At 47.5% G+C, this 243,793-nt stretch overlaps 5 protein-coding genes and 1 long non-coding RNA gene across 15 annotated transcripts; 1 reads left to right on the top strand and 5 right to left on the bottom strand.

The window, feature by feature from the left end:
• Nucleotides 1–5,942: 5,942 nt before the first annotated feature.
• Nucleotides 5,943–17,873, bottom strand: LOC310750737. The gene is made up of 3 exons (XR_014542209.1): nt 17,653–17,873; nt 16,677–16,772; nt 5,943–6,249 (listed from the first exon to the last, which is right to left on the bottom strand). It is a non-coding gene; the product is annotated as an uncharacterized lncRNA (long non-coding RNA).
• Nucleotides 17,874–18,241: 368 nt separating this feature from the next.
• Nucleotides 18,242–24,541, top strand: RNF26 (ring finger protein 26). Its single transcript, XM_083588757.1, has one exon. The coding sequence runs from the start codon at nt 19,271–19,273 to the stop codon at nt 20,774–20,776; it is 1,506 nt and encodes a 501-aa protein (XP_083444883.1). The 5' UTR covers nt 18,242–19,270; the 3' UTR covers nt 20,777–24,541.
• Nucleotides 24,542–37,238: 12,697 nt separating this feature from the next.
• On the bottom strand, nt 37,239–47,432 carry C1QTNF5 (C1q and TNF related 5). 2 transcript variants are annotated; one of them, XM_083589106.1, is made up of 3 exons: nt 47,188–47,432; nt 42,297–42,528; nt 37,239–40,839 (listed from the first exon to the last, which is right to left on the bottom strand). In XM_083589106.1, exons 2-3 carry the CDS (start codon nt 42,514–42,516, stop codon nt 40,322–40,324), a joined length of 738 nt encoding a protein of 245 aa, XP_083445232.1. In that variant the 5' UTR covers nt 42,517–42,528; nt 47,188–47,432; the 3' UTR covers nt 37,239–40,321. The 2 variants fall into 2 exon arrangements, with proteins under 2 accessions (XP_083445232.1, XP_083445231.1); XM_083589105.1 differs by having other exon boundaries at nt 42,297–42,518; nt 47,184–47,304.
• Nucleotides 47,433–51,712: 4,280 nt separating this feature from the next.
• On the bottom strand, nt 51,713–80,092 carry MFRP (membrane frizzled-related protein). 3 transcript variants are annotated; one of them, XM_083588629.1, is made up of 13 exons: nt 79,716–80,092; nt 69,962–70,112; nt 67,904–68,035; nt 66,571–66,735; nt 65,810–66,038; nt 65,483–65,613; nt 64,717–64,842; nt 63,091–63,167; nt 61,321–61,469; nt 59,845–59,975; nt 56,616–56,750; nt 54,764–54,891; nt 51,713–52,760 (listed from the first exon to the last, which is right to left on the bottom strand). In XM_083588629.1, the coding sequence occupies exons 1-13, from the start codon at nt 79,848–79,850 to the stop codon at nt 52,536–52,538; spliced, it is 1,914 nt and encodes a 637-aa protein (XP_083444755.1). In that variant the 5' UTR covers nt 79,851–80,092; the 3' UTR covers nt 51,713–52,535. The 3 variants fall into 3 exon arrangements, with proteins under 3 accessions (XP_083444755.1, XP_083444756.1, XP_083444757.1); XM_083588630.1 differs by having other exon boundaries at nt 66,571–66,732; nt 79,716–80,090; XM_083588631.1 differs by lacking the exon at nt 69,962–70,112 and having other exon boundaries at nt 79,716–80,037.
• A 2,318-nt stretch (nt 80,093–82,410) lies between these two features.
• USP2 (ubiquitin specific peptidase 2) lies at nt 82,411–165,576 on the bottom strand. 7 transcript variants are annotated; one of them, XM_083588678.1, is made up of 15 exons: nt 164,453–165,576; nt 161,152–161,223; nt 151,009–151,092; nt 135,299–136,056; nt 100,860–100,910; nt 95,530–95,653; nt 93,915–94,026; nt 92,949–93,059; nt 92,019–92,083; nt 89,236–89,339; nt 89,012–89,092; nt 88,372–88,450; nt 87,465–87,572; nt 85,456–85,576; nt 82,411–84,767 (listed from the first exon to the last, which is right to left on the bottom strand). In XM_083588678.1, exons 4-15 carry the CDS (start codon nt 136,013–136,015, stop codon nt 84,680–84,682), a joined length of 1,761 nt encoding a protein of 586 aa, XP_083444804.1. In that variant the 5' UTR covers nt 136,016–136,056; nt 151,009–151,092; nt 161,152–161,223; nt 164,453–165,576; the 3' UTR covers nt 82,411–84,679. The 7 variants fall into 7 exon arrangements, with proteins under 7 accessions (XP_083444804.1, XP_083444806.1, XP_083444805.1 ...); XM_083588680.1 differs by having other exon boundaries at nt 164,148–164,454; XM_083588679.1 differs by having other exon boundaries at nt 164,294–164,454.
• An 8,599-nt stretch (nt 165,577–174,175) lies between these two features.
• THY1 (Thy-1 cell surface antigen) lies at nt 174,176–186,771 on the bottom strand. The gene is made up of 4 exons (XM_083589192.1): nt 186,646–186,771; nt 178,596–178,669; nt 177,436–177,774; nt 174,176–176,292 (listed from the first exon to the last, which is right to left on the bottom strand). The coding sequence occupies exons 2-4, from the start codon at nt 178,630–178,632 to the stop codon at nt 176,180–176,182; spliced, it is 489 nt and encodes a 162-aa protein (XP_083445318.1). The 5' UTR covers nt 178,633–178,669; nt 186,646–186,771; the 3' UTR covers nt 174,176–176,179.
• Nucleotides 186,772–243,793: the final 57,022 nt, after the last annotated feature.

Raw genomic sequence — 243,793 nt, 5'->3', positions numbered from 1 at the left:
TGAGTGGATTTTTGTTTAACTTTTATATGTTGATATTATTATTTTATACTATTCTAATGATTGTTGAATGTTACTTTTTTGATGGAGGTTGCCTATTTTAAAGTTATGTTTTATTATCACATTTTTGTATTGCATTAGATTGTTATGAGATGTACATTTTTTGTTTCTTCAGCTTGTAAACCGCCTTGAGTATTGTAAGATAGAAAGGCGGTATACAAATTAAAAAGGATGATGATGATGATTCCCTGTCCCCAAAGCACTGAAGGTAAGTATCTGCTCTATAACCCCACCAAAGGATATATACTTACATTGAAAACCATGCTTCGTGGTCCATCTAAAGCAGCTTCAATTGGGTTTTGTACACATAATCATTTACTCTGGCTCATGGGTGCTCCTGTCACTGGTGTTTGAATCCAAGTGTACACAGTGTTAGCTATAATTCATATGTATTGTGTCGATTCTTGAGAAATACTGCTGATTGATTTGTTTTCTGTCAAACCAGCTTCTATTCAGTTTGAACATGTAAGCTGTGGCTATGCTGAAGTGTGTACATTTGAAACAGTCATTGCACATTTGCAGATGATGGCTTCATAGGGGTTCTGGTGTGTGTTGAGGCATGGGGGAACAAACAACTGGTATGTAATGTATACCCTCCAAAATTTCTCCGATGAAAATAGGAATGTCCTATTCAACAACAACAACAACAATACCCCATCCATCTGACTTGGGTTGCCCCAACCACTCTGGGTGGCTTCCAAGATATATAAATACAACATCCTATGGGAAAGCGAGACTTTCTGGGATCAAATCGGAAACCGGGGACAGATTCTGTAAATCTGGGACTGTCTCTGGAAGATAAGGACACTTGGAGGGTCTGTGTGGAGAAACAAATCAAGCAATTCAGTAATGGTGTGTATAGTAGTTTAAAACGCAACATGAGGTGCAGCAAGGAGGAACACCTCTGCTGCATTTTAAGCTGCTGATGTGTACATACTCCCTACTCTCTTGACTGGCAGCTAGAGCTTGGCCCATGAACAAGAGATGCCAGAAATTAAACATAAGGCCTTATGCATGAAGCTCACGTGTTCCACCACACATGATGCCTCTAGAGGAAATGGATGTTCAATGATACTGGAAAGCTGCTTAGTACCGGGGAATGGGACTGGGCTTCAGTTATAATAATCCTGCTGATGTACTTTGATAATAAGAGTACTGAGTGTATCCATGTGTTTTCTTGTTTGAAACCACAAATGAATCCACCAATGAATAGAGCCTGCCTCATTCTTACACTGTAGCTTCTTGCTACAGATTCCTGAGTACTTAAAAGCATCTGAGCACAAGGAACAGAAATGAAATATATTGAAGGGTGAAATATATTGAAGGGTGTGTGTGCGTTTTCTTATGTCAATATTCTACAATCTTAATCTGGTTTAATGTCATACAGATCAGAAGTCCTAATCAGTTTGGCAAGTACGGAATGAACAGAGTGAGGAACATAGCTTTTCCCATCATGGTGCTGCATCTACTAAAAAGTGCTTAATAACCTTAACCTTAATAACACAAGACATTCTGTGTATTCTATCTATCCACTTACAGTAATGGAAAATGAACTGTTTCCCCCCCACAGCAGTCTCAGAAAACTCAGACATCATTTGAAACGAGGCAAAAAGAATCAGCTCTGTCAATTATGATCTAAAAGGTGATGGCTAGGAGGATATCAAGAACGGAAACTTCACACTGGAAGGGAATTCCTGATAAGGATTCAGAGCTAAAAAGCAGTCCAGCACAAAGCTGATCAGTAGGGCAGAGAACAAAATTCACCTTTAGACCCTGAATAATTAGGGGAAATCCTCCAGGAAGCGACAAAGGAATGTGTCTGTGTATATACACACATACCTTTGTTCCAACAGTGTGCGTTTTTGAGCCCAAACCCATGAAAGACAGTATCTGGCTGCAGTTCAGGAAGCTGCAACTGAACTCCTGTAATCATAGTTCTTCAAATGCAGAAAAACAATAATAAACTTACTTTATGAACTACCATGAGGTAGGTTTCCAAGAGCAAGACACTTAATTCATTGCAAAAAATGGGGTGGGGGAGAGAGGGGCTGGCCCGCTGAGCTCTTTTTTCAATCTTGGCTACCCTGAAGTGATTTAATTCAGGGTTGCTGGCCTAAAGAAAAAGCTCATCTGCCATTCACTACTAGAGAGGAAACAGCAAGACTGAAGAGGAGAAAGGTGACTTGGCTTGGGAGTTGTCATGGCTGCCTGGGTAAAAATATGGAACATATGATGACAACATATATATGCAGAATAGGAGGGCTGGGTGGGTAGAGGGCATTGGAGAGAGTAGTGATGTGTAAAAGGAGGAGCTCAATGGGACCATGTGTGCGCCCTAAGGAGAATCAGAGCAAAAAAAATGCAGGTTTTTATATGGTTAACTCATTCTGTACACCTAGTTAATGGTTTGGGGAAACAATATTTGCTAGCCGCTTTTCTCAGAATATCTATACTGTATAGAAGATGGCATTTACAGTGGGATGGGGTTCCAAGGATGGGGTTCTCACCCTGCCAAACAGGAAAAACCTCTAGTAACTTAATGGAATTACTCTCATCCTGTGGGAAAGCCTTTGCAGGAAATGCTTTCTTGTACACTACTAAACAATGCTTTGGTGTCCTCCAAGAAACCCATTTGTCATCCACTGGGGCTCACTGAAAGTTGAAATCTCTGGCTCTTTGTTCTAGCTAATTTTCCCCATTCCTCTAACACCCACACAGTCCATTCTTAAAGAGATTCTTCTGGGATCAATCCAGTCTGCTCAGAGTGAAACAGAACCTTCTTTTCTGGCTGCTGACCTGAGGTTTGGCTTACAGTTTAACCCTTACAATGCATATTCTCCTTGTATGCTAGATAGTGGCACTCGGAGTCTGTCTTCTTTTATCCTAAGATTTGCCTCTGGGTTCAGTTTTGTCTCCCAGACTGTAATGGCTTTAGGGGTTGCTTGTGCGTAAGTTGCCGCCGCTCTGGGCTAGGTTGGCTGGTTAAACCATTTCTCGCTGGACAGCCATCCACTCTGTGGCTGTTCAGTCGCTGGCAGAATCCGTCAGTGGGCGTTTCTTAAACCTTTTCCAACATAAAAGTTGTTTGACGCCCAGTCTCCTCCTACTCTCCCTGCGCGGAAGTCTTCTGCGCAGGGAAGGCGTGGGTAGCGGAGGACCTGTGCTGTCCCCGCTGGTGTCCAGTGAAGAGTCCCCGAGCCTGCTCTCTGCTTCCCCCATTGGCCCCCCTCTATCCCTGGTGTAGCGCTGATTTTCTTCCCCAACAGGAGACTTGCCTCTCTCCCTGCTTGGCCCCTCTCCAGCATCGTTGTGGGGCCTCGCCTCCTCCTCTAGTTCCGATGGCAGTTCCCTGACACAGACTATTTAGCAATGTACAATAGTTTGGATATTTTGGGCAATGTGCTATCAGTATGCTGACTACACCCAGCACTGCTTCTCTTCTTCATTTGATGCAAGTGAAGCAGTGATATTGCTTAACAAGTGGTTGAAAACTAGTGTTTGATTGTATGAAAGCAAGTACAGTGGTACCCCGGGTTACATACACTTCAGGTTACAGACTCCGCTAACCCAGAAATAGTGCTTCAGGTTAAGAACTTTGCTTCAGGATGAGAACACAAATTGTGCTCCGGCGGTGTGGCAGCAGCAGGAGGCCCCATTAGCTAAAGTGGTGCTTCAGGTTAAGAACAGTTTCAGGTTAAGGACGGACCTCCGGAACGAATTAAGTACTTAACCCGAGGTAACACTGTAAACAAAAGCTTGGTTCAGATAAAACACATTTGCTCATGTTGGGTAATCCAATAAACCAGAATGCTGGTGGTTTTACCTGCTGTGGATTAAATCACTCTTAAGGAATAGGCTTTTTATATATTTTTTCTAAATACTCAGAGACTAGCTGTCACCTGAAATGAATTTTTCAACTTCATCTACCACGGCAGCTGTATACTCTCCTGGAAAAAGAGGGACTCTTCAAACTTGACACATGCTTTTTGTACCTAGATTCTAAATGAGACTACTGCACTGTACTCTACGTGTGGCTGGCCTTGAAGACAACCTGGAAATTTCAACTGACTCCAAAAGCACTTGCACTCTATGCCTGAGGTGCTGAAAAACTCAGTTCTTTTTGAAAAGGAAATTTCTACTCTAGGATTCTGGAGCACAGGACCATTCTAGATTTTTGAAAGAGTTTTATTTCTTCTTTATGCAACCACCATCTCTATGTATCCTTCACCAATCACTACATGAAGCAGATTACACTCGTAATAAAATCCATCCACAAGCAAACTTGTTTTCTCATGCCTACTTATCAGAGTAGCTTGAAAGCCAGGCGATGCTTGCTCACAGTGTCAAAACAAAGAACAGATCGTGAAGGGGTGATTCCTGTTGAGTTTTGTAGCCACATCCCTTTTCAGTTGCTGGTGCTGCAATCTTCCCCTTTCCCTTTCATAGCTCCATATTTTGTAACAACCTCAGAGAAACGGACAGCTGAGGAAAAGCCAGCTCAGATGACAAAGCAATGAAAGAAGCGGGTAAACTGGAAATGCAGCAGGACAAATATCAGCCACCTGCCCATCAGTGACAGATTTGCAGGGTTTAGCCACCAGCTGGGCGTCGTCGTCCCCCCCCCCATCAACTTTCACCAGCTTTGCCTGCCTTTTTGCTCCTTCCACAGCTGGGGCCCCTCCATCCTCTCTCTGGATAACAAGGCACCTGCTCTTTTCCTTCAGCTATCCAGAGTTTCCACCACCGTTTCAAACACGTCGTAGCGGTTAGGCAAAAACAGTTAGATTTGCACGTTTCTGCTGCTCCTAAGACAAAACACAGATTAGCGCATGGCACCAAAATAATTTTCTTAGAAGCGCTATATTTTTAAAATCTTTTGCTGAATGGTTGGGCATGCTAGGGGCATGGATCCATGCTGGTACTTATCTCTTAAAAGTGTGGCTGAATGTTCAAATTGCAGTCAATATTTTGTAGGGCTCATGATCAACCACATCCTACACAGCAGTTTTGAATCACATGTATACATGATTGTGTTTGCAAGTCTCCTACACCAGTGGGCAGGGGGGGGGCAGATGCCTTCATATGGTTTACGTTTCAAATTGGATCAAAGCTGGTTGGAGGCATAGCTGTCAAGTTTTCCCTTTTCTTGCGAGGAATCCTATTCAGAATAAGGGAATTTCCCTTAAAAAATGGGAAACGTTGACAGCTAAGCCAAGTTGGGGGGAAGTGCATCAAAACACAGTACATTCTCAAAAAACTTCAGGATAGATGTGGATCGTGGCTAATGTCATGTGTTCACTGCTTCAAAAACCAGTGGTGGGAGCGAACTGGATGCAGAGGAAATGTGACTGTGTACACACCCACTGGGATGAATTGTGTAGACCCCTGTGCAAATTTTGGTGGGTTTTGTGTTAGAAAAATGTAATATTCATGCAATAAAAGCATAACATTGAGCATTTAATACCCATGCAGGTCTTATGCAAAGACTACCAAATAATAGTCATTGAACAGCTGCCACTAAACCACTTTTAAATTGCCATTTTAGTGATAGTGCTGGGATACTTCTGGCCACGCAGATATTGCCAACCATGACAAGTTTTTAAAGCACTTGGAGAGAAACTGTTTTGTCTTTGCTAGAAGACCAAGTCACACTTTCCTACAATAGATGCTATTGCCTGGAATTCTGGCAATTCTCAGTGCCAACTGCCAGAGGCTGTTCTCTTCCAGGGCTCTGCCCGCATAAATATAAGCATAAATGACTCCTAATGAAATTAGATAATGGAGGCTGGTAATTTGAGAATGAAGCATGAGGCAGATCTGGGAAGTTCATTCAATTCTCAAAATCAAAAACAACAGTAAATCAGAGTCATCTGAGTCAAACAAGCATGTAGGAAACAGTGCACTATATTCTTGAAGCAAGGATGACACAGCTGTAAAGGGACAGCTGTTGATTTGTTTTCCAAGCAAATGAGTGTGTGCCCACCTTCAGCAACTGCCTGAAACAAGAACCAGCTTTGCAAAGGAACTTGGAGTGAGGCAATGCTTGACGGTACTTTCCAAGCAGTAGGAAGTTGAGTGTCCTTCTGTTCTGCTGCAGGCCTTCAGCAGCTGCATGTTAACTGAGTCGCCTTGTTATTTCCAGCTTATTGCCAAGAGCTGCACTCATGCTTTTGTAAGAGAGATTCCCAGATCCTGTGATGTAAGCAGTTATGACAGAGTGAAATAACAACCTCTTATCATGACTCAGGTATTGTACTGCAGCTTTGGGGATACAGCTGACACATGAGGACTCTCCTGTGTGAGTGTCTGAGGGCCCTGCTCCTTCCTGCCACTTACCACCTGGCCCAGGGTGGGGCCTGAAGCCTCACAAGGACTGCTGTGCTCTGCTGCCCAGGAGGACTCTCCTGTGTGAGTGCCTGAGGGCCCTGCTCCTGGCACTCACTACCTGGCCCTGGGCGGGGCCTGACAGGCCTCACAGGGACGGTTGCTGTCACTACTGCTGCTGCCCAGGGGGATCCGGAGGGGCGCAGAGTTCTTTTTAAAATGTTTTAAAATTTTCCTTTTCCTTTTTTGTATATGCGGGGATGGGGATGGGGTGGGATGGATGTTTAGTTGGGAATTTGTTTGATTTTGATGGATTTGTAATTTTTACGGTTTTTATTTGTATTGTTTTTTGTTTTCTGGGTTTTTTTTATTGTTTTAAGGTCTTATTTTGTTCTTAAGGGGAGGGGTCAGGGCTGCCGGGGAGTGGGTCCCAGCCAACAAAATGGCTGGGGCATGTTCCACATAGGGGGATGCGCTGGGACAACTGATCTCAGTGATCACGGGTAGGAGGAGGAGTTACGCTAAGACCAGACCATGTCATTACAGAGGAGGCAGGTTTAGTCGTTGTCTGAGGACTATCCCTGCCTCCGGGTCTGGTCCTGACCGGACGGATACTAGAATCAGCAAGGGATACCCACATGACCTGAAGGTGCTGCTGTGCAATGCCAGGTCAATGATTCATAAGACCACTGCCATCCATGACTTGATCATGGATGGAGGATTTGACCTGGCATGTGTAACAGAGACTTGGTTGGATGAAGCAGATGGGCCTGTTCTTGCCGCTGCTTGTCCACCAGGTTTCTCTTACGCACAGCAACCCAGGCCTTGTGGACGGGGGGGGGGGGGTTGCAGTGATTTTTAGGAAGTCATTAGTTTGCACCAGGCATCCTATTGGGAAGACCCAGTTCTCTGAGTGCATGTTCTGGAAGTTGGGCAATAGGGGCAGTACAGGATTCCTTTTGGTGTACCTCCGAGACCAGGGAGAAGAGTCGGTGGAGGAAGATTGGAAGAAATTTAAAGACTATTTACAGAAACATTGTAAAATTAACCCCTGGGCTCTCACTTGTGGGGTGCCTCAGGGTTCTGTCCTCTCCCCCATGCTTTTCAACATCTACATGCAGCCGCTGGGAGAGATCATCAGGGGGTTTGGGCTGGGTGTTCATCAGTATGCGGATGATACCCAGCTCTACCTCTCTTTCAAATCAGAACCAGTGAAGGCGGTGACGGTCCAGTGTGAGTGTCTGGAGGCGGTTGGAGGATGGATGGCGGCTAACAGATTGAGGTTGAATCCTGACAAGACAGAAGTACTGTTTTTGGGGGATAGGAGGCGGGCAGGTGTGGAGGATTCCCTGGCCCTGAATGGGGTAACTGTGCCCCTGAAGGACCAGGTGTGCAGCCTGGGAGTCATTTTTGACTCACAGCTGTCCATGGAGGCACAGGTTAAATCCGTGTCCAGGGCAGCTGTGTACCAGCTCCATCTGGTACGCAGTCTGAGACCCTATCTGCCTGCGGACTGCCTCGCCAGAGTGGTGCATGCTCTGGTTATCTCCTGGTTGGACTACTGCAATGCGCTCTACGTGGGGCTACCTTTGAAGGTGACCCAGAAACTACAACTAATCCAGAACGCAGCAGCCAGACTGGTGACTGGGAGCGGCCACCGAGACCATATAACACCGGTCTTGAAAGACCTACATTGGCTCCCAGTACGTTTCCGAGCACAATTCAAAGTGTTGGTGCTGACCTTTAAAGCCCTAAACGGCCTCGGTCCAGTATACCTGAAGGAGCGTCTCCACCCCCATCGTTCTACCCGGACACTGAGGTCCAGCACCGAGGGCCTTCTGGCGGTTCCATCACTGCGAGAAGCCCAGTTACAGGGAACCAGGCAGAGGGCCTTCTCGGTAGTGGCGCCCTCCCTGTGGAACGCCCTCCCATCAGATGTCAAAGAGAACAACAACTACCAGACTTTTAGAAGACATCTGAAGGCAGCCCTGTTTAGGGAAGCTTTTAATGTTTGATGTATCACAGTATTTTAAAATTCTTTTGGAAGCCGCCCAGAGTGGCTGGGGAAGCCCAGCCAGATGGGCGGGGTATAAATAATAAATAAATTATTCAAAACAAAAAAACAAAAAAAATTCCTTCCAGTAGCACCTTAAAGACCAACTAAGTTAGTTCTTGGTATAAGCTTTCGTGTGCATGCACACTTCTTCAGATACACTGAAACAGAAGTTGCCAGATCCTTCTATATAGTGAGAAAGTGGGGAGGGGTATTACTCAGAAGGGTTGTGGGAATGGGTGATTGGCAGATAGCTGTGATGAGCCTGTTGACGACTCTTAACAACTGCAATAGGTCTTACAGGAAAAAGCAAGGGGTGAGAAGGTGAAAAATGGCTTTGTCATGTATAATGAGATAAGAATCCAATGTCTTTGTTCAGACCAGGTCTCTCCATGGTTTTAAGTTTGGTAATGAGTTGCAATTCAGCAGCTTCTCTTTCCAGTCTATTTCTGAAATTCCTTTGTAGTAATACAGCTACTTTGAGATCTTGTATAGAATGTCCTGGGAGATTGAAGTGTTCTCCTACTGGTTTCTCTGTCTTGTGATTCTTGATGTCCGATTTATGTCCGTTTATTCTTTGGCGTAAGGTTTGGCCTGTTTGTCCAATGTTTGTCAAATGCCAACAGTGTCCTTCAGCTCTCTATATTGGACAAACAGGCCAATTGGATTCTTATCTCATTATACATGACAAAGCCATTTTTCACCTTCTCACCCCTTGCTTTTTCCTGTAAGACCTATTGCAGTCGTTAAGAGTCGTCAACAGGCTCATCACAGCTATCTGCCAATCACCCATTCCCACCACCCTTCTGAGTAATACCCCTGCCCACTTTCTCACTATATAGAAGGATCTGGCAACTTCTGTTTCAGTGTATATGAAGAAGTGTGCATGCACACGAAAGCTTATACCAAGAACTAACTTAGTTGGTCTTTAAGGTGCTACTGGAAGGAAATTTTTTTGTTTTTTTGTTTTGACTATGGCAGACCAACACGGCTACCTATCTGTAAATAAATTATTATTATTATTATTATTATTATTATTATTATTATTATTATTATTATTATTATACCTATCTCATGGTGTGCAGGGTCACCTTATAAACTGGAGTCTCCAGACTTTAAATGTCTAGGAAAAGGGGGAAGGCAGGTGAGGAGAGGAAAGCAGCAGTAATATGGGAAGGAACTTTAACCTGGGGCCGCTGAGAATGGCCCAGAGCCATGCAAAGACTCTATTATTATTATTGTTGTTGTTGTTGTTGTTGTTGTTGTGGCTCTTTGGGATTGGTCATCCATATTTTTAGTGGACCAATACCTGGTGTTATCTGTTCTGTCCATTTTCAGCTGTATCGATGGCCAGGAGGGCTATGCTGATTTAATTATGTGGTTTTATTTTGTTGTAAACTGCCTTGAGCTGTGTTCCCTGCACTGGAAAGACAGGGTATAAATTCTCTCAAATTTATGACTGGAATACAGATGTACTATAGCTACAAGAAATTTCAGAGCATGATGTCTCTGTCTGTACTCAGTCCTCCAAGCTGAGTGCTGAATTCTAAAATGTCCTTTGCTCTCTTGGCTGGGAAAAGTGCCACCAATAATATTTTCTGTTTGAGACCTGCCTATCAAATACAATGTCCAGTTTGGAAGTGAAATGTTAGGTTCAGGGAGAATCCACTGCATGCAGGAGGAAGTTATGAATGGGACTGGAATGAAGAGCCAAAAAGCCCCTCCATTTAAGCAGATAGAGGTGCCATGGTACACAGAATGGCCACTTCCAGGCTGTGACTATTTTCAGGTGGACTTCAATCACATAAACACAATCCAGGTTGTACAGGCTGATTTAGCACTCCGGGTTGATTTAGTACTCTTGTTCAACAAGCCTACTTCTCCCTGCCCCCGCTCCCCGGTCTTTTTGCCATAAGGAAACTGATGGGGAAAGTATGGGATGACAGTTACTTGACATAATGTCATATAAGCTCCACAAGACCAAACCAGAATGAATGCTGAATAAATAGATAGCGTTGTCTATGCTCCCTGCAAATGTCGTGCAAACAAAATCAGCATGACTGCTCAATAAACTGGTCAACTTGAAGTGACCAGTGACAGAAAACAGTGTTAAGGAACAGAAAAGAAAGCATAAAGATTTAGAGGAGCATTTCAGAAACAAATCCTAGCTTGTCCTGGGATGCCTCTTATATGCTTCATTTCCCCCAGCTCAACAGCCTGCCACAAATAAAACTGAATGAAATGGACAGAGGCCATCTTTCTTTCTTTTTTTAGGGATCACAAATCCAAACATTACCATAAATGCCGAAAGCATCTCCAGCTCTGTTACGTTGTAAAGGGGTGTGTGAGATGAGGAGCAGGGGAGGATGGCACAAGCAGAAACAAATGTATGAAATTAGAGGAGAAAAGACAATCACACCAAAGAAATCCACAAAATGAAAACTGAGGGGAGTAAGTTCATATCAACATGAAAACAGAGACTGTTATGGTGAGAACTGAAGAGATTGGCTCATTGATAATTTAACAGGATTATAAATAAATGCAATCTGGTGCCTTTTTTGGTAGCTGCATTGACTGCACGACTCAGATTATTAGAATAATGATAGTGTGAGTGTTGTGTATACAGACAGTAATGATGGTATCTTTGAATGGAGAAATACAGCTGTGGTTTTGTTTAAACAGCCTACAGGCTACATTTTCTCCCCCTCTCCTTGAGTACACTGTTAAGTACTAAGAGCATGTGTTGTGGATGTTGGGTAGTGTTTTCCCTTTGGCCTTTTAGTCAATAATAAACAGTATAAGAGCCAATTGCAAGCTCATGTGTAGCAATGAAGCTGTTGTGTGTAGTGTAATAATTTTAGACCAGGGGATTTCAATGTATAGCTGGCCTCTCTAAGTATAGAGGGAACAGATGTTCAACCCCTCAAGAAAACAATGAAGATCAAAATGAAGGCAACAGTTTGGCTAGTACAACTAATTCTTGTTTTATGGCCAGGAAAAGGCAGATCAAAGAAGAAAGCAGAGAGCATGGATAAAACTGTAATGACACATGAAGTGTGTATTATCAGTCTTGCCACCCACATTGCAGTCAAAATACTTTCCCCTGCTCTCCCACCAGATCACTTGTGCATCCCAAACTTCACTAGCAAGCTTATTGGCTCTCCATGTTGGATGGTTACTGTTACAAAGTCATAGTGTACTACAGAGCTTTCCAAACCTTTCATGTTGGTGACATACTTTTTAGGCATGCATCATTTCGTGACACAGTTATTCAGTTTTACTAGCAAAACAGTGGTTAAACTAACCCCTTTCCAGCCACGAGAGGAGCACAGGGAGCGTTCACGCTACACACTGCAGCCGACACACTAACGTGTCACGACACACAGTTTGGAAAGCTCTGCTGTACTACATGTCCTTGTCCAGGCACGAGCCCCCTTACTCTTTCTCTATGTTGCTGTTTGTCTTGCTACACTGCTGTAATTATCGAGAGGTATAAAAGATTAACAACAAATCTCCTTAAAATACATAAATTGAAACTGTGTGTGAACACAGTTAACATATCCATGACAAGGAGTGGTATTTGGGACCATATTTTGTCCCCTTCCCCCAAGAGAAATGACATCCTGGAACCACCAGGAGACTATTGCTTACACTAGCAGGGCAGTGAGTCAAATCTTACCTAGGAAGACTCTTGCTCTGTCTACAATTTCAAGAACCATGCTTTTATACTGTAATATTTAAGAAGAATTTTCCATACAACTAGCTTAAGAGGTATTCAAGAGTTGCAAAACTGCAAAACACATTGTCCACAGCCACACTAAGGATATGATCAACAACCGTCCACAGTGAACTGTGGAGGATGCTCTCCTAACTGAGCAAGTGAGAGGATCTTCTGCTCTCTTTCCCATAGAACATTTTTCTCCTTCCCTTCCCTTAAAAAGCCCTCTGCTTGAGGGTCTTGCTCAAAGAGCTCGGAGCTTTTCATCACTGACTTCAGAGCTCAATGGGTGTGGAAAGCTGCTCTCCAGAGACCCTAAGTGCTAACCCTGCAGTTTGCCTTACAGTTTACATACAGATTCTTAACCTGTTGCTTTCAGTATTGTGGGGAAAGGAATGCCAAGCCCTGAGCACTTGTGTTTGGAATCAGGGAAAGGAATGTAAGCTTGATTCCTTGAAGTGAGCCTCTTGGGGTGGCACTGGAATAGTTATGGATGCTTGGAAAGCAACACAAAAATGTTAATTTCCAAGCAAGAATGGGCCCCGAATGAGGGGTTGTCTCTGTGTGTTTGTGTTGAGGAGGGTCATGCCTCAAGAGAAGAAATTTAAAGCATGACACATAATGTAATGCTTGGGATGAGAGCATAAATCTTGCTGCAGCATGGCTGTACTGAGCTATGGGCAGGTGCTGAGCTTACTGCCACCACCATGATGAAGCACTGCAACCCACACACCCCTCCCCAATCCGCTTTTATTGCAGGCCTTCATATAATCTTATCCATATGTATTATGTTCAAATATGTCTTACGTTATGGAGCTCAGGTCTTGAAATGCTGCCAATACACCTTTGTTCTCTTTATCTGCTGTGTCCCACTCCCATCCCACTTCAGTCCTGGTACTCACTATATGTCTCATGATATACCTTATGGAGAGGATGTCAATCTATATTATGTGCACAAATGTTTTCCAGTAGCTAGGACAAGACCTTGCTGTGCTAAATTTCATCTGTGGCTCTGAGTGTTAGAAACTGAGATATGAAAGGTAGGAGCTAAATGGCACCTTAAACCTAGATTATGGGCACAACAACAGAATGTCCAGGCATGATTTTTATATAACAAGAATACAAAGCTGAAAATGAATGAATATTCTGAAGAGGGTCTCTTTCCCAGTCTTCAGAGAGTAGCTGGAAGTGGAGAGGCAGGAAAAGGTCCTCCTTTCCTTCCACTCTGCAGTTTTAATCTGAAATCTTAGGTGCACTACTGTGCCCAGAGCTGAGAAACTGCTCACACTAATGAAATTCCCTGTCACAAAATGCACCTAGAACAATGGGAGTTTCGAACACTGGCTCTGAGGTTTAAGCTGTTTTCATAAATGATGCACCAGGTTTTTTTGTCTCCCCTTCCTGCATCTGCAGTTCAGATGTAAAAAACTGGATGGATGGATATAAATATATTGGCTAAATGTCCATCTGAATTTAAAGTGTCTTTCATTCACTTTCTATCCATCAGGCTTTATGTTCCAGCACACAGTATAGAAAGGAATCAGCCTAGTCATATCTGCATGGGCCATTTCTTTAAATAATGTTCCCCGTTTTGTTTATGATTTAAAATAATAGCAAAGGAAATTGTGCTATGAAGAACTGCTCTTATATCTTGGCTTATTCTTTCAATCTAATTGGTGTAAATACTCAGTTCAAGTTTGTTTTCTACAGCTAATGAAGAAAACAGGACAAATGTGATAATATGCAGCCCTGCCTTTAAGACCAGGGCATCTGGCTTTAAACAAGACTCAGATTCTGTTAAATCAATTAAGCTTTGACTCTACTAGACTTTGGAGAAAGGGCACCTGCACAAATAGAGTACAAACAGCTCTTCATAATGGAAAAATACAAACACCAAAGAACACCAGGAAAGCAGAGCTGGGGGGAAGCAGCAGACAAGACGGCTTTGGGAGCAATAGGAGAATGTTGCTAGGGACGCCACTGTAGAGAACACTGCGCTGCAGGACTGAAATGAAGCCAAGATATTTTTCCATTACCTTGGCCCAAAGTCATGATTAACCCTATGACTTCCCTGTCTAAAACAATCTCTTTCAGTACAGTTGAGAGATTTTGATGCTTCAGGATAGGCACTTTTGCATCCCAGCTAAACCACAAATGTGGAAAATTATACTCATAAGAAGGCATACTGTTTCATGTGTTTTTCAATAACCACAATTTTCTGCAGAAAGGTTGTGGGGTTTTTTTGTACCAGAAGCAAAACCTAGAGGGAATAAATCCACACTCTGCCCCACACTAGAGTACATATTGGGGGGGGGGGGAATTGCCTGAACAAGTGATTGTCTGTACATGATACAAGGACAAAATGAATTAAGACAAGTCTGGCTGTTGAATCATCACATATCATAACTCCTAGCAACAAACAAACAGAAGGAGGGACTTTTCGTATCAGGTCTTCTACTGGAGGCTTATTGTATGCTTCTTACTGCAAATACTTTTCTGAAGAAGCTAAAACAACTCATGAATTCTGGAAGGAATGGTAAAATGTTCCATTCTGTTCCAGTCATAACACTTTCTGAAGTAATGTCAACTGCTGTCAAAATAATGTATATAAACAGTTTGAAACAAAAAAAAGATGGAAAACAAGAACTATTCTAAAATAATATGTTTTGGTTGACTGCAAATAAACTGTCATATAACTTCCTTGCTTTCTTTCCACTGCCAGAGGGAAAAAGTTTATATATTCCTTGGAGCTTCTCTTGCCTATTAAATAATAAATGTTGCTACTACCTTTTTTATTATTATTGTTTACATCATTTCTATACAGTGGTACCTCTGGTTGCAAATGGGATCCATTCCGGAGGCCCGTTCACAACATGAGCAGAAGGCAACCTGCAGCGGTGCGTCTGTGCACACGCGGGTTGCGATTCGCTGCTTCTGCGGATGCGCACAATGTCATTTTGCACGCCTGCGTGAGCAGCAAAACCCGGAAGTAACCCTTTCTGGTACTTCTGGGTCGCCGCGGGACGCAACCTGAAAAAACGTAACAAGAAGCAAACGTAACATGAGGTATGACTGTATTGCACAATGTATTACAAATATCTAAGTGGTGTACAGAAAACTGAAGTGACAACTTAAACAAGTTGTGGTCAGTGTGGGAAAGCAAAAGGTAGATGGACCTTTCATACGATTGAGCAGGGCTCCTCCTTACGTTCTAAAATCTCTTTTGCTAAAGCAAATGGAAGGAAATCTGTGGTGATAACCTTTTGCCAGGACAAATAGAAAGGCATCGGTTTTGATAACCTTGCTACAACTTTTGGAAGGTACAAATCTCAGCAAACAGGAAAAGAGGCTGCTTTTGTTTTGCTTTTTTGCAATTTAGCCTTGAATGAATTTAATAGCAATTTAGCCTTGACTTCTTGCTCAGACAATCAGCATTTGTAGCTTTTTCTAATTTTCCCCAAACACGCACAAGACGGATCAAATTTCCTACTAGGTTTAATTTAAAACTTGGCAGAACAGGTTTTATGACCCTAAGTACTGAACAAGCATTTTTTTAAAAAGAAAGAAAAGGTGATCAGTGCAACCCCTCATGGTGGGCTAACAACCAAGCATATATGCTTGCCCTTGTAGCTAAAGCACCTCTGTCACAGGTAAACAGCACCCAGACATTGCAGGTGTGTGTGTGTGTGTGTGTGTGTGTGTGTGTGTGTGTGTAGGGCTGTTGATGTGAGAAAGGAAGCATAATATGTGGTGAACAAAGAATAGCCTTCAAACTGAATTAGGTTATCAGGTCTCCTGAGGTTCAGAGTACAGAACTTGAGTCCTCAAGGGTAGTCCTTGTGGAAAATGGAGCACTACTTGGGGAAGAAAGCTCATGCCATTCTTAATGTGGTATAGGTAATTGACAGGGATGCGGGTGGCGCTGTGGTCTAAACCACTGAGCCTCTTGGGCTTGCTGATTGGAAGGTTGGCAGTTTGAATCCCTGGAACGGGGTGAGCTCCTGTTGCTCCGTCCCAGCTCCTGCCAACCTAGCAGTTTGAAAGCATGCCAGTGCAAGTAGATAAATAGGTACCACTGCAGTGGGAAGGTAAACGGCGTTTCCGTGCGCTCTGGCACTTATCATGGTCCTCCGTGCGCCAGTAGCGGTTTAGTCATGCTGGCCACATGACCTGGAAAACTGTCTGCGGACAAACACCGGCTCCCTCGGCCTGAAAGCAAGATGAGTGCCGCAACCCCATAGTCGCCTTTGACTGGACTTAACCATCCAGGGGTCCTTTACCTTTAAGGCAATTGAGTTAGCACTATGAAGGCCTGGGTTCAAATGCCCACTCATCCAGGAAGCTCACTGGATGACCTTGGTCCATTCCCTCCCTCTTAGCTTAACCTCTTAGCCACAATCTTGTTGTGGGGATAAAATGTGGGGCGTAAGAGAGCAATGTAGCACCACCTTGAGCTCCTTGGAAGAACATTATATAACTAGATTAAATTTCATTTAAAAAGGCTTTAAAAAGCAGGATAACTACTTTCATTCCTGCTTCCAGAGATCATTTGCTATGCTATGTGCATGTTCACATCTCAGTCAGTCTATCCCACAATGAGAGGAACAGAGAACGCCAGGGCTGGAACAAACTGGAGATATAAAAAGATGGTTTATATTTATGTGGAATTTCCAGGCTCACAGGTAGTCTACCTCAGGAAACTGGTAGGAGAGACTGGGGGGGGGGGGGGGAAGGCAGGGAGACAGCTGTTGATTCCATGTCTTGCTTGGGGGCTGCTGAACTAGACAGGCCTTTGTGTTAACTTTAAAAGTGCATAAGAGACAATTCTGCAGGGTGGGGATGCCATAATATATGTTTCTGCTTCCTTAACCCAATATTTAACCCTTATCTTCCAAAGTCTCTGAAGCAAGGGCTTTTTACAAAGCAAGCATTTTAAGTCAATATCTTTCCCAGAGTTCCCTTCTGCATTAGAATTGTTTTGAATATATATATTTATTACTTGTTTGCCACCCTGGACTCCTTTGGAAGGGCAGGATATCAATGTAATTAATAAATGCATCCTGTTTCTGCCTACTCAGAAGTAAACCCCGAGTTTAAAGGGACTTACTCCCACATAAGCATAGCCAAGGGAGGGGGAGGGAGGCAACTGCACCCCAATCAGTAAAAAGCAATGCAAATAAATACAAATCTTAGGTTCTACCCCCCCCCCCCGCCAACAAAAGCCCCCAGGAAAATCCTAGCTATGCCCATGTACTCCCAGGAAAATGTACAGCCTAAAACCCCAAAACTTTGGGTCAGACCTTGAGACCTCAGTAAGGACCTCCCCCCCAACTTTTAAACATCTGCTGAAGACTTCAATTCCATCAGGCTTATGCAGGCAATTAAAAATACGTCCTTTCACAATAGTTAGCTGTTTTTTAACATTTCCTGTGGATTTTAATTGTATGCTTTTGTGTATCACTGGTGTCTGATGTTTTACATGGGGCAAAGAAAGGCAGACCTTTACACATGGCAAAATTACTGGTTTCCTCTGGATTTTCCTTCTATATAAAAGAAACGCGTTGTTTCTCTCACTCTATTTTGTTAATAACGTTATCAAAATAGCACTTTCAATGAAATAGCAGACAGGATTCGTTCTTCACTATTTAAAGGCTACAAAAAAAATCCCTCCCCCCGAAAGGGTGTTGGGCGGGGAAATGAGCTCTTTCCTTCGGTTTGCAAGCTGAGCTCCTTTCACAAAAAAAAGCGAGGGGGAGTATCTCCTCAAGAAAAAAGGCGGGAAAATTATACTCCCCGCCACAATAATACACTCGCCTTTTAAACCTGGGACCCCGCCCACCACAGAATCACGTGACCTACTAACAGTCGTGCAGCGTCCGGCCTCCCTCCTACGATTATCCTCCCACTGTATTGGGGCGGGGCTTCCCCTCTCAACGGCCTCGACAAAGCCACGCCCCCTCGGCACTCTCCGTCAACCGCCCAGTGGCGTTTTTCAAAACTGCCCAATCGTGGCACGGAGGCGAAAAACAACAACGACGACGAGCAAATCACGCGCTGGACGGTTAAACGTCCGTCGGGTTCCCCTGGGTTGATTGGCTGCGGAGCGTTGGCCCCGCCTACCAAAATGGCGGCGCCCATCAGCGCGAAGGTAAGAGCTTCGGATGCAGCGGCGAGTGGGAGCGATTGATAGACTTAACGGCATCGAGCTCCCCACCTTCCTTTTTCCGCTGCTTGCAAGTAAGAGAGGGGGACGCAAGAAGGTGGCAGCGGTTGTCAAGGCGAGAAGTGGCTGCTGTCTCCTCCCTTTGGGGAAGGGGGGTTACGGAGAGGGAGACCCACCTGGTCTGGGCTCCAGTTCCCTAAGCTGACTTCGGAGACCTTCTTCAAGGAGCCCCCTCAGGGGGAGGGGATTTCACTGGAGCCTTTCGTCCCCTCCCCCCCTACCCTGCATGCGTCCCTAGTACACTAGCGGGCATGTCCGAACTTGCCTCCCCCGTCTACTGTATCCCCCGCTTCTTCGCCACAGCGGGCTGATAAGAATCTCACCTTTCGTCTGATGGGGGTCTGCCGTATTTTCCCCATGGAAATAAAAACACACTCGCCTCTACCCCTCTTGCTGTCAGCATAATCCTTAAATAAAAAGCTCAGCAGGAAGAAAGAAGCTCTCACTTATAGCATATGGGGACATTTGCTTAGATCTCAATAACTCTCAGTGAAGTGAGAGCATTTTTTTCTTGTCAAGTGACTGATTTAGGAGCCAGACGTGCTCCCTTCGGAAAATGGAACTGTTGCTACCTGGTCTGAAATAAATACTTTGTATATTCAAATTGGAGAGAGATGTAACTAAAAGCAACTCCTCTTCCAAACTGTGCATTCCTACAAATTTTAAAAGAAGGGATTAAGCCTCAAAGACAAGGGAGCATCGATGTTTGTCTTCAGTGCACTTTCCATCTTGATGCCAAAACAGTCCCTTATTTCATAAAACTCTGAAATAACGTAAAAACCCATTCCTAGGATACTGGGACCTCTCCTTTCAGTCTTTTGGGAAGCAGTGCAGCTCCCTTCAGTGGCAATCAAACTCTTGTCAGTCCAATTATTCCTATTTTTGCCCACTCTCCATGTGGAGCTCCACTATGGATCTAGTGTTTCTGGTTATCAATGGTGTGGGAATGATTTTGGACCTCTTGGTTCTCTTGCTGGATGTCAACTTCTTCCTCTTTTCCACACTAGTGTCCTTCCTCGTATGGCTCATTGCATTTGTTTGTAGCCTGCCCAATAACTTGGCTGCTTGTGTGATCCACTGCTGGAATGGGATTACGTTATCCTCGCTATGCATAGCCGAGGCATTGTATTACTTGACTCTGGGCTCTGTGCACACCATAGTCAACATGCTGCGGGGCTTCTTCTCCAGCATGGAGAGCTTGAAAGTAGTGGGCCACCTGTTCACCCACCTGACGCTTAAAAGCAAAGAAATTATGCACCGTGGTTTCTGGAACCTGGTTGGATCCGGCCAGTCACTTCTCAGGCAAGTATGTGAAGTGTGTGCCATCGTCATGAGCCTTGTGGCTTACTTCGTCAACAGCATCATCAACATCTGCCTCATCGGAACCCAGAACCTTTTCTCTCTGGGATTGGCCCTGTGGGAAACTGTTGTTGGCCCCTTTCTAAGGGTCACCGATATTTTTGCAGCTTTTGTTGCACGGCTGTCCAGCAGTGCCATCGCTATGGCCATCCTCCTGTGGACTCCCTGCCAGTTGGCGTTTGATCTGCTGTCCTCTGTGAGCAAGCTGCTGCTTAATGTTTTCTTCCTCAACCTCTATGGTTTGATGTTGCTGTCTGTGATTCTTGCCACCAGCATCTTAATCCTCAACCCTCAGCTGACGTGGACACTGGCAAGCCAAATGTCTGGCTATTTGAACACCATGCCTTCTTACCAGCGCCTGCTCAGAGACATGCGCCGCCTGTATCAGATTGTACTCTTGTCATTGGAGATGGTCTTGAGCTCGCAAGCTTGGCGCAGGTTAGCTGACTGGAGCCTCCAGATGGCTAGCTGGAACAGAGGTGGCAGGGGAGGAAACCACCATGTGGAACAAGAGCAACAGCTTTTGATTGAGGGCAACCAAGAAAGGCCAGGAGGACCTGCTGTAGTTCAGGGACCAGCTCCTCCTGGAGCAACTCATCCAAGAAGACAAGGACCACCTGTGACCAATCAGCAGGCTGTTCCCCGTGCCCGCCAAACATGGCAGGCAGCAGCTCGAGGCAGCAGGAACCAGCACAGAACAGAAGATGATCTGGAATCAACTACACAACGGAGTCTGCAGTCAGGGCAGCACTTGCAGCCTCCTGGTGAAGGACCAAGCACATCACATGCCAAACCTGCAACAAAAGAGCAGCTTAATGCTCTGGAGGATGACGATGATCCATGGCTTCTTCTCAAAGAACAAGAAGAGCGGAAGAAATGTGTCATCTGCCAGGACCAAACAAAGACAGTTTTGCTACTTCCCTGCCGGCATCTTTGCCTCTGCCAGCAATGCACTGAAATCCTGCTTCAGCAGGCCATATACCAGCGCAACTGCCCACTCTGCCGACAGATGATCCTGCAGACTCTCAATGTCTACCTGTGACCTATGTGGAGGGGATAGCTTTTTCCACATTCCTTCAAGCTTTCCATGTGCATTGGCCAAAGCATGTGGGGCTGCTGGCATTTTGTACCTGCTGCTTTCTATGGCAGCTGGTTGACAGCAGCTTTATGCTGATCGTTGATATTGGCAATGGGTACCCTTTTTATTTCCAAAGAACTATTGCTAGTCAGTGCAACTTGGAAAATACTGTGGATGGTTTCTATGCACCTCTGTTTTCATTTTCTTGTTGCTGCCACTAGCCAATCACAGTAATCATCTAGAACTTTGCTGTTGCTAAAGATGTTGAGCCATCATGTTGAATATACAAAAGTGTGGCTTAAAAACAACAACTGGTAACATGTCAGCCAGAAGCTGACAAGTAATTAAGGTAGATTTCTGGTAAGGAGCTACCTGTTGCAAAGAGAGCAGGTGCTGAAATTGTAGATTTTTGGGGTTTCCTATAACTTAGCATGTAAACAACAACAACAACCCTTAGCAGGCTTGTTTGGTAAACACTTGGGAAAAATATGTTAATCCTTCATTCTTTTATTGGGGGTATGAAACAATATTCTCACCCCGGCATTTCTTTCTAGAGCAGGGGAATGTTCCTGGACTACAGCTCCTGTAATCCCTGACCATCAGCCATTCTGACTAGGCTGATGGGAGTTGGAGTCCAATAATGTCTGGAGAGCCATAAGTTTCCCATGTATGTTCTAATAGTGAGACTTCAGCAACCTGAAACTGACCAGTAGGCCATGGTTCTCTTCAGAATATTGTCTAGTTACCTTAACATGTATTTGTGCATTCTGTAGTAGGAAAGTTCATACTTCCAAGCACTGGTGTGTAGATTTCTGACAGGTGCTATACATAGAAAGCCTCACTAATTTAGCTTGCACTTTTAAAAACCATGCACCCCAGAATTCCTACTTTCAAGAAGTACTTCCCAATACCCAGTGAGCATCTTTTTGATGTGTAATTTTGAAAGAGCTGTGGCAGCACTGTCATTTCCCCCCCCCCCCTCCAGGTTTTCTGTGCTCATTTGTTTTAAGACTTCATATAAAAAGCAAACTGGACACCAAATGTGCAGCTGTGGAGCACAGAGACACCACACACAGTAGTTCACTAGCAAGCTGAAGTCAGGATCCTCTTGTCTCTGCTGGCATGTAACTTCCACAGGTCACCTATGCAAAACTATTACATTCCAGCTTTATTGCACAACTGATTGATTGATATATATTTTCCCTCTTTGGGGTCCAGCTGGGGAAAGCTGATGTAACCAAATATAGTCGTAACAAGTGGCAAGCCTCTTATCAACAGTGCTGGAGACTGCATGGTTTGACTCCAGGCCCTGTTAAGTCTCTGGTGTGGACTGATAATAAGATAAAGTTTTTTATGGCTACTTGTCTGGGTAAGATTTGAACAGGGTGGTGACCTCAGTAAGAAAGTCTGGCTCTGGATCTGATCGCTTAAGTCCAGAAGACAAAACCAGTCTCCCAGGTGCAAGTAACATTCGTTCTAGAAGGAAAATTACGAAAGTAGGAAGGAACATAGGCTAGAGTGGTTTGTTTTGACTGTTGCACTTGGCATAAGAGTAACCTCTGGGCTCGCTTTCCCCCCAGATCTTGTCAGAAAGCATCCATAGCTCTGCTTCTTGGAAATTGGGCACGAGAGCAAATCCAAAAGCATAGAAAACGTAGTGAATAGCTGCTGCTAATCGTCATCTCTCCTGTGTCTAAAATGTGGAGATGAGAAAGACAGATAGTGGTTTACCCACCTCACCTGCCACCCTGACCAGAGCCACCTGGTTTCTTGAATGTTTAAACTGGGAAAAAGAAAGCTGAGAAGTAGAGGTATGAAACCCTGACAAGTTTTATATTTGTCGTGTTCTTTTGAGCTTTCTAAATTATTGAAAGCTGTTCCTAGTCATAAATGGAGCGCTGCACCTGGGCCAGAGAGATTTTTGCAGCCTTGTTGAAGCTGTGGCATAATGTGGCTTGATCCTGACGGTATAAAAGCGTCCTTCACAGAATCGTTTTAATAGCATTAGAATGTGGCTGGCACCCTGGTCCTAAGTGTTTGCTTTGAAGTATGCCCTGTTGATTTTAATAGCGCTTACTTCCCAGTGAATATCTCTTTGTAACCGATGAGGTCCACAGCTGAAAGGTCAGGGTGTCATGAATTCCACCATCGTGACCTTACGCAGCACCCTTTGCAGCAGACTTGAGCAACGCATCCAGGAGACCTTACCTTTTGTAACACTGCTCAATGCCCTCTGGGAAGGTTGTTCAACCCTCACCCCCAAATGCTTCAGGGGCTAAACTTCACTTTGCAAAATGAGAATGAAGACTGGAATCTCAAAGCAGATTTTCCCGTCCTGAAAACTAGAGTGTCTACCTTGTTGAAACACATTGTCTGCTAAGTCAGATGCTAAGATTTGATGACACTTGGTTTGAATGTTGCAGGGGTGCGCAGTGTGGGGGTTGCAAAATCAGAATTTTTCAGTTGCATTGTAAAAACGAGACTGTTTAAAACCCTCCCAAAGTGTGGAGGTTTTTTTTTTAAATTGGAAAGTCTTCTGCATTATGTTTTTAATTTTCTTTTAATTCAAACCTTGCAGTTAAATCTGCACAGTGCAGCTGCATCCTAACAGAGCATTTGCCAAGTTCCTTGGTTTTGAGGGAGAGCTGCGGCACCCCTCTGAATGATATGATGTACTCTTGTGTGGAGCCAAAGGTTTGGTAGCTGAAAAATGGATTTGAGCAAATGCTAAACTGAGTGCCTTAATGATGGCAGGTCAGAAAGGAAGACAGTGCTGAAGGCAAGCTAGCTATAAAGCTAACAAACTCAAGTGAGCTTGTGATTTGTGTGTGTATGTGTGTGTGTGTGTGTATATATACGGGATCAAAGAGAGTTTATATAATCAGTTGGATCTAGACAGTCAACATGTGTTACAAGGTAGTAGGGCAGACTGCAACTTCTGGCTGCAGATGGGTGATTCTATTTTTGTAATCCTTCTCTACATAACAAAACTTTCTACAAGTTAAAAACAAAGTAGCACATCAGAGAGGGGTTCTTGGTCATCCTGCTCCTTATTATTTACAAGTAGAAAGCTAACAAATTATTATTATTTATTTATTTGGAGGGGAGCAATCAGTAATGTGAACCTGCCCACTTGCAGTCTGAATCAGTACAGGCTCCTCTGCTCTATAGTTCTGCTAGCATAGACCAGAGTTTACATGCACTGATTTGTACTGAGCAACTAAAGAAAATGTGCAAGTTGGAGAACAACCTAATTTAGAATAATATGTGATTCTCTCTAACCATCCCACCCCACCCCCCAAAAATCTGTATCTGAGGAGTTTTATTCCAGTCTTTCTAAGCAGTTAGATGTGTAGAACTGCACATTTTGCAATTTTTTTGGGGTGGGGTGGGGTGGGGTGCATGGAGAATTGAGCAGGAGCAGAAATGTGTGGTGTTACAGCAAAGGCCTGCCTACTGTCCTGTGTAGCTAGCTGCTCACTCCTGATCTGTGCCTTGTTCAAACTGCTGCCCACTCTCACAAACCTTCTGAGTGTTATTTTATAAGAAGATGAAGATGACGTGCAATTGCCTTTTATCCAGTACCTGCTCCGTTGTCTCCTCTTGCGGTTGCCCTTCTTGCTGCCTCTGGAGGGGCCTTTTGGTTTGCTTATGTGGTAATGGCAAAGTCTATTCTTTGCACTATGTAAAATGATTGTTTGCAAATTAAAAGGAACCCTTTTCACAAAATCAGCTCTTCACACTGTTCTTTATAAATGATTTTATTTAAAAAAGGAAGGCACTCAAGGCCTCTCCTTTTTGTTTATTCCATTTACATTTTCTGGGCTGACGTGTCACCGAAAGAGTCTAGTGGCTCTGGTGGAACTGAAGAAACTGGATACAAATCCCACACAGAGCCACTGAGTGGCCTTAGGTAAGTTATTATCTCAGCTTCAGTTTCCCAGCTACATGATACAGTTGGAATGAAACCTTTGTTGCCTTCCACAGGCAATGCAACCACACTTTTATTTCCCCCAACTTTGAGGACGAATAATTTAAAACATAGCACTTGGGTAGCATTTTCTACATAATATATCAGCTTATGTGCAAAAGTCTAAATGAATGAGGTCTCCTGAAGACGTCCAGAACTCATTGAGTACAAGTCTTATCTTGGGTAACGTTCTGCAGTCGGTATTTTCCACCTCTAGATTTAATCCTTCAGTCCGATGAGGTTGGCTTCTTATCTGCATTCTGACTTGGGGCTGCTGTGAGTTAAATTCTAGCAACCACTTCTGCAAAGGAAAGTCCCTTTTGAGGCACAGCTGGAATCTTGCCAGGCCAGATCATTGTGGTCTCTCTGGCAGCCACTATGATTCCCTTCACGAAGTTCAGCCAAGAAAGCGAAACCTAAATCGAGTGACTCTCTCACCCTGGTATCCTCCACTGTAGGATGAGAGAGGTAGCTGGATGGGTTTCCAGAGCAAGCTGGGAAAATGCTGATTAAGAATTTAAAGAATGCACCTGGGGAGATGATAGTGGTGTTAACATATATTATGAATGAGCTGTTTTTCTGTTAATAACAGTAAAAGCAATTTGCAATCGATAATAACAATGAATACTTAAAAGAGTGTTCAAAGTGCTTTGCAGATGCGGTGGGGTGATGCAACAACCCTGTAAATCAGGCTGGTATCATTGTTCCAAAAGTTCAGAGGATGGGGTGAGGGAATGGGCTGAGGCTGAAAGACAAGCGGCATACTTTTATAGCTCAGGGGCAAGTTAACTCATTTTTATTCTGTTTATTGAATTTCTACCCACTTTTCCTCCCAAAGGAGCCTGGGGTGGTGGACATTACACACAGAGACATGTAAGGAGTTCTCAGCTTTTCATAACTGAAAAGCAGCCACAGCTGGTTGTGATTTTGTCTTTTCATGCAGAGGATGTAAATAATGCTTTTCCAGCTGACTATTTTTCTCTCGTGTTACATGATTCCAGGTGAGTATTTACAAGAGAAAATGTTCACCTAGATCGGATCTAAAGGTTTAGCAGCTTGGGAGGGAAGAAATGGCTGTCGGGGAGACAGGCAAGTGGAATGGATGTACTTCAGTATCAAGAGTAGCAGCTTTGCATGCAGAAGGTCCCAGGTTCAATCTCTGGCATCTCCTGGTGGAGCTGGGAAAGACTCCTGACCCTGGAGAGCTGCTGCCGGTCAGTGTAGACAATACTGAGCCAGGTGGACCAATGCTTAACTCGGTATATGATGCCTTCCTATGTTCCTATGAAGGGACGCGGGCAGCGCTGTGGGTTAAACCACAGAGCCTAGGAGTAGCTGATCAGAAGTTCGAATCCCCGCCATGGAGTGAGCTCCCGTTGCTTAGTCCCTGCTCCTGCCAACCTAGCAGCTCGAAAGCACGTCAAAGTGCAAGTAGATAAATAGGTACCACTCCAGCGGGAAGGTAAACAGCGTTTCTGTGCGCTGCTCTGCTCTGGTTCGCCAGAAGCGGCTTAGTCATACTGGCCACATGACCTGGAAGCTGTACGCTGGCTCTCTCGGCCAATAAAGCGAGATGAGCGCCGCAACCCCAGAGTCAGTCACGACTGGACCTAATGGTCAGGGGTCCCTTTACCTTTATGTTCCTATGATGATGTACTCCCTTCTCAGCCTTACCCAACGCGGTGCCCTCCAGATGTTGTTGGACTCAAACTCCCATCAGCCCTAGTCAGTGATCAGGGAAGATGGGAATTGTAGTCCAAAGCATCTAGAAGGCTTGGGGGAAGACTGGCTTAAACCAATATAAAAGAGACAATAAAAACAATATACTTATGAGCAGGGCAAAAGATGGGACTATCTGCCTCTTAGGAAATGGTTTCTGAAATAGAGTGAAAACAGCCACCACCTGCTTTTGGATCTCCAGTAATGAGGGATCTAGATAGGCATCTGCAAATGAATAATTTCAAGGGGTGAATGGCACTGTGGCGAAAGCACAAAAGAATGGATTGTTTAAGGAGATTTATATTGCAACTGGTGCATAATTAGGCTTTCTTAGAACACCACCTTTAACAAAAAATATTCAAAGTTGCTATATCTTATGCTTTCAGAATTTTTTTAATGTGCAAGCTGTGGGATTTTTTTTTTGTTTTGTTTTAATGTGCAAGCTGTGGAGGTGGGATTTTTCCTTATTCTGGTGTGATGTGAAGAATAAATTGCAATGGCAATGCAGAGTACAGAAACCTGATGCAGACGGGCATTGTGGTTTTACAAAAGGAATGGAAACATTTTTACCAGTTGAAAAGTTTCTTACATAAAGACCAGTAACAGGCAAGACAGTCCCTGACATCAGGCTTGCTTGCTATCTGAAAGACAGAACCCAAAAGGAAAAGGGGATAAGGAGGAAAGAAGAAAGAAAGAGCCCAGACCAGGCATAGGCAAACTTGGCCTTCCAGATGTTTTGGGACTACAACTCCCATCATCCCTAGCTAACAGGACCAGTGGTCAGGGATGATGGGAATTGTAGTCTCAAAACATCTGGAGGGCCGAGTTTGCCTATGCCTGGCCCAGACCTTAAAAATCTCAAAGGTTCTCAGAATAACTAGCTTGGCTGGAAAGAGCTCAGGGAGAGGAGGAACTGATGGAGTGGGGTTTGCTGCCTTGTCTCATCAATTCCTCTCTCGCTGTGAGGTGATGGCTGAGGGGGTCTCTTCCCTCCTTCCTTTCCAGTTTCACCCTTCTCTCCATAGCTTCTTTGTTTTCTGTTACTCCAGTCCTTGCTGAAATAAAGACCAAGCTATATGAAAACCCAAATATTGCAACCACATGGAATTTTTTTTAAAAAAACCACAACTTCAGATATGTGCAGAATATTTTTTAAAAAATACTGGGGTCAAAGTTGTTGCTTTAAAAAAATAGAACTGAGCACCATTAAAAAAACCCCTTCATGATATATCTTGTTCACACATCAAGAGATAATTCATTAGCTGTTTGCGATGGGACAAAGGTTTGCCCTTTCAAAACAATTACGCACACATGCATATTCCTTACACAGCCATGTGTATGTGGTGATCTGGTGCTGAGATAGCAGCTATGTGGAAATTTCCTAAGGAAAGACAAGAAGGGCTGAGAGAGACAGCAGGTCTTGTTTATCCACACAGAATCATTAGCCCTGCTCCGTGAGAGGGAACACGATAAGCTAAGAAACCCTTGAGGGGGGAAAAAAACCAAGAAAATCTCGGGACACATCACAGCAGGCTACACCGACCTTGCAATCGCCATATGTTCTTGGACTCCAGCTCCCATCACCCGCAGCTAGCATAGCCCATGGTCAGAGATGATGGGAGTTGGAGTCCTCTAATAGTAGGTGGAATTGTGCACCCCTGTTCCAAAGTGCCATGAAAGAGCATCATCGCTTATGCCAGCAGGAAAGTGAAGCACAGACTGACATTATAATTCCCTATTAGACGGTAGTAAGAATGGTATATCCAGTCTGGTCCTTGAGCCAGTGTGGCTTAGCCCAGCTTCTGCTCGTGTACACAGAAATATGTCTCTGTGATAGAAGAATCAGATAAAGCCAGTCTGGTTGGAGAGCAGCTGCTCCCTTGAAAGCTCCGAAGGAGCAAAAAAAACACAAAACCCCCAGCAAGGAGTTTATCTGTAGATCAGAGCACATTTGTATTTTGTAATGCACATGACCAATGTTGCTCTTCCACCCTGGTATTTTCTCCCTACCCATACAGTTTGCACACAGCAGGGCTGTTGGGAGTGATTTTGTCCTGGAAGTTTCTTCTCTCTCTGTTTCTCCCACTGCCTGAGCTGAACGTGAGGAAACTGCCCCCTGGAGCCATGAAAAGCAAGAGACACCCCCTAGACACTGGCATCTCTGAAAGAATCAAGCAAGCAGGTGATGGGAAGGAGCTCTGGCTGAAATCTTGGACAGCCACTGGCACTGCCAGTTATAGTAGGCCATACTTGGCTACATTTATAAGTTGTCTGACCTGTTCAAAAGTATCTTCCTGTGTTGTCCCAGAGGCAAAAGGAACAGGGTAGCTGAAGGTCTGCTCTAATGGATTGAGTGGAGTGGCCTTTCTATTGATATTCCACATGTGACATCACGATGCAGAAGCATTTCTGGTGGGACGTTAGTTTAGGAGCTTGCCAATACTTTGATTTGTGCAAACTTTCCCGGCCAGGAATAATTTACCATTGTAAACGCACCACAAAATGCTGATTCAGGCAGAGTGATTGTATTCTTTCCTGCATGCATGTTCATCACCTAGTGGCTATAAAAAAGCATTTGACAATGTGTGAAGGAGCTCTCTCATATATTGCAACATGAGGGTAGGTGGGCACAAATCATTCAATATTTGGTTCACACATGCAGCTGCCCAGTCGCCATGACAGCAAATCAAGAGATCTACACGGCCACCCTTAGATCCTCAGGGAAATGTGGTCTAAGTAAGGGTAATCTGGAAAAATGCTTCCTCTCTTCATTTGTTCTATAAAGCCATTTCCGTCCATGTTCAGAACACATTCCTCTTTCCTGCCCAGCTGGAGAGCACATTGTGGAGATGGTGGGGAATGGAGTTTAGATCTCACGTACAGATAGTTTTGCTTCTCTCCATGCCTCCTAATCACGCTCTATTTATAAACTCGCCTCAAAAAAGCTCCAGTCTCAGTGGAATTTTTCTTCTTCATATCTTCTTAAAACTGGTGGGAACAAGGGACTGTAAGAAGAGCTTCAAAACAATGTGCCGTTATCTGATTTGGCAACCGCTCATGTGCGACTCCTCCAAGTGGCACGGACCAAACAAAATCCATCTCTTCCATGACGATCCCTGCTTGGACTTCCCAGAGCTCTGTGTTATTTGCCAAAAGGGCACAATTCCAAGAACCAGCAGGGTAGGAAACATGGATCAAGAGGCAAGTGGACAAGGTGCAAGATGTACCTGCTAAGAATCCCCCTTTAAGAAGAAGAAGTAGTATAAGAAAACCGGGAAGGAGGGAACACAAGAGATTCAGAATAGAACTGTGGTGGTTTAACTTCTTTCCCTACATTATTTTCCCAATGTAAGTTTCTCCTCTCAGTGTTGCACACACCCTGATCATGAAATTTATTACGGTCAGAGACCAGCTTGAACCCTGGTCACATGCATAAGGTGCATGGCTTACCCAAAGAACTCTGGAAACTTATTTATTGAGGGTTCTGGGAATACGGAAAGTGGAAAGTGTGGAGGAGAAACCCAATAACATGTTTTTGTGAACCTGAAGGGTAAAAGATGCACCAACCCAGAAGCTTCTCATTTCTAAACGAAGCAAAAAAGGGAGGAAGGAGAAATGGATTGTGGCTGTTCATATGACTTTGACACAAATGAATCTTTACTGTGATGGGGAACAAATGACTCACTCAATTCTGGGGGTGAGGAGGAGGCTGGATGAACGGATAATGACGCTCACTGTTGACCAAAGTCCCTTCTGTTGCTCAGCCATGACTGTCCCACCAGTCAGACAGAAGCAAGGGCATACAGGATTGCACCCGAGGCAACTTGTGATACTTGTGATTCAAGAATGTGGTTCTCCAAAGTTTGGCCCATGAAGAGAAGGATGCAATTCCCAAAAGCTCATAAAGGTCCCACAGCCGCGCCCCCCTTGCTAAAACTCACTGTGATGTTCTGTGCACGAGAGAAAGCAGAATAATGCGGCCTCCTGCATTGTGGGGTAACCCATAGGCAGTGCAGTTTACACACTGCTTAGCTGTTACGCATAGAGAGAAAGGCAACTTCATCTAGAACAAAAAGGGCTATGTGTCATGTAGCCTTACGGTTTTGGGTTTTTTCCTCAACAGGAAAAGCTGAGAGACCTCCTTAGCTATCATCAGTGCATCATCATCATCATCATCATCATCATCATAAAAAAAAACACTGCCCATCCGGGCCCACAGCCACTCCGGGAGGCTTCCAGTACAATATAAAAAATAAAAAAATGTCAAAAACTTCCTGATACAGTGCTGCCTTCAGATTTCTTCCAAAAGTTGTGTAGTTCTTCATCTCCTTGACATCTTAAAACAGGCATAGTCAAACTTGGCCCTCCAGCTGTTTTGGGACTACAACTCCCATCATCCCTAGCTAACAGGACCAGTGGTCAGGGATGATGGGAATTGTAGTCCTAAAACAGCTGGAGGGCTAAGTTTGGCCATGCCTGTTGAACACTAAGGTAGCCTTGAGTCCCCAGATGTTGTCGGACTACAACTCCCATCATTCTTAGCTAGCAGGACCATGGTCGGGGATGATGGTAGGTGTAGTCCAAGAATGTCTGGGGACCCAAGTTTGAGGCTACATTGGGGGGAGGCATGGCATTTTCGAAGTTTGGGGTGGGGGCAATCTCATGGCTTCATCACTGGGTGAGATACATTTTACGGTGACACAGGCTGGGACCATGGTTCCCAAACATCCCCCCCCCCATAGACCACTTGAAAATTGCTGTGTGTCCTGGTTTCTTTGCCTGTTCTGGCAACATCTGGTCAGGGGGCTGGACTAGATGACCCTTGTGGGTACCTGCCAACTCTACAATTCTACAGTTCTGTGAACTGTAATGTGCTGTGCTACAAGCGGCACAATTTTTAATTGAATTTTTACAGACATGCTGCAGACCACCTGAACCAAGCTCATAGACCACCTGTGGTTCATGGACCACAGCTTGGGAACCCCTGGGCTAAGGCCTTCTCTGTGGTGGTACCCCAACTGTGGAAAACACTCCCCCTGGAAACATGACTGGCACCAGGTAAAAACACCCCCTGTGTTTGCCTAGGCATTCAAGGGATGCAGTTAACAGATGGTGGATATGAAAATGTTCCATGGCTGACTCCATAGGTGAAGTCTACTTGCTTCTTACCTTGGTTTTTTTTTTGTTTTGTTTTTGTTGGAACTGTTTCATAATTCTGCATTTATTTGTTTCTACATTTAAATTGCCAACCTAGCAGTTCGAAAGCACGTCAAAGTGCAAGTAGATAAATAGGTACTGCTCCAGCGGGAAGGTAAACGGTGTTTCCGTGCGCTGCTCTGGTTCGCCAGAAGCGGCTTAGTCATGCTGGCCACGTGACCCGGAAGCTGTACGCCAGCTCCCTCAGCCAATAAAGCGAGATGAGTGCCACAACCCTAGAGTAGGCCACGACTGGACCTAATGGTCAGGGGTCCCTTTATTTTACATTTAAACTGACTTGTAATCTGATTCTGGGATGCAAGAGAGGTTGAAAATACAATTACGATATGAATATAACATAACCACAAGTATTTCACTTTTTGTTAAAGTGGACTGTTTCCATACTAGCTGCTTTTCAGCATTAAAAATATGAGGACAGCCTTTCTAGAGAGGTTGGGATCCTTCCCTGGTTGTGATGTGTTGGCAGACAGGCAACTTCCTCAGAGACCCGAGACTGTTGGCAGAGTGTGAGACTCTTAATCTCAGAGTCATGGGTTTGAGCAAAAGATTGGGCAAAAGATTTCTGCATCACAGAGGGCTGGACTCTACAAATCTATGATTTTGAGTCCAGAAATAAGGATGCCAGCAGTGGCCTTGGAGGTATCTTTCTCCATCCCTTGATCTCAACCTCCCTCCCCGTGTTATTGGAAAAGCTCCCTTTGATGTGAGCTAAACCAAAGACTGATTTATCCCCCTAAGCCTGTCTCTTTCTCCCCCCTGCTCCCCACATCTGCCTCCTTTGTCTGGCCGAATCTGAGCCCAGTGCTGTGGGGGGTAAGAGCAGACGACAACTTTAACGAGGACGGTGATTTCCCCTGTTAATTCCGCCCCCCCCCCCCCGCTAGCCAGTTGGAGATGGACGGCAGAGAAGGATTCCCTATGGACTGGCTGGGGCTTCCCCCCAGGTGTCCCTCTTATGTATAAATTAAGCGGACCCCCAATCCAACCACTAGCTAGGAAATGAGTTAATGAGCCTGTATGCAGCCAGACATCAGTCAGCTGAGCCATTAGGCTTAAGGCAAGGAGTCAAAGTCATTTGCAAAGCAGCACACGGGTGTAAACATACGGCTTAGCTTCCTTGTGCTTCTGCTAAGGCTGTAGTGGCCTCCAAGGCTGGGGAAAAGGAGACAAGGGCAGGGGCTTAGGGCAGCCATATGCAGCTCAAAGCCAACGTCTGCACCCATCTAAGTGCAGTCTGCTGATTTTTCTTTTATGTTGTTTGGTCATTAGACTGACGCAGGTGGGGTTGTGGTCTAAACCACGGAGCCTCTTGGGCTTGCCGATCGGAAGGTTGGCGGTTCGAATCCCTGTGATGGAGGTGAGCTCCTGTTGCTCTGTCCCAGCTCCTGCCCACCTAGCAGTTCAAAAGCACGCCAGTGCAAGTAGATAAATAGGTACTGCTGTGGAGGGAAGGTAAACGGCATTTCCATGCACTCTGGCTTCCATCACGGCGTTCCGTTGCGCCAGAAACAGTTTAGTCATGCTGGCCACATGACCCGGAAAGCTGTCTGTGAACACAGTGGCGTAGCGTGGGTTGTCAGCACCCGGGGCAAGGCAAGTAATTTGCGCCCCCTAACCCGTGGATTTGCGCCCCCTAACCCTAACCCCCAGATGTTGCGCCCGGTGCGGCCGGCCCCCCCTGCACTCCCCACGCTACGCCACTGTGTGAACAAACGCTGGCTCCCTCTGCCTGAAAAGAGAGATGAGTGCTGCACCACATAGTTGAATTCAACTGGACTTAACCATCCAGGGGTCCTTTACCTTTTACCTTTACCAAGGTTGGTGAACTTTTTCAGGAAAAGAAATTTTTTATTTAGGGACCTCCCTGTGTCCTTTTTTTAGAAGAATAGAATAGCTGTTTCTGTGAGAAAGCCTCTTTCCATATGAACCTTTGAACCCTGATATCAGCTTCTGAGGCCTTTCTTTTGCATGCCTCCTCCATCTGAGGTTCAGAAGGTGGCCTTTTCTGTAGTGGCTCCCCATGCTCTCCCCAGGGAGGTTTGGCTGGTGCCTTCATTATGCACCTTTAGGCACCAGGCAAAAACATTCCTCTTTAACCAGGCCTTTGGCTAATTAACATCCAATGCCCTTTTAAAATGTGTTGAGGTGGGTGGTTTATTGGGTTATTCTTGTTTATATTTTGATTATCTATTTTGTGTTTTTATACTGTGTTTTTGTGTTGTGAACTGCACTGAGACCTGTGGGTATAGGGCAGTATACAAATTTAATTAATAATAATAATAATAATAATAATAATAATATAATAAAGTTCTTCCTGAAGTTTAGTCGGAATCTCCTTTCTTGTAACTTGACTCTGTTGGTTCGAGTCCTACCCTCCAGAGCAGGAGAAAACAAGATTGCTACATCTCCCATGTGACAGCCCTTCAGATATTTGAAGATGGCTATCATATTATCTCTCAGTCTTCCCATCTCCATGCTAAACATACCCAGCTCCTTCAACTGTTCCTCATCAGGCTTGGCTTCCAGACCCGTCACCATCTTGGTTGTCAATTGTGCATTCATGGTGATTTGTGCTCATTACGGTATTGGGGCAGATATATGTAATCCCTGTTGCAATAACTGGGTCAATTAGCTCTTGAAACCCTTTTGTATGCAGAGTAAGCAGCGTTAGGCAAGTGAATCTTGGGTGGAAAGAAGACTATACCAGTCACAACCGCAAGAGAAATGGTTGTGAAGCGAGAAAAAATAACAATAGAGAAAGTGTCCTTCGCAGAGCAAAGCCAGGCCAGGCATTGATCGGTGGATTCACTTAGTTGCTGGGCGAACATCTCCGCTTAGGAAAAACAGATCAAATCAAAACATTCAGTCAGCAATAATTTAATCTCCTTCTAGGAAAGAAGCTTGGGCACCAGGGTGAGGGATTGGGGGGCGGGGGTGGGTATGAAACAAACATCCCTGAATGTTCTCCATTTGGAGAGAGGGCTTGAGAAGTCATTTCCAAAATCGTTGCAAGTGACAAAGAGGAAAGAACAGAAAGAGATTATTCTCTTTCTCTCACATAAAAGGAGCAGTACAACCCGCCATCATCAAAGGAAATGGATTGTTGGCATGCCTGAGAAAGATGAAAAGGAAGTGCATTTTATTGAGTGCTTCATTATCTTGCGAAATTCAGCTCCACAAGAAGTTAGGATAAATATACATGGAGCGTGGAGGACTATCAATGGCTACGAGCAGAGATAAGGACAGAGGCAGTTTACTTTTGCTTGGGAGACTGAGTTTCTCTCAACCTCATTCTGCATGATCTGTAGACTTAATGCTATCCCTCTCCCCATCAGTTTGAGACAGTGGGGTGGCAAGATCTTACGTGGCACCTCCAGGCAGCAGGTGAGAGGACACGTAAAAAGGTAAAGATAAAGGATCGCTGGATGGTTATGTCCAGTCAAAAGCGACTTTGGGGTTGCGGTGCTCATCTCGCTTTCAGGCCAAGGGAGCCGGTGTTTGTCCACAGATAGCTTTCCGGATCCTGTGGGCAGCGTGACTAAACCGCTACTGGCGCAATGGAACACTGTGATGGAGACCGGAGCGCATGGAAACGTCATTTACCTTCCCACTGCAGTGGTACCTATTTATCTACTTGCACCGGCATGCTTTCGAACTGCTAGGTTGGCAGGAGCTGGGCCAGAGCAACGGGAGCTCACTCTGTCGCGGAGATTCGAACTGCCAACCTTCTGATCAGCAAGCCCAAGAGGCTCAGTGGTTTAGACCACAGCGCCACCTGCACCAGATGGACAGACCATCTGACTAGCTACAATGGCTAGCTTCTACCTCCACTCTTGGAGGCAGGATATCTCTGAATGCCAGTTGCTGGGAATTTCAAGTGGGGACACTGCTACTGTTGCCCTCAGGTCACATTGAGGGTTTCCCATTGGTTGAGAAGAGGATGCTGCACTAGATGGGCCATTGGCCTGACCTAGCAAGCTCTTTTTAAGATTCTTATTACTAAGACCCTGGGCAGCTGCCAAGCAAAGCATAGGATGCTACCAGTATTTTGCAGGAGGCATTCAAGTGCATGTCAGGAAATGTAGGTTTGCACAATTAAAGCGGGCCATTGTCCCCGTCCCCCCAGCAATTGTTCCCATAAAAAATAAACAAAATCCAGGGAAGCTATGAAACTGGACATCCTCCTTTTGCTCCAGATCCCACAGCCCTCTTCACAGCTGAGTGGGGAAAACAGGAAAATATTGGCTCATGATGCTGCTGCAGTCCCATTGCAAGATGCAGGACACAGCGTGTCTTTGTTACATGGCTGACACAGCCTGGGGCTCTGGCTTTACAGCCCAAGCGTCATTTGCAACAGATGTCTGTCGTCAGCGTTGACCCGGGCGATGCTTTCCCTGAGAGGGAGGTCGGGGTCAGCGCTGGTAAAAACTGAGATCGCTCCAGGTCAGCCTGAAGCTCCACATCTCCCATTCCTCTCTAAGATCTGCTTTTGGTAGAATTATTTGTGTTCCCCTATATATCTATCCCTCAGCCCCAAACCAAGTCCTGTGTAAATGGCCTTGTAAAAACCCTGCCCCAGCAAAAAAGTCCAATTAAATCAAACCTCCTGGCTTAGCTTGGCAAAGAGCTTGACAGAAATTGCTTTGGTACCACCTGGACACAGATGCTGGCGGAAACCGACAAGATTCCTTCTTTCCAGTGTCCTTGGAGACTCCAGGTGAGACCAGGATGTTTGCAGCTTGCTTGGACACTGGGAAAGTTCTGCAGCTGGGAGCAGTCCAGAGACATTAGGGAAAATGAGTGCAACAAGGCCTATTTTGGGCAAGAATGCAGAAAGCGTGCTTCCTTCCCCGTGCTAAAAATAAAGGACCTTTCTTCCAAATTGGGTCACTGTTCTCACACTGGAGAATCTGGGACCAGAGAAGGCAAGCTGACCGGCCCCAGTCCCTGTCACAGCCCTGTAGGAAAGGCTGAGCTGTGACTATCCGCACACATTGCTTTCTGTGGGCAACACTTGGCACGGATAAATGGGTTTGGGGGTCACTTGTAGATAACCACAGAACTCGGGCTGCCTTGCTCCCTGCCCCCCAGACACAGAATCATAGAACTGCAGAGTTGGAGGGGTCCATGAGGGTCATCTAGTACAACCCCCTGCAGTGCAGGAATCTTTCACCCAACTGGGACTCAAATCCACAACCCTGGGATTAAGAGTCTTGAGCTACGCAGCAAGTCCATCCAGGGCTTCTGCAATAGGCTGCACCTCGTCAAATTAGGCTGAGGGCTGCACATACACCATTGGCTGCAGTTTCCCCAGCCCAGATTCAGAAGAAGTATTACAGGAAGTTGGTCATCAGGATATTGGGTCCTGTTGAGCATTGGCCTATTTGCATTGAGTTAGTGTATTTATCAACGACAGTATCACATACCCATTCAACTATCCCAAATTCCAATAAACCATTCATCAGGCAGGTTGAGGGAATAAATGAACTTTTCCCCATCTCTGGTGGGAATGCCCACAGGTTGCGTCATTCTGGAATGAAATTTATTAGGAGATTTCAAAGATTATTAAAACACATATTCAAATAACTACCCAATTATTCCTACTAAATACATGGACAGGCACTATGAAGACATTTCACCAAAATGAACTTTTGACACGGATGCTGCCAGGATCGCTATAGCACAACAGTGGAAATCGTTTAAAATACCTGACTATGTCTTTATGGTACCTTTTAAAATCCCTTATACAGCCTCCAACATCCAAAGAAAGGTCCATGTTGAAGGAATAACTATATGCAATCTGGCTTAGAGGTTAAATTGATGAATTCGTCAGTTCAAAAACAGGGAATGAATCAATAGGTTCTTTAATTTCTAGTATACAAGAATTGAAACAGATGAAGTTTTCCTCTCTTTAACTCTGTTTAATGCGGGATGTCACCCACTTATTTTGTCTTTATTGGGCTGCTGTAAAATGTTGAGGAGCAGGAGTTGGGAAAAACATTGCAACACCTCCCTCCAAAATACTTTCTACCAGTAAAAAAGATCTCTCCAAACACTGATACTCACCCCGCCATACAGAGATATAAAACAGCACCCAAATCTTTTCATTATATTTAAAACACTTTGGAAGACTGAGAACAAAAGAGTGAATATATACATATACACATCCTTTGCATACAGGAATAATAGACTAACAGACTCAAATTTCCATGTCAGAAAGAAGAAATATCATGCGTGAAACAATCTTACAAACAAAATCCATTCTAGGGTTAATTAACTTGGCCAGCAAACTTTTTAAACTTTGGGCTCAGGGAGCCCCCTAGTGGATAACTCATGCCACACGTCTATAACATCTACGCTAAACTTTTTATTGCTGCTTGGTCCATGAATGAGAATTTGTGCACCCTTTCTGATATATATTCTCTGCAGTTGGGCTGTGAGCAGAGCAGTCAGCTTGCAACCTTTATCTTGCCCTAGGCTACCCAATAGGAAAGAGGCTCTTTTCCTACCAGATGGAAAACAACACAGCCAGAGCCTTGATTTCCAGTCCTTCTTAGGTTAAAAATAAATGAGTGAGCAGTGATGGGCCCCTTTCATTGCTGGGAATGTTGCACAAGAAGACTCTGGATCTGTGGCTGCCTGTAGCGGCTGTTGGAACCTTCTAACAGCCACTACAGGCTGCCATAGCAAGAGAGGGCAGGAAGGCTTCTGTGCATGTGCTACCCTATTAAGAAGATAATGTGGGAAATGACCCATTCACACTGTTACAGTGGTACCTCTGGTTACAAACTTAATTCGTTCCGGAGGTCTGTTCTTAAGCTGAAACCGTTCTTATCCTGAGGCGTGCTTTCACTAATGGGGCCTCTTGCTGTGCGCGTGCCTCTGGCACGTGATTTCCATTTACATCCTGGGGCAAAGTTTGCAACCAGGAGCAGCTACTTCCGGGTTAACGGAGCTTGTAACCTGAAGTGTTCATAACCTGAAGCGCTCTTAACCAGAGGGACCACTGTACTGTTGTTTTTAAATAATTCCGTCTGTGGCATTTTTCATTTGTGCGATTACTCTAATTTGTCTCTGCAGTGCCATTAGGGCTAGGTGATATCAATATATCGCTCAAAACCGGTTTGAAGTCCACATTGCGATATTGGTTTCATGATTTTTGACCTGGGAATATATCGGGAATCAAAATGTGTGTGTATGTGTGTGTGTGTGCGTGTGCTATGCAAAAATCACAATGTGGGGGAAATCATGAAGCCAGCCAATGCTTCTCTTGATTCCTGCAGCCCCTGCTAACTCTGCCAGCTCCGCTGGTATATCATGAGGTTTAGCTGCGATTTTGAAAACCAGATACCACCCGCCCTAAATGCCATATACGAGTTAAGATTGATTTCATGGTTTAATAGGGGTTTGATCCTAGCGATCTTGCTCTGGACCCTCCTTCCCCTTTGACAGGGAGAGGAGGAGCTGCAGAAACACATCAGCCCCTTCCAGTTGGACTGCTTCTGAGGAACTGTGGGAAAGTGTGGCCTGTCTCCCTATAAACAAACAAAAGGACTGAATGTCATGCTTTGCAGTTCACAGGACTGCCGACAGATGGCCACGTCAGCTGCAGCACAAGAAATGACAGGGTAGCCCAGGCAAGCTCTTGAATGGCTCCTGGCTGACCTCCGTCAAACATGCCTGCTGTGAGGTTTGACAGAGGAAAGAGAGGCGCTTCATAGTGCCGTTCAGTCAACTGTGCCTCCCTCCTCCTTTAAAAAGGTGTGGAGGTTCAGGCGAGCTGTAAGGGGAGAACAAGGGGGTGTAATGGGAGGGTGGTTGGTCAGATAATAATAACAACAATGATAATTTTATTACAGTAGTACCTCGGGTTACATACGCTTCAGGTTACAGACTCCGCTAACCCAGAAATATTACCTCAGGTAAAGAACTTTGCTTCAGGATGAGAACAGAAATCGTGCTCCAGCGGCATGGCAGCAGCAGGAGGCCCCATTAGCTAAAGTGGTGCTTCAGGTTAAGAACAGTTTCAGGTTAAGAACAGACCTCCAGAACGAATTAAGTTCTTAACCCGAGGTACTACTGTATTAACATGCCACCCTTCTGACTGGGTTTCCCCAGCCATTCTGGGCAGCTTCCAGCAAAATATAAAAACACAACAAAACATCAGACATTAAAAACTTCCCTCTACAGGGCTGCCTTCAGATGTCTTCTAAAAGCCATGTTGTCATTTGACATCTGATGTGGGGCAGGGTGGTTACCAAAGGGGTAGGTGGGGCTGGCAAGTGAAGCAAGCGGGGCACAGCCCTAAGTATGTATGTGTATAGATATAGAAAGTAAATCTACTCCGCAAGGAGTACACTGTTTGCTAGTGAGCTACAAAGGTCACTTAGCTTCTCTGCTGCACAGCTATCCCGACCGTGGCCTGAGGGTTTGTCAGACACCTTCTGGGAAGAACCTAAAACCCTTTTACAGGCATTAGCTAAAGGGGTGCCACACCCCTCGGGTTAAGAAGGGCCACAGGTATCCCCACGGACGACAGCTGTGGCAGAGCCAAGAAAGGGAGTCCTCCGCAAATCGCGTGGTGGAGAGGGGTGAGTCGTCTCTCAGGCAAAGACGGGAGAGTTTTGCCAGTAGGAGTAGACCAGGAATCCTGTGAAAGTGCTATCTGTCTTGATGCTGGAGTAGAAGCCAAGGTAGTCCCCTACCCCTACCTGCACCCAGACTTCATCCTCCGGCTCCAGCCGCACCAGGGTGCCACCGGACAGCGATGTGGGCTTGGGCCAGTTGCCGTAGAACTGGAAGAAGGAGGCCACCGACTTGCCATTCTTCATAATGTCAAACTGGAGGCTCATGCGGTAGACGGTGGCATGGACGGCGAAGTAGTACAGTCCCGGAATCTCGCAGAGGAACTTCCCCGTGTTGCCGTCGTAATGTCCCTGCTCGTTGACCAGAACCACGTCGAAGACGATCGGCTGGTCAGCCAAGGGAGGGCTGCGAGACTCGGAGCGCTTGGCGCTGAAGGCTGAGCGGGGGGCCACTGCGCACTCCCCAGGCGCCCCTTTCTCTCCGGGAAACCCATTGAGGCCAGGGCTGCCTCTTTCCCCTGTGGGGCCCACTGCTCCTTTATGGAATGAAACAACAACCAAGGACAGTGTTAGGAAATGTTTGAGAATGGAATATGGATCTGATGTGTTTTCGCCACATAGAGGCTTTAACGCGGATATGGGTGGAAGAATTTAGTACTCTGCAATATGGAGTGATGGTGGCAGGAATTAGTAGAGGTGAAATTAAAAGAAACAGATGGCTAACGTTTATTAATAATTATGGAACCCGTCTTGGACTTTTCGTAGGGAAAAGGAACAAATGATTCTGAGGCACCCTGACTTTAAAGAAATTGCTTAACAGAAAGTGGAGAAGATGGATGTTTGCATGGACTGAAGGTTTTAAATATTATTATCTTTTGCATGGACTGAGGGTGATTTTATATACAGTGGTACCTCGGTTTTCGAACATAATCCGTTCCAGAAGACCGTTCGAGTTCTGAAATGTTTGAAAACCGAAAAGTCAGTATGGAAGCCTCAAAACGGAAAACTCAATATGGAAAACTCAATACGGAATATTCAATACGGAAGCTGCATTTCCGGTGTGACTTCCAAGGCGTGTTTGAAAAATGAAGCATTTACTTCTGGGTTTACAGCGTTCGAAAACTGAAATGTTCGACAACGGAGACGTTCAAAAACAGAGGTACCACTATATGTGTGTATGTATTTTTTTTGTGTGTACACACACACAGACACACACATTTTCTGTTACCGGCAGATGGGAAATTGGAAGTTCTTCGCTGGCATCCTTTGCTAACTTTTTTTTCTTTTTTATCTTACTCTTCTCTTGAAATGGAATTAGGAAATTATGTAACATTGAGCAGCAAGTAAGGGAAGGAAGAGAAACATCAAGATAGCGGGGTGGGAAGTCAACTTTCAAATTTGTATTAAATTTAAATTAATTTAATGTTAATTTGTTGATTTTTTTTGAAAAGCAATAAAAATTAATTGACAGAAAAGAGAGAACTCAGTAGAAAGCAAAACACCAGCTATCCCCTCGTCTTGCTTGTGGCGACTACAATGGTTAGAAGTTTGGGTTTTAATTTAAATGACCTCGTTTCCCTCAGAGGGCTGAGGAACTTTCAGTCCACAGGCCTTATTACTTCCGCCAGGCCTCCCCATTTGTCTTGTGCGGCCATTTTAGCCGTGCCCAGCTGCTGATGGTTGGGGCTTGCATAGCTCTGAAAGCCAGCTGGCTGTCCACACAGAGAAAAATGGGTCACCAGACAGGCTGGCCCTGCTCTATGGAGTTGATAACTCAACACAGAGGACTCCTTCCCCCAATACATTGTGAGACAATAATGCTGGAATTATCCACTTCAGGGCTTCTGCAGAATTAGATTGCTTAGCATGATAGAAATGGACCTGGGAATAATAGTGCTCTCCTAACCTGCCTCATCTGCATCTAAAGACCAAAAGTTTTCCTTCAGGCACCAGGAAGCCCTTTGAGATCCTCCAAAGGCAGAGGTGCCCTTACCTGGCTGACCAACTTCGCCCTTTTCTCCCGGCATCCCTGCTGCTCCGTCACGCCCGTCACGCCCATCTCTGCCTGGCAGGCCTTGGTTACCATGGATCCCGGGGGTGCCTGGAATTCCGGGGTGCCCAGCGCAAAGGCTGGGAATCTTATTGTCCTCAATCTGGACAGAGTCTGTGGTCAATGTAAGCAGGAAGAGGAAGAAGTAGACGGCGTGCTCCATTTCTGGGGTGGTCTACAGAGAGAGGAGTTTGTCAGATACCTCCACAGGGTCTCGGGGAAGTGTTTTTTTGCAAATAGGTCCACAAATATTTTTTTTAAAAATAGCTTACCTAATCCAATGCGTTTATGCCCACAAAGACAAAGTTTACTAAACCTTCCTTGAATGGTCACCTGCATGAAATTCCTACTTGCCCTAAATAACTAGGCCTATTAAATCTGGCCCTGGGATGCTTTAAGGGCTGCTTTGCTCCATATAAACCTGCCCATCAGCTGAGACCACCTCTGCTTTCCCCAGCCTTCTGAAGTTTGCCAGCTAACATAGTTAAACTATTGATTTTTTTCCCTCTCCAGAAGAGGCAGTGATAGTTGCCAACTGGATGGCTTTGAAAGACAAATTCAAGACTACCAGTAGCTACTAGTTGTGATGCCTATGTACTGTCTGCAGTATGACTGGTTTGGTATTCAGTAGCCTCTGAATAGCAGTTCCTGGGAATCACAAGGGGGGGGGGAGTGCTGTTGCACTCGGATCCTGCTTACGGGTTCCCCACCGTCTTCTGATTGGTCTCTGTGAGGATGCTGGGCTATGTAGATGGGCCTTTGGTCAGACCCAGTAGCTGGGCTCTTTTTATGTTCTCCCACACAGTTAAAACAAAAAAAAAAATCACTGCAAATAGGAAGAAGTGCAGCTGGAAAGAACTAAGCTAGAATGCTTGGCCTAGACTAGACTGAGCAGGGGAAGGGCTCCAGCTCAGTGGGAGAGCACCTGCTCTGCATGCAGAACGTCTCTGGGGTTCAATCCTTGCATTTCCAAGGTAGGGAAACCCTGGAGAACCACGGCCAATCTGTGTAGATAGTACAGAGCTTGATGGATCAAGGGTGTGACTCAGTCTAAGGCAGCTCCCTATGATTTTATGTTGTTCCCTGGTGCATTAGATTTCCAGAGTTTTAGTCAGTCAGAGTATTTATTATATTGCTATCCCACCTCCAAGGAACACAAGGTGGTATACATGGTTCTTCTTTGTTTAATTCACGCAACTTTCCGACTGGTTTAATTTGAAAGATTGTGCCACTGAGCATGTGCAGAGTGCCTTTATCTCACCCCCTCATCCCACAGACCTGCAGCTAAGATTCCAGGTCCAACTGGTTTTTATTCAGGTTAGCATTCCACCTCTCCCCGCAGAAATTAATCGCAGCAACCGTTTCGTGAAAAGTTAGAAGAACTCCAGCAAAACCAGAGCAGAGTATTGCCTCTTAGACACCCACCCCCATGGTTGATCTCCCAGGGAACCTCCACACCCTAATCCAACTGTAAGACTAGCAATTGTGCAACCTAAATCCATTAATGCATATGATTCCCTTGGAACAGTTGGGAGCTTCAGATGGCTCAGAATTCTCTGGCTTTCCTAAGCTGCATTTTGTGTATTTTGCGGTGAGCGATGGGGGCAGCAGGAAGAGAGACAGAGAGAGGAGGAAATGTCAACTGGCTTTTAAGCAACCGCCTAGGATGTCACGCTCCTTTCGCCTCCCATGGAATCAGAGAAAAGAAGCCAGAGCCTCCCAAGAGGCTAGTCCTCTAGAGGCCCGACTGATGCCAGGAGCCAGCCGGGCACGCAACGACAGACCACAGAATCAGCCTGTGAACTTTTGTCCTGGTTTTGTCCTCCTTCTGCCTGCCAGCCAGCCTGTTCTGACAATTTGCTCATCTACTTCTCCTTTCCTTTCTCTTTTCTTCCCCTCTCCCTCCTGCCCCTGCCATCTTTTGCCACTTTTTGCAAGAGTCCAGGTTGTCTTCAGAGCTCCTATAAGTTTCAGCTTTGGGATTTAGCTATAGCTAACGGGACTGGAATGCAGCGAACCCATCCAAAATCTCAATGCTTTACATTCTTTCAGCATTGCCTGAGCCTGGTGAGGATTGGGGGTGTAGTGGGGTGAGTGCTGAAGCAACGATTCTTCAACATAAACTGGCTGAAGACTGGTCATATTGAATATTGTCTTCCAAAGCAACTACTCTATCCCGAACTTAAAAATGGAAAGCGTAATGCTGGTGGTCAACAAAAGAGGTTTAAAGGCACATCTTTAAAAATGCAGTATAAAGGTAAAGGGACCCTTAGGTCCAGTCGTGACCTGGGGTTGCGGTGCTCATCTCGCTTTACTGGCCGAGGGAGCTGGCGTACAGCTTCCGGGTCATGTGGCCAGCATGACTAAGCCGCTTCTGGCGAACCAGAGCAGTGCACGGAAATGCCGTTTACCTTCCCGCCGGAGCGGTACCTATTTATCTACTTGCACTTTGATGTGCTTTCGAACTGCTAGGTTGGCAGGAGCTGGGACCAAGCAACGGGAGCTCACCCCGTCGTGGGGATTCGAACCGCCGACCTTCTGATCGGCAAGTCCTAGGCTCTGTGGTTTAACCCACAGCGCCACCCATGTCCCCTAAAAATGTAGTATAAACACCAACAATTGGGAAACACTGGCCTGTGAGTGCTCCAATTGGAGAACAGCCTTTACCAAAGGTGCTGTGGACTTTGAACACGCTCAGACTCAGGATGAAAGGGAGAAATATGCTAAGAGGAAGGCACGTTTGGCAAACCCTCACTATGACCCACTCCCATCCGGGAACCTATGTCCCCAGTGTGGAAGGACATCCAGAATTGGCCTCCACAGTCACTTACAGACTCACTGTTAAGACCGTGTTCATGGAAGACAATCTTACTCGGCTACAAGTGATCACCAAAGAAGAGAAAAAAGAAGGATATTCTTTGGGGAGCCTAGTCCCTGTATTTCTTAATCTCTGCTATGACTAGCCAGGGTGTGTGGGTGAAGTCAAACTGCTGCATTATCAGCACTGAAGTGACCTCCTTGGGGTGCAAGCCTGGGCAGTGTGTACAGAGGTCCTGAACTGCCCAGACAACAAGACTCTTGGCATCATTGGTGGGGTCCACAGGAAAGCAGAGCAAGATGTTTGGCACCAGCTTGGCTGCAGGAGTTGCCAGAAGGCAGCATCCAACTGTCTTAGGGTCTCCGGATTTGGGTAGTGTTCTTCTTCCAAATATATCCAGCAAGGCAGTGGAGGACCAGAGTTTTCCATCTGCTAGATGTGCTATGTTCCTGGGTTGACGAGCCCCATCTGCCCCTTCCCCCTAAAGCATGTGTAGAAACCACTTTCTTGACCATTTCTCAAGAGACTATTGGTCTTGTCTGCTCAATCTGCCAGAGCCTGTCTTTGCATGCAGGGGAAGTCCCTAACTCACAGAGGGTTTGAGACCCATCAGGTACCCTCACGTGGTTTAGCTAGCCAGCCAAAGCCATTCCCAGGGTGTGGCTAATGTCGCATGCTCACAGCTTCTAGGAACCACAGGTGAGAGCTGAGTGCAGGGTGGGGTACCCCCCAGCAAAGGTACTGCCCTCCCCCTAACACCCCACACACCCAGGCTCAGGTTGTATATATGTGTAAATATATCATAAAGATAAATGTCTCTGCTGTTCCTCATTCTGAGGAAACCAAACGCTGGGTAATTCCTGGTGCCCCGGGAATCTCGCATAGCTCAGATTGGGGTGACATGCAACCGCACTAATATAGGCAGAAAAATGAGCCATTGGCATATAGTTCTATCTTTACGGCTCTAGGATCTCTACTGGTCTGTCTGATCTACACCGGATTGCAAAACGGGGTTAATAAAACAGGCCCACTTAGCAGGAATGTTGCAGTGATTACTGAGAATAAAGGGCACAAGGCCCTTTTAAGCATTCAGCAAAAACCAAGTTTCACTACTGACTTTTAGTATTAGTCTCCTACCTGTGGATTGCAAGTAGCAATAACTTTTGCATATGATGTGCGTGAGATATAATGGTGAATATCAGTCCAGAATGGTTGACTTTCTTTCCAACCTGTGGGGCACTTGCAGCAATCAAAGCCCCTCATTCCCACACCTTCCCAACAGTCAGAGTGACCTAGCAGACAGTGTTTGTTTAGGACCAGGAGACCCGAGTTCAAATTCTATAATGTTCACCAGATGCTCCTCTGGGTGTATCCTGTATGTTATTTTGCAGGAAGGCTTCAAGAGCACCCCAGGAAATCTAGGTTTGCGCAATTCAAGCACTCCCTTCCCCTGGAACAGCAAATCCACTTTTAAAAAAACAACCAACCCAGACTTTTGGTGGCTGAGAAAGCGATGGGAAAATGCATGGAAAAGTGTGGGATGAACGGCTAATTCATGGGAAGATGTATAAACACCTCACAAGCAAATTAGGCTCACCATTGTGGAACAAATCAGAATGAATACTCAAATTAAAAACCAGACTAACTCAAAATTGGAATCCAGACCCCCCCACTGCCCCTTTGTGGTGTCCAGATCAGGCCATTCTTTTTTAAAAGCCACAAACTTTGGCCAATTTTATTTCAATTTCCCCAAGAAAGCAGCTCTTTCTTCCAGTGCATTTTTTTGGGCAAGGCTTTTGGGTGGCTCGGATTAAAATCAATCCCAAAGAAAGCAAAATCTTCTCCCGCTAGGCATTTCCCAACTCCCGGATGATCTTCTGGGATCGTGTCGGTCCCAAAACAAAAGCAAGGTGGTGTCAGCAAAGTCGGGAGAAACTGCAGCTCTAAGCAGGCAAGTTGGGAACCCATCGCCCGGCCTCCCTAGCCCACCAGCCCGCGTGGATCTGCGATACTCACGCGGCGGCGGCGGCACTCTGCGGCTGGGCTGGCAAGCTGGCGCTCCGGGCTGCTTGGGGAATAAGGAGGACCGCTTACTCTGGCGAAGGAGGCCGCAAGCCAGCTCCTCCGGCCGGCCTTCTTTCCCCCCTCCCCACCCTCCTCTCTCCCTCCCCTCTCTCCCTCCTCCCCAACTCCGATGGAAACCGGAGAGTTGCAGAGCGGAGCCAAGAGCTACAGGCAAAGCGGAGAAGCGCGTCGGAGGCAGAGGCGCTCCCAGGGACGGGCATCTCTGGGATGCGGCAGAGGAGAGAGGAAGGCGGGAGGGGAGGGAGGAGGAAGAGTCAGGAGCCGGGAGGGCGGCGGAGAAGGGGTCAGACTGGGGGGTGGGGTGGGGGTGAGACCGGGGGATCCGGGTTCAAATCCCCCACTCAGCCCTGGAGGCTCACTGGGTGAGCTTGGGCCAGTCCACGTTGCCTCTTAGCCTGGCCTCCCTCGCAGGGTGGTTGTGCGGGGAGAATGAGGAGCAGGGAGAAGCAGGTGCGCCGCGTTGAGCTGCTTGCAGGCATGGCCAAACTTGGCCCTCCTGCTGTTTTGGGACTACAACTCCCATTATCCCTAGCTAACAGGACCAGTGGTCAGGGATGATGGGAATTGTAGTCCCAAAACAGCTGGCGGGCCAAGTTTGGCCATGCCTGCAAGATGTGATGTAAATAAATGTTCTCTATATTTCCAAGGAAGCGCCTTCACCCTCATAAAAGCAATGGCGGGATGAAAGGCAAGGAAACCCATTTCATCAAATGCGAAACAGCCAGGACTTTCACAGACATGGGCTGTCACTTTTAAGAACTTGTGCTTGAGCTTGGTTTTTGCCTCCTCCCTCCTATTCCCATTTCCCTCTTGTGTCACATCTTTTTAGATTGTGAACCTAAGGTCAGGACCATCTTAGAACTGATTTTTGTAAGCTTCTCCGACACCCCTTTTGGCTAAAGGTTGAGACAGAAATGCTGTATACGATCAAAGAAGTGGCCAGAGCTCACCACAGGAAAGGAAGTGTCTTTGAGCATGTACAGAGTGCCTGCTGCTCATCACTTAACAATAACCCTCTTCTCCATATGAATCTAACATTAGAGGAGAGAAGCATCCAGGTGTGACTTTGAGGCCAGGCTGAGCTCTGCTTACTCTCCTCTTGAAAAAAAAAAAAGCAACATTAACAGACAAGGATACGTAACGTGTTTTAAAAGCTGGGAGTCAACAAAACATTACAGAATATTTTCCAACCAGGCAGAAGCATAGGAGTGAGTGTACAGTAGCCTCCCACAACCTGGTGCCAACTAGATGTTTTGGACTACAACTACCACCAGTCCCAGCCAGGATATCTGCAACCCTTGGGGGGGGGGTTCCCTAAGCCTGCTCATGCAGTACTTCCTTCATGTGGGGGGGGGGGTGTTGCTTTGGCTACCTAAAGGCTCCCCCTCCATTTGAGCTTGCTATTAGAATATAGGATAAGGATGCTGTGTGATAACGCATGTCGCTTGATCAATGTGCATTTTATACTGCTGTCTGGGTAAACCAAGCCCCTTGGGAAATGCTTATGCTGGGCACATCTTATAATCCATGTCTACTAGAGAAGGGGGACGCGGGTGGCGCTGTGGGTTAAACCACAGAGCCTAGGACTTGCCAGTCAGAAGGTCGGCAGTTCGAATCCCCGCGACGGGGTGAGCTCCCGTTGCTCGGTCCCTGCTCCTGCCAACCTAGCAATTCAAAAGCATGTCAAAGTGCAAGTAGATAAATAGGTACTGCTCCAGCGGGAAGGTAAATGGCGTTTCCGTGTGCTGCTCTGCTTCGCCAGAAGCGGCTGAGTCATGCTGGCCACATGACCCGGAAGCTGTACGCCGGCTTCCTCGGCCAATAAAGCGAGATGAGTGCCGCAACCCCAGAGTCGGTCACGACTGGACCTAATGGTCAGGGGTCCCTTTACCTTACCAGAGAAGGGATGCAGGAGGCACCTTGCAAATTTACTTACCCATGGCTGCATGCAAACCAGCATAGTTCAATCCCTGAAATCCCCAGTCAGACCTGGGAAAGGCTCTCTGCCTAAACTCCAGAGAGCTGCTGCCAATTTGCGTGATCAACACTGACCTAGATTGAACCAAGCACGGCTCCCCATGCTCCTGCTGAATCTGACCAAAGGCCTGTCTGGTCCAGCATCCTGCTCTGGCAGGATGCTCATGGGAAGCCTAAAAGCCAGGACCTGAGCACAGCGGCATCTTACCACCACCCTTGTGATGCCTAGCAAACAGGTACTTGGAGGATCACTGCCTCTGACCTGAGAAGTTGCCATTGTGGCTATAAGCCCCCAGGTAAGCCTGAACCTCCATGAATTTGTCTCAACTTCTTTGGCTGGCCATCGCTGCCTCTTGGGATAGCAGATTCCTGTGTGACCAAGTCCTTCCTCTCGTCCATCTGGAACCTTTCATTATTCAGCTCTGTTTCATTCTAGTATTATGATAGAGAGAAAGGGTGGGAACTGATTCTCTGCTCCCTCTGGTACATGCCCAAGTGTACCACAAACACAGGCATGAATCCCACCCACCACTTGTTTGCAGAGTTTGATGGACGGGACTTGGCACCCAGATCCTGCTTAGAAGTCCCTGAGCATTTTTCTGCTTTGACAGCAGCAGCAGCAGCTGGATGGGCGTTGCTCCCAGATTGGTTTCGCAGACGCTGCCGCCGCCAGCTCCCTTCCGTAGAAACTCCTCCCTTGTCTTGGGGTGATGCTTCCCAGATTTAAGCTGGGCTCCGATGATCTCAGAGGCTGCTGCGCAGGGATGGAATGGAAGGTGAAGTAATTCACACATGGGTGGTACAGAGCTCCTAGGACCATTTAGTTGCAGGTTGGACTTTTTAACAGGTTCAAATGCTCTTTCAGAACAATTGCACACAAGTGTGAAAAGTGAGGCTAGATCTCTTTGGCTGACGTGCCAGTTTTCTGTGGGTGGGGAATTACTGATGACAGGAATCCAAGAACTGTGTATCCTCTCAACTGAAGCCTGAAATGCTGCAGTACCAGGGACAGTGGTTTCTGCAGGGAAGGGCTGAAGCTCAGTGGCAGGGCATCTGCTGTGCATGTAGAAGGTCCTAAATTCAACTCCCAGCATCTCCAGGTAGGGCTGAAAGAGCATGCATGGTTCTCCCTCCTCCTCTCCATTTTTATAACCACAATGACCCTGTGAGGTAGGTTAGGTTGAGAGTCAGCAACTGGCCTGAAGTCGCTCAGTGAGCTTCATGGCTGAGTGTGGATTTGAACCCTGGTCTCCCAGGTCCTACTCCACCTCTACTCCACACTGTTGGCAGTGAGGTGGAAGAGAAATCAAGCGGTTAAAGAGTGGCTGGGGAAACTCAGCCAGATGGGCGGGGTATAAATTATTATTATTATTATTATTATTATTATTATTATTATTATTATCCCACTTCAGAGTGCAGGTGGAGGGATAACATGTATGTAGGAATTCCTTGCATTATAAACTCCTTTTAACTGGAAAGCTAGCATAGGAAGACATGAAGCTCTTTCCCTTACACACTAGCTTTCTTGTGGGTTGTTTCCCCCTCCTCTTTTGCTCAGGGATTATTTTTTTAAGGGGATCAGACGCTGCCTGCGGTCTGAAGTAGGACAGCCTTTTCTACCACACTAACACTTCATTCCACTAAGATCAAACAAATAAATTGTGCAGCCCTGTCAATTGTTGTGGGTGCTGGAGGGGCAAGCTAGAGTAATTCCATATCACCCGCAGGTCTGAAGCATCCGCTTTCAGCTACAAGGAACATTGGAAGCTCCCAGAAGTTTTGTCTGTGTTGTTTCAATCACTCCTCAGCTGCTGTAATAGCTCAATCTCCAAATGAGGCCACTCTGAAGTCTTCATAATCTTTGCATAATCATTATTAAACCAGATGTATTCTGGAAAGAAATACTTTCAGCAGGGCTTTGCCGCAAGGGCTGGGCACATTTGACAATTGCATGCAAGCACAGAAAACTCACAGGATGTGGTTTGGGATGGAGGATTCAGCTTCCTGAGAATGGCAGCTTTCATTAAACAACAGCAACAAGCACCTAGTCCTTAAGATGTATAAAAGCCCACTGAAATCTCATAAGTCACGTGGGTGGCTGAATAAGATTTGCAATGTTCCAGGAACAGGAATTCAGGGCTCTGCATGTCTCTGCCCACACCCGCTCATGATGAGCACAGACGGAATGCATTTTGCAAAATAAGGAAAAGTCTTGCTTGATTTGCATGGTTTATAGAGGATGCTAAATTCAGCTGTCTTTGACAAATAATTCTGAAGGGTGTTTTTTTTTTTTTAAATGCATGCACAGTTAACTCATGAGCGCAGGGCAGAGCTGAAATGGGAGATTAATGTAAAATCACAATCCATTAAACTACTATGTATAGTGCAATCTGATGCTGCGTTAACTGGAACAAGAAGATGTCCTTCTTTGCTGGTATATAATCAAGAATTATTAGGGTTGTCACTCAGAGAAAGGAACTTTTTGTGGATGAATTGTATGACTTTTAATCAGCGAATCAATCAACTTCATTGCAGGGGGTTGGACTACATGACCCCTGGGATCCTTTCCAATCCTAAAGTTCTATGATCTGAATGAATTTGCATTTTAACAACATAATCTTGGTAGGCAAATCTTCCTTCCTTCCTTCCTTCCTTCCTTCCTTCCTTCCTTCCTTCCTTCCTTCCTTCCTTCCTAGCACATGTGCTGCTGAAGGCATAATCTCACAGGAGGCTTTTGCTCCCACGTAAGAGAGAAGAAAGAACTCCCCTTCTAAGAAAGGGCTCACAAGCCGTGGACTTGTCAGTATGTACAGTAAAAACCATTTACATTAATCTTTTCTTTTTTTAAAAAATGCCTTTTAAAACCAACCACAAAGACTTAAAAACAAATCAGCTAAATATTACAGCTCTAATTATGATGGGAGCCCCCTGCAGCCTCTGATATATTATTATCCAAGTTATTTATATGGGCACCATCAAGGTGCATAGAACTTTACGAAGGGTACGAGGACAGCCTCTGACCCAAAGTGCTTACAATCTAAAGACTCAACCCCAAACTGCAAATTGTCCTCCTGTTGCTCAGATTCCACCGATTCCTTGGAGAGACGTTCGTCAGTGGATGGCCTACAAAGCATTGTAGCTCAGATCCCAAGGTCTTCTGGTGAAGAATTTCTTCTGATGGGGAACTTCTGCTCGGGAACTGGCGGCCTCCAAAGGGTCTCCCACCAAGCTGGGCAATGAGAGGAGCGTTCAGCTACACGGCACGTGAAGTAGAGGTTGCGGACGGAGCGGGGCAGCCCCTTTTATGGCAGGAAGCACTCCAAAGGGTTGTTGGAATCTAGCAGGACGTTGCAGTTCAGGGGCCACGGGAGACCCAGAAGGCTGAGGGACTGCTGGCAGCTCTGCTCGGCTGCCAGGCACACGGAGCGGCACGGCTGCAGGATGCCCCCGTCTGGGGTGCACTTGGGTACAAAGAGGCTGCACAGGAGCAAGCGCAGGGATGGATAGCAAGAGAAGTCCTTCAGCATCTGAAAAAGAACGAGCAATGGGCAGCAGGGAAAGGCACTTGTCAGGTGTTGGATTAGCCCTTCTCTCATTACTGCAGTCTTCCTCAACCTCGGCCCTCCAGATGTTTCGAGACTACAGTTCCCATCATCCCTGACCACTGGTCCTACTAGCTAGGGAACATGGGAGTTGTAGGCCAAAAAACATCTGGAGGGCCGAGGTTGAGGAAGCCTGGTTTACTGTACCTAATATTGCATTTGATAGCCCATCCCTGGCAGTACCCCATGCAGAGATGGTGGTTTCTTGCCCTAGCTCAGTGGTTCCCAAAGGGGGCGCTAATGCCCACTGTGGGGCAGTGGAGCTGCAAGTGAGCATCAGACTTTGAGAAGCTGGTAACATAGAGTTATGGAACTCGAAGGGGCCCCAAGTATCATCTTGTCCAACTCCCTGCAATGCAGGAATCTCAATATCACAGGATCAAGTGGAATACTGTGTCCAGTTCTGGGCACCACTATTTAAGAAGGATGTTGGCAAGCTGGAACATGTGCAGAGGAGGGCAACCAAGATGATCAAGGATCTGGAAACTAAGCCTTATGAGGAACGGTTGAAGGAGCTGTGTATGTTTAGCCTGGGAAAGAGGAGATGGAGAGATCTGATAGCCACCTTTAAATATCTTAAGGGCTGTCACGTGGAGGAGGGAGCAATGGCTTCATGTTTCAAGAAAGGAGATTCCGACTAAACATTTGGAAAAACTTTCTGACAGTAAGAGCTGTTCAGCAGTGGAACAGACTCCCACGAGAGGTGGTGGATTTTCTTGGAGGTTTTTAGACAGAGGTTGGAGGAAGAGGAGGAGGAGTTTGGACTTGATATCTCACGTTTCACTCCCCTTAAGGAGTCTCAAAGCGGCTAACAATCTCCTTTCTCTTCCTCCCCCACAACAAACACTTTGTGAGGTGTGTGAGGCTTCAGAGAAGTGTGACTAGCCCAAAGTCACCCAGCAGCTGCAAGTGGAGGAGCGGGGAAGCAAACACGGTTCACCAGATTACGAGTCCACCACTCTTAACCACTACACCACACTGGCTGGCCACCTGTCATGGATGCTTTATTTGAGATTCCTGCATTGCAGGGGGTTGGACTAGATGACTTTTGGGACCCCTTCCAACTCTAAGATTCTATGATTCTAAGTGCCTCAATTTTGCTGAATCAAGAAAACTGAATAGTTTTAATTGGGTTTTGAATAAATGTGTCATTAATTGCTACTGCTTTGAATTTTTATTGTGTTATCTTCCTTAGCGGATTGTGCAAACTGCTGTTCTGAACAATGTGTTATAGGGCAGGAGGCGCTGAGAATGAGTTTATAGGGTGTGTGGGGGGGAAGTCTGGGAATTACTGCCCTAGCTGAAAAACATCTGCAAAGAAAAACGCCAATGACAGGCGAAAGCAGGAGGGACAAATCTGAAGATATGTGGGACCCCTTGTCACGTGACCTGTCAGAGAGCTGCAATACAACCGCTGCTTCTCCAAAAATTATTTCAGTTAGGTTTATTACTGAGACACCTCCTTGGCTAAGCACTCCTGAGGGTTGTTGCGAATTTTCTCTTTTAACACATAGAAAATGGCTGTGCACTGTGTGGATTATGGTTAAGTCAAACTTCTTTTCTAGAATTGTTGCCTGAAGTTGTGATGTCATAGATTTATATATATTTTTTTAATAAAATGAGCAAAGGGGCAGAAAGGGAGTCATTTTCCTGGTTCTGGCTCCAGCTGACCTAGAACCAAGTTTAGGCACTGGCCAACAGGCTTGGTGGGGGGCATTTTTCAGGGCTCCCACATGCCCAGGGACCAATCTATCAATTTTTCTAAAGTGGTGGAGGCATGTTGTCCTGCTGGGTCAGATCTTTCTCTCCTGCTCCCCTCTCTGTGGCAAGGTGCTTTCTGTTGATGTTCCCTGCCTTCCCCCAAGCCAAGGGTCCAGCCCCCGCCATCGCTCTCCCTCACTCCTTTCCCCACCTTCCTCCAGGCTCACCATATAGTCTTCAAGATGCTCTTCTGCCTCTTGCTGATCCATAATGGTCAGCCAGATGTTGGGGAAAGAGGTGGTATTGTAACTGAGACCCAAACACATCTCCACCTCAATCGGCTCACAGGACGGCTCTGCAGGTAGAAGGAAAGGGTGCAGGTATATGTGTGTTTGTGTGGCAATGTTTCAGATTCAGCTCAGGAACATACAGAGCAGCTTGGCTGACCAGCTGAAAGTTACTTCTAGCCCAGCATGTCATCACCCTCCAGGAAAATTATTGCTGGGCACCAGAGGTGAAAACCCCCCGGCAGCTCATATTTATAGTTAGATTATGCATAGTGGCACTGTGGGTTAAACCACAGAGCCTAGGACTTGCTGATCAGAAGGTTGCAGTTCGAATCCCTGCGACGGGGTGAGCTCCCGTTGCTCGGTCCCTGCTCCTGCCAACCTAGCAGTTTGAAAGCACGTCAAAGTGCAAGTAGATAAATAGGTACCGCGCCGGCGGGAAGGTAAACGGTGTTTCCATACACTGCTCTGGTTTGCCAGAAGTGGCTTAGTCATGCTGGCCACATGACCCGGAAGCTGTACGCTGGCTCCCTCGGCCAATAAATCGAGATGAGTGCCGAAACCCCAGAGTCGGCCACGACTGGACCTAATGGTCAGGGGTCCCTTTACCTTTTATGCATAGTTAGATTGTGTCAGGTTCATTTCCCCAGGTTCTGATGGGGAGGAGGGCTTGCTAAAGACCCTAGACTAGGGAGTGATGGCCTTAAATAGTGATGGTCTTCTAACAACGAACTCATACACTGGGAGCAAACTGGGGAGCCAAAATGGGGCTACTGAGAAACAAGAGGGAAGGGGAAACCAGCATGTCCCCCTTGTGGGATGCAATCCTTGGAGAAATACAAGAGGCTCCAAAACCTTTGGCATTCCAGCAGCTCTTGAAGGCACACCTGTTTAGGGAATTTCTTCTTGATCTAATGGTTTCAAGTGTTCTGCTATAATTGTTAACTTTTATTAAACAAACACATACATCAGTCTATATCATCAAAAATTAAGAAGGCCTCACAATAAATGTTTGGCCTAAAGGTGGCCCCCAGATCTAAGAAGGTTGAAGGCTACTGCTTTATTATATTCAGTTGCTTAACATACATTATCTTGTTGTTGCAACAGCCATTTAAGGTAGGCCAGAATTATTATCCCCATAGAACACATGGAGAGGCCAGCGCTGAGAGACGTTGGCTTATATAAGGCCCTCTAAAATGATTGTGGCAGAGGTGAGATTTGAGATGGGGATGTTGTGATTCATAGTTAAGGATGAAGGAGAAATTCAGTTAAATGCAAAACTACCTAATTCACATTTCCCAAAACAACATGTGAACTGAAACACAGCTAATTTTGCACTTCTCTGAATTTTATGATGCATTTTTCCAAAGAAAGAAAAAAAGGGGATTGCATAGAAAAATGTGTATACTAGGGCAAAGTATGCATAAAAATGAATACATTTGTGAAAAATAATGTACAGAAATGCAGCATATTAGGGGGAATTGCTTGCAAAAATGTACATATTAGACAAAATTGCATACAAAAAGAGGTATATTGGGATAAATGTGCAAGGAAATGCTAACAATTTAATGTAAGGGTGTTTGTTTGTTTTAAAATTGCAAACTAATGCAGAAATCTAAAGTGCTGAACTTTAGGTTAGGGGAAATGAGAAACTGTGGGGCACCACAATGGGCAAATTTGCCCATCCTTATTTATGACTCAGTCTCACATGACAGGGCAGCCCTTTTTCAACAACTGGTGCAGGACCTCAACTTTGGGAATCTTGTTTCACGAGGAAAGAATTGCCGCTCACCGAAAGATGCATAGGTGAGGCTGGTGCAGTTGAATTCGTCGCTCCCATCTGGGCAGTTGTGCCAGCCATCGCACACCAACGCCTGAGACAGGCACTCGCCATTTCTGCAGGAGAAATCCAGGGGGCTGCATGTTTCTGGAGAGGGGTTGAGAAAGGCAAGAGAGAGGACAGCAGAAGTATTAGGTAGATAACACCCTGCTAAATGGCAGCGTCAGCCTTAATGGAATGGGGAACTTCTAAAGCAGCAAGCAACTGCTTTAACACAAACTTATTTTAATTAACCTCTGCAAGGCTCACTCTTCCCCCCTTAATCTACATGTCAACACAGATAGCATCATCATATAGTTTTGTCACAAAAGGTAAAGGTAAAGGGGACCCCTGACCATTAGGTCCAGTTGTGACCGACTCTGGGGTTGCGGCGCTCATCTCGCTTTATTGGCTGAGGGAGCCGGCGTACAGCTTCCAGGTCATGTGGCCAGCATGACTAAGCCGCTTCTGGCAAACCAGAGCAGTGCACGGAAATGCCGTTTACCTTCCCGCTGGAGCAGTACCTATTTATCTACTTGCACTTTGACGTGCTTTCGAACTGCTAGGTTGGCAGGAGCAGGGACCAAACAACGGGAGCTCACCCCGTCACGGGGATTCGAACCGCCGACCTTCTGATCAGCAAGTCCTAGGCTCTGTGGTTTAACCCACAGCGCCACCCGCGTCCCTAGTTTTGTCACAAAGTGGCCACTAAATCTGGGTAGGGGAGCATGGAATTCCCAGTTGCTTTTCTTCTTTCAGAGAAACTTGAAAATTATTCCAAAGAGTAAAGGGAATCATTTGGCCCACGAGAAGCACTTGGATGGTACTCTGTCCTGAAACTCCTCATCATTTGATGAGGAAGCAAGGAACCTTTTTTTGGGGGGGGGGATTAGATTTTGTTTGTCTCTTAATGAGAAACTACCTGATTTGCACTTCCTGAAGCAATGCACAAAATGAAACACAGCTGTCATGTGAAATTTACCCTTCTCCGAATCTTGCGATGCAGCTTTCCATCAAAAATGTGTCCAAAAATGAATATATTAAAGGAAAGTGTTCATAAAAGACACGCCTTTATGAAGACAATTAATTGTATTAGGAAAAATTGCTTGCAAAAATGTGCACGTTAGTCAAAACTGCATCCCAAAATGCATTTATTGGGGGAAATTCACACTAAAATACTGATAAATTTTCACGAGCTTTTTGTTCCTTTAGTGTGGAAATGTGGTGACCTTTGCATAAGATTATAAGAACGAGAAAGGGAGAGAAAGTGAAATTGACAGATTCATCCATGCCTAGTGTGTGCAGTTGTACAGTTCAGCAGTTCATAAGTTTGGCCTGGAGTCAGATGTGAGTTTTCCTCTAATCACATGAGAACGAAAGCTTTGAGGTCAGTGGCATTCCCGCTTAGAGATTTCTCTCTCCCCTGGACGGAATTTTCCTGCTGTAAGGCTAAGTAGTAATTATGGAAAACAACAAACACACACAGAAAATCCCGAACTGCCAAAATGTATGTAATCCCAGGAGGGCTAGAGTTTGAGAACAAACAAATGCAGTCCTTCCCAAGAGATGACCCCCCCCCCCCGCCCCCAGATCCAGCATCATCAGTGCCACCTCGAGGCTTTTATGAATGAGGTCCCTCCTCAAAGCTCCATGGATGACGTGGCAGAAAGCAGGAGTTTTTCTGCTATTGGGGAAGTAGCTTTTATGGGTGATGGCTGACCCCCTTCATAACCCTCTGCCCGAATCTTCCTTCTTTCATCTTCACCTTGTTTTCATTTTAAGAAAAAGCATGCTTCTAGTCCTTTTCATTGGGACACGGGTGGCGCTGTGGGTTAAACCACTGAGCCTCGGACTTGCCGATCAGAAGGTCGGCGGTTTGAATCCCCGCGACGGGGTGAGCTCCCGTTTCTCAGTCCCTGCTCCTGCCAACCTAGCAGTTCGAAAGCACGTCAAAGTGCAAGTAGATAAATAGGTACCACTCCGGCGGGGAGCTAAACGGCGTTTTCGTGTGCTGCTCTGGTTCGCCAGAAGCGGCTTAGTCATGCTGGCCACATGACCCGGAAGTTGTACGCCGGCTCCCTCGGCCAATAAAGCGAGATGAGCACCGCAACCCCAGAGTCGGCCACGACTGGACCTAATGGTCTGGGGTCCCTTTACCTTTAGTCCTTTTTGTTAGCAGAGGCAGAAGAGAAAATGTGTGGATAGCAGTGCAGTGCAGACTGGTCCCATTAGGGCAAATGGGAGATGACCCTACCGGCCTCAATCTGACCTCAGCTAGCCCCCACCTGCCTGCCTTCTTACTTACAAGCAGTCCTGTCAACCTCCTCCTTAGTCTCAGTACTGCCCTTGTAGAACCCAGCAGAGAAGAGGATAGAGACAAGACCAGAATGAGCTGGATCTGCCTGACATAGGTTCTGTCTCTTATCTGTCATTGGCTTTGGCGCCACCCACTGTTGGCCTCCCTTATTGCTGCCCTACTAGTCACAGTGGGGACCAGCCACTGCGACTTCTAACACTTTCTGTTAACAGAGACAGAAGGCAAGGTATGTGGCCAGCAGTCATTCGGGGGAGCAGGGATGACGTCCCACCCCCACTTATTCAACAGCAAGGAAAACATTTCCCGACCCTCCACATGCCAAATCAATTGGATTTTCTCCGAGAAAAAGTTCCACCCAATATGCTGATAAGGAGAGGAAGAGCGGGAGGTTATGCCAGCATTCACAGCTAAGGGTCAAGCTACCATTCTTGATTCGAAAGATTCCAAAGTCCCTTTACTGCAAACAACCATAATGTTACAGAAGAGTGTGCAAGCTTCTGAGCGCACCAGAACGCTTCACCAGGCTGGATATCAAGGCTGGGACTGGTGGTGAGGTAGGGGAAAAAACATGGCCTAGTTTTAAAACCACAATGTCTTTATAGTTCAACCTCCCCCCCCCAATTTAAGAAAGTTTGGCTGGAATCCCAGAGCTCTGGAAAAGTGTCTTCTCTTTGTAATGGGAGGTAACAATTTTAAAAGGGGAGGGTTCCTCTGAGGATGGGCAGAGTGCTACCCCTTTCTGAGGCCCACGTGGGGAGGGGGAAAGCTCCAGGAGATAATGTGTAAGCAGGGGCTGGTGGTAAACAAATGTTGAAGAGAGAGCTGGCTGGCCCATTCTACCTCAGCTGGCGGTAGACAAAGGTGCCAGGAGCCACCATCACCTACTTTCCGTGGCGTTGTGGGCATGGTAAGTGGCAAAGAACCCGTTGTCAGTTATTCCTTCGTCTGCCACAAAGAGGACTGTCATGACGTGCTGTGAGGAGGTCAGGACAGGGGGCAAGTTAGAGCTGCAGAACCTGCAAAAAGAGGAAGGGGAAACTGACTTTTAACAAAGCACCCAATTCTAAATATGGGGATACACACATACACACACACAGAGAGGGGGGGTTGCCCAGCCAGAAAGAGAAGTCTGGCTTTGCATGAAGCGATGAATCACTCTGATTAAGGACCAGATCAGGATCAGAGGCTTTACAACTGGGGTCTGTAGTAAAATGTTGCTGCGTGAAATGCTCCTGCTCAGGGTTCCAAACGTAACACATTCTAGAGTACTCTATTCCATTCCCCTTCCACCTGGTTTTCCATTCATGTCCATACTCAGCATTCTGTTCCCACTGAGCATGCTCAGTATTCTACGGGCTTGAGTGTGTTTTATTTTGGAGGGGTTCTCCTTTAATTTCCTCTCGCCCCTTTAAATTCATCACACCCTGCAAGTGTCCTGGAAAAACTGGGACATCCTAGGTTTTCCCATGAGAGCTTGGTGGCCATTTTGGGTGCTGTGATATCACACAATTTCACGCAGACACATTGGCCCGAGAAAATGCTTTTATTGGGGCTATGGTCTCAACGTGGCATCTTTTAGTCTCCGTGATCTTGCACGGATCACATGACTTGGTGTGGAAGCACAGATGGGAAGATGTGCATCCCAGTTTGGGGACTCAACATGCTGGAGGGATATATATGGCAATTCTGCACACCTTGGGGTTTCCCTCGAAAGACCTGATCACCCACTCTTGAGAGCGGACGGTGCCATTGGGACTACAAAAGTTTCAACGCTCAGAAAATGAGTTTGCTATTTGCATATAGGATAGAGCAAGGAAGACCCAATTGGTCCCTTTGTGTCACCTGAGCCACACTGGTTACTGTGCTAGTGGTTTCTGGATTGCAGCATAGACCTAGGCCAGAGGCTCCCTCTTCTGGTGAAAACCTTCCATTGACATGTGAATACATTATTCACAGTGGACAGGGAAAGGCATTGTGGGGAAAGCAGAGAGGAAAAAGGCATTTCTCCCTCAGTCAAAATATTAGAACCTATGGAAATCTGATGAAGTCAAAGGCTGGAAGACTCAGGACAGGCAGATGGAAGGACTTCTTCACATGGTGCAGGGCTAAATCACAGAATTCACGGTGACAAGATGTAGTGATGGCCATCAATCTGGATGGCTTTAAAAGAGGACTTCTCATCTGGTTGACCATGGAAATAGGACACTGGATTGGACTGGCCCCCTTTGGCCCGATTCTGCAGTCAGGCTTTCCATATATTTTCATGAAACTTCTGGGAATTGTTGGGTTCTGACCATGGTAACAGTTTGAATTCGCTACCGTTACTGGGAGGTGAGTGGGTGGGATGAAAGACCACCATACCTGCCCATGACGCTGGTTGCTCCCATCCCAGCGCTGTCGTACACCTCCACAAAGTCATAGTTGCACTCCTCCTGGGACTCGAGGCTGAAGTTGTGGAAATGCAAGTCCACCACGTGGCCCACGGGCACTGAGATATGCCAGAGGCAGAGCTGGAAGAGAAAGGCAGGTCTGGGAGGTCTACTGTACACGATAGGGGAGCTCCTAGCGTGGCTCAGCCTGGCGGTATAAGAGCTGGACTATGGAGGGTTTCTTTCTACTCAGATTTCAGGTTCCTAGGAAGCCATCTTATTCTGAGTCGGACCGTTGGACCATTTAGCTCAGTATTGTCTGCTCTGGCTGGCAGCAGCTCTCCTGGGACATCTCCTGCCTTCTCAGAGACATGCAGGAAACTGCCTTATCCCAAGCTCAGTGTTGTCTGCAATGATTGGAAGCTGCTCTCCAGGGTTTCAGGCAGGGAGTTCTCTCCCAGACCTTCCTGGGGATACTGGGGAGACCACCAATGGCTGGGGCTCATTGATTCTGGTGGGGCAGGTGGCAGAGTCTGTGAGAGGCACAGACAATTAGTCTCTAGTTCTGCCTCCATCCTCCCCACTGCTGACTTTCAAAACTGAAGCCATTGATCAGTGAGAAAGATGGGGAGCTCATCCCATCAACTTTGCTATAAGACCAGCTATATCAGGCTCCTCCTGCCGCTAAACTGTGCCAGCAGGTCATTACAGAGCAACCAGAATCAGTGCTTGAGTTTTGGTTTTTCTTGTTCCTTTTCCTTGTGTGTCATGTTTTGTTTTGTTTTAAGATTGTAAGCTTGCAAGAAGACTGTCTTGCTTTAATAGGCTGTATGTAAGCCACTCTAGGTGTGCCTTTGGCTAAAGAATGGGGCACAAATGCTCTAAATAAAATAAAACAAAAAATAAACAAACAGTGAGACCAAACAGGAGGAAGCTGATAGTCCATGCTGTCCACTGGGCTGGAAGTAAGTAAGAAGACAGGCATATATATGGGGGTTCATAAGGAGCAGGCTGAGGTTGTTATGACAATGTCCCATTTGCCCCAATGGACAAACCTCCATATCTGGGGGCTGAACCTACCGGGGAACTTCCTACATGCAAGGCTGAAGCTCTGCTAATGAGCTACAGTCCTTTCCCCCAAGGACAAATTTAGGTTTTGGAACTTTGCTACATTTTGAACTTGTGTGCAAACGTCGTTCCAGCCCAAGGGCTGGGCAGAGATTCTTTTACATGTGACTCTTCCCCTCTCAGCAATGCAATAAGCCTCTAACAATACAGAGGTGGAGAATCTTAACATTCCCATGCAAGCATTCATCCAGGAGCTACATTCTGCCACTAGGGTGGGCCAAAGCTTTTAATGTTTGATGCATTACGGTGTTTTGATATTTTGTTGGAAGCCGCCCAGAGTGGCTGGGGAAGCCCAGCCAAATGGGCAGGGTATAAATAATAAATTATTATTCTATTATTATTATAAAGCCACATTTACACATCCATCCCACTCACATGCCCACATTTATTATTAGAGGATTGCAGGGTCTGAACTACCATGCGTGCTCTACTGAAAATTTCTCAAAAGTCCCACAGTTGCAGCGGCTTTCCAAGAACTAACACTGACTGCTTCAGATTCTGCCACTTATTAGGGCATTGCATTGCTGCAAGGTAAAAGCATCACTGCCCAGCTCTGTTGGGTGCATGCAAGGTAGTGTGGGGCAAGATGCGTCTCCCTGCTCTGGTCCACAATACATCTCAAGTCGCCACTCACCTGCAGATGTGGGTATGGCTGTGGGTAATTTGGGGAGAATAATTGCCCTTCCATGCTGGTGAGGGTCCCTCCACAACCTGTAAGGAAACACACACATACTGTGGTGATGGATGGGCTTGCATTATTGGCACCAGAGAGAAGGATATCCAAGTGATTTTTCCCTCTGCGCTCTCTCTCTCTCTCTCTCCTTTCTCTTTTCCTATTGTACTTTCCTTCTCACAATGAGAGGCAAATTCTTTGCAACTCCCATAGCTATTTCAGATGAAAAACAGGACAGCGGTCCTACACTCTTAATAGTTGTGCAGAGCGATACTGCTGAACTAATAATAATAATAATAATAATAATAATAATAATAATAATAATTTATTTATACCCTGCCCATCTGGCTGAGTCTCCCCAGCCACTCTGAGAGGCTCCCAGTCAAGTGTTAAAAACAATACAGCATTAAATATTAAAAACTTCCCTAAACAGGGCTGTCTTCAGATGTCTTTTAAAGATAGGATAGCTGCTTATTTCCTTCACATCTGAAGGGAGGGCATTCCACAGGGTGGGTCTGGTTCCCTGTAACCTCACTTCTCGCAATGAGGGAACCGCCAGAAGGCCCTCGGCGCTGGATCTCAGTGTCTGGGCTGAATGATGGGGGTGGAGACGCTCCTTCAGGTATACAGGGCCGAGGCAGTTTAGGGCTTTAAAGGTCAGCACCAACACTTTGAATTGTGCTCAGAGACATACTGGGAGCCAATGCAGATCTCTCAGGACCGGTGTTATGTGGTCCCGGCGGCCACTCCCAGTCACCAGCCTAGCTGCCGCATTCTGGATTAATTGCAGTTTCCGGGTCACCTTCAAAGGTAGCCCCACACAGAGCGCATTGCAGTAGTCCAAGCAGGAGATAACTCCTCGTTTCCAGCATGTCCACTCAGATTCCAGTAACAGATTTGGGAACCTGGCCAAACCACTTGACATAGAAGCCCCCTCCCCAAATCTATTTTGAAACAGACAGTGCTAAGCCCACCCCCCTCCTGTGTCTGAACTATTATTTTAGAGCAGTATCATATCACTTTAAACAGCCATCATGCCTTCCCCAAGATAATCCCGAGAACTGTAGTATGGTAAGAGTGATGAGAGTTAACCAACCCCCTATTTCCCTCGCAGAGCTACAATTTCCAGAGTGGTTTAACAGTCAATCACTCTTCTGAAGGAACTCTGGAAATGGTAGCTCTGAGAGGGTTAGAATTAGTTGGGCTGCCTCCCTCTCAGCAATGGAAACAGTGGGGTAGATACAGCGCCCCCTCTTGTACTTCCGCTGCCTGAGGCGGCTGCTTCACCTTGTGTCATGGTTGGGCCGGCTCTGGTCGGAGATTAGCCCTGGGGACAATCCCATGCATTTACTTGAGAGGTGCAAATTAGGTCAGCTCCAGTAAAAAACATGGACCAGAATAAAGAGAAATTCTGGATGTTCTTAACTGCTCCACCCATAGAAAGGGAAGCTCACAATTTGGTTTGGAGCTCATTTCTCCAGTATTGGCATTTGCCTCCCCTTTGCAATGCCTTCCCACCAATAATTCTTCTGCCACTGCCCCACAGCAACATTGGGGGTCAGCTGCGCTGGCTGTTGCAGACTGTACCTTTGTGCTTTGTGCTACAGTTGGCTTCATCTCTCTTGTCATGGCAGTCGTGATAACCATCACACACGTAGGCCGAGTGGAGGCAGAGCCCCTGGTCACAGAGAAACTCATCCCAGGAACAGTTCTCTGGAACAGACAAACACCCCTGGAGGACAAGAAGCTAAGGATTCCAACTGGCTTGAGACTTGTTTTGGAACTGGTCAAAAGCGCCATGGCTTCTCCAATCTCCTTGAAATGAATGAACCTAACTTAGGTTAGGTTCATCACACTGAAATGAACAAACCTAATTTAGTCTTCTCCACTAGCTTCAATGGGTCTAGGTAAAGGGACCCCTGACCATTAGGTCCAGTCGTGGCCGACTCTGGGGTTGTGGTGCTCATCTCGCTTTATCAGCCAAGGGAGCCGGCGTACAGCTTCCGGGTCGTGTGGCCAGCATGACTAAGCCGCTTCTGGCGAACCAGAGCAATGCACGGAAACACTGTTTACCTTCCTGCAGGAGCGGTACCTATTTATCTACTTGCACTTGACGTGCTTTCGAACTGCTAGGTTGGCAGGAGCAGGGACCGAGCAACGGGAGCTCACCCTGTCGTGGGGATTCGAACCACGACCTTCTGATCAATGGGTCTAGCAACCAAGTAATAATACATTCCCCAAATCACCAGCACTACCCAGTACTTGGAATAAAACGTTTGGAAGGATCTCTTTCAACCCCCTAAGAGAATTGCTCTCTGCCCCCGCCACCTCCACACCACCTGGATTCACTTACTTTCACTGGGCAGAACGGCCCGATACCAGGCAGTGAAGCCCGAGGGAGCAATGTTGTCATCTGAGACAAAGATGACCTGAAGCTGGCTGGAGTTGGTGTTGATCGTTGCCGGTGCCACGGAGCCACAGTACCTGCAAAAGCCACCTGTTTAAAAAAGGGAGCCAAGGGGAAAATAGCTAGCTCTTTCCCATGGCCCCCTGGGAGGGAAAAGGGGCGGGAATGGTCAGAGGATATATCCTGCCCTTCCTCCCAAAGGACAGAGCAGCAAAACAGTGCACTTAAAAATAAAGTCAATTTGAAATAAACAATAGGATGATGGCACTTTACCTGGTACTCCCATCCCACAACGAGGAAGCGTCCTGCTCCTTGAATATCTCCAGCCGGTCGTACAGGCATGAGGCAGAACTCTCAATGTCTAGCTCCTCCACCTTCAGCTGGATCGCCATCCCTGCCGTCACCCGGATGTGCCACTTGCACAAGATGTTTGGGGGGTAGGGGGCTGGGTAGTTGGGGGAGCTGAAGGTGCCCTTGGGGCCAAGCAGGATCCCTCCACATACTGTACGTGGGGAAAACAACAACAACAACGATGACACTGTTAAGTTGTGGGTGAACATATCAGACGACACAGCGGTTCTTCAAACAGCTCTTGTTTATTCACAGACCCAGAACAGAACTGACCTGAAGGGTTCAGCCAGCCTGCTTATATAGAGCTCCACTACAACGCAACAGTAACAACCTTCTGTATCTATCCAATCACTGAACGTCACTTTCAATTCCTTATTTGCATATGTGGACCTGAGTGAAAACTATCTACAGTATCCCCCTGCTGGCCCAGGGTGAGAACTTCAGTACACAACAGACATGTCGAGTGGATTTACAGCAGGAATGGGTAATCCTTTGCAGGCTGAGGGCCACATTCTCTTCTGGGCAACTTTCCAGGGGCCACTTGTCAGGGGTCGGTAACAGAGTCTCAACTCTGTGGCTGTCCATTGTACCAAATGGAAAGCAGGCACCCCCCCCACAATGGGTAAGGCTCATGCTTATAAAGGCGGGCGGGGAAACAACTCTGACACCAGCTGTCTACTCACGAGGTGCTGGCGTTGTGGTAACAGGCGACTCTCCTCCCAGGGACAGCGTCCCTGTGGGCTGGGGGCTTGGCGAGGTCCTGGTGATGGGAGTTGAGGTAGCGGTGATGGTGTGGGCATGAGAAGCCCCGAGCGAGGGTTTGATGGGATGGTGGGACTTCAGCTCTGCTGCCATAGAAAGAGAATTTACAAGGGATGAGAAGAGCTGCAATGGGAAATGAGGTTTGCCTCTCCACCCTCAAGCAGAGTTAGGAAGCTGCTTTATTCAGAACCAGACCTTTGGCCCATCTACAGTGGACCAAATGTACATTCAAGGCACATCCAACATGCATTTGAAGCACATTGCTTCCCCTCCAAAGAACCCAGGGAACCATGGTTTGTTAAAGATGCTGAGAACTGCAGCTCTGTAAGGGGGGAAACTACACTTCACTGGGGGGCGGGGAGCAGTGTGAGTCATTATATCCCTGTCCAATCACTGAGGGCTTCATGAGAGCCACCATGGCCCAGCCTGTGCTATAAATTTAAAGTGGTATTATGCCACTTGGAACAACCATGGCGTCCCCTAGATAATCTTGGGAACTGTGGTTTGTTATGGGTGCTGAGAGTCGGACAAGAGACCCACAACATGGCTCAGACACACAGCTTATATCCAATGTTGTGGGCCTACTTTTATGAACCTCCTTTCCAGCTGAGCTCAGAGAGGCCCCCCTCCCCGTTGAATCTACAGTGCTTACTGAAGACTTCCTTAAAAACCCCAGAAGGCATTTTAACTGAATTTCATAGTTGTTGTTTTTTTTAATTTTAATTTTTTATTGGAAATTTTATTTACAACATAATATAAACCCCCCACCCCCCAATACAGAAATCCACCCTCATAAAACGTGAGCGTAACATACAATAAGCATAACATACAACAATACAACCAACCAAATAAAAGACTTCCTTTATCCTGTATCTGGCTATTTAAGTTATAATTATTCATAAACAGCTTATAAGAAGTAAATAAGGAGGCCAGATACTGAATTTCATAGTTTTAAATGATTTTCATCTTGCACTGAGTTCTTGTACACGACTACTGCAACTAAACAGGATGTAAATTGCGAAGACGAATGCACTAACTAACTAACTAACTAACTAACTAACTAAATATAGAAAACATCTGGAGGGCACCTTGTTGACTATCCCTGCTTCTATTAGATCTTCCAGCTCTGCCGTAAAAGGTGGTGGTGGGGGTTGGTTGGTTGATGAGGGCAGAAAGAAGTACTTTTTGGGGAAAGCAGGAGGGGCCCACCCCCTCTGGAGGAATTCTGGACAGGTCTTGGTGCCTGGAACTTACGGGAGGCGATGATGATGCCCACCAATAAGGCCAGGAGGAGGAGAAGCACCGTGCTGAGAATGGCCACGCAGAGCCAGGAGAACTTGCAGTCTGGCTTGAACTTCCTGCTTGCCATGTCCCGGACCTGTTGGGCTGCAGGCACAGGAGTGGAGAGTCACAGTCATGGCACAGAAACCTCCCAGCATCCTCCCCTGTACCACCACCACACTACCCTGCAACAGGAACATAGGAAGTTGCCTCAGACAAGTGAAGCTATTTGGCCATCTAGCTAGCTTGTTTGTTTGTTTGTTTGTTTATTTTCATTGCATCCACCAGATGACATTGCATCCACCAGATGTCAAACAGAAAAATAACTACCAAACTTTTAGAAGATATCTGAAGGCAGCCCTGTTTAGGGAAGCTTTTAATGTTTAATAGGTTATTGTATTTTAGTGTTTTGTTGGAAGCTGCCCAGAGTGGCTGGGGAAACCCAGCCAGATGGGCGGGGTATAAATAATGAATTATTATTATATTATTATTACTATGAATGCAATGCACCCAAGGCAGTTTGCAGTTTTAAAAAGTGGTAAGATGCTAAATGGTAGTGGTGGGTGAGGAGCAGGCAACAGTTCTGACTGGATCAGTCCCTGATGTTACCTATGACTGCATCCTGCACGCGCTTCTTCTGTAGCTTTTTGCTGCCATCTGCCTTATTGCAGGGCAGATTTGAGGCTAAACCATACGCGGAACGAGTCTGCCCCTGCGGCTTGATGGAGGTAGAAACTGTCTTCCATGCCTTGTTACGCTGCCGTTTCTATGAGGATAAACACTCGGTATATATTAGCCCTGCTATGCAAAAATCTCCAAATGAATCTGAACTTCAATGTCTAAATCCCTGGTAGAGGACAAGGATCCTGAGATCACATTACGGGTAGCCAAATTCTGTGTGTTTTCCATAAAACTTAGGGGACAAGCTGTACTATCATAATGATTAAGGCCTTAAATGATAATTTTAGGTTATATTTTAGTGATGAAGTTTTAATTTATATATTTTTTAACTGTTGCTATATCTGTATTGTCCCTGTTATACCTAATTGCAAATTCAAATGTATCCCTATCATGTTTTATGACTTCCTTGATATTGTATGTGGGCTGGAACTTGTCTGTGACCGAAATAATAAATTCATTCTTCTGTAGCTTAGCAGCACTGCTTGCTACTCTTGGTTGGCAGTTTCTCCATCACCGACTGTCTCCTGGGAATCTCCCTAGGCACCCCTCCTTGTCCTCAGGCTACATCCTTCATTGTCCCTGCCTTGCACCCTCCTCAAGTGTTTCTGTCTGGCTGGAATGTGTCCTTGAACTCTGAAGGTGATTCTTGCTTGCTTTGATGTTGGAGGATGTAAAGGTAAAGGTAAAGATAAAGGGAACCCTGACCATTAGGTCCAGTCATGACCGACTCTGGGGTTGCGCGCTCATCTCGCTCTATAGGCCGAGGGAGCCAGCGTTCAGCTTCCGGGTCATGTGGCCAGCATGACTAAGCCACTTCTGGCGAACCAGAGCAGCACACGGAAACACCGTTTACCTTCCTGCCGGATCGGTACCTATTTATCTACTTGCACATGACGTGCTTTCGAACTGCTAGGTTGGCAGGAGCAGGGACCGAGCAACGGGAGCTCACCCCGCCACGGGGATTCAAACCGCTGACCTTCTGATCGGCAAGTCCTAGGCTCTGTGGTTTAACCCACAGCGCCACCCGCGTCCCACGTAGGATGTAGAGGATTGCTAATCTACAGCACAAAGGTAAAATTCACACCTGAGCCTCTAGCCCTTCCAGCTATTAGCATGTAGCCCCTGAAAGTTTGCCGAGAAGGGACTGTGCCCCCTTCCCCGGTTGAAAAAAATAATCCTCTACCCCTGGCCTATGGCTCAAAAGGCTCCCCAAACACCTTTGCCCTGAAAGGATTCCCCCACTGGACTACTTGTTCTTTTTCACTCATGCTAACACCCTCAAACACAAATCTGCCTAGTGGGGCCCTGCCAATGTCTTCACCCGCTCCCTCCTTCCCCAGTTGGTGATACCAAAGCCGTTGGCGGAGAGTTTGGTGCTGTTTCTGTTCTCAACATCTGGCTGACTCTGGGCTGGTGCCTCGCCGTCCTCCTCAAACACGGGGTTGGAGAATTCTGTTAGCAAGAACCGCGGCAAAGGTGGAGCCAGGGGGCTGGCATTTTCCTGGGGGAAACCAAGCACCAGTGAGATGTACATATATATTGCTGCAAGCCACACCCCAATCTGCAAGCGGAGGGAGAGAAAAGGATGACGTCCTTCCTTCTTGCCTTCTTCTAAGATCCCAATAATGATCAGATGCCCCCATCTAATTTTTTAAAAACAAACAAACACCTGCACAGTTAAAAGCAAAGACAAAGACATCATCTCCAACTTGGCCCTCAATTGCTTTTCTTCTACCTGCATTCACCTAAGACACCTCTAGTAGTGAGCAGTAGAGCAAAGAAGAACAATAAGATGATTTTGTGAGGCCTAGATTACACAGCGCCTTACCTAGGAACATAGAAAGATGCCTTTACTATTGAGTGAGACCACTGGCCCATTGAATTCAGTCTACTGTGAGTGGCAGTGCCTCTCTGCTGTTTCATGCAGGTGTTTTTTCCAGTCCTACCTGGAGGCATTGAGGATGGCATCTAAGACCTTTTGCATGCTCTACCACTGAGCTGCCGCAGGGGATGGGCCCCCCTCATCTTCACTATGCCAGCTTCTTTAACATGGTATAGAAGAAGAAGAGTTTGGATTTGATATCCCACTTTATCACTACTCGAAGGAGTCTCAAAGCGGCTAACAATCTCCTTTCTCCTCCTCCCCCACAACAAACACTCTGTGAGGTGAGTGGGGCTGAGAGACTTCAGAGAAGTGCGACTGGCCCAAGGTCACCCAGCAGCTGCATGTGGAGAAGCAGAGACACGAACCCAGTTCACCAGATTACGAGTCCACTGCTCTTAACCACTACGCCACACTGGCTCTCATAGTCCAAGGGTGAGCTGACTTATATGATCCAGGTGCTTCAAGGCTGTGTTTGTGGTGGGGCTTAATACTGTAAACCAGCCTTTCTCAACCTGTGGGTACCCACATGTTGTTGAACTACAACTCTCATCACCCCTAGTTAGCAAGGCCAGAGCTCAGGGATGATGGGAGTTGTAGTCCAACAACATCTGGGGACCCACAGGTTGAGAACCACTGCAACACAGTTCATGCAGGTATCACAAACAGGATGTTGACAACAGGTTTTTCCACTTATCAGATCTCCCCCGGAGAGGGTAAATCTGGATTAAATTGGGGCCAGAATAGAGGCTGACATTTTGATGCCATATGTGTTGTGCAGGTACTGCAAAAATAAAAATAAAATAAAAATGGCATAGGTGAGGAGCATCTTTTCCATAATAAACACCTGTCTGAAAGGCCCTCTATACTGTTTTGGCTCTAGAATCCAGCTATATGCCTGCATACTTAAAACACACACTTCTCCCTTTCCCAAGAATTTTGGGGAAAGCAGTTTTTAAGGCTATTGGGTGGCAGACAGATGCATATGCTCTGCCACTGTCATATTAATATGCCTGTCTTAATTTCTGTTCAATCAGTTCAGATCCTCTGCTGCAGCCCTCTCGTTGCATTATAAGTGGCCCCTCATTGGTAATAAAAGTCTTTGTCCTTCGACCAATCAGTCTCTGTGGTGCTGGACTTCCATCCAAACCTTGTGAAGGTTATTTCCGGTGGTCCAGGATAGCTAGATTTGCATCAGCCCCTGCTTTTCTGGCTTTGGTCAAAATTATCTTAGCTATTTTGATCGCTGATTCAGCTTTCACCTTGCTCTGGGCATAGGCAGGTGAAGATGTCAGATGATCAAATTCCCACTGCTTTTGGAATGCCCTGAAACGTTCCAAGACAAACTGGGGTCCATTCCCAAAAATCTTTGGACTCAACATCCATAGGTCTTGGCATCATCCAGATTGCTTCTACTTTTGCTGGGTCCACTTTCTGACCCTCTGCTGTCAACAGGTGGCCAATAAAAGGCTCTTCCTTTAGTCCTAACCTGACTTTATCAGGGTTTGGTTTCATATTTCTATCTCTGCACCTCTCCAAAAAACATGCTTAACATTTTTGTCATGATTTTTTGTTGCCGCCTTTCCACTATCTCCTTATCCCACAATTAGTATGTCATCAGCAATTATTTTCAGGCTCCTGATTCAGTCGACACAGAAAGAGTTCAGGGGCGAAGTTGATGCCCATTGGCATTCACAGCCAATGATATATGCCAAAAGAAGTTGCCAAAGTGGTCAGATAGCTTGACTCTGTGTCAAGCTCTACGCGCCAGAATCCATTTTTTACATCAAACACCAATAAAACCTTGGCTCGGGATAGGTCACATACTGCAGCATCAATGGCTGGTGGCGGGTAATGGCTGTGATTTAGGGGTCTGTTCAAAGGTTTAGGATTGATACAAATGCACAGCTTTCTTGAGGGTTTCCAGATAATAACTAGGGTGCTGACCCATGCATTATGTACATCAAATTGAGGCTACTCCTCCATGGTCACCATCTGGGTGGGTGCTATGGCTTAGGATGGGTGGGGAAGCCAGCGTCTACTGAGGCTGGGTCCTGGGTGCAGCTGGCTTTTACAGCCAGGGAATAGGCTAGAGGGAATAAGTTTCCCCTCTGGTCCACTCCACCGCACCATGCCCCTGGACTCACCTACGATTGGCTGCAACTGGGGGCAAGCCCCAGCATCCAACACAGCCAGTGGAGGAGGAAGTGACGTCCTCTCCTGGCCACGCTGAAGTCAGAAAAGAGCACCAGACACTGCCACGGTTGTGCTGGACTGCAGCCACTGCTCTTCTCCAGCTGTCATTAAGTGGTCCTTATGCTTGTCTTTACTCTCTTGGGGTCCATGATCACTGCAGACGGTGACAGCAGCCGTGAGATTAAAAGACGCCTGCTTCTTGGGAGAAAAGCAATGACAAACCTAGACAGCATCTTAAAAAGTAGAGACATCGCCTTGCCAACAAAGGTCCGTATAGTAAAAGCAATGGTTTTCCCAGTAGTGATGTATGGAAGTGAAAGCTGGACCATAAAGAAGGCTGATCGCCGAAGAATTGATGCTTTTGAATTCTGGTGCTGGAGGAGACTCTTCAGAGTCCCATGGACTGCAAGAAGATCAAACCTCTCCATTCTAAAGGAAATCAGCCTTGAGGGCTCACTGGAAGGACAGATCGTGAAGCTGAGGCTCCAATACTTTGGCCACCTCATGAGAAGAGAAGACTCCCTGGAAAAGACCCTGATGTTGGGAAAGATGGAGGGCACAAGGAGAAGGGGACGACAGAGGACGAGATGGTTGGACAGTGTTCTTGAAGCTACCAGCATGAGTTTGACCAAACTGCGGGAGGCAGTGGAAGACAGAAGTGCCTGGCGTGCTCTGGTCCATGGGGTCATGAAGAGTCGGACACGACTATATGACTAAACAACCACAACAACAAATGCTTGTCTTCCTCTCTCTCCAAGGCAAGATCCAGATAGAATTCAAACTGTTCTCTCCAGCGCCTCCATGCCTGGGCTAGATTAAATGCAGTGAAATTCAGTGGTGTTGGGGGTTTCAGGCCTCTCTTCATGATCTAAAAATCCTTGTTTCCCCCCCTGTTTATTTTCTTTGCTGCTTCAACTGGGTTCTACTTCTAAACCACTGCCATCATGTTTCAATTGGCGTTGATTATCGTTAAGGATCAGGCAGGAGTATTACAACACAAAGAACTTTATTTAAATAAGCTTTCTTTAATTCCAAACTCTCTCTGAGCCTCCTGCTCAATGCTGAATCACTGTCTCACCGAGTTTCTTGCCCCTACTGCTGTCCTAATCCTCTTAATTATTTCCACGTACATTGATAATGACAGCAGTAGAAGACCCTGGTTGGATCACACCAAAGCCCAGCTAGTCCAAGGTCTTTGGTGAGAATCCTGGCATTAGGCAGCCATTGGCCACTGTTTGACTTCAGCTGATGTAGTAGACAGAATGTCAAACTCAGATCAGGGCAGACCTGGGTTCGAATTCTTACTCCGCTATGTATCGTACTGGCAGCATATCCTTGTTTATGTGTCCTTGGGGTTCAGGCCCACTGAGTTCAATGGGACTTGCTCCCAGGAAATTTGCACTTGTACTTAGGCTTGCAACCTGGGTGACTTTGGGATGGTTATTCCTACTTCATAGGGTTGTTGTGCTGCTAAAACAGGGCAAAGGGAGAAAACAGACACCCTTGATCTCTATGGAGGAAAGGCAGAGCAATTTTGTTTTTTAAAAAATGTAACTAAGAGTAAAGCAGCTGTAAATACTTAAACAAAAATGCGGCTGTGAGCATTTTTCCGTGTCTGATGCAAAACCAAAATATAGCTCAGAATTTCCCTCCCGAAGTTTGGAATCTCTGGTTACAAAGCAAGCCAGTCTGGCCTTGTGAATAGAATACAGTGGTACCTCGGGTTACATATGCTTCAGGTTACATACGCTTCAGGTTACAGACTCCGCTAACCTAGAAATAGTACCTCGGGTTAAGAACTTTGCTTCAGGATGAGAACAGAAATCGTGCTCCGGCGGCACAGCAGCAGCAGCAGCAGCAGGAAGCCCCATTAGCTAAAGTGGTGCTTCAGGTTAAGAACAGTTTCAGGTTAAGAATGGACCTCCGGAACAAATTAAGTACTTAACCCGAGGTACCACTGTACAGTTGGAGTGTGTTGATACTAAACTGCACCTCCATCTCACTTGCTCTTCTTTGCTGGCAGATGCTCTTCAAACTGAGGGATTGTGGCTTTCATCAGGGAAGGAACGCACTGGATCCCTTCCTGCATACTTTCACAATGTGATAATTGGGTTTATTTTGGGGAATCAGAATGAGAGCAAGCAAGCGCTTTTACATAAGCCTAGCCCATGAGGAATAATAATGTTGCTATATCAGCTATATCCACAGGCACAATCCCCTCCAACCAGTAACAGCACTTGTACATCAGATTTCTGAGTTGTTCAAAGAACTAAGCCTCCATGATCTCAGTGGTCCTTACAACCGCTTTGCAAGGAGGGTCAGTATTGGCACAATCATGTCACAGGTCGGGGGGGGGGGGCTGAGGCTGGGAAACCATGAACGGAGGTATAAACTAGGCTCTTTCCAGTCCACTTTTAGGAGCTATGCTAGTCTGGCATATGCTAGTGTGTACACCAGCCTACTTGTGTGCATAATAGGAATGGGTGATTCTGTCAATTTAATCTTATCTTGGTTTCTCATTTATCCAATTTTAAATTCAGCTCTTCACATTTCCACATCAGTTGGCAATATATATATATATATATATATATATATATATATATATATATATAGAAAAGTCCTTATGAAAGTTAATCAGCATTTCAGTGCAAATTTCTTCTAATATATAAATTTTTGCATGCAGTTTTGCTTAATATACACATTTATGCAGAACAATCTTAAAACAATGCATTTTTGTATGTTAATTTCATAAATATATGCATTTCTATGCACACTTTACTCCAATATATGTCTTTTTGTATGCATTACTTGGCTGGAGAACTGCACTGTCAACCTAGCAGTTCGAAAGCACGTCAAAGTGCAAGTAGATAAATAGGTACTGCTCCGGCGGGAAAGTAAACGACGTTTCCGTGCGCTGCTCTGGTTCGCCAGAAGCGGCTTAGTCATGCTGGCCACATGACCCGGAAGCTGTATGCCGGCTCCCCCGGCCAATAAAGCGAGATGAGTGCTGCAACCCCAGAGTCGGCCACGACTGGACCTAATGGTCAGGGGTCCCTTTACCTTTACCTACAAATTTCAAAGGATGACTGTGTTTCAGTTGTGCATTAGGCAGGTTTGTTTTAAATGCAAACTGAATCAAATTTATCCCTATCCCTAAGTATAATGCAATGAGTAATGTCCTCGCTCCAATAAATTGTTATGATCCCACTGAATTCCAATTTAAACTCCCTTTAAATTGCCTACCCCATAACTCCTGAGAATGCATAATTAGGAAATTTATTTGTTAATTAATTCACAATATCTATATACTGCTTGATTGTAACCAATCCTCAAAACAGTTTACAAAAAAACACTAAAATTATCAGAGAAAAGAAGTCAAAAACAACTACTTAAAATATCCAAACAATAATTAAAATCAAGTTACGAGCTACAAACCAGATTAAAGCATGTGCCAACATTCTATGCATCTGGACAGGCTTGCTTAAACAAAAAATGGTTTTAGTAGGTTCCCAAAGGCATACAGTGAAGGCGCCTGCCTGATGTCAATAGGGAGGGAGTTCCAAAGTGTGGGCGCTGCCCCAATAGAAGACTGATTTCTTAATCAATGCAGAATGAGCATTACAAGGCACCTGTAACAGAACCAGTTACGCAGATCGAAGTGTTCAAGTAAACTGATTCCAAGCTGTTAAGGTGAGTCATAAGAGCATAGGAGTCCCTGTTGGACCAGACCAACGGCCTGTCTAGTCCAAAATGTTTTCTGGAGTGTCCAACCAGATATTTCTGGGAAGCCCAGTGTGGGAAGGCTGAGTGGGAAAGCAGAACCCCCTTCCTGCTATTATTTCCCAGCAACTGGTGCACAGTCTTCCAAATATCTTTAACCTATTTCCTCTAATATTTCACAGACCTAAATAGGGATGTACTTGTTAACTTCCCAATTCACTTGCAGCTAGACCATTTTGTACCCTGGACTTACTGGTTTCATGCCCCTCACCCTTTAGATCAGAGTTCCCCAAACTTGGGTTTCCAAAAAAGTGAAATATTTGGGTATAAACATGACAGCTAAGAATGTGAACCTATTTAAAGACAATTATGAAAAAACTTGGACAGAAGTGAAAAAAGATTTGGAGATTTGGTCAAATTTAAAGCTTTCCTTGTTAGGTCGAATCGCAGTTATAAAAATGAATGTATTGCCAAGAATGTTGTTTTTGTTTCAAGCATTGCAAATAATGGAAAAAATGGACTGTTTCAAGAAGTGGCAAAAAGATATATCTAAATTTGTCTGGCAGGGCAAGAGGCCCAGAATTAAATTTAAGATATTAACGGACTCAAAGGAAAGAGGGGGGTTTGCCCTGCCAGACTTTAAACTCTACTATGAAGCGGCAGCTTTCTGCTGGCTGAAAGAATGGCTACTTCTTGAAAACACAGACATTTTGGATCTGGAAGGTTTTAATAACATTTTTGGGTGGCATGCATATTTGTGGTATGACAAGGTTAAAGCACACAAAAGTTTTAAAAACCATATTGTCAGAAAAGCACTATTAAATGTTTGGATTAGATATAAAGATCTGCTGGAAAATAAAACTCCAAGGTGGTTGTCGCCAATGGAAGCTAAGGCAGTTAAAAAGTTAAATATGGAGTCGAAGTGGCCAAGATACTGGGAAATTTTGGAAAAGGAAGGGGACAAATTGAGATTGCAGAGTTTTGAGAAATTAAAAGGGAAGGTGAGAGATTGGCTGCATTATCATCAAATAAATGAAGCGTTTAAATTGGACAGTAAAATTGGCTTCCAGGTGGAAAAATCAAAATTGGAGACAGAATTGTTAGAACCCAGTACTAAGAATTTGTCAAAAATGTACAACTTGCTGCTGAAATGGAATACACAAGACGAAACGGTTAAATCAGCTATGATTAAATGGGCTCAGGACATTGGTCATAATATTTTGTTTGCTGATTGGGAAAAGTTGTGGACCACCGGGATGAAATTTACGGCATGTAATGCTCTAAGAGAAAACATTATGAAAATGATATATAGGTGGTACACAACCCCAGTCAAACTTGCAAAGATTTACCACTTGCCTGATAATAAATGTTGGAAATGTAAAGAAAAGGAGGGTACATTCTTTCACCTTTGGTGGACGTGCCCGAAGATTAAGGCATTCTGGGAAATGATCTATAATGAACTTAAAAAGGTATTTAAATATACTTTCCCTAAGAAACCAGAGGCCTTTCTCTTGGGCATTGTCGGACAGGGGGTGTTAAAGATGGATATAACCTTCTTTTTGTACGCTACAACAGCAGCTAGAATACTTATTGCGAAGTACTGGAAGACACAAGAACTACCCACACTGGAAGAATGGCAGATGAAGGTGATAGACTACATGGGCCTGGCAGAAATGACGAGCAGAATCCGAAACCAGGGAAGAGAAGCAGCGCAAGAAGAATGGAAAAAGTTTAAGGACTATTTAAAGAAATATTATAAAATTAACGAAAGTTAGAATGATGTTGGACTGGAAAGTAAACGGTTACTATTAGCAAGGGTTAAGACAAGGAGAATATGGAAGATTAGATTAAATTTAAATTAAAATAAGGGAAGATTTGCTGAGTAATTGATAAGAATTTGGAATACAGAAAAGGGAGGCATGAGGAAGTCGGGGAAGAAAGGTATAAGAAATTAAGATATGAAATGGTACATGTTTTTTTTTTTTTGTCTGTTTATGTATTTGTTATATGTCTGTTATTGTTATAAAAACCTTGAATAAAAAATTATTAAAAAAAAACAACTTGGGTTTCCAGCTGCTTTTGGACTACAATTCCCATCATCCCTGGCCACTGGTCCTGCTAGCTAGGGATGATGGGAGTTGTAGTCCAGCAACAGTTGGAGAACCAGGTTTGGGAAACCCTGCTTTAGATGGTCAGGTGTGTTACTTCAGCTGGGAAATACACATTTAACATGTATCTTTTCCCGCCACTTCCCACATTCATGTTTCACATCTGCAGGGTTAGTCAATGTGGTGCCCTCCAGATATTGTTGGACCTCCATTTCCATCCGTACAGCCAGCAGGGCCATTGATCGGGGTAATGGGAGATGTCACGCAACAGTATCTGCAGCCATCGTGTTGGTTATCCCCGTGTTAGAGAAACACACACACACCCTCCAACAAGCAAGAGTTTGCCAACCCTGATACTGATAATTAAAAATACACTTGATTCATCTACATCTTGCACAGATTCAAAAGCACAAAGGGGATTTGCTTTTGATCTAAAGATCTAGAAAATAAAAATAAAAATAGAATTTTTGAGTTTGAAAGGATCCTGGAGGTCATCAGTTCCAACTCCCTAGTCCATGCAGGAGCCATAATCTACATTTTCAAAATGGACCTCACAAGCACCAGTGTGCAACACTGCACCTCTTGCACTACACAATGCCTTCGTGCTCATGTGTGTACTCTTTTAAAGACCCAGGTAGTGGGGAGGAGGGGGAACTGAAAGCGGGAAGCAAGGCAGCTTCAACAACTCACGCACTAGCAAAAGCACTCCAAAATCTTCGTGAATGGCGAGAACAAGAACACAGAAAAATATAGTGGGTTTTTTTACTAGGCACAGAGACCAACTCTGTATACCTGAGGGAGCATCTCTACCCCCATCATTCAGCCTGGACACTGAGATCCAGCTCCAAGGGCCTTTTGGTAGTTCCCATGTTGTGAAAAGTGAAGTTACAGGGAACCAGGTAGAGGGCCTTCTCGGTAGTGGCACCCACCCTGTGGAATGCCCTTGCATCAGATGTCAAGGAGATAAAGAACTATACAACTTTTAGAAGACCTCTGAAGGCAGCCCTGTACAGGGAGGTTTTTAATGTTTGAGAGTTTTTGTGTTTTAATATATTGTTGCCCAGAGCAGCTGGGGCACCCTAGTCGGATGGGCGGCAATAAATTATATATATAAGGGTGATGTCCTTGGTAAATAAGACCTATTGGTGTCACTGGCAGTTCCTATAACAGTGATGCCCTGACCTCCCTTTGTACATACCTTGCTCTGATCCAGCGCTTCCGGCTGGAAGATGACCTCTGTGTAATCCTTCATGGTTGTGGGAGAAGGCGTGGGGAACGTGGACAGGATCCCTGCCCGTCCTAGGCTGCTGCATCCCCCGATCTCTTGCGGCATCCGGTTCGTTACTGCACACCAGCTCCCCTTATTTTGGCCTTCTGATATTCACCACATTGGCAAGGAGAAGACAGCAGTGAGGGCTCCCTTCCAGGACCACAGTGGGGACTGTCCCGAAGCCTTGATTTTTCTAACACAGAGAGCCCGACTGGGCACTTGAACCAACGGCGCTTGTCGTAGCCTCCACCAGCAAAGACCATTGGCTTCCTGGCAGGCAGGCTCATGGGACAAGAGGCCTGCCAGCTCCTGGGAAGTGAAAGAATTTACAAGCATTAAAGTCACCAACCTCCCCCCCCGCCCCCCACTTCTTAATCCAACTCAGCTGAGGAGGACGAGGTCAGAGGCCCTGGCATGGACAACTTCAGTTTTAAAGGCACAGGATTGCCAAACTCTTTCTCTCTGTCCAAGGCAGCCTGGAACTGAACAGCGAGAGTCTGAAAGGGTCACTACCCAAAAGCAGACTCTCTCGCTTTCCAAAACAGCAGCTGTGTTAAAAGTGGCAGCGGTTGTGCTCCGTTCCAGAAGCAGTTGCATCTTGCCATGTACATTACGGGTGCAAGACACAAGCACAGTTATTGAAGCAGCTGTCTGCTGAGTGCCAGCAGAAAGGACTGAGCATTGGCTTCTTTCTCCTGCTGTTCAGAGGTCTCCGCTTTTATTTTCCCCACCGTCTTACTCCTTGGCGTCCTGCCTTGCAGTGACCTCTGCAAAGTCCTTTCCAAAACAGCAAAGCCAGAGAGCAACCACTCTGAGCATGCAGTGCTCATTCCCAGCACACTTCCCCCTGGAGATGTCTATCCTCTATCACAGGAATAGACAGAAGGAAGATCAGGATCTGCTGGAAGATCTCTGGGTGACTTGTAGAAGATGGACTTCCAGTTCCTTAGCAGCAATGATAACTTGATTTTTGCCACCTAAATTTGTCTATCGGAAGCAAGAGTGGACTTGCAGATATCTCTTGCGTCTCTCCCATACTCTCCCCAATAACGGCAACATTACAGCCGGCTTTTGTGGAGTCTCTAGGCCCACTGCTAAGTCGTGTACATTCCAGGACACTCTTAGCGCAAAATCTCTTTACCCTGTTACTAAAGCAGAGGAGAAAGGGGGCATTGTTTGAGCGCCGGGTTGCTGGGGAGGCAGGGAGGGACTTGGGCCTCTCGGCAGCCAGAGAAGTGTGTTTTTTGAGGGATTACTCAGAAGCCTTGTGGCACATTCCCCCCGCGGCCTTAGAGGCAGCCTTGGGGATCTTTCATAACATGGAAAGCGGCACAGTGCGCTACTGAAAGAGATCAGCTGCGCTGCAGGAAAGAGAAGCAGCTCATGGTGGCTTGTGGAAGTGAGCCAAGCTACATTTAGCAAAGACAATACAATAGGGTGTCACCAGTGTGGTGACCGTGGAGGCTGTGGCGCCCTCAAAGTCTTCCCTTGGCACCCACACACACTGCCCTCTCAGGTGTTGAGGGTAGTTAACTTTTTTCTCCACTAAAAAAGGAGGAAGTTGGAAGCTCTTTCCCGCTTGCCAATCTATGAGCTCTTCAAGGCTCAAGACTTATTTTGCTGGATCCAAGTTTTACCCAGACCCCCTGAAAAATCAAAATGTGTACATGCACAGTTTCTCTTTTTGTCTGTTAGGAGAACAGGGACCTGTCCAGGGGGAGGGAGAAGTGACCAGACGAGGGTGGCACCTAGGGCACTGCGTCTATGGGCCTTAAAATGTTGGCAGCCGCTTCAATACAGCCTCCAGCTGGGTCATTGCCACTAGGTCTGGCTCAAGGAAAGGCAAGACAGCCCACGTCGGAGGTCAGATTTCAGGCTAAACTTGGACCTCATTTATTTATTTTTGGCCTTTTCTGTGTGCCATAAACATGTGGATGATTGCGCTAGCTCTGCACTCCAGAGTAGCATCCACATCTCCCTACACAAGAGGCTCCCCTCGTACTGCACCCACATGTGTTTACCTTACAGTTAGGTGACATGTTTACAGAGCTATTATAGTATTACAGTCACCTTACTATATTTTTTATCAACACTGGGGGGGGGGTGCAATTTAGATTCTCTGTCTCAGGCTTCCAAATGTCTTTTAGCCATGCGTTCTACCAGCCTTACTTGGAAAATGAGTCAAATTTGCTTGTGTATGAACTCCAAACCGCATTTAAAAATATATATAGAGTGGTACCTCGGGTTACACACGCTTCAGGTTACAGACTCCGCCAACCCAGAAATAGTACCTCGGGTTAAGAACTTTGCTTCAGGATAAGAACAGAAATCGTGCTCCAGCGGCACGGCAGCAGCAGGAGGCCCCATTAGCTAAAGTGGTGCTTCAGGTTAAGAACAGTTTCAGGTTAAGTACGGACCTCCGGAATGAATTAAGTACTTAACCCGAGGTACCACTGTATATGGAGAAATGTGCACTTAAATGCTGATGGAGTTACATGTGGATTTCTTAAAAAAATATCTGCTGAAATGTGGAGAACTGAAGCTAAGGCAGGAAGAACAAGTATGCAAGATTCGTCTACCCCGAGTCACCCACGCGTACACAAACATAAAGAATCCACCGAAGTGTTCATCAAGCTACAATTTTTATTTCTGTACAAGTCTCCCTTATGAGTCACAGGAAGTCCCTCCCCTATCATTGCTTACACAGTAAACAAGCCATTAAGTCAAACTGGGGGGAAAAAGCACACACAAAACAACAAGAAAGTCCTCCTCACACGAACCATTTACATCTTGCATTGCCCATCCAGCCCCCTCCCCACTTTGGGGCCTTAGCGTCAGCCATCTTGAAATGGAGTGAAAATTGCTACAAGGTTGTTTTTTTAAAAAAAATTTAAAAAGGAGCTTCCCTTTGAATGTTATGTGGGGTGTGACTGTGTGTGATCCTGAGGGAGGACTTCATAGGAAAAAGGAAGGGTAAAGGGATTTTCAATGCTACAAGCCATTTGTGGTTTGGCATGGCCAATAATTTCATTCGGTATGCCTGGTTAGGCATCTAATACTCTGCCTGATTCAATATTATGGGGTAGGGTGTTAGGTTGCCTCCTTACTTTCCTGACCAAGATTTGTTGCCTTCAAAGGCTTCATGATAGGAGAAACTAAAAATAAAGTGCAGGTCCAACACTCAGACACAACGAAGAGCACACCCCACCTAATTTCTGCCTGTCGTGAAGCTGTTAAAAGAGCCCCTTTGGGTTCCTCTCATGTACATCATATTTTGAACATGGGTTGAAACACTTGTGCATGTGTGTGTGCATGTGAGAGAAAGAGTGTGTGAGGAGATAATAAATAAAAGTTTAAATAAGGGTTATTGACATCTGTTGGCTGACCAAAGGCTTTTTATCCAGTCCTTTGCCTCCTTGTGAGAAACACATTGCTGGCAGGAGAAACCGCTGCCCTCACGCAGCCTGTGCCGGGGGCTTGTTACCTCAGAAAACCAAAAAAACTTAAGCAACCGCGTTCCTGGAAACTCAGCACTAACTTCCCAAAGCATTTCTGAACAGGCCTCACTCTGACCCAGGACAGGAGAGAGGAGAGGGATACACGTGTGTGTTTGCACGTGGGCGTTTTGTGGAGGGGAAAGCATTACACCTCACGCTCCTTCGAAAAGGGCGTTTGTTTTTTGTCCACATAAAAACACCTCACGTTTCACCCGGAAGGTTTTAAGGCACTGTTGTGAGAACGGATAGGTAGGAATCTACCACCCATCGCCCTTTGCTGGAGACCGTCAAATCCAGCCGGAAGTGCCCCTGGGTTTTATTAGGAAGAAAAGAAAGCTCGTTTCAAAATAAAACAAAAACGGAACCAAGAAGCGTCCCTCCAAACGAGAGCCGGGAGCGAAGGAAGAGTCACTCGAGGTCCTTGGTTGCGGCAGGAAACCAACTCCCGTGCCCCGTGTGGGCTTGCGATGAGCTGCAGAGCTGCCCTCTGCGGTGAGCTTGCGTGGCATGAGCGCACAGTCCCAGGCAGCAGGCATCTCAAGTGGTTAGCCAGTCATTTTGTTCACAGCTTTGGAAGAACGGCCTCCTTTGCCTCACACCTCCAACAGGGTAGACAATACGGTGCCGGGAGGCGGGTGGGTGCAGAAACGCCAAGGCTGGGTTCCATAACCGTAGTGCAATTAAACAGTTCCCCGAGGTGCAATGCCCGTCTCCGGGTGGCGCCGTTCCACGGGGAGGAGAGAAAACAGGGGCACCTCCTTCCGTTGCCCAGGTCCAGAGCTCGAGATCCCTTCTCATCACACTTTTGAACCCGGCGAAGGGGCGCAAGCCGTGGGGGTTGTGTGGATAAAACGGGACAGACAGATTTCTGCCCCATCAAGAGCTGCTGTTCACGGTTTATTATTAAAGCGGGGAAAGGTGGAAATGAAAGAGAGAATCACACACACGGGAAAGGGAGACAGAGAGGCAGGAAGAGAGGGAAAAAAGGAAAACGTTAAAAACCACCCCTGACAACACTAGGGGAGTGATGGAGCTGTGGGGTGCCCCTGGCCCTCCGTTTCCGGCGTTCTCTCCCCGGCGTCCGTGAGGCTGAAGGGCACGCTACTCTTCGATGACAGCCCCGCAGCAGGAGAAAGGCCTTCCCGTAAAAGTCGGCAGCTTTAGTCAATGCTTTATTAGGACTTTCTTTCTCCCCCTTTTTTGTTTGGTTTTGGGTTTTTTTTAAGAAAAAAAAACAAAAAAACACCCCGGCTTAAAAAATCCCTGGAGTCACCATTGTCCTGGGTTCTGTCCCTCCCTCCTTTTTTTCTTTTCTTTTTTTGCATCAGAGAGCTGGTGCTCGGCTCTCTTCCTTTTTTCCTCAAGGGTTTGTGGTGGTGGGGGGGCATGTGGAAGCTACATGCGCGAAGACGGGCTGGCCAGCTCGTAGAAAAGCAGGTAGGCGTCGCTGCTCCGGACGTGGCTTGAGGAGAGCGGTGTCACGCTGCAGGGGGAAAGAGGAGAAAGCGGTTAGGGGGCTGAGGTCTGGCACTGGGGTAGGACCCCAGGGAATGTATATAATAATAGAACGTAAAAGGAGGGATCTGCTAGACCAAGGAACATCGAGTCCAGTATCTCGTTTTCCAGTATGGGCAACTCCCCGTTTATGCGGGGATTACGTTCCGAGGCACCACACGCTTAAGTGAAATCGCAAAAATTGGGAACACCATTGAGAAAGCCTGCAAATGCCCTCTAAACCTCTGGAAACCCTTGGGAAACCTTTTAAAAACAAAAACATCTGCCCACCAAACAATTGCATCTCCCGAGGCCTCAAAGGTTGGTGCAAAGGCTCCTGGGATTGCACTTGCAAAGGTTTGTAGGATTGCTAGATGCTACTTTTGCACCAGTTTTTTGCCATTTTTGTGCCCCTTTTCATGCCACTTCTGGGTTTCTGGAGATTGCGCATGCGTGCATAAGAAGCATATGCTCTACCACTAAGCATGAATGTCCACCGGTGGTGGGGGCAAGGGAACCATAATGCTCTGATTCCCAGTTTTCATTTTTTTTTTTAAAAAAGAGAATGTTTCTAGCATTTGTAGAACCTAAGATTTGAGATACAGGCGCTGCTAATCTCCTGCGGGCCCCCATGTGAAAGCTGCAGCCCCCTTCCAATAGAGAAGTCCTAGACATACCGTGAGTCATTGAAGGCATGCCACTCTCCGGACACAGGGTTTTTGCAGTAGGCTGTGTAGTGACCTCCCATTGTGGTCCCGCTGTGATTGGAGACGGCGTACAGGTTGTAAATAGCATGATCTGCAAGGTGAGAACAAAACAGAACACACGGTGTCACTTTCATTTTTTAAAAAAAAGATATTTATTGAGATTTTACAAACAAAGAAAATTACAATGTAAGAAAAGAAAAAGAAAAAGAAAAAGAAAAAAGATACAAAAATACAAATAAAAAAAGAAAAAGATACAGAATATGTGGAAAATAAAAAAAAGATTAAAAATAATTCATTCTTTTCGTTTCTTATATTTCAATTACTCGTTTCTTGACCTCCTCACACCTCCCTTTTTTGTATTCCAGTTCACATAGTTAATTCAGCAAATCCTTTCCCTCTTTGTTTTTATCTTAGTTACAAATCTTAACATATTGAACATCATATTTTCATCTAATTAACAATCCTTTTTTGCATATTCTTTTAACTTTGTTACTAAAACCATCACATTTCAATCCTGCATCATTTTAACATTCATTAATTTTACACACACGGCGTCACTTTCATGTTCTGTGGTCTACACATTACTTATCAATGGGTAAAAAGGGGAAGAAACACAGGCATCAGGACTTCATGAATCACATAGGCAAACCCTGGTGAAATTTTGCTATAGTCTTATTTAATCACCTCTTTTTTGCTACTCTCAAAATTCTTTTGATGCTGGCTCGAAATTTCACTTTTGCAGAAGTTTGGTAGGGGGTTAGCTCTTCGCCACCCCTGCATTTTCAATTGGACATCCAGAACAGATGAGAGGTGGCTGCGGGGAGCCCGCAGCATTGCTTGACAAACTAGCTGTGTTTGCGTTTCTGTGTGTTTGCATGAGATGTTGCCAGCCTTATTGAAACCAGCTGCAAACCCGTTCAATCCTCGTGGCTTCAAGGGATTCTAGGCAGGGTTGTGGCACTGGGGCAGCTGAGCAAAATTAAAAAAGGTCAACAGCATAATGGATTTATAATGCCCAGATGCTTTTGCGTGGCAGCAGGGAGCAGAAGTGGATGGTGTTATGGGGTGAAGGCAATGACCTGACCTCCCTACAGGTGAGCTACTGCTGTTATTGGGAGGGAGAGGGGTCAGGTGGCAGGGAGGCCAGAGAATTGCAAATGCACCGGCAGGAGTAATGGACTGGCTCTTCCGATGCATTTGCGCCACGCTGATCTTTCTGTTATCGTGCCCTTTATCCTCCCAATAAGCAACAACGACCCAGCTGTCAGGTGGTTAAATGTTCACTGTCGGCCCATCATTTCATCTGCTGCTAGTGGGGAGCCAAGACTGTTAAACCAGTTTCAAACTAGCTTCATTTTACAGTGGTACCTCGTGTTAAGTACTTAATTCGTTCTGGAGGTCCGTTCTTAACCTGAAACTGTTCTTAACCTGAAGCACCACTTTAACTAATGGGGCCTCCTGCTGCCGCTGCGCTGCTGGAGCACAATTTCTGTACTCATCCTGAAGCAAAGTTCTTAACCTGAAGCACTATTTCTGGGTTAGCGGAGTCTGTAACCTGAAGCATATGTAACCTGAAGCGTATGTAACCTGTGGTACCACTGTATAGTGTACATAAAATGCTACTCACTGAGCACAACAATAAAGATTTGATTTATAGTGTATACAAGAGGACTAAGAACTGCTTTGCTAGAATGGACCAAAGTCTATCTAGTCCACACTTCTGCTTTGAACAGCTGCTGCCAAGCCTTTGGATGCTTTCACACAGGGCATGGTGGTGATGGCTATCTTGTTTGTTTGTCTCCAGCATCTGGCACTCGGAGATGGACTGCCCTTGTATATGGAGGTTCCATTTAGCTGCACTTGATAATGTGAAGTCCTATTGTTGACGCAACCTTCCCACCTGCAGTGCCCACCTTGCCCCTCTCAGGCTCCTCCCACCCATTCTAGTTCCTGCAAGGAAAAAACAAAAAACCACTCACTGCAGTTTTGGGATGCAAATTCCCTCAGGTCCAAGTCCTTGAGTGGGAAATTAACGAACGTGGTGAGCTTGCTGGATCGCATCCTTGCTTCAGAGAAACGCTTCAGGTCTGGGATATGAAGTTAAGGAAGAAGAGCAGACGGACTAACAGGACAAATATGTTATGGGAAAGAAAGGAGGCTATTGGGCAACTTGTCTGACCTGTTTCTCATTGCTGGAGGGAAGGGTCTGGGCTCCCTGGAAGCTCTCCGCTGAGGCAACCTGCTACCCACAGAAAATTGGCTACTCCATCATCCATAATCAGGGCTGTGTGTGTGTCTTACTGTATTTTAAATCAAAGTTCTAACAAATCTGGATTCTGTGACCTACACGGCCTATTCCAATCAAGTGCATTTGCTTATTTTTGAATTTATTCCAGTCCAGTTATTCTGAATGCTTAAAAATTTAATGGCACATTTTTATCCTGCCCTTGTTCCAAGTTGCTCAGGGTGGTGTACAAGGTTCGCTTCCTCTCACAACAGCCCTGAGAGGTAGGTTAAGGGGCTGGAGAGAGACTTGCAAAGGTCACACAAGAAGCCTCCCAGCCAACTGGGCATTCGAACCCGGGTGCCCTCATTTGACACATCCAACAAACTGGATTTCAAGATACAGGAAGCAGCACTGGAACTCCATCCCCCTTCACCACCCCAGCTCAAACTTCCTTGCTCATAGTTTGTGGCTAGCATGAGGGCTAGAATCTTGCACATTTAAAATCAAAACATTAAAAGCTGAGATCTTGAGATGCTGAATTCTATGCCCAATACAAAACCCCTGTGTGATGTTATTGCAGAACAGTTGCCCCCACCCCCATCTGTGATTCTATATGCTCTCTAGAATAAGGACACAGCCACAGGGAAGGCAAAGGATACGCAACACTAAAATCTTTGGGAACCTCTGGATGCTGAATTTTTTCATGCATTTTGTCCTGGCTTTGCAGCGGCAGCAGGTCTGGAGAATAAAGGGAATCCTGATTAGTGGGAAGATATCATTAGAGTGCTGTGTCACAGGGATAAGGCTGGGCTAGCTCCTCTTCCTCTCCCTCCTGTTGGCCATGGCTCCTACCCCTTGAGGTGGCAGCTGCCTGCATTCCAGTCCACCTATGCCTATATGCGCACAGGAGTGCAGTAGCACCACTAGGAAACATGATCAACAAGTCTGGGGGCACCAACAGCCACCAAGAACTAGGGAGAAAGGGAGAGATAAAGAGCAGCAAATGCTGACTGGATTTGCTTGGAGTAGGAAGTGGATGGCAGGATTCAATCAGTTTGCCTTGTAAAGAAAACCTACCAAATTTGCACTTCCATAGCCAGTAAATTAAAAACACCCCCCCCCCCACAGTTGCTGCTCAAAATTCACTCCTCTGAATTTTTGTGATGCAGTTCTCCAACCAAAAATTGTGTACAAAGGTGCATATATTAGTGGAAATCATGTATAAACCCACGTAAACTGCTTGCGCAAATGCATATATTGAGAGAAATGAAAAAAAAAGGGCACATGAATATCCCTTACTGGTTTCTCATCTCCGTCTAGGATGTCCTCCTTGGTGAAGAGATACATGCAGTCAATCAAGTTCACCTCCCCGTAGCTCTTCTGCAAAAAGAGGAAGACACACCAAAGAGGTGGGAGTTAAGAGCGTTCTGCCAGAGCTGGATGCTGGGGATTGGGGAGGGTGGGGGTGTGGGAGACAAAACAGCGCCAAGGTGGCCAGGAAGTAATGGAGAGCACATGGTTACCTTAGCAATGGGTAGTGACAGGTCCCAGAAGGGATCGAAGGCTGTTGAGCAGTAGCCACACTCACTGCACGTCAGAGAACTCTTGAGCTGCCCAACAAAGAGATCTGAAGAGGCAAAAAGTTGGGGGAAATGAAGAGCGGGGACATGCAAGGGAGGGATGGTTCACAGTTGTTGGCTGGACCAAGCAGCGAAGGCTATCCAAACACTCAACCTCTTTCCCAAACAAGACCTGGCAACTGGTAGCCTGAATGCTACACCTGTCCCAGAATTCCATTCTGCGTGGCACTTGGCAGGACTGTCCTACGGGACCGCCTCTCCCGGTATGCCCCACGGAGGACCTTAAGGTCCATAAATGGCAACACCCTAGTGGTCCCGGTCCCTATGGAAGTTAGATTAGCTTCAACCAGAGCCAGGGCCTTTTCAACACTGGCTACGGCCTGGTGGAACGCTCTGCCTCATGAGACCAGGGCCCTGCAGGATCTGATTTCTTTCCGCAGGGCTTGTAAGACAGAGTTGTTCCACCTGGCCTTTGGCTTGGAGCCAATTTGATTCCCTCCCCCTCTTTCTTTTTCCTTTCTCCTCCTGTGATGAGGCTGCATTTTAATGTTTCAATATTTTAATGTTGTATTTTAATCTTGTTTTTAAGTTGTATGCATTCAAATTGTTTTTATTATTGCTTGTTAGCCGCCCTGAGCCTGGCCTCGGCTGGGGAGGGCTGGGTATAAATTATTATTATTATTATTATTATTATTATTATTATTATTATTATTATTATTAATTATTGGCATCTCTACCAGCCCATCTGCCTTACTCACAGCAGAGGACTGGTATTCTGTTTATGGGCTAATAGCCGTAAATAAATAAATTGAATTGACTGGTATTCTGTGTTGGCCTCTGGGTGGAATCTTGCTAGTCATGTGACAGAGTGAGGCCATTGCCTCAGGTGGCAGATGCAAAGGTAGGGAGAGTTGTGTGTGTCACAGGGCCTGTTCTGCCCACCTGCCTGCCAAGCTAACCTGCTGCCTTCTGGGAGCGGTAGAGGTCCACATCCTGTTGCCAGTTGCAAAGTAAGATTTAACTGCCAGCCTGGTAGAGGCACTATCTAGTCCTAGCCTCAGGCAGAAACATTATCTTGGATCCACCTGGCAGCTAATTTGTGGCTTTCTAGGCAGGTGGAATCCAAATTTATGGAGTTCCATTTTGCACTTCAGATGCCAGCCTGGGGAGAGGCTTCTCCCACCTGCCTCTTAACGGCTGAGGTTTTGATCCAGCCTCCCCAATTAGCTGTAATGACTCAGAAAGCCTTCTGGGCTCTATGATGGACCATCAAAGCCTTCTCAACTCCTGGGCCTGAATCAGGTCACCTTATCTTTCTATACAAGCTTTGAAATCCAAGGCCTTCTCAAGCTGCTCTGATAAAACAGCCCCACTAAGCCAAATCACTACGGATCAAGATGAAACCGTAAGCCAGCCTTTGTTCTCTGTGTGCAAATTTTAAATAACCACATCAAGGCTCAATTTTGCGCAAAACTGTACTTGAAAGGGCCTCTTAAGGGACAAACTAGATGCTGAGTACAGTTAACCTATCTCACTTTTAGCATTTAAATAGCAAATGTGTGTGTGTGAGAAAGCGAGTGAGGGTGATGGTTGTGAGATCATTTTTTTAAAAAATTAGCACAAATGAAGCTTTCCTCTTAGGCTAAGATCAGCTTCATTGGAATGGAAGAAGGGCAGGTAAATTTATCGACTGCAGTGAAGGTGAAAGGGTTAACTCCCCACCCCCTGCTACTTACATGCCATCTCCTGTGGCCTGCTATCTAAGGCCACATCTGCACCAGGCATTTAAAGCAGCACCATTCGTTAATGGTACCAAGAGTTGTTAGGAGACCAATTTCTGCCCCAGAGAGCTACAATTCCCAGAATTGTTTAACCATCGACCTGTCCCCCTGGGCAACTCTGGAATTATAGCTCTGCAAGCGGATTAGCAGCCTCCTAACAATGCTCAGAGGGAGGTGGGTGGCGCTGTGGGTTAAACCACAGAGCCTAGGACTTGCCGATCAGAAGGTCGGCGGTTCGAATCCCCGCGATGGGGTGAGCTCCCGTTGCTCGGTCCCTGCTCCTGCCAACCTAGCAGTTCAAAAGCACGTGCAAGTAGATAAATAGGTACCGCTCTGGTGGGAAGGTAAACGGTGTTTCCGTGCGCTGCTCTGGTTTGCCAGAAGCAGCTTAGTCATGCTGGCCACATGACCCGGAAGCTGTACGCCGGCTCCCTCGGCCAATAAAGCGAGATGAGCGCCGCAACTCCAGAGTCGGTCATGACTGGACCTAATGGTCAGGGGTCCCTTTACCTTTAACAATGCTCAGAACCCTCAAAAAACTACAGTTCCCAGGATTCTCTGGGGAAGCCAAGACTGCTTGAAGTGGTAGGACGCTGCTTTGAACACATGGTGCAGAGATGTGGTGTAAGATCTAAAAATAATTAAAAATGTTAACTGAAATCACACAGTTAGTGCAATGCTTGATGCTGTGGGGAATGTGCTGAGTCATGGAATGCCAGGACAAGGCACCTGTCTCATTCAGAATTCTGAGCTGAAATCACCACCACCCGTACCTGGGATCCTGATGCCTTCTCCTAACTCCCAGTTCATCCTGTAATGGTTCTGGAGTCTCATGGGCTGCACTTTAAGTCACAGGTGGGGAAAATTTTGGCCTTTCAGATGCTGGGAGCTGCTGCTGGAGGGCCACAGGTTCCCCCCTGCCCTGCTCTCCTGGCAAAGACTTACCCCCAATCCGGCTGTCTTCTCTTGCCAGGTATTTCATCCACATCTGCCTGCCCTTTTCATCATCGCTGCAAAAAAGGAGATAGAAAAAGTCTATCCAAGGCTCTTCCAGGGTCAAAGGGAACTCACATGAGAGACTGCAGGGGTGTGTGGAGTGCTGGATTACAACTGGGGAAGCTTAAATCCCTAAAGCTCATGGGGGAACCTTGGGCTAGTCACTCTCACCCTACCCTACGCTACAGGACTGGTGTAAATATACATTTAGGAGGTGTGGGGGCAACTGTGTACAGTGGTACCTCTGGTTAAGAACTTAATTTGTTCCGGAGGTCTGTTCTTAACATGAAACTGTTCTTAACCTGAGGTACCACTTTAGTTAATGGGGCCTCCTGCTGCAGCCGCGCTGCAGCCGCGCGATTTCTGTTCTCATCCTGAAGCAAAGTTCTTAAGCCAAGGTACTAATTCTGGGTTAGTGGAGTCTGTAATCTGATGCGTCTGTAACCCGAGGTACCACTGTATCTTAAAGTATAATTTTATCCTGTTCTTTGGCAAAAACAAACAAACAGCCAACTGCTCCCAGAGCACTTCACAAGTGTCCATAATAAGACATTCCCTGCCTTCAAGCTTACTATCTAATAGGCACGACACAAAATGAAAACAGGGATTGCGATGGAGAAAAAGCAAAGCAAAGCCAGGCACCATATCCTAGTTACAATTTCTCATTTTTCCAATCTGAAGCCACATTTTCCACATCAGTTGGCAGCTTTTATTTTCTTTTAAAAGCCCCTTTCCATGCAGTTTTGATCAATATATACATTTCTGCAAGCAACTTTCCCTAATAATATAATTCATTTTAGGAGCCAGCGCCACCCGCGATCCAATGCCCACCCCCCTTCTCTGCCTGCTCTTCCCAGTTCACACTCTACTGCGACTCACGTGAGATGGTCTAGGTTGTCTTGGTTGCCTTTGGGCCGCACCAGCACTCGGTTCACCTCACTGTGGAGCCCATCAAGGAGAAACCGCAGGAACTCCTGTGCGTCTTGCTGGCTGCAAAGAAGAGAAAGGTAAGCGTTAACTAATCCCCACCAGAGCTGCAGGTAAGGTCTTCCAGACAGGATCATGAGAGCTGGAAACCTAAGTCCCACTTGGCTAGTCAGCTTCCTAGCCAGCTTCTGAGACCAATTTCAGGGCAAACAGAGGCCTTTTGCAGGAAGAACTGGATGGTGCAGGCAGGGTTAAATGCCATGGTTCCTAAGCTTGTGATCCTACCTTGCAAACATCCACCCGCTGCCTTTCACATCAGCTGACACTAGCTATGTCTGCACTGAAGCAATTCCTACTACGGTAAATGAATCTCACTCTAACTCTGCACCAGGTTATTTTGGGTGGGTGGGTATAAAGGAGCCCAAAGCTTGGTGCAAGCTAAAGGCATATCTGAGGTTGGGTTTTTTTGCAGGTGTATTCTGCAACATGCCACTGACACATTAATACTGCATTAGCGGTCAATTTATACTGGAACGTCTGCACACCATTCCGCTTTATTATTTCATGGTTTCCCCAATGCTTGTGTGTTATTGCCACTTGAAAGGGTGGTCCTGCTCTACAGCACAATAAAATTAGGAACATTTGTGGTAGGTTCCAGGATTTCAGCCAGAAGTAATGGGACAATCACCAATTGAAAATGAACCAGGATAGCCGCTCGAAAACCTTTTGCAGGCACAGACAATATTGAACGTGGGATTACGTATAACTACCCTGATACCATCGCGTGCACAAAGCATCATGAATGCACAATAAAAAGGACCAGAGGGCTACATCTGGAGACCACTAATCAGCCAACCCCCTGCAACCCAACAAATAATTTTGCCCATTGGAAAATGAGCAGGTGGTAACATTTCTTACTTGTAACCCACAAAGCGGGGCGCGTATCTTTGAATCTGTGTCTTGAATTCAGAAGGACTCACGGATTCATTGGGGGATGACGTCCACAATGCCTGGATGAGCTTGGCAAACTCTGGACAGTGGAGGGGAGAGGGCGATTGGGGAGGTAGGGGGCAGAAAGAGAGAAAATACTTGAAGGTTAGGCTTGTCAGAGAAGGGCAATGGCTTTGCCATGGAATCTATTTCACAAAATCCTAAAGTCTATTCTGAACAACTGTGCCAGCAACAATTTCCCTATGCCAAAATTGGATGGACAATTCCAGCTGGGAGAGTGAAAACAGAGGCAGGTGGTGAACTGGAAAACAAACAAACCCAAGAGGTCATATAATATGGATAAGTGGTTCCCAGGTTGTGCAGTACTATAGTTGCAATGATATGGAGAGACAGTGTGATGTAGTGGTTAGAGGGCTGGGAGAGCAGGGTTCAAATCCCCACTTGACCATGAACTTGATTGGGTGACCTTGGGCTGCCTCTCTCAGCCCAGCCTACCTCGCAGGATGGTTGTGGGGGTTAAATGGAGAGCGAGGGGGAGGGAGCTCATTGGAGAAAAAGGTTGGGATATAAATGCAATATATTATAAATGATTATATTTAGGCTGCCTCCGGACTATTTCATGGAAGAGAATCACGTGCACGCTGGAAATTTAGGTTTGCACAATTAAAGTGGATTAAAATGGCCTCTCTCTCTCTCTCTCTCTCTCTCGCGCGCTCAAGTCTAATGAATTCACTTTGCAAAAAAAGGATCAGACTGCTGTTTGGAAGGTGAGAGGGGAAAGTGCGAGATGAACAAATGACTCATGGGAAGATGCATAAAACCCTACAAACAAATCAGGATGAATGTGGGACAAAGGCTCATTGCAATATACCGCCCGTAATCCCGAAAACAAATTAGAGCGAATGCATAACATGTCAGGATATAGTCTAACCTCTGTGTAAGCTTTGTGCAAGCAAATCAAGATGACTGGCCAGTGAATAGGTCATCTGGGAGGAGCCCATAGATAAACAGAGGTCCAACTATTGGTCCCACTGAGCTCACTATTGTCTACTCCGGCTGGCAGCAGCTCTCCTGGGTCTCAGATGGAGATCTCACATTAGCGAGAGATGCCCCCCCCCCCCCCCCCGTCAGATGCCTGGCTGTCCACCCCCATTTTGACACTCCTGGGTAGGCAGGAAATGCATTCAGGAGACTCATCAAGTCCACCACACGTGACTGGAGTTTATCTCCTGCTGCAGAGGAGACAGAAAAACGAAGAGGGTAAAACTGAAACTCAGAAAAGCCATTTAGTGTTTCATCAGAGTTCCTTATTGTTGTATTTCTGTATCGTTTTGAGGCTTGCTTCTCTTTTTGTTCAGCTGCGGAGGAAGCACTGATTTTCCTTCTGCCTCAAGAACCAACCCACCCTTCTCGGGGGGGGGGGGGGGCTTAAAGTCAAATCTGCCCCCGGCAAAGACCCTGGTTTGAAACCTCTGGGGAGAGAGCAGCTGCCAGTCAGTGTTGACAATATGGAGCCGAACGGACCAAGGGCCTAATTGGTGTAAGGCTGCTCGCCCTGTGTGTGAAATGTCACGGTCCTTACCAGCCATGAGGGCCATCTGCATGCGGCTTTTGTTGTTCAGGTCATGGACGTACTGGTTCTGCAAACAGTAATCTCGGAGCTCTTTGGTGTTGCTCAGACACTGCAGGATTGAGTTCATAAAACACTACAGGAGGCAAACAAATGAACATGCATGAAGTGTAAGGACAAATAGGTCAACTTTCTTTTCCTTTCCCCTTTTTCTAATTTCAAATTCAGTTGGCCACATTTCTGCATCAGATCGTGACCCCCCCCCAATATCATAAATATCTGTCTGCATTTTAGTGCCCATTCGTCTTAATGTGTGCATTCTGGTATGCAATTCTGCCTACTATACACATATTTGCAAGCGATTTTCCGTACTGAGAACTTTATTCAGGTATGTAAAACATTTATACATCTTGCCGTTCATCACCAAGAGCTCTGTTAGGTGGCTAACAGAAATGAAACCATAAATTAAACCTTTTTAACATATCGCTTGCAATTTTACAAGCCAAAGCACCCAAAACAGAAGGCAGGAACTGGCATAATCCAGCAGCAGTAAGAACCGTAAGAAAATACAAGAGAATGTTAGAATCAGGTCAGTAAAGGAACCCCAGCTGTTTGCAGTCTAAATGCCTTCCCAAAAAGGAAAGGGTTCTTTAAAAAATATATATACATACAAAAAGGCCATTAAAGAGATGGTGGAACAGATGAGCTTGCTTCCCTCAGGAGGGAGTTCCCAAGCATAGACAATGTATGTTTTATTATTGCTAAAGCTCCCTTGGGGCCAGGGTCCTTTAATGGCTGAAAAGTATACTACTAATTATATTTCATATAATTGTCTGGAGTCCTTTTTTTTGCGATGTGTGTGTCTTTCAACCAAAATTCCTCCTTCTGGGGTAAAGGTAAAGGGACCTCTGACCATTAGGTCCAGTTGTGGCCGACTCTGGGGTTGTGGTGCTCATCTCGCTTTATTGGCTGAGGGAGCCGGCGTACAGCTTCTGGGTCATGTGGCCAGCATGACTAAGCCGCTTCTGGCGAACCAGAGCAGCACACGAAAACGCCATTTACCTTCCTGCCAGAGTGGTACCTATTTATCTACCTGCACTTTGACGTGCTTTTGAACTGCTAGGTTGGCAGGAGCAGGGACTGAGCAATGGGATCTCACCCCGTTGCGGGGATTCAAACTGCCGACCTTCTGATTGGCAAGTCCTAGGCTCTGTGGTTTAACCCACAGCGCCACCCGCGTCCTCCTTCTGGGGTAAGGAGATACAAATCTGCATTGCTTTTAAATGCAAAGGTGAGGCTGAGCTGGTCATTAACTGGACTGATAACTTAATTCTTCCTCCCTCCACCTGCTGTGATCCTGGCTAATAAAAACCCTCTTCTGCAGGTGCTGTTTGAATGGGAAAGAAAGCTATCATCTGTCCTAGTGGGTGGATTCTCTCTCCTGCTCCCAGTGTAGCAAACAGCAGCTTCAGAGGAGGTGTTTCCCCCCCAGGACTGCAGCAGGGGGGAAAGGGTTAAAACTCCCCTCCATGTCTGCTGTGATTCTGTTAGCAGTCAGCCTTGCCCCTCTGCCCCTGTCCTCTACCACCACCACACTCCCTGAGTTTGAGGCCAGCACCAAAATCTGTATAGGTCCATCTGCACTAAGATATCTGTGATCACATCCACACGATACTGTACACTAAAAGCACATGGCTTCCCCCAAAGACTTCTGGGAACAATAGTTTCTTAAGGGTGCTATAACCTTCAGAGGGGTAAACTACAGATCCCAGGATTCTCTGTTCAAGTGTCATAAATGTTCTGTGTGCATAGCGTGTGGGTGTCTGAGATGGCGAGGCTGTGGAATAAAAAAAATTCATGTAAGACAGGCCCTTATATTTCCAAATATTTCCAAATGGGCCTTAACAGTTATCACTTTACCTAAATGTGACTAGGGATCTGATAGTGTGGCGGTTGCATTTTTAATGTTTTCTTTCTAGTTTTATCCACGGGGAACATTTTCAAAAACGCATTTATTGCCATTTGACGTTGCGCTTTCATACATCATGTGAACTGCCTTGAGAAAAGAATGTTCTTCCTGAAAGGCTCAGGTGTGGAAACCTATCGGATGGGCAAACCTCAGCTGCTCAGGCCCAGACTAGGCCTTGTGAGGTTAAATGCTCCTCCGAATTCAACATGTAGGTGTTTGCGCCTGCACTTAGAAACAACTCTAAACAAGCATTGCATGTTAAACCTAAAAGAGCATTGAATTTCATGAGTTTGGGCGTGAGCGGTTGAGGCTTGGTGGGGTGGGAGGGTGACACACTTCCTGAGGGCAGGGGATTCCCACCACAGCAAAGGGGAACTGAGGGACAAACAGCGGTGGAAAGAGCTGTCGAAATTTCCTGCGTTGGCGGGGTACCCACCCACCGGGCACAGAGAAGTGCCACACCACTAATTCAGCCGTGACCGCTGGGCTGCCTTGGCTCAGCTGGCGTTGTGTGTGCACAACTTTCCCACATGCTATGTTCTCATTACAGTGCCAGAGGCAATGTGGCCTCTGAATGCCCGTTGCTGGGGCTCACGTGTGGGGAACAGCGCTGTTGCGCTCAGGCCCTGCTTACGATATGATAATCTTTATTGTCATTGTCACATACAGAACAACGAAATTGAAAAAAATCTACATCAGACATTCAAAAACTAACAAGCCTGCTATCCCAGCTATCCCAGCCTGGTTAGCCCCCTAAAAACTCTGATAAAAAGGTACAGGGACCCCTGACCATTAGGTCCAGTCGTGGCCCACTCTGGGGTTGCAGCGCTCATCTCGCTTTATTGGCCCGAGGGAGCCAGCGTACAGCTTCCGGGTCATGTGGCCAGCATGACCAAGCCACTTCTGGCGAACCAGAGCAGCGCACGGAAACACCGTTTACCTTCCTGCCGGAGCAGTACCTATTTATCTACTTGCACTTGACGTGCTTTCGAACTGCTAGGATGGCAGGAGCTGAGACCGAGCAACGGGAGCTCACCCCGTTGCGGGGATTCGAACCGCCGACCTTTTGATTGGCAAGTCCTAGGCTCTGTGGTTTAACCCACAGCGCCACCCGCGTCCCTTTAAAACTCTGATACCCCATAATTAAATACAATATACTCCCATAGAGACTACCTTACACTGCGTTTAAAACCAAAATTGCATTCGGATAGAAACTGTTTCTCAGGCGGCTAGTCCTAGTCTTTATAACCCTGTACCTTCTTCCAGAAGGCAGAAGCTGAAAGAGATCATTTCCAGGGTGCGCACTACCCTGCACTATCTCTGCAGCTTTCTTATGGCACCTTGCAGGCTTTCCCTTAGAGCATCTGGTTGGCCATTGTGAGAACAGGATTCTGGATTAGATGGGCCACTGGCTGGATCTAGCAGGCTCTTCTTACATTTTGTGTGTGTGCGTACATGCAGTGCCTAGACAGCTCAGTTGGTTAGAGGGTGGCGCTGATAATACCAAGGTTGCTGCAGGTTCGATCCCCGTGTGGGGACAGCTGCATATTCCTGCATTGCAGGGGTTGGCTTAGGTGATTCTCACAGTCCCTTTCCAACTCTACAATTCTATGATTCTATACACAAGGATGGGACACGGGTGGCGCTGTGGGTTAAACCACAGGGCCTAGGGCTTGCCGATCAGAAGGTCGGCGGTTCGAATCCCCGCGATGGGATGAGCTCCCATTGCTCGGTCCCTGCTCCTGCCAACCTAGCAGTTTGAAAGCACGTCAAAGTGCAAGTAGATAAATAGGTGCCGTTCCGGCGGGAAGGTAAACGGCATTTCTGTGCGCTGCTCTGGTTCGCCAAAAGCGGCTTAGCCATGCTGGCCACATGACCTGGAAGCTGTACGCCAGGTCCCTTGGCCAATAAAGCGAGATGAGCACCGCAACCCCAGAGTCGGTCATGACTGGACCTAATGGTCAGGGGTCCCTTTACCCTTTATACACAAGGAAGCGGCATGCGAATCACAATGGCGGTAATTATGCCATACAAACTAGCGCATGCATGCTATCACCCTGGGGCTCCAGGAGCCTGATGTGCGAGGATCTGAGAGGTAGCTGCATGGTGGTGCGGTCAAGGCGGGCCAAACAGTGTGAATTTGGCAAGGAGGTAGCAGCAGCAGCAGTGCCCAGCAATGAGACCAGGGTGATCTCTGTGCTTGACCAGCCCAGAGACTGGGTTTAACCTTGCGCTGCTTTTTAAATTGTTCATTTCAGAGAGCTTTGGTTCGGACTTGCGATTCAGAGGCTCAGCTATATGAATCGGAGAGCTCTCCCTTTGAATCTTGCTTCCGCCGCGATCTCACTACGAGGTGGGCTTCAACAAGCCACTCTAGCTCTGCCTCAGTCCTGCCATCTGCATTATGGGGCAATAGCTGAAATAAAGTGAGGAGGAAGAGGAGGAACAACAAAGTTTTCCCTTTGCTCTGCTCCTTTTCCAGCGTAAACCCACTCTTTAGTGATAGATCAGAACAAATGGCAATCCGGGGAAGACCCAGATTGTCATTTGCTCCAACTGAGCATTAAATAGCAGTGTTCCCAGGTGGGGGTAAGGAAGTGTGGGCAAACTGAAGGGGTGGTCTGGATCTATCACTGCAAGTGCAATGCAAATAACCCATATATCTGGTTTTTATTATGCTGAAATGCCACACAGCTCGCCAATAGGAGCCAAGGGCAAATGAGTGACCTAACTGGGTATACATAAACTAAGAATTAAGGAACAGGGTGTGCCGCAGAGCGTAGGCTCAGCCCAGGAGTGTGTGATCCTTTCACGTGCAAACCCACTTCTGGTTCACCCCATCCCAAGAGTCTGCCCCCCCCCCAGCAATTTGTAGTTTAAGCTTTCAGGATCTTGCTGTTCTTAAGACACTAAGCGTCAGAAGCCCCTTTTCTGGTCTACTCAAATCACGCAGAGGCCTGTCAGCAGATCTCAGGCTGCAATCATACCATACCCTTAGAGCAGAATCATACCACTTTAAACAGGTCCATGGCTTTCCCCAAATAATTACTGGGAGCTACAGTTTCTTAAGGGTGTTGTGAATTGTTAGGAGACCTCCCTGTCCCGTCCTCACCCTGACAGAGCTACAATTACTAGTGTGGTTTAACAATCAGTTTCTCTTCCCAGGGAACTCAGGGAATTGTAGCTCCCCTGTGATGGGAATCTCAGGGCCCTTAATAAACTACATCTCCCATAATTCTTTGGGGGGAACGCCATGGGACTGTTTAAACTGGTACCTTTCACAGTGTGAATGTGGGCTCAGTTTTCCCGCCCCAGTGCAGATATACCCAAGTGGAGGGGGGACAGGGATGGAAAGAGAGAGGAGTGGACTCACAGTGTTGCCGAGGTTCCGGAGGCCGGTCAGGCCCTGCACAGTTTTGGAATTCTGTCAAGAGAGAAGAACATGCATTGGTTGTGAGAATGTGGTAACTCCAGGTCGGGTGGATATGCAAACACAGCCAAATCCAAGGGTTGGGGCGGGGGAAACAAACAAAGGCAAAAGAGAAAGGGGGTTCAAACTCCCAAAGATTTGGGATCACGGGCATAAAGATTTCAGGCCATTAAACCCACAGCTTGCAGGGAACCTCAAACCCCTGACACATCCCTTGTCAATACTTGCTGAGCAGGAGCAAGGCTTAAGGAGAAGGTTACCTACTGGGGGGATAGTGGAGGTGGTGGAGGTCAAGAAACAGAGCCTACAAAGCAAAGCCAGTGCCCTGCTTTCCCCTACTCTCAGCGCCAGAAATGAATGAGTGCCAACTCTAGCAGCAGCTGACAAAGCCTGTGGGAAATTTCTGCTATCACAGAATCAAAGTCTCTGTAGTAGATGTGGGTATTAATATCTTGGGCTCCGCCAAGAGATCTCAAGCATTCAGGCTCAGTCCTAGAATATGGAAGTCATAGCGAAGGGTAGTGGAGAACAGACAGAGATGGCGCTTCTGTGCATGTGCAAAGAGCTTTCCCTTTCCAAAAGCAAGTTAAGGCAATCAGACTCTGTCTCATTTAGAACTGGGGGGGCCCTGGACTTCCAGCATGGCCCTGAGTTTCCCCTCACCTATTAAATGAATCCAAAAGGCTGAATGAATAAATGCAAACTTACTGTATTTACTTATTACCAGTGCTTTCCCCCCCTAAAAAACATGTTTAGGGGTACTCTCATTTTGACTCAAGAAAACCACCATTTTATAGTTCAAATCAGGAAAAATAAATCCAGTAAATGGACAAAAGTACAAAGATTCACAAAATGTTTAGGGGTATGTGTACCCCTGCGTACCCCCAGAAAAAAGCACTGCTTATAACTGTGTATGTATCCCAACTTTTCTCCAAGGATCTTAAAGTGGCATAATATGGTTCTCTCCCACACCCACATTTTATCCTCACAGCAACCCTGTGAGGTAGGTCAGGCTGAGAGACAGTGACTGGCCCAAGGTCACCCAGTGAGCTTCATGGCTGAATGTGGGATTGGAGCCCTGTCTCCCAGGTCCTAGTCTGACACTCTAACCGTTATACTACACTGGCTCTCCTACTTGGGAGAAAGGTGCGGCAGACAAATTAAATATTAAATAAGCAGGCAAACAAACAAAAACAAACAAACAAACAAACAAATTCAGGACTGTCTAATGGTGCGTATATGCTCATAATGTCGTTTGTAAGAAGTACGGGTGAGAGAATCTGTCAATCGCAGTTTCTCACTTCTCTCGTCTTAAATTCAGTTCTCCACAGTAGTTTGCAAAAAATCCTCATAAAAACCCATGAGGCGTTTTAGTGCAGATTTGTTAATTACATTTTTTTCTGAGCATTTGCATCCTGCTATTCAGCCAAAAAAAGGCTCCCAGAATGGCTTATGTACAATCTTAAAAAACAACAACAGCACACAAGGGGAAAAGGCTAAGGAGAGAAAAAGGGAACGAACGAATAAAACTCTGTCACCATTTTACTCGAATACACACACAGACACAGACACACACACACACACACACACACACACACACACACACACACATTTCGGCATGAAACTTTGTCTAATACATGTACTGTATACATATTTTTTCAAAGCAATTTCCCCTAATAGAAAGCATTTTTTATGAACATATGCATCCTCGTGCACATTTTAAATTAGCAGGTGGGTTTTTGTACACATTTGTTGGCTGGAGAACCGCTTTGCAAAAACCGCTTTAAGCAAACAGTAAGACAGGGAAGGCAAAAGGAGGCCTTTGGCAGAAGAAAAACAAGAGAGGAACATACAGCAGAGAGAGCCACCCAAAGCGTTGCATCAACTCCTTGCCCTCCCATGGAGGTGTCTGCAAAGCACTCAGTTGACCTTGTGTTCAGGAGGGCAAAATCCCGGGAAGCCAAAGTCCCATTTCCTGTACATGTGGTGCCCCACACATGGCAATGTAGCAGCCAGGGGAGTAACCAAGCTTGGCAAGTCCCCAGCAGCAGCAGCAGCAGCACCTTGGCAGTCTGTTGGGCCTGGAACACAGAATCCTGCCCAGAGGGCCTGGAAGGGATCCAGCTGGCACCCAGCAGAGGGACAGAGGTCATGTGGGCATTGGTCAGGGGGTGGGGAAAGAGAGAATGGAAAAGCAGGGAGGGCAAACTTCATCTCTGCATTTTGCACTTCTGACATAGGTAAGGCAAGGCGTATCTGCTTTTCAATCTCCAGGTGGGCAGGGAATACATGCCACCCCCCGGCTGAAACCCTAGGAGAGCCACTGTCCATCAGTGCAGGCAATATTGCGCTAAATAGACCAGCGGTCAGACTCAATATAAGGCAATTTCCCATGTTCCCAACTTGGGAAAAGCAGAACTTGGTTGTTCTGGATAAAGGCTGCCTGCTGAAACTGCAGACAGCCACTAAGAGCTCTCTGCTTGCTGCGTGGCTTCAGAGACCTGCCTGTAAGGAGGCGAGACACAGGGAGAAAAGGTGGCTTGGAAGCATTGCGCTTGATGACAGCCTTCATTCCGCGCTCCTGGTAGAGCATGTGCTGTGGGTGCAGAAGGTCCCGGGTTCAAGCTCAAGGATCAGGACATAGCATCTGAAGCATTTATCGCCTGCTCTCCAGCCAAGAAGGCTCTCAGAGTGGGCACAACACATGAGCAAAGAGGGATGGGGAGGGAGGAGGGGAATATCAAGGTCGGGTGCCAGTTCTTAAAGTTACAGGTCTAATAATGCAGCTATATAGTTCTACTGGGACACGGGTGGCGCTGTGGGTTAAACCACAGAGCCTAGGATTTGCCAATCAGAAGGTCTGCAGTTCGAATCCCCGTAACGGGGTGAGCTCCCGTTGCTCGGTCCCTGCTCCTGCCAACCTAGCAGTTCGAAAGCAAGTCAAAGTGCAAGTAGATAAATAGGTACCGCTCCGGCGGGAAGGTAAATGTCATTTCTGTGCGCTGCTCTGGTTTGCCAGAAGCGGCTAAGTCATGCTGGCCACATGACCCGGAAGCTGTACACCGGCTCCCTTGGCCAATAAAGCAAGATGAGCACCGCAACCCCCGAGTAGGTCATGACTGGACCTAATGGTCAGGGGTCCCTTTACCTTTACTATAGTTCTATTGGCGTACAGTGGAACCTCGAGTTGCGGACGTAATCCGTGATGGAGGCATGTCTACAACCTGCAGCGTTCGCATCCTGAAGCACCGCGTCTGCGCAGGCACCAGCACGATTTTGTGCTTCTGTGCATGTGTGAGTGGTGAAACCCAGAAGTAACCCATTCTTCTGGGTTTCCCGCGGCCTGCAACCTGAAAACACGTAACCTGAAATGTCCGTAACATGAGGTATGACTGTAGATTATGCCTGTCTTGGAAAGCAACTCTGCTCCAGAAAACCCCCCTCCCCATACCAGATCAGGCACAGAGGAGAGTGGGGGGAGGCCAGAAGGACCCAGAATTGTATATCTAGGTCTATTCTCATATAGCTGACTAGAATCCTGACCAGAGGGAGCTCACTGAAACTGCCCAGCAATGTTGTTTTGGTTGCCTTGGATTGGACAAAGTCTTGGCGGCTGTCACCTATTAATGGCTATTGACCATGATGGCAGAATAGGGGCTCCATGGGCAGAGGCAGCATAGCCCTGGGTAACAGAAATTAAGGCAAAAGAAGCAGGGCGACGAGGGCTTCTTCCTTCTAGTTCTACTGCAAACCTCCCTGATCGGATCGGTGCCCCTGTGGGGCATCTCTGCTGCAGACAGAGAGCGTTGGACTTGAAAGAGCTTAAAGAGCTGGTGCCTGATCTTGCCTTTTCTCCTCTGCCCTCCGCTTCCTTCTTTCCTTTTGCCCCTTGTCTTTTAGAACGTAGGCGTGAGAGGGGGCAGAGACTGCCTTGTTTCAACTGATTGTATGCAAGCTGTTCTGGGAGCCTTTTTTGGGCGAAGAGTTGGTGTGTGTGTGTGTTATAATGCACTACAGTGGTACCTCTGGCTGCGAACGGGATCCGTTCCGGAGCCCCGTTCACAACCTGATAGGAACGCAACCCGAGTCTGCGCATGCGCAGGTCGCAATTCACTGCTTCTGCACATGTGCGTGATGTCATTTTGCGCATCTGCGCATGCAGCGAAACCCGGAAGTAACCCTTTCCAGTACTTCTGGGTTGCCACCTGAAAAGACATAACCTGAACCCAACGTAACAAGAGGTATGACTGTATATAAATTCATAAAATGGTTTAGGGCTGCAGGGATGCCCCAGTTCCCCACCCCACCCCCCAGGCTGGACTGGGTTTGGGGTTCAGTGGGTTAAAGCGTCAGCCCTTCTTCTTCCCTCCTTACATTTCTGGCACCCCAGAAACTGAAGAGGAGGAGGAGGACTGGGGAGGAGGAGGTCCCTGCTGCTTCGCCAGCTCCAAAATAGCAGCGCTTGGCATGTGTTTGTAGGAGGGAAAGCAGCCTCCTCTCCTGTTCCTGACAACAGCCCAAAATAGACCGGCTCAAACAGCACACGTTTCTGCTCTGGCAACACAGCCTCATGTCACATCGGGGGGTGGGATGGGGACAAGTGGACCCCTATTCTCCGTCTCTGAGGGTAGACAGAATGGCAGAGGAGGGGAGAGAGAAGGAAGGGGTTTGGGGTTCCTTAATGAAATAACAAGCCCTGATTAAGGATGGTGGGAAAATTCAATTCAGTTCACATTGAAAGGCGATTCAGCCCAATCGTGCATGAGAACCGAAACAAACATCCACCCTTTTGAAATTTGCACTTCTCTGAATTTTGCAGTGCAGTCCTCCGGGCAAGTAATGTGTACAAAAATGCATGAGCTAAGGTAAATACTGCATTTAAAAATGCATATACTGGTGAAAATAACAGGAAAAAACTCATTATCTCGGGGAAAATACAAATACAGTGGTATACTGGTTCTCGGACGTAATCCATTCTGGAAATCCGTTTGAGTTCTGAAACGTTAAAAAACCAAGGTGCAGGCGTCCTGGAAACAATAGCTGACAGCCGCATTGGATGTTGGGCTTCCGAAAAATGTTCAAAAACTGGAACACTTACTTCTGGGTTTTCGGCGTTTGGAAGCCGAAATGTTCGAGTACTAGGGTGTTCGAGAACCAAGGTTCCATTATATTAGGAAAAGTATACATTGCTAAAATGTGTTATTACGCAAAATATATTTACATAGAATGGGAGCTAATGTGTTGTGGAGCAGTGGTTAAGGTGTTGGGTTCAAATCCCCGCTTAGCTGTAAAGCTCATTGGGTGGCCTTGGGCAGTGACAGTCTCTTAGCCTAACCTACCTCACAGGGTTGTTGTGAGAACAAAATGGGGAGGGGGAGAATCATGTACACCACCTTGAGTTCCTTGGAGAAAACATGGGATATAGATGTAATAATAATAATAATAATAATAATAATAATAATAATAATAATAATAATACATAAAATTGTAAAAAAAATACGTAGGAGTAATGTGCACTATATTGCTGCTGAATTTTCACGAGGACTTAAAAAATCACAAACTGATGAGAAAGCGTGGAGAACTGAGCTTAAAATTGGGATTTTTTTTAAAAAAAGAGAAATTGAAATAGACAGATGCCTACATCCCTAGCCCTGATTCCCCAATTTCACAAATATTAGCTGAATCCCACCCACCTACGCTCTTATTATCATTATTATCAACAACATTTTTATTATTAACCATGCTATTAAAAATCGCTGACACAGCCAGTTTGGGTGCCGTAGTTGGAGCGTTTGACTCAGCTGGGAGAAACCTAGGTTCAAACTCCTCCCCTTGAAACATTCTGGGTGATCAAAGGCCAGTATATATTTCTCTTAGTCTAACTCAGCAGTTCTCAACCTGTGGGTCCCCAGATGTTGTTGGACTACAACTCCCATCATCCCTGAGCTCTGGCCTTGCTAGCTAGGGGTGATGCGAGTTGTAGTTCAACAACATCTGGGGACCCACGGTTGTTGTAAGGACAAAATGTGTGCAGAAAAAACACACACTCACACATACCCAATGACCCAGCCCTTCGACTTTGAGGACAAGGTGGAATAAAGAGAAATTAAGATAGTAATTACAGTCACTACATTTGCTTTGATGCAGAGGATTTTGGGCTTCTGTGGTGGAAAAGTAGCCACACCACTATCCTTCTTCAGCTGTGATGCTTACTGTGAGACAGGCAAAGACTAGAAGTGATGCTAGGAACACAACAGCCTCAAATTTAACCCCTCCAGCTAGTCTAGCACCCTGGTGGAGGAGAACATCTCCCTCCTCTCTGCTTGTCAGATCAATGTGAGAGCGATGTTGTCCTCTGGAATGCTGCTGGACTCCACTTCCCATCAGCCACAGGCAGCATGGCCTGTGGTCAGGAATGATGGGATCTGTAATCCAAAATACCTCTTGAGATAAAACATCTGAAGAACTGAGAGCAGGCAGTAGCCCTCCCTCCTGATCTGGTCTGCCTGGATCACCTGAGGTTGTGGTATGTGTTGAACAGCCACACACAAAAGTGTAGTGTCCCTTCGTGATCCAGCCACACCCTTTGTGCAGCTTTCCAAGTTTATACAGTAATCTTATAATTATGCAACAATAATAATTAGGGATGCATTGCATCGCTCAGTGCAGATCTCCATGTTTTCCACTTGAGCTAGATCTATTTTCTGTGCATGTACATTGGCAAATGATTTGGAATGCTCCAGTATCTTATTCTGGAGTGGCTTAATATGCACATTTCCCTGACATTTCATTGTACACAACAGAACTTGTGCACCATTCCCTTGAAGCTGAAGCACCTTGAGTTTTCAGTGCTCCTAAACGTTTAGCTTTGGAGCAGATAGTGGCTAAAAAACCTTCCCTTTCTTGCTGACTGGGTGGTTTTAGGTCGCTGGAGACAGGGACCTTGCTGCAGAAAGAGTAATGGGTCTTTGACACCAACCCACCCACCCTGCTATCTTGGACCACTAGATCACTGGTGACATCCACCTGCAAGCATGTAGCCAGAGGGTTGGCAGAAGCTGAATAATGGTTAACCACCTCTACCCTGGTTGAATAACTAAACCTGAAGGCATATGCTAGCTGACAGGTGGTCAGAGAAAGAATACTAGCTTTGAGAACTGAGCTGTTCCTGCTCACCCATCCTTGCATCAAAACCTTGCATTTTTTGTGTGCTGATACAATGGCACCATAAGCACAGTTTTTCAATGACCACATCTAGATCTTGAATGGCAAACCAAGCCACTAAGCGCCACTCAATTATGACACTGAAAGCAAGCACCGAGTTAAGGATCCTGATAGCATCACCTTAGGATTTGCACCCTAAAGGCATTTCCTTGGAAGTGTGTCTGGTGGCAACCTAAACAAATTTGGCTGGATTTGGCCATCACAGAAGGTCCAGAAGAACCGTGATCTTTTCTGAGCAGCGACAAGGACACGAGAGGTGCCTACGATGTGTGTCAAAGGGCAAGGAGGTTTGGAGAGGCTGTGACGGAGGTGACCTGATGCTCTGAGGTCTCTGGGGGTGGCCCAGCCCTGCTCAATCTACGTATATCCTTCCCGAAACATTTCCCAGCCCAAGGGAGTAGACAGAAAAATCTCGGAGGAGAGAACAAGGAACCGAGAGTGTGCTGGGGAATGGCGCATCGCCAAAGCATGCAGGACCAGCCAGCCGGCATTCCTCCGCTATGGAGAGGAAGAGGCAGGCCCCAGATGAACAGCCAGCCCACGCGAATCCAGAGGAAGGAGGAGAGAGAGGGAAAGAGAGAAAGAGAGATGGGGAAAGCCACTGCTTGCCCTTGAGCATCAGAACCTTGTTCCAGGAAATTCCTCACAAGCAGCGCTCCCAGTCTGACACAGGCACAGAAGGAACAGGTGCGCATTATCTGGGACCTATCCGGATGCCTCCCATTCTGACCCAGAAACCCAGGTCTCCATGGAAGCACAGGCAGAATATGCTTTATACAGAGTTAGGCCACTGGGTCCATCTAGGTCAGCGGTGTCTACATGGCAGTTCTTCTGGGAAAGGAGCTCTGTACATGTTCATCAAGTGGAACTGTCTTGTTTCAAAAGCCCCAGGATGTGCCGGGGCATTGAAAACCGTTTTGGAAGTGAACAAAGCTTGGACAAATTAAACCCTGCAGCTACCTTTCCTGCAGCGCCACTGGGCTGGGAAAGGACTCGTGATGCCCCAACTCCCTGCCCAAGTATGTAGGCAGTTCCTTGTATTGGGAATGGTTTCGACGCAGACCGCGGACCCCATAATCAAGATTTATCCAACTGTAAGATGCAGGGTAAGGGACGCGGGTGGCGCTGTGGGTTAAACCACAGAGCCTAGGACTTGTCGATCAGAAGGTTGGCGGTTCGAATCCCCGCGATGGTGTGAGCTCCCGTTGCTCGGTCCCTGCTCCTGCCAACCTAGCAGTTCAAAAGCACGTCAAATTGCAAATAGATAAATAGGTACCGCTCCGGCGGGAAGGTAAACGGCGTTTCCGTGTGCTGCTCTGGTTCGCCATGCTGCACACATGCTGCTCTTAGTCATGCTGGCCACATGGCCCGGAAGCTGTACGCCTTGCTCCCTCGGCCAATAAAGTGAGAGAAGCGCCACAACCCCAGAGTCGGTAACGACTGGACCTAATGGTCAGGGGTCCCTTTACCCCTTTACCTTTAGGATGCAGGGCATAATGTAAAACCAGCTTGAGTTTCACTGCCAGGGGCTGGACAAGATGACCGCTTGTGTCCCCCTTCTGATTCTACTGTTCTATGATTCTATGACTATGGGGCAGCTCTGCAACTCGTGTTTTAAAAATGAAACACTGATTAATAATAATAGTAATAATAATAATAGACATTCCCTAGCAAAACGAAACCCACTATGGCATCAGCGAGGAGAGAAAAACTCTCTCTCCACACATGCCGCCAGCAGCAGCCACCTGGTTACAAATGGCTCAGCCTCCGTCTCCCTCCCCTCCCCTGTCCTGACAACTGAACTCTCCTTTCCCTTCCCCGGCCAGCTTGGATCACAGCTCCCTAGCTGGCCTCAGCTGCTGGAGCTCAGCAAGCGGCGCCAAGGAGGTTTCAAGCTGCCTGTGGGGAGAGAGGCACGGACAACTCTTACATAACATGCCCAGCTCCATTCATCGACCGAACAAAGGGGCTGACCTGCCCTGAGCCACAGGTGCCGCGGCGGAAGGGAGTCTGTTACGTAACGGCATGGAACAAAGGCGCTCCCCGAAGGGCACTGGCCCAACGAGGTCAAAACGGTCCAGGCTTCGCGGAGGGAGGAAAGGACACCCCGAACAGCCACGTGGAGTGGGAGAAAGACCCAGGTGTCCTGGCGCCTGTCTGTCCCTCCCCCCAAACATCCCCTGAGATCCTTCCTGCATGCTCTGCTTTTATTCACTCTGAATAACTACCAACACTCTCCCAGCATTCAGAATGCACATTCTCTCTTTCTCGCTCACACACACTTTCACCCATAAATAAGCACTGAAAGGGTTTGAGCTTGGGAGGAAAGGTCAAAAGGTGAAAGGTTAACTGCTCAGTTATCTTGAGAGCATGTCCTTTAATTTACTGGGGCTTTCTGCCCGGGGGTGGGGGTGAGATAGGGGGCAAAAAACCAGAACGCGGTGATTTCCAGTCTCCTCTCTAACTGTGCCCCTTCTTAGAAATGGAGACCCGGTGAGCAACACCCAAAAGGTTGGTCTCGCAGCAGAAACTCTTGGGACCTAAGTACCAGGAGTTAACATTTTATTGCTTCATATTGCAGGCTGCTCTTGCAAACTCCATCTTCTGTAGGAAAGCGGGGAGGGTCTCCTTGTCGCCTCTAGTTCTTGCAGAACTCCTGCTTTTTGACAGCGAGCGTCTGCACCCACACAACCGTCTTCTGCTCTAGCAGATAGTTAACTACCTCCCTACTTTTAGCTTCTCCCACCCACCCATCTTTAGAGGTGCGATAAGAACAGGAATGAGGCGATTTCTGGCTTTGCTATGGGGTGGGCAGCACCTACACTTTAACCCCCTTCCAGGCTGAAAGCAGGGTCCACACAGTGAAATCAGGAGCAGAGCACAGGACCCAGGGCTCCTGCCAGGCAGCAACAGAGCGGACTGCTAAGATTGCTAAACTCATGCCCACCCAACACATGCGGTGCAAAGCCCACCTACCCACCCCACAGTTTGTGGCTGGTCCACCCGGCAAGGCAGGAAAAAACCCCTAGCCAAACCCATGCCATGAGGATGGTGTGTGTGTGTTTGGGGTGAAGCCGAGCTGTACCTTGGTTTTATTGAGCACCAGACCCACAAAGGCAGAGACCAGCAGCGATCCTGGCATGGGCGTCTTGGTCCGCAGCTCCTTTGGCATGCCAGAGAAAGGCGAGACGGGGGGCTCTTCGGGGAGGGTGACCGTGTAGGAATTCCGCATGCTGCGAGGAGGCACCCCTCGCCTCTCTCCCCCCACAAGCTTCCTTCGGTAGGAGATCCAGGTGTGGAGAAAGGTGAGACTCAGAAGACGGGTCTGCTCCTCTCAACCCCTTGCTCCTCCTGCTCAGACAGCAAGGCAGCGTTCCTCCAAAGCAGAGATGGACCCGGGGAATCAAAGAGGGAGAGGAGCTGCTGAGTTTGGCGAGCCTTCTGCCCCAAGCGGAACCACAAGTGCTTCTTCTCCAGCAGGGAGGAAAAGTTTGGCAGGTTCTTCTGGCTGGACATGGAAGTGTGGCAGAGCGCGGGCGACCCTCCACACTGCGGCTCCGGCTTGCGTCTTTAAAATCCAGGGTCCGCCTCAAAGCTGTCACTCCAGGCAAAGCCGCCGCTGCTGCTTTCGCCTTCCCCGCTGCTGACGGCACCTGAATCACTCTGACATCAAGCAGGGGAGGTGGAACAGACGCCCAGGCAAGGCTGCACAGAAGAGGGCTCCCTCCAGGGAGGTACCGACGGCCAAGGCTGCAGGCAACTTTCTGCGCCGGGTGGGGAAGCCAAGGGGAAGTGTGACGGGTGGCTCTGCCTGGTCTTGCCGGGGTGCTCGAGCGTCGTAGCAACCCGGCTATGCAGGCCCAGCGATTTAAAGCACACACATACTCAGAGCAGGCACTGGGGGCGTGTAGAAGCCGATGAACTTTTCTTCCGGGTGGAACTATGACTCTCATCTCAGCCAGACAGAAATACTGTACTCAGCGCTATCCGTGATCTGTCTGTCTGTCTTTTTATTGGAGTCAGGGCAGGGAAAGGATGTCGGAAGAGCCCCACATTTAAACCCGTTTTTTTCCACACATCCCACAGCGAGGAGAAGTGACTTCTCTGAGTCCACATGGTGAGGCAATGGTGAAGCTCAGAAGGAAAGTTGGTTGCCCTGCACAGAGTTGCTGCCCAAGTGAGCCAACCGAGACCCCGCAGTGCCTCTTCCCCGAAGTAATGCCCACGGGTGGCATAGCTTCTCCCAGTGGCCCCCTCTTTCCCAGGCAGCACATGAAACTACCCACATCCCAGTAGCGGGGCAGAGAAAGAAGGGAGCTTTCTTGGTGCAATCTGGTTGTGCATTCTGCTGGTAGCTGAACTCCAATCCTGCCAAGGTGTCTAGTCTTTGAAGGGCAGAACAGTGGCATTGAGAAGGAGTACTCAAGAGACCACCCAGTCCAAACCATCTTGCACCCAAAGGCGTTCATCCACCAAGCCCGCCACAGATTAACTGTCCACACCACAGTGTGAATACTGCAGACAAGAGCGCAGAGGCGGCTGCTTTGAGACTCTTCGGTGGCTAGTTCCTCCAAACCTCTGTTCCCCACCCACTACCCCCAAACCATTTTACTGGTGTGGGTGGGAAAAGGGGGAGCAGAAAACTAAGGGGAAGAAAGTAAAAGGTTGTATGTGGGGAAATTGGAAGGAAAGAGCCCTTCAAGCTAGAGGGAGCTACCAGCGCCTTTGTGACACTGGCAGCCGGCATGCCAATCCCCACCAGCCTCTCAGACCTATTTGCATGCACAGCAACCAACGCACCTCATTTTTCTGTCTTTTATCATTGAAATTTTTCAAAAAATATCAACATCGAAAATAAAAGGAAAGGAGTGATAGCCACTGAAGTACAAAAGGACAAGAAGGAACGCAGGGTATCCCAAGGCAAGCTATGTATGGCCATTGGGTGGCATTTTACCTACTTTGTGTAACACTGGCTGACCTCCAGATAATTTACTGGTGTCAGCACTCTGCAAGGGGCTTGAGGTCTGATGCCAAATCCAGCACTGGCTTGGATTTCAATGACAAATATTTCCTCTGCATTGAAGCACCCTTAACGGAGTATCCACTGCCTGACAAGCATCCTTCTTTACACACAGAGAAAAACTGAGGCACAGAAATAAAAGGGGAAGCTCTGTGCAGTCGCAGCAACTAAGTTGCCCAGGATCCCAGACTCTCCTGCAAAACCACATATTCCCCACAGCCATCGCAACAGACCCATTGTCTGGTGAACTCTTAAAATTTCCAGACGGGACTGACCAAGCGCCCGAGACAAATCTATAAATCCCTTGGCCAATGGTCAGATTGTCCCGCGGTAACTTTCCATTGTTTACGTCAGATGCTTTCAAGAGTTAGGATGAAGTTTTGGAAAGTTGCACTTGAGGTTGTTAATTGCCATGTATCTATGCAGCCATAAAACCAAAGCATACGACCATAAGAAGAGTCTGCTGGATGAGGCCAGTGGCCTGCCCAGTCTAGCATCCTGTTCTCACAGTGGCCGACCAGATGCTTGTGCGAAACCCGCAAGCAGGATCTGAGCACAAAAGGACTCTCCTCTCCTGAGGTTTCCAGCAACTGGTATTCAGAAGTGCTGCTGCCTCCAACCGTGAAGAAAAGAAAAGAATGAACAGCTTTCCTTTCCTCTTTAATAAATCAAGCACTGCTTGTTCCTTTTTGCAACCTTCTTCCACCCTCCAACCAGATCTCTTTGTGCAGACGCTGCAAGGGAACTAACTTTAGCTTGGATGAGGTAGGGCTATTTTTGGTAGCGTTAAAAATAAACCCAGGGAGACATACATACATATATTGCAGCATTATTTATCTACAAGATTTGTAAGCCTTTCATCAGCATGACACTGTCACTCCAGGGAACGCAATCTGCAAATGCAGAGATAAAAGCACACGGGAATAGTAAGGAATTGGAATTGCTGACGCACAAGAATGGGCAAATACTCCCATGCGTGCCCGGGACAGAGGTGATAGGAACGGCGCATTGTTATACCGCACACAGACCCAGGCGACAGCAGAAAACGTAATTACGGTTCTATAACTGTACCCAAATTGCTCTGCGCTCAGCGTGTTTTTGCAATCATGAACACAGTTGGAACGCAGGCAGGCTGCACACCCACACAGAGTTGAGAGTCCAGAAGTACACAGTGCCAACCCAGCATTCAGATATCAGGAGACTGCGCAGGAAGACAGACAGAGGCGGCAGCGTTGAAATAACAGGGTCCAATCACCTACGGAAGCCCTTTTCATATGCAAGAATGAGCAGCGTTCAGCTAGGGCACGTTGGTTAGAGAGTTGACTTTACCTCTCGCAATCACAGACATAGAGAAGACACTTGTAGGGAAGAAAATAAGAAAGCTGTTTACTATAGGAAATGCCTAACTGGGGTGGCATGGCCCTGGGCACACAATTTTTGAGGAGGTGCAAACCAGGCACCCCCAGTGGGCTGGGGCTCGTCTCCGCTTGCCAAGGGCTGTATTAGCTGGCCAGGCTCCCCACTGCCTGAGCAAGCAGGCAGTTCAGCTTGGCCCCACTTTGCTCCGGCAGGGGTGGTGTTGCTCCAGCGGCAGGGGCTGGGCTGGCACCCCTGCCTGGCACCCACCCGCCCTGGGCTCCAGCAACTGGCACGATGCCACTGTGCCTAACGTGAATAGAACCGTTTCTCACTCTAGTCTGATCAACTAGTCTAGAGGAGAGCATGGCAGCCATGCTTGCTCCTTTCCTTTCTCAGAGGATAGCTACAGATGACCTCTCACCTTGAGGTCTGAGAGAGAAGAGTGAGGAGGAGGAGGAGGAAATGGCAAGCAGGATGCAGCCCAAGACTTATCAGTCCAATCAACAAGGTAATGGAGAAGTAAGGCACTAGGTTAAAGGTACAGAGAGAGTCTGGGGACCTGCCTTAACCCTATGCAAACCCCTCTTCCGCAAGCTGAGTTGAACCCAAACTTCCAACAGGCGGCTTCCAGATTGTCACTGTTTCCAGATGGGATTCTGAGCTCTTCCGCAATTCCTCTTGTCCTGTGCCATAGAGAGCGCAGATCCAAGTATATTTTGTTCTCCCCCTGCTTTCTGGGCATGGCTCTGAGTGGTTTTGCCTTTGCTCCCTGGAAAACCCACTCCTTAGTGCTCCATGAGAACTAACAGCAGCAATCTGCAGAAAACCAGATTGTTGTTTGTTCCGATTCGGCCTAAACTGTGGGTTTTCCCAGGGTGGGAGAAAGAGGTGAGGCAAATGGAGGTGCGGATAAGCCCTCAGTCCTATATTGGGCAAACCCTGCTTCTGAAATTTTAGATGACTGGGAGGTTTTGCGCAACAAACTCGCTTTCCCTGGGAGATTGGGCTTTTTGCAATAAGGGAAGTGACGTGGGAATATACTGGAAGGCACAGGTAACACTTGCTTTGACGTAATGCCATCTAATTTCTCACCATCGACAAATCAACAAAGAATGTTCATTAAATAGTCAACATCATCTCATTTCTCATCTCATCTCCCTCTCATCAGAATGAGTTCCCTGGGAAGAGGGACTGCTTGTTAAATCATGCTGGGAACTTTAGAGGGGAATAGGCCCCTTCGAACTCTCAGCACCCTTTACAAACTACAGTTCCCAGGATTCCTTTTTTTTGGGGGGGGGGGAGAATCCATGACTGCTTAAAGTATGATACCGCTTTAAATGTACAGTGGTACCTCGGGTTACATACGCTTCTGGTTACAGACGCTTCAGGTTACAGACTCCGCTAACCCAGAAATAGTACTCAGGTAAAGAACATTGCTTCAGGATGAGAACAGAAATTGTGCTCTGGCAGCGCGGTGGCAGCGGGAGACCCCATTAGCTAAAGTGGTGCTTCAGGTTAAGAACAGTTTCAGGTTAAGAACGGACCTCCGGAAAGAATTAAGTACTTAACCCAAGGTACCACTGTATAGTGCAGATGTGGCCTGAACTGATTTTATAAATGTGCCAGTGTTGCAGCTATACTCATTCGTGAGAAAGGCTTTGGGTGTAAACCACGAGGTAAAATCCACACCTGATGCCTTGCAGGAACATCTTCGGGAGAAGAAAAGGCTAAGAAGCAAACCCTACACAAATCAGAACAGACCCATGGAAGTCAACAGGCATGACTAACTTAGGTACAATTATTTCAACGGGTCTACTCTGTGCAGAACTCAGTTTAATGCAACCCATTGCTTAAATATATATGTAAATGTTTCATTAGCATTTTTAAAACGAACACAATTATTTTGTGTGTGTTTTTTCTGTATTGTAAATTGCTTCCATGAAGCCTCATGGGAAACTTATCCAATCAATCAATCAATCAATCAATCAATTGTTGCATTAATACCCACTAAGAGTATACCCACTGAAATGAAGAGACCTAAGTTAGCCATGTCTATTAATTTCAGTGAGTCTGACAAACACCAGAAAAAAAACCCGGTGTCAAATGACTCTTCTCTATCCATTTGTCTGATTTTTCTTTTCTTTTTAAAAGGGCACTGAAGAGTCCTGTGTGATATGAAAGCTGCCACAGTTGGAGCAATGGGGGAAGGGGAGAGGGAGATATTTACTTTACTGGGTTTGTGGCTTCTCTAAGCAGCTGCTGGGAAGCTCTCTGACCACCAGGGAAGGAGGAGGAGGAGACCTCCTTCAAGTGTCGGATAGCCAAGAATTCCTAGAAGCCAGTTTATGGATGGAGCACGAGGACAGCTGAATGCCTTCCTGCGGGCAGCAGCGGCCAAGGCAAGTGAGGGTTAGGGCAGACCTCAAATGGCCCCGGAGAGCCTGCGTGGCATGTTGCATGCCAAAGGTGCAGCCCCAGTTGTGCAGAAGAGGGAGTTTCAGCAGGCAGAAAAGTTCCAGCTGCTCTCAAATGACAGTTCCGAGGTTAGATTGCTGCAATATGCTTGGCGTGGAGGTGCCCTTGGTGGTAATTTGGAAACTGCAATGGGTTCGGAATGCAGCGGCCAGGGCGAACGAGTGGAGCCAGCAGTTCGGATCACATTGTCCTGAACTTGAGCTGGGTTGTAGCTCAGCGGCAGAGCATCTGCTATTCAAGCAGAAGGTCCCAGGTTCAGTTCCTGGCATCGTTCAGCCCGGACACGGAGATCCAGTGCCGAGGGCCTTCTGGCGGTTCCATCATTGAGAGAAGTGAGTTTACAGGGAACTAGACGGAGGGCCTTCTTGGTAGTGGCGCCCGCCCTGTGGAACACCCTCCCTTCAGATGTCAAGGAAATAAGCAGCTATCTTATTTTTAAAAGACATCTGAAGGCAGCCCTGTTTAGGGAAGTTTTTAATATTTAATGCTGTATTGTTTTTAACACTCGATTGGGAGCCGCCCAGAGTGGCTGGGGAAACTCAGCCAGGTGGGCGGGGTATAAATAAATTACTTATCACCACCACCACCATCATCATCATCATCTCCAAGTAAAGCTGGGAGATACTCCTGTCTGACATCCAGGAGGGTCACTGCCAGTCAGAGCAACAAATACTAAGCTAGATGGACCACACTGGTTGCCCATCTGTTTTAGGCCAAATTCAAGGTGCTGGTCTTAACCTTAAAAGTCTAACAGCCTAGTAATGTAGTATCTCAAGAATCACACATCCCTGTGGGATCCAAACAACGTTTTTCCATCTCTGGAGGGAATGCCCTCTCAGTCTCATTATTCTGGTCCCAAGTTTATCAAGAGAATATCTAAAATAATCAAATTTCAGGCTTCTGGACAACTGTCGTTACTCGGATATGTGGACGGACAACATGAAAGCTCTCAAGAACTTTTGACATGGATGCTAGTTGCAGCTAGGATTTCAATAGCCCAGCAATGGAAAACCTTGAAAAATCTATATTTGTCTTTGCCGTGTAAGAACTTGCTGCGGGAAAAATAACACCTAAACTGAGGGTCTCCAGGGGGAAAGAGGACCAAGAACACTCCTAGGTCATCTAGTGGGATTTTAATTCTCATGCTTTCGACTCAGTTGACCAGCATTCACTGTCCATGCCAGAACAGGAAATACAGATATTTTGAGTTATATTGGTGTGTTACCATTCCTCCTCCTCCTCCTCCTCAGTATGATGGATGCTACTGTTCTTTTGGGTTGTTAGTAATGGTCATTATGCTTCAATTTAATAATAATAATAATAATAATAATAATAATAATAATCACATTCTCCTATATCAGCACAGTGTGCACTTCTTATCTATTTTCTTATTGCCAGGTCTGTGGCTGTATAATAGCATTGGCTCTTCTGGCTTGTTTGTTTAATTATTTTCTGCCTTTCTTCTACCATGGTTCCCAAAAGGTCACCTATCCAGGCGCTGAGCAAGCCCCAGGCTGATACAAGCTGCAGCAGCGCACGACACATACAGAGCCTCCTTGGTGGTGGCTCCCAGAATTTGGTGTGGTCTCCCAAGAGAGGGCCTGCCCAGCTGCACTGCTACAATGAGAAGACGACTTTATTTCAGCAATGCATTTTTTTTGGAGGAGGGGGGACTGGCGAAGGAAGAGGAGTGCGGGGGGAGCGTACCGCCCTCGGCAGTGCCATCCCGGTGGGGTGCCATCGCGGCTGCCCCCCGCCTACGCTTGGCACCATGCCCCCGCAGGTGGCGTGCCACGCCCCCGGGACGCATGCCAGCCCTGCCCCACCTACTCTCCACCCCCCCCCGGTGCCGGAGCATGAAGCTCCCCCATGGTGGGGTGTGTGTGTGTGTGTGTGGCAACCATTTTAAATATGCTGTTGCAGCTGCCCTCATAAGCACTGTTGTAATTTTCTTGCTGTTTGCTGGATGACTTCTCTTGTTATTTGTTGGTAAGGATAGGGATGGAAATCCATTCGAAACAAATTTATATATGGAATTTAGCAACTCTGCCCCAACCAAGCCTTGCCTGTATCAAATCTCCTCTTGCATCAAGCACCTGCTTATATCCGAGCCACCTGTGCACTGTCAATTTAAGCCCAATTATTTACGTGCAAAATCAAACGGAACAAAAATCCCTTATATTATGCGCATAAAAGAATCAAGCCCTGTGCAGTTTTGCATTTCTACAGCATAACTGAATATGCATTTTCATACAATTACATGCATGGTTCTATGTATCTCTTTATGTGCTGACTACATCAGGAAACCTGGAGTGCATGTACGTACAATAATGTACATAGCGTTATACATTTATTTACATACAGTGGTAACTCAGGTTACATACACTTCAGGTTACAGACTCCGCTAACCCAGAAATAGTGCTTCAGGTTAAGAACTTTGCTTCAGGATGAGAACAGAAATCGTGCTCCGGCGGCGCAGCAGCAGCAGGAGGCCCCATTAGCTAAAGTGATGCTTCAGGTTAAGAACAGTTTCAGGTTAAGAATGGACCTCCGGAACGAATTAAGTACTTAACCTGAGGTACCACTGTATATGATTTCTTAACTGTCCTTCACCTGTCCTAGGACAGAGTACAACAATATAATATACAGATACAAAAACTATTTCTGTTCCAACTAGAGCAGAATATTATAATGCATACAATCATGCGAGAATTATTTGCATTTTCAGCAGAACATGCCAAAACCAAAACCAAACACCAAAACCACCCAACCTTGATTCTTGTCGAGATCAAGATGGGAATTAGCAAAAAGGCAGTGCAGTCAAGCTCAACATTGAGGTTTTCAGAAAATTCTATCCCGACTGCCAATTATTTTATTTTATTTTTTGAAGCGGCCTTGGTCATTTTATAGAACGAGAGGGTGGAAAATGTTAGAATTAAAAGTAAATGATTAATCAAGGCAAGCCGGCTGACATACAACTCCTGGGCAGCCCCAGTGCGGAAACTCTCAAAGCGGGGGGCTTCGTAGTGGCGCACACCCCTCTTGCAGTGGTGGTGGGGCGGATGCAGCAGTGACCAGGTGGCCTCAGGTTGCCCAAAGAACAGGCTGTGATCTTCCTACTTGGCAACGGCCACCGGGTTCACCAGCCTGGGACGATGCAAATGGGTGATTAATGGGGCGAGAAATTTCCGGAAATTCCAGACCTCAGGAAGCAACGTGTGGAGAATTGCAAGCATGGGGGGTGAGGTGAAGAGCTATTGGTGGATCCCAATGGGGGCTTGGCCCAAAGGCCAGAGAGATCGAGAGACCCCAGCGAAACGTCAGAGAGCTACCCTGCGAAGGGGCTGAGAAGCCATCCAAAGACAAGAGAAACCTGAAGCCTGCTTTGCTTAACCCGTTTTTTCTTCCTAAGTTACATGTCTCCTTTCTGTGTGTTCTCTGTTCCCACATTCCCAGCATGCTCGCACTCCTGTCTCAGCGACTTCTACGCTGGCTTGGTTGTGCCCACAGGATGAAAGAGGGAAGGATACCCCAAGGAGGCGCTCTGTGGAGAGCTGGCGTCCAGCACCAGGCCCGTTGGTGGAGCAACTCTGCGTTACAAAGATGTTTGCAAACGTGGCACGAAGGATGGCACCGTCAACCCTGCCTTGTGGGAATCCGTTACAGGCGACTGCAGTGCCTGGAGGCAGGCAGTCAAGTCATGCATCTGAAGTGAGAGCTGGACCATAAAGAAGGCTGATCGCCGAAGAATTGGTGCTTTTGAATTATGGTGCTGGAGGAGACTCTTGAGAGTCCCATGGACTGCAAAAAGATCAAACCTCTCCATTCTTAAGGAAATCAGCCCTGAGTGCTCACTGGAAGGACAGATCGTGAAGCTGAGGCTCCAATACTTTGGCCACCTCATGAGAAGAGAAGACTCCCTGGAAAAGACCCTGATGTTGGGAAAGGTTGAGGGCACAAGGAGAAGGGGACGAGAGAGGACGAGATGGTTGGACGGTGTTCTCGAAGCTACCAGCATGAGTCTGACCAAACTGCGGGAGGCAGTGGACGACAGAAGTGCCTGGCGTGCTCTGGTCCATGGGGTCACGAAGAGTCGGACACGACTAAACGACAAGCAGTGACCGGAGGAGAAATGGCCGCTGGGAGGAGGACAGAGCGAAGAAATGCCATGGTGCATCTGAAGCAGCACAGCCGGACGCCTTCATCTGCCCCAGCTGCAACAAAACATGTCTCCCCTATATCGGTCTCTACGGTGGCGCTGCAACCGTCCAACAGCTTGACCTCACCCCTAAAGGCGCACTCCTCCATCGTTTCCCGAGACTGACGGATGTTATCAAAAACACAAGGATCTCCTCTCCTCTCACTTACGAATGCAATTCTAATGTTATTTGCATCAAGATTATTTAATGGTTTGTATGGTATTGTATATCGTATAGACCCACCTACTCCAGCACTGTGCTCCCACAATAGCCACTTGCCTCTCGGAATCTGCAAGTGGGAACTGAGATCTTTCCCAACTTGTAATTCCCAGATATTGGCATTCAGAGCCATGCTTCCTCTGACAGCATCTATTTTCATTGTTTTTTCTAAGCTGCCCAGAGGACTTTGGTCCATAGGCAGTCCAGAAATTAAACGAAATAAATAAATAGGAAGGAAGGAAGGAAGAAGGAAAACATACTACAAGTTATGTAGCTGCATGCTACAACTTCAGCAAACATCTAGTTTGGCCCTGAACCAAAATGAGGTAGAAACGGTGGTGTAGGACTTGTGATGGATCTTGTTCCCATATGCAGGTCATCACTTGATGTTGCAAGTCAGGGCGGAGTTATCTAATTAATACTTTCTGACACCATACGTGAAGTGACTCAGAGCCAGCCTTAGAAATTCACACTTTCCTGAATTTTGCAATGCTTGCTCTCCAGCCAAGTAACGTATACAAAAAATATATGTGTGTATGTTAGGATAAAGTGTGCTTATGTTAGTGAAAACGGCTTACAAAAATGCACTCTTATCGGAAGACACTGCTTTGCACAGATGCGTGCAAAAGGCGGAAATAGTGCACCAGCATGTGTACGTTAGGAGCAATGGGCACTGCTAGCAAGTTTTCATGGGGATTAAAAAATTAAATAAAATTGCAAACTGATGTGCAAATATGGAGAATGGAACTTAAGGATGGAATGTGAAACTGGCAAATTTGCTAATCACCAAAGTGATGAACACACCCTGTACACATTGGCCCCGACTGGCTGAGCGGTGTGTGTACTTGGTGGCAGTGGTGCAGAGAAGAAAGAGGGCAGGGATAAGAGGAGCTGAGGTCTTGGAGGTGCAGCAGAGCAATAGTGGGTTGAAGAAAAGCTTTGGAGACAAGACTGCGTGGCAAGCTAAGCCCTAGTTATTTACCAAGGCCTTTAAACTCAATTTGGGCCCCATTTGGATCTATCCGTTTTTATGGCCGGCAGGCTTACTGATTTTAGTTTTCTGCTTGTGCTGTCGGTTTTAACTTTTCCAGTGGTTTTATCTATATATTTTTTAAGAGTGTTGTTTCAATTATCTACACCAGCCTTCCCTCACTCGGTGCCCCTGGATGCTTTGGACTACAACTCCCATCAGCCCCAGACCTGAGGCTGATGGGAACTGTTGTCTAAAAAAATCTGGAGAAGCCTGATCTACAGAGTGGTATTAATGGAATACCTGACCTGTCAATGGGCTCAGTGACCTTGTTAAATGAAGAAGGGACCTTGCCATATGGTTAAACCCAGCTCTCTTTTCGACAGGGGTGGGGAACTTTTTCCAAACCAAGGGCCACATTCCCTTCTGAGCAACCTTTCAGGGGCCACTTACCCCTGGGTCTGAGGCTGCCCGCCCCGCCTTACGAGAACAGTGGCAACCCATGGGTGCTGGGCTGGGAGAGCAAAATGGCAAAATTTCCCCCTAGCTCAGATCAGATGCAAGAAACAAGCCTAGGCTGACACTGGAAAAGTTTGCTCCTCTTCAAAAGTGGTCCTGTTTTCAGCTGCGGAGCCTCATGCCGACAAGTGCCTCTCGTTCTGCCCCACCCCAAGATGGCAAAGTCCCAGCCTCCCTCCCTGGGGTGGCTTAATATAGGAGCAGCTCTGCAAGGCAATTCTTCTGGGTCACTTGGGGTTATGGCAGCCCCGTCCAAATGCCCTCTGCATGCTTCTTGGTTGAGCTATTTGGTAACTGAATACAGGCATGCCCTGGGGTTACAGAGAGGGGAGCTTAATGATCCCTGCTGCTATTTGCTGGTCTTGGTTTTTTTTGGCTTTTCAGAGTCAGGCAGCAAAATAAGAACCACTATAGAAATGGATTGGTTAAGTTGCAATGCAAATTCCCGAAGAGCGTGTGTGTGTGTGTTTTATGGGAGTGTGTGGCCGGGACTGTGTTCCGTGCCATTAAACTGACAGCACTGTGGGGTCACACCAGTCACGTGGAATTTGCAGTGCGTTCACACTGCCAGGTTACTTCAACCACCGGATGTGGCACATGACTGGCTAAAAATTATTCCTTTCCCCCCAAAGATACTTGAAAGAGATGATGCAAAAGCTTAAGAAGAACACTATCTGGCTCTGACTTCCATCTCCCACAAAGACCCAGGTAGTATGGCCAATGGTTAGGGGATGATGGGAGTTGTAGTCCAATAACACCTGCAGGACAGCAGGGTGGGGAAGACTGTCTGCACCATATGAAGAAGGAATTTACAGGATGTGTGTAGAGATGGGTGTGACTGCTTCTGGGGTGAAAAGTGAAGGAAGAGGGTCCTTTTTATAACAACAGCATCCTCCAAAGGCTCCTCTGTTCTTGAACCTCATGTCCCACAAAGGCACAAACTCTTCGTGAGGCAGACTGAGGCAGCTGCTTCATGCGGTGGAATCCAAGGATCATCTCTGCTGGTACCCGGCTGCTGCCGCTGCCAAGGAAGCGAGGAGATGTGGCTGTGTCGGCTTCCGGGTTCCAGTGAGATCTTGTGAGAGCCCTGCGAGAACGTACAGAGGCCTTGCGAAATCTCACCAGAACCCAGAAGCTGCAGCCATGCGACCCTAGGAAGTGGCTTCGGTGGAAGCAGCAAGGGGTGGTACACACACAAGGCAGCAATTTCCTGTTTTGCCTCAGGTGGCAAAATGGACATGCTACCCCTGAACACACCTGTATCTATTAGGGCAGGGGGAAGGAACATGTGGCCCTCTACTTGTTGGAAGCTGGACTCCAACTCCCCCAGCCAGCATGGCCAGTGGTCAGAGCAACATCTGCAGGGCCGCACGTCCCCCATGTACATAGCTGTCAACTTTCAGATTTGAAAATAAGGGATCAGCAGCCTCACCTGTCCTGGGGACAGTCTACGGGATATCTAACAATCCGGGATAGCAGCGGGAAACGGTGCTGGAATAAGGGAATTTCCCGCAAAAAAAGGGAAGGTTGACTGCAATGCCCATGTATCCCAGCATGTTTCAAAACCCAGGCTTCTTCAAGACAATGCATGTCGTCCTCCAACTTATCCGCCTCTAAATCAGTGGCTATATTTGCATGAAGGTTCTGGTAGGCCCATCATGCTAGGGAAGAATGCATTGGGTTTTCCTCCTATCATCTGAGACTCTGCTCTTCTGCTGATTCTTACGTTGCATGCCAGGCACGCATATAGGTAGGAAGGGATGACAGAGAATTCCAACAAGAACAGAAATGTTGAGTGGAAACGGCCGATGTTTGCTTATTCATCCCGTGTCCACAATGGAAATCAACCCGGAGAACATGACTAATATTCGCTGCTAGCTTGGGTCGCTTTCAGTTCTCAAACGACATGTAACAGATTGCCTCCAATCCTAGTGAATAGGCATACAAAGTCAGTGGGATATCGGGGCAGACAAAATCCCCCGTTATCCACGCTGCCTCATACTCTTGCGCCTGCTTCCGTCTCGAGGCTGTGCACGGGTGAAAGAAATAACCGCTTGCCTGGGGACCCTCAGGAGCACCCCAGCTGCTTTGCTGGCCTTCTCGGTGTCTGTCCCAGACGGAGCCAGATGGTGCGCCGCGTGCCCATGTGAAGGAGGCGTGTGCAATGCCAGCTGGGAGGCCAGCAGCCCCTCCCACCCAGCAGCCAAGCCCAGTGTTTGGTCAGGGCCAGCTGACGCCAGGCCAGCGGAAGGAGGAGTAGAGAGGGAGGAAGAGGCAAGAATTTCTGAGTGAAGGAGAGTGGGGGGATTTAGGGATGGGAGAGGGGAGAGGAGCTCCCTGCCCCCTTAAAGAATAGCTGCCTCCTTAAAGAAGATATGTCTGCAAAAACTGACTGATTTGGAGGATTAGACCCCAAACTGGCATTTATTGAAACGGTAATATTCAAAAGCCAATGGAGGGAATGTTTCACCTTCCCAGGACATTCTGGGTCCCTTTTGTGATTATTTGTGCTTTCAGTACTGCTTGCAGCTGCAAAAGTTCCAGGGCAGGCATCCTGCTTTGCTTGCAATTGGTCCATCTCCTGCAGCTCCCAGCTGATATTCCATGACATTTCATACCACCAACTGTTACAGTGCTGGCTGGGGCTGGTGTGAGCTGTGGTCCAAAACTCTAGGTTTAGGAAGGCTGGAATAAGCGGTCAGCTTCAAAATCCTACACCCCCCCAAATTAAATAATAATAATTTTGGGTTGTTCTCAGAGTGCTGGCATGGGGTGTGAAGAAGAGGAACAGCGCTGGTATTTGGTGGGTGGTTAGCGACAGAGATTTTGCCAGGGTTCAGGTTTGGCTTAGAGTCCTGCCACCAGTCCCTGGAAAGACCACCTGCTCCTTAATTTTATGTGATGGGGGCCAGGTTGCATTTCCCCCCAGTAGTGAGAGGAAAGGCACTCTGCACATGCTCAGAGGTACTTTCACCTTTGCTATTACTTCATACCTGCATCTTCAAAGGCGGGGAGGGGCATGGTTGCAGATTGGGATATGGGCAGATAGGCGTTTTAAGTTGGCAGAATTAGAGGGGCCACCCGAACCAGGAGCAATGGCTGCTTCTGGACTAGAGGCTACAAGCTCTAGGCTTCAGATACACATTGCTTGAGAAGTGCTGCAATCTTTGCCCATGCAGGACTAACAATGGAAGAAGATTCCTGCATTTCAGGGGGTTGGACTACATTGACTCTTGGGGTTCCCCTTCCACCTCTACGATTCTATAATTCTAAGTATCGCTCCCTGTTCTGCCCTGCCTTTGTCGCACGCAACACGAGTTCACCTTCCAAATAAAAGCTGTGGCGAAATGACGTACCGAACGTCGTTTACGTGATTAATTTGCATAAATGATGTTATTCTACCTCATTCATTTTACCCAATCTGTGTGCCAAGGTAAAGGTAAAGGTACCCCTGACCGTAAGGTCCAGTCGCGGACGACTCTATAGGCCGAGGGAGCTGGCGTTTGTCTGCAGACAGCTTCCGGGTCATGTGGCCAGCATGACTAAGCTGCTTCTGGTGAAACAGAGCAGCGCACGGAATCGACATTTACCTTCCCGCCGGAGCGGTACCTATTTATCTACTTGCACTTTGACATGCTTTCGAACTGCTAGGTGGGCAGGAGATGGGACCAAAGAACGGGAGCTCACTCCGTTGCGGGGATTCGAACTGCTGACCTTCTGATCAGCAAGCCCTAGGCTCAGTGGTTTAGACCACAGTGCCACTCGCATCCCGTGCACCAAGGTAGTGGAGCCCTAAAAGGGGGGGGGGAGAGAACCGTACCACTTCAGACTGTGTGCATGGAATGGGGGCAGAGGAGGAAGTTCCTTTCTCACTTAAAAACAAAGTGATTGCAAGTTAGAAAACAACTACTACTCACACTAATGTATTAGGGGGGTGAGGTTCTAGTCCAGTTCATTCCCTGTTCTGCTAGTTTTCTGTTGGCAGGGACCTATGTTTGTTTTAAATGAGGGAGGATTGAGAAAATGGTACCCTCTGCTGGCCTGACACCTCTACCATGAAGTGGTACAGTCCACTCTGCCATCCTACCTCTGGATTTCACCAACTCAGTGTGCCCAGCCGTGAAGTGCTGGGTCTAACCAGCAGTAAATCGCCATGCAGCCCACCTGCCCACCTGCTTTGCTCAGGCTGGAGTGGAAAGTTACCGGCTGTGGTGTGAGAGAGTTCAAGAAGGCCATGCATGCATGCATGCAAGGGCACGTGAACCTTTGCAAAGCAGGCGTCTCCCAGAATGTTAAGTGCTCTCTGCCACCTGTTTCTAGTCTAGCTGAGTTTACTGCAAACATGGAAAACTTCCCTGAATTATGGAAGTGACCGGCGACAGCCAAGCAAACAAACAAGCCCTCCTTGCAACGCTGTCTACTGAAGGGCTTACTCTGAACAAATAGTTCCCCAGGGCTTAGCTCTCAAGACATTTTTGTATACCCTGCATCCACCTGCATCGCAACGGAGCCCCTGAGCATGTCCTGAGTGGCTTTCCCCACCAAAACTGGCGGCACTGAAGAGCTTCTGAGATTTCACCTAGCCTGACCCACACAGTTCCAAGCGTGCATTTTCCATCTTGAGGACCAGAAAGTTGCTTTTTTACAACACTGAAGTTTTCTCGATTATTTGATGCCAGTTTCTGTGTCTGCGCAGAACCACAGCACACACTTGGGTCCTGGTTATGCCCTCTCACTTACATACCCTTCGCCTATATTAAGTGGCAGCTGGTTGCTGCCCAGCGGTGAGGGAGTGGCACTCTGCACGTGCTCAGAAATACACCCACTGACTCGTATGATAACCTCAACACTGGAGAAAACAGGTTTCGGAGGACAAACTCTGGTTTGTCTTATGATGAAGCAGGCATCCCCTCACCCCCATGAGTGTCTATGCTGCCTTTTAGAATGGCAACCTTCAGTCACTCTGTGGAGACAGGAACAAGGGGCTGGGCCATGGAGGAGAGACCAAAGCAAGTGCTGCAAGACTGGAAGGGCACCTCTGTTGCTCCCAGCGAGTGGCACGCCAGCTGGATCTGCCATCCTTGGCATTGCCCATCCCTGGTTATGTCATCTCTGCTGTGTTCACAAACAGTTGGTGGTGGCGGAGCACTGAATGTACCAGCCGTGGCAAGTGAGCTCTTGCAGCCGACTCTTCCTGCTTCCACCCAGCCAGGACCCTCCTTCTTCCTCTAAGCTGCCAGCTCTGGGTACTAGTCAAACACAGCTGAATCCTGAATCACAAAAGGAGTGGTGATGGAGGAGGAGGAGGAGCAGAAACCTCTTTCTGTTCCCAAGCCATGGTGTGTTTTATTCAGCTGGAACTCACCAGAACTCAGTTCTGGCCCCTCTCAGGCGGGCATCACTGCCATTATAAGAGAACAAGGGTGAGTTCCAGCGCCTGGTTTTTCTAGAAAAATAGCACTGCCCCAAGCCATCTTTCCAACACCAATCTGGGCATCACCGCTGTGCCTCCTTAGCTCTGAATCTGCCAGGGTTGGCAGCAAAGATCCATCTTTGCCCAACCTCCTGCTTCCCACAGTGACCAATCTGATGCCCCTGAAAAGCTCACAAAAAGGGCATGCGCTGCCACGCCCCTCCACAAGTTATTACTCTGATAGACTGTCTCCGTCCACAGAGATTCCAAACCATAGAAAACAACATTATTTAGGGGCTTTGTTTTCGCAAACAAAACTGCATCGCACAAATAGAAGGATGAAGGCTTCGACGAAATGCTTTTGCTTGTCTTACTTCACTTGGAAACATAACCAGGAAACAAGCTTAGGAAATATGTTTTTAAATCTCTCCATGGAGACTCTAAACCACTGAAACAACATTCTTTGTGGAGGTTTTGTTTACAGACTCCGCTAACCCGGAATTAGTACCTCAGGTTAAGAACTTTGCCCCAGGATGAGAACAGAAATTGTGTGGCGGCGGCACAGCAGGCCCCATTAGCTAAAGTGGTACCTCAGGTTAAGAGCGGTTTCAGGTTAAGAACGGAACTACGGAACGAATTAAGTTCATTACCCGAGGTACCACTGTACTTAGATTAGCTGGACTGTCCCACTGATTATTTTTTTTAATTATTATTATTATTAGACCCCCTCATTTTTCTCTAATGTCCTTCCCTATCAATTATATTTATTTGTGAAAAGGGGGTGAGCATATGACAGGCTCTTGAAAGCACGATGTGGAAGTCCTGCCCTCCAATCTTAAACACGTGGAGACCAGTTGCAGTTACTTAGGCGAGAAAGGAATTCACTCTGTGCATGCTCAGCAGCACCTGCAGCCATCACTCTCGCACGACTGGGGTATGCCATTCAAAACTGAAAACGTGGGCCTGAAACTGGTGAGGGTCTGCTTCAAAGGGGTCCCTGCCTGACACCAATCTAAGGACAATGACTTTATAGATTTATGGACGGGGAAATAAATTGGGACCCTTACGGTGTCACTATTTGGGGTCCTCTGCTGAGCGCTGGCTGTGGACTCAGTGGGAAGCCACAAATATTTAAATGCGACACAAAAGCGCTCTGACGGTGTGCCGCGGGTGTGAGCTCATGCGCCAAACATCCCGCGCACGTCGCATCCCTAAAGGCGAACTAATTGCACATTGCTCTATCATGCACAGAGGAAGAACCAGGGAATCACGCCCTTGAGGCGCCTGTGTGCATATACACATGTGCACACACACCTCCATGTGCTGAGACAGCTGTCTCGGTCCGTGACACACTCTGGGGAGCACCTGCAGGCAGGCCCCACCCCAAACCTTCTCTAATCTGCTCCACGGGGGCCTATTGACATAGCAAGAGTTTGTGTGTGTTCTTAAGCGAGCATTAAACAATTATACCTGTTACATAAACTCAGGGGACTAGTGCCAGGCAGGGAGGGAGAGATTGACAGGGAGACTTAATTACACAGGCTCTGAGCTCTGCTGCCAGATCACCTGTTCGCTGCCAGGACTGGGAGGAAGTGGTCCTCCCTAGGAGACTCAGTCCCAAGGGCAAGAAGGCCTGAGAATCTTTGCATTGAGGGGTTCTAATCTGAGGCAGGGCTCCATGCCTGGGGCTTGTGCCCCAGGATGTGTTTTTTAGACAGGACACCTCACCTTTCTCCTTTCTCTACGCTTTTAGGAAGCTCTCACACACGGCGCATTAGCAGGGTGCTGATGGGACAAACGGAGCGACCCCCAGAACCTGCCCTCCTTGGCGTAACTGGTGTATTATCCATTTATAGTTAATAACTAACCGCGGTAACTATGTCAATATCATCATGCGCTGTAGTATCTCGTTGCACTTAGCTACCTTGTGAGTATTGTGCTCTAGAATACATGTTTGTGTGTGTCGTGCGATACACACAGATACGTTTACAGTCGTACCTCGGGTTACATACGCTTCAGGTTACATTCGCTTCAGGTTACAGACTCCACTAACCCAGAAATAGTGCTTCAGGTTAAGAACTTTGCTTCAGGATAAGAACAGAAATCGGGCTTTGGCAGCGCGGCGGCAGCAGGAGGCCCCATTAGCTAAAGTGGTGCTTCAGGTTAAGAACAGTTTCAGGTTAAGAACAGACCTCCGGAACGAATTAAGTACTTAACCTGAGGTACCACTGTATTTAGCTTTCACGGTGCAAGTCACTGTAGGATAGGAGGAATGAGGCAAAATAATACTCTGAGGTGGCTCTCCATCTGTGGAATGCTCTCCCCAGGAACGTTCGCCTGGTGCCTTCATTACACACCTTTAGGCGCCAGGCAAAAACCTTTGTTTTTAATCAGGCCTTTGGTTGACCTGATGGACATCCTATACCCTTTTAAAATGTGGCTCTTTTTTGGTGGGGAGGGGTTGTTGCTGGGTTATTGTTCTTGTTTTGATTTAATATATTGTGATCTTTTCTGTCAACTGCCCTGAGACCTCTGGGTATAGGTCGGTATACAAATCCAATAAATAAAATAAAAACTGCACTTTAACATTCCTGCAACAGAGATTAGTCTGCGTGTTGGGCAGGAATGCCAGTGCAGGCTGCTAGTTCAATCCCCGATGGCACCTCCAGTTAAGAGGGAAGACAGCCTGTCTTCAAGTCTGGAGAATCACACCAAGTCATAGTAATCCAAGCCTTGCTGAACGAGATTATCTCGCAGCAGATTCCTATGTTTCATTTGCTCCCAGCAGCCACAACCAGCAAGATGGCAGCTGTAGTCCAGCAAGAGCCACAGGTTCTCCATCCTCACACGGGAAGCTTGTTTTACCTTGGAACCAGCGTTTGAAATTTGTCAGCTGCATTTTGCACCTGGCTATCGGCCACTTGCGACCAATTGAAGATGCCCGGCTGCCAGGATGACGTCTGACGTCTCCACCATCTGTAAGCGCATGTCTGGGGATCCTTGGATGGATCTTGACTTTTTTTTGCATGCACCAGCAGCACATCCTGTAGAATTCTACCTATTACCTTTTATCTGCACAATCAGAATGAATTTCAGGAACCAAAAAGTCATATTGAAAAAATTCAACTTTCGAGCAGTCTGCCTCCAAAATAGCAACTAGGTATTCTGTTCTGGTGGCCATAACCCTCTTTTTAAGGAGCAATTTGGTGCTTAGCTTATATATCTGAGTTTCTAACACAGCTTGGAGCCCACCTCCCATGACTTCTGCCTGTCAAGGTGAACAAGAAGTGTGAAGTAAAGGCATTTGTCATGCAAATGAACATTCTGGCCAATGCACATTATATGAGAGAGAGAGAGAGAGAGAGAGAGAGTGTTTTGGACTTGATACCCTGCCTTTCATTCCCCTTAAGGAGTCTCAAAGCGGCTAACAATCTCCTTTCCCTTCCTCCCCCACAACAAACACCCTGTGAGATGAGTGAGGCTGAGAGACTTCAGAGAGGTGTGACCAGCCCAAGGTCACCCAGCAGCTGCATGTGGAGGAGTGGAGACGCGAACCCAGTTCACCAGATTACGAGTTGACTGCTCTTAACCACTACACCACACTGGCTCTCAATATAATAATATGGCTCTCAATAATATGTCGCGTTACAAGAACCAAACCTAAACAGCCTTTGCTTAAGCCTGCTGTTTTGAGAACAGAAACCACAGAGAGTTAAATCCATGCCTGGCAGAACTTTCCATTCGCTCCAGACAGTTGTTGGTTTCTCCTTGGCCCTGCATCCATGAGGGCACGTCGGTGACCGACACTGCTCTTTGCAGAAATATTTCGCACTGCGGCTGCTCAGGTGTTTCTGATCCAGGAACACAGAGAGCCTGGGGCAAAGGCTGGTTGTGGGAACAAGTGACTCAAGTTTGGCCACGTTTGACCTGACCCTTGCATGACAAAATCAGGTCGCCGTGACATGACCACATTTTCCGGTGGCCTCCCAGGTGCAGAAAAGACCCAGAAGCGCATGGGAAGTTGGGGCCAACATGGACCCAGAGCTGAACATGAGCCAAGATTTACCTAGAGCTTAGCTCTGGGTGAATTTCAAAATGACCAAAACTTGCATGCCCCCACCCTACCCAGCAATAATTCTGAAGTAGGGGAACAGGGCTGTGGGTACCTGGAACTAACCTCCATCCCTTCCCTGCTCCCTGCAGAAAAATATCACACAGTATGCTAAGCCAGCGAAACCTGTTATTCCACACACAGACAGCCTGGAAAGGAAAGCAAACAAAAAGAACCAGATCTCCTCCACTTGACAAAAAATCCTGCTTGGTGTGTTTACTTGCTGAAGCCACGGGGCAACTTCTGTGCCCGAAAAGCAAAGCAAATCCAGCAACCGTTAAAGCAGACATAAGCCTGCAAAATGAAGCAAACTGGTGCTGAATTTGGAAGAGCAACACGGGATGCACTGAAGGATGGGGCACCAGATTAAAGGAACCTCAGGCGATCGATTGAATCTGCTGTGCCACAGCAAAGCGCCATCACCTTATGAACATAAGAACTTAAGAAAAGTCCTGCTGGATCAGGCCAGGGGCCGATCCAGTGGAGCATCCTTTTTTCACCGTGATCAGCCAGAGATGTCCGTGCGAAGCCCTCAAACAGAACCTGAACACAAGAGTCCTCTCCCTCTCCTGTGGTTTCCAACAGCTGGCATTCAGAAACATTACTGCCTCCGACTGCAAAGGCAGAGCATAGTCATCGTGGCTACTAGCCATCGATAGCCCTCTTCTCCATGAATTCGTCTCATCCTCTTTCAAAACCGTCTAGGTTTAGCTATGCGCTGCATGAAGAAGTCACTTGCTTTTGCCTGTCCTGAACCTTCCAACATTCAGCTTCTTGGGGATGTCCTTAAGTTCCGAGAGTTAACAGCTTTCCCCAACCCAGTGCCCTCTGGAGATTGCTGGGCTCCCAACTCCCATCAGCCCCAGTCAGCACAGGACAACAATCAGGAAAAACGAGAGCTGGAGTCCAATAATTACACCTTAAGGGCTAGAGGATGCCTTTAGAACAGGCCTTCTGCCCTCCAGAGGTTGCTAAACTACAGCTCCCATCATCCCTGGCTGCTGGCCATGCCAGCAGGGGCTGATGGGAGTTGTGGTTCCCACACACCTGCCTCGGGAGCAGAATTCTCACCCCGGAGGGAGTGCTTCTTCTAAGATGTCACTAGCCACCTGCAGTTTGAAGAGGAGCTGTAGAATAGTAATTATTTTAAAGCCCACAGCTTGATGAATCAGGGCATCTTTTTAGCCTACTGAAAAGGAGGTTATTAAGTTTGTTTTTAATGAAATATCTTACCAGTGGATCAATTAAATGGCTACTTGTGCTCTTTAAGCCCTGGTGGTACATGCATTTTTCAACCTGGAGGTTTCCCTATTGGAGAAAGGCTGTAGCTCAGTCGTAGATCATCTGCTGTGCAGGAAGAGGGGCCCAACTTCAATCTCTGGCATCTCCAGGCAGAGCTGAGAATGTCCCCTGACTGAAATCCCAGAGACCCCCCCCCCCCAGCCACCCAGGGCTAATCCACACATCCGTTTCTCTGCAAGCTTTCCCCTGGGAAACCCAATCTCCAGTGCAGAATCAGAACAAACAGCAGCTGGGTTTTAAGTGGATTGCTGTTAATAATAGTAATACTCCTACTACTACTACTACTACTACTAATAATAATTTATTACTTATACATGGCCCATCTGACTGGGTTGCCCCAACCGCTCTGTGAGGCTTCCAACAGAATACAAAAAATGCACACTACACCACACATTAAAAACTTCCTGCCTTCAGATATCTACGGAAGGCCATAGAATTGTTTATCTCTTTGACATCTGATGGGAGAGTGTTCCACAAGGCGGGCACTACTACTGAGAAGGCCCACTGCCTGGTTCCCTGTAATTTCTCCCAGGTAGAGAACTTCCAGATGGTCCTTGGAGCTTGATCTCACTGTCCAGGCTGAATGATGGGGGTGCAGATGCTCCCTCAGTTATCTGGGATGAAGCAGCTTAAGGTTTTAAAGCTCGACACCAGCACTTTGAATTGTGCTCGGAAATGTACTGGGAGCCAGTGAAGATCCTTTAGGACCGGTGTTATATGGTCCTGGCGGACACTCCCAGTCACTAGTCTGGCAGCCACATTCTGGATTAAGTTTCTGAGTCACTTTCAAAGGTAGACCCACGCAGAGCACACTGCAGTAGTCCAAGCGGGATAGATAACCGGAGCGTTTGCCACCCTGGTGAGACAGTGGGCAGGCAGGCAGGGTCTCAGCCAGCATACCAGATGGAGCTGGTAGGCAGCTGTTCTGGGCACAGAATTAACTCGCACAGTTCTCATTTAGCACTAAAGAGAAGGTTTGCCAGAGGAGAAAGGCAGGGGAAGGAAAATTGCTCAAACCCGTGCCTAGAAAGCACCGTGGAAAACTGCTCAGACCCGTGCTTTCTAGGCACAGGGTGAGCAGAAGTGTGGACAACACGTCCCCGTCCCCCCCCCATGTAGACACAATACAGTCGTACCTTGGTTCTCAAACGCCTTGTGACTTGAACGTTTTGGCTCCCGAACGCCGCAAACCCGGAAGTCAGTGTTCTGGTTTGCAAATGTTTTTCAGAAGCCGAACATCCGACGCGGCTTTCGATTGAGTGCAGGAAGCTCCTGCAGCCAATTGGAAACTGTGCCTTGGTTTTTGAACATTTTTGGGAGTCGGACGGACTTCCGGAACGGATTATGTTCGAGAACCAAGGTATGACTGCACTGAGCTAAAAAGGACCAATGGCCTGGCTCGGAACGAGGCCGCTTCCTATCTTCCTAACTAACCCCTTTCACAGGCCTTGTTCTGGCTGCGGCTGTGCCCTGCGACACACACAGCAAAAACGCCAACTCCCTTTTCCCCCACACCACAATGCAAGGCCTCCTGCCCCACTTCCATCCCTGAAGCCAGAGCAGAGCCCTACCTGGGCCTCCTTGGCCAAGATGTCCGTCCGACTGTCTGTCCGCTCCCATGGCTGAGTCGAGGAGCAGCTGGTGGGGCGCAGGGTGGGCGTGATGACCTCTGGGGTGGAGCCGTGGAGGCCGGAGCCTGGGGACCGCCCCCCTTTGCGCCTGCTGGACTCCAGGTAGTCCTTGACGTAATCCGACTGGTAGTACCCCTGCAGCGGGCACAGGTCCTGGCGGCTGCGGGCGATGTACGAGGCACGGGCAGGGGGCGGGTCGGCGCGGTAGGAGTCCGACAGGTGCATGGAGGTGATGTCTCGCGCCAGGTCCGAGTGGCTGCTGGATTTCTTGCGGCCCAGCGTGGCGCCGTAGCTGGTGGAAGGGCTGTTTCCATAGGAGTAGCTGGGGGCCCCTCCACTCAGCCCCCCGCTGCCCGGGGTTCTCACCGGGATCCGTCCATAACTGGGGCTGAGCCTGGTGCTGGAGTCCGGGCGTTGGAGCAGCCGCCTGTCGTAGGTCAAGGAGGAGGAGGACGTGGTGGTGCCCGATGTCCGGAGGTAGCTGGAGGGCGCGGTGGGCTTGAGGCCGATCTTCTCCTTGTCCGGGTAGGAGGACGACAGGTTGGAGGAGTAGGAAGAATAGTTTCCATAGCTGGTGGAGGCCTTGCTGTACGACGAGGTGTCCGAGTAGCGGGGAGCGTCGACATAGCGTTTCAAGGTGGAAGACAGCTGGGACATCCTGCGGGATGGGGCACTGGGGGCGGCGCTGGTGGCATTGGCTGGAAGAAAAGGGGGACACGATGGCAGCCGTTAAGCTAAGGACGGCCTACTACTATTATCAGCCTTGGGCCCAGGTTTCCTGAAAGAGCGCCTCTCTCCCTGCCCAGGTATGAAGATCCTCAGGTGAACGCCTTCTCTCTCCCCCCCCCCCCAAATCCTTTATTATTTTATTCACATAATATACCTACTTAACAACAAACAACTCCAAAATAAACAGACAACTCCAAAATAAAATCACATGTAACAAAACCGTAAGTCTCATGTTTTCATTTACACTGATCGCCTTCTCTCGGTCCCATCAACACCAGAAACTTGGTTGGTGTGACATGAGAGAGCCTTTTCTGCGGCTGCCCCCAGATCATGGAAGTCGCTCCCAAGAAACGCTAGACTGGCTCCCTCTTTGCCCTCCGGGTATAGGGCGGTATATAAATTCAATAAATAATAATAATATCCTTCCACTGGCAGGCTAAGACCTTCATGAGACATGCTTTTTTGAAAACTAAGGTGCAGAAGATGTTGGCCACTGCACTGCTGTCAGGACAAACTGTGCTTTAATGCTGGTTTGAAATGTGTTTTGAGGAACTTGAGCTGTTGTTTTCACATATTACGGGGGAATGTCAGAAGATAACATTATCTTTAATTCTATACCTAATATATGGGGCTTGATTATTGGCCAACGTGCCCTTACAACTACAAAAGATTGATATTGATACATTGAAAGGACAAAAATACGACTGCTTTTGATCAATGGATAGATGACATGGCAACTCTTGCAACCCTTGAACGGATTGTTTCCAGACGAAGATTATGTATGGATAAATTTAATGATATTTGCAACACATTTACTGAAACCATAGTGACCCATGAATCAGTGTATATTTGAGGGAAACAATAAGTTCATCCAACTACATATGTTTTACAATGGTACCTCGGGTTAAGAACTTAATTTGTTCTAGAGGTCTGTTCTTAACCTGAAACTGTTCTTAACCTGAAGCACCACTTTAGCTAATGGGGCCTCCCGCTGCTGCCACATGATTTCTGTTCTCATCCTGAAGCAAAGTTCTTAACCCGAGGTACTATTTCTGGGTTAGCGGAGTCTGTAACCTGAAGCGTCTGTAACCCGAGGTACCACAGTATATAGTTATTTAATCTTAATTACTGGTATATTCCACTGTCATATTGTTATCGTTTTTTTCCTCTATCTTTTTCTTTCCTTTTCTTTTAACTCATTCTAATATTGTTAATAAATTAAACAAAGTGGTACCTCGGGTTAAGTACTTAATTCGTTCTGGAGGTCCGTTCTTAACCTGAAACTGCTCTGAACCTGAAGCACCACTTTAGCTAATGGGGCCTCCCGCTGCTGCCGCGCAGCCAGAGCACGATTTCTGTTCTCATCCTGAAGCAAAGTTTTTAACCTGAGGTACTATTTCTGGGTTAGCGGAGTCTGTAACCTGAAGCGTATGTAACCTGAAGCGTATGTAACCCGAGGTACCACTGTAATTTTTTTAAAAGGAATTAGTAAAGCTGTGTGTGTGTGTGTGTGTACAGATTCAAAAAATGCAACCACATAGGTGCCCGTGGGAAACTAAAATGACATCAAATGGGGCAGTGGGTGCGAATCAACCAGCCCTGCAGGCAGGTGTTGCAGAGTCAGAACACCAAGGAGCCGGCTCCAAAACAGGAACAGCAGGTGGCATAAACAGAAACTCAACCTTTGCCAAGGTGTGTTTACATTTGCAAACCCTGCAGCCATACATAAAGGCCAGCGGCGCCCTCTTCTGACCAAGACTATCTTTGCAACAGAACAGCAATCCGATCATATCACGGAGGAGCTCTCTTTTAAACTAGAATTTCTGACAGATCAACACCATCAGCTGGTTTTTTTTACTGGGTGATACCCAAGGGCACATAGTAGCGGCACCTTTTTTTCTTAAAAAAAGCAGCAGCAAGCACTGCACACCATTATACATTTAAAGCACATCCAATGAACATTTAAATCAAGTGACTTCCCCTCAAAGAATCCTGGGTGCTGTAGTTTGTTAAGGGGGCTGGGAACTGTAGTTCTGTGATCTACCTCAGATCTACCTCAGATAATACAGAGTTGTCTGGCCCAGATCTTCAGAGCGCTCTCTCTCTCTCTGTACGGCCTTTATCTTCCAAGGATCTCAAGGTGGTGTATATGGTTTTCCTCCTCCCCATTTCCTTTCCACAACAACCCTGTGAGGTAGGCTGGGCTAAGAGATGGTCACCCAGTGGGCTTCACGGCCGAGTGGGGATTCGAACCTGGCACTCCCAGGTCCTAGTCCAACACTCTAACCATTATGCCACACTGGCACTGTTGTGCCTTTAACACAGCTGAATTAGTGGGGCAATTCTACGAGGAATTCTCCCATCCCTTAGAAACCTCAACAGGGAAAAACTATGGCTTGCACAATTCAATCCCTAATGACATCCCCATCTGAAATTCTGGAGAGCCCCTGCCAGCTGGTGTAGATCAGTGTTCTTCAATCTTGGGGCCCCAAATGTTGTTGGACTATAACTCCCATCATCCCACACCATTAGCAAAGCTGGCTGGAGATGATGGGTTTTGTAATCCAGCAACACCCGAGAACCCACGTCTAAAAAAACCACTGGTGTAGATAATAATAATAATAATAATAATAATAAATTTTATTTATACCCCGCCCTCCCCAGCCAAGACCGGGCTCAGGGCGGCTAACAACCAATAATAAAAACAAGTTGATTGAACTATAACTTAAAAACAAGATTAAAATACAACATTAAAACATTAAAATGCAGCCTCATCACAGGAGGAGAAAGGAAAAAAGAAAGAAAGAGGGGGAGGGAGTCAAACTGATTCTAAGCCAAAGGCCAGGCGGAACAACTCTGTCTTACAGGCCCTGAGGAAAGAAATTAGATAATAAGATACGAGATGAGTCCACTTTTTTGCCAGGCTGGCCACATACTATGACTGCATGAAGATGGCGGGGGGCTTCACCTGTGGGATTTCTGCCTGCCACCCAGCTATTCAAGGCACAGCCTTTCCTATCTCAGGAAATAAAAAAAAGCGTGGCCATTTGCCAAGGGAACTGCCTCCAAAACACAGCTCCCCGGGAACGACATGTTCTTTCATGAACCTCTACACTTGCAGCACACCTGCAGACGCCTTCAGGTAAGTTTCCCTGGCAGCCCTAGTCCTCATGGCCCGTCTGCCTTAGCCTCTTCCCAAGCGCCTCATCGCCCAGGGTGACCCGCAGCTGCCCGCTCTGGACCCGTCATGTGCAATCGCGAGGTGCGCCATGCAGGTTTCGTTGTGCCGCCACTACCTCCCAGGGCCAACCATGAGCTTTGCTCATGAGGAAGCATGACCCCTGGTGTCGCTTCTAGGAAACGCAATGCTGGGCTGTTGCTTTTCCTAGTGTGCTGCCTAAGATTAAATCTCCAGGTTTGCTAATAACAGGCCTCTGACAGCCCTGTTTTCCACTTCTGCTCTCCACCTCGCGAGCACCATCTTCCCACCCCGTGCTCAGCTGAGCCTTGCAGGCAGATCCCGGTGCCTGCTGGCTTTTAGGCTGCCCAGAAAAAGCTACACTTGCTCTTCTTGCTTCCTTGTTCCAGCAGCCTCTTGCTGAAACCTGAACTCTCCCTGGCACCTGGCACAACCTGATCACAGCCCTTCCACAGCCCAGCACCTGCCAGCAGCTTTGGGCCACAGCTCCCTTCGTCCCCGACCATTGGTCCAGGCAGTTGGAACCAATGGGTCGAGCGCAAGGGAAGCCACACACAGAGCGCATTGCAGTAATCTAACCTTGGAAGTATCTGGTGCACAAACTGCTGCCGCCATCTCCCTCTGTTAGGGATTGTGGATGCTGTGCTTGCTCTTATTCAAGCATCTCAAACTCCACTTTGCTCTATTTAATCCAAACAATAAAGGTTATAGTTACTAGCAAGTCTTATGTAATCCCTCCATTCCAGCGGGATGATTGTTGGGACTGACTCTCCACTACCATTTTCTTTGGGGAGTGACTCAACGACTGCCCTGCTCGTGGCCTGACTAATTGTCACGTCTAGGGCAATTATTTCCCGGCCCCCCCAGGTCAAACTGGCTAATGACTCCATGGGATTTTATTAATCCTGTCGGCGTGTGGCCTAGACTCACTTGCCTGAGTCATTCAGAGCTATTTTGCTCTGCATGCATTTTTTCCCGCAACTGCACTTGCTGGCAATGCGTCTGAATCACAAAGGCTGTTCCTGGCAGCCTCTCTCAAGCTAAGGTGACTAGAAGACACTGGACTACAACTCCCATCATTCCTAGCTAGCATGCCCAGTGGAAGAGGATGATGGGAGTTGTAGCTCAAGAACATCTTGTGCCCAGTTCTGGGCATCACATTTTAAGATGGACATTGACAGGCAGGGACGTGTCAAAAGGAGAAAAGCAAGTGCGATAATAATGTGTCTGTATACCCAGGCCACATCTTCACCATACATTTAAAGCACTATTATAATAAAGTCATGGCTTCTCCCAAAGAATTCTGGGAAATGTGGTTTGTTAAGGAGTTGAGAGTTGTTAGGAGACGCCGATTCTGCTCACAGAGCTACAATTCTCAGAGTTCCCTAGTAACAGAATTGATTGCTAAACCACTCCGGGAATTGTAAGTCTGTGAGGGGTACTAGGGGAGTCTCCTAACAACTTTCAGCACCCTTTACAAACTACAGCTCCCAGAAATCTCTGGGGGAAGCCATGACTGTTCAAAAGAGTTTTAAATGTGCAGTGCAAATGGGGCCCAGCTGTGAGTAAATTTGCTTCTGGGTAGATGCTCCAAATTTGCCATTTAAAAAAAATATATTAAAAAAATTTCAATTTCAAGCATTTTTTAATTCAAGAGTGCTTTAAACGTATGGTTCGGGTGTGTGGCCCAAGTCCTATAAAGAGCTGGGTAAATTTAATCTGAAGAGAAGATTAAGAGGAGATACGATAGCAGCACCCAAGATATCTGAAGGGCTGCCATGAAGAAGGTAGAGCAGGCGAGGGCATACAGCTATGTCTTTAAAGCACATTCAAAGCACATTTCCTCGCTCAAAGAATTATGGGCCCTGTAGTTTGGGAAGGGTTGCTGTGAACAGTAATTCTGTGAGGGCTAGACTACAGTTCCCAGAATCCTTTGAGGGAAAGAATGCGCCTCAGGTGTGCTTTAAAGGTATAGAGTGCTCTCTGCGGACTTGCAGACTGAAAAAGGCTTCGGGGTGGGGAAAAGTTGGCTTCGTGTTTAGCAAAAGCTCTTGAGCAAGCAGTGGCGCCAACTACGAGTTCAGGAGCTCTGTGCCACGTTCTTGATCTGTGCCCATGTCTTGATCTGTGCCCATGCCTTGATTTAAAAGCACAGACAAACCGCTCAATCTTTTCAAAATCTCGAAGCGGTGTTTGGAAGGTGGAGTTGTGGGGCTGCTGGAACAGAGGGAGACACCGTCTCCTACGCTGCCAGGTCACTAAGTCTGCCTAGCTAGTATTCCATGCTCTGACTAGCAGCAGGTCTTCCCCATCACTTGATCCTTTTTCTATATAAAAGGATCTGCAAGGAAAGTGTTTGCCGCAGCCTGGCCTTGCCTTTCAGCTGCGGGGTGGGGGTTAGAGGAGCTCTGCAAGCAGCCCAGCCCCCTCTACTCCATTCAGCTCAGCTTCTCCATCAATAATTCAGGTGCACGGATCAACTCCAGTTTGATGCAAATGGGGAAGAGAAAAACCTTCCTTGATCTAGCCAAGGAGCTGTTTTTCCACTGGGCCTGCTGTTCATGTCAAAGTCCTGCCTCTCCTCCTACCTCACCTGCAAAGTGGGCAGGAGACTGGTATTTGAGGGGCATAGGCTGTTGGAACCCAGGGGCGAGGCAAGCCTGGCTGGTATCTCAATAAATGAAGGCTTTGATTGGTGCAGGAGGGAGAATACTGGACCGGCTACACCTCTGGGGTCCTGTGGCTGGTAGGGTCTCCTGTAATTTCCAGATGAAATGCTCCTATTTCTACATGAATCGTTAGATCAACCTCTTGTTTTGTGGCAAATTGCTTCTATAGTTTCCTTTTCTGCGTTTGTTTGTTGCACAAATTACTAACTCTGGCACTTGCTCACTGAGAGGCCTTGGGAAAATCAATCACCCGCCAGTATCTTCAAGAACACCTGCAGCCCATTCCCTACACCAGTGGTTTCCAGTAGCACCCTGGGGTGCCTTGAATGATGGTTAGGGGTGCCGTGGGCAACACTGGCCTTTGGACCTCTTTCCTTCCCTCCCTCCTCCGATGCCCTCATGTCTCTGCCTCCCAAAGGCTTGACAAGCTATTTGTTGCAGCAGCCCCGGCTATAAGCTCCCCAGGTGAAGGGTGCCTCTGGAGCTGGCCAGGGGGTGCTGGTTGCCAGGAGCTGAAGTGGCCTTGGAGTAAGCAAGCAAGCAGGTGAAGGAGCCCAGCCAGCCAGTCCTTGCTGTTGGGAATGGACAGGCAAGTCTCAGGCCTCTGTGGGGCAGGGTGAAGAGGCACCTCTCTCTGGGGCAGGGGGGACGCAGCTCAGAGATCGGGGTGGCGGCTGTCGCTGCCCAGAGGACTCCAAAGGAGAGAGGAGAGGAGGCTAAGGGAACACTCCAGAAGCAGTGGCGTAGCGTGGGTGGTGCAGGGGGGGCCGGCCGCACCGGGCGCAACATCTGGGGGTTAGGGTTAGGGGGCGCAAATCCACGGGTTAGGGGGCGCAAATCCACGGGTTAGGGGCGCAAATTACTTGCCTTGCCCCGGGTGTTGACAACCCACGCTACGCCACTGTCCAGAAGGGAGGGTGTTTGAAAAAAGGACGAGAGGCTGCCAGCTCTGCAGGCAAGGGGTGACATAACTGGGCTCCTGAGTCCTACAGGGGTGCTGCAAAAAGAATGCAGTTGGTCAAGGGAGCCGTGAACTCAAAAAGTTTGAAAACCTACACAGAGGGAACTATTGTGCAACCTACCGTATGTCTAAATTATTGTGGTAGCAATTGCAGATGCAGGTATTTCATGCTGTGTTCATGCGTACGAGCTGGGGTGCTGCAAGGAGCTGCAGGTCTGCATTGTGTATGCCTGAAATTTCTCACACGCATGATTTATCCGCCCTGAGATTTTTCGATAAAAGGCAGTATATAAATTTAAATAAATAAAATAAATAATACCGAAAGCGTACGCATGCCCTGCACTAAAACAAGTTATCCATTAACAAGATGGCTCAGTCTCAGTTTCACATGTGTAAAATGGGAAGAAAACACAACTTTTAAAAATTAGGAATAAGGCTTTGGCACAAGGGAACACAGCTGCGTTTGCAAACTTTTCTCTTTTTTTAAAAGAAATTGATATAAGCTACAGCAGAATAAAGTGGCAGAGTGGGGAGATATTTAGGTTGCACGAAACCCCACAACTTTCCACAATACTGCTTGGGTTTTAGGCAGATGATCTAACAGATTTCAATAATAATAATAACAACAACAACAATAATTTGACTCAGCTTTGGTTTGGGACATGGCTTTTAACGGAAGAACTGCAAGAGGCAAAATTATCCCAGAGCATGTGCAGAGTGCCTTTCCCTCATCATTCAGAAAGTGAAACCAAAAGCCTCCTCTCAACCCTGCCCTGCAAAAGACGTCACAAACACCTCAGCAGCAGCAGCAGTGCAATTAGGTAATTTTAGAACCTGGACTTAATGAGTTGCATTCAACATTAATCATACTCAGAGTAGAACTACTAAAATTAAATGACTTAAATTAGTCATGTCCATTAATTTCAATAGGCCTACACGGAGTACACATGACAAATGCTGAATACAACCCAAAGGGGTTTTGTTAAGATGATAATTGGCAAAGCTGGCTTTCCACACTTTGACGTGAGTGAATTAATCAACATAGGCTATGTACATACCATAAACATACTTATAGCACATTCCTATCCCTCAACTCCCCAGGAACCATAGTGAGTGCTGAGAACTGTAGTTCTGTGATGGGAAAACTTAAGTTGCCAGCATTCTTTTTTTTTTTGTTTAGGAGAGAGGGGTAATGCGCTTTCAATGTACACTGTGTACACAGCCAATGCTGATTACTTCACTCATTTCAAAGCGTGGCAAAGCCAGGCTGGCTCAGTTTTGGGGGGGTTGGGTTGGGTTGGGGGGAGCTCTCCGGCTCATTCCTTTCAGTGAGGTCCTGTCCTTCTGCCCCGAAGTCTTGCCCTGACGGCGCAGCTGCCTCTAGGGTTACAACCGAAGCTCTCTTGAGCTGAAGGGAATAAAGTCCAAGCAGACAGGAGCCCTTTCCTTCGGCAGCTAAAGGGATAAAAGCGGCAAGTGTACAAAAAATAAAAACATCCATCCGCAACGGGTCAAGTGCGCAAGTGCTCAAGCGGGGCTTTAAATGGTGGCTTCATCGGATCCCACCACTAAGAGCCACAGGTGGGAGCCATGGCCCAGAACTTGCAGCTGAACAGAGGAGAAAGACTTCCCAAGTCTTACGTACCTTAGTGGGACTTGGCTCTCCAATGAGGAGGAGAAAGCTGTCGTCGTCCCAAACAGACACGCTGAGAGGGTTTTTTTGGGGGGAGGGAAATAGTCTGGTCAACTTGAGGGGCAGGTGCTGTTCTGCTACACCCCTTGAGCCCAGAAGCACCAACCGCTCCCCCAGGGGGAAGCAGGAAACTTTGGGGTGGCCAGAGGGGGGTCCTTGCAGTTTGCCCTGGCGTTTCTCCAAGGCTAGCCGCCTGTTGGTGTCTCCCTCCCAACTTCTCCTTCCTTTTTTACTTTTGAGTTGGACAGCTCTCACAGGGCTGAGAGTCGCTGGTTGCTGGGGAAACAGCCCTCTTTTTCAAAGGCCTTTCAAGATGCCCAGCGTAAACTCTGGGCTTGGCCGGCTGCCCATGGCTAGGAGCCAGGCAGCAGGGAAACAGGCAGCCGAGGGAAATGTGCTCCGGGGAGAGGAACCAGCCGCATGGCTTTGGGGCTTGCAAACTCCCTTCCAGAGGGTACTGCTGGGCAGTGGAGGCCGGCCCCTTAGAGGAAATGGGGCAGTGCCTCACCAACTGGCCTTGGCTGACACCCAATCTGCCTGCTTCTTTACTTACAACCCATGCAGGGGTTGGTACTGCCTGCCACCTTCCTCCTCTCCCTCCTGAATCTCAGGGTTTCCCCTTGCAGAACTCGGCAGAGAGGAAAATGGGGACAAAACTAGGATTTGTTGGCTCTGTCTTCACCTAGGCCTCACCTGCAGCCTCATGCCCCTTTAAACAGCCATAGTGCGACTCATTAAACACGTTGGCGATTAATATACACAGAATAATAAATTAAACATTCTTTATCAACCTTCTGAGAAAAACACAAAACATTAAACAAAGCCACAGAGACTTGAGAACTACCCGACCTAAGATGAACTTATAATGTCTGGTTTCAATAGATTTTTCAAATGCTTAACTCAGTCTTTTAGGTAAGTTCATGAAGATACCAACAAAAGGTAAGTTCGGTGTTATTCACAATACTGAGAGATGCTAGTGGAGATGGATGTTAATGAAGTTGTAGGCGACAGGGTGCCGGCGTTTTGCACCTGTTTCGCCCTGGCAGTCCAAGTAATCAAAAGGCCGCTGTTCGCCCCTGATGGGGCCCTTTTACTGGAGCTTGCAGGTAGCACACTCCCAAGATAGTTTTCCAGGCTTCTTCAGTGGTCTAATCTCTAGATACGTATATTGATATTCAATCTTAAAGAAAATACTCTTTCTCACAGCTGTCAACTTACAGATTTGAAAATAAGGGACCAGCAGCCTTGAAAATAAGGGATCAGCAGCCAAAATAAGGGATTTTCCAGGCACAGGTATGTTCAACTTCTGAGCCCCTCCGAGCCAAAGGCAGAAAGCCCAGCCAGCAGCCAAACGAAGCCTCAAGCGGTGGTTCCCACAGCGCAGCAACCCGGCAAAGGGGATGCAGCAAGGAAAACCACCGTCACCTCTCCGCTGGGAAGCACTGAGCAAAGGCGAGTCCCCAGGCAATGCTGCCGATTTGATCGACACAAGGCATGCAAGCTCCACCCCCCAGTCATTCTTAGACTCCTTATTGGGTGAGCAACGCAGCCAAGCAACATAGTTGGAGCCTCCCTCCTCCCTGGCCGGCAGGGAGGGAGGGAGGGAGGGGAGCTGCATCCTTTGAAACCCAGGAAATTTAAGGGACATCATCAATAAGGGACAGCAGCGGGACATGGCGCTGGGATAAGGGAGTTTCCCGCCAAGTAAGGGATGGTTGACAGCTATGCTCTTTCTTGGCTTAAGCTTAAGAGACTGGTTTGCTTAGCATTTGTCTATCTTTAAACAGCCATGGCTTCCCCCAAAGAATCCTGGGAACTATATGGCGAGAGTCATTAGGATGCCCCTATTCTCCTCACAGAGCTACAGTTCCCAGAATTCCATGGGAAGGGGGATTGATTGCTAAACCACTCCGGGAACAGTAGCTCTGTGGGTGGGGGGGGGGCGGCGGATAGGGGCATTTTAACAACTCTCAGCACCCTTAACAAACCTTTTCCAGCTCTTTCCACCCCACTTTTGCGCAGAATCCCCTCTTCTACACAAGTATCTTTAAACAGAAGGTACAGAAGTCCCATTCTCCTCCTCCTTTACAGCCCCTCTCTTCTGAAAATACCTTAAAATGGGGGATCTGTTTGCTGTCTCTGCTGATTTCTTAGACCTTATGTGTGTATTTTAAAGCATTTATATACCACTCAGTATATCAATAATATCTAAGTGGGTTGCTTGCCACCTGAGTGAAAGTATGCGGAACACCACAGACTGGAAAGACAACCTGGGAAACTCCATGCAGAGAGAAATCAGGAGCAAAGGCACCACAGCCTCCCAGGCTCACCTAAGGCCTAATGTGCTCTATACATTTAAACCAGCACCATGGCACTTTAAACAGTCATGGCTCCCCCCTAAAAGTCCTGGGGACTGCAGTTTGCTAAGGGCCCCGAGAGCTGTTAGAGGAGTCCTCAATTCTCACAGAGCTACAATTCCTGGAGCGTTTTAATGGTCAATCCCTCTTACTCGGGGAACAATCCCAGGGAACTCTGGGAACTATAGTTCTGCGATGAGAGAAGGGGGTCTCCCAACACCTCTCAGCACCTGAGGCAAACCGCAGTTCCCAGGATTCTTTGCCTGTGTAAAGTAGCATAATACTGCTTTGAACCTGCAACACAGATAGGGCCTAAATTATCTCCTCTCCAAGTGCATCAAAGTTGGATTCTCATGTTCATTTGCCACGCTGAAGTTTTGTAACAAGTTTAGCATGGCAGCGTATCTACACAAGACCTTGGCCAAGAGAGTTAGTGCTGGATTGTTCCAGAAACTCTGTGGGCCACTGGAAAACCATCACAGGAACAAACTGCAACGCCGTGGCCAGAACACTACAGACGCCAGAGAAGACAACCATCACTTCATCCTGCAGAGTCATCTCCAGGCTACCAATCACTGTTCACTCCAAGCAGGCCCCATTTGGCCCCAGAGGCCCAACCTGAAAAAGTCTCGTGCTACCTCGAGTCCTGCAACTCCGCCTGAGGACTGCACGGCCCTGTCAGCGCACAGAGTTTTGACTGAACAACTCAAGTCTGAAATGGCATCATGCAGCCCACCCGTGGGTGCTGCAGTGATGCAGGCAGGTGCCCTCAGCCATCATCAAAGAAGGGAGGGAGGAAGCTCTTTCAACAGGACCGGAATGCTTTGTAGGTCCAAAGAATGTTCAGCACAACTATCCCGCCAAAATCCAAATTGCGGCGCTCTACATTTTGAGACCTTTTACCTCTGCAACTTTTTGGACCTCTCGCTCTGGAACATCGCCCGCTCGACTCTCAAAGAGATAAATTTGTCTTAACCACACACAGACACCCACACCCTCACCTGCCACTGCCCGCCTGCAGTCAACAGGTTGGCCCTGGCAAGGGGAAAAAAAGGGCCTGCAAGGATATAAATTACCGTTTGTGTCGCTGGGGGTCATATCTTCTTTCCTAGCTGTGAAAGGCAGCTGCTTCTGGGGTGGAACACGCTCTAACCGATCGTTAGCAGTAGAATGAGAACAGGTTTTGCCAGGAGAATCGCCAAGGCAGGATATAATTAAGTGGGATGGAATTTGGCACGCGCAGCCCAGCCGACACCTCAGAGCTCAACGCCGGCGCGTCACTATCTTAAGTGATTCCAGTGAAATCATATGTTTAGTTTTGTGCAACGAGAAAGCCCAGAGCTCTTTCGCGTGGTTGTGCATGCGCGCACATGACCGCACGTGGCCAGAAAAGCATCCCTGTGGCTCTTTCTTACAGGGTTGAATAAATAAATAAACAAACAAACGAATAAATAAATAAATAAATGGAAAAGAAAGGCAGGTGCTCAAAAATAAAAACACACAGGTGTCCCAAGGAAGAGCTGGAGCTCAGGGATACATGCAAGTTCTGCTTGCAAAAAGTCCTGGATTGACACTCTGGCATATCCTAGCTATGACCCCAGTTTCAAACGACAGAAGGTCACCGGTGGTCAGCATGGAGCAGCCTTTGCCTATGCAGAGGGCAAACATAGGTAAAGGCTGGTGCAGACAGGACTGAGTTGGGATGCACCCACACCAAACATTTAAAGCATACAGTGGAACCCCGGAAGCCGAATGCCTTTGAACTTGAATGTTTCGGCTCCCGAATGATAAAAAACCGGAAGCGATTGTTCTGATTTTTGAAACATTTTCGGAAGCCAAACATCTGGCACAGCTTCCGATTGGCTGCAGGATGCGGAAGCTGTGCCTTGGTTTTCGAACTGTTCCGGGAGTTGAACGGACTCCTGGAATGGATTAAATTCGAAAACCAAGGTAGGCTGTATTTAAAGTTGTGGTTCCTGCATTGCAGGGAGCTGGATGTCCCTTGGCATCCCTTCCAACTCTACCGTTCTATGATTCTACAAAAGCATGGTCTCCACAAGAATCCCAAAGAAAGGTCTGGAAACCAAGCCTTATGAGGAACGGTTGAGGGAGTTGAGTATGTTTAGCCTTGGAAAAGAGGAGACTGAGAGGAGATATGATAGCTATCTTCAAATATCTAAAGGACTGTCACATGGAAGATGGAACAAGCTTGTTTCCTCCTGCTCTGGAGGGCAGGACCTGAACCAATGCTTCAAGTTACAAAAAAGGAGATTCCAGCTGAACATCAAGAAGAACTTTCTGATGGTACAGTGGAACAGACTTCCTTGGGAGGTTGTGGACTCTCCTTCCTTGAAGGTTTTTAAGCAGAGGTTGGATGGTCTTTGGTCATGGATGCTTTAGTTGAGATTCCTGCATTGGAAAGGGGTTGGACTGGATGACACTCAGGGTCCCTTCCAACTCTATAATTCTGTAACTTTAGTTTAGCAACCACAAAGCTACAATTCCAAAAACCTACAGTTCCCAGGGTTCTTGGGGTGGAGGAGGTGGTGTTTATGCAGCGATAGGTGGTCTGAATGGATGACTTCAGATTTGCTATGTTCCACGATGGCCCCTATGTGACCCATTTATTGGACCCAGTCCAATTTACTTGCAGAGAGATTAGGTGACTTCAGTTATTTAACCAGCACTCGTTTTGTAGGGAGATCAGATGATGCTGCATCAAAGCAACAGGGCCCTCACTTTCTAGTGCATCTCACCACTACTTTCTAAATCTCAAAAAGGCCCAGTATTTTGGGAAAGCAGCTGTGCAGGCAGCTAAAACTGCACAACTATGCCTAGGATACATTATCTTGATTTAGTGTGATTTAGTTTGCATTGTATTTGTTTTTGTTTCCTTTTTGGAATTTTTAAATTAATTTAATAATAATAATAATAATAATAATAATAATAATAATAATAATAATAATACAGAAAGCCTGCAACTTATGTGGGGGTAACATTCCAGGGATCGCACCTAAAGCCAAAATTGTGTATAGTCAAAATACATTATGTGCAATGGCAGGTGGGGTTGCCCAAGTCTTTTTCCTCAGAACCCTGCCCCTTTAATTTTTTATAATACTTTGCCCCATGCATAGAGCTGAAAGTGCGCAAATTAAATTTGCGTAAGCTGTGGGCTTACTGTATAGCTGTGAAACGTCAGTTTGCCAGTATGTGATTAAAACCCACCTCCAAAAAAAGTGACGGTCCGGAAGCACCTCAAATTCCTCAGTAAATGCCATACTTTTAAAGCAGCTTCCAAAGAATCCTGGGAACTGTAGTTTTCACCTCACAGAGCTATGATTCCCAGCACCCTTAATAAACTGCAGTTCCCATGATTCTCTGAGGGGAAAGAATGTGCTTTAATATATACGCAGCCTCAGTCTATGTCAGGCATAGGCAAACTCGGCCCTGCAGATGTTTTGGGACTACAACTCCCACCATCCCTAGCTAACAGGACCAGTGGTCAGGGATGATGGGAGTTGTAGTCCCAAAACATCTGCAGGGCTAAGTTTGCCTATGCCTGGTCTATGTGCTCCCTATGACACCCTCACAGAAGTCAATGGCTGTATATCCAGTATACAGTGGTACCTCGGGTTACATACGCTTCAGGTTACATACGTTTCAGGTTACAGACTCCGCTAACCCAGAAATAGTACCTTGGGTTAAGAACTTTGCTTCAGGATGAGAACAGAAATCGTGCTCTAGCGGCGCGGCAGCAGCGGGAGGCCCCATTAGCTAAAGTGGTGCTTCAGGCTTAACCCGAGGTACCACTGTATTTAAAGCACACACCCTCCTCGAAGAATTCTGGGCCCTTGTAATTCCCTTCGCAGAGTTCCGATTCCCAGCTGCCCTTAACAAACCACAGTGCTTGGAATTATTTGACAGAAGCAATGCGCTTCGAATGCGCTTTAAAGGTGCATGAAACCTTCGCCCACGAGAGCAGAGAAAGCCCATCTTAAAAAGCCCAGCACCCAGCCCCAAACCCTCCCTGTGGGATGCTTACCGTCTGTGACTGCCACGTCTATGAGAGCTTCGTTCCCTGTGATGTTAGAAGCAACTTAGCATCATACCATTGTGGCTGCTCCGGCTGCAGGAAGGAGTGAAGGAGACAACAGGTGAGACACACACACACACACACACACACGCCTGCATCCCGTGGGAACTCAAGCGCAGGCAAACGGCAGGAGGGAGAGCGTGGCAATACTGAGAAAGTCCCTGAGGGTGGAAGAAGGAACTCGGGCCATTTCCTGGACTTGGCGTGGCTTCTTCTCTCTCCCTCTCTCTCTCTCTCTCTCTCTCTCTCCTTCCTCTCTCTCTCTCTCTCTCCCAGGCGTCACCAGGATCAAGGATGCCTGCCACATTTTTGGAGCGCCTCCTCACCTAATGGCTTCAAAGGGCTTGGGAGGTGTTGCGGTTCACCCCGGCCAGGTATGCAATCATCATTCCCACACTGCAGAGGCGAGGAGGATTCGGGAGGCGCTCAAAGGGGAGTGGCCGGCTTGCAACTCCCGCAGCCCATTAGAAAGGAGGGGAAGCCAAGAGCGACTCAACAGGTATAGAGTCCATTGCCTTCCACCATTGGAGGCAATGTGATTCTGAAGACCAGTTGCTGGAAACCAAAGGAGTGCTTAGGGGGCATCTGCCTGGCCACTACAAGAACAGGGAGCTGGACCAGACTGGCTCCCTTTGGCCTGACCCAGCAGGGCTCGTCTTAGAATCAAAGAATTGTAGAGTTTGGAAGGGATCTTGGCAATCATTCAGTCGAACCCCTTGCAATGCAGCTGTCCCATACGGGAACCGAACCCGCGACCTCGGTGTCATCAGCCCCATGCTTATGTAACTGTTGGGAAGTGCTGTAGCTCAGAGGTACAACACAAGGTTCAATTTCTGGAATCTCCAGGCATGGCTAGGAAAACATCAGCCCTGCTTTAAACTTTGGGCAGCTTCTGCCAGTCGCTGTAGACAATACTGAGCTAGGTGGACAGGTGTCTGACTTGGCCCATGGCAGCTTCTTACATTCCTTATTAAATCAATCACTACAATAAGAACTAGAATCTTAGAAAGGACTTTCCTCAGCACTAGGTGACCTCAGCTGGACAGCTGTTGTGCTCAGGTCCTGTTCGCAGGTTTCCCATCTGGTTGGCCACCATGAAAACAGGATGCTGGATTTGACGGCTACCCTTACGTTCGTGTTCTTATGAAAGCCCATGTGTGGTAGTGTTTAAAATGTCAGACTGGAACCTGGGGGTAAAGGTAAAGGGACCCCTGACCATTAGGTCCAGTCATGGCCGACTCTGGGGTTGCGGCACTCATCTCGCTTTATTGGCCGAGGGAGCCAGCGTATAGCTTCCGGGTCATGTGGCCAGCATGACTAAGCCGCTTCTGGCAAACCAGAGCAGCGCACAGAAATGCCGTTTACCTTCCCGCCGGAGTGGTACCTATTTATCTACTTGCACTTTGATGTGCTTTTGAACTGCTAGGTTGGCAGGAGCAGGGACTGAGCAACAGGAGCTCACCCCGTCGCGGGGATTCGAACCGCCGACCTTCTGATCGGCAAGTCCTAGGCTCTGTGGTTTAACCCACAGCGTCACCCACGTCCCTTGGAACCTGGGGGACCAGGGTTCAAATCCCCATACAGCCATGAAGCTTAAGGGGTGACCTTAAGGGGCCAGCGGCTGCCTCCCAGCCTAACCTACCTCACAGGGCTGTTGTTGGGGTTAAGTAAGGAGTGGCAGAACCATGCACACCACCCCAAGCTCTTTGGAGAATGCAATGAATAAAAGCGTTCTTTGTCGTACAAGGTTCTCAGCAATGTCTCTGAACAACTCACTCAGGATTTCAAGACTAAGCCATTGGTTTTAAGCTTAACCCAGACTTGAATAGGCCCACTTGGTCGCCTCTCCCAGTTGTGTAATGGTGCATTTTGCTGTGCAGATGTTCTTACTGACAACCACAAACAACTGCCCACCTTCTAAGACTATGCAGGAAGAAGAGGCTTTTGGCAGGTGCAGACATCAGAGCTTCAATATGGTCAGCATGTTTTCTCTGCCACTGCACCCCTGGTCCCAACCTTGTTTAACAGCCTGATGAAGAGCTCTGGTGGACTCAGAAGCTTGCTTGCTATATTCTGACATTTTGATTGGTAACAATAATAGGACCAGGGGAGCTTCTGTGTTTCTTGAGTGGTACTTGAACCCCTCAGCCATGCATGCTAATATAACCCCCTATCCCTCTGCTTAACAACCTGTTTGATGGGTGTATCTCTGAGAAAGGCTTTTTTTTCCATGCAGAGGAGTGGCAAATAGCGACATGGAAGATTGCATCACTGGCCCTGCTATGAAATAAGTAATAATGGTGTTTCGGCATCGCTGCATTACACCATTAGCCTCTGCTAAGTAACTATCATCTTCAGCTACTAGGCTTTCTAGAAAAAAAGGGGGGGAAAGGGTTCTATTTTTTTGGAAACACTGCTATGAACAGGAAGAGGGTGATCTTTTGAATGCTTCAGACGATCAACACAGACTCTTGGCTTAAACAGGTACTTGAGGGCAGGTTAACCCTTGAGGACTAGTAACTTCCTTTGGTTTATTTGAGAGGGAGGCATAACCAGCCTGGAAACCATCATGAACGGCAGCTATTTATTATTCTACTTAAATGTCGCTCGACTACAATTCCCATCATCCTTGACTATTTGGCCATGCTGGTTGAGACCAATGGGCTACCAGTTCACAACTCCAGGTTTAAAGTAACTCTAAACTATTGCTTATTGTTGAACAGAATCCTGCCTTTCCTACGGCTCCCAAGTAAAAGGACCAGAAACATGGTACGTGTGTGCATTTGTTTTTGTTTTTAACTCATTGTTTTCCCCTACAACTGTCACTACTGAATATGTGGACTGATAACATGAAAGCTTGGTTGCTCTCAAGAACTTCTGGCATGGATGCTAGCTGCAGCTAGGATTTCAGTAGCCCAGCAATGGAAAACCTTGAAAAATCTGCATTTGTCTTTGTGTTATAAGAACTTGAGGGCTCTGGCTATTGTGGAGGAAAATAACACATAAATTGCAGGTCTCCAGAGGGATGAAGAACCCAGAATGCTTCTAAGTCACCTGGTGGGATATTATTTCTTATGCTTCAGACTTAAGATGCCCAGCATTCACCAGGTACACCTGATGGGGAATATGGATGTCTTGAATTATGATGGAGTGTTACTGCTCCTTCCTCTTTATTATTTTTGGCTTGCTTTGTATAGGGTAGGGTGTAATGAATGCCCTGCTACTGCACCTTTGGGTTGTCAGTAAGTGGTCATTATGCTACAAAAAATAAAAAGAAAGAAAAAGAAAAAATAATCTAGCCAGTTGCTGAAAATGCAAAGCTAGCCACTTTCGAGCTCTTTCAACTCTTCCTGATTCCTCTGGATGGGAGTTTTCACCTCAGCTGTGACTCAAGCGTCACAGATCACGCCTTGGTGGCTGTCCCCTATAATTAAGTGTCCCAGCAAAGGGGTCAATAGTCGAAAAGGCCACTGAGGGTGAGGGAGAAGGATGAAGAGAGAAAGAAAACCTTCAAGATGTTTTCCGTCCTCTGTGATCAGAGAATAGGCTGTTTTCTTCCCCCTTTCTCTTTTCCATAACAGCCTGGAGGGTTTTCTCGGAGGCCCTCTAGTCAGGAGTGCTGTTGTTGTACTGGCATGGCTGTTTTGCAACAACAACAACAACAAACCTCGCAACGTTTTGACCTGTTGCTGTTTTGAACCAGATATTTAGGGCCGAACTCCACAAGAAGCAGGAGATCCACTATTGGATCTCCCTGAGTGGCTATTTTTAGTGAAAAACAGCTGCGGAGGCAGGCCCCGATTTGGATGGGGCAGCAATAGGGGCTGGAGGAAGTTTATTCCTTTCCCCCTAGTGCAGTTTCCCTGATCTAAACATTTACACCCCGAACCTTGAAGCTGCTATTTACCCCACGGTGTTGGGGGGAAGGCTGGACAGGGTAAGAGTTAACTCCCCCTATGCCATTTCACCTGTCTACATCGGCTTACACTCAGGTAACAGGGACACAGGGCTCCCTGAGGTACGCTAGAGACAGTCAGGGCCAACCCAAGACATTTTGTTGCTTGAGGACCAAAGGATGATTCCTTCCCCAATTCCATGTACAAAAGCCCACAAGGCTGGCAACTGAGGCCTCACCAGCACTATAGCAGGATCATACCACTTTAAACAGCTGTGGCTTCCCCCAAAGGGCACTGGAAACTGTTTAAGGGTGCTTAGAGTTGTCAGGATCCTTCTATTTCCCTTGTAGAGCTACAGTTCCCAGAGTTCCTTGGGAAGAGGGACTGGGTTGTTCAATTGCTCTGCAAACTGAGGCGTCCAGACGAATCTGATTCTAGCTTTAACTTCACGTCTACTCAGTCCTACTGAATTCAATGAGGCTTACTCTCAGGTAAGTGGGGTTAGAACAGGTGTAGCGGACCTTTGGTCCTCCAGCTGTTGTTGCTGGACTACAACTCCCATCAGTCTTCCCAGAGATGATGGGAGTTGTAGTGCAGCACAATCTGGAGAGTCAAATGTTCCCCACATCTGGGTTTGAAGTTCAGCTGGACTCTCTGGCAGATAAAAGTCATTACAGACTTTAGAGGCCTGCAGGATAGAAACTGGATGAGGTGAGGGGAGGTGAAGGATTGGGAAGACTCTCAAACCCTGCTTTTGCTGCTGTTTACCATTTGTGCTGTTGCAGCGGGAACGATGTTGATTTATTTGTTTAATATTGTTCACTGCCATTGTGATATTGATTCTTAGCTGCACTGTTTCGGAGGATGATGCAGGAATATATATTCCAGAAGCTGTTGGACTAGGACTCCCAACTGACAAATGTCTGTTCTGGCTGGGGCTCGTGGGAGTTGTAGTCCAAAAAAAACAACAAAACCTGCAGCCTGTGTGCAAGTTTGTGGAGCAAAGGATTGCTAATAGAATTCTCAGTGCCCTCAGCAAACCGCAGTTCCCAGGATCCTCTGGGAGACGCCATGACAGTTGAACTGCTATAGAACTGACTCAAATATCTGGCCTAGTTCTTTGCAAAGGACGGCGATGAAACCCCAGCAATGGAAAACCTTGCTGCCAAGCTCAAGACAACTTGAGCCAGCACACAGCACTCTGCACATGCCTAGAGTACACTCCAAGGAGAGCATGCTACAGACCTTTATGGTCATGGCATACACTCTAGGGCTGGCATTAAAAACAGGTTTCTGTGCACTAGGAGAGTAGGGCCAAGTGGCTAAGACTGGAGCTGGGATCAACTGAAGGGAGAAGGACAAAGAAATGGTTTGCCCAACATGAGATAGATAGCTGGCATAGGAAAATGCCTTATACCGCATTTGCCCAACTGCTGCCATCTACCAGCATTCTTGGCTGGTCCATTAGGGCAAATGGGGCACTTGCCCTATTTGCCTTCAGCTGCTTCCTTACAGCCAATCTGGCTGTCACCTTCCTCCACCTGAGCCTCAATGTTCTCCTAGCGAGGAGGAGGATGGGAACAAAACTAGGCTGTGTTTCACATTGCATTTGTACACACTGGGGGCAGAGGTGTCTTCACTCGAAGCACATGACCCAATTCGTTTCCTGTGAAACACCCCACACCCCACCTGAACTCCGATTCAGTGAAGCTGCCTGCTGCTCATGCGCAATTGTTGTTTCACCTGCGCATGCTTCATCTCAAAGGCTTTAGTTTTTGGATTGGATGGAGGCTGGTTTGAGGGACAACACATCAATCAGCAGCCTTTCTCAAGAAACTACAGGATGAGGCGGATTGTGGCCAAAGTTATGCGTACACAGCTTCAAACACAAGTGGCAAGAGCTTACTGGAGTCAGAGTAAATGGTAATATTGGCTCTGGCTTCACCTTCTCTTGGCCTCCTTGCCTTCTGCCATAGTGATCCTGATAGGCACCAGCAACCATCCAGTGACTTTCAACCCTGGGTCCCCGGATATTGTTGGACTACAACTCCCCTCATCCCTCACTGCTGACTAAACTGGCTGGGGATGATGGGAGTTGTAGTCCCAACAGTGTATGAGGACTAGGGCTGGGCGATATATCGTCCAAAACCGGTTTGAAGCCCATATCGTGATATCGGTTTCATGACTGTTGACCTGGCAATACATTGCAAATCATGATGTGTGTTTGTGTGCTATGCAAAAATCACACTGTTGGAAAAACCATGCCTCTACATACATCCTTATTTCAGACATAGGTAAAGGTAAAGGGACCCCTGTCCATTAGGTCCAGTCGTGACCGACTCTGGGGTTGCGGCACTCATCTCGCTTTATTGGCCGAGGGAGCCGGCGTACAGCTTCCGGGTCATGTAGCCAGTATGACTAAGCCACTTCTGGCGAACCAGAGCAGCACACGGAAACGCCGTTTACCTTCCCACCATAGTGGTACCTATTTATCTACTTGCACTTTGACATGCTTTTGAACTGCTAGGTTGGCAGGAGCAGGGACCGAGCAATGGGAGCTCACCCCATAGCGGGGATTCGAACCGCCGACCTTCTGATCGGCAAGTCCTAGGCTCTGTGGTTTAACCCACAGCGCCACCTGCGTCCCTTTTTCAGACATATATCAGTATATATCCAATATATATATACCAGATATCGCCCAGCCCTATTTGGGACCCAAAATAGCAGAGAGAGAAATCTCTCCCATCACGTGACACCTTTTAAACGAGAGACTGATCCCGGGACCTTCTATGTGCTGAATTATGGCCCCTCCCCTATCCTATCCATCTGGTCCAATACAGTCTACTCTGACTGACAGCAGCATCTTTTGTCTTTTCATTCAACTGCTACTTGGTCCTTTTTTTAAATTGGAGATGCCAGGGACTGGATCTGGCACCGTCCGCAACACCAAACGGGCACTCTCCCTACAGAACAATGGCCTCTACGCAAAAATTTAAAGCCATAGCCACTCCTCCCAACCACCTCCTCCAAAGCACAAGAGTCCCTCACTTTCTCTGCACAACCACTGCCTCCCACTGACCACCAGGACACCAAGGAAATTTGCAGCTGGGCTCTTTAAGGTTTTGGGGGCCTCGGCCATCTAAGGTCAGAGAGAATCACCAGCTTCTGAGCTTTCTGCCGGCAGCGGGCATTTTCTTTTTGCCAAGCGTATACCAGGGGCACATCATGACCCTTCTCTGCATTGCAGCAAATTTCAGCGACACCCCCAAGCAGACTGGATTTCCATCAAACACCCCAACACCCCACTGCTTCCTGGGTGTGCTGACTTAAAGGAGCGAGCCTCACAAACTTAACTTTGCAATGACAGGGGAACCGACAGCCTCAGGAAGTGGTGGACTCGCCTTCCGTGGAGGCTGGATGGCCACCAATCAGGAATTCTTAATCTGTGATTCTTGCATTGCAAGGGGTAGGACTAGATGGCCCCGGGGTCCCTTCCAACTCTACAATTCGGTGAATTCCATGACACCAATTCCTGCACTTTAATGCCCCAGCATACACCCTCCTGAACAAGTGGGGTGTTTTGTTTAAGTTACGACTTCAGCCCAGGTCAAAAGCATGGACATTATAAATGCAGCGGAAACAGGCAGGAAGGGGGGAATGGACTCTGCAACCAGTGGTTCAGAACAGAGGCTGACCAGGCCATGCAGTCTGCTGAGACCCCACTATGCCTTGATCTCCCATAAAGCAACAACCAACTGCTAGCCCAACCAGCTTGCTGTGGACCAGTGTTTCCCAAACCTGGGTCTCCAGCTCACCAGACTTGGTGAGCAATAGAGTTCCACAACATCTGGAGGGCACCACATCATAGCTGTCAACGTTTCCCTTTTTTAAAGGGGAATTCCCTTATTCTGAATAGGATTCCTTGCAAGAAGAGGGAAAAATTGACAGGTATGCACCACATTGGCGATCGCTGCTCTTGACACAGCTGCCTGCCTGCTACCTTTCTGCTCTGCCTGAAATAAAACATTTTGCACATGCTAATAATAATAATAATTTATTTATACCCCACCCATCTGGATGGGTTTCCCCAGCCACTCTGGCCAGCTCCCAACAGAATATTAAAAACACGATAAAACATCAAACATTAAAAACTTCCCTAAAGTTTGCCAATTCCTACAAACACCTATAACCGGTCCGAAATAAAGAGGTTTATTAAAGTTTTTTAAATAATAATAATAATAACCCCCACACTTTGGATTGCTTAACAACTGCATTAAGCACACTGGGAGAGAGTAATTTGAGTGGGGTCACTCAGAGGAGAAGATGGTGAAATGCAAACAGGGGACACAGAAAGGGCTGAACTCCTCAATGCCTTCTTTGCCTCAGTCTTCTCCGATAAAGAAAACAATGCCCGACCTGAAGAATTTGGAGCAAATGATTCAGCAGAGGAAACACAGCCCAGAATAACTAAGGAGATAGTACAAGAATACTTGGCTAGTCTAGATGTATTCAAGTCTCCAGGGCCAGATGAACTGCATCCAAGAGTATTAAAAGAACTGGCAGATGTGATTTCAGAACCACTGGCAGTCATCTTTGAGAATTCCTGGAGAACAGGCGAAGTCCCGGCAGACTGGAGGAGGGCAAATGTTGTCCCTATTTTCAAAAAGGGGAAAAGAGAGGACCCAAATAATTACCGCCCAGTCAGTCTGACATCAATACCAGGGAAGATTCTGGAGCAGATCATTAAGCAAACAGTCTGTGAGCACCTAGAAAGGAATGCTGTGATCACCAATAGTCAGCATGGATTTCTGAAAAATAAGTCATGTCAGACGAACCTGATCTCGTTTTTTGACAGAATTACAAGCCTGGTAGATGAAGGGAACGCAGTGGATGTAGCCTACCTTGATTTCAGCAAGGCATTTGACAAGGTGCCCCATGATATTCTTGTAAAGAAGCTGGTAAAATGCGGTCTTGACTATGCTACCACTCAGTGGATTTGTAACTGGCTGACTGACCGAACCCAAAGGGTGCTCATCAATGGTTCCTCTTCATCCTGGAGAAGAGTGACTAGTGGGGTGCCACAGGGTTCTGTCTTGGGCCCGGTCTTATTCAACATCTTTATCAACGACTTGGATGATGGACTCAAGGGCATCCTGATCAAATTTGCAGATGACACCAAACTGGGAGGGGTGGCTAACACCCCAGAGGACAGGATCACACTTCAAAACGACCTTGACAGATTAGAGAACTGGGCCAAAACAAACAAGATGAATTTTAACAGGGAGAAATGTAAAGTATTGCACTTGGGCAAAAAAAATGAGAGGCACAAATACAAGATGGGTGACACCTGGCTTGAGAGCAGTACATGTGAAAAGGATCTAGGAGTCTTGGTTGACCACAAACTTGACATGAGCCAACAGTGTGACGCGGCAGCTAAAAAAGCCAATGCAATTCTGGGCTGCATCAATAGGAGTATAGCATCTAGATCAAGGGAAGTAATAGTGCCACTGTATTCTGCTCTGGTCAGACCTCACCTGGAGTACTGTGTCCAGTTCTGGGCACCACAGTTCAAGAAGGACACTGACAAACTGGAACGTGTCCAGAGGAGGGCAACCAAAATGGTCAAAGGCCTGGAAACGATGCCTTATGAGGAACGGCTAAGGGAGCTGGGCATGTTTAGCCTGGAGAAGAGGAGGTTAAGGGGTGATATGATAGCCATGTTCAAATATATAAAAGGATGTCACATAGAGGAGGGAGAAAGGTTGTTTTCTGCTGCTCCAGAGAAGCGGACACGGAGCAATGGATCCAAACTACAAGAAAGAAGATTCCACCTAAACATTAGGAAGAACTTCCTGACAGTAAGAGCTGTTCGACAGTGGAATTTGCTGCCAAGGAGTGTGGTGGAGTCTCCTTCTTTGGAGGTCTTTAAGCAGAGGCTTGACAACCATATGTCAGGAGTGCTCTGATGGTGTTTCCTGCTTGGCAGGGGGTTGGACTCGATGGCCCTTGTGGTCTCTTCCAACTCTATGATTCTATGATTCTATGATTCTATGATTCTATGAGTAAACGCATAAAACTCCCATCCCCACAAAGCATCTCAGCCTAGGAAGAAACAGAGTTGTTTTGGACTTGTTCGAGCTATTTAAGGGTCCCTCTTTAAACAGCCCTCCAGCCTTCCGTCCCGGTTTGTACCCACCTGTGCGCATGGAACAACGGACCTGAGGAGTAGTGGCATGGGGCTCAGTTCTGTCTCCGCAAGGTGCTTTTTCTGCGGCAGGATCGGGTGGAGAGAAAAAAAGGTAGGTTACAGAGCCAGTAGGTACTAACCTGTTTCTGAAAGTCAGATTTGTGGGGGATTTCTAGTTGTGTTTTTTGAAAGTTAAAGAGAGGTGGGAGGGCGGAGATCTCAACAAGCAGCTCAACTTCTCCGGCACAGAATGAACTCGAATGCCTTTCAGTAGTGGTGTAGTCCGCAGCAGAAATTCACAGCTCAGGTTACCAGCCAGATAAATATAGTGTCTTATCTGACCTCACAGGATGGCTGGAGCACTCTCACATTCCAGCGTGGGGAGACTTAAAGGGGAAGCGCAGGAGGGGCCCAGCCAGGCAGGGAGGGGGGCTCATCTCTGATAGAAAGGTGGGGGGCGGATGGGCCGACAGGACTAGACTTTGTGGTGAGAGGAAGGAAGAGGGCACTGGGGATAGGAAGTGAAAAAGATGTTACAAGAAAGAGAACTAAGGTGAGCAGAAGGATATGATTGGAGAGGAATGGCTGAGAAACAGGAATCTTCCCAGTCTGGTCAAGCTAATTTATAAGGACAAGAAGCTCACCCACCCCTTTTAAAAAACAAACAAACTGTTATTCACTGAGTGCTGCAAACTGCCCTCAATATCAGTTTTTGGAGCGGCTCGTGCTGTTCATTTTAAGCGTTATTTTGGTACGCACACAGCCTCTTGCTGTTTTGTTTTTCTTAAAAGCACCTGTAAAACAATCATTGGAATTATTATTATAATAACTCCACGTTCATATGAGGAAGTGAGCAGAAGACGCACAAGAGCCTTAATGAACCGGCGTGACCCCCTTAGGCATAGATAGTATCTCTCAGCCTCAGTTCCGTCATCTGTGAAATGGGAACATTAGCACAACCTGCCTAGCAGCGTGATGGGCATTGTCGCAATGACAGATGGGAGATGGAAACGGGCGTTACCATGTCCTGAACTCTGGGAGCAGAAATCTAGGGCAATCAACCAACACGCGTCCCATTGGGTAAAGGAGCTGCAGGGTGTCACAGGTTAAAGGAAGGGAAAAAGGGGATGCTTTTAACTCACTTGGAACCGTTTTTCAGAGGGATGAGAGGCTCCAACCCGGGAAAGTCTTTAGAGAAGGACTTAGGGCAGGCTGGGCCAGCCAGGGGCACCTCCAGATTCTGCTGTACTACAACTCCCATCAGCTCCAGCGGATGTAGCGCAGCAGCATTGTTTGGAGGGCCCCAGCTGGAGGACGCCCTAAGATGCAAACAAATCCACATAGCAACACAACACAAGAGAGTCACACTCTGGGAGGCGGAGCCACGGCTTGGGCCGGCTGCCCCAGGGCATATTCCAGGCACTGACTCAGCCTGCAATAACAGGGAGAGATTCCTCAACGCCAGCTTCATCATTCCTGGTGTTAACAACAGCTCCGGCTTCTCGGTCACATGCACTGCAGCGCAGACAGAGAGCCCTGGCAGGGCTCAAAAGGGCTTGAGGCTGCTGCTGAATTTCCTTAGGGGAAACCAAATTTTGTCCCAAGAGCTCCAGCAAGCAGCTAATAGAGAACGCTGCCTTGCCCAGTGAGGATCTGCAATAGATGTTTCCTGACATCCCAGAGCTGGAATCTGGTGATGGAGGTTAAGCCAAACTGTCTTTCACCATCTGGCTGACCATGCGCAGCTCTCCGGAGTACAGGGAGCAATCGGGTGAGCCACCACCAACAATAAAGGTAAAGGGACCCCTGGCCATTAGGTCCAGTCGTGGCCCACTCTGGGGTTGCGGCGCCCATCTCGCTTTATTGGCCGAGGGAGCCGGCGTACAGCTTCCGGGTCATGTGGCCAGCATGACTAAGCCGCTTCTGGAGAACCAGAGCAGCGCACGGAAATGCCGTTTACCTTCCCGCCGGAGCGGTACCTATTTATCTACTTGCACTTTGACGTGCTTTCGAACTGCTAGGTTGGCAGGAGCAGGGACCGAGCAACGGGAGCTCACCCCGTCACGGGGATTCGAACCGCCGACCTTCTGATCGGCAAGTCCTAGGCTCTGTGGTTTAACCCACAGCGCCACCCAAGTCCCACCACCAACAATACCTTTCTTCAAAAAAGACAAAACTGAGTTCAATTTAAACTCCTAGGATGCATTAAAGACAACTTCTAGAACTTGCAGCATGCAAGGAGTTGGGGGAAGAGTATACACACTGGATGGAGGGGACAAACTCGTTCCTTCTCCTGATGCACTTGTTTTATTATTACATTTATATTCCACTTTTTGTCCAGGATGGTTAGTCTCTCTGTTATCTCCCTGTCATCCTCACAAACATGAAAGGTAGGCAAGGCTAGGAGTTGATGGTGGGCATCACAGCCCAGTGGGGATTTGAAGCCCCGTCTCCCCCAAGTCTTGGCCTGACATTCTGTTAAGTGACTCCCTGCAGCTCTTTAATCTCAAGGTTGTGGGTTCGAGTCCCACGCTGGGCAAAAGATTCCTGCATTGAAGAGGGGCTGGACTAAATGGTGCTCATGGTCCCTCTTCCAGCTCTACAATTCTATGCAACGAATCTGAAAGGCAGCTGGATAAATAGACAATTAAGTTTCACCTCTCCACAGAAATTATGCAAAAGCAAATCAAAATGAAGGCTCAATTAAAAAAAATAATTGCCTGGAAGTGACTAGCAAGAGAGAAATGAAGAGTAGTGTTCTGTGATGCTTCTGAGCATGTGCAGAGAGCCTTTTCCAGGCCACCTCAGTGGGTGCAGTCTGTCGCCATACACAATCAAGAGTCCTTATCCTGGAGAAGGGCCTTTCACATATGGGTCTGGACCCCACCACACGCTATCTTACTTAGACCCTAAACTTGATACTATTATTAATAATAATGATGTGATAGCGGCTTCTAATCTCTATGCCGATTGCCTGCCGTTAGCTACCTCCCCTCCCCACGTACTTTCATTTAATCCGCCAGAGCGTAACCTGGGATAGCTCTGTATTCCTGGGTGAGATGGGAGCTAGTAACTTGGGAAAAGGCGAACGCGCGTCGGGGAAGGCTACCGTAACGGCACAAGAGTTTCTCCAAGCCACGGATATACACACCCGGCCCCGATGCTTCGCCACGCCTTCAATCGCGAGGAGGGGCCCAACTCCGGAGTTGCCGCGGGCGGCGGGCGTCTCTAACCCGGGCGAAGGGAAGCGCCTCCCCCGCCCCGCCTGCCCGTGGTTAGGGGTGGGGATCGGGGCGCGCCCCGCACTCACCTGGCTCTCTCCTGGGGGGACGAGCCGAACCCGGCCGGCTCCATGGAGCCGCTTTCCCAGCCGCCAGCACCTGATGTCACAATCCGGGCGCAGCTGACGCACCGCGGGGCCAGAAGCGACACCCGCGTCCCGGAGAGCGCCGCGGGGCGGCGCGCGCGGAGAAGGGAGAAGGCAGGAACCGGGAGCCGGAGAGAGGGAAGGAACGGAGCAGGGGGACCCAAGCTTAGGGCTTTTCCGGAGCTGGCTGCAGTAGCTGCACGCGAGCTAGAAATGCACTCTGCACGCGCTCAGAAAACGCGCAACTCCTTATTACTTTAATAGCACGCCTTTCTCCCAGTGCAGGACCCCTAGCGGCTCACGGCGTAAATAAACTAAAAAAACACGCAGAACATATATATTGAAAATGTAGGTCACCCTGTTTAAGAGCAGCACCCCCTTGAAGGCACAAAAAAGTGTTTTGCTGTTTGCTTTCGAAACGAGTAATCTCTTAAGCTTTTCGCGGTTTTTTGTTTTCTTTTACAACGGCATAGCAAGCGACCCGCCTCCTTCTGAATAAAGCTGCAGTCCCATTGTTTTTTTATGGATCGGGTGCGCTGCTGGCCATTTACGCACACGCGTAGTGGCAACGACTCGCAACCTGATGGCGCGAACACTTTCCTGGGGAAGTAAATAAACCCGCATTAAACTAAACCGGGATACCGCCTGGCCACGTGGGCGAGCTCGCCACGCGTATATAAAGCTTCCTTGGCCTTTGGCGAAGTTGGCGGTTATGTGGAAATAAGCCATGGCGCAGGAAGGGCCGGGGGCGGATCGTGAGCGGAGGAAAGCGTCCTTACCGCTCCATCCTATATGTGCGTTTCCTCGGAAGTAAAGGCCGCTGTGTTCAACTTTGGATCGGTGTATCAGCTTTGGAAGATCGAACTACTCCGCAGCAGATTGTTGGAGTGAACTTTGTCGACAGGGAGGTTCTGGAGTTCAGGCCCGGACTGGAAAGCAGCCTCTCGCATCTGCTGCTTGTTTAAAAGGAGATCTTGAAATGCACTCCCTTAAAAAAACAACACCCCGCTAAAAGTGCCAGATTTATTATTGCAGTTTTTATAGGGTTGGCATTCATTTTTCACAGTGGCCTAGCATGCAAAAACGAATTAAGTGGGTGCAGGTGTTTATATCTTCCGGCAGGACATGAAATGGCGGGAGAAGCTACAGCTTCCTGTTAACTATGCATGATATGCAGAGATAAATTGGGGCTGGTAGAAAGGTTTGCCAAGCTGCCTTCTGCTCACCCTTGAAAGACAATAGCAGCTCGACCTCATTCAAGGCATCTGAAAGCCAAACACTGATCTAATAATCGGACTCCATACCAGATGCGGAATTCAACAACCTAAGGATTTACTGTGTGCAGACAGAACATCCAAGGGATGTGGAAAAAACAACACGCAGCAATCTACTTGTTCATTTGAAGCAGCATAACAAAAATTTAACACATTAACAACTTATTTTGCATTTTCAGTTGCTGGGGGTGTAAATATTGGAAACTTCCTTTAAAAAAATAAATGGTGCTATGTATGGGGTGTTAGAAAACTCCTCTCCTAGCAAGAGCAGTGTCTACATTAAAGTGCTGTTCAAGGTCTATGGGATGTAGGGGCATTTTGTGTGCCCGTAGCCTGGGATGGGGAAGAAATTTGACTGATTGCATTTAAAGACAAATCTGTCAAATTCACACTTTCTGAAACAGCCTTAGTAAAACTGAAGCACAGCCATTGAGATTGGCTCTTATCTGATCTATTGCAGTGCAGTTTTCCAGCCAAACCATGTTTATGAAAATGCCTACGTTAGTGAAAAAAGCCATACATAAAATGCATTGTTTTAGGGTAAGTTGCTTGCAATAATGTGTACGTTAGTCAAAACTGCATGCAAAAAACCAAGCTGTTTAAGGAGAAATTCATGCTAGAAATGGTGAAGGGTTTCCAGAAGGATTTTTGCTTTCTGAAATTGCTGCAAAATGTAGACAGATTCAGATTGGTAAAATGGTAATTTGGTTTGGCCCAGATGATTGCCTTCTCAGACCGCTAGATGGCAGTGCAAGGCAGCCCTTTGCAGTAATGTTTTCTATCTGTCGGGAGGACTTAAGTGCTAAAGGTGGAGCTCATCTTCTTCTCTGGTGAAATCTAGGAATTGGAAAGGCACCTGGTCATCTGGAGAGGGCACTGGAGGTGAAAGGCAAACTCCCACCCCTCTTCGCATACTCCATTCTAAATCATAGTTGTGGCATCCCCTATGGCACTCCAAGTCTTGGCGCCCAGCGCAACTGAATGGATTGTGCTCCCCTAAATCCATCTCTGCCCCCGTAATCCTGGCCTGCTTACCAGTAGATTGAATTGCAGACGTCAGCTGGTGAAACTACATTCTAATCCATTATCAGTAAGGCCAGCTTCAGGTATGCAAGGGTGTGGCCTAAATGGCCATTGCAAAATGTGATTTTTTTGCTGCAAAATTATTGCAAAACTTTGGCACTGGTTGGGATGAAATTGGACCATGTTGGATTTTTGGATGTTAACTGCAGACACCTGTTTGATGTATCAATGACTGTTGGGCAAGGCACTAAAAAAAATGCAGGTTTCGTATTGCAAAATGCTGCAAAGCAACTGCGAAACATTGGCACCGGTTTGAAGGGGATCCAGAATTGTGGGATTTGTAGTTAATGAAGCTCACAAAGTGTCGCAGGTCCACACCATCGTTGGAAACACCAGTGCAGAAAATGCAAATGGCTGTTGATTAAATACTGAGGGGACAGTGCCTATTGGTTTTTCTTGTCATCAGGGCTACCAGTCAGGTTGGCATGGGGAAACTTTGGCCCTCCAGATGTTGCTGAACTACAACTCCCATTGGCCTGAGGCAGCATGGCCAATGGTTGAGGCTGAAGGGAGTTGTAGTTCAGCAACCTCTGGAGCGCCACAAGTTCTCCACACCTTCATTAGAGCAAGGGTGGCTGAAACCTTGGCAATTGATTTGCCCAGTCCCCACCCCTCCCTGCACATTTTTCTGGACCCCAGGACCTCACCAGTTTGGAGGCAGCATATGTTTGCAGACAGCCACCACACCCACTGGTGACTGGGAGCGGCCGCCAAGACCATATAACACCGGTCTTGAAAGACCTTCACCTGGCTCCCAGTACGTTTCCAAGCACAATTCAAAGTGTTGGTGTTGACCTTTAAAGCCCTAAAAGGCCTCGGTCCAATATACCTGAAGGAGCGTCTCCACCTCCATCGTTCTGTCCGGACACTGAGGTCCAGCGCTGAGGGCCTTCTGGTGGTTCCCTCGCTGCGAGAAACAAAGCTACAGGGAACCAGGCAGAGGGCCTTCTCGGTAGTGGCACCCGCCCTGTGGAACGCCCTCCCACCAGATGTCAAAGAGAAAAATAACTACCAAACTTTTAGAAGACATCTAAAGGCAGCCCTGTTTAGGGAAGCTTAATAGGTTATTGTATTTTAGTGTTTTGTTGGAAGCTGCCCAGAGTGGCTGGGGAAACCCAGCCAGATGGGCGGGGTATAAATAATAAATTATTATTACTATTATTATTATTATTATTATTATTATTATTATTATTATTACTGCTATTGTGGGGTCCCTTAGGTCAATCCTACTTGCAACAGAGGCTGGCAGATAGTTAGGAGATATTATATCCCATGCAGACAAGTAACTTGTATCTGATGAAGACAACCAGGCAATGCCAAGGTCTGTTGGCCCCAGAGCAAGAAAAGACTCGCATCAGATGAGGAATTCAACAATCTAAGGTTTTATTGTGTGCAGACAGATTTTTTTTCCTTTGACATAATTTTCTTTGACAATAAGCTGTGGAAAACACGCTACAAATGTTCACAAAACAAGACTAGGACAATGAGCAGTGTTGGGTTCTGCCTCCCCCCTTCCCCCCGCCAGATTTCCAATCCTCAGCTGATGAATTGCAGTTAAAAATCAAGTCTGGCTGGGCAAAAGATGGTTCTGGAGAAGCTACCTGAGCAGTAAAATCGGGGGAGACAAGCCAAAGGCATCAGCTTGGAAGGGTCAAGGAGCAGGCCTTAGCCTAGCACAATGGCAGGGGCTGATGAGAGGTTGGGCACTGCCTGGGTCTGGTAAGTGCGGAGCGAGGCTGGATAGGGCACCAGGTTGGTGTGGGCAGGACAGAAGCAAGGAAAGGGGCCAGCTCATAACCACCTATGGAATCTGTATTTGCGGAGATCCACCTAATCAAACATCTCACTAATAAACCTCAGCTTCCTGTTTGTTTCAGGCCTCAAACATTCAGTCCAGGCAGCCTTTAGCTCTTTCACAATAGATCTACAGTATCTAGATGCAAGTTCTCTACCGCCCTTTCCCACTTTCTTATCCAGCAAAGAATTGCAACAGCTGTAAGCGCATCGCTCTGTTTTCAGTTGTAATCCCACTCACTCTCTGTGTTTAAGGGGGTCCACCCTTCCCCTTTTTAAAAAGCACACATTTTACTTGAAATCCCACAAAGCGTGCATGTGACATGTAGATATCCACTTGCCCATTTCAAATGGCACAACAAAAATACAGCACATGAACAGATTATATTTTGCGCCCACAGTTCTGGGCACATAAATACTGGAAATTTACGTGTTTGTTTGTTTTTTAAAAAAGTGCCACTATGAGTTGGTGAATGTGGTGGTGGTGGGAGAAAATTGAGAAAATTGCAGGTGCACAGTGTTTTGCAAAGTCAGCCAAAGGTTCTAGTCCACAGTTTTCTAGCAGGCTAGTAAAGCAAATCAACTTTGGTCATTTGCAGTTCAAAGAAAACTTTTGCTTTCCTTCATGCTACTCAGAAAGCAGCTTAGAAAGAAATAGTTGCTGATATGGCTAAAGCAAAGAGTGGTACTGGTGTGAGAGACCTACAGGACATAGCACCTTGCAAAATCTACTCAAGCTACTAGTCCACAGTTTTCTACCAGTACTGGTAAAATAATTATTTTCTATCATTTGCAATTGGCAGAGTTGGTTGGGTACGTTTGCTTTCCCTCTAATATCTCCTGGAAGCAACCTTCTGCTGCCAAGAAGTGACCAGGGAAAGTGGCTCACTCCAAACGGGCTCCAGGAATCCAGACTAGAATTGCTTTGAAGGCATAATGAAAAGCACTTTATATTAAGCAGATTTTGCTGGAACGACAGAAATGAGGAGGGCCGGCTTTGCTCAGCTGCGATGCAGAAAGAGAATGTAAAGACTGGACCTTTTGAGAGTCAGGTAACGATACCATTAGTCAAACAAGCCCTGTTTCTGGGGAACACAGCCTGTAGACTCACGCCACTTAACGTTTGGAGGTGGACTCTGCATCAATCTGTCCAAATCTTTGAGAACTGGGAAAGGGAACTGTTTTTAACTTATTTATCAATGCAGGGTGGGAGGATTCTGAATGCAGCTCTGAGGCAATTTAGACCTAAGCAATAAGAGAGGAAAACCCTGCAGATTTAATTCCCATGGTGATTTTGATGGAGCTGAGGATCAAGAGGTCCTCCCCTTATGGTCTATTACTCCAAGATAATTTCTCCCTAGCCTGTTGCAATCCAAGGTATTTCCCCCCACTCCCAGCTAGCTCTGACTGAATAAGTCCACACGGTTCCCCCATCACCTACTTTTGGCCCTTAATTCCAGTGGCACTGAGAATCCAAGATGGCCTCTCCTCTTAGGACTGAGCCAACTCTAGGGCTTTCTAGCCGCAGGTGGGCAACTGGCGGCCAAGGAAAACAGTTCACACTCTTTACAGCTGAAAACTTTGCTTGCTTACTCGGTGGTAAGACTCTGTGGTCAACGATGACACTCACTCGCAGATTAAGGGTTGCTTCCACTTCTATTAAGTGTAAACCCATTGAAATGAATGAAACTAACTTGGGCATGCCCATTAAACTTCAGTGGGTCTACTCCAAGCAGGACTAGCATTGGTAAAGCCCTGTGGGACTGCAGCCATCTTCCCCGCACCCAAAGAATTGTGCAGCAAGAGGAATATCTACAGTAAGGCTGTTTTATACCCAGCCAGATCATGGGCTCATCTCTCAGTCTTGCCCTTTCCTATCTGGACTGGGAGGGCGGGGCCCTGGTTGGCTCCGCCTACAAAGGCTGTTCAAGGTTCCAAGAGACCACCAGGATGCGGATTGGCTAGGGGTTGTTGCTGGTGGTGAACATTTAGGTTTGGAGACGCATGGATTTGGTCACAGCACTACATGGCAAGAAAGTGGCATCTTCTAGAGCAAAGGGGAGCAGGGAGACTGCAGCTGATTTAGCAGTACCTTACACACACCCCTGTTACTGCCTTCATACAGCTGCAAACTGGGGAGTTGGGGTAGACAACCACACTTAATGGTGCTTTCCAGCCTGGTTGCCCAGGGGTCATTTCTCCTAGCCACTGGCCCTTTGTAAGACAGTGCTCCCTTTCCTTCCTCCACCTGAGGGCTAAGGGAAGACCATAGAATCACAGAAGAGTTGGAAGGGACCACAAGATCCAAGCCTCTGCAATGCAGGAATCTTTTGCCCAACATGGGGCTCAAACCCACAACCCTCTGATTAAGAGCCTCGTGCTCTACCGACTGAGCTATCCCATGCAAGCAAGCTGCTCAGCTTTGCTTCCCAGCTGAAAGATGGAGGGCTATGGCTTAGTGAAAGAACATCTTTCTGTGCATGGAAAGGTCCCAGGTTCAATCCTGGTCACCTCCTCGAACTGTTGCCTGAAACCCCTGAGAGCTGCTGCCAGTCAGTGCCCATAATACTAGGCGAGGTGGGCCAATGGTACAAGGTGGCTTCTTTTATACACTAGGCTTTTCTTCAAAGAAAAGACCAAGATCTGTTTTGCTGACAGACTAAAAACTGGTCACCTTGGGCTGGGTTAACTGGAAAGCTTTGGCCTGATACTTGATAATGTTATGGGTGCCAGACCTCTCTATTCCCTGGGTCCAGTAAGTGTTAGAATTTAATCAAGGCTTGGAGTATTAAACTGAGTACTAGACACTTCTAATCCCTGGATTCAGCAAGTGTTAAAAGCTAATTGAGATAAGTTAGGCTGCTGGGTGATGGGCCATTAAGAAAACAAAGGACCAAAGGGCTTATCTTAGATGAAAAATGGGTGGGGGGCCTTTTTCAATGGATAAAGCCAGAGTTTAGAGTAGAGAGGTGAGAAGGAATGTGCCCTAGAAGCAAAGCAGCAAGCTGGAGAGAGAGAGAGAGAGAGAGAGAGAGAGAGAGAGAGAGAGAGAGAGAGAGAGAGAGAGCAACATTAGAAAGCCATGTTTGATGTCTGTTTGAATCCAAGGCTGTAGGTATGGAAGAAACAAGACCCTTTTGGGGTACTGATGCTGTGAACCCCTCCATCGTAGTTTAATAAATAAACAATATATCATAGATAAATAAACCATGTATATTAAAGGCAACACAGTCTCTGCCAGGCCTCATTTCCTAAAGGAAACACAAACCCTGAGTAAGCGCCTGGAACCCCAGAATCTTGAATTGCTCAGAGATTATATTGGTGTGCAACATTGGTGTCAGAAGTTGGGATTTGGGTTTTCTGGAGGAGGGCCTGTGAGAGATGTGTACCTGAATCGGGGGGAACAACAGCAACCCTCCTTGAGTGGCTTAAGAGAGTGAAGCAGCAACAAAGCAGGCGGTTGGATAAAACGGGTCAGCTGCTGGCAGAGTGGCCCTGAATTCCCCGTGGAGATGAAAGCATGACTAGTTTTGCGGTGAGAGCCCTGCCTCATGAGATGCTACAGGGGTTTGGAAGTGACCCAGGAGCTCAGCTACAAGATACTTAGATGGAAGGGTGGCCAAACAGATCCACTGTGTGGCTGGGCAGCTGAGGGGCTTGGACCGCAAAGTTAGTAGCTGAAGGCAAGGGGAAAGACAACGCCTCCAGCTGGCTGGAGCTGAGCAGCTGCTGCTGACTGATTTCTCCACTCCCTCGGAGCCTGCTGCGGAAAAAGGAGAGTGCAGGTGGAAGGTGCCTCAGCAGAGGGCACACTGCAGGATGGAGGTGAAGAGCTGCTGCCTAGAGATCTCTTCATTCGATGTGTGCCAGCGGTGCAGGGGGAGAGACAGAAGGTGTGCGTGCGTGAGCAAGGGGAATCGGCGCTTGCGGAGGGGCCAGAAAAAGAGAGGCGTGAATATTCGTGCGCAAGTAGAGCAGCGGTATTTTTCTCGGTGGGGGAAAAGACACCGGAAAAGCTAGAGGCAAAAGTGTGCATTAGTGGCTTGCAGAGGTGCCAAAAAGAGAAGAGATGCAGCAGGAGAAATTGGAGGTGTGAGAGAGCATGCAAGAAGAGCAGCTGGTGTCTAAGGAAATGGATGAGATAACCGCCCACAATGATTTTGCCCCTTGGGTGCCCCGATATGGACTTGCATGGTCAGGACCCATCCCTATACAGTGGTACCTCTGGTTGCGAACGGGATCTGTTCCGGACCCCTGTTCGCAACCTGAGAGGAATGCTACCCGCGTCTGCGCACGCGTGGATCACGATTTGCCGCTTCTGTGCATGCGCATGATGTCATTTTGCGCATCTGCACATGCGCGAGCGGCAAAACCTGGAAGTAACCCTTTCCAATACTTCCAGGTTGCTGCGGGATGCAACCTGAAAAGACGTAACCTGAACCGTACGTAACAAGAGGTATGACTGTACTGGGTGCTACCCAGCACCCACACTCACCCAGGATCCCATGGGTGTTGGAGGAAAGAGCCACTGGGAGGATTACCTGCCTTTGTTTTGGCCCATGAAGCATTCAGGAGATGTTGGGAGTAAGCAGAGAGGGGGATTCCTGGCTGTTGGGAGGAAACAAAGGGCAATTTCTGGCCACCAACTTAGGGGGTCTGATCCTAATGAAGGTATCCCCAGGTAAAGACTTTGATTTGCAGTTTGGGGGCAGGGGATGAAGTGGACTGGCCCAGGGTTAGCAAGAGGAAAAAAGATGAAGGGGACCATCAGTGTGCCAGTGCAGAAACAGATGTGTTCCTGGGAAACCCAGCCAGATGGGCGCAGTACAAATAATAAATTATTATTGTTCTTTCTTGAAGCCCTGCATGCCGCTGCAGAGACTGTTTGGGGACTGGAGTTTGGAGCCTCCGATCCACAACCAGAGGGGAGGGGAAAGAGAAATTTGAAAAACAAACCCTGACTGTGTGATTTGAGCCCCAAAGTAACTGTTGATCTACTTGGAACTGAGAACTCTGTGAAATCCCAAGACAAACAGACAAATTGCTGCCGGGGACCATCCTGGAAGTTTGGGCAAGTTTTATTTATTTTCTGAATGCTGTTGATTTGTGTTTTTTGCATGTTTGGGGCTGCTGAATGATTTGTAGGAACTGTTCAGCTAACTGCATGTTTGAAAGCTGCCTTGTGAAGCGAGAGCACAAGGGAAAGAATGAACAAGGGTGCTGAGAGCTGTATCCTGGCTTAAACATGTCAAAACTCACTATCTTGGACATGCCAAGCGTGGAACGCAGAACTGACTCGGAGTGTGTGCTAAGGAGAAAGGAGAAGGCTTGACTTGTTTGAAAGGAATAAGCTGTTACTGTACTCAGTATTGGGTTGGGTTAAAAGTGTCATTGTGTATTATTATCATCGGTTTTTAGCGATGTGTTTTCTAATGCCTTGGCTAACTTGTCTGTGAATTTTCTGCAGGGGAGAGATATTTTGCTGTTTGTTGAAAATGTGTGGACAGGTGTCTGATTTTTGGGGGTGGGTAGTGTTATGAGTTTGTGGGTGCCAGATCACTCTAATCCCTGGATCCAGTAAGTGTTTAACCAAGGCTTGGGGTGTTAAATGGAATGCTAGAAGTGTCTAATTTCTGGTTTCAGCAAGTGTTCAAAAGCCAATCAAGTCAGGCTAGCCTCCTGGGTGATGGGCCATTAAGAGAACAAAAGACCTAAGGGCTTGTGCTAGATTGCAAATGGGTGGGTCCCCCTCCCTCAACAGATAAAGCCAGAGTTTAGGGTTGAGAGGTGAGGAGAGATGTGTCCTAGAAGGAAAGCAGCAAGTTGAAGAAAGAGAGGGAGAGCAATGTTAGAAAGCAATATTTGATGTCTGTTTGAACCCAAGGCTGTGACTATGGGAGAAACATAACCCTTTTCGGGTGCTGAAGCTGTGACCTCCTCCTTCATAGGCTCAAGTTGTATATATGTGTAAATAAACCATATATATTAAAGACAACACAGTCTCTGCCATGCCTCATTTCCACGAACCCTGGGTAAGCAGCTGGAACCACCGGAATCTTACATCACTTGGAGACTGGGGTGCCGTGCAACAACAATAATTTTAAAATCTTCCTTAAAAAACCAACCAACCAGGGTTAGCATAACAGTTGCTTGGGCTAGGGCTGATTTTAATTCTCCTTCACGGAACCCAGCCAATTCAAGGATCCTGTTATGCACAGCAAATGATGGGCAAATTTGAAGCTCACCCACACGCTGCTCTTCCAAATGTAAGAAGAGCCCTGCTGGGTCAGTTGCACCTGAGCTCAGCACCCAACTTTCTGCACTTGCCCACACTGGGAAGCCCACAAGCCATGCATGAAAAGAAACCAATGAAAGTCACCGCATACAACTCTCTCCCTCACTGCTGCTCCCCGGTAAACAGCTTTCAGTGACAGGTTGGCAGGGATTGAATCTGGAACCTTTTGCATGCAAACACATGACTTCCATGCCACTAAAGCTATGACTCCTTCGTTCAGCAGCCAGCGCTCACCCCCGGTAGTGAATTTGAAAGCTTCTGCTATTCCTTTTGCAACCTAACCCTGGGTGCAAGAGATTTCCCATTCTCTTGCGGAGGATTCCCAGCAGATAAGGAGGCCACGCTGCAATAAGGACCGCTGTGGACTTCAGAGGTGAAAGGGCACTCTGCGTGTAGGCAGTGTGGCTGTCCTCCAAAAGTTAATTTATTTCATTTAACGAAATGTATACACTGATTGTACTTAAACCTATAAGTGGTTTGCAAGAAACATGCAGGCTCTCAATGCATGCTGCCACCCTCACAACTCCCATGATGCCTGGTCAACAGCCAAGCAGGCTGGGCGCTGATGGGAGTTGGAGTCTAAGATCCTGTTGGCTACCCCTGCTCCATGCCCATGTGGGGCTGAACCCCTCCTGCCTGACCCCTCTACGTTTTGCTGGGCACCTCTTTGGTTTAAAATTTAAAAAGCATGCTGAGGCTCGCTGGCATTGCCTCCTTCCCTCGAGTCTCTAAGACAAAGCTGCAGAAGACCAACAGCACCCCCAAAAAAGCAGGGCACATTTGGGGGAGGTGGGCAAAAAAAGAGAGGAACTGGAATAGTCAAAGTTGGCATGGGGTGGGACAAAACAAGAAAGGGCAGTGGCATATAAATTCTGCCATGCTTGATTTCCGGATGGGGTGCTGAGGATCCCCCCCTCCTTTTCCTGTCCGTCCCCACCAGTGACCCATTGCTTGAATGTAGCGGCATGATACTGGCTTTTAGCGCAAATCAGTCACTTTCATCAGCTATGCGGCTATATAGAGATATAGAGAGATAATATTAAGAGATACAATCAGGGTTTGGCTTCAAACCGTCCTCCTTATTGGCTGCCTCTTTCTGGAACAAGAACAACAATGAAAAAGGAAAGGGCCACGATGCTCTGTTGGGTTTAAGTCCGCTCTGAGCTGGCTCTCCCCATCCTCCCTCCCTCCCTCCCTCTCCCCATTTTGCTCGCTTCTCCTTCTTTACAGGGACACAAAATCCACAGCTTGCAGGAGAGGCAACGAGAGCAGCAGCAGCAGCAGCCAGGAGGTGTTCTGGATCAAGAGGCTAATTCCGGCGCATTTCTCCAGCCGGTCTGCAAGAAACAAAGGGTGCATTCAGACGTAGGGAAAGGCTTGCATTCGTTTTCCTGATGAAAACACTGGGCCTGGGGACCCCCACCTTCTCTTTTATGCTGTCTGCTTCTTTAAGCATTTTTTTTAAAAAAAAGGGAAATCACCTTGGGAAAGGCAATCAGTCTATCAGAATCATTCAGTAAAGTCATAGATAGATGACATGACAACTCTTGCAACCCACAAATGGATCGCTTTTGGTCGAAGATGATGTATGGACAAATCTAATGATATTTGGAAAGTATTTATCAAAACCATAATGACCCATGAGTCAAGGTAGACTTGAGGGAAACCATAAGTTTATCCATTTACATACATATTATATAGTTCCGTAACCATAATTATATTTCATTGTCATATTCTTGTTGTTGTTTTCCTCTGCCTTTTAAAATGTTTTTTATGTATTCTTTTTATTTTTTTCTATTTACTTTAACTCATTGTACCATTCTTAATAAGGGTGATAAGAAAATAAAGTCATGAACCCAAAATAAATCACCAAAAATATGCCTACCTGATTTCTATCCTCCCTTCCACCCCCTGTGAATTTGGGTGGGTTACTTTGCCTCCTGTCTTAAATCTAACCCAATAAACATCTTTGCCTGCATTCACACTTCACCACCCTTATGGACGAACAGACCCATCCATTTTTGGTTCTGCGAATTTCTCATTCTTATCCAGCCTTAATATCAGTTCTCCACAATTCTGCAGCAATTTGCGCTTAAAAAAAGAAAAGTTCATCAAAGTTTGACAGCAGTTTAGTGTGAATTTTTCCTGCTGCACCATTTTGACAAATATACACATTTTCGCCAGCAACTTCCCACAATACAATAATTTTGGTCTCGTTTTCACTAAAATAGGTGCCTTTTTTTGCATGTTATCCCCAGGATTTCCATTTCTGTGCACATTATTCGGCTAAAGAACAGCACTGCAAAATGTGGAGAAGTGTGAATTTTGAAGGTTAGCTGTGTTCTGGTCTAATTGTGAATTGGGAAGTTTCTTGTTAAGATGGAAACGAGATTGAATTTCTCTCCCACCCACCCCGTTTCAGGACCAAGACCAGCTCCTCTGAGTTCTTTTCCTGCCTCGCATCCAGGCCTCCTGCTCACCTTTGAAAACTGAGATGTTCTTCATCTGGTTATCCTCATAGTCGTTGGTGATCTTCAGCCTGCACACATAGGTCCCCTCATCGGCGGTGGTGAAGCCCGCGAGGTGAAGGCACACCAGGTTGTTGGACACAGTGACATTGGCCCGGTTCTTGTACATGGCGTTGGGGACGTTCTGGTTGCTGGCAACAACAACCCCCACGCCGGTATCCCTGCTCAGGCGGAAGTCGTAGCTCAGGGCATTCGAAGTCTTCTTTTCATACGCACAGTCCAAGCGCAGGCTTTGGTCGCTCATGCAAGCGGTCAGGCTTCTAATCCTCTGGCAGCGAGCAACTTGGAGCACTGAGGAAGGCAAGAGGTTTTCACCAACACAGGGAGAAACAATGATCTGCAGAGCTGAGCTGCAATCCCTGCAGCCTCATCAGTTAGGAGGTGAAATTAATACAACAAGAGCATTTTTAATCCATCAAGTTAGGTTAATTAACTCATCAAAGGGGAGCATCCCTTTCGGGTCTCTCTTTCTGGGTCACTGCAAGGACACCACCTCCTTTGGGGGGGGCTGTTTTCTATTGTTTTGATTCATTTACAGTGGTACCTTGGTTCTCAAACGTAATCCGTTCCAGAGGTCTGTTCCAAAACCAAAGTGTTCCAAAACCAAGGCGTTCTTTCCCATAGGAAGTAATGCAAAACGGATTAATCTATTCCAGACTTTTAAAAACAATCCCTAAAGCAGCAATTTAATATGAATTTTACTATCTAACGAGACCACTGATCCATAAAATGAAAGCAATAAACAATGTACTGCAGTCACACAATCAATTGATCGATCAGTAGCTGAACTGGGTTGCACACAGTCACACAAACAAAACAAAAAAGAGCTGCAAAATCGCAAAATAAACAGCAAAAACAGGCAGACCTCAGCGTAAAACTCGAAACAGAAGTGTGGCACTCAAAATGGAAGCGTAACACTCAAAACGGAATATGTTTGGCTTCCAAAAAAGGTTCGCGAACCGGAACACTTACTTCCAGGTTTGCATGGTTTGGGTTCCAAGTTGTTTGAGTACCAAGGCATTTGAGAACCAAGGCATTTTTTTTTTAAAAAAAAATACTTTTCATGTAAGGAAGTGGCACCCTTGACATCAGTACAAGGCAATGAGTTTTACCTGTCACGAGGACTGCAATACCAATGGTGGACTTCATCTTCCTTTCGGTCTACGGTGTGGAGCGTGGGAGGAATCTAGGAGTAGAAAAGGCACCCGATCATATAGAGATGGGACTGGGAGGGCAAAAGGGGAATTGTCAAAAATTATTCTGGCTGAACACAGCCGGTCTCGTGGTCTGAAGCTTATTAGAAAGCAGGAGCTAGATTTGGGGGAGAGGGCCTGCATTTCCCTAGACAACACACGCCACACACCCATTGATTCCCACCTCAGGCCCTTGATTCCCTTCCACCTGGCCCTTCTCCCCCTGCAGCGGAAACCATGACTCAGCGCTGGGTGAGCTAAGTTGGGGATGAGTCATCCTAAGACTCCTGCAGTGGGGAAGGACGCCAAGGAGACGAGTGATGAAGCAGAGAGCGAGACAGGCAGATGGAGAGAGTGTGCCTTTTTGGCAAAAGAGGTGCTTTTAGATAGATAGATAGATAGATAGATAGATAGATAGATAGCCTCTTCTAGACACTTCTGGGGTACATGGGAACAAGGAACTTATTAATCGCTTTAGCAGAAACCTCCAGCCTGCTTTTCTATGTCCCCACTCTCATCAACCTCTTCAGCTAGGCTCCAGCAGACAGCACGATGCCTTAGAAGCCTCTCTCACCGCCCCTAAGTAATAAACCACATGAGCAAAGCAGTGCCATCTCAGGCGTATCTGCTCAGAAGCAAGCCCTGCTGTGTTCACCGAGTACAATTTGCATTCATTGCCCCATCTGCTTTTGCCTCTGGCCCTGCCCACCCATGTTATGTTATGTTATGTTATGTTATGTTATGTTATGTTATGTGGCCTCAGAGGTCAAAACCGTTTCCTGCTCCTGCTATAGGGAATCGCTGCTGTGCATGTTCTGCCTCCCAGCAGCCTTTGGTCCCATGCGGTTGGCTTTGCGAAAATCCTTCATCCTCCTCAGTCTTTTCCACCTTTCCTCCCAAGTCTCCAACACAACACAGTTTGGAACCAGGAAAACCCCAGACTGGGCTGCTCCACACTTGCCTCTGGCCCACAGAAGGCAAGGTGAGCAAAGCAGAGAGACTCTGAAATATGTTCTCTCTCTGCCGGCCCAGACCCAACGTTCCTAGAGGTTACTCAGCCTTTGGAGAACGTCCAGAAGAAGGAAGCCTCTAGTCGTGGGGCAGCCATCAAAAGCGTCTCTCAGTGGGATATTATTGCCCCTTCTGGCATGGCAGGAGGAGGGGAGGGGAGTGGAACCTCAGACCTAGGGGCTGAATGAGGGCCTTCAGGATGTCTATCAAGCCTTGGGGTTCTCTTCAGAGTGGCTCAGTCGCTAGAGCATCAGACTTAATCTTAGGTTCATGCGTTTGAGCCCCATGCTGGGCAAAAGATTCCTGCACTGCAGGGAGTTGGTCTAGATGAGCCTCCAGGGTCCCTTCCAACTCTACAATTCTTTGATTCTATGATTCAAGCTCCATCTCTTCACTAGCCACTCCCCTCTCCAGGCCACACCCCTTGCCGGCCTTGTTCCACATAATCTGTGAATGCTTTTGCCTGGCTGGAATTTGTCCTTGAACTCTGAGCACGCCTCTTGCTTGCCTGGATGCAGGTTAGAGAGGGGTGTGCAGCCTGCTGTACAAACATAAAACTTAGATTTCATTGCATCAGTATTGGCAGAGCCATCAAGGGTTTCACAGCTGCTAGCAGTTGGCTTGCTCCTTTGGCAAGGAGAATGATTTCAACTCCAGTCTTTCATCTGGCTTTGAAAAACCTATCGTCACTTGGCTCCTAGCCCCTGCCTGTTCTTCTCGTTTCAGGAAGATGGCAAAAAAGCTTGGTTCTTCCCCCATCCCAACTCGCTTTCTTCTTCTTCATCATCAACATCATCATCATCATCTTATTTGTATGCTCCCGTTCCATAGTTAAAACTATGCTCAAGGTGGCTCACAAAGTGATTTACATAATTACAAACATAACAAAAGTACTCATAAACAATAAACAAAACACACCCAAAAGTAGACAACCAAATTTACACACAAATGGTAAGATCTAAAAATCAAGATCCTGAAAGATTGAGATCAAAAACAGTAACAAAAAGCTCTAAACGATACCCCAGCCCACGAGTCTTTTCAGCAGCTTCAGCTTTTGTAGCTGGAGTCAGTCTGGGCCTCAAAAACACCCCGCCCCTGCCCAGCTGTGTCTTCAGAAAGACTCTTTGGAGACTCCAGCCTTTCTGAGAAAGTTACACACTATGAAAGACAGTTCCTCATAATCCCAGATACATCAGGACTGGAGTGAGGAAGGAGCGGCACTCTGCACATGCACAAAGGCTCTCTGCTTCATGCTGTCCCCTCCCTGCAGCACTGAAAGCAGGATGCCTGAACAAACCTCCCTGAGCTTTACAACTGGGTCGCTTTAGAAGGCACAGGTCTGACAGGTCCCTGAACCCAAGGGGCTTACAATAAGACACAGGGGGGAAAACCAGCAGCGGGAGGGAAATAGAGGCAGGGCAAAGAAGCAGAAAGCCATGCAGTTATTTCAAGCCTGTGCCCTTTTGCTGTGGCAATCAAAGGGTTTGGGGTCTTTTGCCTCCTTCTACACCTTTCTTCCTGGTCTCTGCTGCAAGGGGAGAGAAGGAGGTCTTGACTCACTGCACACAGGCCTTGTACCAAGGCCTCAGGCTTGAACGGCCACAACTCCAGTTAAGAGGATCGAGTAGCTACTGTGGTGCAGAAGGCCTTTCTCTGTTGGAGATCCTGGAGAGCTGCCAGTCAGTGCAGACAATGCTAGGCTAGAAGGACCTGATAAGGAGGCAGCTTTCTACACTTTTATTTCACTTGTTTCCTCGTTCATACCTGCATGAAGTTTAGCTTTGGGGGGCAGATATACAAGACAAGGTCCTTTGGGTGTTGCCTGTTTTGGGGTTTTGCTGTTTCAGGCAGGCTGGAGTGTGTGTGTTTGTGTGGCTTGCCTGGCTTTTAATGTTTTGTTGTTTTTTAGAGAGCGCATTGTGCATTTCCGGAGAGCGGGGGGAGACAGGGTGTGAACACGTGTTTTCCCTTTTTGCTTTGTTTTCCGTGTGCAACCATCTAGGTGACCCATTTGTTTTGGTCTTCGTGATTTGTCAAGCCCACATGGCAACAGTGCCCATGGCAGTTTCTCACGCTGCCAAAACATGCCTCCCTGGGAACCCTCAAAAGTCTGGGGACCCCTAGTGGCAGAAGGCATTGCCAGCAGCTCAGGGAGAGAATATGCAGTGCAACGGGGGTCATTTTCTCTGTAAAAGGTCTGTGCTGATGTCTCCCACTCTGATTTTCTTTCTTTCTTTTTTTTACCCAGAGTAAGGTAAAGGTAAAGGGACCCTGACCATTAGGTCTGGTCGTGACCGACTTTGGGGTTGCGGCGCTCATCTCACTTTACTGGCTGACGGAGCCGGCATACAGCTTCCGGGTCATGTGGCCAGCATGACTAAGCCGCTTCTGGCGAACCAGAGCAGTGCACAGAAACGCCATTTACCTTCCCGCCGGAGCGGTACCTATTTATCTACTTGCACTTTGACGTGCTTTCGAACTGCTAGGTTGGCAGGAGCTGGGACCGAGCAAAGGGAGCTCACCCCGTCGCAGGGATTCGAACCACCGACCTTCTGATCGGCAAGCCCTAGGCTCTGTGGTTTAACCCACAGCGCCACCCACGTCCCTTAAGTACTTACCCAGAGTACTAAGCACTAAAGGCTACCTCCCACCGAGTCAGAGCACTGGTCCATTTATTTCAGTATTGTCTGCAATTATGGGGGTTTCAGGCAGGGGCCTCTCCCAGCCCTACCAGGAGAAGCCAGTGTGAGGGATTGAACCTGGGACCTTCAGCAGACACTCTCCCACTGAGCTAAAGCCATTTTGCATAACAAAAACACAGGAAGGTGCCTTATGCCAGGCCTCAGGTTCCCCACTTCTGTTCCCGAACTACAACTCCCATCACCCCTAACCACTGGCCATGCCCTCTGTGACTGATGGAGACTAGTAACATCCAGAGGGAGACAGTGGCCCCTTCCACGACCCAGAGCCTTCTCAAGGGGCTAACTTTGTACAGTGGTACCTCGGGTTACAGACGCTTCAGGTTATAGACTCCGCTAACCCAGAAATAGTACCTCGGGTTAAGAACTTTGCTTCAGGATGCGAACAGAAATGATGCTCCGGCGGCACGGCAGCAGCAGGAGGCCCCATTAGCTAAAGTGGTGCTTCAGGTTAAGAACAGTTTCAGGTTAAGAACGGACCTCCTGAACGAATTAAGTACTTAACCCGAGGTACCACTGTATTTTTAGGTTTTTGCATTCGAATCCCCACTCAGCCATGAAGCTCCACTGGGTGACCTTGGGACAGCCACCCTCTCTTAGCCTAATCCACCTCACAGGGTTGTTGTGAAGATGAAACGGGGAAGAGGAGAACCCATGCACATCACCTTGAGTTCCTTGGAAGATGAGGGAGGGATATAAATGCAGCAAACAAATAAATAAATTGATATTTAGCCAATGTGGCCCATCAGCTTGCAAGGGACCCCCGCACCCTCTGTAGCTGCAGAGGCTCCCCCCCGTACCCCAAAATTATCCCTTCTGTTGTTTTGAGTAGCTGCTGCCCATGCTGACTTCTGCGGTGGGAAGATATATTACAAGATGACTCACAGGCCCAAAGCAGATGTGATGCTGGAGAGTGAGGATTAGGACACAACCCATTATTTTTTTTAATGAGTTAGCAGTTGGGCTGTGTATGTGAGCGGCTGTTCTGAAAACCCAGGAAGGTCTGCTGTGGGGAAGGGGGTTTAATTGACCCCCCCCCCGGTGTAACCTTTTGCCAATTCCTCCCCACCCCTCCACCACTGCTATTAGCTCTGTGGAGTAAAAACACAGATATGAAAAGGAGTGTGTGTGATTTGCATCAGAAAAGGACACAGAAGGTTTTAACTTGCTCCAAGAGCACCATCTACCTCCCCCCTTTCAAAGCAGACCCACTGGTTGCTAATTAGTAAAACTAAAGCTCATGGAAAGAGGGGGATATAGGATGCTGCCTTATACTGAGTGGGACCATTGGTCCATTTAGCTCAGTACTGTTTACACTGACTGGCAGCAGCTCTCCAGAGTTTAAAAGACAGGGTCATTCCTAGCCTTGGAGATGCCGGGGATTGAACCTGAGTCCTTCTGCATGCAGAGCAGATGCTTTACCACTGAGCTACGCTCATAGTTGAGCAGCAGAGCCTCTAATCTGCATGCAGAAGGTCCCTGGTCCCATCCCTGCTTCTCCAGGTACGGCTGGGAGGCAGCTCTGCCTGAAACCCTGGAGAGCTGATGCCAGTCCCTGTAGATAATACAGAGCTGGATGGACAAATCGAGGGAGTCAATATCAGGTAGCTTCCCAAGGTCCCTGAAAGGGGATGTAAGAGACGAAGGGTGGGGAAGAGAGAGATGAGAAGGAATATTTAAGAGCCAGTGTGGTATTTCTGGCTAGTTTGCCCGACTAGGACCTGGGATCAAATTCCCACCATGCCATGAAGCTTACAGGGTGTGTGACCTTGGGCTCGTCATGGTCTCTCAGTCTAGCCTACCTCACAGGGTTGTTGTGCCGATAAAATGGGGAAGCCGAGACGTATGTACGCCACCTTGAGTTCCTTGGAGGAATGGTGGGATAACTAAATAAGATAAATAGGAATTTGGAGGAGGCAGGCATGGGCTTGTCAGACGGGCATCTGTTGTTATGAACCGCTTCCATCTACTGCACACCCCAACTTCTCCCCTTTTCCTAACGGTCATGCCTTAATTTGATATCAAGCCTGCCTTTGTCTTGCTGCTTCCCTCCCTCTCCCCACCCTACATCAATAGGCACGCTCCGTATGGAGCAGACTTTGGTAATATGGCACCCTGAGCGAGGACAAAATTTGGCAGAACCGCCGTGATTGGTCAGCTATGCCCATGTTGTAAGAATAGCACCCCTGGGCATAGCCTGAGTGCACTGTTTATGCAGAACCAGCCCAGTGAACACTTGGAACAAATAAAGTCTTTCAAGGCAGACAGTAGGAGAATTCATAGCCCTGCAATTAGTTTAGGCCATTTCTTTCGAGCTGTGCGATGTCCTGGGTTTGTGGGGAAGTGGCGCAGCTGAGTGGCAGGGTATTTTCTTTGCACGCAAAAGTTTCCTGGCACCTCCAAGCAGGGCTGGATATGTCCCACCTGAAAATCCACTGCAAGTGAGTGTAGCCAAAACACTAATCCTATGCGTGGTTTTCTGCCTGCAGAACGGATGATACTAAATTAGACGGACCAATGGTCTGGCTGATACGGAGCCAGATCATTAGTCCATGTAGCTCTGTATATCCCACACCAACTGGCAGCAGCTCTCCAGGATTTCCTGCCCGAGAGTTGCTGCCATTTAGTGTGGACAGTACTGAGCTACATAGACCTATGGCTCATTGTAAAGACTGCTGTATGTTCCTATAAAGGAGCTGCACTGACCTGGAGAAGGTTCCTCCCTGGTCACCAGCTAAAGAGACAGACCAAACTGCTGTCAGTTGCAGCCAGCCTGCAGATCTGGCAAGCCACAGCCTGAACAACAACAACAGCCTGTGCTGATGCTTCCTTGCCCCCCACTTTAATAACACCTACCCCACAGGAAATCGAAGGACCGGTCTAGACTGCACCAGCAATGCAGTCCACCATGATGCTGCTGCAGGGCTGGCTAAGGTGCTGCCCTTGCAGAACAGGCAGCTGCGGAAAAAGCCTCGCCAGCAGAGCGCTTGGCACAGGGTCTGCGGCACCGCCATGTCCCGCACCCAGCCTTCCCAGACTGCACCTGCGTTTTCCACATTCCTAGACCTTGGCGGGGTGACCGCAGCGCTCCTGACACCCAGCTGGAGTCCGCCACCCAAGGAGATCAGGTTACTGGTTCGAGGGCAACGGCTCTCTACCTTGTGGGGGATACTGCAGCAATTTCCCCCCTCCCGAAGCCATGTGGCGCTGATACAGCAAGTATGCCCGCGTTAGGCAGTCTTGGAAATCGGATGCCGGATCCGTTCCATCAGTACAGCCTCTCTCTCTCACACACACACGCATTTCTGGGCAGGAGACGAATTTCTCCCCCTCCCTCCCAACACTTTCTGCATGTGGCGGTGGGGTCTGTAAGGCGGAAGAACGGGCAAATCTGCAAGAGAAAGGGCAGGGTGGCAGCCCCCTCCCACAGGGAGACCCTCATAAGAATACCAAGAAAAGCTCTGGTGCTGAGAAAGATGGCAGCGCCCAATGGTGTCGCCCTCCAGGGCTGCTGCTGCGTCAGAGGGGACCAGAGAGGGTCACTAAGGCAGAGGATGCAAAAGCGTAAGAGACCCAACCCTGCCCCCTTTGCCGTCCTTTTCTCTGGGGAAGCGGAGTCTGGTCCACAAAAACCCCAATAAAAGGGTTAGTCTCTAAGGTGACAGGAGACTCCTTGATGTTTTTGCTGCAAGAGTCCGACCCGTCGACTACGTCCCTCTTGAAATCCTGCTCCCTTGCAGGGCATCGCTCCCCGCTTCAAGCGATATCTTCTCCATCCCGCTTTCCCTGCCCTTGCCTGCATCCCAGATCTATTCTCCTCCACCTTCGTGGCTCCTCCACTCGCCTCTTTCCTCCTCCATGCTCATCTCTTTCTTCCTCGGCTCTGTCTCTCCCTAACAGAGCAATATTGGGCACATTTGCTCACGAGTAAACGCTGTGCCTGTACCTTTGCGCAAAGGAATGCAGTCTTTTTTTATTCGTGCGTTCATTTCCCCCGGGCGGTTAACCGCTCCTTTCCTCCATCCCACCTTTCCTACTCCATCTTCTTCCACCTCTCTTCATCGCCCACCCCACCCTCCGCCTCCGGTTCTGCGGCCTCACGTCTCCAAAATTTCCCGGGGGTGGGGGCAAGAAAATATGAACAGGAGAAGGGACAGCGGTCTCCCGCTTCCCGCCGAACCCCCTTTCCTCCCTGCCCTCCTCCTGGAGCCGCCCCACCCTGGAGATGGGCTCCTCCGACGAGAAGCAAGCCCCGTTACCTGCGTCCGGAGCGAGGATGCTGCGCGTCTCTGCCTCCTGCAGTCTGGGGCAAGGCGAGAGACTGCTGCACGAGGCGACAGGGAGGAGGGGCGGGGCTCCGGGACACGCCCCGCCCACGCAGCCCCACCCCCTGCGGTACAAAGCGGACTTCTCTGCAGGGGTGGGGCGAGCGCCTTCAGCAGCTTCTGGAGCCCCCTCCCACGCCACGTGGTACACGGCCGGGAAGGAGAGGCGGAAGTGACAGCCGTGGTGGCTGGTCTGCATCTCTCAGGTGTGCCTCAGTTTTAGGGACTTGCAGTTGGGGAGAGGGCTCAGGTTGGTTGGTGGGCTCAGGTTCTACTTGAGGGCTTCCCAGAAGACGTTAGGCTGATCTCCACAAATGCAGATTCCATGGGTGGTTATGGGGCAACCCGTATCTCCTACCTTTATCTCACCAACCTGGTGCCCCGTCCTGCCTTCCTCAGCACTTACCAGGCCCAGCCAGTGCCCATCCCTCATCAGCCCCCACCATTGTGCTAGGCTAAGGCCTGCTCCATCACCCTTGACCCTCTCAAGGACCCAAGCTGATGCCTTTGGCTTGTCTCCCCAATATTACTGCTCAGGTAGCTTCTCCGTGGGAGGGACGCGGTTGGCGCTGTGGGTTAAACCACAGAGCCTAGGACTTGCCAATCAGAAGGTCGGCGGTTCGAATCCCCGCGACGGGGTGAGCTCCCGTTGCTCGGTCCTTGCTCCTGCCAACCTAGCAGTTCGAAAGCATGTCACAGTGCAAGTAGATAAATAGGTACTGCTATGGCGGGAAGGTAAATGGCGTTTCTGTGTGCTGCTCTGGTTTGCCAGAAGTGGCTTAGTCATGCTGGCCACATGACCCGGAAGCTGTACGCCAGCTCCCTCAGCCAGTAAAGCGAGATGAGTGCCGCAACCCCAGAGTCGGCCATGACTGGACCTAATGGTCAGGGGTCCCTTTACCTTTTACTAGCTTCTCCATAACAATCTTTTGCCCAGCCAGACTTGGTTTGTAACTGCAATTCATCAGCTGAGGATTGGAAATCTGGCAAGGGGGAGGGGGGAGCCAGAGCCCAACACTGCTCATTGTCCTAGTCTTGTTTTGTGAACCTTTGTAGAGTGTTTCCCACAGCTTATTGTCAAAGAAAATCATGTCAAAGACCAAAAAAGGAATCTTGTCTGCACACAATAAAACCTTAGAATTCCAATAAAATCTTACTGAATTCCTCAACTGATGCGAGTCTTTTCCTGGAAGCTGTGTGTTAGTTAAGCACAATGAGTCTGGCTGTTTCTGCAAATCTGCAGAAGTGGTTCGAAAGGAGACCGTATGGTGCTTTCCAGTTCTGTGTGTGTCTCTGGGAAAGCTTAAGGACTGAGTCAGCATACATTGCCGGCAGCTGCCAACCAAGCCCAGCCAGGCCTGCTAACTGGAAGAAAAAGACACAAACAGCTCTGCTCTCTGTTCCTTCAAGAGAAACCTGGTCCACAGATCTCAAAAGGGGTGCAGATAACCCTGCTAACATTTGAAAATCAAAACTCCTGTGAAAGGCACAGCCGTGGGGGCCGTTTGAAAAGTTGGCAACCATAGCATTGACACATTTCTGTGGATGAGCACCAAATTAGATGTGCAACAACTCATACGAGACATCAACAAGGAGTTTGGGGTGGGGTGGGGCTCAGACCTCAGTCGGAAACCGCAAAGAACTGCTGTGTGCCATCATGAAGATCTTCAGCTGTTTGAGACCCAGCACCCACCTCTGACCCCCAGCCATAGCCTCCAACATTTCTCCGATGAAAATAGGGACGTCCTAAGGAAAAGCGGGACATTCTGGGATCAAATCTGAAACCGGGATGGCTTCTTGTCAATTCAGGGCTGTCCCTGGAAAATAGGGACACAGGGAGGGTCTGCAAACCTGCATCATAGGACCCACTTTCAAATAGTCCCTTTTGATTTATACTAGTATAAAGGCACACTGGACCATGAAGAAGGCTGATCGCCAAAGAATTGATGCTTTTGAATTATGGTGCTGGAGGAGACTCTTGAGAGTCCCATGGACTGCAAGAAGATCAAACCTATCCATTCTGAAGGAAATCAGCCCTGAGTGCTCACTGGAAGGATAGATCCTGAAGCTGAGGCTCTAGTACTTTGGCCACCTCATGAGAAGAGAAGACTCTCTGGAAAAGACCCTGATGCTGGGAAAGATGGAGGGCACAAGGAGAAGGGGACGACAGAGGACGAGATGGTTGGACAGCATTCTCGAAGCTACCAAACTGCGGGAGGCAGTGGAAGACAGGAGTGCCTGGCGTGCTCTGGTCCATGGGGTCACGAAGAGTCGGACACAACTAAACAACTAAACAACAACAAAGGCACACCAGGAATCCTAAAATGGCAATTTAACAGGGCAATATTACATAGTGTTGCTTTAGCATTGCTAAATGAAAACCAGTGAAGTAGGCAAGAGCCCAGAACAGATGTTCTGAAATGGGAGCAATGAGTACGTGAATTGGGGAGGAGGGAACAGGAGATTGGACCGCTTGAGGCATTGGGAACTAGGCAACTGTACTGAGAGATCCATAAATGGATCCCCCTCTCTGTACAGCAAGAATTCCCCCCCATGACACAACCCTATTTCCCGTTACAGGACATGGACTGAGCAGTGAGGATGATGCAGCAAATGCCGGACGACTGAGCTGCCTACCAGTGTCCCATCTGTTCTGGAAATTCTAGAAAGCCATAGAAACAGATTAGAAAATGATCAGAATCCTACTCCACAGAGAACTCATTTGCCACAGGCATAGCTATAAGGAAGTGGGGGATGCAGTTTGCCAGAGATACATTTATTATTGAAAAGGCTCTTGCATTTATCCTGCTACTGCAACACTCATGGAAATCATAGAATCATAGAGTTGGAAGAGACCACAAGGGCCATCGAGTCCAACCCCCTGCCAAGCAGAAAACACCATCAGAGCACTCCTGACATATGGTTGTCAAGCCTCTGCTTAAAGACCTCCAAAGAGGGAGACTCCACCACACTCCTTGGCAGCAAATTCCACTGTCGAACAGCTCTTACTGTCAGGAAGTTCTTCCTAATGTTTAGGTGGAATCTTCTTTCTTGTGGTTTGGATCCATTGCTCCATGTCCGCTTCTCTGGAGCAGCAGAAAACAACCTTTCTCCCTCCTCTATGTGACATCCTTTTATATATTTGAACATGGCTATCATATCACCCCTTAACCTCCTCTTCTCCAGGCTAAACATGCCCAGCTCCCTTAGCCGTTCCTCATAAGGCATCGTTTCCAGGCCTTTGACCATTTTGGTTGCCCTCCTCTGGACACGTTCCAGTTTGTCAGTGTCCTTCTTGAACTGTGGTGCCCAGAACTGGACACAGTAAATGGAAAGGGCGGCTTCCTAATGTGGATGTTGGTAGTGCCAAGGAGCAAAGTGGCAGAAGAGCCGGGCATTCGGTGGAGGGAGAGCCAGCTGGGCCGCTCACAAACAGCAACAGAGAGAAGGAAAGGAGAGAGGTGTGTGATTGATCATTACAAAACCATGCATGGTGTGGAGTAATGTGGAGCCAGTGTGGTGTAGTGGTTAGGGGGTCAGGCTAGGATCTGGGAGACCAGGGTTTGAATCCCTTCTCAGCCATGAAACTCACTGGGTCAGATTTTTGGGCCAGCCACAGTCTCCCTCAGCCTAACCTACCTCGTAGGGTTGTTGTGAGCTCTTTGGAGGAATGGTGGGAAATAAATAAAGTGGGCAGAGATTTCTTTCTCTCCCTTTTCTCTCATAATACTAGAACTTGGGGACACATCCAATGAAGCTGAACACTGGAAGATTCAAAACTGGCAAAAGAAAGTACTTCTTCACGCAGTGCAGAGTTAAACTATGGAACTCACTGCCACAAGATGCAGTGGTGGCTACTAACGTGGATGGCTTTAAAAGAGAAATAGACACTTGTGCAGAGGGGTGAGGCTACCAATGGCTACTGGCCACAAGGGCTTTGTTCTCCTTCCTCTGCTGCAGGCAGTATGTGTGATGGCCTGGGATTCGGACTTGGAGGCTGAACCTGAGGAATCCCAGCCTGCACAGGATTCCCCGCCTCCAGAACCAGCTGAGCCGGAGCTGGGGCTTGAGCCTGAAGGGTCCTCATCTGTGCTGGATCCTCAGGTGCAGGCGTCAGCTGAGTCTGCTCTGGCTCCTGAGATGATGGAGGACCCATTGCCTGCAGGTGCTCCACTCTCAACCCTGTCAGGGGAAGCTGAGGTTGCCTCTGGGTCCAGTAACCCTCCAGTAGAGGCTCAGGGCAGGGAGGCGGAGGGAACTAAGTTCCCGCAGGAGGACTGCTCGCCTCCAGGCCAGGAGAGGCGAGTCACCTGTGGACCAGGGCCGCCATATGCCTCGGGGCAGATAAGAGCCAGCCAGCCCCAGTCCCAGCTTGCGGGAGCAACATTGTTGGTAGCCTGTTCCTGCCTGCCCCCTGTCCTGCTCTTCTGCCAGAGTTCCTGACCTCACCCGATTCCCTGCCTTGGACCCCGCTTCAGCTTTGATGGACAGCCTCCATACTGCACCCTCGACCTCGGACTGGACTCGGACCTCACCGCATGGTTATCCAACAGGACCAGCACAGTATGCCTCTTAATGCCAGTTTGCCTGGAGTCAGAAGTGGAGAGAGAGAGAGATCTGTTGTGCTTGTGCCTGCCTTGTAGCGTCTCCCTGAGGCATCTGGTTGGCTGATGTGAGAACAGGCTCCTGGAGGAGATGAACCATTGGCCTGACCCAGCAGCCAAGCTATTGCAGTGTTCTTATGAGTAACAGAAGGCTGTTGCCTTCATGCCCTGCCTGGGAGCACCTTGGAGCCATCTGATGGTCCACCACTGTGGGAAGCAGGAGGTGGAAATGATGAGACATTGGCTTGATTCAGGAGGGCTCTTCTGATGTTCCTAGAATCTTAACATGGTGAACTTCAAAAGTAGGAAAGATGTGGGTGGATGGAGTGATGAGATTTGGAGGGGGAGAGCAAAAAATGTAAAAATTTGTCCAAAATGCATAAACTGCTGCTTGAATTGCATTTGAAAGATGAGGAGGTAAAGTCGGTTATGATACATTGGGCCAAAGACTTTGGGTATAATATACAGTTAGAGGATTGGGGAAAACTGTGGAAAGATGGATTAAAACTTACTGCATGCAATGCCTTAAAAGAAAATGTAATGAAAATGATGTATAGGAGGTATATTACGCCTGTGAAATTAGCTAAAATGTATAAATTTAGTAACAAATGTTGGGAATGTAAAGAAAAGGAACATTTTATCACATGTGGTGGGAATGTAAAAAAGTGAAAAACTTCTGGGAAATGATTTATAATGAGATGAAAAAGATGTTGACATTTACATTTATTAAGAAACCAGAAGCATTTTTACTTGGCGTTGTAGGAGATGATATAAACAGAAAGGACTGTAAGTTGTTTTTATATGCAATGACGGCAGCAAGAATATTATTGGTACAAAAAATGGCAGCAAGAAGAACTACTGACAAAAGAAGAATGTAGGATGAAATTGATGGACTATGCAGAATTAGATAAATTAACAGGAAGAATTCGAAACCTGCGGGACCAGAGATTCTCAGAAGATTGGAGTAAATTTACAGACTATTTGAAAAGTAATTGTGATGAACAGATTACGCTAGTAGGTTTGCATGAAGTTTTGTAAGGTGAATTATCTGAAATACTGCAAAAAAGACAATGAGGAGAATTATTAGTTAAGGATATTAAAGGTAATATTAAATTAAGAAATGCATAATATGTGATAAATAATGGAAAATCACCAGAGGCATTGATGGAAGTCCAAAAATATTGTATGGGAGGAGGCGTATGTTGTATGAATGTTGGAAATAATATGTTAAAAAGTTAATAAAATGTGTGTATATATATATATAGATAGATGATAGATAGATATAGATAAAAAGAGATTTGGAGGTGGAGAGAGAGAGAGATAAAGAGAGACAGATGTGGGTGGCTGTCGCCATGTGGCAAACAGATGCTTCTGGCAGCCACAGGAATTCAAGCCCTTCTCTTTTCCTTGGACTCTTCTTTTCTGGGTCCTCCAGCAATTTCAGGAATTCAAGATAGAAGGTGCCTCAGTTCCCTGGAAAAAAGATTCCTGCCCATCCCTGATTCATCTCTCTCTCCATCCAGGACACTGGCCTTCTTTCTTGCTGCATAAGAAGTTTGGCAAAAACAGCCCTTTCCTTCTGGAGAGTGATCACACTAGGGAGGAGGGGAGGAACTGAGGCTTCGAAGATGATGCACACGGCTGGCCTTGCGTTTTGCACCACCAGAATCTGGCTCCAACTCTGAAGGATGCCAAAAGCAGGAGGCTTTTCCCTTCATTGTTGAAATGATCCTGCAAAGTAAGTGTGTGTGCATTGCCCTTTCAGCTTTGTTCTTCCCTCCTTCATTCTCCAAGACATTTTGACAAGCCCCAGATTGCACGCTTTTAATTCTGCGCTGCAAATTCCTTTGCCAGAGTCTTGTCCCTTCCTGATTCATCTTCCTGTTCTAGCTAACAACCCCTGAGATGTTTGGCAAAAACAGATATTTCTCGCTAGCAAGCAGCAGACTCAGCCTCCTCATCACCATGGAAGCAGCAATCTTTGCAGAAATGTCACAGGCTTAGAGAGCTTGAGATGTCTTGTGCATCTTGCAAAATGGGGGTGGGGAACACAAACAAGTAGAAAATGAGAGAGAGGTCAGGTGGTATGCACAAGTCCTCTCTTGGAAATGGGGTCTGTGCCTTTGGACAGGTTCCTCCCCTGTGTTACTTCATTCCACAAACACCATGCATCCCCTCCATGTATATTGCTGACAGGATGGGTGGCTGTCCCAAACATCTGGACGGCAGTAGGTTGACAAAACCTGGCTGGCTCTTTCCATTTCTCTCTTCTCTTCCTTCCCCTCAGGCTGCAGCACACTGCTCTGTTCTGTCCTCGCTTTGTCTAGCATCTGCCTCCCCCAGGGGCAGATTTTTAAAAAAAATAATATTTGGTAATATGGCCCCTTGAGCAAGGCCAAAATTTGGTGCTCCCAAATGGATCTTCTCAATTATGTATCTTCTCAGTTTTGTGCCCCCTTGACTTGGCTCCATGTGTGGAGGAACCGACTGCACCATCCCAAAACCAACGCTGTCTCCCCAACAGCCCAACAATTTTGCTCATTGGTGTCTGGAGCCCATTGGGACTGACAGGGCAGAAGCCAGGGAGGCCAACAGTAGGGGGAGCCAGAGCAGATGACAGGCAGAGCCAGCTAATCCTCATTTGCTCCCTATCCTCCTCGTCCACTTCTCTGCTGAGTTCTACAAGACTGGGATTGAGGGGGAAGGAGCTGGCAGGCAGTGCCATCTCTTGGACTGGTTGTAAGTAAGAAGGCAAGCGAGTGCATGGGGGTTGGGTGGGGAGAAGCTGTATTCTGGACTGGCTGGATGCAGAAGGGTGGTGGGAGGCAGCAGCTGCAGAACCCCAAAGGGAACCCCCAAAGGAAGAAGGCTCAGAGCCAGGGAATTGGTGGTGGGACGACACTGAGTGGTCGGAGGGAGAGGTGTCAGAATCTGAAGAGGCAACAGGCTTTAGTGAGCAGGGTAGGTCTGTGGCAGAGGGCAGTTCAGAACCAGAGGCAGAACCAGAGGCTGGAGGGGTGTGTGTGTCAAGAAGCAAAGTGGAGACTGGCTGCTCCAGGGAGTCTTTCGCTCCTGCTGAAAGCAGCTCCCCTCCTCCCTGGTCTTCCAGAACACCCAGAAGAATGAAGCGAACGGAGTGAAGAGAGAAAAGATGAAGCAGCCTTAGGCTGCTGGGGAAGGCACCCGGGAGGGAGGAAACTTAAGAGAGTGGTGGGATGGTGGGGACCTTCAGTCTTCGCCACTGCCTCATTGGGGCAAGTCCACCACAAACTTCAGAGTTGCAAATGTTTCCCCATAGAAGAAGAAGAAGAAGAGTTTGGATTTGATATCCCGCTTTTTCACTACCCGAAGGAGTCTCAAGGCGGCTAACAATCTCCTTTCCCTTCCTCCCCCACAACAAACACTCTGTGAGGTGAGTGGGGCTGAGAGACTTCAAAGAAGTGTGACTGGCCCAAGGTCATCCAGCAGCTGCATGTGGAGGAGCGGGGAAGTGAACCCAGTTCACCAGATTATGAGTCCACCGCTCTTAACCACTACACCACACTCGCAATTTTAATCTCTGATTTGCCACCCTTGCAGATGCAAGGCAGAAAAGGCGGTGCTTTCATCTGGGTTCCTGCAAATCTGCATTATTTTCAGAAAACAGAAGAACAGTGTGGTCGTGGAGAAGTATTCTATACACAGAGCAGGTTAAGAGATCCTTACTACTGGATCTGCCCAAGAAGAAGGGATGTAATGGCTTCTCGTGCCTCATCTTTGGCAAGATGCAGCTCACGAGCTCTCATGTTTCTCTGTGACCAGCTTGGAAGAGTCTTCAGGAGAAAAGTGTGTATAATAGAGACCCCTGTACAGGCAAATGCTTTGTATCTGGGTCATAATGATCTGAGGGGGCTGCACTTCTGAGTGAGGAATCTGATTTGCAGTTATGCCAATTGCGGGTTCGATGGGCACACACACACACGCGCGATGCACCAACATTATTCAGATTCTGTTTCACATCGTTCCAAATATTGATGAAAGCAACACCCCAGTCCTTGTGCACCCTCAGCCCGGTCTCTGCCACACCAATCCTTCACTCCCACCCCTCCTTTTCCATATTCAGTATTTATAAGCTGCCTAGGCAAGGACCATACCATTTCAGCGCTCTGCACAGCACCTATTATACAGCTGGCGCTATGCATCAGCTGAGCAACAGACAGGATTTGGGCTTTGATTTATATCCTTTAGCCTACAGTGCTTGGGAAGCAGCTTTTCAAAGGTTTCTGAGCCCTTTGGAACGCTGAAAAAGCTGCAGCTTTTGTTGAAGGTCGGTGTGAAAATAACCTAATATTATATCTGTTTCATGAGTCCTTCAATGACATTCACGTGGTGAGGTTTTTTGTTTTTGTTTTGGTCTCAAAAACAGGAGTTTTGCTATATCTACAAAAAATGTCTTCCTGCCAGCTGCTTTCACCAGGTGGTGCCTCTATATTTATGTAGTTCATAAAGTTTTGTTTTTTGTTTTTGTTTTAAAAAAGAAGGGATAAGAACATTATCAATAAGGCTGAGGCAAACCTACTCACTTTTCTTTTTGTGAACAGTTTCAAGAGTTTTACAGTGGTACTCCCCCCCACCCCATGGCTATTTGGATGTGTGCATTTTTATGAATGCTGGTGTTTTCGTTCATTTACGTTGCCCTCACTCGTTCTCACTTGCAGTAGCCTTCATTTGCTCCCCAGTGACATAATCAAAAAGCCAAATCTGATTTGCTGTTTAGTAGGGCTTCTGCCTTGAATTGCATAGATGTGTGAATTAAAATAAAACCTTTTAAACTGGTGAAAAAGGCACCAGTGGTTATTTGGGCACCATACTTAAAATAAATAAATAATTGCTTAAATTATTTTAATGTTAACCCTTATTAAAACTATAGATGACAAGGAAAAGGCATTTCCTCCTTTATGAAAACGAAGGAGGAATATAGTCCTTCTTACATGGTTCCTAGTGTGACATTCATGCATGGTCTAAGAAAATTATGCTTCCCACCCACCATCAAAGACTGTGACAAGCAGTGCCGGATTTACATATAAGCTAAACAAGCTATAGATTAGGGCCCCACTCTCTTTGGGCCCCCACCCAAAAAAGAAAAAAAATTGCATATTTTGTTATGTGCAAATGGCTTTAGATACTTATTACCGTATTTTTCACTCTATAAGGCACACCAGACCACAAGACGCACCTAGTTTTTGGAGGAGGAAAACAAGAAAAAAAATATTCTGAATCTTGGAAGCCAGAACAGCAAGAGGGATCGCTGCGCAGTGAAAGCAGCAATCCCTCTTGCTGTTCCGGCTTCTGGGATAGCTTCGCAGCTTGCATTCGCTCCATAAGACGCACAGACATTTCCCCTTACTTTTTAGGAGGGGAAAAAGTGAGTATTATAGAGCAAAAAATATGGTAGGTCCACAAATTACCATATAGCATATATTCAACACAAAAACCAGCAACAATTTGTTGTTGACAAAGGACAGCTGGACATATAAAGGGCCCCATTACCTTCAGTAGCTTAGGGCCTCATCAAACCTAAATCTGGCCCTGGTGACAAGCAAAAGTTGGGGTTTAGTGACAAAAAAACAGAGCCGGGGATTGTAATCCCACAACTGCACAGGCCACTTTGGTATTTGCAGAATGAATGGGAATGGGCAAAGGCTACTTGAGCTGTGCTCGTATCACAGGCTCTGCATCACAAAAACTTTCTTCTCTCCCAGGGCAAAACACCGAGCGTCCTGGAGACACCCATGGTCACGCCACTGGCATCAGATGGACTTCACTGTCACCAGGCAATCAGCAGTGAACCTTGTTCGTGTCAAAAAGTGCTCCCACAGTGCCAGCCAGTGGAATAGCGTGGGTTGCCGGTGCCCAGGGCAAAGAAGAGTCGTTCTGTTGTCTGGAGAGGTCACTGCCTGGTTGTAACAGAGAAGCTGTTTTCAACAGAGCCCAGCAACGAAAGTGCACCCAGTGCCAAACTTTTGAGCCCCCTAGCAAATTTGCACCTGGGGCAACTGCCCCTGTGCTCCCCACCACACTATGCCACAGGTGCTGACTGTGACACAGATCACTCCCTGGTGGCAAGCAAGATGCATCTCCAGCCAAATAGGGCCCATAGCAGAAACTGCAACCTCAAACCAACACTGCCAGAACAGTCATACCCGAACTTTGCAAACGCTTCTCTGATCCCAAGCTTGACTATTGCCCTTCTTTATAGAGTCTTGCAGTGCAGGCTTGAAGAGGTGCCTTGCAAAAGATCCTGAAAAACGAAACGGAGAGAGATTGAGATCTAGATGACTCGGGTGCGTGAGCCAAGCCACAAAACTGACACAAAATGGCTTTATTTCTAGGAAGTTCTTTACCCCATTAGAGCTGTGGTATCCCGGTCCATTAGGGACGTGGATGGCGCTAGGGACGCGGGTGGCGCTGTGGGTTAAACCACAGAGCCTAGGACTTGTCGATCAGAAGGTCGGTAGTTCGAATCCCCGCGACGGGGTGAGCTCTCGTTGCTCAGTCCCTGCTCCTGCCAACCTATCAGTTCAAAAGCACATCAAAGTGCAAGTAGATAAATAGGTACCGCTTCGGCGGGAAGGTAAACGGCGTTTCCGTGCGCTGCTCTGGTTTGCCAGAAGCGGCTTAGTCATGCTGGCCACATGACCCGGAAGCTGTATTGACCCTTGGCCAATAAAGCGAGATGAGCGTCACAACCCCAGAGTCAGTCACGACTGGACCTAATGGTCAGGGGTCCCTTTACCTTTTTAACCCGGTCCATTAATTCCACAGTCTGTGCTTTTGGATATTCTTTGCAATTTCCCTTTGGAAGCCCACAAGGAAGCTCTAGAAATGGCTATCAGGTTTTGCTTCCAGCTGCAAAACTATGCATCTGATTTGAGAAATGCTTACTCTAGCTGTCCTCTGCCAAGTGCTGCAGTTTGAGGGGGACCCCACCCCTACCTCAAATTATAGGCTGGGGTGGGAGGATTTGCCCCAGAGGGCTCACAATATTTCAGTTTGATTTCTTTCACTCGGGATGCTTGAGCAGACGTTTATTATTTGCACTGTGAGTTCCTTGCCAAAAATTAAAAATAAAATTAAAATCTCCTCCCTTCCACGTTCCTCTTTGCATCCTGGATTTCTTTCCTCCCCCAAACCATCTGGCTCAAACACACATTTTCTTTGAGAGAGAGAAGCAGACTCATCATTCTCAAAACCACCACCACCGCAGAAGTGTTTCCCCTGAAATGTTACAGGGTTTTTGAGACACTTTCTAAGGGCCTATTCCCAGCTCACCCAGAGCAATATGCCAGGGAAGCAAGTTTTGGTTTGTGAGATTTTGCTGGTGTTGGAAGCTGGAGAATACAGAGGCTTGTCTTGCTCTGTGCTAGATCTTGAGCTGTGACGTCTTGTTGTTTAGTCGTTTAGTTGTGTCTGACTCTTCGTGACCCCATGGACCAGAGCACGCCAGGCACTTCTGTCTTCCACTGCCTCCCACAGTTTGGTCAAACTCATGCTGGTAGCTTCAAGAACACTGTCCAACCATCTCATCCTCTGTCGTCCCCTTCTCCTTGTGCCCTCCATCTTTCCCAACACCAGGGTCTTTTCCAGGGAGTCTTCTCTTCTCATGAGGTGGCCAAAGTATTGGAGCCTCAGCTTCACGATCTGTCCTTCCAGTGAGCACTCAGGGCTGATTTCCTTAAGAATGGATAGGTTTGATCTTCTTGCAGTCCATGGGACTCTCAAGAGTCTCCTCCAGCACCATAATTCAAAAGCTTCAATTCTTTGGCGATCAGCCTTCTTTATGGTCCAGTTCTTACTTCCATACATTGATACAGACCCAATGCATACATACATACATACATACATACATACATACGCAGACCCAATCGGTGAACTCCAATAAGGCTACAACATCACTACTGGGAAAACCATAGCTTTTACTATATGGATCTTTGTTGGCAAGGTGATGTCTCTACTTTTTAGGTTCTCCAAAAACCTAATGGGGAGGCAAGGTCTATTGGAATGTCAAGGCAGTGAACCCCTCTGTCCTATGAACAGGCTCTAAATAAATCCAGATATCCTAAAGACTCCATGGTCTTCTTTTTATTTATTATTTATTGATACTTATCCAAAGATATATAAAAGTTCAAGCCCAATGCAAAGTATCTTTTTTTAAAAAAAATGCACCGAAATAAAAGAAACGTTTCTAAAATCTAACCTAAAAAAGAACGGAGGAGGAAAGAAGGGGAAAGGAAAACAAAGGAAGAAAGCATTCCTGCTCCACACCTTCAGCTCCACAATTCTACGGGTTCCCAAACATAATGGAATTATTAATTCAACAGACCAGGTTATTTAGTTCTGTGCGTTGTGAATTTTCCACCACAGGAGAGGTAGTTAGCAGTGCAATCCTGACACCTAGTGGTCAGTTCTTTGAGGTGCAGGCTGGCAACCCCACACCCGTTGAGAACTCTCCCAAAGGATACAGAAATCAGACACCCTTGGGGGAGAGAGCTAATTGCAGAGACTAGATTGACCTCCACACCCCCTGCCACAATGCAGTGGAAGTGTGGGGCTGCTGGCCTCTGCTGTCGTACTTTACCTTCCTCTTCCAACAAGCCTTTTAAGCAGAGATCTGTATCTGTCTTGGGATTGTTTTTTAAAGACGTTTTATCGCTTGCTGCTTGCTGCCCTGGGCTACTTCCGGAGGAAGGGTGTGATAATAAATAGCATAAATCAGAAACATAATAAATAAACGAATAAATTGTTGGAACAAACAAACAAACAGCGGTGCTGTGAGGGCACCATTTGCCTGATGTCTCTGTGGCACAGGGGGTAAAAAGGTAAAAGTAAAGGGACCCCTGACCATTAGGTCCAGTCGTGGACGACTCTGGGATTGCAGCGCTCATCTCATTTTACTGGCTGAGGGAGCCGGCATTTGTCCGCAGACAGTTTTTCTGAGTCATGTAGCCAGCATGACTAAGCCACTTCTGGAGAAACCAGAGCAGCACACGGAAACGCTGTTTACCTCCCCGCCACAGCGGTACCTATTTATCTACTTGCACTTTGACGTGCTTTCGAACTGCTAGGTTGGCAGGAGCTGGGACCGAGCAATGGGAGCTCACCCCGTCATGGGGATTTGAACCACTGACCTTCTGATCAGCAAGCCCTAGGCTCAATGGTTTATACCACAGCGCCACCCACATCCCCAGCACAGGGGGTACAATGCCATTAATGGTGATTCCAAAGTGAGGGGTGGGGGTGGGTAAATGAAATTGTGAATCTCACCCCTGCATCCTAGGATCTTTATACATTGCAAGTCCTCTCTCTGCTCTAGGTCTGGAGGGGTGGCAGTCTGTGTCCCCCAGACAGGGATGGATCTATTAAGAAACTAATAGATTTCAGGGCCCCTAATCCCCGAGGGCCCCCGGAAGCAAGTTTAGTCCACACTGCTTAAAATGTTGGGGTCTAACAGACCCCATTTGAGTGGCATGACTCAGATGGATTAATTTTTTGTTGTATATGTTTCAACAATTCTGAAGTCTGACAGTACAATAGCACAGATGTTGTAAAGGTGTGGTGATCTGTCATGGAACAATCCCACAGAAGAAGATCACAATGGTTACCCAGCCCTTGTTGCTAGTTGTGAAGGGGTCCTCGTGACAGTTTCAGGGCCCCCCAAATGTAGGTCCACCACTGCCCCAGGTGGTGTTGGGCAGTACTTCCCATCATCCCTGACCATTGGCCACGCTGACACCTGTCACCATGACCAACGTTTTGCTAGTAATGAGCAGGAGTCCAGGGCCAGAGTTTGGAAGATGCTGCTGCAAACAGATTAAAGGTGTTGCTAGAGGGCTTTAAAGAGAATTGGAACCAAGAGGCGTGACATATAGCCATATTTTGGCAAGAGATGCATGAACAATGGCGTAGGAAGGGGGGTGAAGTGGGTGTGGGCCACCCCGGGTGTGGTGGGTGCAGGCCGCCCCAGGTGTCATCACTGAGGGGAGTGACAAAATGGCAAAAATATGTGTTTTTAAAATAAGAAATTCCCATCGTGAAAAAAAGGTTTTAAGTGCTTATGCTCACAATGTTAAGTAAATAAAGCAGAAAATAACACTTGTAACTGTATCATATTTTTTCCTTCTTTTAATATTTTCAAAGTGTGTGTGTGTGGGGGGGGGGGTGTGACAAGAATTTTTCCGCCCCGGGTACCACCTGACCTTGCTACGCCACTGTGCATGAACTTGGAAATCATTTTGTGGAGCCATTAATGCTTCTGAAAACCACTTGCTGGGGTGTTAGGCGAGGGGTAGGTCCTCTGGTGGGGGACCCGTCGTGCTCCTTCTGTCTACCTTTGGTCCCCACCCTGCACTCAACTCTCACCTGCAGCTCCTAGAAGCTGTCAGCATGAGACAGCGGCCACACCTTGGAATGGCTTTGACAGGTGAGGGGAAACCGATGGGTCTCGAATACTCGGTGAGGTAGGAACTTCCCCTGCATGCGAAGACAGGCTCTGGTGGATTGAGTGATTGAGTGGACGAGACCAAGAGCGGGTCGTACAGTCAAGAAGGCGGTTTCTCACGTTCTGTAGAGGGATGTGAGGGGCAGAAGGGTACTCATCAACCTGGGAAGGTAGCCCATCTCAGGGGAAGGAAACTGTGATCCTAAACCTCTGCTTTGGGAGAAGAAAAGGCTAAGGAATAAACCCTACACAAATCCATCCCTGAGGTGGTTGGATGGTGCCTTGTGCACCTCCTTCCACAACTCCTGCAGCCAAGCTGGTGTCAAACATATTGCTCTGCTTTCCTTCAGACCACATCAGTGGGGCCAAGAGAGGGGTCTTGCCTGAGCAGCCTGGGACCTCCATGCACACTGCCTAGGCTTGCACTTCAGGGAGGGCACTTCAGCGCTGCTAACACAGAGGTCTGACTTCACCTCTACAGGTGCACTCCATTGTATCTTGAGACAGATGGATGCCAACCGACCACTTTCTGAAAACCACAGGGCTCTTCTGCTTGGGTCCTGCTTGTGGGCAGTGGCGGAGCAAGGTCAGGTGGTACCTGGTGCAGAAAATTTCTTTGCCCCCCCCCATTGAATTTTTTTTTTTTTTTGCCTGCAACAATGGTTTGACTTTACAGTCATACCTTGGGTTGAAGTAGCTTCGGGATAAGTATTTTGGGGTTGCGCGCTGCGGTGACCCAGAAGTAACGGAACACGTTACTTCCGGGTTTCGCCGCTCGTGCATGCACAGACGGTCAAAATAACGTCACACGCATGCACAGAAGCAGCAAATTGCGACCCACACATGTGCAGAAGTGGGTTGCGTTCGCTTCTGGATGCGAACGGGGCTCCAGAACGGATCCCGTTCGCATCCAGAGGTACCACTGTATTTCGTTTTTTTGGGTGGGGGGGAGCCAAAGTTATTGAGCTTTTTTGGGGGAGAATGTGTGCCTTGCAATGAGGAACCTGCTGGCTGAGGGAGGGCTGGCAGGCAGACGATTTCATCAGCGGGAAACCTGGGCGTGCCAAAGCAACAGCGTCTCTCACAGTTGTTGGCTGCCACAGCTAGGTTTACCTCCGAGCAGGAGCTTGGGGTCACTAAAGCAACAGCTTCTGCCCCGCTTCTTTCTCTGTTCCCCACAAGGATCTGGGTTTGCAGAGAGGCTCGGGAGGCAGTCCAAACAGAGCTGCAAAGCTTTTTGAAAGTGCCTCGCCAGGGATCCCTGGCATACCTCTCTCTCTCTAGCACCGTGACCAGAGGAGGTGGGTGGCATGATCCCGGTGCATGTCAGCCATGGTGGGGGAAAAAAGGGGGCAGCAATTGAGATCTACACACCCACCCACCCACACCAAAAAGAGACAGAATAAAATGCTTGGCAATGTTGGGCTCTAATCTGCATACCTGTGATGGCCTGGGATTCAGACTCGGAGGCTGGACCTGAGGAATCCCAGCCTGCACAGGATTCCCCGCCTCCAGAACCAGCTGAGCCAGGGCTGGGGCTTGGGCCTGAAGGGTCCTCACCTGTGCTGGGTCCTCAGGTGCAGGCACCAGCTGAGTCTGCTCTGGCTCCCGAGGTGATGGAGGACCCATTGCCTGCAGGTGCTCCATTCTCAGCCCCGTCAGAGGAAGCTGAGGTTGCCTCTGGGTCCGGTAACCCTCCAGCTTCTCCTGAGCTGCAGAGGCTCAGGGCAGAGAGGCGGAGGGAACTAAGTTCCCCCAGGAGGAGTGCTCACCTCCTGGCCAGGAGAGGCGAGTCACATGTGGACCGGGGCCGCCCAATGCTTCGGGGCAGATAAAAGCCAGCCAGCCCCAGTCCCAAGTTGCGGGAGCAACATTGTTGGTTGCTAGTTCCTGCCTGAACCCTGTCCTGCTTTCCTGCTGGAGCTCCTGACCTCACCTGACTCTCTGCCTTGGACTCAGCTTCAGCTTTGACGGACTGCCTCCATACTGCACCCTTGACCTCGGACTGGACTTGGACCTCGCCTCACGGTTATCCCACGGGACCAGCACAATACCACCCCTTCGCTCATCATCTGCCTCCCTCATCTCCTTTTGGGGATATTGTGTGCCTTGCAATGAGGAACCTGTCGGCGGCCATACAGCTGAGGAAGAGCCTGTGGATGGACCATTTTGGCACTGGGAAGCCTGCGCACACCAAAGGAACAGCATCTCTCACAGCAATTGACTGCTGCACAGCATTTTGTCACCCTCCTCGCACCGCACCCACCTTGCTTGCAGGTTTCCCTACAGGCAGTGAAAACAGGATGCTAGATTAGATGGCCACTGGACTGATGCAGCAGGATTTCTTTAAATTCTTAGGCGTTGGAAATGACTTTCCACATTCGGTCCCAGGATGGCCAGAATAGATGGCGCAGCCCAAAGAAATAACTGGCGCGGTGCAAAACTCGCCCCTGCAGCCAGTCTCAATTGCCGTCGCATTTGTGAATCCAGCAAAGCAGGCAGGGAATTTGATGGTCGTCCACAGATGTGGGGCCTATTAGGAAGATAAATGCAACTTGGTCGCTGCAGCTCCTGCAAAAAAGAGAGCGAGAGCGGGGAATGGATATTTATAGGCCCCAGATAGGACTTTGTGAATTGCTTTGTCGGATCAGCCAAGCGTTCTGCCTGCAACAGCAGCCAGCAAGATGCCTGTGAAAAGCCTTTAAGCCGGGGATGAAAGCAGCAGTCCATCCCTCTTGCCTTTGGCTCTGGTATCCACAGGTAGACTGCCCCTATAGATGGAAGGTCAGCCAGTCAATCAATACATCTCTTTATTATGGTCAGTTACTAGCATTCCAAAAAGAAGCATTGTACTGTATACAATAGTACCAAGCAAAAGAGAGACAATATCCAGCCATTCTACCTCTCCAGATTCACTGGGGCATTTATGTTGACAATGGGGGATTTTTCCTGAACCTCCACTCTAGAACTGTTGATGGAAGAACACAAACATGCCAGGCAAAAAGGCTCTATGCTGCTTTTGAACAGGGAGCAAATAAAGAAAGTTTGCTGGTTTATAAGGGCTGACATGCTCTGTCAATTAGCATTTTATCTGAGATTCAGCCTGGATAGGACTGGGAAAGACGTCTCCCTGCTTGAAATTTTGGACAGTCCCTGCCAATCCTGAGCTAGATGGACCAGTGCTTTGGAGCAGCTTTCTGTGTCCTTAAACCACAGGTGATGGGCAGGTGGGCAGCCACCTGTCAAAGGGGTCCATGGAGGGTTGGCCATGTCTGGATCCATCCCTGCTTCAGAGGATGTCCTCCATTAATCTGCTTACCAGCGCCTGCGATATACTTTCATCCTTGAGTACAGAGCCAGTGCAAAAGAACAAGATGCCTTTTTGGGGGCGGGAAATAACTGATGGGTCTTAAGCACTTAACAAAGGCACCCTTAAACTTTCTCCGGATTGTTCCCATTGTGAAAATTGAGGCCGTTGCCAGGACAACGAGAAAGTGCTTAAAATTAGATTCAAATCAGGGGCATCCCAAGGGTGACACTGCAGAGGTGTGGGCAAGAGGAAGAAAAGGAAAATCATTATAGTCTTATATTATTATCCTAACTTTCCTCCAAGGACCTCAGGGCACAATAGAAGGTGCACCCATCCCCCTGTTTTATTCTCACAACAACCTTGCGAGGTATGTTCCGCCAAGAGAAACATTTTCCCTAATATAATGCATTTTTTATGTTATTTTCACTGATATCTCCATTGTTTTTTTTAATAAACAGGTGCCTTTATTATATGCATTTTTGTAAACATTGTTTGGCTGGAAAACTGCATCGCAAATTTTGGGTGAGCACAAATTTCGAATAATGGTTTCGGCAACAGATGGATGGAAGGATGACAGTTCGCATTTTGCTTTGGAAACTGCAAATTTGATGGATTCAGATTTAAATGTACAGCGAATCAAATTTCTCCTCCATCCTTACCAGGAAAGATAGGAGTCAGGGTGGATAACATAACGGAAACATTGACGCATATGGGCCCATACTGAATTCTGTATTAGGGATGATTAGGTGTGGGTCTCTGGCTTGATTCAGTCTTAGATTTTAATGTTTTCTTTCTTGAGCTATTTGAGGGATGACCTCAAATTGCCCAAGACCTGCAGGTCTTTCCTGAATCCCATCTACACCATTCCTGGCATAAACTGAAAGTAACACCTATCAGTTCTGACTGGGATATGTCACCATGCCATTCCCTGTAATTCTTCTGGGATTGCTTGTTCCTGTAGATGTCTCTGCCTTCTCAGTGAAATTGAGGTACAACAGCAGGGAATGCAATACAGAAAGCCTGTAGCTTACATGGCACTTAACTTGGGCACATCCAGTATTACACGCTTGGCAACTTAATAATAATAATAATAATAATAATAATAATAATAATAATAATAATAGGGTGGCCATATCCCCAAAAGTGAAAATCAGGAAAAAGTTGTTGGGCTTTTCTGGGATTTTTAAAACATTTTATAATTTTTTAAAAATCATCCTACATCCGGGTTTCCCCAGACATTTTGTCGATTCAGCAAAAATCCGCCCGGGCGACATTTGGCTGCCTGATTCCTGCCTGATTCCTTATTATGGCAGCCATAATAATAATAATACCCTGCCCATCTGACTGGGTTTCCCTAGGCACTATGGGTGGCTTCCAACACATATAAAATAATAATAAAACATTCAACATTACAAAAACGTCCCTATATAGGGCTGCTTTCCAGTGTCTTCTAAATGTTGTATACTTACCTATCTCCTTGGCTCGGGGGTTGTATAACGCCAAACCTTCCAACATGTTCCACATGAAAATAGGGACGTCCTAAGGAAAAGCTAGGGATGCGGGTGGCGCTGTGGGTTAAACCATAGAGCCTAGGACTTGCCGATCAGAAGGTCGGTGGTTCGAATCCCCGTGACGGGGTGAGCTCCCGTTGCTCGGTCCCTGCTCCTGCCAACCTAGCAGGTCAAAAGCACATCAAAGTGCAAGTAGATAAATAGGTACCACTCCGGCGGAAAGGTAAATGGCGTTTCTGTGCGCTATTCTGGTTCGCCAGAAGCGGCTTAGTCATGCTAGCCACATGACCAATAAAGCGAGGTGAGCGCCGCAACCCCAGAGTCAGCCACGACTGGACCTAATGGTCAGGGGTCCCTTTACCTTTAAGGAAAAGCTGGACATTTCGGGATCAAATCAGAAACCGGGATGGCGTCAGTAAATCCAGGACTGTCCCTGGAAAACAGGGACACTTGATAGGTCTGGGGAGAAAGACTCCACCCACCATTGAACCCAGTGTGTTTTGACTATGCACGATTTTCACTTTAGGTTCAATCCCCAGAACGTAATCTCCTTGTAAGTAGCGGTCTTACAGCACTTAACATTTTCAGCTTCTGAATTTCTTGCAGCTGTTTCTCCATTTCGTCACAAGGGGGCAATGTGTGTTAGAATACAGTACTGTACACAGCCCTGTTTTTTAAAAAAACATGACCAGAAAATAATATCTCACCTGCTGGTGACATTTTGCTGTAAATACATATTGCACTACACTTGCCAAACCATGGAATATGGGGCTTGTAAATCCATGGTTAGAGATCTCTAATCACTGACCCACAAGGCTCCGATATTCCATTATTTTGGAAGTGAAAACCCTGAATGACTTTAAGATCACTTCTCAGACTATCCCGTGGTTTCAGAGGAATAGAAAATTGCCATAGAGGGAAAGCAAGAATAAAAAAGGAGGACACACACACGCACACACACCATGGCTGCAACTTAATGAAAAGGAGATTTATTAAATATTTGGAGGAATGTAATCTGCCTTTTGCAGCGCTAATACTTAACCAACACAGCTATGGACAATTTAAATGCAATGATTCCCTGCTGCCACAGCTACATTTGCAAAAAAATACATTTGAGATAAATCAAGGAAGGGGAAGCATTAAAGGCTTCCTGAGATCTGTAAACAGGAATTAAATCAAGTGCGAAACCGCTGTAAATACTTCAAGCCCATCCTGAACTTTCATGCACCGCAGTCTCTGGGTGGGGGAAAGCTGCAGAATGACCTCCATTGCACCGAAAGCTATTTTAATTGCTTTCGCCCGGGTGTGTAAGCTGAGAATCACACGCGCATAATATCAGAGGAGGTGAAGTCACCCGGCTGGGCTCGGAGGAGCAAGGAGCGCAGGCCGCATCTCTCGTCTGCTGCACGAAGCAAAAACAGGACGGGAATCAGATGTCGCGGCCCAACGTGCCGGCACCTCGCTGCACTTCATAAGGGCGTTGCGGCAGGGCAGGAAAGCGCTCAGGAAAAGGCAACTCAGGGCTGTGCAGAGTGCAGCATCATTACGCAGAACGGTGGACAAGTCAGTCATGGGGAGAGAGGTGGGTGCAAGAAGACAGGACAACGGAACGATGCACAAGCCTATCTCATGGTTGAGATGGGGTTTTAAGGAGAGGCCGTGCGGTGTAGTGGTTAGAGACTAGGACCTGGGGGGGATCACGGTTCAAATCCTCACTCTGCCATGAAGCTTACCACGTGACCACACGGGTGGGTGGGTGTGTATACAGTGGTACCTCTGGTTACGAACTTAATTCGTTCCAGAGGTCCATTCTTAACCTGAAACCGTTCTTAACCTGAGGCACCACTTTCACTAATGGGGCCTCCTTCTGCTGCCATGCCGCCAGAGCACGATTTCTGGTCTCATCCTGAGGTAAAGTTCGTAACCTGAGGTACTACTTCCGGGTTAGCGGAGTCTGTAACCCGAAGTGTTTGTAACCCAAGGTGTTTGTAACCCGAGGTACCACTGTATATAATTTTCATTTCAATAATTTTACAATCCTTTTAACATCTCAAAACTCGACTTCCTTCCCCTTCTTCCTGCAGTTCCTTAAATTTGTCCTTTACATTTTCTGCGTATTCCAAATTAACTGAACTTTATCATTTATTCATCTACTTTAAATATATACTCTTATAAAGCTGCAGGTTATTACAACAATCCTGCCAATGTCCTTATCCCGTTTTTAGTTTGCTTGCAAATATCCAATAAACCGTTTCCTCCATGGGACCTTTTGACAGCCGCCGTTTCACAGGCTCACCTACCTCGCAGGGTTGTTTTGAGGCTAAAATGGGAGAGGAGGAGAACTAGAGCTCCCTAGAGGAAAGTTGGGTCACAAATGCAGCAAATAAAATAAACTAGCCCCAAGTTGCCTGAAGGTGGGAGGTCTAAAATACGGTGGAGCGAGCAGGGGTGGCAGCCCCTAGTATGTGTGTGTCCAAAGCTAGATACTCTCTTCTTGATAGCTCAGTGGGTTAGAGCGTGGTGCTGATAATGCCAAGGTTGCAGGATCGATCCCCGTATGAGACAAGTTCAACCGCTGACATCTCCACATAGGACTGGGAACGTCCTCTGTCTGAAACTGCTGCCGGTCAGCATTGGTCATTCTGAGCTGGATAGACCAAGGATCTGACTTAAGGATAAAGTAGATTCCTAGAAATGGGACGTGGGTGGCGCTGTGGGTTAAACCACAGAGCCTAGGACTTGCCGATCAGAAGGTCGGCGGTTCGAATCCCCGCGACGGTGTGAGCTCCCGTTGTTCGGTCCCTGCTCCTGCCAACCTAGCAGTTCGAAAGCACGTCAAAGTGCAAGTAGATAAATAGGTACCGCTCCGGCGGGAAGGTAAATGGCGTTTTTGTGCGCTGCTCTGGTTTGCCAGAAGTGGCTTAGTCATGCTGGCCACATGACCTGGAAGTTGTACGCCAGCTCCCTCGGCCAATAAAGCGAGATGAGCGCCGCAACCCCAGAGTCGGCCGAGCCGAGCCTGACACATTAGGTCGCCAGTCGTGTTGATTCAGCCTGGGGCAACCAAGCATCGCCAGGAATGTTGTTAAAACTCAAGCGTTCTGCAAACTTCTGCAGTGCATTCAGGCTCACGACGAGCCGCTGATGCGAACAGAGCGATGCCCTCGCGAGTGTTTCATGGGAACAGTGCCTTTGGCGGTGCTGCGCTGTCAGCTTGGAGCGCTGGTCAAAATGTCTGTCCTGGACAGGCTTGTAGGTGTGAAGAAATATATTATAGCTGATGGAGCGGCTTCTACAGAGGATTGCCATCCTCCTGCCAACAACCAGCAGAGGGTGCTGTTGCCCTGTGTTGAAACATATGCAGTCGGAGACCGCTGGGCCCGGAAAGAGAAAGGGGTCTGTTGCAGAAATAGGGAGATGTGGTGGAGCTGCAGAGTCTGGTCTAGGGGGCCCTGTAGAGCTGGGTGTGTGTGTCATCCTGTGCAAGTTAAAAGAATTGTAACTCAGGAGCAGAGTACATAAATGCATGCACAAGGTCCAAGGCTGAATCTAAGAGAAACTGCCTTACCCCAAGTCACATCATTGGGCTATATTTCCTACACTGACTGGCAGAAGCTCCCCATCATTTTCAGGCAGGGGACACTGTGTGACAAGGCCCCTAATTATGAAATAACCAGACAAGGCAACAGATACAGTGGTACCTTGGTTCTCAAACTTAATCTGTTCCGGAAGTACGTTCCAAAACCAAAGCGTTCCAAAAGCAAGACACGCTTTCTCATAGAAAGTAATGCAAAATAGAGTAATCCATTCCAGACTCTTAAAAACAACCCCTAAAACAGCAACTTAACATGAATTTTACTTTCTAACGAGACCATTGATCCATAAAATGACAGCATTAATCAATGTTCTGTACTATAAAATAATTAAGACAGTATTGTAGATGATAAAGATTAAAATTAAATTCTTTTCTTACCTGCACTCATGATAGTCATTGTTTGGATGGGGAGGGGCTTTTATCCATTTCCACAGTCACACAATCAATCAATCAATCAATCAATCATAAAATGAAAAACAAGCCACAGTCACAAAAATGAAAAAGCCACACAAACAAAAACACAAAAACTAGCAAAAACAAAAGCACCAAATATCATCTCAGAACACTGCAATCAGAAACGGAAGGCTTTAATTATGATGCGGAAAGGGGAGTTCAAATGAGCTGCACAAGGGTAAAAGCGGGAGGAAAAAAGCCTTAATTACCATGGGGGGGGGGGCGGGGACAACTCAAATAAGCTGCACAACAGTAAAAAAGGAAGGAAGAAAGCCTTAATTACTTTGCAGGGGACTCAATTTAGCTGCGCAACAGTGAAAACGGAAGCTCAGGAGTTTGGCGTCCGATGCAAAGTTCAAAAACCGGACTAAGGCGCTTCTGGCGAACCAGAGCTGCGCACAGAAATGCCGTTTACCTTCCCGCTGGAGCAGTACCTATTTATCTACTTGCACTTTTGACGTACTTTCGAACTGCTAGGTTGGCAGGAGCAGGGACCGAGCAACAGGAGCTCACCCCGTTGCGGGGATTCGAACCGCCAACCTTCTGATAAGCAAGTCCTAGGCTCTGTGGTTTAACCCCCAGAGCCACCTGCGTCCATATAGCAAGGTCTAATCTCCGTTGAGAAACTGAGGGAAAAGGAGGGGGAGGGTGGGAGGTCTGATGCCAGTGAACTGGGAAGGAGGCCTGGGCAGGTCTCAATTTATCCCCCCTGGGAGCGGACTCAAGCGATGCTTATTGGTCAGTTGGGTCCGGCCCCTGGGGAAATCCTGCCCATGCCGGCCCACCATTGGCCAAGCGGTAGGCAGGCTGGAATAGGCAACGTTCCCAGGTGACTGTGGCCAGGCCGCAATGCTCTGCCACTGAGCTATGGTGCTTCCTTCCAAACAATAGCAAGATTTAGGGTTTCACTGCCCATAAGGCGCCAGAACTTTGGCCCATTTAGCTCAGTATCATCGGCACTGACTGGCAGTGGCTCTTTAGGATTTCAGACAGGACAGGGGATATTCTCATGTCTTCCCAAGGATGTTGGCGATTCGATTGAACCTGGAAAAGCAGTTGCCCTGCCAATGAGCCACAGCCCCTTCTCAATATATACCAGATAGAACTTCTCTGGCATTTCCAGGCGCAGATTGAGGGGTGTGTGGGGCGGAATCTCATCTGAATCCTAGGATAGCTGCTGACTTCAAGGTACAGAATGAAATGGACCCCTGGGCCAATGGCATCCAAAACATAGACGAAAACCTGCTCCTTGATCTCAGGGACCACCAAGGACAAGGTGGTCCTAATAATAATAATAATAATAATAATAATAATAATAATAATAATTTATTTATACCCCGCCCATCTGGCTGGGTATAAATAAGCCACTCTGGGCGGCTTCCAACAAAACACTAAAATATAATAACCTATTAAACATTAAAGCTTCCCTAAACAAGGCTGCCTTCAGATGTCTTCTAAAAGTTTGGTAGTTATTTTTCTCTTTGACATCTGATGGGAGGGCGTTCCACAGGCCGGGTGCCACTACCGAGAAGGCCCTCTGCCTGGTTCCCTGTAGCTTTGTTTCTCGCAGCAAGGAAACCACCAGAAGGCCCTCAGTGTCCGGTACAACGGTGGGGGTGGAGACGCTCCTTCAGGTATACAGGACCGAGGCCGTTTAGGGCTTTAAAGGTCAACACCAACACTTTGAATTGTGCTATCTTAAAGAGATGTTCAAAGGCACAGCGAACATGCAAACAACTTTCCAAAATATATGGTAGGCTAGCGGCCTTGTACCCGACATTGCTTGGGATTTCCATGAAACCAAAAAGTCAGTGCAGTTTGGAGAGGTTCGTGTCGGCATCTTACTCCAAAGGGGAGTCCAATGCTATCCAAAGAAGGCTGAAAAACTGCTTCTGGATCTCCCACTATGTGCAATGTGTTGGGCATATTAAGAAGCATCCCAATGCACTGTCAGCAGACAAACAACTTTACAAAATGAATAGGGGGAAGACCTGTGCCTTTTGGCTAAAGAGGGGGCCAAATCCCCTGGGATGTGATTAGGGTCTCTCTCATTCTTCCCGAAGGGCCTTGCTCTCCCTTCTCCTCACGCAGCTCCTGCCAACCCTCCTCCTGCTCCCGGAGGATTGCGAAGGAGAGGATTGTGGGAAGGGACTGTTAATCAGGCCTCATTTGCGACGGCGGTGAACTCTCGCGTTTCATGGCCTGCATCCTAAAAACCTGCGTTCTAATTCCCCACAGGAGCAAGATTTACACTTTCAGTTTTATGTCTAGTTGGTTAATGGCCCATTACTGTCAGAAGGATCAGTAGCTAGAAGTTAAATCCTGCTAGATTTATGATAAAGAGGGAGCCAAACACTCTTGCTGAAAACAAGGAGAGCCCAAGGTAAGCAGCGGCATCATTATTTTGTGGGAAAAGGAACTCCAGGAAGGTTTGGCGAAGAACGAAGCCTAAGAGAAAAAAGGGGCAGGCCCACCTGCACTAAATATTTATTGTACCACTTTAAACAAATATGGCTTCCTCCCAAGAATTCTGGGAAGTGTAGCTTGTTGAGGGTGCCAAGAGTTTAGGAGGTCCAGCTCCCCCCCTAAAGCTACAATAAAGAGGGATTGATTGTCAAACTCCTCTCAGCACCCTTAAAGAACTATAGTTCCCAGGATTCTTTGGAGGGAAGCTGTGACTGTTAGAGTCAAGCTGCAAGGTTGTAAGACAAAGAGCGTCTGTCGCCATGGCTGAACAGACACGAGGAAGGGCAAAGCAGAGAAATGGGTACCTCTGTAATGAGGCACTGATGTTCCAAAAATGAAGCCCACCCACAGAGTCTTAATAAGGGATGCCGCATTAATGGTGAGTTCTGGCACCTCTTTTTCTAGACAAACAGCACTGCTTAAGGGAGCTTGTCTAATGCAGGAGAGGCCAAACCAATGTAAGCAGGCGACACCAGCCTCTTGCGTATTGTGGATTTTTTGCATACATATTTTTATTGAAGCCTTTCATTGGTGCCATAAGAGATACTGGTGAGCACACTGGTGCCCATGGGCATCACATTGGTGAACCCTGCTCTACCTAGTCAAATGTAACCTAACAGCGGTCCCATCTACCCATTCATTGTCCAGCCAGTAGAAAGGACAGGGAACAGCTGTGTAGCTCAGTGGTTAGAGAGCTTCTGCTCTGCATGCAGGAAATAGGAAATCGATTTGGGGGGGGGGTCTGTCTAAAACGTTTTGCGTTGTCTAAAACAACTTTTGGGAGTTCTTAAAAAAACGCTCACAATTTTTTGTGTCTTCCCCAAAAAAGCTCAACAATTTTCGGGGTGTCCTGAAATATTCCTGGTCTCTCTGGCTAGGGCTGAGAGAGACCCCTGCCCAAAACCCTGGAAAGATGCTGCCAGTCAGTGCCGACAACACTGAATGAGATGGACCAATGGTCTGCCTCAGTATAAGGCAGCTTTCTATGTTCTGTGATGGCAGCCTTTATGTGAGGAGAAGTGGGAGAGGCCAGGAGAGAATCCCCAGTGCCCTGGAAAACTGAGGAAAAGGATGACATGGGAGGTGGCGGAATATGGAGCCTAGTTCATCATCATCATCATCATCATCATCATCATCATGTCTAGTTCATCATCATCATCATCATCATTTTATTTGTATGCCGTCTTTCCATAGTTGAAACTATGCTGAGGGCGGCTTACAACATGACAAGATTTACATAATTACAAACATAGCAGAAGTCATAAACAATAAATAAAACACATCAAAATGTACACAACCAAATGGAAACAATTTCCATGTAAATCATAAGATCTAAGACTAAAGATACAGCAACAATAATATCAACAACAGTAACAAGCTCTCTCAACCTCGCTATAAACAATACTCCAGCCCAGGGCTCAGCAAACTTTTTCAGCAGGGGGCCGGTCTACTGTCCCTCAGACCTTGTGGGGGGCCGGACTATATTTTGAAGAAAAAAATAATGAACGAATTCCTATGCCCCACAAATAACCCAGAGATGCATTTTAGATAAAAGGACACATTCTACTCATGTAAAAACACGCTCATTCCCGGACAATCTGCGGGCCGGATTTAGAAGGCAATTGGGCCGGATCCGGCCCCTGGGCCTCAATTTGCCTGCCCAAGAATCTGTTCAACAGCCTCAGTTTTTGTAGCTGGAGTCAGTCAGCACTCCACTCTCCCAGGCCAGATGGGAAAAGGCCTGCAAGGCAGGGTACAGGTCTTCCAGGGCTCATAGCCAAGATGGTCTCATTTGAAACAACACAGATCAAAATTAAAAAAGGAGCCCTCACTGCTGAGCAGCCGCCGCAGTCTTTGTGAAGCCTGTCAAGCCCCACCCCAAGCCAGGAGGAGAGAGGCAAGGGCAAGGCCCTTCAGGCCCTCAGCAGGCAGTTATGGGAGAACAGGAGGGTGTGTGTGTGTGTGTGGAGTTAGAGGCATCCTTCGCACCAGTTCCCATACCATCTCTGCATTTCAGATCATGCGTATACCCATGCCCCACTTCCCGCTTTGAGTGGGGCTCCTTAGCTTCCAGATCTGTGGCATTAAAGGCGCTCTCTGCAGAAAACTCTGTCAACATTACCGACCTCGCCAGAGTGAGGGTTTATAGCTGGACCATAAACAAGTTCTGCGGCCTTCCCAGCGCACTAAGTGAGTCCCCAGACAAGGCAAGGAAATGGAGGCATGTTATTTATTTTGCAAACAGCAGAGCCATTTATTCCGGTAGCTGTCGGTGCAAGCAAGGGCTGCGAATGAGAGAGTTTGGCAAGGGGGCAGCTGGGTCTTGAAAGGATGGGTGATGTTTGCGCAGCCTCAGGTGGGTAAGGCTCCCAAGGCGAGTCCTGAGACCCAGACAGAAAAACCGGAAGGGGTGGATTTTGTCCTCCATCCCTGTGACAGATACGAACATTTGATTTCTTTCTTTTTTATTGAATAAAATGTCAAATTAAAAACAACAACCGTCTTGATAATTACTATGACAACACCTTGAATTGTATTTCCCTTATGTTGTGCCGCCCTCAAGATTTTCCCTCAGCGGTGGGAAGTTTCAGGAGAGCTTTGAAAAAAAAGGATCAGTTTCCTCCTGAGGAAAGAGGGTAAAAGGTGTTTTCGTGATATCACCTGCCTCTGCAAATATCCGACTTGGAATGAAGCGGGGAAGGAACATTGCAGGAGACAGGACACTCTTTTTGACAGCTTCAGACCACGCACTCACCCCGAAGCAACACCAGTCCCCTTGCAACCCAGGCTGAAAGTGGCAGAAAATTAAACGTTAATAAATGTCAACAACAGCATCTCTCCTAAGCCTCTGATTGCCCCTCCACTGTGGCAGCTCAAACTTCTCTCTTTTTCTCTGGCTGCAGTTGAGACATAGCTGAACGGACTGGCCTCAGGTGAGGGTGCCCATTGCATCTCTGTATGCTATACTGCTCTGGCCTGGCTTTCTTCCAGTCACAGAGACACAGAAGTATTATCCACTTTTTTTGCGGGGGGGGGGGTAAAATTAGTTTTTATCAAAGATTTTCTTGTGTTTGAAAACAAACAAACAAACATGGAAAAGTACAGTCATACCTTGGGTTACAGACACTTCAGGTTGCGTTTTTTCAGGTTATGGACTGCTGAAACTCGGAAGTACTGGAATGGGTTACTTCCGGGTTTCGGCGGTTGCGCATGTGCAGAAGCGCTAAATTGCGGGTTGCGCATGCGCAGAAGCACTGAATCGCAACCCGTGCATGCGCAGCTGCACAGCTGCGGGTTGCGAACACTGCGGGTTGCGAACGTGCATCCCACATAGATCACGTTCGCAACCCAAGCATCCACTGTACATATAGCATGCCCATTTTTGATTTATAGTCATTTTCACAGTTCATTTACATTTTGTATGAGACACTATCGTCATAGACATCTTGCAGTTGCGGGGAAAGAGAGGAGGGAGACAGAGGGAGAGAGATGGGAGGCCAATGTTCTTTGAAGAGTTCCTGTTGTATCTCTGGATGAGCCATCGCTCTGGGCTTGTATTCCAATTTGGTGCCGTGACTCACACAGAAATCTAGGTGCAGGGCCCTTTAAAAGCATGTCGTGTTTTACCTTTCCATGCTTGACAATATGATACACGCTGATATATGCACCAGCTGCTAGTAAGTTTAGGAAACCCTGTTATAAAGGGGGGGGGGTAAAGCACTGATTCCACCCCTTTGGCTCAGCACAGCAGTGCCAGGAGTATGGAGCGGGGAAGGGACAAGGCAGGGATTTGGATATTCTGGGGGATCAGGACCTCCTCTAATTATGTACTTCAGCCCAAGAGAACCTTGCCTGCTGATTAAAAACTAATCACCTCCCCTTCTTAGGAATGACTTTACCTTCAAGGTCTCCCTGGCCTTAATCAGGCCCCTCGGCGGAGACACTTAGCTTGCAGCTCAGTCCATTCTCATTAGCCGCTCTTCTCAAGCATCAAAATGAGAGCTGTGAAGGTGTGGCCAAGAGTTGGGAGAGTTTGAGCGACGGGCTATTGTCACACTCCTTTGTTTCTTGATTGGTGGCAGGGCTTGGGTGGAATCTTCCATGTGGACGACCATTTCTGATTCTGGATTTTCTCCTCAGATCTGGGCGAGGAAGCATAAGGCCCAGATGAAATCCATACGCTCCAACATTTCTCTGATGAAAATAGGGACATCTTACTCAACAACAACAACAATTTATTTATACCCCACCCATGTGACTGGGTTGCCCCAGCCACATAATATTTCACAAAAACATAATATTTCATGAAATATGATTGTAACATACAGTGGTACCTTGGGTTACAGACGCTTCAGGTTACAGACTCCGCTAACCCGGAAGTAGTACCTCGGGTTAAGAACTTTGCTTCATGATGAGAACAGAAATCACGTGGCAGCGGTGCAGCAGCAGCAGGAGGCTCCATTAGCTAAAGTGGTACCTCAGGTTAAGAACAGTTTCAGGTTAAGAACAGACCTCCGGAATGAATTAAGCTCTTAACCCGAGGTACCACTGTAATTATGTTTAATTTTATTGAATATTGGAATGAAAGTTTGGAAAGCTAATCTACTTGGAGCAGTGATGGAGGGAGCAGGGAAGAAGGAACATCTGTGCCGGTGCGAAGTCCTTTTTAAAATTTGTATTAAACTTGTATTAATTTGGTGACAATCGGTTTTTTAAAAATTGGAAAATCAATAAAAATTATTGGCAAAAAATCATAATAAAACATTAGACATTAAAAAAAAAAGAACTTTCCGACACAGGGCTGCCTTCATATGCCTTCTAAAGGGTGTGTAGTTACTGATCTCCTTGGCTTGGGGTAGTGGTGGTTTGCATAGCTCCATCCCCTCCAACATTTCTCTGATGAAGATAATAATAATATAATAATAATTTATTATTTATACCCCGCCCATCTGGCTGGGCTTCCCCAGCCACTCTGGGTGACTTTCAACAAAATATTAAAATACAGTAATGCATCAAACATTAGAAGCTTCCCTAAACAGGGCTGCCTTCAGATGTCTTCTAAAAGTTTGGTAGTTGTTGTTCTCTTTGACATCTGGTGGGAGGGCGTTCCACAGGGTGGGATGTTCCACTTAGGGACATCCTAAAGAAAAGTGGGACATTCTGGGGTCAAATCAGAAACAGGGGCGGCTTATGTTAGTCCAGGACTGTCCCTGAAAAATAGGGACACTTGGAGGTCTGGAAATGAATTCCGAGACCATGCCTCTTCCTGACTGACCCTTGGGAGGAAGGGGTGGAGCTGTAATTCTTTTCCAGAACATTCTCTCGTCTCACTGTAAATTAAGCCCCGGAACGGTAGCTCCGTCTCCTTCAGGCACAGCCTAGAACTGCGCGCCAAGGCTGAGGCCATCCATCACGCCTGCATTCGGCTAGGAACTTTGTTGATAAAAAGTGTTTCCTTTGCAGAGGGATCTATCATTCTGGCAGGCGCTTTTTGGTCTATAATAAAACACACGGCACCCTTCTTTGTTTGTTTCCTCCCCAGTTTGGGCTTTTATTATTATTATCATTAGGAAGCTTAATGCCATGTATCTCGCCGCTCCGTATAAATAACTCCTCCAAATGGAAGAGGTGAAGCTGGTGAACGGGCAGCTGTGGGTCCCCCCCCTACTTGTTTTTCTTCCCTAACGGGTTTGACAAGACAGATCTGCGAGAATATGATGCTGCATCAGGAAGACGGATGGGCCCGGTTTGGATAAATGTGTTAAACTGGGTGACAAACAGCTTGGTTGGGTGGCAGGTGCTATATTTATCCAATGCAAATAGCCTTTTGGTGCTAATTTATTTAATTGCCAGCAGCGCAAGGGGTGCCAAAAGGGGCTGCTACAAAAAGAACAACTAAGGGGAGGCACCTTTCTCCATTAAAACCCCAGAATAGATAGATAGCCCATAAATTTTGAAAAGTGCTTGGTTATTTCTAGGTTCAGCTGCCTCTCAAGATATTGTTGCCAAACTTAGCACACGTGTTCTGAAGACTTCATCACAATTTTGGATGCTGGGCACCATTTTGGATCAACATGGCGGACTGAAATGTCACTTTGGTATGATTTCATACTTTTTTTTTTACATAGATTTGGCCTCCTCTCGAGATATCGTCACCGAACACGGCACAAGGGTTCCTGAGGTGGGGTTGGGGGGGGTCTTCATTGACATTTGGATACCAGGTGCCATTTTGAATCAGGATGGTGGAATAAACCATGACTTGGGAGTGACTTCACCTATTTTTTTGCCATACCACCTCCACTTGGGATATCCTTAAATTCAGCAGGAGGGTTCCGAAGGTGGGGGGTGATTCTTTGTTGATGTTTGGATGCCAGGTGCCATTTTGAATCAAGATGACAGAGACCAAAACATGATTTTGGCATGACTTCACACAATTTGGGGTAGGATGGGTCCAAACTCACAAACTACACTATCTAAGAAACACAACATTTTTTGGTTTCAAAAAAATATTGGGCAGCGTTAGACATGCCGCACTCATGTTTGTGTGTGTATCCTGTCTTGGGTTCCTGCCACAGGAATTAGAAAACAGTTACCCCAAATTCTTTGGGGCTGCCTAGCACATACCCAGTCCTGAAGACAGGAGGCAGAGCTAGTGTGGATTATTAGCAGTGCTTTTTTCTGGGGATACACAGGGGTACGTATACCCCTAAACATTTTGTGAATCTTTGTACTTTTGTCCATTTACTGTACAGTGGTACCTCTGGTTTCGAACTTAATTCGTTCCGGAGGTCCATTCTTAACCTGAAACTGTTCTTAACCTGAGGTACCACTTTAGCTAATGGGGCCTCCTGCTGCCACCGCACGATTTCTGTTCTCATTCTGAGGTAAAGTTCTTAACCCAAGGTACTACTTCCAGGTTAGCAGAGTTTGTAACCCGAGGTGTTTGTAACCCGAAGTACCACTGTATTTATTTTCCCTGATCTGAACTATAAAATGGTGATTTTCTTGAGTCAAAATGAGAGTACCCCTAAACATTTTTTAAAGAAAAAAAAGCACTGATTATTAGTATGGATGAGCCTTTGGCTTTCATCTTTCTCTTCCTGGGTGTAGCTGGGAGCGGTGGTGGTGCAGAGTGGGGCAGCTGACCCCTCCCCCCCAAAAAATCAAGTACGGTAAATAAATAAAATTACTTAACTAACTGACCAATCGCCTCACAGTTAGCTTGGTTCTGTCCCCCCCAAAAGTCCTGCCCCCCCTAACATAAATCCTGACTATGCCCAAGGAGTCAGTGAGATGGGAAAGGAACAGGGCTTAGAGAGAAGGGGCATGACCTAGAAAAATGCCAGGAGCTTGACTGAAAGGCTCACTCCAGCCATAAGTAGAACTCTCAGCCTAAAGAATTTAGGTAATCCCCCTCTTTCTTGGTTTTCAGACGGCACCCAAATTCCCGTCTTTTTCAACAAGCATTTGATTCCATTTAAGTCTGCTGCCTCAACCCCACTGACCTGGGAGTAAGCCACACTGAATTCCATAGAGCTACCGCCTGCCACGACAGCCACGCTGGGATCCCTGATAGTTGGGATATGCGGCAGCACTGTACGGATCAGGGCCCTAAATATCTGTCTCTGCCAACCCTTTGTTTGGTTCCTGTTTTGCTTTGTTCTCCTGCCTGCACTGGATGGGTTTTTATTTTGCTCTCTCGTGCTTTTATGGAAACGTAGAGAGCTATGCTTCGATTAATTAATTTGCTGCTCTTCGCCATTTGCCGGCCCATCTTTTATTCATGCCTGCGTGGCGCAGATGCGAGTCGCTGCCATAACATAATGCAGCATCAATATATAACCCTCAGAGCTGCCTGGATGAAGCAACATCGGCTTGCTGGAGAGTAATGGGGGTCTGCTGGGTGTTTACCCCAGAACCTCTTCCACGCAGCCTTGAATGCTTCACAGAGGGAAAAGGAAAGCTTGCGAACTTTTAACACCTCTGTTCTTAGCATCCAGGTTCATATTGTGTTTGCCAGAACTCAGAAGGAGCAGTCGTTCACCAGGGACTGGCATCGAGAGATAAAGGGGAGGGTATGTGGCCAGGGGTGGTGCATCTCGTTTCGCCGCTTGAGGTGGAACAGGAAGAAGAAGAGTTTGGATTCGATATCCTGCTTTATCACTACCCTAAGGAGTCTCAAAGTGGCTAACAATCTCCTTTCCCTTCCTCCCCCACAACAAACACTCTGTGAGGTGAGTGAGGCTGAGAGACTTCAGAGAAGTGTAACTAGCCCAAGGTCACCCAGCAGCTGCATGTGGAGGTGCGGGGAAGCGAATCCGGTTCACCAGATTACGAGTCCACCGCTCTTGACCACTACACCACACTGGCTCTCAGTGTGCTGCTTTGACCTGCCTCTGCTGCCACAACCACCTACATCAACCTTTCTCAACCTTGGGTCCCTGGATGTTGTTGGACTGCAACTTGGGGGATATTTACAATGCATGTTTGCTGGATAGGCACATGATAGGAATTGAAACTCACAGAGTTTTCCTGTAGGTTTGCTAGAGAGAACTCCGGGAGCCACTCCCCTTGTGGCCTTGACAGGGGGAGGGCATAGCCATATATAATCTCCTACCTGGCTGGGCACCACCCCCCTTGCTCTTAGCAGTGTAGAACCTATTTTAAGTCTGAGCTCCATTGCTCAAACTCCATTTTAAACTAGACCAAACTATGGCTTTGCCACTGGGTTACCATTTTAAGCCTGCCAGAACAAAGCTGCTGTTATCTGTTATTCTTCAACCAGGAATGCTGAGCGAATAAATGTTGTATTTACCTTTTATAAGACTGTGTGGTTATTGTTTGAAGGGGGGGGGCAGGAGAATCCAGTTTGCCTTAAAGAATCCATGGGATGTAATCCATAGGAGCAGTCAAGTACAACATTCCTTGTTTCCCTAGAGTGGACACAGGCAGGGGGATGTTGATCCAGTCAGTTGAACTTCCTGTTACACCTGGTCTGGAGCATCCTCCCTCTGCATGTGACCAGGTAGGTGAGCGTGACCCTTCCGGACCCTAAAAGGGGGCTGGTCACGCAGCCATCTCTCTCTCTCTTCCATTTTGGCCACTGCTCCTGATGCTATCTGCTGGCTCTCTGCCAGCAGCACATGGGCCCGTCCTTACAGGGATGTAAGCCACACTGTATCTGTAACTACAAGCTAAAGCCTGTCTTCAGGGATCATACTGTGAACTGAATGTGAGTAAACTTTTCATTACTTATAAGGAAGACTCTTGTGTATTTATTCTTTTAGGAGGCAATCAAAGGGGTCTTACCAGGAATATACTCCAATCTGGGCATGCCAGATGGGATTGCTTAACGAATCAAATGAATGAGATTCAAACGAATCTGCAACTAGCCTCTTGCTGTGTAAAGGGGAATTTGCTCTGCTATATATATGACTCACTAGCATGAGCTAGGAAAGATAATAGTTTATCAATACAGTGGTACCTCGGGTTACATACACTTCAGGTTACATACGCTTCAGGTTACAGACTCCGCTAACCCAGAAAAAGTAGCTCAGGTTAAGAACTTTGCTTCAGGATGAGAACAGAAATCGTGCCGTGGCGGTGCAGCAGCAGCAGGAGGCCCCATTAGCTAAAGTGGTGCTTCAGGTTAAGAACAGTTTCAGGTTAAGAATGGACCTCCGGAATGAATTAAGTACTTAGCCCGATGTATCACTGTATATCCTCTCCTACTATTCACAACATTCCCACAAATGCTGGATTGCTTAAACTTAAAGTTTAAAACTGGCCTATCAAAGCTTTTCTTTAAGATGCAAGGGATGCACTCTGCTGAACTCACAAAGGTGAGGAAGGAAGGATATCTACTAAATATACCATCTCCTAGCATCTGTATGCTTCCCCACACAACTCCCATCATTCCTGTTGCTTCGATGGGGTTCGGGGGTCCGGCACACTTCCCTGCGCGGCTCTGACCTCTCCCAAAGACCTTTGACTCCAGCAGAGTAAACACAGCAGAAGCAGAAGCAGGAACGTTCTGTCGTGTGGTAATAACTCAGGCTGAAACGCAGCAGTCTCCTTATCTTAAAAGGTCTTTATTCCTTAGCAAACACAACAGCTATAAATTTTCCCGGCGACAGAGCGCACATCTTGCCGCTGCTCTCCACAGAGCAAACACGCACACTGTGTGTGTCTTTCTCTCTCTCTCTCAGAGATACTGACCACTCCCACTTCCGTGTTCTAAACACACCTCTCGGAATGTGAAGCGTCACTCAGAACTTCTTCACCCTGTAAGTTCTGACTCTCTCAACACCCCCTCTCGCATCACATTCTGAGAGGACTTGTGAGCACACCTTCCCACCTGCCTGTTGAGTCTCCTCACAAATCCCTGGTTCGCACTGTGCGAGACCAACCCACGCATTTGTGACTTGAAACCTCTCAGGTGGGATTCCCTTTGTTGCCCGTGAAGACCGCCTGGGCACAAACTGGGGTTCTTCTCCTGACCCACTGGGGCCAGCAAGAGCGTCTTCTTCATCAGAGTCCCCCTCTGACTTGACCCGTCTGTGAGCTTTCTCCATCACTCTAACAGGAGATGAGGGCTCACTCTTGGACACTCCTTTCACAACCTGTGGAGACGCCTCCCCCTGGTCCTGATCCTGATCATCGACCAGATCACCATTATCTGGCTCTCCCTCCTGCTCAGATTCGGATTCAGACAGACAATCTGAGACAGTGTCATGGCAGACTTTGCGCCTTGAACTATTTCCCTGCTGCTCTTTGAACTCAGCATGCTTGCTGACCAGAAGCTTGGTCTGATCACCTTCTGGGTATGCAAACCTCCACCCCTTTGTCGCGGGTTCATACCCACAGAAGATCATTTCCTGGTATCTTGGACCACCCTCTTCCTGCAACCACTTTGGTACAGGCACCATGGCCCTGCAACCAAACGAACGGAAGAAATGCACCTGTGGCTTCTGTCCGTTGAGCAAGAAATATGGGGTGTCACCTACCACTGCATTGTAGCACCTGTTCATCGTGAAATTGGCCGTTTTTACTGCCTCCCCCCAGAAACTGTGAGGCAACCCAGAGTCACTCAATAGGACTTCTGAAGCTTGAATCAGAGCCTTACTCCTCAGCTCTGCCACGCCACTCTCCTGAGGCGAAGTCACCTTGTGACGTATCCCCCTCTGGCGAAAGAAACTCTTTAGAGCAGACCCAGTGACCTCTGAACCACGGTCAAACTGGAAACCTTGCACCTTGGTGGAGAACCTCTGTTCCACCGCCGCAACCCAATCTTTGATCAGTTGCGCTGCTTCCTCCTGCGTTGTCAGAGAAAAAGCCCAGGAGTTCCTAGTAAAATCATCGATCAAAATCAGCAGATGCCTGGCTTTGCCCAGACTTGGCTGAGGCATAGGCCCAAACAGGTCTGCGTGCACAAGCTCAAAAGGCTTTGTGGTCACCCTCTCTACTCTGGGATAACTGCATCCCTTGCTTTTGGCTTTTCTACAAGCCCTGCAATTTAGGGTTGCACCACATTCTCTTACCTTGCACCCTTTGGTGCATTCTGATAACACCTGCAAGTCATCACAAGACCCGTGTGCAATCCTCTTGTGCCACACGCATGCACATGAAACATGAGTGTTCATGTTTTCTTTCCCAGCTCCCTCCTTCAGAGGTGATTCCAGAACAAAGAGGTTGTTCTGATTTTTCTCAACACGTACCAGTTGCTTCCCCCCTCTGGAAATTGTACAGACATTGTTCTCAAAACTCACTGAATATCCCTCCTGTAAAAGACAAGGTACAGATAACAGGCAGTGTTTTATCTCAGGGAGAACATAGACCTTCAGTTCATCCTGCAAGAAAGAGACAAACATGTTAGCAACATGAGTCACATGTCCCTGTGAACCTGTAGCAAATTTAACTGTTTTCTCAGTTGAAACAGCCTTGCAGTTCCACATTTGTCCATCAGGTGGCGCTGTTACCAGATGGGCATTCGCAGCCGAGTCAACAACCCAACGTAGGACTCTCCCCCCTCTGGAGTTGTCCTTCTTTGTTGCCTTAGCAACTGACTTCCTGCTGCCCCCGACCTTGGAGCTTTCGCTGCAGGTGTTGTTGTTGTCCAAAACTGCCATAGACGCAGACAGCTGATAAGCGTTTTCCTCCCCTTCTGGAGCGCGTACTTTCTGCGGTTTCCCACGCCTGCCCCCTCTTCTGGTCTGGTTGCCCTGGAAACCCGGCTGGTTCCCATGGGAAGCAACCTTGGGACTTTCCTGCCCTTTGTCTCGCTGTGGACAGCTTCTGCGCAGGTGCTCCGGAGAACCGCAAACAAAACAGCAACGAATGGAAAGCTTTTCAAACTTGCCTTTGGACTGCAGTGCCCCCCCACTCTTGCCAGCAGCACTACTTGAGGCTTTTCTGCATTGAGGCTTGGGGACGTGGCTTTTGGCTTCCAGCTCTGTGGTTTCTCTGCAAACCTTCTCCAGCTCCTGCCAAACAGCCTTGGCACTCTCAAGACCCTTGGACTGGCCTTTCTGGCCTGCACCCCCAAACTTAGGTGCACAGCCTCCAGAGGAACAGCTTGCCACTGCTTTCCTCTTCCCAGCTTTCAGCAGCTTTCCAGCACACGGCTGCCTGTCACGTTGGCGTGTCAAAGCATCGCAGCAGCTTCCTGACACGGCTCTAGCCCACTTTGGGCATCCAGGGCGTCCCACAGCCCCTCCTGGCATCTCTGGGCGTTCCCCAGCTTCTGCAGCGTCTGTGCAGCACTTGGCCCCCTCTGGGCGTCCCTCAGGCTGGCGTCTAGCCCCCTCTGGTGTGGCTCCCACTTTCTTCAGTGCCTGCCACTCTACCCAGGGCTCCTTCCCGTCTGCCTCTTCAAAAAGGACTGCACGCGACTCATGGCTCTCTGCCATCTTGCCCCGGGGCCCGGCCTACTTACGATACAGTAGCACCTCCCGGTCCGGCAGATCCCAGCTCCTCCCGGCTGGCTCCAGCTACTCCTTAGCTGGCCTTTGGCTGCTCCTCAGCCTCTTTGCCTGCAGTCACACTTCCCAGCATCTCATCGGCTGGCCTCCGGCTGCAGTCTCTCACACGCACGAACGTTTCTTATCTTTATTGCTGATCACCCATAACCTGTTGCTTCAATGGGGTTCGGGGGTCCGGCACACTTCCCTGCGCGGCTCTGACCTCTCCCAAAGACCTTTGACTCCAGCAGAGTAAACACAGCAGAAGCAGAAGCAGGAACGTTCTGTCGTGTGGTAATAACTCAGGCTGAAACGCAGCAGTCTCCTTATCTTAAAAGGTCTTTATTCCTTAGCAAACACAACAGCTATAAATTTTCCCGGCGACAGAGCGCACATCTTGCCGCTGCTCTCCACAGAGCAAACACGCACACTGTGTGTGTCTTTCTCTCTCTCTCTCAGAGATACTGACCACTCCCACTTCCGTGTTCTAAACACACCTCTCGGAATGTGAAGCGTCACTCAGAACTTCTTAACCCTGTAAGTTCTGACTCTCTCAACTCTCTCAAATTCCTAACCACTGATCCTGCTACCGAGGGATGATGGGAGTTGTTCTCCAACCATAACTGGGGACCCAAAGGTTAGAAAGGGTGACCTACATAGTCCTGCTGCTTCCACCTGCTCTGCTGCTGCCTCAGGCCCTGCCCCATCAGCCGCTGGTGGAAAAGTGGCATCACCATCGGCACCAATTCTGGGCAAAAGCACACCGATTTGGGGTGCCCTACTTAAAATATATCAAGTCCACATTCTCCTTTCTGGCCACATGTTGAAGGCTGAACCATTGCCAGGTTGGCCACCTCCATCTGAAGCAGAACAGGTAGTCTGCAAGGCTACATATGTGCCCATACCTCAATTCTACCGAATGTGGTATTTGGAGAGAGAATTCAACCTCCCAAAAAAGCCAGTGTTCACTTCTAAAAGATTTCTAGTCCTCATGGATGTTAATATACAGTGGTACCTCGGGTTACAGACGCTTCAGGTTACAGACTCCGCTAACCCAGAAATAGTACCTCGGGTTAAGAACTTTGCTTCAGGATGAGAACAGAAATTTTGCTCTGGCGGTGCGGCGGCAGCAGGAGGCCCCATTAGCTAAAGTGGTGCTTCAGGTTAAGAACAGTTTCAGGTTAAGAACGGACCTCCAGAATGAATTAAGTTCTTAACCTGAGGTACCACTGTATGCTTGAAGGTGCATAGGCAGCAATGCCTGCTTCAATCTCTGAAGGGGAGGCTGGGTCATGTTTTCAGTGGCTTCAAGGCAGGGATTTCAAGCACCCCTCTTTCCCCTTTGCCTTAGCTACTAAAACCAGGTTCAATGATGCTAAAGGAGAGAGGAATCCTGCACTGTTTCCCCATTTGCACAGAATCCATCTTTCCCTAGGAGAGAACTGTATAAGCTTTAAGAACAGAGAGAGTGCACATTTTGTGGACAGCCTGCAAGAAACAACAGAGAAGGATCATGAAGGTTCTACCCTCGCAACGTGAAGCCTTTAACCTTGTTGTAATGGCATCCAGCGAACGGTGACATTTACCATATGCCGATTGACCCAGCTGCTGCCTCCCTTTCATTCCCGCTTTGTCAACGAGATGCCAGCAGCCTTGGAGAGCAAGCACAGGTGGGCCAAGGTGAAACCTGGCACAGAACCCTGAGCTGTGCGGTGGCATTTGGCATTTCCCTGCCTCTCAAATGCAGCACTTGATTTTTGTAACATCCTCTTTGGATATAAATGGGTTCTGCACCTTAGGGGGGGGAAACAAACAAACTACTTTGGGGTGCTGCCAGAGAGTAGGGTTTTTCCCTCCCCACCTTCTCCTGCATCAACATACACAAAAGTCCGACACACAATGAGAACGATTATGTGGTATGGCTGTTGCAGGGCTGTGTGACCTCCAAGTGCAAGTGGGAAGCCAATCTTCTTGCAAATGGGTCAGGGAGAAGTCCAGGATGAATCTGGCTTCCTGACACATGATCTGTAAATATGTTGGGGGCTGTGTGAGTTTGCAGTGGCATAGCCTGGGTTGCCAGTGCCCCGGGCAAGGAAAGTACTGTAGCCTCTAAAGCAAGAATTGCGCCCCCTAACCAGTGCCTCCATGTGGAGCTGCCGCTCTTGGACAGAGCACGTGTGCATACCTCCTCAGACTGGGGCACTGCCACCACTGTGAGTCTTGCCATCCATCTGCCTCCCCCCGACAGGGGATGCTGCATGGCCGAGGGATGTGAAGGCCCATCCTCTCCTTGCTCATGCTCGGCGTGCTGTTCGGAGCCAGTGTGGTGTAGTGGTTAAGAGCTACATATTCTGGTGAACCAGGTTCGCATCCCTGCTCCTCCACATGCAGCTGCTGGGTGACCTTGGGCTAGTCACACTTCTCTGAAGTCTCTCAGCCCCACTCACCTCACAGAGTGTTTATTGTGGGGGAGGAAGGGAAAGGAGAATGTTAGCCGCTTTGAGACTCCTTCAGGTAGTGATAAAGGGGGTTATCAAATCCAAACTCTTCTTCTTCTTCTTCTTCAGGTGAGGCAGGCGGGTGGGATGGGGAGTGTGTCCATTCAGGGTGGTAGCTGCAGAGGTACACCCCTAATTTTATTTTATTTTTTGCACTTGAGGCAATCACCCTGGTAGGACTTCCCCACTATGCCACTGGGTGTGTGTGAGTAACAGAGAGCAAGCGAGAGAACACATTTAATTATGGTTTAATAGTCACTAGCTTAACCGCCTATCAAATTGAATTAAGAGAAATTTGTGGAGGCTAGATCAATAATTACCTGTTAGTCATGACAAGTGGGTTCTGTAACAAAGTGTTGCAGAGTGCCCTTGTTCAGGGTTCCAGTCAGCCAACCATGCCCTATTTCAGAATGTTCCATCCCTCCTCCTTTTTCCATCTCCCTTAACAGACCGTCAGTATCCTGTCCTCATGAGTTGTTTCCTTCCCTCTTAAGCCACACTTAGAGCGTTTTTAAAATAATAATAATAATAATAATAATAATAATAATAATAATAATAATAATGTTTTCCCCTTACTTCTGCAAACCTTGGGGCCTGCTGATACATACCTTCCTCTTGTGTATGTGGTGATGCCATTTTGACCAAGCAATGATTGGAACTCTGTGCATTGAGTTTGCGATTTGGAACTTGTGGCCCCCTAGGTCAGGCATAGGCAAACTCGGCCCTCCAGATGTTTTGGGACTACAACTCCCATCATCCCTAGCTAACAGTACCAGTGGTCAGGGATGATGGGAACTGTAGTCTCAAAACATCTGGAGGGCTGAGTTTGCCTATGCCTTCTCTAGGTGTTGCTGAACTCCAATTCCCATCATCCCTGAGTGTTGGCTATGCTGGTTGGGCCTGATGGGAGTCAGAGTCCAACACTGTCTGGAGCAGTGGCGTAGCGTGGGGGGTGCAGGGGGGGCCGGCCGCACCGGGCGCAACATCTGGGGTTAGGGCAAATCCACGGGTTAGGGGGCGCAAATCCACGGGTTAGGGGGCGCAAATCCACGGGTTAGGGGGCGCAAATTACTTGCCTTGCCCCGGGTGCTGACAACCCACGCTACGCCACTGGTCTGGAGGGCTGCAGGTTCCATGTCGCTGATATTTCAATGGCTATATGGAGCATCAGCTTGAGTGCAGACTTAGGCTGCAATCCTGTGCACACTTACCTTAGTAGCCACACCACTGAACTCAACAGGGCTTGCTTCTGAGTAGACGTTTGTGCGATTGCATTGTGTGACTCCTGCAGTCGCTAACAAGTTTAACATCCCTGGTGCTGCTTGAGACTGAAAGACCCTTAAGAAGTTTGGACGAAACACCACTCTTTGACCACGGGACTGTGTGCCACACGATCATGCCGGAAAACCAGAGCAAAATAAAACGTAGACGGGCAAAGCAGTGATGTCAGAGAATTCTAATGGGTGTGGAAGTTGCTGACATTTGCTTATTCATTACACATCTGGAGCGGAAATCAACCCAGTGAAAAGAAACCGTATTTTCTGTTTTCAGTCCACAAACCATGCACGAATCTGACAACTCCCCATGTGCATTGTGTTTCCTTTGCACTGACGCAAATGGTGTGGAATGACACAGTAATAATGTAATAAAGTGATTGTGTGAAAGTCTGCTGACAGTGGGAAGAATAGCATAGGTGGTGTTTTTTTTTTTTTGGAAACTGAACCGCAGTGGAAAGGAAACAGTGCCGTACGAAAGGCATACTGGTTGAAATCGAGGCCTTCTTATTTCCTTGCAGGGCCAGGAAAGAGCCAGGAAGGAGTCCACAGAAGTAGTTAAATGAAGGATCCTATTATCAGGGGTTCCATCCGGGAGTTGAAGGGAATCAGAAAAGAAATGGTGACGCTGGGTGACAGGAAACACACTTTGTTCTCGTGTTGCTTCTGTTCGGCAGGGGGTGGGGGTGGGGACATGTGGGATGAGTTGTGCAAATGCCAAGAGCAGACTTTATGTGGGGTGAAGGGAGTTTGTGTGTGGCAGGGGGAGAGAGAGAATTAATGAATGTGGCTGCGCTTTCCGGTCTGTGGAGGCTGCGATCAGCAGAATTTCCCTGCAGCCTCTTTAGATATGTCTAAATTAAATGTCAGATTTGCATATCATTTTTGCATTTTGGAGGCCTATTACACGGCAACAAAAGGAAACGAGCGGAGAAGAGGCAAAGTAGGGGGAAGAGACCTATACCAGTTTTGGAATCTATCCAGGAGATACAGGCTGGTGGGCTGGTTTTGCAAGGAGCAGATCCCACTAGCACACCAATTAATGCTTCAGCCTTCGTTTCTGTGAAATGTGAAACCGTTTTACACCATATTACCTTCCACCTAACACCATTAACCCTCTCTGCAGCATGTTCTTATTTTAACCGTTTTGCTCCAAACTATTTTAACTCTCCAGGATGACACGTGTCCCTATGAAAGCCTCCTTGTCTTTGTGGACTACAAAAACCATGATGCTGTGAAAACTACGAGGCAATGAAGCATTCGTGCTCAGAAATAAGCAGAAGCACAAAATGAAATAAAAGCATCTTTAACAAAGAAATATCCAAAAGCTTTCCTTAAATCAGTGAGCTGATAATATTAAATTAAGCAGAATACAACTGAAACCTACTGGACTTAGTGCTCATCTCTCTGTTTGGGTCTAATCACTACAGTTAACAAGAAATGAAGATGGTTCCCCAGCAAGTCTGTTGTTTTTCTTGGTATTATTTCACATCTGATTTTGAGGTACTAGTTATGTTCTTTAAAGGGTAATACCATAGCTCAAGTTTGCTTGAAAGTTTCCCTTTTTCAGCTGAATTTTTGCATGTGCCCCAACCCAGATCCCAGCAGTATAAAGATTCTAAGGAAAGTGTGCTCTGCATATGCCAAGAAGTGCTCTTGACTTCATCATTATCTAACGTGATTCAAAGCTGGGTACTGACATTGAAAAATAGGCAATTGGTGAGCGACTCTCCTAGGTCTAGAGGCCTGGCAGATTTTGAGTCATGTTTAACATTAGCTCAGGCCTTTTGCAATGTTTAATTTTGAATGTTACATCAATCAATGTGAAGAGTATGAGAGTGGGAACAGCATGCATTAGCCCCCTCATTCACTGTACACACATTTTGAACTTTGGAAAACATATGTGTTCTCATGCTGTCCGTTTACATTATTGTGATATTTCAAGCATCCTTCTCTCAAATTGTCTGCAGCCCTTTACAATTTGAACTGGGAGAGGGGGGGAAACCACATACATGCTGACAACATTGACCCCATCTGTGTCCAACGATCTATGTTATTGAACCCCTTTTTTTTTTGCTCTAAATGATCACCTTTCTCATGAAAGAAATGTCAGTTGTGTACACATCATCGGCTTAAAATGCAGCTAGGTCATTCTTTTCCCCAATTCTGAATGAAGCTGGTTTGGGCGAAAGCACTGCAACAAATTGCAGCATTTCTGAAGAAAGGATAGATATGGATTATGGCTAACATTTCATGCACCTCGCTTCCCAAACCAGTGATGCAGATTGAATTGGGTGGGGGATGTTGTATGCAGTTGCAAGACTACAATACCTATGGTGTCGTGCAACTGTGAACAAAACACACATGCGATAGGCATGCAGATGGAACCTGTTGAACTGGCAGCTCAATTTCAAAACCAGGAGAAGATCCACAAAGCAGGATTTCCCTGGCAGAATTTGCACCTGTCTGTCAAGGATCACCCACTTTTCTTTTCTTAAAGCAAGATGTCTATGTAGGGAACGGATGCTTTCCCTGCTCATCTCCTTCCTCTGACGCAGGGTGGAATGTTCTGATTCCCTACCCAGCACTTCTGAATCACAGAGAGAATTCAAGAGCCTTCTCTTCCTTCTTTTCAACAAGGAATGCAGGGGAGGGGGGCAAAGGTCTTTCCCTTGGGCACTCCAGTACTGGTAACTTTCTGAGTTTCTGAGCCGCGATTTTTCTCTTAATAACCAAAGCGTGGCATGAAAAGAATTGATGCAATTACTTGTTCAACGAGTTCCTCATTACGGCAAGTTCCAAGAGGGATTAGAGCTCTGCTTCCTCCCCCATGGTCCCCATTGCCAACTGAAGACCTGCATTCAAATGAGAGCTCGCTGTGATTGCTAGGGGAAGCAGGAAGCGGCAGCTGCAGCCTCGAGGTGTTGCAGTGCAACATGCATTCCTTCACTTTGCCTGCCTGAGCAAATGCACTGGGCCAGGAGATGCCTCAACTGCTAAAAAAGAAGAAGCTCAGATTGTAAATCTCAGGTTGCATTAACACCTTGGACCACCAGGTGTTTCAGTTTGGCCTGTGAGAACTTCCCCCCAAACCACGCCCATCTGTCAATTGGGTGACATCACCTCACTGACATCAACTGATGGGTGAGTGGGGTTTCAATTCTGCTTCATTTAGTGGCATGTGCTAGTTCCTGCGGGGATGATTAACAGAAGCACTTTTTAAAAATTGCATTTATCACCCACCTTTTCCTCCAACGAGCTCAAGGTGGCATGTATGATTCTCCCCTTCTTCATTTAATTCCCACAACAACCCTGTGAGGTAGGTTAAGCAGGAGAGGCAGTGACTGTCCCAAGGGTGTCCAGTGGGGACTTGAACTCTGGTCTTCCAGGTCCTAGTCTGATGCTATAACCAGCACACCACACTGGCTCTCATGGTGTCCAGATCACGAGAAGTCATAGTTCTGCTCTGTCTTGCATTTGGCAGGGTAGAAATTGGGAGTACGGTGTCCTGCATGCTGTCTTTTGAGGAGGACATGGAATGTACTTAGAGGAGAGTGACCACATGAGGATGGTAAGGAGTCTGGAAACCAAGAGTGGGTAGAAAGATCCGGGGTGGTTTAGCATGGAGAAGATGAAGAGGAGGCACAATTGTGGTCTCCAAATATCTGAAGGATCTGCTATGCAGAAGATGAGAGTAGACTTGTTCCTTGTTGCTCCAAAAGAGAGAAGGAACTGTGCATGCCACCTTGAGCTCCTTGGAGGATGTAAACCTGGAGGCATGACACAGCACATGGAGCTGTTACTGAAAATGGTCCTTCCTGTTCAAGTTCTTCTCTATCGCTTACTGTTATGTACTGAGCTGAATCCTAGAACAATAGGATCCAGAATGCAGCAGTCTGATTGGTCCGCAGGAGCCACCCAATCAGGCTCCTGGATGAAGTGAATCAGCAACCTGATTGGCCTGCAGGAGCAGCCAATCAGGCTTCTGGAGGAGGTGAATCCGCAACCTGATTGGCCTACAGGAGCAGCCCAGAATTAGCCAATAATGTGGGGCCCAGTGTGTAAGTAATGTATATATAGCTAGACATTTTGGGGAAAGTTTCATTCATTGCTACTATGAGCTGAATAAAGAGCATGAAATTCACACTCGACTCCGAGTATATTTCACTTACCCTGTGTTGCTCCATCATTGTGGTATGTGTCTTCCTGTCTCTTCTGTGGATCACTGGCAGAACATTAGGCACTAGCAGAGTAAGAAATAGTTAGGTGCAACTTCCATGTCCATAGACAGTATATCTGAGGAGCTGGGAAGAAACCAATGGTACAAGGACACAGGAAGAGCCCTGGTGTGTCAGAGCAAAGGTTTATCCCATTCTCACAGTGGCCAGGCAGGTGCTCAGAAGCAGGACATGGGTGCAACAGCAGCTCTATCCCTCTGCTGCTCTCCAGGGAGTGGTATTCAGAGGCAAAATAGCCATCAAGGTTAGTAGCCACCAATAGCCTCAACCTCCAGGAATTGGACGAATCGTTTTTGAAATCCACCCAATTTGTCAGCCAATGCCACATCTTGTGGAAGTGAGTTCCGCAGTATAACTCTGCGGGGAGTGAAGAAGCACTTCCATTTGTCTTTCCTGAATCTCTTGCTCTGCACTCAGCATAACTTCACACAAGACAAAGGATGGCTGTCTTTATTCTCTTCTTCTGAGGCTTTCTGGAGGCCTCCGCTGGACACACAAAATTGGCTTAGGAGTGCTCTGACTCAGCAAGCAACTTTATCTATCAGCAGCAGGTTATCTATATCCCCAGCACATAAAACCATCAAATGTGTGGCGTACCCCCTCTTATCGCCACAAACAAATAGAAAGAAAATGGAACAAGTAATGTAAAACTGAACTAAGCAAAACGGTCGATATTCAGCCATAAAGCTGGAATTGCAAGAACGACATGCATGGGGACTCAATAGAGTAATAGCTCCAGTGATCCAGGAAGGCATGTCTTATGAGGATGACTGGGCTGTTTTAGAGCTTATCCGAGCAATGATTTGCCTTGCTCAGGGTGGGAAAGAGGCGCCTGGAAGCTCCTTAATGCAAAGAAGCGCTTTGCAGAAAATGGGGAAGAGCTATAGCTCAGTGGATCGCCTAGGCTCAACACCAGCATCTCCAGGTAGGGTTTGCAGAGAAACCCTGGAGAGCTTCTGCCACTCGGTGTAGACAGCAGTGAGCTACATGGACCAATGGATTTGTTATAAGGCAACTTCCTATGGCCCTATGAGGGTTTTCTTGAGCAACCCAAGGTGTCGCCAGACTGTCGTTCTGTGGGAGGAATTCAAGCACACATTGGAACCTTTTGTTTGCACTATGCTCTGCCTCCACGGTTGGAGACAGGAATAATACCAGTTGCCAGATATTGCAGGATGAGAGCTTGCTCTTGCCCTCAGGTCCTGCTTGAGGGTTCCTCCACAGGCATCTGCATGGCCACTGTGAGAATGCTGGGCTAGATAGGCCCCGGGCCTGGCCCAACAGGCACTTCGGATGTTTTGGAAGTGGATGAAAGGGCTCTGTCATTCCAGCTCGACAAACCCACTTTAAAAAAAAGAGAGAGGACTTTTTCCAGTTTGGAAAGAAGGCCACGCTCACTCCATACATTCAAAGCACTGTGATACCACTTTAAACAGTCACAAAAGGTAAAAAGGGACCCCCGACCATTAGGTCCAGTCGTGGCTGACTCTGGGGTTGCGGCGCTCATCTTGCTTTATTGGCCGAGGGAGCCGGTGTACAGCTTCCGGGCCATGTAGCCAGCATGACTAAGCCGCTTCTGGTGAACCAGAGCAGTGCACGGAAATGCCGTTTACCTTCCCTATTTATCTACTTGCACTTTGACGTGCTTTCGAACTGCTAGGTTGGCAGGAGCAGGGACCGAGCAACGGGAGCTCACCCTGTCGCGGGGATTCAAACCGCCAACCTTCTGATCGGCAAGCCATAGGCTCTGTGGTTTAACCCACAGCGCCACCCCAAAGAATTCTGGGAGCTGTAGTTTGTTAACGGTGCCGAGAGTTGCCAGGAGACGCTTGTTCCTTTCCCAGAGCCACAATTGCCAGAGCAGCTTAGCAAGCCATTCCTCTTCACAGGAAAAATATATGACTGTATGAGGGGAGTAGCAGTTGGGTGGATGTCTTAAAAACGCTCAGCACCCTTAATCAACCACATCTCCCAGAATTCCTTGGGGGAAGCCATGACTGTTTGAAGTGGTATCGTGCTTTGAATGTTTGTGTGAATGTAGCCGAAGAAGTTATTCTCCTGATTGTGTGAACTGGCTCCGTGAGGGTCCTTTGTGGTCAGGTTCTGTGGCTTTGTGTGCCGGGCAAAAGCGCAGCCATGCACTGAGGGAAGGAGCCTTTGCTTTATATATTTATATATATTTTAAAAATTAATGCTCCTGTTCTGCTGCGGGTTCATCTGAGGTGGGTCCTTTCCTTGAGAAATCAGCAGAGCGGAGTTTAACTGGAGGCATCTCCCGCCCCCGCCCCTGTGATGTAAAGGAGAGATTTCTCATTCCTTAGCTGTTTGCAGAGAGTAAGAGCCACCAGCGCTACTCTCCTCTCCCGGAGGGGGCAGTTGGTTTCTTTGAGCTCCATATCTAATGAGAGGTGACAAGATCTTTCGGGCCGAAGAAGAAGAGGGAACGAAGAGGAAAGCTTGCACTGAAATTTCGGAGGCTATTTCTGGGCCTGTCAATTTTCCTGCCTTCCCTTTCCACAGTGAGTGCAGCCGCTCAAAGGGACAACCCAGCTTCTTCTCTTCTGTTTTTCAAAGGCAGCTTCCATCTTCTCGGTTGTGTTTTTTTCTCCAGCCAGGTAGACTGGGAGCAAAGGCTGGCTGATCTGGGCTGATCTCCCAAAGCAAGAAGATGCTTCCTTGCCCCATGACAAATCTCAAACCAGATCTCCACAACCATGTTTATTTCATCCTGCATACACACTTGCCCAGGTTTCGCAAACCCTTCCCTGGTTGGTAGGTGGGACTTGCACAAAGCCCCATTAATTTATGGAACTCACTGCCACAAGATGGCTTTGAAAGGAGATTGTGCAAATTCATGGAGGCGAAACCAGTCAATAGCTCTTCGCCTGATAACTAACCAAAACATCCACACTTGGAGGTAATTTACTACTGAGGAAAGAGCAATGGAAGAGGGCCAATGTGCTCATGTCCTGCTTTTTGGGCACTGGAGGAACCAAGATGCTGAATTAGGTAGGCCTCTGGTCTGAATTGGCAGAGCTCTTTTGATGTTCTTAGGAATACTTGCAGACTGGTCAGTGGTGGCTGGTGCCCATTGGACTAGTAAGGCAGGGAGACCAACAGTAGGTGGCGCCAGAGCCACCCCTGACTGGCAAGAAGTGGGGCAGGCTGAGGTGGGTGGGGCAATACCCTATGTACCTAAATGGACCACCCTCCTCCATTACAACAGCCAATTGTCCACGAGCACTTCTTGTCCCCCGCCACCAATGAGCAGACCAGGCTAGAACTGCAGAAACGGAGGCGTGCATTTGGAGAAGAAGCAAATACAAATGGACAACAAGCTTTGCATGTACGAGGTACCAGACTGAAAAGGATCCTTGATGGGAAATACCTCTCCCTGCAGAGCCAAAGTGGACAATAATGGGCTGGATGAACTGCCTGACCTGCTGGTATAAGGCATATTTTCAACTCAAGTCAGCAGATGGCTCATGACAACGTGTGGCTTTCTCCCAGGGCTGGCCTAATATCAAAGAACAAAATGGCACCCCAGTTCCATGACTGGACTAGCAGTGGAACCCCACTCCAATGCTGGCCATGAGCTAACATCTACCCTTGGCATATCTCAGGCATAGCCCACTGGCATCTCCAAGTAGGGCTGGCAGAGAGCCTCAGCCTGAAATTCCTAGAGAACCATCACCAGTAGACTAGAGTGGTAGCCAAGATGGTACCCTCCAGTTGTCATTGGACTCCAACTCCCATCAGCCCCAGCCATTGTGGTCAAGAATCAGAGATGATGGGAGCTGTAGCCTAACAGCTTCTTATATGTACCTGAGGGACCAGCTCATTTAAGGGGTATATTAGAGGCCATTGGCTCTGATCTCCAGCCAAGAGGGGGCTGACCCGACTGCCTGCCCAGCACCTGAGGCCTGATGTGATTGCCTTGCTCTGCCTAACGGTAGGGTCGGCCCCACTTCCTCTCACCAGGCATGGCATTTTGCTGACCACATCTCAAGGCCCATCTTTGTCCACTCCCCCCTTTCAAAGAGATAACAGACGAAGGCATCGTTCAGCAAACATAGACCGGCTGGGCCATGGTGGCTGCACATCTGGAAAGCTTGCCATGTCTAATGGGGCAGACGACACCAAACAGTCAAATGTGGAATATCCTTAACAAGGTCAGAGGGAGGTGGCAGGGAGCGCTCCCGGATAATTTGGTGACACTGATGTGACAGTGTCTCTGAGACTAAAGATGCCCTCAAGGCACCAGAAGGGAGGTGGTGGAGTACGGGAGGCAGGAGGCAGGTGGAGAGGGATTGCGGCTGCACTCACTACTACCTGGGAACAACTGCATTTTGTGAGGTTCCTTGGTGTGGAGCCTGGAAGCAGCTTCTTTTAACACTGGCTGTGTGCTGATGGATGATCTAAAGCACAAAGGTGGTGGGGTTCATCATTGCCTGGCAGCTCCCCAAAGAAGTGGGGGGGGGCCACAAAATCCAGTTGCAGACCTTATTGGTACTTCTGGTACAAAACTTAAGTGGTTTTACATTCAGTTTTCCAGGGTGAAGTGTATATAGGTGCAGTAGGCCATGTTAGACCCTGGACTTTGGCCACATCCACACCATGCATTTACAGTGTTATGATACCACTTCAAACACTCATGGCTTCCCCCAAAGGATTCTGGGAGCTGTCGTTTGTTAAGGGTGCTGAGAGCTGTTAGGAGTCCCCTGTTTTCCTCCCAGAGCTACAATTTCCAGAGTGGAAAGAGGGATTGTGGAGGCAGCAATTGCCTCCATCGCAGCTAGTAGCCATGTATTGTCTCCTCCTCCATGAACTTGTCTCATCCTCCCTTTTTAATAATGTTTCTATTTATTTTTCATGGCACAGAAGCTACCTTTCGAGAAAACAATGGTTATAACAGTAAACAACAAATAACATGTCCCGATGAAATTACAGACTTTTGTCATGCTGTGTAATGAAGTTTCATTTGGTTACTCTGAAAGGTCACGGCACATTTTCCCATGAGTGTCGGGTGGATTGCTGCCGCAGCCTGAACAATTTATGTATTCAATAAATATTTGCCATGTGTTATAGAAGGAATAGAGACTGTGTTTGCTCTTCACCGCTCTGACTTGACATGTTAATTTCTCAGCCAATGCTATTGACCAACCTCTGGTGTACCAAGGATCTATGTTAAGCCCAATGCCGGTTTTCCAACGTCTAGCTATCTCCATATGTCAAGGGAGAGGCTAAGAGGTCATCATTAGGGTACTCTTTAGTGGGTGGGATCTTAAGCCCAAGTAGTGCTAGGGCTTAAGATCCCATTTTAATTGTTTTGCTATACAATATAGTCTCATCCTCTCTTATAGTGATCCATGTTGGTGGGCATCACTGCTTCCTGCAGAAGTGAGTTCCATAGTTCAACCATGTGCTGTGTAAAAAAGCAACAGGCTACAAGGCCAAACAAGCCAAAGCCGCCTGGCCCTTGCACTGAGCTTGTTAGGCAGTCCTTTGTGAGTGTGCCTCTGATTCTGGCTGCGGAGGAGGCTGAGATCTCGGCATCCGTCTTCCTGTCAGAAAACCCTCAGCCCTTGAATAGATTTATTCTCCGATCTGTAAGCTATTTAGCACAAAGCCCGGCTAATAAAAAGCAAGGCAAATGAGTCTGGAGAGTTTATCGGCAGGACCGCAGAGAGCCCGATCACTTCTCATCGACCGGGCTATTTTTATCCTGAGATTACCAGAGGGGGCTGGCTGAGCCGGCTCTCTCTTCCTCTCGCAGAGCTTTGGAAACAGGGCAGATTGGCAGAGGCTGGCGGTGGGGGGGGGGAGTGGATGAGTAGACGGAAGGCAGGGCTGCTAAAAACAGAATTTGAGAGAAGGCTCGGCGCCAACCTGCCGTTTAACCCCAGCGCTCAGGCTGAGGACGTGGGAAGGGAAAGGCAAGAGCTGCTGTGAGCATGCACAGAGGGCACGCCCTTCACCAAATATTTGGGAAGTTTTTGTTGTTCGATGTTTTGCTATGTTTTTATATGTGCTGGAACCTGCCCAGAGTGTGGCTGGGGAAACCCAGCCGGATGGATGAGGTACAAATATTATTATTATTATTATTATTATTATTATTATTATTATTATTACAGTCATACCTCGGGTTGAATGTGCTTCAGGTTGAGCCCTTTTGGGTTGCGCTCCGTGGCAACCCAGAAGTAACAGAGTGCGTTACTTCCAGGTTTCACCGCTCATGCATGCACAGACACTTAAAATGGCGTCATGTGCATGCGCGGAAGTGGCAAAACGCGACCCTTGGACGCGCAGATGCTCCGTCGCGTCTTACGTTCTATTCAGGATGCGAACGGGGCTCCGGAACAGATCCCATTCACATCCCGAGGTACCACTGTATTATTATTATTATTATTATTATTATGCTTTCAAGTTACACAGATGACATCTATGGCAGGCATAGGGAACCTCAGCTGCGGCCAAAACTGGTTCTCCAGCTCTCTCTGTCTGACCCTTGGGAATCTCTCCAGGCCAGGCCCTTCAACATTCTTGCTTTCTGCCCTTCCTGAGTGCTTTTGCCTGGCCAGAATGCCTCCTGGAACTTGGATAATGCGTCTCTCTTGGCTGGATGGAGAACCAAGGAAGGGGTGTGAGTGTGAGCAACAAGTCTTAGGGCTCACCCATATTTACATTTGCTCTGCATTTCTAGGCACAGGTCCTAGCTATCTAGGTCTGTGTTCAAGAAGCTTTTTTTTGAATTTTTGCCTCGGCACTTTCCCTGCAAAGACCTACACTTTACCATTGAATTGGAGCCAATGGCAACCCACGGAAAACCCTAATTGCTGTTTGCTCTGATTCTGCGGTAAAGGTTGGGTGGGAAAAACCATGTAAGGATATGGACCAGGGGCATAGAAAGCTTGGGGAAAAGGTAAGCGTGGCCATCTCGTCCTCAGGATTGTGGGTGCCTGCCACTGCAAGGCTAACATACAATGTCACATGCACACATCTGCAATCTGTCAGGCTCCAGGGAATTGGCTTCCTCTACCCCTTTGGCAGTAGATAAGCAGAACAAAGAGAGAGGAGTCTTCTTAACAGTCATAACCTTTAATGATCACAGCAAGAGAACAAAGAATCCATTCCTAGGAACGAAGGTGCTCCCAATTAGGGGTTCCACCCACTCCCTCCCTGGTCACCCACGTCACTACCGCGTCTTGTAACCTGATCTGTGCTTTCTGTGCTGCCACCTTATCTGCTCTTCTTGACCTTGGGCTGAGTGGATGAACGCTTTCCAGAGACAGTGAGTCTGTTAACTCTCTCTCCCCCCCAGTGCTTCTCCTCCTATCTGTTTTTCCCCCAGTACTTCCCAGCTTCTGCCCTCTGAACTATGTCCCTCTGCAAACCACAGTTCCAAATCTATACTGTCCTCCTGCTCCTGGGAAGATTTAGGAACCTGATCAGGAGCAGGGGGAGGGGGAGGCTCCCACCATTCCTCCTCAATGCAGCCCTCCTCAGCACAGTCCCTGACACAATGCCTCCATGTCCGAGCCCCACCCCCAAAAAAGGATGCTTCACTGGCTGGCTGCAGAGAACGGAGCTGAACTAGTTGTCTCTCAGAGGCAGTGCCTTTGCCACCTGCCAGCTTTGCTCATTGTGGGTGCCCAGCCTCCACAATATTATTGTGGGTGCCTAAGCACCCACAGCCCCCTGGATCTGGCTCCTAGGATGACCCCTTACTAAAGAAAGGTAAAATTCTCATTATTTTCTCTGCCCACTTTTGCTTTTGGCCCTGACTGCGACTGGCATGTGGCTTCCTAAGGGCTGTCTCGAAGGAGATGCTCCCAAGGGGCTGAAGAAGAGGTTCGCCACCTCTCAAAAGAAGAAGAAGAAAAAAGAACACAGACTATGATGGACCCATTGCACATGGTGACCTTTTCCTCTTTCAGCTGTTCCCAGCTGAAGAGCTGATGGTCAGAAGGGGACCAAGGGGGTGAAATGGGCTCTGCACCCCTGTGTTAGATCATCCCCAGTTAAGAACAAGAGAAGACTCCTGCTTGGTCAGACGGTCTTTCCATTTATTCCAGCATCCTGGTACTCACAATGGGGAAACCTACCGAAAGGGCAAAGAGGCAACCATTGTCCCCTGTTAAGTCTCCTGGGAGCTGGTATTTAGAGGTATACTCTCCCTGACAATGGAGGTTCAATATAATTCATTGCCATTGATCAATCACAGTTAATAGCCATTGATTAACCCACTCTGAAACAAATTGCGCTGTCCTCTCTGGAGAGTATTTAAAGAAGACTATAAAATGTTTATTGAGGCAAAACTCCCTGGCCTCGCCGGAGAGATTGGCTTATTATACACACGCCCTGGAAACGAGGGTAATAAAAAAATTGGGTCAAGAGAGAAAAAAGGAATTAGACTGTGCAACTTCCCACCTCTGGTTCATTGGTCCTAACGGGATGCTTGCAAGGTACCAAAGAGATGATAATGAACAGCTCAGGTTTATATTAACAGAGATGAGGCTAAATTTGGAAAGCACTTTAGTTGAGAATCAATTAGTATCAAATTCACTAAGATGGCCTGCTGGCCAGAAGGATAGGTTTGGAGGGCCTTTTTAGTATCAGACCCTGCTGGAGTGCTGGCCCGAGAAACCATTGGCATCACCCATTTGCCCTGGAATGGATCTGGGTTCTTCAAAATGCACTTCTAACAGAACAATACAGTGGCACCTCGGGTTACAAATGCTTTGGGTTACAGACTCCGCTAACCCGGAAGTAGTACCTCGGGTTAAGAACTTTACTTCAGGATGAGAACAGAAATCGTGTGGTGGCGGCACGGCAGCAGCGGGAGGCCCCATTAGCTAAAGTGGTGCTTCAGGTTAAGAACAGTTTCAGGTTAAGAACGGACCTCCAGAACGAATTAAGTTCTTAACCAGAGGTACTACTGTCCCAGAAAGAGGGTTGACCAAAGACGTTTCTGCTGCCTGAACTGGAGCAGAATATAGCACCTTCTCCCAAAGTCACAGAGTTATTCTGGCAGCTGAGGCAGAGCATTGCCCAGGCTCTTGTCCTTTTCCCTTGCTGCAAAACCCCAACAATAATGAATTAAACAGCTAACCATTTGCCTCCTTTTCATGGCGACCTGAAACAGCTGCCTAAAGATGGTCCACTCACTTTGCCTAATGGTAGGGCTGGGCCGAAGACAGGGGCAGACATGATGACCATGGTGAAAAAATAGATTTTAATACAGTGCCACCAATGCACATAGCAAGTTATTTGTGTTTATTTCTTTCATTGGCATCCCACTTGCTCTTCCACCATGGAATTCAAGGCAGTGTGTATAGCAGGGCAGGAGAGTCTGTGGGATGCCACCTGCTGGACTACAACTCCCAACACCCCTCACTGGGCCGGCCTCACACTCTCCTTGAGTGTTTTTGTCTGGCAGGAATGCGTCCAATGCTGGCAATGCCTTTTGCTTGCCTGGAGGTAGGCTAGAGAGTGTTGCCTGTAAGCCAGTTTGTTGCCTGTAAGCCAGTTTGCTGTACAGTGGCATAGCGTGGGTGGGGGCACAGGACAGTTCCCCCAGGCACAAAACTGTTACCGGCACAAAATTTCAACACCCGGTGCTGCCTCAATACAGCTATGTGCTTCCGTTGCAGGGCTCCATTGAAAACGACTTCTCCATGTGAAACAGAAAGGAACT

Source organism: Podarcis filfolensis, assembly GCF_964270895.1.
Source record: "Podarcis filfolensis genome assembly, chromosome: 15".
NCBI lineage: Eukaryota > Metazoa > Chordata > Lepidosauria > Squamata > Lacertidae > Podarcis > Podarcis filfolensis.
The sequence above is the reverse complement of the archived record's forward strand: the minus strand, read 5'-3'. Positions and strand labels throughout refer to the sequence as shown.

Coding starts and splice junctions, on each gene's coding strand:
- RNF26 (XM_083588757.1), top strand. CDS start 19,271: ATGTGGAGCTCCACTATGGATCTAGTGTTTCTGGTTATCAATGGTGTG.
- USP2 (XM_083588677.1), bottom strand. Junction 89,093..89,235: donor TGTCACTACCCATTGCTAAG/GTAACCATGTGC, acceptor CTCTTTTTGCAG/AAGAGCTACGGGGAGGTGAA. Junction 88,451..89,011: donor TAGACGGAGATGAGAAACCA/GTAAGGGATATT, acceptor TTTATTCTCCAG/ACCTGCTGCCGCTGCAAAGC.
- MFRP (XM_083588629.1), bottom strand. CDS start 79,850: ATGCCGCAAGAGATCGGGGGATGCAGCAGCCTAGGACGGGCAGGGATC. Junction 66,039..66,570: donor TACCACAACGCCAGCACCTC/GTGAGTAGACAG, acceptor CCCCACGTACAG/TATGTGGAGGGATCCTGCTT. Junction 63,168..64,716: donor CTGTAGCACAAAGCACAAAG/GTACAGTCTGCA, acceptor GTTTCCTTACAG/GTTGTGGAGGGACCCTCACC.
- THY1 (XM_083589192.1), bottom strand. CDS start 178,632: ATGAAGTCCACCATTGGTATTGCAGTCCTCGTGACAG. Junction 177,775..178,595: donor TATTGCAGTCCTCGTGACAG/GTAAAACTCATT, acceptor TGCCTTCCTCAG/TGCTCCAAGTTGCTCGCTGC. Junction 176,293..177,435: donor GAACATCTCAGTTTTCAAAG/GTGAGCAGGAGG, acceptor TGTTTCTTGCAG/ACCGGCTGGAGAAATGCGCC.
- C1QTNF5 (XM_083589106.1), bottom strand. CDS start 42,516: ATGGAGCACGCCGTCTACTTCTTCCTCTTCCTGCTTACATTGACCACA. Junction 40,840..42,296: donor GGGCGAAGTTGGTCAGCCAG/GTAAGGGCACCT, acceptor CATTCCATAAAG/GAGCAGTGGGCCCCACAGGG.